Here is a 246,280-nt window from a genome sequence, read left to right as displayed (position 1 = left end):
GGCCCTTATGCAACCCGGACAGGGTCGCCTGCCCACGGGGTGGTGGGATAGTCGGTGCCCCACCCCTTGATGCGCTAGTCCCCATGTGGGGTCGCGCCTCATGAGGCCCGGAACCGTATCCCCTCCCCCTGACCTGGGAGGCCCCCGTCATGATGGGTTTGGCAGCGAGGTCTGCCAGTGCACGTGCCTCTCTGAGCTCGCGTTTCAGTAGTTCGATCTCCCTTTTTTGGAGATCGACTTCTCTCTCTGTGTCTTTCAGAGAGTCGAAGATGCCCTCAGCATCTCTTTGTGCTCTGTTGTATTCGCACCTCCAGTGGGCGCAATGGTTGCAGGCATCTTCTGATGCCCTCGAGTTATCGGACCATGCCCGTTTGGACGGTCTGGACGAGGAGCCGCTGTCGCTCCCTCGTCTCCCTCCTACAAGGGACTTCATTTCTTTCAGCTCCTCACGGAGCTGACCTGTCTGAGCAGCTACTGCTGACGCGATGGCTGATTCCCAGCCTGCATTTGGCTGGGGTGTTGTTGGACCTGGGCCGAATTGGCCGATCCAGGGGTTAATCTGGCCAGGGAAGTTCCCTGGGGAGTATGCCTGGGGCTGCAGCAGCAAATGCTGCCCCTGGAATGGCGCTTGTTGCGCCATCGGTGCAGTTTGCACCGTGTATGGTTGGAAGCCCCTCTGAGGAGGCTGAGGGTATGCTGTGCCTGTTAGCAACATGGATGGTTGTTGGTTCGCAGCACTCATTTGTGCTGCATGTGTTGTGTAGTCCATGGCACTTATCTGCGCCTGGTGTTGTTGTTGTTCCGGGGAGCCTTGCTCCCCAGGTTGTCGTATTTCGATATCCGGTGGCTTATTTGGATCAAACCGAGGGTTGCCTCCCCCAGAGAATGACATTTTGTCGTTATGTTTCTTGTGGTGGTGGGAGGGGTTTTCGTTCTTGCGTGCATGGGATTCGCTGCAGTTGTGTGTTCTTTTGCACATGAGCCTGTGGTTCACGTGGTCTAGGCGAGTTACTCACCTAGCCCATGTGATCTCTAGTACATGGTGTGGCTGTCTGGGCGAGTTACTCACCCAGAACTTTCCCACGCTCTTGGCTGTGGGCCATTGTCCTTCGGCTTTACTTCCTCCGCCTCCGTTTTTGGGGGCATAGTGATGCCGATAGTTCCCTGTCTTCTTTGATAGGGAGTTTTTCTGGTTCCCTTACATTTTGTAAGGTGAGGTACTCATCCAGGTGGACGAGGTCGTTGTGTCAGGGCTCGGTCCTCGATCAGGGACAGCCCGACCTCAGTCCTAGGTGTGTGCGGTGTTCCGGGTGGTTGGGCACTAGACCCTGTCCTCAGCTCCTCAAACTCACTGAAGGGACTAAGCGGGGATTGAGTTGTCATGTATTACAGAGGGTAACTACAACTTGCCTAAGCGGGGATTGAGTTGAGAAGAAGGGTAAGTTTCCCTATTCCCCGCTTGGCTACTATAAAAAGGAAGTGTACTGTACAGTTCATAACGTGACTCCGGGTAGAAGCCGAGCATGTTCCCACGACTCGGAAAAGGTGTCACATGGGTTAAGGCGAGTTGCTCGCCTTAACCCACGTGATTTTTCCTGCGGGCTCACATGCGGGCTGAAGTTGTGAGAGGTATGTAGGGATGGGGAGGTCTGGGGAGTGGGGGAAGTCTGGGAAGGTGGTTCTGGGGTGTGGTTGGGTGCCCTGACAGCGGGGTCAGGGGCCGATCCCTGACACGTTGCAATTTCCTAGGGGTTCCCATGTGGTGTCCCCTAGTTCCCATTTGACCTTAAACCAGAGTTCGTTGTGAACCCACACGTGGTTTAGGATTCCGCAAACTACTGCTTCGCGATCGGGGTCTTCCCCAAAATCGTAGAATATGTTTACTTCCCTATTTGGGAAGATTTCCTGGTCATTCAGCTCGTGAGGTACGAGCCGGGATACATGGAATCTTGGGTGGATTCCGTGTTGTTCAAGTTGTGGTGGCAACTTGAGGACGTAGTTTGACATCTCTGGAAATGTTTCCAGAATTTCATAAGGCCCTATGTATAAGGGCTTTAGTTTTCCTGCCCTTCCTTTGGGTAGGTTCAGCTTATCCATGGATAAGTATGCAAGCTCGCCTTTTCTCAAAGGTGGGTCCGGGCATCTTTTCTTATTCGCCTGGATTGTTTGGGCAGCGTGATTGTGTATTATCACGTCATGTGCTGCCATGAGGTTTTCCTTCGCTTTTTGGGCGAAGTCATTTACTCCCAGGTAGTCCGAGAGTGGTGCTGTTAGGCACATCTTTGGCATATGGCCGTAGATTAATTTGAATGGGGCAAATCCTGTCGATGTGTTCGAGCTCACATTGATCGCGAATTCCGCCATCAACAGTTTCGCTGCCCAGTCGCGTTGATCTGGTCTAACCATTGCGTTGTAACAGGGAAATCCATCCCAACATCACACAGGCTCACAGGAGGGACAGTAGTCTCCTGGCCTCACTGACTGTCACTAAAAGAGGTCCTTGAGTATGGTGCTGTAGGTGTCGCCACTGTATAGTTGTGGCTGTGCAGTCACGGGACTACCCCAACTACACTCGCCACTGTATGTACATGAAAAGAATGAAAGTGCACTGATTTGTAGTGCAAGGGTTTATCCCTGCAACAGTGTGCAGTATTTGTACTACTTTTTGTATCATTCTTTCCGCTTGGCCGTTGCCTTGTGGGTGGAATGCAGTTGTGAATTTCAACTGCACACCGAGTATTCGGTGTAGTTCGCGCCAAAATTTTGACGTGAATTTCGAGTCTCGATCTGATATGATCAAGTGTGGTAAACTGTGGAGTCTTACAACTTCATGAAGAAATACAAATGCTAGTTCTAGTGCGTTTGTTGTTGTCTTTATTGGAATTAGGTGGACGTTGGACGTCAACCTACAAATGATTACCCAGAGGTAATCATATCCCAAGCTTGTTGGGAATGGACCTGTGAAGTCCGTGGCTATTGACGACCATGGTGTCTCCGGGGTCGGGAGTGGGTGAAGCATTCCAGGATTTCTCCTGGTGCTTTTCTTTGTTGTTTGACAAGTTCCACAAGACCTACAGAACTTGTGGGTATCCTTCCTCATCGACTTCCACCAGAAGTGTCGATGGAGGGTTTCCACTGTTTTCTTGGATCCTAGGTGTCCAAGTGTTTCGTGGATGTTCTCGAGGATTATTCCTCAAATGGACTTCCTTTCGTAGTTCCCTTTTGGGACTACTATTTGGGTCGTTCCTCCTTCTCCAAGTCGGGTTATCAGCCCATCTTTTACGGAGAAGTTTTTGAAATTTCCTGGGTTCTCTAGGATTTCCCAGTGGATCTGGCTTTTCGAGTATCCAGATTTTATTGCCTTAATGAGGTCTTTCTCTTCGAATTGTTTTCGAAGGTTCTCTTCTGGAATTATGATTTCTTCCAGATTTTGGGCGCTCCCCCCTAGAGTTTCCTCTAGGTTATCGCTCCCCCCTAGAGCTTCCTCTAGGGTATTTCTCGTGCATATCGCTGCGAGTCTCTTTCTCTCTGAGTTTTTACTCAGGGTACTGCTTAGTAGCAGTTCTTCGTATTCCTCGATTCTGTCAGGGATAATGTCTTCTGCATTTTTGTCCAGGTGGATGTCTGCCGACACATAGTTGTCGAAATGCAGATCCTCGTCCGTTGACGAGTTGTAGTATTGTGAGAGTGCATCTGCCACTTTGTTCTTGTGGCCTTCCACGTATTTTATTTCGCAATTGAAGCTTGCGAAAAAGGCTTGCCATCTCAGGTGTCTCCCTGAGTTGTGGTTTTTCGCTTTGAAATTTTGTGGTCCGTGATTACTGTGAATTCACGGCCTCCCATGAGGTCGTCTTGCCATCTCATGAGTGCTTCGAGGACGCCCAGTGCCTCGAGCTCGTAGGTGAAGTACCTACGTTGTGTGTTGGTGAACTGTTTGGACATGAATGCGGCCGGGCGGCAAGCTTGCCACCTTTCGCCTTGTCCAATTAATGCACCCATGCCTGCTGGGCATGCATCTGTTATGACCCAGATGTGGAGTTTGGTCCTCTCTTCTTCTGAGAGGCTTTCTGGTGGGTTCCACTGGATGGGCTTCAGGATCGGAGCCCTGCATGCTAGACGTTTGATCTCGTCGAAGCATTTCTGGTGGAGTGGTGTCCACCTGAATGTCTGCTTGTTTGAGCAGATTGTTTGCAGTGGTCCTGTGTAACTGCTGACGTTTGGCATGAATATCGATAGATATTCTACCATTCCCAGGAATCTTAGGACTCCTGTGTGGTCTACTGGCTCTCGCCAGTTGCGGATTTTTTCCATTTTATCTGCTTGAGCATGGATGCCCTGTTCGTCCACATGGCTTCCTAGAACGTCTAGGATTGGGGCAAATGGCTGGAATTTTTTCCGGCTTATGTAGAATTTCGCCCCTTTCAGGCAAGTGAACAACCACAATAGTGCTGGTGAATATATCGTCGAACCAGACGTGTAGGCGTCTGCCTACTTCTCCTCGTAGTTCCCAGGTCAGTGCGCGCTGGAAGGTGCAGGGAGCGTTGCAGTCTCCTTGCTGCATCGTGTTTGAGTTGTATGTCCCATGGGGCATGGAGAATGTCATCCTATGGACATCGTCTGGGTCCATGCGTATTTGTTTGTACGCGTCCGACATATCGATCTTGGATCAGTATGTTGCTCTGGTGACTGATTCTTGGATCAGTCACATGTCTGGCATTGGTGTGATGTCGAGGATCGTGTTTGAGTTACGATTCCTTGCGTCTATTACCGTGCACAAAGATCCATCTGCTTTGCGGATGCACAGTAGCGGGCATGCTCGCTCGCTGTTCGCAGGATACCACCATCCTGCTTTTACATAGCGATCTATTTTGGTCGCTAGTGCTTCCTGCAGTGCTGCAGGACATCTCAGGGTGTTTTCCCGAAATTTCTTGTTCGGATCCTTCAACAGGATTTGATGGTTCACCTCCCTCAAGGGAGGCATTTCTAATGGTGCTGGCGCCATTACGGTTTCGAATTTTTCTCTCTCCACCACTCCCTGAGTGTTTCGAACTCGGGGTTGTTCATGGAGAGACCTTCCAGGTGTGGTACGTCTGGAAGTTCTAGTCCTTCCGGACTAGGATTGGACCAACCTTCAGGGTATTTTCTTTTGATTACCCTGAGGTGTGTTTCAATCCCGCCTCCCTGTCAGGGGGGCTTCTTTTTTGGTTGTTCTCAAGCTCTTGCTTGAGTTTTCCATCCGTGTGATCTTGTCACACGGTCTTCACTTATTCCAAGGGTGTCTATGTTGCCCTTGTTCACCGTTCTCACTTTGTGGGACCAGAAGTCTAAGCTTACCTGGTTTTTGTTTAACCAGGGGGTGCTGAAGATGGCATTGTATCTTTCGATGTTGATTACATCGAAGTAGTGTTTTTCTATGTGGCCATTGATCTCAACGTCCACGTTTGTTCCGAACAGGATCTGTGATCTTGTTCCTTTCGTCCCCATTTGAAGGACGACTGGGTTCTCCAATTGGAGAATTGGGATGTGGACCGCGCGGACAAAGTCCGGCGATAAAGCGTCCGTTTCGGCTCCACTATCAAATAGCGCATAGGCTTTTGTGCCTGCTATTTTTATGTGAGCCATTAGCGTTCTCTTCATTGAGAGCGGTCTGTTTGCGGGGTATTTTCCTGCATCTTTTGAGATGCGGAATTTCGCATCAAACAAGGGGGACTGGGTTTCGATGGGCTTTTGGTCCTTCTTCCCTTTGTCCTTGTTTTCCTTGGGTACTTTGGTGTATTTCCCCAAGGTGTCTTTTCTTGGTGCTTCCACCAAGGCTTTGGCGACTTTTTCGTCTGCCGTGTTTTCTAACTGGCATGCTACAGCCAGTTTGATTTTGTAGTTTATGTCGTCGTGATCGACGACTGACATTGGGCCCATCCTTATGGTCCCAACGTTGACTTCCTCACCCTCTGAGTCAGGTGAGTATTGAGGTCCTTTGTATGGGTCCTCTACTTCGAAGCTTGATGCTTCAGAGTTACCAGAGTTGTTCTCTGGTTTCTCATCTGATGAGCCTTTCAACTCTTCATCCGTTGAGGTCGCAATCTCCATGGCAGCTATGTGCCTTGGTTTTTCATCGCCCATTACATTGTGTCTTAGGCAATCTTTCATTTGCCCTATTTTGCTGCATTTGCCGCAAATTGGAACTGACTTTTGGTCAGTTTTCCTCGAGTTTTTCGAGGATGTATCCTCTTTCCATCTGGGTTTCAGCTCTTCAGCCTTTTTTCCTGATGGGAGGACTCTACCATGGCTCATGGTTGCCGTGGTAGTTGTTCGGGTATAGTAACCTGATTTGTAGGCTGAGGACATCTTCAGCCCATCGATTATCTCGTCTACACGAGATATTGCTTTTAACATCTCCTCGTTTGAGGAGAAGTCTGCTCTGATTCTATCATGAGCAATCATTTCCCTCTTCCATTCGAGGGGAATGTAGTTTAGGAACCTGGCGTTGAAGGATGCCTGGTCTGGCGGCATCACCATCTGGGACGCTGCTTTGGACAGTTCTAGGTAGAACTGTTTTAGGCCTTTTTCTGCTTCGTATTTGATGTTGCGGTACTTCTTTGTCGTGTTCAGCGTGGCAGAGGCTTTAATGAAAGTTCTCATCAATATGTTGAGAACTTCGAGGAACATGCCCTCATCTCCTCTGAGGAGAGTTTCGTCTCGGAGTCTAATTCCGAGGTCGAACGCGGACCCCCCTAATCCACAAATCAAGCAGTCCAGGTGGACTTCGTCGAATTGGGGACCTTTGCATCCTTGCAAGGTGAGGAATCCCAGTAGTTCTGTGAACCACTGCCAGAACAATTCCATGTCGTTCTCCCCTGACCATTTCTTGTCAGGGAATGCCGGCCCATTCTTTAGGGCTTCAGGCTTCACTCCTTCTGGGTAGGGAGTGAGTATTCTCACTTCGGCCATTCTTATGGCCTTTTCGTACCATTTCTCCAGGTACTCTTCTTGCTCCCCTGCCTTCGCAGGGTCACTATCCAATGGAGATCTCTCCTTTGGGGGGTTTTTGCTGGGGGAAATCTTCCTCGCAGCATTTCTTTGGTTTCAGGCGAATTTGCCTGAAGTTGTATTTGTATCCTCTCATTGTTTTGAGAGGGTGTGGTTGAGTTACCTCTCTGTTCGAGAGGTCCATCATAAGTGGATGTTTGGCCGAACCTTTGGTACATGCCAATTCTCCTCCTAATCTCTGAACAATGCCTTCTTTCGGCATCGTCTTCTCCTATTCTTGGGAGAAGGATCTCCTTAGCGTCTCTGTCGAGTTGCTGATGATATTCCAGTGTGCTTTCACTGGTGGTTCTTTTCGTGAATTTTTCACGAGTTCTATTTATGTCCTGGACCGTGGTCCAGGGGTGTTTATTTGTTTCCTCACTTTTTTGTGAGAAATTTATTTCCTTCAGCAAGTCTGTTTGTTCGCTGATTTTTTCAGTCAACGCGTCTATTGCGTTGGCCATTCTTTCTAGAGTTATCTCTAGACTGTCAGGGCATGGACGGTTATCCGGCCGGCCTGGACCCCTATCCAGATAGGTTGAGTACCCGTAAGTCGATATCTGCATGTGATTTGCCATAGTTAGAACGCAGGCTGTATTCAATGCGCTATTTCCGCTATCACGTCATCCCTCACCCGTTATCGCCCCCTTATCCACATGATCTATTCTCCTATTTCATGTCGCTTCTCTATCGGCTACCATGTGTTCCCAATGCAGCCACGCTCTTATGAGTTGCGGAACTCATGTATATAAGGCCTTATCGCCAGCTGGGTTGGCCCCCCAGCTTTTACAATGACTAGTTTCCCAGGGAGATTCTTACGTGCGAACTGACGTGTGGACTCTGACATAGACGAGCTGTACTATTATGGTTCATTTCCTCGATCTTTTTTTGGATCGAGTTTATCGCGTTTATTATGTGCGATTCCTGGTTTTCCAGGAGGAAGTTTGGTTGGGCGAGCAGAGACTCTCCCCAGTTGACATTTCCGCTTCTGGGGGTTCCAGAATGGGTTCTTGGAGTGAACACCCCACGCTCGCTTTGTTTAGGCGAGGCCATTGTGGAGGGTGCTTCCCTTTCATAGAGGGGTCTGTTTGCTGGTTTTTCCTTGCTTTTACATAAGGCTTCCTCAGCGAACTCCCTCATTTCAGTTCGCCTCCTCTTCATTATCTTGGAGACCTCCCCTGAGGTTGGCGACTGTAGGGAATGGATGTGTGGTGATGCGTGCTGTGCACGCTTTCTTTCTTTCATTGTTTATTACTCTTTATTTCTCGATGTAAACAATGTATATAAATTGCGGGGAAGGGTGAAACAGGTTTTCACTCTTCTCCTCCCCTGTCGAAATTACAGCTCTATACTGCCTAATTCCTGACAGCTTGAGGATAGCAGGAGTCAACACCAAGGTCGGAACCTCAACCGACCTTACAGCGACCTTGCCTTGTCTGGCATGGTGTGTGGGAGTGTAAACTGCGGAAGTTCTTTTGGAGCTTCCGCGCTCTGGGAGATCCTGCTCTCAGGGCGTATCTTCACGCCTTCTCGGGCTTTTAGCCTGAGAAGAAGTTGGTCTTCACTTTCCGTCCTCCATTCAGACGGAACCTGGAACAAGTCCAGTAGTTTTTTGGATAGCCAACGTGGGGCTCTTCCCTTTGTTTCCCTTTGTCTGCCTTTGGGGCTTGACTTGGGGATGTGAGGGGGGACTCCAGGGGATAGTGGGGCCCTGGAGTTTCCTGCGACTCTATCCGATCAGCTTTTTGGGCTGATCGTTCAGCGCTTACGTGTTTTTTGTGCAAGTTGATCACCTTGTGTGGAGGTGAGGGATCTTCCCCAGCTTGGGTTAGATCGGGATGTTGTGGAGTTCTGGGGGTATTTGGCCCCACACTTACTCCACGTAAGTTTCTAAAACCTTCAGGGACCAGCCCTGAGGTGGTTGCTAATGCCGGATCATGTTGATCCTCATCGTCGTCTAACGACGGCTTTTGGTTTGAATCTCCCATCATGGGAGATTGCGGTTTCTTAATAAACCGCTCATTTCTTTTTAGTGTCGCTGCAGATGCGACTTTGCCCTTGTGGGCATGTTTAGGTGCCATACGCGCTACCAAGTCAGAAGTTAAGATTATGTAGTTGTTGTGGGTTGTGTTGTAAAACACACCTCATACACTTACAAAGCCGTAAGTGATACAAGTATGTGTATTTTACGGTGGTGTGTAAGCAGTTACCCGGAGGTTCCCGCTTACCCATGTGACTATATGTATCTAATTTACATATGACTCAGGGTTCAGGGCTATTGCCCTGACAGCTGCCCAGTCACATTGATCTGGTCTGACCATCGCATGTAGTATCTGTACTACTTTTTGTATCATTCTTTCCGCTTGGCTGTCACCTTGTGGATGGAATGCAGTTGTGAATTTCAACTGCACACCGAGTATTCGGTGTAGTTCGTGCCAAAATTTTGACATGAATTTTGAGTCTTGATCTGATATGATTGAGTGTGGTAGACCATGAAGTCTTACAACTTTGTGTAGGAATACGAATGCTAGTTCTAATGTGTTCATTGTTGTTTTTATCGGAATCAGGTGGACATTGGGCATCAACCTGCAGATGATTACCCAGAGGTAATCATATCCCAAGCTTGTTGGGAATGGACCTGTGAAGTCCATGGCTATTGACGACCACGGTGTTTCCAGGGTTGGGAGTGGGTGAAGCAGTCCAGGATTTCTCCTGGTGCTTTTCTTTGTTGTCTGACAAGTTCCACAAGACCTGCAGAACTTGTGGGTGTCCTTCCTCATCGACTTCCACCAGAAGTATCGATGGAGGGTTTCCACTGTTTTCTTGGATCCTAGGTGTCCAAGTGTTTTGTGGATATTTTTGAGGATTATTCCTCAAATGGACTTCCTTTTGTAGTTCCCTTTTGGGACTACTGTCAAAAACCCAGATCATAGGGGGTAAATGCGTGAGTCCGAATGCAGGCAGGGCTCAACTAGAGGGGGATCTGAGAGCTCTGGTAGTGGACCGAAGCTTCTCCAGGAAGCCCGGTTCTGCTGGATGGTACAAGAGGCTCTAAGAAGGATGCGGCCTCAGCGACTCGGAGGGAGTGCTGTGCCTCCGTTACGTCTCAGTTAGTCCTTGTATTTCTTATGTCTGAGGTATCTTGTAGAATGGGTACGGGATTCACTCAGAGGGACTTTGGGTAGCATTTTAGTCGAGATTAGAACTGAGGAACTACAGGTTCTAATCTATGGGTATTTATAAAGGGGAATGGAAAGGACTTAGTCAAAGTCTGAATGACAATGGGACAACACCGAAAGGTGCCAAATGATACTGAGAGGTACCGAAAGGTCCTGAACGATATCTTAAACAGGGAACCGAGGCATCGGACCAAGGAGGGCAGAGTAAGAGGCCGGAAAATGAATGGGAACGAGAAATGGGTAAGGGGGGTTAGCCAACTGAATGGTAGGAAGAAGATAGTTGTGCTAAGAATGGAAGGTGACTAATAAGTGATGATGTGAGTGAGATCACCGAAGGATGCAGGCAACTCCGAAAGCGGAGTTGCGTATCTGAAGGATGTTGGGTGACTCAAATAAATGAAATGGGTGGAGAAATGGTTTAAGGGTATGTCATGGGATGGGAGTGGCCAAGGTTCGGTGTGCCGCAACCAGACCGGAGCTGAGACAGTCAGGAGGGAAGGTGACTTGGGGAGTGGGGAGGCATGGTGCAGGGGATGGTGAAGTTGTTAGGAAGGTGTGGTGTGGTGGGAGTGCATGGGGTCAGGATTCTGCTCCAAGTTGGGTTATCAGCCCATCTTTTATGGACAAGTTTCTGAAATTCCTGGGGTTCTCTAGGATTTCCCGGTGGATCTGGCTTTGCATGTATCCAGATTTTATTGCCTCAATGAGGTCTTTTCCTTTGAATTGTTTTTGAAGGTTCTCTTCTGGAATTATAATTTCTTCCAGGTTTTGGGCACTCCCCCCTAGAGCTTCCTCTAGGGTATTTCTCGCATGTATTGCTGCAAGTCTCTTTTCCTCTGAGTTTTTACTCAGAGTACTGCTTAGCAGCAGTTCTTCATATTCCTCAACTCTGTCGGGGATGATGTCTTCTGCATTTTTATCCAGATGGATATCTGCCAACACATAGTCATTGAAATGCAGATCCTTGTCTGTTGACAAGTCATAGTACTGTGAAAGTGCATCTGCCACTTTGTTCTTGTGGCCTTCCACGTATTTTATTTCACAATTAAAGCTTGTGAAGAAGGCTTGCCATCTCAGGTGTCTACCTGAGTTGTGGTTTTTCGCTTTGAAATATTCCAAAGCTTTGTGATCCATGATTACTGTGGATTCATGGCCTCCCATGAGATCATCTTGCCATCTCATGAGTACCTCAAGTTCGTAGGCAAAGTACCTACATTGTGTGTTGGTAAACTTCTTGGACATGAATGCAGCAGGGTGGCAGGTCTGCCACTTTTCACCTTGTCCAATTAGTGCACCCATGCCCATTGGGCATGCATCTGTTATGACCCAGACATGGAGTTTACTCCTCTCTTCTTCTGAGAGGTTTTCCGGTGGATTCCACTGGACGGGCTTCAGAATCAGAGCCCTGCATGCAAGATGTTTAATCTTGTCAAAGCATTTCTGGTGGAGTGGTGGCCACCTGGCTAGGGGGTTTCACGGTAGGCAAGATTGGTCTAAACAGGTGTCTAGACTGAAATCCTAAACTGATCCAAGATTGATCAAAACTGGTCAATCTTGGCAGTCTAGCCATTGGGGCTCACATGCCCCAAATGGTCTAAACTGACCCAAGACTCAACTCAAGACTGGCCTCTGGCTTCGGATATACCATTTTGTAAACTCTGCTAGCTACTGTACAGTTCCCTTTCCAATACAGTTATCCTCCCCCAGTTCCCATCCTACCACATCCTTCATCTTGTCCATCAGACCCAGTTGTGTCATAGGCATGCCACCAAGGGGCTGTAAGCACAAGAATGAGGAACCTCTACCTGAAGACCAAAAGGGTGTCATGAAATCGGTGCACCAGAATGCTGAAACATCTGTGGCTGTGGAAGTGAAGGATGAAAAGCTGAAGGTAATCAATAATTTGTATCAGTGCTGACCAGGACTGACATATACTGTCATATCCATCCCCGACCATCGACTTCCACTCCCTCCGATCCCTCTGGTCTACCTCCGCTCCTTCTTCACTAACCTCGGAGCCCCCGTATTCCGCAATCACCTCGGTACCCCTTGATGGTCACCACCCCCTCCTTTCAATTTATTACCTATGCCTCCCTAAGTATGGAGCCCCAAAGGCTTCCAGACAGCTCTGATGTCTGCTAGTGCACTCCCACCTCCACTGGGCAATACATTCGCTTGCCCTGCAAGCCCACCTTCGGGCCTATCCCTCCTTTCCGTTTCTGGGTTATCGCCTACCATTCCGTTAACCCCATAACCCAACTTGTCGGTAATATTCAATCGGCTAATGTCTAACCCCATTAGCTCCACTCTGCTTGGCTCCGCCATTTGCGGTCCTGCCCTCATTGTAACTATATATATACTCAACTTGTACATAGGTTACACCTCAGTAATAAAATTGACTAGAGTTTACCCCCCTTCAGTTCTGGTTGCCAGTTTAGTAAGTTAGGGCACGGATGTGTTACTTGGCACAGCGCTCCTGGTATAAGTTGCTGAGGCCAAAGCCCTCCACCATGGAGACACTCCTTTGTCTCGACCTGGTCTCTGACATATACCAGCAAAAGGTCCCTTGGGATGAGAACTGTTAGAACGGGCGGATCCAGACGACTCCGGAGTGGAATTGGAGACTTAGCGTGGAAGGACCTTGGCCTCAGCGACTCAAGTGGAGCGCTGTGCCATTGCTGTTTGTCCATTTGGTCCTTAATTTCACAGTAGGCGAGCAGGAAGTCTCTAGGGGGCATTTCAGGTCGATTTCGGACTGAGCCTCCTACGAGTATGTACAAGCACCGATATATATAATGAAGGGGGCGAAAGCACAAGGAAACAAAGGGGAACTGAATCGGAATGAAGGCATCCAAATGGGAACAAAGGGATGACAGAAGCGGAGCGGTACCGAAGGTCATAAGGCAGAACCTGTGATACGTCTGAAAGGAGGTAAGGAGGGCAAGGCCCAGAGGGGCAGGAGGATGAGGGGAAGTGGGGATGATGACTAACTGGCTAGAATGGGAAGAAGCAGCAGTCCAAATAGGGATGAGGGAAAAATGTGAGAGATACATTACAAGCGGTGAAAGTGCCGAAGATGATCTGCAAAGCTCGGAGGTTGCAGAGCTTATGGAGGTGGGGTTGAAAGTCCGAGGAATATTGGCAATGGTGTTTACGTAGTATGAGGTCACCAATGCAATGGACTAAGACCGAGGTGGAGTCAAAGTCCGAGGTAGGAACTATGATGGAGGCTCGGAGCAAAGGTACGAGCGGTAACTGAGTACGAAGTACAGGGCAGCGGCGGAAGGTTGTAACCTGGCAGGAGGTTGGCAGAAGAGGACCAGAGGGAAGAGAGGGGAAGGAGGAGAGGTGAGGTGTCAGGTCCAAAGGTGGGTATCAGAGCGGATGGGAGAAGAGTAGGAGGATGATGGAAGGGTGGAGGTGTTTGGGAGGAGGGAGTGGAGGAGTGGGAGGAGGAGTAGTAGGAGGGTGGTGAGAGGGGTGGTGTTGTACCAGGACCGAAAGTGAATATCGGAACAGACAGCAGTAGGGTAGGACTCCGCAGGTGGGGAAGGAGGAGGTCTGGAAGTCGGGTCGGGATCAGGTATGCACGGATATGACAAGAACCCTGAATGGACATGGTGGCTTATCTGTTACCTTGAAGATCATGATGATATTTGTCTGAAGCTTTTCAGCGACTCGCAGAAGAAAGCTGCAGCCCAGAACAGGAAGAAGGCAGGTACTAAGTTTTGCATGGGAGCTGGTACTAACCTGATAACTAGGTCACAAATGGGAAACCCAAGACTTATTACTATCCTATACTTGCCGACACAATTTTCAACATCAAGGACGACCCTGGCCAAAAATCATACCTTGCAAACAAGGCTTACTACAGCACATCAGTTATGGGACACATCACAATGTAAGTGTATGCAATATACAACTCTGCCACCCTTCCCTTACAGTGTCTGTCCAGTTTGGGGCAGCTCTATAGCCGTCTGAAAAAGGTTAGGTGCATCACTGGGACTGGAGTAAAGCATGATGAGGCCCATGCAAATAACCTGCATGGTGAGTTCTGACCCCGCACTCTCATACTTTGCTGACATGACCAAAAGAACAAATTCTAGATGAATTCCCTTGGTTTGATGTCAGATTCTTGGTGGGATGGCCAACCTAAATACTCCGATGAGTTAGTGTCAAACTCATCAGCACTGGGGGAGCAGTTGTCCACTGCATATGTAAAACTGTTGGATGAATCCAGCAACTCTCCCAACTCTCCTCTTCAGGTGATAATGAAGGCAGCCATGTGCCTCTAGATGGTGAAAGCGATCTTGCGGTACATATCTACATATATCCCACCTCTCCACTTGAGATAATTTCACATATTTGTAGAAAGAAGAAAAAATTACTTTTGTGCACACTCCAACAAACTTCATGTCACCATTTAGCTGTCCAGCCACAACTCTCCCTCCAAAGATAGACCCAGAACTTCTTGATCCAAAACTGATGCTAATTGAAATTCCATCACCTCCATTATCACTTATTAGCACACCCCAACACCTAGCCACCAATCCCACACTTCCATCTCGTACTCCAGCACCAAAGAAGGGCAAGCATGATATCCTTGGAGAGTTTCACATGGCAACTCAGCAGGAACAAGACCAAACAGCAGTTAGCCCAGTATGGACACCTCAAGTGGATGGCATGCATATCAGCTAAACAAAGTCGATGGGAAGCAAGACACAGTCAAAGGATGGCAGAAATTGAGCTGCAGAAGCTCCGACTACAACTACAACTTCAGGCAGCAAATCCATCACAACCCGGATCATCAAATAGTTTTGCCACAGTTCTGCTATGTGACCAACTTGATCCCATGAATGGGCTTCAGCTTGATTTATGTCTCTGTGGCAGAGGGCTTTGGCCTCAGCGACTTATGCCAGGAGCACTGTGCCAAGTAACACATCCGTGCCCTAACTTACTAAACTGGCAACCAGAACTGAAGGGGGGTAAACTCTAGTCGATTTTATTACTGAGGTGTAACCTATGTACAAGTTGAGTATATATAGTTACAATGAGGGTGGGCCCACAAATGGCGGAGCCAAGCAGAGTGGAGCTAATGGGGTTTAAACATTAGCCGATTGAATATTACCGACAAGTCAGGTTATGGGGTTAATGGAATGGTAGGCGATAACCCAGAAATGGAAAGGAGGGATAGGCCCAAAGGTGGGCTTGCAGGGCAAGCGAGTGTATTGCCCAGCGGAGGCGGGAGTGCGCTAGTGGATGTCGGAGCTGTCCGGAAGTCTTCGGGGCTCCGTACTTAGGGAGGCATAGGTAATAAATTGAAAGGAGGGGTGGTGACCATCGAGGGGTACCAAGGTGATTGCGGAATACGGGAGCTCCGAGGTTAGTGAAGGAGCAGAGGTAGACTGGAGGGATTGGAGGGAGTGGAAGTCAATGGCTGGGGATGGATATGACACTGCCTTCCCTGGTCCCATCTAGTAACTTACCATAATTTTATGCAACTCAGGATGCACATAATTATGAGTATAGCTCCGGAAACAGTGCTTCCTGGACATGACAGCACTCCCATTGACCATGGGACTCACCAGGAATTGCTGCTTCACCAATCCCCCAAGTAAAACTATCAACAGGTTCACAATCATCCCCTTCAGATGGCTGTCCAACAAGTCCTTCATGAACCCACTCCCTTCTTCTCCAGCCTCATACCACACAGCAAGGGCATGTATAATAATACAAGTACGTACCCAAGCAAGTGCCAGTGCATAGTCATGCATCGAGTTGATTTGCTGACAAAGACCCTGCATTGACTGGAATCGGCCTTTTATATAGCCGACTGCTTGTTCAGATCGGATGTGCACCTACAGAGATACCGTGTAAGTGACAGGCAAGCACACAAAGTGCTACATACCCTGGACAGGTAGTAGTTGAATTGCCAATTGGCAGGTTGATCAGAGTATGGCCATTTGAACAGCACAACACACCATGCACTTGAAGCATATGCCGAGTCCACCCAGAGCCATTCACCATTCCTGAAAAGTTGATTGGATTCTTTGAATGCTCATGACTCCTTAAATGCTGTAGAGTCATGGGTGCTTCCAGGAGGCCCCAAGACATAATCGATTATCTGGAGGTTTGGCAGTGTGACAAGCTGTTAAAAATTGAGAAATGAAATTTAATATAATTAACTGGGAATACATACTGTTAAGCTGAGCGAATAGTTGCATTTCCAATCGAAAAACTGCTCTCCATAGTGCCCTGGCTTTGCATATAAAGGTATCAATGTTCCATCCACCATGCAGAACCCAGGTCACCATGTGGAACACAAGACACTCTCTACCCAGTCTGACGCTGTAACAGGGATTTGCCGGTGTACCATAAACGAGCCAAATCCCGCAATTCCACCATGCTCAACAAACTCCCCACATCCTAGACACATAGCACGCACTCTCACGCACTTCTCATACACACTCCTTATTTTTCCTTATTTTTCTGATTCCATTTCCGGTGTCAAGAGCCCGATGTTTCCATTTCCTTATTGTCATGTGATGTTCTTTCCTTATTTTGTTTATTGGACTCTTCCATGACCCGCTGTACAGTTTGGTAGAGAGTTATCAGCACCAGACTCGACTGGACCAATATACCCATTCAGACCTGACTTGTAGTGAGATCCTTATCCCCCCCTCTTTCCTGTTGTGAGTCTAGTTGGATAGACCCATTACAACGCCACCCTCTTCTCCTCAGAAGTTGGCCATCTGATGGCTTGGTCATGAAGTGGAAGGAATGCTGCAAATAATACCCTGCATTGCCTTTACCACACAGCCCACAGATCAGCTGGCCCACTGTGCAACCTTTTCCACAGACACCACATTCCCATAGTGCCCAAAGCGATAGAGGGCAATGGCAAGTTGATGGGATATTGGTGTTTGTTCTAGGTTGGACTTGTTAAAGAAGATAGGGTTGTTTTCTATAAGGGTGAGAAGAGTGTTGAATGTCTGGGGTGCAACACGAACATTGAGCCGAAAGCAGGATGGATCATCAAACTTGTAGCAGCCAAGCACAAGTCCAATCTGGCTACATTTAGGCACCTCATGGGGAAAGAGGCAGCGGGTGCTGAGAAGCTCGGTGAGGAAGCTTCGAATGCAGTGGGTGGAATGGAAGTAAGAGCAGCAGAGTTGTGAAAGTGTTGAATCAACACCATCAGAGTCCTGAGATGATAGTTTAGATGTAGTTTGATGACTGGTGTCGGTGCTATTAGCTGAGCTGGAGGTACTGCTTGGACTTGAACTTGATGAGCTGGCGTCGCTCATATCAGTGTCAGAGTCTTCACTTTCAGAGGATGATGGATTCGCTGATTTTGATATTTCACATCATCGCTGTTGGTACTGGACACGAAGACAGGCAGCATGGTCCAAAGCCGCTGCGATGACAAGTTGGCATTCAGATAAGGATGGCATCACTACTAGTTACAAAGAAAAATCACCTGACTTATTGGACGGACATAAGGAATGGCCCTAGCGCTGGGATGGGAGCCAGTCTCGACTCCAGTTTAGAACCCTCCAACTGTGAATGCTTTTGGTCTAGTCTAAACTGTGCCTAAAGTCCGCTTCAAAACTCGGACCAATCTTATCCAATCTAGACTCAGTTTAGTCACCCAGTTTAGACCAATCTGGCCTACCATGAAACTCCCTAATGTCTGCTTGTTGGAGCAGATTGTTTGCAGTGGCCCTGTGTAGCCACTGATGTTTGGCATGAATATCAATAGATATTCTACCATTCCCAGGAATCATAGGACTCTGTCCGAAAAAATACAAATCTGTATCAATACATTATAACTCAATGCAACACAATACAACAGCCAAAACGGATCGGTGGCAATGCAAGTCTTGCATTGATTACTTGATGTTGCAACAGCCACCCAGCGTTGCAATGGGATCATTGAGTTTAAATGCATTGCAACGTGACCACAGGGCAATAACCCAAAAGAAATGTAGATATTCTACTCCTTCAGGGATTCGAACAGACAACCCTACATACTAGGGGGATATGAATACCTATTACACATACCCATTATATTGAAACAGCAATACAGTCTATAGTAACACAGTGCAATCCTACCACTCGGCCAGCGAGCCCAGGCATATGAGGTAGACCCTCAGGTTTTATATGAATGTCTATTCAATGATCAAGTACCCCAACGAAGTGCCTATAATTGTATTGTAGCGGAGTCATCCAAACTATTATTATATTGCTCCCGACTGTTAGAATTTGCGGATTCGGACGACTCCGGAATGGAATCGGAGACTTATCATGGAAGGACCTCGGCCTCAGCGACTCAGGCGGAGCGCTGTGCCATTGCTGGTTGTCCTGGGGGTCCCTAATTTCGGATCTAGCAGAGGGAAAGTCTCTTGGGGGGGAATTCCAGTCGATTTCGGACTGAGGTTACAAGTTACTAGGTACATTGTATATAAGGAGGGGTCCGGAATCAAAAGGAGCGAGGGTAGGACGAAAGGAGACAAAGGGAGATGGAAAGAGGAACAACACCGAGGGTCAAGGGTTTGACTCAATGGTGTTTCTCAAAGGAGGAATGAAGGGCCAAGGCCCAAGGAGGAAGGAAGGAGGTTGGGAGTGGGGAATGGCTAGCTGACTGAATAGGAAGGAAGCAGCAGCCCAAATAGGAATGAGGGAGAATAACGGAATTGAAATGGACAATGCAATAGTTGCAAGGTCCGGAGTAAGTCCGGAAAGTCCGAACTCGGAGGTTAAACTCCGGAATATTGGCAAAGGTAATTAAATGGAATGAGCTAACCAATACAATGGGTATAAGCAGAGGTGGGGTCAAAGTCCGAGGTCGGAGCTAAGACCGGAGGTTCCGGAGACGAGACATGAATGGGATACCGGAGCGGAGGTCCGGAGTCGGGAGCATAGGTTTTGCGTACTCGTCTGGAAGGTGTCGAGGTTGGGGTCGGACCCGGGATGTTCCGGAGTCGGACCGAAGGTGGTGTCCGAGCCGGAGGTGGGATAACCTCTTGGGAGTCGGCAAGGAGAAGGTGACGGAAGGGAAGTAGGGCTCCGGAAGTCGGAGTTCGGAGTTCCGGGAGCCCGGAGCGGAGGTCGGGATTGTATGGATATGACACCGACTCATTATCTGTGCACATTGCTGGCTGCTGTCCAGAGGGGTGTCAAGACTGTTTCCCATGGTCTAGCCACACTTTACATAGCTGGACAGCCCCATTGAATAGCTTCCAGAATATAATTGACCAATAAATTATGTGAAATTGGCTGTCCAACTCACTGTCCATGCGCAATGCTGGCCACTGTCCAGAGGGGTGTCAGGACTGTTTCCCACAGTGTCCACGCACTTTACACCAATGGATAGCCCATCTGAATAGCTTCCAAAATATATAATTTGGGACTAAATTGACAAGTAAATTATTGAGAAAAACGCAAAATACTTTTTCAGACGCGAGTCTTTGGGATAACTCAATGTCTGTGCTCATGCTGACCACTGTCTAAAGGGGTGTCAGGACTGTTTCCCACACGCTTTACATCAATGAATAGCCCATTTGAATAGCTATAATTTGGGACTAGTAAATTATTGAGAAAAGTACATTCTGGACTGCAAGTGAGCCGCTGAAGTGCCATATTTGGATCATCGCATTTACAGCAGACCTTCCCCTCAGAACTAACGGAATAATCGTTGGATAATCTAAATATACAATGAGTAGAAATAAAGAGCAAGTAACTGAAGCAATAAGTAATGCGCGAGAACTGAGGGAAAATGAAACTAATTCAAATGTTTGAATATAGTATGCGGCCATCACGGATAAGTCCGAAATAGCCAAAATAAGAAAGAGAAGCGTGACTTGTGGGAACAAGTCACATGGCCTAACCGAGTAATTCGGTCAGCCCAAACCTTCCAGCAATGTCTGGAAGGGGTCGCACTAGTGCCTAAAGGCACTGTATGCGCTGCCCTCCAACAAGGACTCTTGTCTGAGTCTGACTGAGCTCACACTACATAGTCTTTCTTTTCTAAATGCCGACATTATTAACTCAGCTGTAGTTGACACTATACAAATTACTATTATGATCTAATGGTTAAGGTCCATGTATATACAAAGGAATGAATCGAGGGAAATCTACCTAAGGTAACTCCTGTGCGGACTTGCATGCTTAGTAAAATCCTCACATGCGTCCCGGATATCTCCGGTGACTACAGATATTGCAAACCCGGACTAAAAATATTTATGTAGCACATCGGTTGTTTATTGGCATGCAAGTATAAGTGCCATTTATGCCATGTGAAGTCCCATTGTAACAGTGCGCCCAAGCATTGAGATGTGTTGCAATGCATTGCAACACGTTGCAACGAATATCACGTGACGTTGCGGATTTGTAACTTTTCCGACATCCTGTGTGGTCTACTGGCTCTCGCCAGTTGCGGATTTTTGTCAGAGACCGGATGCGGGATGAGGGAGATGTCCCCATGGCAGAGGGCTTCAGCCTCAGCGACTTAGACCAGGAGTGCTGTGCCTAGTTACACGTCCCCGTCCCCTAATTTACTTACTGGCAACAAGAACTCAAAGGGGGATAACTCTAGTCAATTTTATCACTAGGGTAACCTATCTACAAGTTATGTATATATAGTTACATAGAGGGTGGGCCCATAAATGGCAGGGCCAAGTGGAGCAGAGCTAATGGAGTTACATGTTAGCTGACTGAATATTACTGATGAGTCAGGTTATGGGGTTAGTGGAGTGGTGGGCTATAACCCAGAAACGGAAAGGAGGGATCAGCCCAAAGGTAGGCTTGCAGGGCAAGCAACTAAATTGCCCAGCAGAGGCAGGAGTGTGCTAGTGGACATCGGAGCTGTCTGGAGGCCTTCAGGGCTCCGTACTTAGGGAGGCATAGGTAATATATTGAATTGAGGGGGTGGTGACCATTGGGGGAGTCAGAGGTGGTTGCGGAATCTGGAGGCTCTGAGGTTAGTGATGAAGGACCGGAGGTGATCTGGAAGGACTGGAGGTAGTGGAGGGTGATGGCCATGGATGGATATGACAGTATCCCCTTCTTAGGCCTGAACCCTTGAAGGCCCAGAATTAGTAAGGTGAGGGGAGCTGTACTTACAGAAAAGAAAAGCTGAAACTGGAAATGAGGAGTGGAGAGAAAGGAGAGATGGGAGAGGGGTTGGAATTCCTAAGGGGCTTCAGGACCAGGCTTGTCTGGGTACCGAGAGTGGAATGCTTTGACAAGGTCAGAGGCATGATCAAGTTTGCTGGCAAGGAGCCATTGTGTCTCCTCATCGGTCCCTTCATAGCCTAACCACTTGACCAGGTAGTCAGTCCATCTTGGAGTCGAGGATCTCCTCAATCTCGAACTCCATTTTGCCTTCGATTTCTATTGGAGGTGGAGGTGGTTGGTGGCGGTTCAGAATGACGTTTGGGATGGAGGGTTCAATCTGCAAGACATGGAATACTGGGTGGATGGCTCACATGTTTTCCAGCAGGCAGAGAGTGAGGGAGTGGGTTCCAATGCAGGCGATGATCTTGAAAGGGCCGAGGTAGCCCTCTTGCAGCGCTGAAAGAGGGCTCGCGGCTCTCTATGCCGACTAAGCTTGTGGGGCCAAACTCCCTAAACTCCTACTTTCTTGACTGAACTTCGCTATGCTCGATCCTTAACTCCGGTGTGGGTTCTCCGGGATTCCGCAAGGTCCGGGCTCAACTAATCCACTACCCACTCGTTGTGGGCTAGACAGTTGCCCTTATTCCTACTGTTGGATTCCACACACTCACTCCAACTCTAGTGCGTCCTAGCACCTTAGAGAAAAATGGGGGAGGGGAGAACTTCTTTTCCAAAATCCAGTATGTACAGGATATAAGGAACAATTATTTTTAGAATAATTGATGAGAAATATTGGTACCATATGGCACCTGGATACCTTATTAGGCAAAATAATAAAAAAGGGTAACAGTAACAATAAAAGAATATCAATCAATATCTGAAATGATGGCAAAATATGAAAATAAAAGGAAATAAGCGATTTCTCAACGGATTTACGGAATTAAGATCCGAAATTGGAAATGTGACTGAATAGAACTACTATGCAGCCAATGAGCATTTTTACCAATTTATTAGACGCCGTGGGAACGAGTGAGGCTGGAATTCTGGGTTGCTGCTTGAGATTCCCACGCCCACACATACTCGTGACCTGCTGTGCCTAACTCCTCCAACACGGAACTCCGTCAAATCTCCACCAATTGGGACGTTCTTGATATCGTCGGAATCGTACGAATTAGTACTATTTTTAGATACCGAATCTGTATCGAGTTGTTGTGTGAATGGAAGTGGTTTTATAGTCGTGAAATCGGGTATCCGAGCCAGCTCTGCGTGTGGGCGATTATCCCGCCTACAGCGCCATGTGTCAGAAGTCCAGGCAGAAGTGTATATGCAGAGCAGGGATGCCTGTCAGGGCAATAGCCCTGAACCCCAAGCCATATGTAATTACAAGATACATATAGTCACGTGGGTAAGCGGTAACTTCCGTTAACTGCTTACACACACCGTAAAATACACATCTTTGTATCACTTATGGCTCTGTGTGCTGAGCTACCCACTGAGACCTCACACTTCTTCAAGTGTATGAGGTGTGTTTTACAACACAACCCACCAAATCTATCACATCTTAACAATTTGACTCGGTAGCGCTGATGGTGCCTAAACATGCCTGCAAGGGCAAGGTCACATCTGCAGTGACAATAAAGAAAAATGAGTGGTTTATAAAGAAACTGCAATCTCCCATCATGGGAGATTCAAATCAACAGCCGTCGTCAGACGACAATGAGGATCAACATGATCCGGAAAGAGCAACCACCTCAGGGCTGGTCCCTGAAGGTTTTAAAAACTTATGTGGAGTAAGTGCAGGGCCCAATACCCCTAGAACTTGTCAGGGCACAGCCCTTGACCCCACTCACCCTCAGACACCCTCACCCTTTCCCTAACCACCCTCTCCCCACATTTCCCCATTCCCCCTATCCTTCCCCCCACTGTTTCACACAATGATGCATGCATGCAAACCCGTGGGAACGTTCTGGGTGAGTGACTCACCCAGAAATGTACAGCTGCGACCATGGGAACATTCTGGGCAAGCAGCTTGCCCAGAACTTTCCCACGGGTCACACCCATTATGGAAAGTCGGCAGCAAGCGGGAACTGCATAGTTCCTAGGGTCCTTTTGTGTTGACCTCACAGGGGGCTGAGAAGCTTACCCTTCTTCTCAGCTCATTCCCTGTGAAGGCTGAGGCTAGTCCCCTCAGCGACTTCGAGGAGTTAGCAGCTGGGGAGAGCACCCCAGCTTCCACACCCGGCCTCACCCTCTGGCCACTCCCAGCTGGGGTCTGGATCCTGACAGAACTCCACATCACATCGATCTCACCCAAGCTGGGGAAGATCTCTCACTTCCTCAGGAAGTGATCGACTTGCACGATAAATGCATAAGCACTGAACAATCAGCCCGAAAAGCTGATTGGATAGAGTCGCAGGAAACTCCAGGGCCCACTATCCCCTGGAGTCCTCCCCCATGTCCCCAAGTCAAGCCCCAAAGGCAGACAAAGGGAAACAGAGGGAAGAACCTCTGCGTTGGCTATCCGAAAAACTACTGGACTTGTTCCAGGTTCCATCCGAATGGAGGACAGAAAACGAAGACCAACTCCTCCTCAGGCTAAAAGCCTGGGAAGGTGCAAAGAAATGCCCTGAGAGCAGGATGTCCCAGAGTGTGGAAGCTCCAAAAGAACTTCCGCTGTTTACACTACCCCATGCCATGCCAGACAAGGCAAGGTCTCCAACCTCGGAGGAGGTCTCCAAGATCATCAGCAAACTTGGTAGGGAGCTCTTGGAGCTCTCAGAGCTCTCAGAGCTCTGTGAGCAAATTGAGTCTTTTTGCTGTGCACCCTCTACACATTGGGTGGAGAAAATTAAATGTTTGAATGATTTTATTCTCCTAAGGATGCAGAAGTGCAAAGATAATATGTATATACATTTTTGGAAATGCATATTCCATGGCCAGCATCATTACTTGAAACACTCTATGAGCTCACTGAGCTCATAGAGCTCATAGAGCTTTTTGTTTTTAAATCATGGATGGTCCTCATATCTCCATGAAATCTGCTTAGTTATTTTGGCACCAGTAGTGCAAAGATAATATGGATATATATGTGTGTAAAATGGCCATTGTCATTGCTCTGAAAGCTCTATGAGCTCTATGAACTCTATGAACTCAGTGGGCTCATAGAGCTCATATACCTTTTGTGTTTACTAAAATCAGCACCTTATTTTTTATTGCTATTTACAAAATTTGAGGAAAACTCTGAAATTCAAAAATTTGCACTTTATCTTTCATCTCATTTCTTGCTCAAAACTCAACCAATTTTGATGATTCTATGTGAATTGGAAAGCACCAAAGTGTGGCAATGTAACCATGCATGTTATGTAGGGTATAAATCAGTTTTAACAAAGTGTTCCAAATGAAGTAAATTGAAAATAAAGCAAACAAAAAGCTGATGTATTCTTCAGATATCATCCAAGCCTTTGACACCAAATTTCCCATGGTCAAAAAGCCATGGTTATTTGGCTCACTGTCAGGGCCCAGCCCTTGTTCTGTGATGGGCCCAGGGGGATCCTCCTAGTCGCTGGGGTATCTAGTCCCAGTCCGAGATCCTCAAACTCACTGAGGGGGCTAAACCTTCTCAACCTCCTCTACAAATGGGAGCCAGGAACTATACAGTTTTCAGCTCTTTGTTGACTCCCCATAAATGGCACCCCCCATGGGAACGAGCTGCTCACCCAGAAAGTTCCCACAGTTGTGGCTGTGATGGTTTCTGGGTGAGTAACTTACCCAGAACTTTCCCATGGGTCTGCATGCATGTGGGATTGTGGAATAGTGAGGGGCTGTGCCCTGACACTCACCAAAACATGGTGGGAGACTTTTCTAACACTGAAACATACATTGCTACATTGCCCCACTTTGGCACTTTCCAATGCACATTGAATTATCAAAAAAGTGAATTAATTTTTTTTCCAATTATTCCTAATTTCCTGAAATATCTCTCCCTAACTTATCCCAAATTTCTGATTTTCCCCCTGATTTTTTGGACATTCTCCTTTTTTAGAAAGTCCCCCATTTTCTGAAATTTCCTTAATTTTCCCTGACTTTTTTTCAAGTTTTTAGAAACCCCCAGTTCCCCCTCATTTTCCTCCCATTTTCCCCTTCATCCCCCCCTCAATTTCCCCCCATCCCCCCTTCGATTTTCCCCTCATTCCCCCCCCCCAATTCCCACCTCAATTTCCCCCCATTTCTCCCCATTCCCCCCTCCAAATTTCCCCTCATTCCCCCCCATTTCCCCCTCCATTTCCTCCCCCATTTTCCCCTCATTCCCCCTCATTCCCCCTCCAAATTTCACCCCATTCCCCCCCTCATTCCCCCTCCAAATTTCACCCCATTCCCCCCTCCATTTTCCCCCACTTCCCCCCTCAACTTCCTCCCTCATTCCCCCCAATTCCCTCCTCATTTCCCCCTCCAAATGTCACCCCATTCCCCCCTCCATTTTCCCCTCATTTTCCCCCTCATTTCCCCCTCATCCCCCCTCCAAATTTCCCCATTTCCCCCTCATTTTCCCCCCATTTCCCCCTTTAATTTTTCCCTCATTCCCCCTCCCAATTCCCCCCCAATTCCCCCCATTCCCCCCCTCAATTTTCCCCTCATTTTCCCCCCCATTTCCCCCCCACTCATTTTCCCGCATTTTCCCTAAGTAATTTCAGATTAACTGCATTTATATCCCTAAATTTGGTCTATATATTGATTGGGCTACATACCCTTGGTGTCTGGTGCTGCATTGGTGCTGAAAGTGAAGCTGAGTTTGTTCAGTCCCTTGTATGGTAGGGAGTTGGCTATGGCTAGTCACATGATGCCATAGTCAATGCTTTTAAATTTTAATTTTGATATCGGGTAAATTAAACACTCAGGGAGCTCATATAGATAATAGTCCCCTGTGTGCAAATATAGCTCTATGAGCTCTCAGAGCTTTGACCACTTTTCAGAGCTTTGACTACTTTTTGGAGCTCTCAGAGAAGGGGACCTGCAATTTCAAAGTACTGAAGCTCTGAGAGCTCTGAGAGCTCTATGAGCTCTATGAGCTCTCAGGCCTCCGCATCCAGGTTTGCTGATGATCATGAAGAGGAGGCGAACCGAAATGAGGGAGTTCACTGAGGAAGCCTTACAGAAAAGTAAGGAAAAACCAGCGAACAGACCCCTCTATGAAAGGGAAGCACCCTCCGCAATGGCCTTGCCTAAACAAAGCGAGCATGGAGTGTTCACTCCAAGAACTCCTTCTGGAACCCCTGTCATATCCATACAATCTCAACCTCTGCTCCGGGCTCCCGGAACTCCGAATCTGACTTCCGGAGTCCTACTTCCCTTCCGTCACCTCCTCCTTGCCGACTCCCAAGAGGTTATCCCACCTCTGGCTCTGACACCACCTTCGGTCCAACTCCGGAACATTCCGGGTCCGACCCCAACCTTGACACCTTCCAGACAAATATGCAACACCTATGCTCCCGACTCCGGGCCTCTGCTCCAGAATCCCGTTTGCATCTCTGTCTCCAGAACCTCCGGTCTTAGCTCCGACCTCAGACTTTGACCCCACCTCTGCTTATACCCATTGTATTGGTTAGCTCATTCCATTTAATTACGTTTGCCAATATTCCGGAGTTTAACTTCCAAGTTCGGACTTTCCGGACTTATGTCGGACCTTGCAACTATTGCATTGCTCCATTCAATTCCGCTATACTCCCTCATTCCTATTTGGGCTGCTGCTTCCTTTCTATTCAGTCAGCTGGCCATTCCCCACTCCCATCCCCCTCCTTCCTCCTTGGGCCTTGGCCCTTCACTCCTCCTTTGGGAAACACCATTGAGTCAAACCCTTGACCCTTGGTGTTGTCCCTCCTTTCAGCTCCCTTTGTCTCCTTTCGGAGTACCCTTGCTCCTTTTGATTCTGGACCCCTCCTTATATACAATGTACATAGTAACTTGTAACCTCAGTCCGAAATCGACCTGAAATGCCCCCAAGAGACTTTCCCTTGCTAGATCCGAAATTAGGGACCCCCAGGACAACCAGCAATGGCACAGTGCTCCACTTGAGTCGCTGAGGCCGAGGTCCTTCCATGCTAAGTCTCCGATTCCACTCCGGAGTCGTCCGAATCTGCTTGTTCTAACAACCCCCAGAAGCGACAATGTCAACTGGGGAGAGTCACTACTCGCCCAGCCAAATTTCCTCCTGGAAAACCAGGAATCACTGTAGGAGAAATAACGGTCACACTATGGAAACCCATTATGGAAATATGCCAGATAAATCACAAAACCCCATATGACAAGTAGATATGAGAAAATAGAAGGACCTGAATTTTAATGAATTTTAACGAGATTTTATGAATTATTACGACTGCATACAATAAAATGGAAGAAAGAAAATTAGCAAAAATACTTCAAGCTTAGCATCAATGAGACGGAATTCTTGGGGGAATTTATAGCAAATATTAAAAAAAGAATTTGTCAGGGCACACACCTTGACTAGCCCGGACCCGGACCCGGATCCGGACCCGCTTCCACCCACCGCGCTTCCCGCATGTGCGCACGCTCCGCACGCCGCATGCTCCGGGCCCGGTTCCTACCCCTTCATGTGACTTCCGGGTATCCCCGGAAGTTTTGCTGATATTGTGGCCACTGTGGGAAGATGAGAAGTTAGCTTCCTTCTCATCTTCTTACCCACAGTAGATTGTGCCCTGGATAGGGCTGGCCAGACCTGAGGCTGTGGGCCATAGGGGAGGGTCATGGGGACCTGGGAGTCGTCCCCTGACAGAATTAGGACAATCAACCAAGATTTGACTATAAAAACAGCCAGAGAACCTCCACAGAAACTACTTTCCCATGTCCGCACATGTAGCTGAGGATGGAAGTACCACGGAACAAGGATTCCTCAGGAACTAATGCAAAATTCAAAGTCGTGTTTATAATAGGAAATGTAGATGTCCCCCAAACGGACCCAATGAAAGTAATTACAGGGAAAACTACCCATAAACGACGGAGATGACTAAAACTCCCGGAAAACGAGGACAATGTTTAAAAAGCAAGTGCAAAGAACAACCAGTAATGACCAAGATGTAAACAGAAACAGTGCCTGCATATGAATGACTACAGGAATGATGCACATGATTACCAAATGTGCGTGCGAACTTTTGCTAACTCGACGAATACCAGGAAATAGAACACAACTTTAGTACCATTGGAAAGGTGGGAATAAATGAAAATTTATGATACCAAGAACGTGAAAAACCACCCAGAAATGAATGAGATACAAGGACATGAAGTTAGAAACCTGAAAACGTGTGGGAAGACAGCTTCAAGAGGTCCAGAGCCCTAAATAAAATACATAAAAATATGATATCTTCGAGGACGACCTACTATAACAACGAACAATACATATGGAGGATTAGGATATGATAATACAAGGGGAATCAGGGAAGATGAATGAAATCCACAAAAACCACTAAACTATGATGGACCATGGCGGGAATTTTAGGGAACGATATTCTAATGAAGTGGAGAGCTATAATACATTCATTTGAGTAATTCTTGACTAGTAGCAACTTTTTCTTTCGGTTTTAAACCTGAATAATTCACTCATTTACCATTTCAAGTCTCATTTTAACTAAATGTCGCTGAATAAAAATGGAATAAATCAGCTGAAGGTCTCAGCGCAGCCATACGCATAGTAATGCGAAGTCTGAATTCAGAATCACTGAGTCATAGCAAATTTAATGGTAAATATGAGGAATTTGAAATAGGAAACTGTGACAAATGCAGCACAGTCAAGTTCTAATTAACCATTAAAATAGGAAGGACAATAAGGATTCTAGGCGCAGTCTGACCACAGTAGAGCCGCAGTTCAGTGCAGCAAAGGGCAGTAGAACTATAGTGTGAAATTTTCATTTTTTATTCAGTTTGAGAAAAATACACTGTAAATAAATCCTGTAAATACAAGGTAGAGCATGAAAAAGGAAGGCGACCCAAGGAGTATAAAAGGGAGACCCTTCCTGCGACTTTTCGCCCCCCCCCCCCCAGAGAAGTAAGAAAATAGAGTATTATTTTTCTCAAGCATTTCTGGTTGTCACTCCAGCGCGAAAAAGTGATATACAGTTAAGATTGCCACTGTAGTAAAAGGCAGCAATTAAGAAGAGAAATATTAAGTAGATATTTCAACAGGAGAGCTGGTTAACACTCCAGATTTCAAAGTGTAAACACAAAACAGTTATTTTGCTACTGTTAAAACAAGCAATAAAATAAGACAAAAATAAAACAAACTCAAGGGACACTCCAGACACAATCCAAATCCATTAACTGAGTAGAATCTTTGAAACTTCACCAAGTAGAAGATTTAATCCAAGTTAAAATTCCAAATTAAACAATGCTACACAGAATTACACCTAGACAAATTAAGAAATTTCAATAAAGGAACAGCTCTGCAGGGCTCGGTTTATCTGTAAGTCAATTCCCAGAAACTTTAGACTAACCCATAAAAATAGAATTAGCCAAAACACTCGGATTGGTACTATAATTACAACAAATATTACTAGTACACTTCCCCATCCTAACTAAAGAACCAGGGAACAGCTTGGTGGTGGTCTCGTTTGAACCTCCCAACTGACCTTCCTTTGTTCTCTCCTTCATCATGCATAATAAACGCGATAAACTCAATCCAAAAAAAGATCGAGGAAATGAGCCATAATAGCACAGCTTGTCTAGAGATAACTCTAGAAAGAATGGCCAATGCAATCGACGCATTGACTGACAAAATCAGTGAGCAGATGGACTTGCTGAAAGAAATAAACTTCTCACAAAATAGTGAGGAAACTGTCATATCCATACAATCCCGACCTCTGCTCCAGGCTCCTGGAACTCCGAAACTGACTCCGGAGCCCTACTTCCCTTCCGTCACCTTCTCCTTGCCGACTCCCAAGAGGTTATTCCACCTCTGGCTCTGACACCACCTTTGGTCCGACTCCGGAACATTCCGGGTCCGACCTCAACCCTGACACCTTCCAGATGAGCATGCAACACCTATGCTCCTGACTCCGGACCTCCGCTCTGGAACCCCATTTGCATCCCCATCTCCGGAACCTCCGGTCTTAGCTCTGACCTCGGACTTTGACCCCACCTCTGCTTATACCCATTGGGTTAGCTCATTCCATTTAATTACGTTTGCCAATATTCCGGAGTTTAACTTCTGAGTTCGGACTTTCCGGACTTATGTCGGACCTTGCAACTATTGCATTGCTCCATTCAATTCCGCTATACTCCCTCATTCCTATTTGGGCTGCTGCTTCCTTTCTATTCAGTCAGCTGGCCATTCCCCACTCCCATCCCCCCTCCTTCCTCCTTGGGCCTTGGCCCTTCACTCCTCCTTTGGGAAACACCATTGAGTCAAACCCTTGACCCTCGGTGTTGTTCCTCCTTTCAGCTCCCTTTGTCTCCTTTCAGAGTACCCTTGCTCCTTTTGATTCCGGACCCCTCCTTATATACAATGTACATAGTAACTTGTAACCTCAGTCCGAAATCGACTTGATTTCCCCCCAAGAGACTTTCCTTTGCTAGATCCGAAAGTAGGGACCCCTAGGACAACCAGCAATGGCACAGCACTCTGCCTGAGTCGCTGAGGCCAAGGTCCTTCCACGCTAAGTCTCCAATTCCACTCCAGAGTTGTCCAAATCCACCTGATCTAACAGAAACAAAAAAATATCCCTGGGCCATGGGCCAGGACAAAACCAGAACTTGTGAAAAATTCATGAAAAGAACAACCAGTGAAAGTACACTGGAGTATCATCAGCAACTTGACAGAGACACTAAGGAGATCCTTCTCCCAAGGATAGGAGAAGACTGTTAGACACTGGTCTGGGGTCGGCACCGAAGGTCGCCATTGCGGGCCGCTATAGGCCGCGATGGCCGTGATGCCACAAACAAGGCCCAGGGGTAGGGCATTTGGCCTCAGCAACTCTAAAGGGAGTGCTGTGCCCCCTAGCTGTCTCTTGGCCCTCATTTCGGACTCACTGGGGTTGCCTTGTTGGGGTCAGGACTTAGGGGTCGTGGTCACATCAATATTAGAGCTAAGGTACAATAAAGTATCATACAGGATATATATAGGAGGAAGAAATGAATGGAAGCGGACCCGGGCCGGAGGCCGAAGGGTCCGGAAGCAAACAAGAATAAGGAGCGGGGTTGGCTGCACAGCGGCCAGCAATGACCGAGGGTCAAAACAAACAATAACAGATAAATAAACGAAGGAGTGTAGGGCTGCGATAGCGGTGATGGTATCGTAGCGGCACTGGACTCGGAGTTGGACCGGAGTCGGGCACAGGGATGATAGTGGCCCTGTAGGGGCCAAGTGGGCAGGGTAGGGGAGTCGCGCTGGGCACGGTGCCGGTGTCAGGGACCCGTCCGGGGTCGAGGGGGCCCGGGTGTAGCGTCCAGGACTGAGAGCCTGGTGGGGGGCGGATCGGGCATGCGTACTGACAGGCCCGATGCGGGACAGTGGTCCCTGGCCACTTGGACTGAAGTGGAAAGTTGAGAAGAAGGGTACTTCTTCGGTTCCCACTTCAGGTTCGTTTATATACATGCGGCTTGGATCACATGACGGGTGCCACGTCACCCTCGCACACAGCCGTAACCACCCGGGTATCTCCGTGGGAGATCCTGAGGGCATCCAGTGCAGGCACACATGCTGGGCACAGCGGGAAGTCACCCGAGGTGCCCGGGCCGGGTACATGGTGGGCACGCTGCAGATGGGTCAATGGTACATTGATACAGAGAAAGTCGTCCATGTAGAATAAAGAGAGAATAAAGAAGAAGTAAGATAAGGAGAAACTGAGGAGGGAAGGATGAGGGGGAAAGAAGGGAAAGGGGGAGGAGGTAAGGAAGGGTGGACCAGCGGGATACTGGGTCAGGTTGGGCTGGGTGGAGCCGGGTCAGGCAGGTGTGCCCTGACAGCCGGAGGCGGACTCAGGGTGGGGAGGTTGGTGCAGCAGTGGGGGAGTCGGCCAAGTGTAGGGGAGCCTAGGGGCAAGTGGGGAAGTGAGCAGGGAGTCCTCAGGGAGGACAGGGCTGAGGTTGGGGCTCGCACTCATGCTTGCATAGCGGTAACAGGCTCGGGCGGCATCAGGACGGGCCGGGAACGGGCCGGAATGCACGGCCGTGACAAAGACGATGCCAAAAGAAGGCACCGTTCAGAAATCAGGAGGAGAATCGGCACATTGAAAGAGGGCTCACGGCTCTCTATGCCGACTAAGCTCGTGGGGCCAAACTCCCTAAAACTCCTACTTCTTGACTAGACTTCGCTTATCTCAATCCTTAAACTCCATGTGGGTTCTCCAGGATTTCCGCAAGGTATGGGCTCAGTGTCCACTACTCACTCGTTGTGAGCTAGATCACTGCCCTTATTCCTACTGTTGGAATCCACTCACTCACACCCACTCTAGCGCATCCTAGCACCTTAGAGAATTTGGGGGGAGGGGAGAACTTCTTTTCCAAAATCCGGTATGTACAGGATTATAAGAAATAATTATTTTTAGAAATAATAGATGGGGAATATTGGTACCATATGGCACCTGGATACCTTATTAGGCGAAATAATAAAAAAGGGTAACAGTAACAATAAAAGAATATCAATCAATATCTGAAATGATGGCAAAATATGAAAATAAAAGAAAATAAGCGATTTCTCAACGGATTTACGGAATTAAGATCCGAAATTGGAAATGTGACTTAATAGAACTATTATGCAGCCAATGAGCATTTTTACCAATTTATTAGACGCCGTGGGAACGAGTGAGGCTGGAATTCTGGGTTGCCGCTTGAGATTCCCACGCCCGCACATGCCCGTGACCTGCTCTGCCTAACTTCTCCAACACGGAACTCCGTCAAATCTCCACCGATTGGGACGTTCTTGATATCGTCAGAATCGTACGAATGAGGACTATTTTTAGATACCAAATTTGTACCGAGTCATCGTGTGAATGAAAGTCGTTTCCTAATTGTAGAATCAGGTATCTGAGCCGAGTCTGTGTGTGGGCGATTATCCCGCCTACAACGTACCAAAGGTTCGGCCAAACATCCACCTTTGACAAACCTCTCGAACAGAGAGGTAACACAACCACACTCTCTCAAAACAATGAGAGAATACAGATACAACTTCAGGCGAGATCACCCGAAACTAAAGAAACGCTGAAGGAGAGAACGAAGGAAGGTCAGTTGGGAGGTTCAAACGAGACCACCACCAAGCTGTTCCCTGGTTCTTTAGTTAGGATAGGGAAGTGTACTAGTATTATTTATTGTAAATATAGTACCAATCCGAGTGTTTTGGCTAATTCTATTTTTATGGGTTAGTTTTAAAGTTCCTGGGAATTGACTTACAGATAAACCGAGCCCTGCGGAGCTGTTTCTTTATTGAAATTTCTTAATTTGTCTAGGTGTAATTCTGTGTAGCATTGTTTAATTTGGAATTTAACTTGAATTTAATCTTCTACTTGGTGAAGTTTCAAAGATTCTATTCAGTTAATGGATTTGGATTGTGTCTGGAGTGTCCCTTGGGTTTTGTCAGGGCACACCCGCCTGACCCGGGCCCACCTGGGCCCACCCAGCCACACCACACCCGCTCCCCGCTGTCTATCCCCCTCCCCCCTCCTTCCTCCCTCTCCTCCCCTTTCCTTTCCCTCTTCTTTCCCCTTTCTTTATTTCATTCTTCTCATCTTCCTCTCCTTGTTTATTTCTTTCTATCTACACGGACCACCTTCCTTTGTATCGATGTACTATTGACCCGTCCGGCCCACACACCCCGGACGGCTTCCCGCTGTGCCCAGCACGTGCGCATGTAGCAGACGCTCTCGGGATCCCCCATGGGGACACCCGGATGCCTGCGGCTGCCTCCAAGGATGATGTGGCACCTGTCATGTGACTCAAGCCGCATGTACATAAATGTACCTGAAGTGGGAACCGAAGAAGTAACCTTCTTCTCACATTCTCCACTTCAGTCTGAGTGGCCAGGGACCACTGTCCCGGATCGGGCCCGCCAGTATGCATGCCCGCTCCACACCCCGCGACGGCCTCAGTGCCGGATATTACCCCCGGGCCCTCTCGACCCCGGACACATCCCTGACAGGTTTGTTTTATTTTTGTCTTACTTTATTGCTTGTTTTAACAGTAGCAAGATAACTGTTTCGTGTTTACACTTTGAAATCTGGAGTGTTAACCAGCTCTCCTGTTGAAATATTTACTTAATATTTCTCTCCTTAATTGCTGCCTTTTACTACAGTGGCAATCTTAACTGTATATCACTTTTTCGCGCTGGAGTGACAACCAGAAATGCTTGAGAAAAATAATACTCTATTTTCTTACTTCTCTAAGGGGGGCGAAAAGTCGCAGAAAGGGTCTCCCTTTTATACTCCTTGGGTCGCCTTCCTTTTTCACGCTCTACCTTCTATTTACAGGATTTATTTACAGTGTATTTTTCTCAAACTGAATAAAAAATGAAAATTTTCACGCTATAGTTCTACTGCGCTTTTGCTGCGCTGAACTGCAGTTCTACTGCAGTCAGACTGTGCCTAGAATCCTTATTGTCCTCCCTTGCCTAAGCTATTTTAATGGTTAATTAGAACTTGGCTGCACTGCATTTGTCGCAGTTACCTATTTCAAATTCCCTATAAATACCATTAAATTTGCTATGACTCGATGATTCTGAATTCAAACTTCGCATTACTATGTGTACGGCTGCGCTGAGACCTTCAGCTGATTTATTCCATTTTTATTTAGTGACATTCAGTTAAAATGAGACTGAAATGGTAAATGAGTGAATTATTCAGGTTTAAAACTGAAAGAAAAAGTTGCTAGTAGTCAAGAATTACTCAAACGAATGTATTATAGCTCTCCACTTCATTAGAATATCGTTCCCTAAAATTCCCGCCATGGTCCATCATAGTTTAGTGGTTTTCGTGAATTTTGTTCATATTCCCTGATTCCCCTTTGTATTATCACATCCTAATCCTCCATATGTATTGTTCGTTGTTATAGTAGGTCGTCCTCGAAGATATCATATTTTTATGTATTTTATTTAGGGCTCTGGACCTCTTGAAGCTGTCTTCCCACATGTTTTCAGGTTTCTAACTTCATGTCCTTGTATCTCATTCATTTCTGGATGGTTTTTCACGTTCTTGGTATCATAAATTTTCATTTATTCCCACCTTTCCAATGGTACTAAAGTTGCGTTCTATTTCCTGGTATTCGTCGAATTATCAAAAGTTCATGTGCACATTTGGTAATCATGTGCATCGTTCCTGTAGTCATTCGTATGCGGGCGCTGTTTCTGTTTACGTCTTGGTCGTTACTGGTTGTTCTTTGCACTTGCTTTTTAAACATTGTCCTCATTTTCCGGGAGTTTTAGTCATCTCCATCGTTTATGGGTAGTTTTCCCTGTAATTACTTTCATTGGGTCCGTTTGGGGGACATTTACATTTCCTATTATAAACATGACTTTGAATTTTGCATTAGTTCCTGAGGAATCCTTGTTCCGTGGTACTTCCATCCTCAGCTACATGTGCGGACGTGGGAAAGTAGTTTCTGTGGAGGTTCTCTGGCTGTTTTTATAGTCAAATCTTGGTTGATTGTCCTAATTCTGTCAGGGGATGACTCCCAGGTCCCCATGACCCTCCCCTATGGCCCACAGCCTCAGGTCTGGCCAGCCCTATCCAGGGCACAACCTACTGTGGGTCGTTACTGGTTAATCTTCGCGCTTGCCTTTTAGATGTTGTCCTCATTTTGCAGGAGTTCTAGTCATATCTCCATTGTTTATGGGTAGTTTCCCCTGTAATTTCTTTCATTGGGTCCGTTTGGGGGACATCTACATTTCCTATTATGGACACGACTTTGAATTTTGCATTAGTTCCTGAGGAATCCTTGTTCCGTGGTACTTCCATCCTTGGCTACGTGTGTGGACATGGGAAAGTAGTTTCTGTGGAGGTTCTCTGATTGTTTTTATAGTCAAATCTTGGTCAATTGTCCTAATTTTTGGTTTAATATTTGCTATAAATTCCCTCGAGAATTCCGTCTCGTTGATGGTAAGCTTGAGGTATTTTTGCTATTTTTCTTTCTTTCGATTTATTGCGTATAGTCATAATAATTTGTAAAAATTCATTAAAATTCGTTAAAATTCGTTAAAATTCGTTAAAATTCAGGTCCTTCTATTTTCTCATATCTACTTGTCGTATGAGGTTTTGTGATTTATCTGGCATATTTCCATAATGGGTTTCCATAGTGTGACCGTTATTTCTCCTACAGCGCTGTGCCAAGTAACACGTCCGTGCCCTAACTTACTAAACTGGCAACCAGAACTGAGGGGGGTAAACTCTAGTCGATTTTATTACTGAGGTGTAACCTATGTACAAGTTGAGTATATATATAGTTACAACAAGGGTGGGTCCGCAAATGGCAGAGCCGAGCTGAGCGGAGCTAACGGGGTTAGACATTAGCCGATTGAATAATACCGACGAGTTGGGTTACAGGGTTAATGGAGAGGTAGGCGATAACCCAGAAACGGAAAGGAGGGATAGGCCTGAAGGTGGGCTTTGCAGGGCGAGCGAGTGTATTGCCCAGCAGAGGTGGGGGTGCGCTAGCGGATGTCGGAGCTGTCCAGAAGCCTTCAGGCTCCATACATAGGGAGGTGTAGGTAATAAATTGAAAGAAGACGCTTCGATGAGGTCGGAGGCATGATCGAGCTCGCCGGCAAGGAGCCATTGTGTCTCCTCGTTGGTCCCTTCATAGCCTAGCCACTTGACCAGGTAGAGCAACTTGTTGCGTCTACGTCAGTCGATCTTGGAGTCGAGTATCTCCTTGATCTCGAACTCCATTTCGCCTTCAATTTCTATGGGAGGCGGAGGTGGCTGGTGGCAGTTCGGAATGATGTTTGGGACAGAGGGTTCAATCTGCAAGACATGGAATACTGGGTGAATGGCTCGCATGTTTTCTGGCAGGCGGAGAGTGAGTGAGTGGGTTCAAATGCAGGCAATGATCTCGAATGGGCCGAGGTTTTTCTCAGAGAGCTTTTTGGAAGGTCAGGTGGAGCGGAAATACTTGGCCTTTACATAGACCGAGGTTCCTACTTTGAAAGCTGGGGCAGGACTCTGACAGGAGTCTGCTGGGCCCTGATAACGGATCTGAGCGAGATGCATTTCCTCGCGAAAGAAGTGATGGAGGGAGTCGAGATCTACAGAGTACTCCTGGGTGCATACTGATGTTAGGTCTCACTCCAGGTGAACGGTGATGTTCGGATGGTAGCCTTTGTTGGTGAAGAACGGAGAGACGCCTGTGGTGGCATTCGGAGCATTGTTGTATGCGAACTCCGCAAGAGGCAGGAGTTCGGACCAATTGTCCTGCTGGTAGTTACTGTAGATGTGCAGGTACTGCTCGAGTGTCTGGTTCATCCGTTCGGTCTGACCATCTCCTTCCGGATGATAACCAGAGGTGAAGTGGAGGCGGATGTTGAGGGCCTTACCAAGTGAACGGAGACAAACTCCGGACCCCTGTCGGAGGTGACGTGGGAAGGAACTCCGTGCTTGGAGAACACATGGAGGAGGAAGAGCTTGGCCAGTTCCGGAGAGGTGATGGTGTCATGGGTAGGAATGAAAATGCACTGTTTGGACAGGTGGTCCACGACGACCAAGATGGAAGTGAATCCGGAAGAGGAGGGTAGCTGTTCGATGAAATCCATGGAGATGGAGTTCCAAGGATGTTCGGGGATGCGGAGTTGTTTGAGCAAGCCATAAGGCTTATGACAGGGAACTTTGGCATGGGCACAAGAAGTGCAGGAGGAGACGTAACTCTTGACGAAGTTATGGATGCCCAGCCAGGTATACTCATGACGTACTAGATCCAGAGTCCGGTTTTGACCGAAGTGTCCGGAAAGTTGGTGGTCGTGTTTGTCTCGCAAAACGCGGAGACAGAGATCGTTGGAATCCGGAACGTAAATGCAGTTGTCCAGCCTTAACAGGCCTTCGGCATCAACGGATCAGCGGGAATTGGGGAGGTTGGGGGAAGCAAGATGAGAAGAGATTGTGGTGTCGGAGGAGAGGGAGGCTAGAATGTCTCGATGGAGAGCCTCTGTGTCAACGAGTATGGCTGCTCGGATTACTGTGGCAGCTAGGAACGTAGCTCATAAGGACACAGTGAGCTGCTCCGAAGTGAAGACCAGTCAGAAGTTCTGCGGATTGACGCGAGTGTAGTCCATATCCCCTTCTTTGGGATAGACGTCCCAGCGTCTAGTCAACACATCTGGTTTTACTCCGAGTCTTCCGGGGCAGAATCGGACAGTCATGTGGAACTGGGAGAGGAACTCTGACCAGCGGGCTTGATGCCAGGTCAAGAGTTTGGTGGTGGAAAAATGCTCGAGGTTCTTGTGGTTGGTGACGACATCAATTGGGGTTCCTGAACCTTCTAGGTAATGATGCCACAATCGGAACGCATCATGAATGGCGAGCAGTTCCTTATCATGGGTGTCATAATTGAGCTCCGGCGCCGAGAGTGTTCTAGAGCGGAATGCAATGGGGTGGATCTCTCCGTCATCATAGCAGATGGACAGGATTCCAGAGATCACATAGTCGGAGGCATCGGTTTCTACAATGAGGGGGGCATCGGGTAGCCAATGTGTAAGGATAGGAGCAGAAGTGAAGGCTTCTTTCAAGGTGTTGAAAGCAGAGCGACAGTTGTCAGAGAATAGCCAGGGGGCTCCTTTATGCATAAGGCACGTCAAGGGGACCACAATGTCGGAGTATTGGTGGATGAAATGCCGATAGAAGTTAGCGAAGCCAAGGAAAGATTGGACATCCTTGACTTTACGGGGCTCAGGCCAATCTTGGACAGCTTTGACCTTCTCGATGGACATGGTGAGTCTGGAGGGAGAGAGGCAGTATCCGAGATATTCCGTAGTGTCTGTATGAAATTCCCATTTCTTTGGATTGGCGTATAGGCCATGTTTGCGGAGTCTCCTAAGGACTTCTCGGACATGCTCCTGATGTGAAGCCATGTCTTCCGAGTAGGTAAGGATGTTGTCTAGGTAGACTACCACAGAAACGTCCAAGAGGTCGGCAAAGATTGTGTTGACGAATCACTGGAAGGCCGCAGGTGCATTTGTGAGACCGAATGGCATGACAAGCCACTCATAGGAACCATAGCACGTGCGGAAGGAAGTCTTCCATTTGTTGCCTGCTGCAATGCAAACCAGGTGGTAAGCATGCCGGAGGTCGAGTCTGGTGTAGACCGTGGCATGGCTAGGTGCATCAAGGAGGTTGGAGATGCAGGGGAGTGGGTAGCGATCCTTTTTGGTGATCTTGTTCAGCCCTCGGAAGTCAACGCAGAGACGGAGGGATCCATCCTTCTTGCGGACGAAGAGGACCGGTGCCATGTGAGTGGAAGTAGCGGGACAAATGAACCCGGAGGCTAGGTGTTCATCTAAGAACGCCCGGAGGGCCTCGAGTTCCGAAGTAGAGAGAGAGTACATGGTGGTGAAGTGCCTTCCTCAAGGTCGATCTTCAGGTCATGCTCACGGTGCGGTGCCAGCATCGAGGCTTTGCTCTTACTGAACACATCCGCAAACTCATGATACTCCTTCGGAACGCCTGAGAGGTCAACAGAATCGGTGTGGGATGAGGCAGCCCTCAAGCGGCTTTCCTCGGAAGGGATGGTTAGGCTGAAGGATACCGATCCTTCAAGTCGACAAGCCTTCATGAATGTGGAATGGCTGATGAACTCAATAGATGGTAACGGAGGAGTGGGAGCCTGTGACTGAGGTGCTGGCGAAACATCAGATGGTGGGATGTTGGACAACAGCAGTGGTGCCAGAGACGATGGGGGAGAGCTCGGAGTAACTGTCTTGGTAGGTTCGGAAGTTTGGAACGTAATACTGCTTGAGACCCAGTCAATCAACGGATTGTAGTGGGTAAGCCAGTTGTGTCCTAGGACTAAGGAACATGATCCATCCAGCGATGTGACAAAAAAAGTCGTGGGGGTGATGTTTCTGGAAGCAAAGTGGAGGGGAATATCAATGGCATGGGTTATGATTGAGTTGGTGCTACCATCAAATAGGCATAGTTGTAGGGGTTTAATCTGATATGTCTTCAAGGCCAACTTCTTCACGAATGTGTCGTCAATGAAGCAGTCCAAAGACCCAGAGTCTATGAGTGCGGGTACGTTCTCATAGGAGCGGAAAAGTTTATTTTGTGTCCTATCATTGGACAGAGGAGAAGGGACAGGAGAAGAGAAAGAAGAGAAATAACAGGTAGAACATTAACTGAAGGGTCAACATTGAAGGAGAAAATAGACTGTCAGAGTTCTGGAATATTGTCAGAGACTGGAATTGCTGTCAGAGACTGGGATATTGTTAGAGTCTGGCAGACTGTCAGAAGGCGGATAGAAGACGGATTGGGTTCTGTCTGAGTTGAGGTCGGAGGTGATGCAGAGGTCTGTTGGAGCGCACGTGTGCGGATACGTGGGCAGAAATATGCGGCGTGTCCGGAAGCGCTGTTCAAGGTTAGCAGAGTGGGATCGCGGCCTCAGCGACTCAGGTGGAGCACTGTGCCCTGAGCTTGATGTTTGGGGGAGATCCCATATTTACAAACTGACACTTTCAGCAGACTTCAAACAAGACTTGCGGGCAGAGCGGACCTGTAGGAGGAGTGCAGACTCCGCGAGCACGGACTCAGAGGGGGGGAAGCCCCCTTTGCAGAAGGAGGGACTCAGACCAGACAGGGGGGGGTACTCTAGTTGATTTCAGACTGAGGTCCCCAAAAGTATTTACAAGGTATATAAATAGGCAAGAGGGAATATAGAAAGGCTGGTCAGTCCGGTGCAGTCCGGCGTGGAGATAAGCGGGGATTGTCAAACTAAATAAGGACAAGAGCCCGGGAACTGGAAACAAGGAACAGATCAATAACCTAGTGCCAATAAAGAGGGGATCAAATGCCGATATTGGCAGGGAAGCAAACAATAAGTGGCACTCAGCAAGGAATGAATGATAAGCTGCCAAGTGACAAATGGCCAGAGGAAAAGCGGAGGTCAGCGCGCAGCACCAATACAAGTCCGCAAATCAGGATGCGGGGTCGGTGCGATGCCGACAAAGGGATGCAGGAATCAGCATGGTGCTGATGAGTCCGCAACAGAGGGTGGTCTGTCAGTGCTGTCATAAAAGGACAGCATGATGGCCAGCAAGATACAGAGGGGAGTGTTGACCTGACCAGAGGTGTCAAGGACAACCAGAAATGGACAGAGGTTGCAGAAGGTGCGGAAGCAGTGCATGGTTGATAGAACAGACATTGGGTTGGGGCTGGTACAGATGGGTTCGGGTCGGCAGAATCGCCTGTCGGCATTGATTTGCCGCTGATGGAGCCCCAGGATTTGTCAGTCGTGACATAGACCATTTGAAAGAGAAAAAGAAATGGGAATATGGAGGGAGGATAAGTCATGGATGGAAGACGCGTTTAAGCGCACTTCTTTGAGCGCATGGAGGGAAGAATTGCAACCCCCGGTCCATGCGGAGTCCACGGGGGTGCGGACTAATTTTTTGCTTCTGCAGAAGCAGATCCTTGCTCCTCGGTCTGGGCCAAATGGGCCTTAGACACGCAAGAAGAAAACTTGGGACAGTCCTTGACCATGTGGCCAGACTGACTGCAGAACATACAAAGTTTTTCGTCGAGACAACACTTACACTCTTGTGGCATGAGCTTGCCGTTGTCTCCGAGTTTAGATGAAAGGTCCATTTTAGCGGAGCTGGCCTCGGACTTCTTATTGTCCTTCGGAGGCTTGCTGCCGGAAGCGGAGTTGAAAGAGGAGGAGGAAGGGATGGGGTCGGGATGAGAAGCGGTGGTGGACTTGTCGAAAACATTAGAGGAGGAGGGTTTTGTGTGACGTGTAACTTCAGATTTACGCTCCCAATAGTGCGCATCTAAAGTTTGCGACAAGGTGCGAAGTTCCGAGAGAGTAGAAGGTTTACCTACTCTGGCAATATCGTCCTTGATATGTTCCGGCAATCCGTTATAGAAAAAATGACGAAGCACGGCTTCTCCGTAACCATGAAGTTGAGAGGCGTGTCAGTTGAACTTGACGACGTATTTATTGATGTGGTGCCCATCCTTCATGTCCAGGGTCATTAGTTGAACTTCGGCGTCACCCACAGGATCGTGAGGACCGAAGTTGGTTTGGAGTTTGTTGACGAACTCTTGATAGTTATTCATCCATCGCAGACGAAGTGTAGAATTTTGATCGAATAATAGATCTGGCTTGAACCAATCAAGGGCCATTCCCTTGAGGTAGGACTGCGCAAAGATGACCTTAGCGCAGTCGCTAGCAAAAGCGAGGGGACGGTCCTGGAAATTGAGTTCGCATTGGACCAGAAATACTCAGAGTTCTCGGGGATCTTTCCTGTTGAACTGTTCGGGCTCACGGACCTTGGTCCGGAGAGCAGAGGATGGTGGTGGTGGTGGACATCTGGTGTGACGAGCCAAGCTGGCAATGGCTTGGGCTAATTGTGCAATGGCCACGTTGGAGGTGGGTTCGGCGTTGTCAGCAGTTGGGACAGTGGGGATGGGAGGATCAGCAGGAGGAGGGTCAACGAAGTCGGGGACCTCGGAACCGAGTCCAAAGAAATGAACGGGGTCTATGGGTTGTTCCGTGGTGTCTCTGAAGTCGGAATCTGCAACTAGTGATCGATTCCTAACGGGGTGCATGATCGGAGTCAATGGGAGAGGGGTTTCTAGATTAGAAAAGCTACGAAACTCAACTGGGTTTCTCACCAATCGACTAGGACCAGGCTGTGAGGGTTCTGGGGACGGTGAGGCAGAGTTGGGAACTAATGTGCGTAGTTGCGAACAAGTGCAAGGGGCTTTTGGTGCCATACAAGACGTGTACTAGTCAGGGAGTAATAAAATACTGTCAGAGACCAGGTTGAGATGAGGGAATGTCTCCATGGCGGAGGGCTTTGGCCTCAGCGACTTATGCCAGGAGCGCTGTGCCAAGTAACACATCCATGCCCTAACTTACTAAACTGGCAACCAGAACTGAGGGGGGTAAACTCTAGTCGATTTTATTACTGAGGTGTAACCTATGTACAAGTTGAGTATATATATGGTTACAACGAGGGTGGGTCCGCAAATGGCAGAGCCAAGTGGAGCAGAGCTAACGGGGTTAGACATTAGCTGATTGAATATTACTGATGAGTTGGGTTACGCGGTTAACGGAGAGGTAGGCGATAACCCAGAAACGGAAAGGAGGGATAGGCCCAAAGGTGGGCTTTGCAGGGCGAGTGAGTGTATTGCCCAGTGGAGGTGGGGGTGCGCTAGCGGACATTGGAGCTGTCCGGAAGCCTTCAGGGCTCCGTACTTAGGGAGGTGTAGGTAATAAATTGAAAGAAGGGGGTGGTGACCATCGAGGGGTACCGAGGGGATTGCAGAATATGGGAGCTCCGAGGTTAGTGAAGAAGGAGTGGAGGTAGACTGGAGGGATCGGAAGTTGATGGCCGGGGATGGATATGACACGATGGACATGGTGAGTCTGGAGGGAGAAAGGCAATATCTGAGATATTCCATAGTGTCCATATGAAATTCGCATTTCTTCGGATTGGCATATAGGCTGTCTTTGTGGTGTCTCCTAAGAACTTCTCGGACATGCTCCTGGTGTGAAGCCATGTCTTCTGAGTAGGTAAGGATGTTGTCTAGGTAGACTACCACAGAAACGTCCAAGAGGTCGGCAAAGATTGTATTGACAAATCGCTGAAAGGCCACAGGTGCATTTGTGAGACTGAATGGCATGACAAGCCACTCATAAGAGCCATAGCACATGCAGAAGGAAGTCTTCCACTCATCACCTGCTGCAATGTGAACCAGGTGGTAAGCATGCCGGAGGTCGAGTCTGGTATAGACAGTGGCATGGTTAGGAGCATCAAGGAGGTCTGAGATGTGGGGAAGCGGGTAGCAATCTTTCTTGGTGATCTTATTCAGCCCTTGGAATTCAATGCAAAGATGGAGGGATCCATCCTTTTTGCGGACAAAGAGGACCGGTGCTGTTAGATCAGGTGGATTTGGATGACTCCGGAGTGGAATCAGAGACTTAGCATGGAAGGACCTCAGCCTCAGTGACTCAGGTGGAGCGCTGTGCTGTTGCTGGTTGTCCTAGGGGTCCCTAATTTCGAATCTAGCAAAGGAAAGTCTCTTGGGGGGAAATCAAGTCGATTTCGGACTGAGGTTACAAGTTACTATGTACATTGTATATAAGGAGGGGTCTGGAATCAAAAGGAGCAAGGGTACTCCAAAAGCAGACAAAGGGAGCTGGAAGGAGGAACAACACCAAGGGTCAAGGGTTTGACTCAATGCCCAAAGGAGGAGTGAAGGACCAAGGCCCAAGGAGGAAGGAGGGGGGATGGGAGTGGGGAATGGCCAGCTGACTGAATAGAAAGGAAGCAGCAGCCCAAATAGGAATGAGGGAGTATAGTGGAATTGAATGGAGCAGTGCAATAGTTGCAAGGTCCGACATAAGTCTGGAAAGTCCGAACTCGGAAGTTAAACTCCGGAATATTGGCAAACGTAATTAAATGGAATGAGCTAACCAATACAATGGGTATAAGCGGAGGTGGGGTCAAAGTCTGAGGTCAGAGCTAAGACCGGAGGTTCTGGAGATGGAGACGCAAATGGGATTCCGGAGTCAGGAGCATAGGTGTTGCATGCTCATCTGGGAGGTGTCAAGGTTGAGGTCAGACCTGGAATGTTCCAGAGTCGGACCGAAGGTGGTGTCAGAACTGGAGGTGGGATAACCTCTTGGGAGTCGGCAAGGAGAAGGTGATGGAAGGGAAGTAGGGCTCCGGAGTCAGTTTCGGAGTTCCGGGAGCCCGGAGTGGAGGCCAGGATTGTATGGATATGACAGGTGCCATGTGAGCAGAGGTAGCAGGACAAATGAACCCAGAGGCTAGGTGCTCATCTAAGAATGCCTGGAGAACCTCGAGTTCCGAAGTGGAGAGGGAATACATAGTTCCCAAGGGTGGTGAAGTGCCTTCCTCAAGGTCGATCTTTAGGTCATGCTCATGGTGCGGTGCTAGCATTGAGGCTTTGCTCTTGCTGAACATGTCTGCGAACTTGTGGTACTCCTTCAGAATGGCCGAAAGGTCAATGGAATCGGTGTGGGAAGAGGCAGCCCTCAAGAGGCTGTCCTGGGAAGGGATGGTCAGGCTGAAGGATTCTGATCCTTCAAGTCGACATGCCTTCGCAAATGCGGAATGGCTGACGAACTCAATGGATGGTAACTGAGGGATGGGGGCTTGAGGCACAGGTGCTAATGGAACATCAGATGGTTGGATGTCAGACGATGGCGGTGGTGCTGGAGACAATGGGGGAGAGCTCGGAGTAACTGTCTTGGTTAGTTCAGGAGTTTGGAACGTAATACTGCTTGAGACCCAGTCAATCAACGGATTGTAGTGGGTAAGCCAGTTGTGTCCTAGGACTGGAGAACAAGATCCATCCAGCGATGTGACAAAGAAAGTCGTGGGGGTGATGTTTCCAGAAGCGAAGTGGAGGGGAATATCAATGGCACAGGTTATGATGGAGTTGGTGCTACCATTGAAAAGGCATAGTTGTAGAGGTTTTATCTGATATGTCTTCAGGGCCAGCTCCTTCATGAATTTGTTGTTGATGAAGCAGTCTGAAGACCCAGAGTCTACAAGTGTGGGAACGTTCTCATAGGTGCAGAAGAGTTTATTGTTCATCCTAATATCGGATGGGGAAGTAGGGACAGGAGAGGTGAAAGAGAAGAGAAGAGAAGTGGAGTGATCTACGGAAGTAGTCGGAGGTGGAGGGGGAGAAGAAAGTGAACTATCAACACTATCTACAACAGGTAGAACATTAACTGAAGGGTCAACATTAAAAGGAGGAAATAGACCATTAGAAAGAGAGAAAGAAATGGGAATGTGGAGGGAGGACAAGTCAGAAATGGAAGATGCATTTAGGCATACTGCTTTGAGTGCACGGAGGGAAGAATCGCAACCCCCGGTCCATGTGGAGTCCACAGGGGTGTGGACTAATTTTTTGCCTCTGCAGAAGCGGATCCTTGCTCTTTGGTCTGGGCCGTGCAGGCCTTAGACATGCAAGAAGAAGACTTAGGGCAGTCCTTGACCATGTGGCCAGACTGTCCACAGAACATGCAAAGTTTCTTGTTGAGATGATGCTTATGCTCTTGTGGCGTGAGCTTGCCATTGTCTCCGAGTTTTGATGAGAGGTCCGGTTTGGCAGAGCTCACCTCGGACTTCTTGTTGTCCTTTGGAGGCTTGCTACCGGAAGCAGGATTGAACAAGGAGGAGGAAGGGACGGTGTCGAAGCAGGAAGCAGTAGTGGTCTTGTCGAAGACATTGGAGGTGGAAGGTTTCGCATGACGAGTTACTTCGGATTTATGCTCCCAATAGCATGCATCGAAAGTCTGTGATAAGGTGCGAAGTTCCGAAAGGGTGGATGGTTTCCCTACCCTTGAAATGTCATCTTTGATGCGTTCTGGCAATCCATTGTAAAAGAAATGGCGGAGCGTGGCTTCTCCATAACCGTGAAGCTGTGATGCAGTCGATTGAACTCGACGATGTACTTGTTAATATGGTGACCGTCCTTCATGTCTAGGGTCATGAGTTGGACTTCAACGTCGCCCACAGGATCATGGGGACCAAAGTTGGTCTGGAGTTCATTGATGAACTCCTGGTAATTATTCATCCAGCAAGGATGAAGTAAGGAATTTTGGTCAAACAGTAGGTCCGGCTCAAACCAATCAAGAGCCATCCCCTTGAGGTAGGACTGTGCAAAGATAACCTTGGCACAGTCACTAGCAAAAGTAAGGGGGTGGTCCTGGAAATTTAGTTTGCACTGGACCAAGAATACTTGAAGTTCATGGGGGTCTTTACTGTCGAACTGTTCGGGCTCATGGACCTTGGTCCAGAGAGCAGAGGATGGTCAAGGAGGTGGTTGACTGGTGTGACGAGCCAAGCTGGTGATGGCCTGGGCTAGCTGTGATAGCTACATTGGGAATAGGCTCGGTGTCATTGGTGACTGGGACAGTAGGGATAGGAGGATCATCAGGAGGAGGGTTGACGAAATTGGGGACCTTGGAGCCGAGTCCAAAGAAGTGGACTGGATCTATGGGTTGTTCAGTGGTGTCTCCGAAGTCGGAATCTACAACAGGTGATCGATCCCTAGCAGGGCACATGATCGGAGTCAACAGGAGAGGGGTTTCTAAATTAGAGAAGCTTCAAAACTCAACTGGGTTTCTTTCCAGATGACTAGGACCAGGCTGCAAGGGTTCAGGAGATGGGGAGGCTGAGTTAGGAACTAATGTGCATAGTTGTGAACAAGTGCAGGGAACTTTGGGTGCCATACAAGACGTGTACTGTCAGGGAGTGATAAAATACTGTCAGAGACCGGATGCAGGACAAGGGAGACATCCCTGTGGCAGAGGGCTTTGGCCTCAGTGACTTAGACCAGGAGCACTGTGCCTAGTTACACATCCGTGCCCTAACTTACTAACTGGCAAAGAGAACTAAAAGAGGGAAACTCTAGTCGATTTTATCACTAGGGTGTAACCTATCTACAAGTTATGTATATTTATAGTTACATGGGGGGCAGGCCTGTGAATGATGGGACCAAGCAGAGTGGAGCTAACGGAGTTACATGTTAGCCAACTGAATATTACTGACGAGTCAGGTTTAGTGGAGTGATGGGCTATAACCCAGAAACGGAAAGGAGGGATCGGCCCAAAGGTAGGCTTGCAGGGCAAGCAACTAAATTGCCCAGTGGAGGTGGGAGTGCGCTAGCAGACGTCGGAGCTGTCCGGAGGCCTTCGGGGCTCTGTACTTAGGGAGGCATAGGTAATATATTGAATTGAGGGGGTGGTGACCATCAGGAGTCGGAGGTGGTTGCAGAATCCAGAGGCTCCAAGGTTAGTGATGAAGGAGCGGAGGTGATCTGGAAGGAACAGAGGTAGTGGAGGGTGATGGCCATGGATGGATATGACAATCTCCTCATTTGAGGAGAAGTCCACTCTGATTCTGTCATGAGCGATCATTTCCCTCTTCCATTCAAGGGGAATGTTGTTTAGAAACCTGGTGTTGAAGGATGCCTGGTCTGGCAGCGTCACCATCTGGGATGCTGCTTTAGACAGTTCTAAGTAGATGTCATATCCATCCACAGCCACCGACTTCAACTACCTCCACTCCTCCTTCACTAACCTTGGAGCTCCCATATTCTGCAATCACCTCCACTTCCCTCAATGGTCACCACCCCCTCTTTTCAATATATTACCTAAGTACAGAGCCCCAAAGGCTTCTGGACCGCTCTGATGTCCGCTAGCGCACTCCCACCTCTGCTGGGCAATTCACTTGCTTGCCCTGCAAGCCCACCTTCGGGCCTATCCCTCCTTTCTGTTTCTGGGTTATCGCCTGCCATTCTGCTAACCCCATAACCTGACTTGTCGGTAATATTCAATTGGCTAATGTTTAACTCCGTTAGCTCCGCTCCGCTCGGTCCCACCATTCACGGGCCTGCTCTCACTGTAACTATATATATACTTAACTTGTACATAGGTTACACCTCAGTGATAAAATCGACTAGAGTTGATCCCCCTTTAGTTCTCGTTGCCAGCAAGTAAATTAGGGCATGGACATGTAACTTGGCACAGTGCCCCTGGCTTGAGTCACTGAGGCTGAAGCCCTCTGCCACAGAGACAAATCCTTCATCTCGATCCGGTCTCTGACAGTAGAACTGTTTTAGGCCTTTTTCTGCTTCATATTTAACATTGCGGTATTTCTTTGTTGCATTCAACGTGGCAGAGGCTTTGATGAAAGTTCTCATCAGTATGTTGAGAACTTCAAGGAACATGCCCTCATCTCCTCTGAGGAGAGTTTCATCTTGGAGTCTTATTCCAAGGTCAAACACAGGTCCCCCTAATCTGCAAATCAAGCAGCATCAGGAAACCCCCGAGGCCGATTGAAGTGGTTGAGAGCAATTCAATCACTCAATCTGCCCAATCTGCCCAATCGACTACTCTCAATCATCTCAATCACCACAACCACACACGGATACATCCATGTGTGTGAGTCCATCATTTGCATCCAGGTGCTGTACAGTTTCAAATGAATGGGTTTGCAACTTAGAAGTTTTTTCTTTGCTCCAACTCATGCACTCCACTACTCCACTCCACTCTCTCTTCACATGCAACACCAAATCAACAACTCACAATACCCAGCTGTGGGAACTGCATGAACAAACATGATGATGTGTGTCTCTTTTTTCTTTTTTTTTTCCAGTTGCATTCACAACGCGATGTTTTTTACTCCACCCCAGATGTTTCTTACTTGAAAAAGAAAGAATGAGGGGGGTTTGCCACCCAAATATTGTTGTATGTCGAGTTGTAAGTATGGCAGTTCACTGTGTTTGTTGCTAAACTGACCACCTAATCACCCTCTTGTGCTTGTTTACATGAGCCACCACCATTCCGCAATTGCCTGACCCTTCCCCAATACCCTCTGATACATCCCCCTCCCATCCCATGATTTTTGTATGTTTTTTTCCATGTCATTTCCAACCTCCAACCAAACTTCTCATGTGTGACACTATCCCCAACTTCTTACCACATGTACTCAGCAACCACTCATCCGTTTCCGGCGATCTTAGGCTTGTTCGATAGAAGACAACTAGCTCTACCTTTATGCCGGGTTTGGTGCCAAAGGGTTCAGTGGTGGAGGTGCACGTCTGCTTTCTTTGATTACATTGTATTTTCACCCACTTTCCTCTTCTCTTTATTTTGTGTTTCATTTTGCATTACATTGTGTTTGGGTACTACTGTAATAACTTGTATCTGGGTTCTTTTCCCAAGTATGTATGCAACATAATGTTCAAATATAATAAACTTTATTGATAAACTTCAATGTGGGAGAGAATGTGATAGCGTGCCGATACAACCAACCATACAATCACTGAATCAGCTCAATCACCCCCGTAATTGGTGTGATTACAATCAGGGGACCCAGTTGAAGTGATTGTAAATCATGTGAGGTTGAAATGATCTCAACCACTTCAATCGGCCTCAGGGGTTTCCTGATGAGTCCAGATGGACTTCATCAAATTGGGGACCTTTGCATCCTCACGAGGCAAGGAATCCCAGTAGTTCTGTGAACCACTGCCAGAACGACTCCATGTCGTTCTCCCCTGACCATTTCTTGTCAGGGAAAGCTGGCCGCTATCCAATGGATATTTCTCCTTTGGAGGGGTTTTCACTGGAGGGAGTCTTTCTTGCAGCGTTTCTTTCATTTCAGGCGATTTCACCTGAAATTGTATTGGAACTCTCTCATTGTTTTGAGAGAGTGTGGTTGTGTTACCTCTCTGTTCGAGAGGCTCGTCGAAGGTGGAGGTTTGGCCCAACCTTTGGTACGTGCCGATTCTCCTCCTGATTTCTGAGTGGTGCCTCCTTTTGGCATTGTCTTCTCCTATCCTTGGGAGAAGAATCTCTTCTGCATCTCTGTCGAGTCGCTGATGATACTCCAGTGTACTTTCACTGATTGTTCTTTTCGTGAATTTTTCACGAGTTCTGGTTTTATCCTGGCCCGTGGCCCAGGGGTATTTTTTTGTTTCCTCACTATTTTGTGAGAAGTTTATTTCCTTCAGCAAGTCAGTTTGCTCACTGATTTTATCAGTCAATGTGTCGATTGCGTTGGCCATTCTTTCTAGAGTTATCTCTAGATGAGCTGTGCTATTATGGCTTGTTTCCTTGATCTTTTTTTGGATCAAGTTTATTGCATTTATTATGCATGATTCCTGGTTTTCCAGGAGGAAGTTTGGCTGGGCAAGTAGTGACTCTCCCCAGTTAACATTGCCGCTTCTGGGGGTTCCAGAAGGGGTTCTTGGAGTAAAGACTCCACACTCGCTTTGTTTAGGCGAGGCTGTTGCAGAGGGCGCTTCCCTTTCATGGAGGGGTCTGTTCGCTGGTTTTTCCTTACTTTTCTGTAAGGCTTCCTCAGCGAACTCCCTCATTTCAGTTCGCCTCCTCTTCATGATCTCAGAGACCTCCTCCGAGGTTGGCGACCTTGCCTTGTCTGGCATGGCGTGGGGTAGTGTAAACAGCGGAAGTTCTTTGTGAGCTTCCGCACTCTGAGAGATCCTGCTCTCAGGGCGTTTCTTTGTGCCTTCTTGGGCCTTTAGCCTAAGAAGAAGTTGTTCTTCGTTTTCCATCCTCCATTCAGATGGGAGCTGGAACAAGTCCAGTAGTTTTTTGGATAGCTGATGCAGAGGTTCTGCCCTCTGTTTCCCTTTGTCTGCCTTTGGGGCTTGACTTGGGGAAATGGGGGAGGACTCCAGGGGATAGTGGGGCCCTGGAGTTTCCTGCGACTGTATGGATATGACACACACAGCATATTCTGCCTGTGCCCCAGTTAATCCATTCCTTGTTTGAACTTTGTGAGTGAGAAGTAAACTGATAGAGAATTTTCTACACACTCATATATCACCAAGTTTTCTGGAAGTAATGGCACATTGTTTTGCCATCTGGAACTTACCATCTCTGAGGCATATTGATAATTGAAGTTGGAGTCAGAGGTGGCATCCTCAAGCCAAAGGTGCCTGCAGCATTTCTTTCCTGCTCTCTCACCTGCTGCTGACAAGCATTTTTGGCAGGCATCTTGGGTTTGGGCACTAACTTTCCCACATGATAATTCCATCCATCCCTGCAGTCCAACACTGTCTTAACAAGGCCCTTTCCTAATTTGGCAATTGACATGGCCAATTTCGTGAGTCCAACTCTTCTCAGAGCTCATTTAACAAGAAATTGGCCCGATAGCTTGAAAGGAGTGCAAAAACATTGCTTTCCAGCTAATTAAGGAGTTTAAAAGTGAAGATTTACAATCTGAAAGCGAAGTTTCTCAGAAGCAAAACTGGGTGTCGGAATTTAGCATCCCACACTGTAGTAAAATTGTAAGATCAATCAAGCCGAATATCCAATTTGAGCTTGCTTACCATGTCCAAGCAGCTGTGTGGAGAATGCAAGGATGAAGAGAACATCTCAAATGTGTGCCTTGGAATGATTGATAAGAACATCACGTAGATTGAGTGAGTTGGCCAATTGTGTGGTGAATGCTCCTGGATTAACAGCAACTAGGTGGCAGTAGAGTTTAATGCTTTTTTCAACAAAAAAGAGTGCCTCCATGTGCTGTCCGAGAATGGAAAGAGCAGCAGATAGATTGTGGAGTGACCTGGCCATACCTGGGATGTATGATCCGGGGTTAACGGCAACTAACTGGCACTGGAGTTTGATGCTTTCCTCAATGAATGGGAGCGCCTCTGAGTGCCGTCCGAGATTGAAAAGAGCAGTATGCAGATTGTTGAGTGACCTAGCTAAATCTGGGGTGTATGACCCTGGGTTAACAGCAACTACCTGGCGGTAGAGTTTGACACTTTCTTCAATGGATAGGAGTGCCTCCGAGTGCCATCCGAGATTCGAAAAAGCATCGAATAGATTGTTGAGTGACCCAGCCAAATTTGGGGTGTGTGATCCTGGATTAACAGCAACTAGCTGGCGGTAGAGTTTGACACTTTCTTCGATGAATGGGAGCGCCTCCGAGTGCCGTCCGAGATTGGAAACAGCATTATATAGATTAATGAGTGACCCAGCCAAATTTGGAACATATGATCCTGGATTAACAGCAACTAGCTGGTGGTAGAGTTTGACACTTTCTTCAATGAATGGGAGTGCCTCCACGTGCCGTCCGAGTTTGAAAAGGGCAACATATAAACAGTTGAGTGAGTCGGCCAAATGCAAGGTGTATGATCCTGGGTTAATGGCAACTAGCTGGTGGAAGAGTTTGACACTTTCTTCAATGAATGGGAGTGCCTCCAAGTGCCGTCCGAGTTTGCAAAGGGTAACATATAAACTCTCGAGTGACCCGGCCAAATGCGGGGTGTAGAAACTTGAGTCCACAGAAAAAAGGCAATGGCAGAGTGCCACACAATCATTTGCTGCCTCATATGCCTCCTGGAATCTTGAAAAAAATCCCAGGTTCCACGGAAGCCGGTCAAGCACTTTAGCCAGTGCACTAACAGCCCTGTGGTCAACAGCCAACTGGAAGACCATGAGGTAGTTTCTTTGACAAAATTGATAACCCATACCTTAGCCCACTCAGGGAGTAACGAGATACTGACATAGCTTTCCATTCTCACACAGACTTCCACCCACCGAGTTGCTTCCTGACTCAGAAACACAACAACGGACCCAGCAAGCTCTTGTGATGGTTCCTGGACTCCACTGAGGTGATGGACAATATGCCGACATGCATAACAAAAGTGCTCAGATAACTCCTTTGGAAGAATGCGCGGCATTTCATCTTTGTCAGGCAAGTTTTCAATCAGCCCTAAGCCCTTTACAGAACAGAGACCCTCGTTCAAAATCCCAGTACATCGCAGGGCAACCCTAGCATTCTCCACCCCCACCACTATCGGAGTGAAATGGGAGCTGATTGTTTGGGGATCGATCCGATCGACAATAAAATCGCGGAAAGATTGGTGTAAGATGCGAACCGGAATGTGGGAATCCTCCACTCCTGAGAGCAGAGGAGCAAGTTCGGCCAACACATATTGAACAGAAGAATCGAGGAAAGGTGACAAAATTGCGTCCCAGGCTGTGATGGATAGAGGCTGCTGAGCAACGAAGATCCCTCCCATTACAATCGGGTAGTCGTGTGCAAAATCTTCATCCTCCCAATCAAACTTCTTCAGAATCCTCGTGTACAGGTCATCCATCATCTTCTCAGTGGGCACCTTTGATCGTTTGGTACCGGTGTCGAGCAGTCTCTCCAGTGTTCTCATAGGATTCTTCCTAGGCTTCTTCATGTAGCGAAAGATGGTGCTGATCCAAATAAACAAGCCACCCGCTCGTTCCAAGATCTCCTGCACCACACTATCCTTGTCCTGGAGTTTATGCGCTAAATCGGGATGCCAATTCTTAAGCTCTTGTAGCTGGAAACGGATGTACGCAGCACAGTCATGTATATTTGTGTCATCCAGGAGATCAATGGTGAGGTGATCGATAGGAAAATGGCGTGAGAGGGAGCGATTAACAAGATCAACATGTCTCGAAGTAACGAAAAACTTGATGGAAGACGGTAACTTGGGAACTTCTTCACAGAGAATCTTAGCAAGGGGTTGATATGCTTCTTCGTCACATTCGTCTAGAGCATCGATGATGACCACCATAGGATGGCTGGGAGGCGGAGGTTTATGAAGAAGAGGTGAAGATACCAATTCCTGGTACTGCATCGCGAATGAAGCTGTTGAGAGGGTGGGGTCTTTTCGAAGGGCAGAGATAATGGAAGTACGGTAATCTGCGTCACGGCTCGCTAGAGCTTGAGCAATGCCGCTGAATAAACAGTCCGGCCGTGCCTGTTCGCCTGCTCTGAAGAAAAAGCACAGCAATAGGATAGCCTCCCTGTTACATCTATCTGCAATCGTGTGCACAATCGAAGTCTTGCCAGCACCAGCGAGAGAGGTCAGTAGCATCAGCCGGTTCTCGTTATCCCCAGTGTTACGACACCAGTCCATAACACGCTCCGTGAGATCAACCCTGGTGCCTTCTAGGCACGCCTCTGTTGAATCATGGTGGGCGGTTTGAGGGTATCGGAGACTATTGAGGATTGGGTCGCACTCCAGACGGTCTAAGCTGTCCTCGATCGTCGATAATTTGATACCAATTGTTAAATTCGTCCTAAGCTACACCGTCCGAAAATCAGAATGATTAAGGGACAGTGCTATGAGGAAAGTTACCTCAAACGATGCCAACGCTTCGCCAAAATATCTCTTTAGGCCCTCAATTCTTCCAGGGTCTCGGTAGTGGGACCATACATTCCTTACAGCTGACCGTTCCTCTACTTTTCGAAGTCTTCGTTCAATTTCGGACTGGATTTCCTGCAGTGCGCTGGTACTGGACGTAAGTATGATATCGGAAACGACCAAAAAACAACACAACGTACCTCCCAAGCTCTGTGACACCCTCCACCCATGAACTTGCCTCTTTCGCTGATACATCATAAGACTTTATGGCTGAAACTACCTTGGCCGTAGTGCTAACTACGTATCCACCAAAATCAGCCCATTCCTTCTTGTTCTCCTTGAACTTCTACGCGGCGCAAACCAGCGTGAGCTTTGACTCATGATCAAGCTGGAATCACCACCAACCTTAACCTCGTCGAGGATGGAGAGTGCACCGCCAGTCACCATCTTTAGAGGGCGACACCAATCAGCGGTAGCATTGACGATCCTGAGAATTGGAACCGCTATCTCGCCTCCAGTCACGAGGAGATTATCAATCTTTTGCCTGAGGGCCTCAGCCTTTTGCCGCAACGACATGGTTGATAGTGGACAAGTAGATGGAGGAGAGAGCTTTGGGCACGTGTGAGCCCCTAACGCTCAGAAGCTAGAGCCGCGGGGCGTGGTCTGATTATGGAAGGTTGCGGAAGGATATGATATATGCATTGACTATTTGGTCGACACCACACGGAGCACTGATCAGTGCTATCAGCGGCGGATTCTAGCGGTGGCATGACCCGGACTCGTTAGGTAACTGATACGGATGATGACATTACCGTGAGCCTAGTATTGCACGAGAGCCAGTATTACAGTGCTGCCTAGAAGCGGAAGCAAGATGAATGTGATTAGGACTGAGAACTAGATATGGACGAGCAAGGACTATGTCATACTGAGGCACCAGTCACGACGTTCGCATCGTACAGAGAACCGGCGATAAGCGCGCGGTGCCAGGGCCCGCGTTCGCAACATACGTCAGTGGAGGCTGGGATCTTTCCATCAGTGTCCTGGAGCGCAACCATGAGCTTTCATGCGAGCTCTACTAGTAGGATGCCGGTAAGTGGCCGGGCGCTGACTTTGCGCAGGTTGATAAAAAACGGGCCCTGGATAAGTATAGGGCTTACCTTTTTTTCAAGTCCGGCTAAAATCGTTCTCTGCAACCAATTTCCTTTCCCCTTTGATTAGGGGCCAACTACATAGCGCAGGACCCCGGCATACACCGACAGAGGTCCGATCCGAGATTCTCTAATTTGGCCCTCAAAATTTGAGCTCTGGTATCCCAATTGGGCCCTCTGGCGAGTCGGACCTTCCAAAAATAGCTGATTCGGCCCTCAAAACGCTCGGACATTCATTAAAAAGCTGTATGATGCGCTGCGAATAAAATCATGTATATACAGGGAACAAGTGTTCTACCAATGAAGTTTGTGCTCTACCGGAGTCACTAGCACCCTTTAAGACATCGTGCAACTTCTTGATCATGATCTCAATTCTGCTGCCATCGATTTTGAGCTTCACAACACACATGGCCTCCGAAAATGATCACCATATCAATTTGTAGTGAATGGAGCATTGACGGCATTGCATCGCATCTCCACTGGAACTCACCACACTGATTGAGCACTAGGAGCACATATCCCGGCTTCGTGATAGGTGGGTCATTCCTACCTGGGACAAAGTTAGAGAAGTGACCGGCATCTTGTGATGCCAACAAGAAAAAGGGCGAGAACAGGTGTACACTGAGATATGAAGGGGCGCCGATTGATGTAACACTTTCAGCATAGTGGTGTGGCAGGTTTTGACCATTATATCGATAAATTATGATCATTAAGCTAGTGCCAGTAGCGCGCAATGCCAGATGTGTTAGGAATATTGTTCCAAGGTGAAGGACAAAAACCAAGTCCACGCAGGGGCTGACGTTTCCCAGCAGTATTTTTTCCTCAATTTGATGCAAATCTTCCGAAGCAAACCAGCATTGACAAGCGGTAGCCACTCTGTGTGTTGGAAGTTAGTGGCAACGGCAGCCAGCCCCAATGTCTGAACATGTTTGTTACCCTCATCACTGACTTCGGGCCTGATTGGTTCCCCACTCCGTGGTTATTGGGTCAAGTGAATACCGACATGCAGAGTTGAGGAATGTACTAAAGAACCACAGGGAAGTGCTGCCCAGGGAACTGAGAGTGGGTAACCGAGAGGTAAGTACCTTTTTCTCTCCGGACATGAGAAGGCTTGTCCACGGGGAAGCCCATCTGATAGTTGTCCTTCTTTCTGAAAATGGGTATGGGTGGGAGAACCGAGATAAAAGTTGGAACCCCATAGAATTTTTCTTGCAGTCCTGGTGCCACTGGCGAACTTGGACACATCTTGCTGCAGAACGGAGGTTACCGTCTAGGCCCTCTTCCAGATCAAAGTTCGGCCTACCTTCCTTAAAAGGCCCTCCCCTGGATATATCATTTTGCGCCAAAAAGACATTTTCGGCCCTTCCCTGACTCAGACCTCAGGCACTTGTGCACGATTTTCGGCCCTTTCCTGGATCGGGGGGCCTCCGGAGTATGCCGGGGTCCTGATAGCGCATAACGTCCACAGCAATCACACTTGTGACAGGTGTGACACTTGTGCAAAGTGACGGTTCCGGTCAGACTCGTACCCAGTCGTCGTCGCTCCGTGGACGCGCACTGCGAACACGCGATTTCAAAAATTGACTAAGTTACGTTTGTATTGTAATACATAATAAGTGGTCACGTTGCGTATTGAAATACATCTGATCACATGTTGCGGAGATAAAGTCATGTCCGATCACCTACTCCGAAAACCAGCGCGCGACACTTCGCTCCGACGACTGGTGTAAAATGGCAGTGGCGATGTCCACGGCAACTTCCGGGACCGACGGAAAAGCTTCTCTGAGACCACCTCCGGTTCCTTCACCACCCCCCACACTATGAATGCACCTGCAGATCGTGTTCAGACACCCTCGGCTGAGCAAATAAGGGCTCTGAGTGAAACCAAATGGAACCGACCTGCATGCTGGTTCCAAGCTGAAATTGCTGAGTTCCTCCTTTGCAAGCCAAAGCAGAATTTAGTGTCAACCGCTGCAACAGGAACAGGGAAAACATACACTTTTTTCCTTCCTGCCCTTTTTGAAAAAGATACACCGGGAATCTCTTTCATAATCGCACCACTGAGGAAACTTGCAGATCAGCATGTGGAAAGTGCCAAGAGTTTAGGGCTTACAGCAATAGCATTGGAAGCAGGTACTATAAACAAGGAAACTGTAAAGGCATGTACCAATCAATAGATAACCATTAATGCATACATTCAACATTGCCAAGCAGGCAATCGGAGACATGAAGTATCAGTTTGTTGTGCTGGGGCCCGATTTGCTCCGAGGGAACCTCCTTTGAGCCCTCTGGATGAAGGATAACTTTGTCCGTAGCATTAACCGCATCATTGTTGATGAGGTGCACTGTGCAGTCCAGTGGCTGTCATTCCGCACATCCTATAAGAACTTGACATGGCTTTACTCATACCTCCGAAACAGATGCCAATGGTATCTCACTTCCGCAACATTGGATCCTCGGACATGCAGGCAAGTGCTGTCAGCGATTGGGTTGGACCCATACTATAGCACTTACGGTGGAAAGACAACAAAATGGTTGCATCGTTCTAATGACCGTCCAAATCTCCATTACTGCATCCACCAAATGCAATACAGCAAAGATTCCTGTAATGACTTAGGATTCCTCATCCCGCTAGGCCTACAAGAGTCTGATCCTCCTCCAATCCCATTTCTCGTGTACTGCGAGTCCCGGGCTGATGCTGAGCGCAGCGCCAACTTCCTGAGGTTGTGAGTGTGTGCACCCCTCAAAGATAGAATCGTCTGGGTGCATTCTGGGATGTCAGACGGTCATAAGTTGATGGTAGTCAAGTTATTTAAGGAAGGGAACCTCATTGGACTTACAAGCATGGAATCATTGGGACTGGTGACTATCCTTGCATCTAATGTCAGCATTGATTATCTGATTGAGATCAAACAGGGCCATGACCTAGCAAATGTGACCCGTTTGGTTCAGTTTGGGCCACCAGACAATTTAAACACATTAACTCAGCGCTTTGGGAGAGCTGCTCGGAGTCCGGATATTTCAGCAATCGTTGTTCTTCTTGCACCAAAAGACTATTTTGAAGAGACACGTCGCCAGCGAGAGGAGAGGGCACGAAAGACGGCAGACAACAAGAAACGGAAAGCTGATTCCACAGCTTCCAGTGAGCGGAGGCCAGCGAAGAAGTGTCAAACAAAGCTACCTTCAGAAAATCAAGTTCATGTCATAACTGCCCCCGAAAATCAAGAGTTTGATGATCACTTACTCGAACTCCATCGTCAAGACCCCAACTTGCCTCCCAGGATTGATGTATGGCCATCCAGCGACATTGATATTACTCTGGAACCTCCATTCGAAAAAGCACATGTCAATGACAACCAAGATCGCCCCAACCCAGAAGAGGAGTGGGGTGAGTGGGATGACTTGACGTTAACGGACCTTGAGGCTTTCCTAGATGATGTTGAGGGGGATGTGGATGACAGGTTAGCTGATTTTGGGGAGGATCACAGTTTGGAAGCCATCGAAAATGGACGAGCACGTAAGTGGCCCATGGGAAGAATCCCCACCGGAAGCTTACAATTTCACCACAGATGGCAGGACGCGACCAGAGACAGTGGGTGTGATGAACATGATGGACCAAGATGACAATCCCTGTGTCTGCAGAACCACAAAAAAGCTGTCAAAGGGGTCAAAGGGGAAGAAAAGGAACCCAGGGGATCGCGAGAATGTTGACCCTGGATTGGATGCCTTCATTAATGCCCATTGGCTTCCAAAAGATGACCCTTGCCATGGGTGCCGGAGGAAAGTGCTGGATGCTCACTTTGGTAATGACTGTATCCGTATGTGTTTGAAGTTATCTCGTTGACATGTACTGAGTCTTATGTCAGCAAAACCCCGTCAATGCTGTAAACGCTGTGACTTGTACAAACCCATGACTTGTTGTGATCTCCATATGCCAAGTCTCACCACACCAATGTTCACTCACTCACTTGGAGAGATGCCTGTCAAGTGGCTACCTCAGCATGCAAAACCCAACTACAAGAAAGACATCAACCGTTCTTCTCAGCTAGGCGATGCTCTTCGGGACTGGCGAAAAGAAGAGTTTTCTCGGCGTTATCCCAACCGACTGGACAGCATGTGGATTGGAGACTGGATAGTCCTTGGGGACTTGATCATTGAGGATATTGTCTACCATGCAAATTCTAACAGGCTCTCAACTCAGCAAGATTTCATACAGCTCATTGATTGGGAGGAGTGGAGCCGCTATGCTGCTGTGTTGTTGCCGATCATTCACCAAGTTTTCCCATTACCTGAGCACCTGTGTGCTCAGCCTGTTGCTTCAGTGGAAACTAATGCTGCAGTTCTCCCTCGCACGAAAAAGTGTAGCAACTGCAGCAAACATGGCCACAATGGTGAGCTTATTTTAATTGTTCCCATGTTTACCAATTGGTGTCTCTGGGATAGTGTGAACTTGCTCCGAGCGATGCCAGAGTTGTAACCAGACTGGTCATACGAGTAAGTGACATGCAAACTTATATACAAATATGACAGATTAGGTCCAAATTAGAGAAGCGCTGTCCAAACAAGGAAATGCCGCCACTCGATATGACATGTCAGTCCCTCGGCACAGGACCTCGTTAATTAGGCACCCAAGTCAGCCACCTCAATGTCGTAAGTGTCATCAGTTGATGATGATTGACTTATATTGGTTGATGTCCACATGGTGCCATGTTGGAACAGCTCCAGGCCCTTCCGAAAATGATCATCGATCACAGTAGGCACAGTGCGACCCCTTTCATACTTGTGAGGTCGAAGGTTACGAAGTTCATTCCTTATAGCAAGTAATCTAGATTCGATGTCAGGGCTTGCATGATGAAGGGTCTTGTCTGGTATGTGGTAATCATCCTTGACGTCTTCAATGCACGTTCTATAGGCCTGAATTATCGATAACTGACTGACAATATACTCTATTGTTTTCCCAGATCCTCCCCCCGAGTAAATAACCTAGTCGCATGTACTACGATTAGGTACTTTGAGAATCACCAGTGGGTTACATGCTGTACCTTCGTGTAGAGGTTCATCAACTCAACCAGCCAGTCGATTGCCCGAAATCCACCATTATTCCCTGACGGATTACAGAGCCAGCACCTCATGATGGCTTCTTGAAGTGGTAGTGGGTACCGTTGCAACTTGAAGATGAAATTTGAAAGGTATGTTGCGTACTTGTGTTTTCGGCAGGCCTGGAAGATCGGAACCCAGAATGAAAGGACGTCGATTATCACATCAACCATCCCATAGTTCATCGCATGCACAAGGACGCGGTAATACATCGCATCTCTGTTGAACAAAAGTTGGTTCATTCTCCTTTGATCTTGTTCCTCTTGTGGCCACTGATTCATTGCATCTTGTTTCGTTTCAAAATGCGCCCTCGTGATTTCCTCAGCTTTCCGGTTAATCTCTTCCAAAGTAGGTTTGGAAGAAATGAATTTCTGGAGGTCACTGCCCACACTCTCCTCCCATGCATCAAGAATAATACATCGGGTGATGTAGTTTATTCCGTCATTCATCATCCAAAAAGGAGGGACTGCTTTGTTCAATTTGGAAAGGTCATTTGGAAAGAGCAAACAGAGGCGCTTGTAGAATCCGTTTGGGTCGCTTCGTAAGTCATTCCCAGTTGCATGGATCCTGTTTATTGCATCAACGCATGCCATTCTAACGTGAAAGAGCCCTGGTATAGGCAGAAGATAATGCATGCGTTCCAACATGCTTTCTTCAATTCTCCGTGAGTGCAAAATGCCCTCAATCTTCTCCATTGTCCCAAGATCCCCATGGAGAAGAATTACATACTTCTCAAAAACTCTCGCATCCACGATACTGCTTTGTTCAAGAAGTGACATTATCGCCTCGACATTCCCATCGATAGTAGATGCCTTCGCATACACAGCCTCCACAGTCAAAAATGATGTTTGCTGTGGCAGCAGTCGGAATGTCGATGGTGGGTCAATAAGCTCTGATCGCAGTTCAGGGAAGTAATCTTCGATCAATGCTGATGTAATATGCCACTGAAAATGTTCCGCCAACTTGATTGTAGGTTCAGTTGCCTGCAGAACATCGGCAAGGCCAATCCTTGGTGGCATATTAATGACATTGGGATTGTTTGGGTGAGTGTTCCATATCCTTTCAGCATATTCTAAGTGCTCAGGAAGCACTTCCTTTGGTGGCGCAAAGAATAGGCCCATCGTGATGCTTTCAAATGTTTGGTCCTTGAGGTCTGTTGGTTGACCAACACCGAACTTGAAGTCGCAATTATCATATGCAATGTTGACAACATGAGTGAGTCCAAGGCCTTTGTTCAAGGTCTTTTGGTTTCTTATCAGTGACACTCAAAGCTTCTTGATCGATGGGGGGATACTGCAATGGGCAGCCCACTCACGGACCGATTTTGATGTATTCGATGCGGCCAAATAAAATGAATTTTTCACTTGCAATGCGTTGCAGTGACCATTGCAACTATTCACAATTATCGACATGATTACAACTCCTTTCTATACAAGAGTAAGTCATCTACCATACTTCTCGGGCATGTTATACCTTACAATTCTGAGGAGAGCGTAGTGTTTCTCTGAAGAACTTCCCTTCAACTGCCTTCCCACACTGACATGATCCCCACCATCGGCTTCATCTCTTCTATCACTCAGCTCCACACTTGGTGGCACTGGCTTTGCCCAACGCCTTGCTCGCACCTTGCTTTCCACTACAAGTAGCTGCTGGAACAGGCGCCAAAGTGCTGGTGCCTTGGACTTAAATATCGGCTCCAATGCACTGACCCTTCCTGCATCAAGCTGTGCCGGATGAAGATTGAAGGCGTTCATGTGGAGCCCACTCTCCTTCTCTATAAGTGTTTGTATTTCTTCCATGTAAATTGCTTGAGCGCTTGTAAGGATCCAATTTTTCACAATGACAGCACTGCCAGAGTTTTTGTTGGGGCTGAGAATATGGAGATGGATCTCTCGCAGTTTGTCACCAAAGCGCATCGAGGTCAAGATCATTGATAGAAATGATATAAGGGTGAATCCATTAGCTAGCATGCAGTTAAGTACATCTTCTGCACGATCTGCAGGTGCATTCATAGTGTGGGGGGTGGTGAAGGAACCGGAGGTGGTCTCAGAGAAGCTTTTCCGTTGGTCCCGGAAGTTGCCGTGGACATCGCCACTGCCATTTTACACCAGTCGTCAGAGCGAAGTGTCGCGCGCTGGTTTTCGGAGTAGGTGATCGGACATGACTTTATCTCCACAACATGTGATCAGATGTATTTCAATACGCAACATGACCACTTATTATGTATTACAATACAAACGTAACTTAGTCAATTTTTGAAATCACGTGTTCGCAGTGCACGTCCACGGAGTGACGATGACTGGGTACGAGTCTGGGTTCCGGTATGAAATGAGTTACCAAAAAGAATTCCCGCTACTCTGTAGTGGGTCTTGTGGGCTTAGCCTGAATTGCCGTGCAAAAAGGTCCTCTATTATTGCATATTCCATTGCTTCCCGAGGTCCTCTTCGGTCCTAACCATTCCCTTTCATGTTCTATTACCATTGCACGTGTGTTGAAACCTGAGTTGGCCCAATCTTCCTTGCCTTTTAAAACATTCCAGTTACCCCTCAACTTGCTTCTTTCCTCTCCTATGGCTGCTCCATCAGACAGTGCTGCTCCCCATGCTTTCTCACCTTTCGCTTTTTTGTCCCCCACTTCCGCTTCTTCTCCTCCCTCCATCGCAAATGAAGCATTCAAGCGCGGACTTTTTACACATCCTGTAACAATCAATGATCCCTGTTTCACGTTTCTGTGTCATATTGTCAATGGGGACTGCTACTTGAGTGCCTTCAGTGCATGCACCAACACCTGCGCGAAATTTGTTCATATCGATGATTATCTCCGATTTCTGTTTGACTTCCTCCTTTCCCCTTCTGCTTCCCATGAACTCCAGAAACTTGTATGTAATGCTTTGGGTGTTGCAGATTCTAATCGATATCGTGCTGGTCCAAATGACTATTCCCTCATATTGACTGAATTTTCCACCATTCAGTACCGATATCCAGACCGGTTCAGCATTTTCCATTGCTTTGAACGTTTATCTCGTCTTGAACTTCTTGCAATCTGCCGCTTTCATCAACTTGCATGTCATCTTCACAGTTCAAGTCTAACTCGTGAACAATTGCAATCCACCCTCATTGCTCATTTGCTTTCCGACTCCCCATGCAACTTTGGGTTCAAAGAACACTCTGTCTCTGACTTCCACATGCATTGCAGTGCAAACCCTGTGCCTGAAGACCAAATACTAATCAACCGTGCAAATCTAATTCGCTCCATCATCAAAGTCAATATCCGTGAGCGAGCTCTCCATCGTATTCTCTCTCATTTCAACTTGCCATTTGACTCTTCTGCGAATATGTCTACCTTGCACCACTTATTGCTTCAGCATGCTAATGAATGCTCCCCAACGCTGGTTCCATCTGCTGATGCCCGGTACAATGAATGGAGACAGCAATGTGCTTTATGATGGCCGGAAAAGCTGTCGACAGAGTCCAAAGCCCATTTACTCAATGGCTTTTATTCATTGCTTAGCTCCAAACACCTGGCTTCATCAGTTTGTGCTGTTTGTGGTGCAGCCAGGTTTCAAGATGCGATGATACCGGATCCCGTTGATTTGCAAACTTATGACACCTCCTTACTTGAAAGACATTACCCCCCCATGCACCTCATCCTTTTCCATCCATACCTTTTCTGCAACACATTATGTTGTCCCCCCTTGGAGTGGTTGAAACTGCCACCACTATATTGATTCGCATTTGCAAAGAATGTCATGCCTCATTAAAACGCCGGCACTTGCCTAACACTGCTATTGCCAACGATTTGTTTTTTGGCCCCATCCCTCCTGAGCTCTCTGACCTGACTTTGATTGAAGAAGCTCTGATAGCCAGATGCCATGCAAAAAGCTGGATTATTCATTTGCATGATGATTCTGTGCCTGCTTCACATACAACAGGTGCATCCTTTTCCTCTGCCAATCCTACTTCTCAACGAGCACTAAAGGGCCATATCATTGTGTTTCCTACCAACCCGGAAACACTGTCTCCTTTTCTGCCTCCAGCTTTGAATGAAGTCATCACTCCAATGTGCATCGTGTTTGTTGGTTCAACCATGCCAACTAAGGAGTGGTTATTGAATAATGCACAGCCTTTGATAGTTCGCCGAGAGAAAGTGTGGTCTGCATTAGAATGGCTGATTAGTCACAATCCACTGTATAGTGATGTCATTTTGCATCAAGATCATCTACACCAGATTCCACTTCATGACATAGCACCGGTTCCCATTGAGCAAGCTGTGGGCTCTGTGGCTGGTGATGCACCAGGGGCTCGTTATGACCTTCCAGTTAATGATGTCAGAATGCCACTTGAACCCTCTCCACCACTCAGCAGCCTTTTGCAAAGTGTGGTTGTTACTGATATAGACATGCGTGGGTCAAACTCAGCTGAAATGAGTGCAGCAGCAATTCGCCACCTCAAATGATGCAACGGGGAGATAGGGGGCCACATTCAAGTGGGTCATTTGCCTGATCCTGTCAATCATTATTCTGATCCCCACTTACTGCCACTTTTATATCCAACTTTGTTTCCATATGGCATTGGAGGGTTTCATTATAGCCGTTCCTCCCCACTTAGCTTGGAAATATTTGCAAAGCATCTGTTTGGTTTGTCCGATCGAAGGTTTCAGGAACATTATTCCTTTCTTTTCCTCATCTTCAACATCATCCAACGACAAACCACATCATTTCACAGCTGACTCAAAACCTCCAATGCTAATTTTGATCGAGTTGCAAATATTATCTCTGAAATATCATCTGCTACTTTTGATGCTACCCTTGCCTGTTTATCTCATGGAAATCACTTTCCCCCACAAAGTCCTGATGAACGAGCTGTGTGCCAACTGATGAAAGAAGTCTCTGTCATCACTTCCAAAGTGCCGGGGTCTCAAAGTGCACACACCCAGATGAGGAATGAAATCCGAGCGCTCATTTTTGACCGAGGGCCTCCTAGTTTTTTTGTAACCATCAATCCAGCAGACATTTACAATCCAATTGTAAAATTTTTGTCTGGTGCGGACATTGACATTGACAATATGTTACCAGAACAAGTTCCATCTTACTGGGAGCAGGCATGTACTGTGGCCTGAAACCCCTTTCTGGCTGCGCATTTTTTTAAACTAGTCATTGATGCATTTGTTTCTGCTATCCTGGGTCACACTGAGACTGATGCTATATGTTCTGATGGTATTTTGGGGCCTTGCAGTGCATATTATGGTACAGTAGAAACACAAGGACGAGGTACACTGCACTGTCATATGCTGGTGTGGATCCAAGGTGCTTTGAATCCACAGCAAATCAAAGACCGCATTCTGAAGGACCATGACTATCTATGGCGTGACAAGCTGCTCGACTTTTTAGACGACACCATCAGAAATGTAATTCCAGATCATCAGTCTGAGACTGATTGTTTCTCCAACCACTTCCATCCATGCAGTGTTCGCTGTCATCCACTCCAGCATCCCCTCATGGTTTGTGAACAGGACTTGCATAACTTAGTGACCAAATGCCAATCGCATACACATACAGCCACTTGCTATAAACATAGCAACACAGAGTGTCGTTTTGGCTTATCTCCTGCACGCACTTGTGCTTCCAGCTCTATGGACATGGACACTGGGGAACTTTCTTTGCGAGTTTCCAATGGGTTGATAAACAATTACTGTGAAACCATCATCAAAGCTGTCAGATGCAACATGGACATTAAATTCATTGGGTCAGGCACTTCTGCCAAGGCCATTTTGTATTACATAACAGACTACATTACCAAAACCCCACTAAAAACACATGTGGCATATGGTGCACTGCAAGCCGCTGTTGCCAAATTGCATCAAAATCATGAGGAACCACTGCACACAATGGATCGTGCCAAAAGTACATTGATTAAGTGTGCAAATGCTCTAATTGCCAAGCAAGAGCTGGCTGCACCTCAGGTGGCTTCTTACCTACTTGGTTATGATGATTTTTTTACCAGTCACCAATTCCGCTCTTTGTTTTGGACATGTTTTGTGTCTTATGTACAACAGAATGAAGTCACTTCCACAGGCAGTTCACCTGCTCCACCTGGTGCGTTGTATGTTCAAGACAACTCGAACACAGAAGATGCCTACATTTTGGAAATGAACCCATCTTCTGGGCATATTGAACGCCCACCAAATCAACTCACCAATTATCTTGCTCGTGATCGGTCCCAACTTTTTGAGCAGATGAATGTTTGGGATTTTGTTTCCTGGGTAGACAAAGTACGTATATGCTCTACTACCACAGTCAATGAACCCAATGTTGAAGATGAAGGTGATGGAAATGTTCACTTACATCGATTGCCTCGCTCCAGCCTCAATGAGAGTCATCCTCATCATTTGACACACTTTTTGAGGCATCGTCACTCTCGCCTGATTGCTGTTCCAATTGGCCCTAGCCTTCCCCATCGTGACAATAGTGCCAACCTGGAGTATTATTCATGTGTCATGCTCACACTTTTTAAACCATGGCGTTCTCCACTTGACCTTTTAGGTGACAACACCTCCTGGTCAGTCACTTTCAATGCATTTCTGCCCACAGTTTCTGTCCATACCCGACAACTGATTGACAATATTCAAATATTACATGAATGCAAAGACAGTCGTGATATGGAGTATGCAAGGCGTCGAGGGCGAGGCCATGACACTGATTTCATTACAAACAATCCCCATGCTGTCGCCAATGCAGAAGAAGGTGCTGACTTGAATTTTGAACTTGATCAAGCCATTCTTCATCAGCTTCTGGACATGGAAGAAGTAAGTACCACCAAACATTGTCGGGAAGATGTGGACATTCAGAATGCTGTTCACCATGCCATAGATGCTGGGCTATTCATTGACACTGTCACCGAGGATGTTCTATTGGATCCCCTCACGCTGAATGCTCTCCTTTCTCAACCATCCGCAGGCAACAACTTTGCTCAGCCAGTCACAGATCATGGTGCTTTAGAATTAAGGTGGTTGGATGATTATAAGACACGGAAACAAGTGGCAAAAGAGGCTCTGAAACAGTCAACGCTGACTAACTCTTCTTCCTCGCACCAACTCCTCAATTCAGAAAATTCAATGCAAGCAATGCTCATACTCAATGAATCTTACTCCAATGTTACTTGGAGTTCTGTACTGCCTCAGATCATCAGTCACCCACCGCTGAGCCCACCGATCGCCATCCAGGAGGTGCTGAATGCAGTCACAACACAATTTGCACTGAATGTAGAACAACAGCATGCTTTTCTTCTGGTGGCCAATCATGCCATACAGCCTTCTGATCTTTGGCAACCATTGTACATGTATATGGGTGGTGCAGGCAGTACTGGGAAATCACAAGTGATTAAGGCATTATCAGCATTCTTTGATTCAATCAACCAGTCACGTCGACTGCATTTATGTGCTTTCACTGGCGCTGCAGCACGAAACATCAATGGTTGCACATTGCACTCAGCCCTCAATTTGTCTCAGTTGCCACTGATGACAAGATCCAATGGCTCTCAAAGTTGCACTGATCTGATTCACTTCTGGTGTGGAGTGGACTATTTATTCATTGATGAAGTTTCTATGATTGGTTGCGAACTATTGGCAGACATTAGTGCTGCACTATCACTGGCAAGAGAATCAACTGATGCTTTCGGTGGAATCAGTGTGATTTTTGCAGGCGATTTTTGTCAACTGCCCCCTGTCGGCTACACCAGACTCTATACAGCTACTAAGATGTTGACAAATAAGCCATCCGACTCTATATCAGACCGCAGACAAAAGAAACTTAAGGGATCTCAGCTGTGGTTACTGGTTGACACAGTGGTGTTTCTGAAGCAGTCTATGCGTCAAGAAGGTGCCCACAACACCGCATTTCGAGATCTGCTGTCCAGATTGAGATTTGGTACATGTACACTGGCTGATAAATCTTTGCTGAATAGCCGCCTGCTCCAATCCATCCCACCAAATGACCTGCATTCGAACACATGGGAAACTGCTCCCATTGTAACAGCCTCCAATGCTGTGAAAGATGCATTAAATTGGTCAGCAGTGAAGACATTTGCTGCTCGTCATCAACTGCCTCTTTCAACATATGAAGCCACCCACTATCTCCACAATCAGAAAATAGAGGATGAAGCACTGATTGATCTACTCTTGAATCTCACATCTGACTCACAGACTGGTTACACCATTGGCCGTTTGCCTTTACTGCCTCAGATGCCAGTGATGGTTTGTGACAATTTCGATGTGTCAGGGGGTATTGTGAATGGCAGTGAAGGAATACTCAGATCAGTGCGTTACACCACAGATGATCATGGCACATGGTGTGCCACCAGCTGTGTGGTCAGAATTGAAGATTCCAGTGAACATTCTTTTACAGAGCTGCTCCCTCATGAATGTGTGATTTTGCTGAAAACGCTATCCTTCAAAGTTTCACACCCATTCAGTGGTCAATCGGTTACTGTGAAACGAAGCCAACTGCCGTTGCTCCCAGCATTTTGTATTACTGACTACAAATCTCAAGGTAGGACAATGCCCAAAGTGATCCTTGACATTGAAAGTGCGCGTTCCATTCAATCAGCTTATGTGATGATATCACGCGCTACAGCACTGGAAAACTTGCTGATTTTGCGCCCTTTCAACCCCAAACGTATTATGTCTCACATGAATGGAGACCTACGCAAGGAACACTCTCGCCTGCAAATTCTAGAATGCGAGACTATTTTGCAGACAACTTCACAAAACTTCCGTCATGCAGAGGCCATGGCCTTAAAAATGAAATTGCAAGTTCTCCAACAGCAGGTATGTGGCTACCCTACAATTGGGTTGCACTATTGTTGATCCAACTCATCTTTTTCAATAGGGCAGAGTGCCCTGCACCAGCCACATGATCCACCAAGGAGTAAGAGAAGGAGGTTAGAATAGCTTGATGCCTCCCTCCTCAATATCAGTGGTATGAGTTGGATTGCATTTGGCATCAATTGAAATAACTGGATCCCTCCGCCAGCTGATTAGTACTATGCAAAACTGAGTTGGTCGACTTTCCATCCAATTTGGCATCATCCGGTTCAGGCTTGAACTGAACAAGACCCACAGCCAATTGGCGTCCTAACACATGTGTTCTGACGGCACCGAATCTGCACACCAGGCACAAGAACCACCAGTGGATCAATCTCCAAACCTGTCCCCAACACTTGTTTTCCAATGGGTCCGGATCCGCACACCATGCACAAGACCCACCATCTCCAAACCTCCCCTTCCATTGTACCGAATGACTTCTGAGACCATCTGCTGTTATGTTGGAAATCCCCTGGGGTCTGAGGCACCAGGGTGTCAATTCACTCTTGATTTCAGATGGATCCAAAACGGAATTGACCATCTTTCTCTTCCTTGGCTGTGCTCCTAGATTTGTTACGACTCCAAACCTCCCCTTAGCATCTGATGTGCTGGGGTTTCAATTTGCAGAGATCATTCTCATCCTTTTCTATGCTGCTAGGTTTTCCGCCTCTTTTCACACGCGAGTTCTGGGCATGGATAAAAGCTGCTTCGATGGACAGCTCTCACTCTCGGTGCCCTCTTCGTGCAAACTCAAGATGGAATCCACCATTGTTTCTCGTCTCCTTGCACACACACAAGCTGAGAATTTTTTGGGATCGATTGATGCTTCCTCTTTGTCATACAAAAGTGCCGCATCCTCAAATGGGCAAAGCATTTGTGGGTCTTGGGTCTTACAAGAGAAACGCAATGTGTGGGGTGAATTTGCGCTTTTCGGCATAATCTCCATGACTGAGGTGGGTCCTTATGGAAATCAACGGTCCGCTCCCTTTAACACATGGCGTGAGCAAGGCGTGCGTACTGTGCTTGGGTTCCAACTTTCGCCTTAGTACTGATCTTAATTGTTTGGTCAGCGATCAAAGGTTAACGCAACCAGATACCAAATGCACCTCAGCATGCCTTCTTCGGCTCCACGAATGGTGAAAAAGTTATTCGCAGATCAAATCCGGGCTCTTAACCGGATTAAGAATGCCTCTGGCTTGGGGGTGCACTGCGAAGGTGGGTGATTTATTTACTAAATTCTTCGCAACGTCATCTGAACCCGTACAGAGGACATGATTGAGATTCATGAGAACGAGTTTGGATGGGCATATTTGGACGATCAGAATTGTCCTTTCCTTCGGATCCTTCACCCTATGTTTTTGGAAAGCAGAGCTTCTCCTCTCAAGGAGGGCAAAAAAGTAAACGTGTCTTTGGCGTTAGAATCCGGTTCGTACTCCTTCTTGCAGCCCTATAGTCTTGCCTTCATTGTTTTGCTCACGGATTGCCCGCAGATCCGGCCTCTCCAGCTAGTGTGACAACAAGCAACAACGATGCCACTCCCTCTGTATTCTCTCATCCCCAGTGGGATCCCGAGGGTCACTATCGTCGTGCGCTCCCATCTCCCAACATGCAAAGAGACTTTAAGTTCCATGTCGACCTCCACGCTTTTGATGACGACGGTATGGATGTCTCGTGCGACGGAATGGAATTGATTTTTAAGGAAGGAATGGCAGTCATCGGCACTGTGTCTCTGCATTTGTACGTCCTCCTGTTTGTCTACCACGCTACAGCTGTTCTGTTGGCTGATTGGCCTGTGTACTAGCACGCGAGCCTGAAATACGGTGAGGGGTGAAATTCACTCCTTTCAATTGCACTGGACTGTGATTCAGATAGTGGGTCGGGCTGGAGCACTGCAAGAGGAACCAATCGCCATCGCGTCCAGCAGCAAAAAACGCATTGCTGAAGAAGAGTTGCTGGGTCCGCCCAAGTGCGGTCCCTTCTTCACTCGTAATGGTGACAACAAAAAAAGAGAGGATTCCTCCTTGGACTGTGGGTCCAACAATGAAGAGGTCCTTCTGTTGCCTCCCGTCGAGGAACTGCTCACTATGGATCATCATGGGAAAGGAAAGGAAGTCGCATCTAAGGCTCTGTCTGGCTACACACAAGGTAAGCTGGACTCCAAACAGGATACTTCGCTCGATGTCAAAGAGCCGGTGGTCATTGAAGATGAAGTGATGTATGTTGCCCACAACTATTCTACACAATGGACGACTCACATTCGCCTTCCCCTTTTCGACCAGGCACCCATTTACATCTTCGACCACGAGCAAGGCTGATGAACAGGATTGGGTTGATTTGTAGTTGTGACGCATTGGCGATTCACCTCCGGGTCAGTTTTCGAGGGCTTTGAGCAGCCGAGTTGTGAGCACATAAGTTGGAATCTTCTGTCCGAACTACTGTATGTATTTACCTAGCGTACTTATGAATTGTCATTTGCTGCTGGGTTCAACTCATATGCACTCTTCTCGCGATATTGGCAATACCTGCCCATTAGACGGAATGGTAGCCTCAATACGTCGGCAAGTAGTGCCCCTGAGTCTGCCCGTCCTGGGTCAAGTTATAGGTTCTCTCGTTCATACCCAGTTCCTGGCAGATGACCCCCTTGTTCACAATGCTGCTATATCCTTCCATTGACGCTCAATGACCGTTAACCTGGGTTCCATTCTTACTTTAAATGCCGTTCAGAGAAGACTTGGTCCCCCCACCCGAAGATGATTCGCTTCTTTGAAGAACCTCAAGGTCGCGGGTGCACGCACTACCACGTGTTGATTAGCACCTCCCCAATGAGGTTACACACTTTCAAGTTCAGCCATCAGCTGTGTATCTGGTTGTGTGCCCCGCGCCCTGCGCCAAGGTGAGTGCTACATTGCATCTCGGAACTCTGGGAAACCTGAATATTGACAGTGATACCTTCGCATTCGATTGGGCCCACAGAATTGTCGAAGAGCGCCAAAGACGCAGCGCTTCTCATTTCCATGTCTTGAGTATGCCTTTCAGGTAGGCGCTGCTTTCCCTTTCATTTCACCCTAGTCTGACTATTTGTGCCAACTCACAGTGACCGAAACACTACCGTTGTTGTGGGGACAACTCCGTGTACCGCAAAAAGTCGGATTCTGCGGAATTTGGTCACTAACACGCAGTACATATCCGCTGACGCTCCCGATACTCATTCTATCACTATCCAACACTCCATACACTCACTCCATATTTTTCCTTATTTTCCCCATCATTCCCGACAGCCCCAAGCCAAATTCCCACGCCCAACCACGCCGCCAATTTCACCCCCTCTCCACATCTCAAGAACCACTGCACCAAATGGGATGAATAAGGGCTCGTTGGAAAGCTGGAGACGAGGAGGTTGCTGACGGGAGGATAGGCGGGTGCTGTGGCGAACTGTTGCGGAGTTAATCTTCACAATTCCCATTTCGGACCCGTTGTCACATTTTCCCCATTCACTCATATTTCTTTTATTGTTTCTTTGTTCCCAATTGGATATTCATCATTTACGGTTGCCTAACGGCCCGTTTACATTCCCCCAGTCCATTCATTTCATTTCCAACATATATAAACTAGATAACAGCTTGTACATAACAAGTTAGTATTGAATAGACCCGTGAAGGGACAAGCAGAAGTTGCATCCAAGGGGCAAAGACGCCATCCACGACCCTAACGCCCCCATTGAGCTAGTTGATAACGTCTAAGACCCCTCACATCATAATACTCAGCCTTGACGTCCAAGAGAGACGTAGGTGAGTGTTTGTTTGAGGTTTTTGCAGACTCAGTAGCGCCCACGGACCAAGACCCGGCCCAACGAACCACACCCGTGCACACTACCACCCTCCCCCTTCTCTCTGTCTCGAGTCTAGGCGATAGACCCGTTACACCGTGCATAAACAACTGGAGTCGACTGAGTGAAGTTGGGATTCCTCTGTATATGGATCAGTCGGACCTACATGGTCTTTGTATTCACTGTAATCTCCGGAACAAACTAAATACAGATCACTTGAAGTTTGGGATTCCTCTGTTGATGGCTCAGTTGGACCTCCGTGGTCTTTGTATTGACTGTAATCGCTGTAACGGACTAAATGGATTTCACTTGAAGTGCTTCTGCAGACCGTTTAGAACGGTGCGAGATTGGCAGGAGGTGATCAGAGTAGCGGGTTCTGCCGCGTCAGGCAGCGTCCACCAGTTATTTCTGCATTTGCATGCTGTCCTTTGCTTGTTGCATACTTTGCAGACATTACATACTTTGCACGCTTCACACACTGTGGCAACTTCCCATAGTTCCCACACTTTCCATTTTCAATAACAAACAAATTGCTTCCGATACAAGTCACGTTGTGGGTTCAATACAGAAAGTCACATGCTACAGAGTGTGGCTATTCCGCGAAATGAGATGAGTAACCACCTTTTCCGGAATTTTGTAAAATGTAGTATGGCTGTGCTTCATCACTATCCAGCCATTAAAGCTCTGATCTCCCCAACCCAGAAAAAAATTAGTTAACATTAACCTGGCCCAATCGGGCTTGTGTTTGACCCTGCGGAAATAGCCACACTCTGTAGCATGTGACTTTTTGTATTGAACCCACAGCGTGACTTGTATCGGAAGCAATTTGTTTGTTATCGAAAATGGAAAGTGTGGGAACTATGGGAAGTTGCCACAGTGTGTGAAGCATGCAAAGTATGTAATGTCTGCAAAGTATGCAACAAGCAAAGGACAGCATGCAAATGCAGAAATTCTTTTCAGTAACTCATTTCATATTCCGGGCTTGTGGAGCTGTTCCGCTAGTGCTGTTTGCGGTTGCGCCAACTTGAACAGTATTGTGGCCGTTTGACGTTTGACATCCGCGCACTGGTTAATTATCAGTTATTACAATTTGCACTTGGACGGCTTTCCAACCAGCTCGGGACTCCAAGCCTGATTCGCGTTCACTGGAGCTGTATCACACTCAGCTCATAAGGCAGCTCACTTGTATGTGTTTTGTTATAACTGTCCAGTCTTAAACATATTCTTTAGTAACTCACACACAGTTGTGCATGTAGAACCGTCATACAATGTATACGGGTTTTGTAGCTTGATCCAGCGAACGGCGCGATTGTGGTCATCAAGAAAGAACTCGGCACTGCATGCTCAATAGGTCTTCATTTGCATTGGTACGGCACTCAAATCCAAACGTTGTGCACATGTAGTCTGCAGAGTTAAGTGTACGCTTGCACGCAGCGTTCTAACTTACCAGAACAAGATCTGGTGTAAATTCGACAAAGGACGGTTATCGATACACAATTATTACATGGCTGGTCATGGTCGTAGAGAAAGGTGAAAAAAATATGGCACCTCACGGTCAGCTCCAGCACTGAACGCAAGACAGAACCAAGGAAAGATAATGAAATGAATGAATGGACCGGAGTTTAGGATCGTATGAAGCTCACGACTGCAGTGCTTGAAAAATGAAAACGAAGATCGTCTCTTGGTGCACGACCCGGTAACGAGTAAGAGTTAAGAACCCATGGCGGCCAGCGATCCAAGTTTATTTTGTGGGGGTTTTCGCAGGCGAGCGGGGTGAGCTAGCTTGACCCAGGCGGCTGATACTCGTGCATTTGTTTGCTTTGCTGTCGCTGATGCTTCACAAATGCCTCCGGTTCTTGTTCTTGACCGTAGATCCGACTCGTTTTCGCAGCGGAAAAATAGACGATACTACAAAATGCGCTTAAAGATGCCGGGATCATGTAGAGTATACTCCGAAAACATACTCTAACTGCTCCCCAAACCCCTCACACTCCGCTCGCTCACATCCTCATTGATCCAAACCCCGCCCTCCCACTCCGCCCTCCCGCGCCACTCGTACTCGCACTGCCCTGTCCCTCCGCTACAGCCTTGATCTTCTCCATAAGCTTCAGATACTGTCAAAAAGAACTGCCTTGGATTTACCACGGAATCGAACAGCACAAGGAGGCTCCTTCATCCGATTCTGAGCAGGATTCTCGGTCAATGGTTGATCTTATTCCGGTAAGGCCGCGCAAAAGATGATGGAGGCGACGGTTCCAAAACAGCGAATCCACTTTTTGCGCTCAGAGCGTTGATCAGTTACGTCCCGAACATCCTGAAGCGGAAAGGGTGTGAGGAAGGGAAGGGGGGATAGCACACGCAACGCCAAAGAGGGGCAAAAACGCGCTGGATGTGTAACCAAACTTCATCTCCGTTATCCCCGTCGTCTTAGCCCTCGGGCTCAACACATCGGTCGAATTAAGGACATAAATAGCTGGTAGTGGGGGTTGGATCATAGAGGTGGGTAGGCTATGCAGATTGGTCGCTGGAGTTGGTTGTGAGTTTGCCGAATCGAATCTGATACTCGCAAAGATTGACGTCACTCTAATGCCATTGGTATCACACACTTCGCTCCATTCGAAGACATGTGACGACGATTCGACACGCGTACTGCTTATCGAAGTGTTAAGTCAAAGCATGATGTGTCTCTTACGTATCGGAGTTGGACACCCCCAAGCCGTCACTGCACACCGTTATGCTTCCACTGATTCTCAACTTTCACACCCCTAACGCGATACATCGAACAGTGCCGACCTGTCGATTTCATCTTTCCATTGTGCCAACATGTATCATCGATCGATCGAAACCTCGGCGTCATATATAGAAACATATATCAATACATCAGCGATGAGCGATGCGAGGAAAACTGCGTTAGAGAAAGAAATGAATACCCTTAATATTGTTAGAATTGAAAGATGCGACTGTGATTTGTTATAGGTGTAGCGCAGCCAGTGAACTCTGTAGATCTTTTATCAATAGTCTGCAATCAAAAAATGGAGGTTGGATTTGTGGGTGTTCTCAAGCTGAATATCCAATTCAGGCTTGCCCGCCATGTGCAGGTGATGAGGCCAATGAAATGCCGAAGATTTCAATGAGGACCATTTGTGCCTCGGAATGGCGTCCGAGGATGGAAAAAGCACTACGTAGATTTTCGAGTGAGAGGGCCAATTTTTGGGCATACGCTCCTGGGTTAACAGCGACTAGCTGGCGGTAGAGCTTGACACATTCTTCGATGAATGGGAGCGCCTCCGAGTGTCGTCCGAGTTTGGAAAGTGCGGCAGCTAGATTCTGGAGTGACCTCGCCAAATGCGAGGTGTATGATACTGGGTTGACGGCAACTAGCTGGCGTTGGAGTTTGACGCTTTCTTCGATGAATGGGAGCCCCTCCGAGTGCTGTCCGAGGTTGGAAAGAGCATTACATAAATTGTTGAGTGACAAAGCCAAATACGGGGTGTATGATCCTGGGTTAACGGCAACTAGCTGGCGGTAGAGTTTGACGCTTTCTTCGTTGAACCGGAGCGCCTCCGAGTGCCGTCCGAGGTTGGAAAGAGCAATACGTAGATTGCTGAGTGATGCAGCCAAAATTGGGGTGTATGATCCTGGGTTAACGGCAACCAACTGGCGGTAGAGTTTGACACTTTCTTCAATGAATGGGAGCCCCTCCAAGTGTCGTCCAAGATCCGAAAGAGCGTTATATAGATTGTTGAGTGAGGTGGCCAACTCCGGGGTGTATGATCCTGGGTTAATGGCAACTAGTTGGCGCCGGAGTTTGACACTTTCTTCAATGAATGGGAGTGCCTCCGAGTACCGTCCGAGATCGGAAAGAGCATTGCGTAGATTGTTGAATGACCTGGCCAACTCCGGGGTGTATGATTCTGGGTCAACAGCAACTAGCTGGCGGTAGAGTTTGACGCTTTCTTCCAGGAATGGGAGCGCCTCCGAGTGCCGTCCGAGATTGGAAAGAGCAATATATAGATTGTTGAAGGACATGGCCAAATCCCCGGTGTATCCTGGGTTAACGGAAACTAGCTCGCGCTGGAGTTTGACGCTTTCTTCGATAAATGGGAGTGCCTCCGAGTGCCGTCCAAGTTCGGAAAGAGCATTACGTAGATAGTTGAGTGAGGTGGCCAAATCTGGGGTGTACGATCCTGGGTTAACAGCAACCAATTGGTGCCGGAGTTTGACACTTTCTTCGATGAATGGGAGTGCCTCTGAGTGCCGTCCGAGTTTGGAAAGGGCGACATATAAACTGTCGAGTGACTCAGCCAAATGCGGGGTGTATAAACTTGAGTTCACAGAAAAAAGGCAACGGCAGAGTACAACAGAATCATTTGCTGCTTCATATGCCTCCTGGAATCTTGAAAAAAATTCCAGGTTCCACGGAAGCTTGGTAAGCACTTTAGCCAGTGCACTGAGAGCCCTGTGGTCAACAACCAACTGGAAGATCATGAGGTAGTTTCGTTGACACAATTGATAACCCATACCTTAGCCCATTCAGGGAGTAACAAGATACTGACATAGCTTTCCGCTCTCACACAGACTTCCACCCACCGAGTTGCTTCCTGACTCAGAAACATAGTAACTGGCCCAGCAAGCTCCTCAGACCGTTCCTGGACTCCACTGAGGTGATGGATGATGTGGCGACATGCATAATGAAAGTGCTCCGATAACTCCTCTGGAGGAATGCGCGGCATTTCATCTTTGTGGAACAAGTTTTCAATCAACCCTAAGCCCTTTACAGAGCACAGATCCTTGTTCAAAATCTCAGTACATCGCAGGGCAACCCTGGCATTCTCCGCCCCCACTGATATGGGGGTGAAATGAAAGTTGATCATTTGGGGATCGATCCGATCGACAATAAAATCGCGAAAAGATTGGTGTAAGATGCGAACCGGAATGTGGGAATCCTCAACTCCTGAGAGCAGAGGAGCAAGTTCGGCTAAAGCATATTGAACAGAAGAATCGAGGAAAGGTGACAGAATTGTATCCCAGGCTGTGACGGAGAGAGGCTGCTGAGCAACGAAGATCGCTCCCATCACAATCGGATAATCATGCGCAAAATCTTCATCCTCCCAATCAAACTTCTTCAAAATCCTCGTATACAGGTCATCCATCATCTTCTCAGTGGGCACCTTTGATCGTTTGGTTCCGGTGTCAAGCAGGCTCTCCAGTGTTCTCATAGGATTCTTCCTAGGCTTCTTCATGTAGCGAAAGATGGTGCTGATCCAAATGAATAAGCCACCCGCTCGATCCAAGATCTCCTGCACCGTACTATCCTCGTCCTGGAGTTTATGCGCTAAATCGGGATGCCAATTCTTAAGCTCTTGTAGCTGGAAACGGATGTATGCAGCACAGTCATGCATATTTATGTCATCCAGGAGATCAATGGTGAGGTGATCGATAGGGAAATGACGTGAGAGGGAGCGATTAACAAGATCAACATGTCTTGAAGTAACGAAAAACTTTATGGAAGACGGTAACTTGGGTACTTCCTCGCAGAGAATCTTAGCGAGGGGGTGATATGCTTCTTCATCGCATTCGTCCAAAGCATCGATAATGACCACCATAGGGTGGCTGGGAGGCGGAGGCTTATGAAGGAGAGGCAAAGACACCAATTCCTGGAACTGCATCGCGAATGAAGCTGTTGAGAGGGTGGGGTCTTTTCGAAGGGCAGAGATAATGAAGGTACGGTAATCTGCATCACGGCTTGCTAGAGCTTGAGCAATGCCGCTGAATAAATGGTCCGGCCGTGACTGTTCGCCTGCTCTGAAGAAAAAGCATAGCAATAGGACACCCTCCCTGTTGCATCTATCGGCAACCGTGTGCACAATCGAAGTCTTGCCAGCGCCAGCGACAGAGGTCAGTAACATCAGCCGGTTCTCGTTATCCCCGGTGTTACAACACCAGTTCATGATACGCTCCGTGAGATCGACTCTGGTGCCTTCCAGGCACGCCTCTGTTGAATCATGGTGGGCGATTTGAGGGTATCGGAGACTACCGAGGATTGTGTCACTCTCCAGACGGTCCTCTATGGTCGATAATTTGATACCGATTGTTAAATTCGTCCTAAGCTACACCGACCGGAAATCAGAATGCTTATGGAACGATACCGTGAGGAAAGCTACCTGAAACGATGCCAACGCTTTGTCAAAATCTTTCCTTAGGCCCTCAATTCTTCCAGGGTCTCGATAGTGGGACCATGCATTTCTTACACCTGACCATTCCTCTAGTTTCCTAATTCTTCGTTCGATTTTTGACTGGATCTCCTGTAGCGCGCTGGTACTGGACGTAAGTATGATATCCGAAACCACCGAAAACCAATACGACGTACCTTCCAAGCTCCGCGACACCCTCTACCCATACCCCTGCCTCCCCCGCTGATATATCATAAGACTTTATGGCTGAAACTACGTTGGCTGTAGTGCTAGCTACGTATTCACCAAAACCAGCCCATTGTTCCTTGTCCTCTTTGAACTTCTACGTGGCGCAAACTAGCGTGAGCTTTCACTCATAATCAAGCTTGAATCATTACCAACTTTAACCTCGTCGAGAATGGAGAGTGCACCGCCAGTCGCCATCTTTAAAGGAGGACACCAATCAGCGGTAGCATTGACGACCCTGAGAATTGGAACCGCCATGTCAACTCCCGCCTCGAGATAAATATTGATCGTTTTCCTGAGAGTTTCAGCCTTTTCCCGCAACGACATGGTTGATAGCGGAACGAGTGGATGGAGGAGAGAGGGCTTTAGGCGCGGAACGCACGTGTGCGAAAGCCAGAGCCACGAGGCCCCCCCGTCTGGTTATGGAAGGTTGAGCAAGGATTTGATATATGCATTGACTATTTGGTCCACACCATACGAATCTCTGATACCGAATCATGACCCGGGTTCGTTAAGTAATTGGTATGGGCGATGACTCTACTGCACGAGAGCCAGTATCACACCGCCTAGAACTGGAAGCAGGATCAATATGATAACTAGATATAAACGAGCAAGGTGGGGGGTCATACTGAGGCACTGGTCACTGCGTTCGCTTCGCACAGAGGGCTGGCAGTAAGCGCCTGTGGGGCACGTACGTCGGTGAAAGCTGGGATCCTTCCATCAGGGTCCTGGAGCGCAATCAGCTTCATATGAGCTTTACTAGTAGATGCCGGTAAGTACTGGCAAGCGCCGGCTATGCGTTTGCCCAGGGGTTTCCCACGCTCGAATCATCATTTCATCACCTAATCGACACGTTACCAGCTGAACACAACGTTCGACCGACTGCTTCCCCGCCCATTGGGGGTCCCTCCGGCTCCCTCCAAACCTTCCACTGGAGCAGAGCTTACCATTTGAGGACTCGATCACACTGACCAGCCTCTATTGGAATAGACGATCGCACACACCCTGGACACAGCAAGAAACGCCTAAGTATTGACTACACCACCAGATCTGGACAGCCTTGCAGCCTCCCCTCGCTGTTGTCTCGCGGTCTCTCTCACCCAATGAGCTATGTTCGTAGCGCTCAATCCTCAGGCCCAAATGCCTGGCGTTCATGCCAATCTCGAATGCCGCCAGCAGCATCGATTAGGAGTAGCGCTTATGTCGATTTTGGACATGTTTTATTACTGGACCGATCGGTTTGCGACCGGTCTTCGTCATGAATTAGCCACGGCTTTGTTCACAGCACCTTGATGCTGGGATTGAATATTGTGACATCATAGTCTACACGCTCCTTCCATAAGCGCAATTTGCAATGTTCAGCACTCTCGCTCAGCGGGCGTTCCGAAGCCAGAATGATGAGGCATCTGTGGATTTAGACGATCCGATCCTCGCTCTAAAATGTGGAATGCGTTATGACCGAGTTTAGAGCTCCGAGAATTATCAAATGGGGTACGTTTCATTAGTTTGGGACAACTGCCCCTCACCCATGCAGCGCATCTTAGCCGTGGGGCTCATGCCTTGTCAGGAAACAAACTCAGGGGCCAGCGGGTCCGGTGAATACAATATGTGCCGCCTCGTGCGTTGCTATGCAACAACAACGGTCGCGAAACGCTCCAGTTTCTTGTTGTTTGCCATGCAACAACGTCTGTTTCTGCAACTATGTTGTGCAATCCCTTCTCGACCGCGCGCAAGTCATTGTCACCGCCCCCATGTCGTATAAAGCTTGGGATTGCGTGTGGAGTGCGCGCGCACCTCGTGCGAATTGTCCTCATGACCTTTAGACATCAAAAGTCGAGCGTCTTCAACTTCTTCCTAACGATCTTAGTCGTTCTATTACATTGCACTGGAACGCAGGCTAGATCTGGCCCGTTAGGTGGTAACGGCCCCGTGGATACAAACTGCACTGACTCGAAGTAAGCTGCTGATTCTTCATCTTTGAGAGTTGTGCATCGAGGAATGATAAACAACGCCGTTCCCTGCGACCGTGCAGTGGCCAGGCTGTAAAGTGTTCCAAAGGGCAGCTGATTTGGACTATCATTGGTGCCGTCTCCGGAGGTGCGAGGAATGAACAATGTTTACTATTCACGTTCATGTCTAATCGCGCCTGTCAATGCCTTTCCCTCCGTAGTAATATTTTCGGCTCTCGTCATTTGGGCCCTGGTAATGAGGCATCGAAGATCGAAGGCGAATGGTTCGGGGAAGGATCCGTCTTTACAGCAAGTTTAGAGATGGTACTGGCCGCTAGCGGCATTACGACTACATTACGAAAACATGACTGTATTTATTTCATGAACTACGTCACGAAAAGAAACATAAATCTTATCTTACCCGTAGAGTGCACTCCTAGCAGTATTAAGTTTCCTTATTTCAGGCCTCATGCCCTAAATCCACAATCTGGCGATTATCGACACCAGAGCACCATTCCTCAGCATCCTGTTGTCGAAGCCTTGAGTTTGTTGTTCGGCCGCAATGAGGTCCTGATGTTGCAGATATGCAACGGACATGTGATTAATGCGGCTGGCTAAAACGAGGTCTAGCTGTCAGTGTTTTGTGCGTACAACGTTTCGTAGTGTACATATTCCCTAGCTAGCCTTATACTGACGTGGGGTTCAGCGACTGGGGGGGGCGGGTCGGATTTATGGATGTTCAATCGAGGCCTGCGCAGGTCTAGGGGGCGTGTTCAGCGCAAGTGCTTGGAATTGCCCCCAGATGAATCTCGCCAATGGTCCCACCCTGCAAGAGGATGAGGATAACAAGTGATTTCGGCAACCCGCCCACCGGAATTAGCTGTGGTACAAGTGACTGTGAGCCACGCGAATGGAAAAATCTCGCTGAGAGGGAGACGCTTTGTACTGTAGTTGGTTGTTCCCTCGATACTTGCAAGATACTTGTTCCGAGGATCATGAACACTCCCACACGCGTGGTGTCGGGTGCAGGAGTGGCACTTAGATCGACGACGTCTAGACCAGACAATTGGAACTGTATGAACTATAGAGAGATATGCTTGTCCCTGTGCCCGAGCCGTTCGTCTTGCAAGAGCCCATGCGTAAATATGGAAAAGTCTGCAATGATTCCTTCGATTCACTGAAAAGGATGCAATCTCCATCCTCAACGCGGTGGTTTGTGCGAACCTATCGGGTTGTTGAAAGGACCGATAGATAGAAATTGCGTCACTCGAGGCCGTTGAAATGTACGGCAAGGCAACGGGCGGGATCAGAGCCACTTCGTTAATCAAACTCGCTTAGAAATTGATGGGACAAGTCCTGATCCAATGGTTCACTTACACGCTACATTACGAACTGCTGGAGAATAATGATGTGTGTTATTACTTAAATCACGATGATGGGATGGGATGGGGAAGTTGAAGCGAGGACACAAAAAGGCAGAACCGTGTGTTTGCTTCCGGACAACCATTCCGAGCCGTCCTTGCGCCCGCCCTCATGCCATCTGAGCCAGGACTGCCGTCAGAGGCGACAAATACCCCAACAACGGATTTATTTATCTCGAATTTCCATTCACGACAGCCGGGCTCTCCATTACAAGTCAAGTCAAGATCACAAAGCCCCGCTTCACCCACCGTCTCTCTCGAGTGCCCCCAAGGTCTTACATATCTGGATTGGGTTAAACAATGGTCTGATACGCATGTTGCTCGTTGGCTCGCCGATGCCAAAGTTCCTCAGTACGCGTCTCGCTTTAAAGATCACGATATTCGCGGGGACGTTATTCTTGATTTGGATCAAAGCGCGTTGAAGGAAACTGGCGTGCTTAGCGTTGGTGACCGAATAAAGATCATAGTCGCCATAAAGGCGCTGCGCCAGAGATGCATGAGGGTTCAATCACCGGCTCCTACTCTACTGCATCCACGAGTCATTGCCGACCTAAGTGCGAAAGATTCGAAAGATCCCGGCGTTAGCAAACAGAATGGCCGACGTTTAGATACGGGGAGACCCCCTCCTTTGCACATCTCAGACTCTCCACCACAGAATTTCCCTCAGGTGATTCAAACTTCCCATGGAATGCCAACACCTGTCGGCGCAACCTCCACTCGTTATACCACATCATCCTCCGGGTCATCCGCGACACCACCTCAAGCTCCTCAGCTTAGTGCACGCGGGAACCTTCCTCCTCAAATGCCAGCGCCACGTTTCCAACCCCCTCCACCCCCTCGACAATCCTCTCGCAATGGCCTTAATGGCACTGGCGCTCATCCTGGAAGGAGAACGCCTGAACCACACGCCCCACCCCCCTTCACTCGCGGAGAACTTCCTCCCGCTCCAACATCATCTAATGGGTCTTGGCAACCAGGAGAACCTGCACTTCCAGCCCGTCCCAATCCCGGAAACCTACCAGGAGGCGCATTTGCAAAGGTTCTAGATCCAAGAAACGCACCTATACCTCGTTCAAACTCTCCTGTACCACCGATACCTATTCGATCAAGTTCGACCCGAGCTTCACACCAGAAAGCGGGCTCCACGTCTTTCGTCAGACCTGTCGCCCCTCCGAACCAACCTGGTGTCACTCGTCCAGGGACGTCTGGCGATATACCAGTCTCCCACTCTCACCCATACGGTGTCGGAAATTCAATCACTCTGCCCTCTCTTCATGTGCCGACCTCGAATCTAGCGAACGGCTTCACATTGAGTCCTATTGTTGAGAGAAATAATCTTCAAGATCGTGATGATTCAAAGGATGCTGCGAATGGTCACAGTCGCGGTTTGCTGAGCAAGGCACCATCGAATGCTTCAGGCGCACCAATGTCTTTAGAGGAGCTAAAGCGTCGTTGTGTGAAGTTTATACTTGCGGACGACGGTCATTCAAGGGTAGTCAATGTAGGGGACTGTTCCAATGGTGTTGATGTAGTGGAAATGGTCCTGAGGAAGATGGGTAAATCCATGGGGGGCCAAGCGTACGTGGGCCAAACAGAGAATGGAGGTCTGGTCGTTGATGGTTGGGTCGTCTATTTGGAAGGACCAGGCAACACCGGGCCTCGTAAGCCGAAAAAGGCCACCCAATACGGACGAGAGGCTGACATTATATCAGGACAACCATTGAGTGAGGCTGAACTTCTGGCAGTTTGTCAAGCGGATCCTTCAAATCCGGCCAGAGAACACGGTCTGACTCTCCGAAGGTATAATCCACCAAGAAAAAATACGAACAAACTCGAGAACTTCTTTGGCGAGATCCCTCCCACCAATGTTACCCAAATTTCGCCTACCAGCCCTGGCAAACCGGTTGTCGCCGTTACTCCACGACCCGTCTTAGCAATCCCAGATAGTGATGAGCCGCACCACGTCCCTTCTCACGACCCGTTACTCCTGGTGAGACAGCCGGCAAGCCTATGGGCCAATCTGCTGCGAACAAGAAACTCGCGCGAGCTAGTACAGTCAGTGTCATGTCGGGTCTGGGTATACTTCCACCGGACATCACTACATCGCCGTCGAAACAATCCCCTTCCACTTCATTGCGACCCAGCCCGCAACAGAGCAAGCTTCGCCGCTTCTTTGGTGCTCGACCTCCATCGGAACTTATCACCTCTCATCTTGGAGAGTTCTTCCCTAATACAGAGAAGCGAGTATTGGATCGGACGGTGAGAAACAGCATACTTCGTGCAAGTTCATCAACGAAACGTGACAGCGTGCGGTCTTCTTGGACCTCGTCCATCTATCCTGGACAGCTTCCGCGACGCTCGACTTCTCCGGGTCGATCACTCCTTAGTGATTCGCCACGTCCTTCTATGTCTCGTCGGCGCCCTCCCGGTGCCTCGCGCCTTTCTGAGTCTGAAGAAAGCGTCGTCCCTAGAGTATCTGTTTCAACAGATGGCGGCCAATCCGAAGACGACAACACTTCGCGAACATCTGTATCTTTTGCAGATGAACCTTCCACACCACATGTCCTTCCTCCAGTTCAGTTCGGGACAGAGTCGCTGTCCGACTCGCTTCTCCCATCTCTCAATCAGAATAGCTTCCTTCGGGCAAGCACTGCGAAATCACGAAGAGCGAGCAAACGATTGAGTACGATGACCGTCGATGAGATCACGGCGGAAGTTCAAAATCGAGAACTTAGTGTTATCAATGACAACGAGGAAGGGGACACCACCGTCGGTGACCAAACGTTAGTGGATGAGGGGGAGAATAAATCTACGGCTGACTCCAAGGAGGAAGAGGAAGGCGAAGAGTATGAAGAGGAGGAAGAAGATATGAATACTGATGAACTCGGTGAACCTGATGACGAAGAGGACGAAGAGGAGGACGAGGTTGGCAAGGCTGTGACATCTACGGGAGGTTAGTTCCGTCATTCCTTGAACGATCATATTCGCTAACTCCGATGATCAGGGAAAGGCTCCATCAAGTGGATCAAGGGTGCACTCATTGGGTCTGGTTCTTTCGGCAGCGTCTATCTCGCCATGGATGCCCGTCAAGGTTTACTGATGGCTGTCAAACAAGTTGAACTTCCGACTGGTTCGTCTGCAAACGAAGAACGCAAGAAGAACATGTTGAGCGCTCTCGAACGCGAGATTGAACTTCTCAAAGACTTGCAACATCCTAACATCGTGCAATACCTTGGTAAGTGCCTCCGAGGGGGGGGGGAGGGGGGGTGATGTAACGAGCAGAATTTTCACCCCCTTCTGATCAGATTCTTCAATGGACGACAAATACTTGAACATCTTCCTGGAGTACGTGCCTGGAGGCTCTGTGGTGACTCTTCTCCGGAATTACGGTGCATTTGAAGAAGCGCTCGTCAAGAACTGGGTAAAACAAATCCTTACGGGATTGGGATACTTACATGGTCGTGACATCATCCATCGCGACATTAAAGGCGCAAACATTCTGGTCGATAACAAAGGCGGCATCAAAATATCTGATTTCGGTATCTCCAAGAAGGTCGAAGACAGTGAGTGACGCATTATACTTGTCTTCTCTCTGTGCAAACTTATACACCTTGTTTACACAGACCTTTTGTCATCCGCTCGTGTTCATCGCCCTTCACTGCAAGGTTCTGTCTTCTGGATGGCCCCTGAAGTCGTGAAGCAGACCTCGTATACGAGCAAAGCAGATATCTGGAGTGTGGGGTGTCTGGTCGTGGAGATGTTGACCGGAGATCACCCTTGGGCAAAGCTCAACCAAATGCAAGCAATATTTAAGGTAGGCGCTTCAATGTCTCGGTTTGATGTTTTATTTCCTGATGAAATCCTCTGTAGATCGGCGCTATGGCTAAGCCGGAAACTCCAGGCGATATATCGACCGAAGCTGAAGACTTCCTGAGGAAGACTTTTGAGCTCGATTACAATTTGCGTCCGCCGGCAGCTGAGCTGCTAAAACATCCCTGGCTCACGAGTGAATGATTCCCCATCGTTTCTATCCTTCCCTTGTAACATTTCTGCTGTATCTCATTCACGCTCATTGGCGATAAAAGTAATCCACATCGATTGATTCGATATTGCTCCCGCATGATTTAATCCACCTGTATAATCTGTTGTTGTGCTATCCCACCATTGTCTTCATGCGTCTCATTGCGCTTGCGTTTGCGTTTGCTGGCTTTCCCTCCAGCCCGGGAGCCAGGGCCCCAATTTGGAGTAGGGTTTTGCTGATACCGAACGAGTTTGACTGAAGATGAGTCGACAGCACCAGGATGCCTGGTAAAATCCGCGATCGAACTGGAACGTCAAGTTAGCAACCCGAGATGCGTTTGTCGTGATGATAGTTGACGCACGTTGGTTCCTTGCTCAAGAGGGCAAAGGCAGGACTGCCCTCTTTGATGTTGCTCATCTTGACTGGGTGCAGCTTGATCCAACTTCGAATGACATCATGGATTTCTTTCCGACTGGCATTTGTCTTGATAGAGCCAGGTAATGCGTGAGAACGAGATATCTTGTGCCCAGCGTTCAGTAGTGCGGAACTTGGGTGAGTAGCATCAACGAGACGTAGGAAGGTGCGGTGCAATGATACCAATCATACCCTGCATCTTGCATGGATGGACTGGAGCAATGGAAGTTTCCTGCCATCTTGGATGGCGTAAAGTAGAATGAGGATTCAAGTTCCTAACGATAACTCCGGATCAACTGTGTATCATGAGAGTCATTAGACAGTTGGGTACTTCGCTTGCCACCGTTAGCATTCCTTGCATGCGAGAACTCGTCCCAAAAGCATTGGGGTTTTCCTTCACGAGCCTGAGTACCTCTTCCACGAAGTCATTATCGTGCAGTGGCCCCGACCACATAGGACCCGCCACCTAGAGAGATGTTAAAAGAAACGTTGGTTGGTAAGATCGTTGCTGAAGACTTACGTGCATCTTAGAACCACATTCACCACACTCTGTTCCGACTGTCGGTCCAATGGTAGTTTTATACATTATATTAATCTGTCCTGAGCTTTCTGAGATCTTTTCGACGGCTTTCCCCAAGGGCTGCTCGTGAAAGGCCTGGCATGAGGTGCAAACAAAGTAGATGGCAGTTTTCCTGTTTCAACCAAAGGCGTGATTAACGCTTGCATATCTGTGCAAATTGGGCATGCCCACGAAGCAAGACGTTTCACATCCGAAGGTGAACTTCTGATTTTGAAGAACAGTCGCACGTAAAAGTCAATGGAAAGTGACAGTAGTGGGGTGATACTTCGTCCATATCGAGCCGCCGCATTGGCGACGGAATTGATGACAAGTCGTAAAGCCTGGTTTAGCCATCAGTATAATCCGAAATCAGAGATTTTAACTGCCTACCGCCTCATGAGTGTATTCCGACTTCACTGGAATCCCTCCATAGTTGGAGAAGCTAGTACTTGCGTCAATCGCTGCAGTGCAAATAATGCACTTTGACAAACCATTTTTCCGGATAGTTCTGCCCCGCTAGTACTGCTAAATCTGTGCACGTCACACATAGGAGGCCTTAGGGAAAGTCAGATCCTGCAGCTAAAGTCTTGCGCGCAGCATCACCTCCATCGGCTACGGCTTGCACAGCGGCATCCATGAAAGGAGCTGCAGTGCCATATGGATCAAGATCGATGACATCGACCCGCTGTCGTTCTTCCCGGTGATTATACATTAATGTACTGAGGACATCGTAAGTAGGGATAGATGTACCACATGCAAAAACATTCTCACCAGGCATCCCCTTCGTGCACCCTCACTTTTCCTGGCGTCATACTATGTTCCGTTTGATCCGGCTTCTCGGTGTCCTCACTCTGTGGGTGAAACCCATCTACGACTTGGTTAGAGGGTTGCTCCACGATCTTGGGACCCAGCCCGTTGATGTCCACATTGCGCCTCATTACTGCTGTCGCTTCCGGAGATAGGTCGTTTGCGATTACATAACTATACGCTAAGTATGCATCAGTTTTCCCTTACCTGGACAAGCGGGACTCATACGAGAAGCACTGACTTCACAAGAGGAATCTCATTTGCATATCGAATTGAACGAAGACCAGTGGCACTCAGAGGTTCAAGGATGGTTATCTTGTGGGTTTTATGCTGCTGAAACCACATCAATGTCTTCTCGTGGGGAGCACTCATATGTGTTCAGACACGCACCGAAACACTTGAAGGATTTGACAGAACCTGAGCACAATCCGGTCCAACTTCGGTTGCGAATGCTGGGGACACAATAAAGTGCATTAGAACTTCTGCTATTCCTATGACGGATAGACTATATTCCGTTATTCTTACCTGCCTTCCGCCTCTTGGCATCCCTCGCCCCCACTTTCGCCTCCTGCCGATCTCTACGAAGATCCCACAACCGCTCCTGCTCTCTGTTGTTCCTCTCACTCCATACCCTTATGCATGCCACGCTAAGATCACGGTTGAACTCCTGCACTGGGTTAAGGAATGCTCCATTTTCGGAAGGCAGTAAGATGAACGCAGAATTTTCTCGATGCAATGTATGATCCTCTGGCACCGTAATAGATGAAGTAGATATCTGCGTGGATGACATCCTGTAGCGCGGGGTAAGCGCCAAGAGGCGCTTAACTGAAAAGCGGTGTTGCAGAATCCTGATCTAGAAATGAACTAGGGTCAACGTGACTTACGCCCAATCGGGGCGCGCCGTTTGCGTCGCGATTCGTCTGCGCATTACATACCCACTCAAGCGCAACGATGTCGAATACAAATTTCCTAGATGTTCGTCACTTTCGTGAGTAAAATGCCGTCTTATCTTACCTTTATTTGTTAGCGTGCGATCGCGATCGTTCAGAAGGCCATCGAGGAAGATGGGAAAGGCAACTATTCCGAAGCCTACGTACAGTACCAGAACTGCCTTGAATACTTCTTGTTGGCACTCAAGTGTGGGTCTGTCATCACTTGTTTCCGCATCATTATATAATTAGCGCCCTCAGATGAGAAGAACGCCAATCTCAAGAAACTCATCCATCAGAAAGTGAAGGAGTATCTAGGTCGTGCCGAGAAGCTTAAAGATCACCTAGATAAGAGTGCGGAGAAGAAAGCCAAAGGGGCAGCGTTGGGCGCTAATGGCTCTGCAACCGCAAAGAAGGGCGACGATGACGATGATTCGGAGATTAAGAAGCTTAGAGCTGGGCTTTCTAGTATGTATTCCTGCTTCGGGTCTCTTGATTGTCCGTTGAATCCCTTAATCGTTTAGGCTCCATCATATCGGAAAGGCCGAACGTTAGATGGGATGATGTTGCCGGTTTGGAAGGGGCGAAGGAAGCACTCAAGGAGGCGGTTATTCTTCCGATTAAACATCCTCATCTCTTCACTGGAAAACGCACTCCGTGGCGCGGGATATTGTTATATGGACCTCCTGGGACAGGGAAAAGCTACCTCGCCAAGGCCGTAGCAACCGAAGCCAAGAGTACCTTCTTCAGTGTTAGTTCAGCCGATCTGGTGAGCAAATGGATGGGTGAATCTGAAAAGTAGGTAGTTTGGATATCATCCATTATCATTTTCTTAAACAAAATCTCCATCAGACTTGTCCGGCAATTATTTGTAATGGCTCGAGAGCAAAAACCGGCTATCATATTCATTGACGAAGTCGATTCTCTATGTGGAACGAGAGGGGAGGGGGAATCAGAGGCTTCGCGGCGCATTAAAACGGAGTTTCTTGTTCAAATGAATGGCGTAGGTAACGATGAAACCGGTGTGTTAGTGCTTGGAGCTACAAACATTCCTTGGCAACTTGACATTGCCATCAAACGTCGGTATGTCAGGTCAACACAGGATTATACGTCCCCTATATGATAGCCTAACAGGTTCGAGAAACGGATATATATCCCACTCCCAGGCCCGGAAGCACGAAGACGGATGTTTGAACTGCATGTTGGCACTACTCCATGTGAGGTGACACAGAAGCAGTTTAAAGAGCTGGCGGCCAAGACAGAAGGGTATGATGCCTGCCATCCCTATCATAGGTGTCCTGATTTTCGTTCACCATGCCAGGTACTCCGGATCCGACATAGCGATTGTTGTCCGCGACGCCTTGATGCAACCCATACGGAAAGTCCTGGCTGCGACTCATTTCAAGGAAGTAATGATCTCAGATCCAAGCACTGAAGAGCCTGTCAAGAAACTGACACCTTGCTCGCCGGGTGATCGTGCTGCCACCGAGAAGAGCTGGTCAGATGTCGGGCCGGATGAACTCTTGGAGCCTCCGCTACGCATGTCTGATTTTTTGCAGAGCATACAAGCTGTGAGGCCGAGTGTATCGGAGGATGATATTAAGCGGCATATCGAATGGACCAGTGATAGCGGGGCGGACGGTGCTTAATGCACGGTTTATTTCCCGCATGGATTTGTTGGCTCATAGGATAGTTTCATCATTCAATGGGAGTTGTATCAGACAGCCAGTCTTGGACTAGTATATGAAACTTTTTATTAACTTCTGGCTACAATGTGTCTGTTATCACAGTTTCGAGCAGACCTCTATGAACGATACAGTTACACGATAGGACCGCGATTTTTCACCACTGGGTAACATCCACCTCTGCCTCCCCAAATGTGGATGTTTTCGTGATACGAAAGTCATCCTCCTTCCTGGGCTGTGCGATATCCACCGCAGCGTTCATGATTTCCGGCAACCTCTCCTTCATCCATCCCAGAATCGCCTTGTTGATCGCTTCGAATTCAAGCAAGAAACCATCATGTCCATCCGGGCTAGGAATCGTAATGAGTTTTGCATTGGGAATACAAGTTGCAATAAGGGATTGCTCGGAGGGCGTGAAAAGACCGTCGGACGAGATCGAGATAACGAGTGTGTGATGGGGGAGTGTGGAGAGGACGGCTGTTAGAGAGGCATCAGGGTCCGCTGGCACCCCAGATGCGGACCCGGGGGGTAGCCGGTCCCGAGCGAGGTCATGAGTATCGAGTTTGCGAGAAATGTGTATGTAGCAGTTCGCGTCAAAACGGGAATTGAATTTTTCACCCTGATACCTTAGGTATGACTGAGCCCTGAAGAGGGAAGTGGGCCTCTCTGGCGGAGCTGATTCAGATGAATCCACGGCGCTGGGGGCGCCGTCAGCGGGAGCTCTTGAAGAAGGGGAAGAAGGGATTGCAGAGGTTTGAGGCTTGCGGCAGCCATCGTTATGTGCATTTCGCGCTTCCGCAGCGCGATTTCTCGGCGAATCAGGAGGGGTCATGACGCCGCTCGAATATTGGGTCGTTGGTGCTTGTATTTTTCTTCCAAATTTACTCTCGAACGAATCTCTCGACCGATAAGTTAATAATGCAGCCATACGGGCGGCCGCTAAGCCAGTCGTCGGCTGTTTTGACAGATCATTGATGTCATAGTATCCATCCGCATAGAGTGGATCGCTATAGATAGACTGGCGCTGTGCCTCGCCCCAACTAATGCACCAAGCGCTGTGTCTTGCGGATGTGGCGACGGGTACGATGTTTCGGATGTAGCCTGGCGGAGCGCAAACCGGCCATTCGAGAACTGCCATTCCTCCCATGGAGCCACCAATAGCCACCGCAACGGAGGAAACACCAAGCCTATCGAGTATGATTTTATGTAACCTATGTGGCGATAAGAGTCCTCGGATGAGGATTGGGCCCAAATAACATGCAGCGGAATGGATCAATTCACCGAACGTCATCCCGGATGGTGGTTGAAGGGAATTCAGGTCCATAATGGAGGCCGGTATCAGGGTCGATGGTAAGTGGCGACGCAGACCCATAAGGAGATCCCAGGACGTTCCCGCAGAAGATGAAGAACCTTGACGCATCGAAGACCTTACCAGGTCCCATTAAAGGTCCCCACCTGAAGAGACATCCATCGATTTAAATATGATATCGAATGAGCGGTAGCAACCACGCACCAATCTTCAACGTCCGCGCTGCCGGTGAATGCATGGCATATAAGCATGACGTTGTCTCCAGCGTCATTCAGTCTCCCCCAGGTTTTGTAGGCAACGGGTACATTCTTGAGTTCCACGCCATTCTCAAGGGTGAAAGAGGGAATAGTAACGATAGTCTGTCCATTCACCAACTCGGCCAGAGGACTCATGATGTTGTGGAAGACGATCCAAAGATTAACGCCGGACTCTTCCGGTCTTCTACAACGCCGCGAGCCTTCACGGCTTTTCGGCCCAGATACAAACCAATGGCGTAGTCTTGCGCAACCGATGGGTTTTTATTTGTGAGTACTTTCTGGGCAACCATGGGACTGTGAGAACTGAATCCTAAACCGGAAGGTGAGGGTCAACTGCTAGAACCATGCGGCCGGCGCCACCCACGTTTTGCCACTTCCTGTCGTCGCTCAGCAAGTTGTGAATAGTCACTTTGCTTTCAAGCTACTGGCCATTGGGAAAGGATTCATAGCTGCCATACTCTCTAGACTGTTGCACGAAGTGTGACACCTTTGGAAAAACTATCTTCATCCTTTACCCACGTCGATAGTACCCACTTGACTTCAGACATGGTGAATTTTTTCAGCGATATTCCGGAAAATATTTTCGAGTGGATTGGAAAGCAACACTGTTTTTGGGTTGCAACGGCTCCCTTGTATGCCAGCTGCAGCAACTGTCAACTATGATCACACCGGACTGACACCACTGATTCTATGCTTGGATCGGATATCGCAACCGATACAAAGGAGCCCAGCCGGACATGTTAATGTATCGCCGAAAGGCATAGCCGGGACGTTCAAAGTCCTCGACAAAAATACGGTCATGTACCAGGTGCATGAAATACGCCCCAAATCTTGTGGTGATCCTCAAAGTCCTCATTTGCTTAGGATTTGTCCGGTTCTGGGGTTGAGACAATAGCCCATATACGGGAGAATGGTCGAATTACCATCATGTTCCAAGTGAGGTCATATAATCTATCGCTTGTGTACGTTCACATTGCCTTGCTTTCAGGAATTCAGTGAGGCTCCACAGATCGTCCGACTATACGGGACAGGCACGCCTCTTCTACTCACGATTCTGGAGGCATTGATGTGATAGAGAGATACTTGAAGGTACCTGGCACGAAGTCGGCACTCCAGAATTCAAAAAGTTAATTCCTGACGAGGAAAGGATCCCAGGGAGCAGGGCGGCGATCTACGTCAAACTTCATTCAGTTTCTACTGTAAACTCTGTCGTTTTTCGTCTAATTTCACTTTACTAATAGCTCATTTGCCCAGTCCTGCGGTTACGGTGAGGAGGACCTGAGTTAATTCTTCTAAACTACACGTTGAAGTGCCCCTCCCTTCATGGAAGCCGTGCCGATCTATGAGTTCTCTCATCATCGTAACCAACTTATCTCTCTGTTGGCCAACAAGGAAAAGTTCGATGATGACACGGAACAAAAAAACCTGGATTGCAAGTCTCACAAGGGTATGTTCAACTACTGGGCGCAGAAAAATGCAGCTTCCATCGACGGCCTACTTGGGATGGACATCGGGCTTGAGATTGCGAAACATCAAAAGGTGGACATCTATGCCTACAAACCCTTTGTACACGAGGAAAAGCGGAGAGCGTTTGCGGTGGAATTAAAGGATCCAACTGCCCCATTGTGTAGGGTCCGCCGTGTGGATTCTAGCTATGTCATGATTGGCGTCGGCTTCGTGGCTGGCCTGCTTGTCATGGCCGCATTTAATCATTTTTCGATGCATTTTTTGTCCTCGTTCCCTCTCTGATGCCATATGTTGACCTACCTGTTCCTGTACGATATTTCATGCTCTCTTGCACAACTGTACCTTTCTTGAATGCTGCCGTACAAGTATGATAATGACTCTGGCTGGCGTGGGAAAGGCTGGGCAATCGTACCACATCTGAAAAAAAGTTCAAATTTGCTGTCGTTACCCCTGCAGCGTCAATTGCCCTCGGCCCCGGGGATCACAGGTAGCCCCCTTAAGAGAGTGACGTGTTTCCACAGCATTGACCGCACGTTCAGCAGAATCGCTCGCCTTCCCCTTCCAACATCCCTAAGATGACATCCTTCTTTCGCGCCTCACCAGCCATCCTGTCATATGCCTCTCAGCCCGTATCTCCATCTCTAGATGGATCAAATGCACCCTCCTTTTTCGCGAGCCTCAAGTCATCTGTGGATCCATTCTGGACAAGCAACACAGTATTAACGGTTGTTGGCACCACTATCCTTTTGCTTCTCGTTCTCGAGCAAACGAATTACCGAATAAAGAAGTCTTGGCTGCCAGGTGAAAAATGGACGATACCTATCATTGGCCAATTTGTCGACAGCATGTATCCTTCATTGGAAAACTATCAGAAGCAATGGGATATGGGTCCTCTAAGCGCATTGAGCGTCTTCAACATGTGCGTATTGCATGTTATTGTGGTGCAACTTCCTAGGTGTCCTGACCTCACGTTTGGTTTCTTCGTTCACTTATCCCGCTTGAAATCTACAGTTTTATTGTTATGGCATCCACGAACCAATATACGCGTAGAATTCTCAATAGTCCTTTGTATGCTGGACCTTGTCTTGTACACTCTGCAAAGAAGGTTCTGGAGCCCGACAATTGGGTTTTTCTTAATGGAAAGGCGCATGCAGACTATCGCAGAATGTTGAATGCCCTTTTCACAAGAAAGTCATTAGCGTAAGTGTCATTCTCTGTGGAAGGACTATTCGCCAACAATTATTTCGTGTCACACTTTTTTTCGGTTCCGTATCAGCATATATCTCAAGACCCAAGATGACATTGCTCGGAAAACCTTCAAGAAATGGCTGGAATCGGATCAATCTCTGACTCATTCGGATATTATGACGTCCGTACGCGACTTCAACATGGAGACTTCTCTCCGAGTCTTTTGTGGTCCACATATTCCTGAACATGCTGTGCGCCTCATCACCGGCCAGTACTGGAAGATCACCAAGGCCCTCGAGCTTGTCAACTTCCCACTCGCCCTGCCAGGGACGAAGATATGGGGAGCAGTTCAAGCTCGTAAGGAAGCAATGAAATGGCTGGAAGGCGCTGCAAAAGCGAGCAAGGAGGCCATGAGGCGGGGGGAAGAGGTCAAGTGCCTTATCGACGAGTGGACTCGAGAGATGATTCTTGCCTCGGAGTCGGAGGGTGAGGCCAAGTACAAGATGGACTTCTCGGACCATGAAATTGCGCAGGTTGTCCTCTCGTTCTTATTCGCATCACAAGACGCGATGTCAAGTGGAATCATATACATGTTCCAACATTTGGCAGATTACCCGGATATTCTCGCGAAGATACGCGAGGAGCAGATACGCGTACGTGGTGGCGATCTAGAGAGTCCTATGAACTTGGAATGGTTGGACGAAATGCCATATATCCGGGCTTGCGTTAAGGAGAGCCTTAGAGTCAAGCCTCCAGTGACTATGGTACTTCCCTTGGATTATGACGCTGTGGAAGGACTCTAACGGAAGTAATTGCCAAGGTTCCCTACGTTGCACATAAAGATTTCCCAATCTCGGAGTCGTACACCGTTCCGAAAGGCAGCATGGTCATCCCTTCTTTATATCCATCGTTGCTCGACGAGAACGTATACCCTGATCCTCACAAGTTCATTCCCGAGCGCTGGCTGGATGAGAACAGCTCGGCAAACCAGAACCCGGCCCACTACCTTGTTTTTGGTGCAGGACCACATAGATGTATTGGTCAAGAGTATACGACAATGAATATGGCGACGGCTTTGGGGACTGCTGCGATTATGATGGATTGGGATCACCTGAAGACTCCAAAAAGCGATAAGGTCCAAATCATTGCAACGTGAGGATGGTTGTTCGAAGTCTTTCAGAATGTTCGATGCTAATTGTCGGAACTTTGTCCCTTTTAGCATCTTCCCCCAGGATGGGTGTCTTCTCAAATTCACCCCTCGCAATTCTACTTGATCCCACAGTTTAGTATTAATCTTTTAAGGTCCCTATCATGATCCCCCGATAATTTTTTCATGCCTGGGCTCCTTTGCTACCTTTCATGTTCTTGCAAGATGGATGTGGAAAGCTATCCCCTTCGGACGGTTACATACGGCATCCTACCTTCTTGTCAAGTGCAAGGATTGGACGCTACGCATCACTAACGGTTTCTTCCTTTGGTTGACCTGGAAGTGTAACTAGTTAGCTTCTTATGTGCTTAAAATAGCCGTTTTGTCTTAAGGCTTTCCCCCTGCATCCGTGAAGTGTGCGCCGGGATCGAGAAGACGCAACCTGCTGTCGATCTAGTGTACCTTTGAGACAATAGATTCGGCCCACTCCGCTGCTCAGACTCAGACAGCCTCAAGAGTCAACCTCGTTGAACCGCGATGGAGCGCCAATGTCGAGTCACCTGACCAATCCTCCTGACCTCGATGACGTCGACGTGAAAGAAATTACGAAGTTCATGATATAAAAGGTTTCATGGAGGATGTTGAAGCGTCTAGCAAACTTTAACCTCACCCCCACTCCAACCGAATTTATCGAGGCATAAAAATCATCATGTCTTTTGTTACTCGATTTACCGCCCGTCAATCCAGCATCGTGGCGAGGAATGCTCTCGTTGCATCTCATTTTGCTCCGCTTTCGACAACTGCTGTAAGGAGCAAAACCGTGGCAGAGACCACAAAGGACACTCTTGATACCGTTAGTTCTCTTGGTACTTAGTGTTCACCGCGGGCCCATAATCATTTCTATTACAATCATCTCCAGGTTAACAAGAAAGTTGGTAAGGGTCTTGCGTCTGCAATTGAGGGGACTGAGACGGTGGTCAAGAAGACGAAGGAAGTCGTAGGTAAGGTGTCGAGCCGAACCACGCCTCGTTACTTCATCCACTTGTGCGCGGTCCAGCTCATAAATCCGAATCAACATTCAGGAGGTAAAACCGACCAGGCAAAGGCAAAGGCACAAGAGGCTGCCGGTCAAGCAAGTCAGAAGGTAAACCAAACGACCGCTGAAGCTCAGCAGAAGAAAGAAGAATTGCTCGGAAAGGGCAAGTCCCACTAAAACATTCTGTTCGTTCGTTCAGCGTTTCCGCATAACACATCTCTTGTCAGATTATTGACTTTTGTCGTTGATTGCCCTCGGGGTTACAGGAGGCCCGAGGAGTTGGCCGTATCATTTCACCTTCCTCTGTACTACTCTTCGACCGGAGAATCGATATGGCACACTGGCTATTCTTGCCCGACAAAACATACTTGAGCGTCGTTCCGTGTTGCAACATGCCCGACTACTTGGCGAGTGGCTGTTTGCTTGAGAGCTGCGTGAATAACTCGGCATGAGCATCCATCGATGTTGCTTTCTGTGACAGACAGTCTGAAGATCATTCGTGAGGCGGTTGAGAGCGAATATTTTCAGCAATGTAGCATCAAGGATGAAGCATGAGCATCAACTGATGTAAGATGCATGATAAGAGTCAAAAGCTCGTTCTGGACACATAGATTCACTGTCGAATTACTTACATATTCCTCAAAATGATGCAACACTTCGCGCAGCTGCTTTCGACTAATTTCAGTCCGGTGGAGGATCTCGTCTGTTGTCTTCTTTCCATCAAAGTAAGGCGAGACTCTGGGATGAATATTTGAATCTTGACAATGAAAAGCGATAGCGGACAATGATGACCCACTTTTTAAACCAACGCACAAGATACTCGTCTTTCCCAATACACATCGCGTCCAACCATCGTCTTTGCGCCCTCGTCGCTCGCTCCGGGTCCACTAAGAATGAAGGTGAAAGGTCTGTATCTTCCTCTTCTTCAAGTTCAGACGTCTCAACCTCCGTGCTATCTGTAATAATTCGCGTTTTAGGTGGTTGACCATATTTTTCGACCATTTCATCCTCTTCTGAAGGAAGCTCTTCGCCCAGGTCAGACCCTTCATCAAATTCGATCTCCTCCCCGTCATGTCCGTTTTCGCTAATCTGGTGAAACAAAGCAGCTGTGGAACTGGTATGGCGGGAGTAGGAGCCTTGTCTTGAACGACGAGAAGGTTCACGGCTCCCCCGAGAACGCGATTTGGAGTGGGTTGGGGTGATTACTCTGATGGTTTTTAACGGAGGTGGTGTGACGCGTCTCCCAGATGCTTGGAGGGAATCTCGAGAGGGGGTCGTTGGAATAACGGGATCGGCCCAGCCGACTTTTTCATCCAATCTTTCAATGCTCTTGTTTCCCTGGGAAAATATCGGAATCCGTGGAGAAGCAGATCGGTCCGGTCCGTTGCTGTAACCGTTTTTTGAATCGCTGGCACGTCGGATGGATCTGGATCGGCGTCGCTGATCGAGCATTTCCTTTCTCTTGACTCGTGCATCACGTTCTTCACGCTGAACCTTCAAGGCTATGACCTTGATCTCTGTCGTAACGACGATTCGGACTCGAACGTGAAGCATGACGACTACATCGTTAGCGAGCATCCAAATGAGGGCCCGGAGGAAAAGTTTTCGATTTGCAGTGTTATGAGGAACTGGGAGGAGAGCATTGAACGGTCTATGTGTTGCGGATATGGCACTCAGAAGAGAAGGTAACGGGCTCAAGGTGGGGAATAGTTGGGAGAAGAGCGCGCTCAAGTCCGAAAGCCTGCAGAAACATCAATTAGTGATAGGAATCACGCATCACTTTCCATTTCTTACGGTCGGGGAAGGACGGAGGCAGGAACATAAATGTTCGTAAGGGTCTTGCGAACAACATCGCAGACCCTGGCTTTTCGATTGTACACCAGAAGCCGTACAAGCGAATACATCTCCGTCTCAAGTTTGAGATCGCATATATCAGACATTTCATGGAGGCTAAGTTGGAGGGGTTAGAGATATGGGATTGACGAAAGCACAAAGATGTGACTCACGAGAGTGTTGGGCTCGCCACTTTCAAGAGCCGGCTTAGCGGGTCCTTTCCGTTATGGTCCCTGGGCCTGTCTCCGATCAACGCATCCATTCCGCTCTCTCCGGATGGATTATTTGCGTCATCAAGCAACAAGAAAGACTTCCAAGGCTTAAGTGGAGGTATCTTCCATCCGAAGCGTAATTCGTCCTCAAGTCTAGCCTCAGTGCCTTCCTCCTCCTCCTCCTCGCCACCATTGTTGATATTCCACCAGTCTTCTTCACTGGGGATACCCGCTGTGACGTAGATGTCATCTGGCTGTGGCTGGTCAACTTTGAGTAGATTGAGATGGCCAGGCGGGAGTTGAATATTAACAGGTATAGTGTTAATCATTACCTGTGCGAGCGAGGAGGAGACGACAGCTTCATACGCAGATTTGATGGCAAGAGCTATGGTGGACTGTTTCAACGCCTTTTGGAAAAAGAACTCAAACTGTTTGGTGGGACTTTGCCTAGATTCGGATGACTGAGGTAGCTGTGAATCACCACCAGCTAGGCCGGAAAGCACCAATACACTCACGAACACGTTTTCACGTAACCTGATGAGGTTATCTGTCTCTTGAGCCACATATCCATTTCTACCCTGTTCATACAACATCACAGCAGTGAGCCTGAATGATACTTGCTGATAGTAGGCATCCATATAGCGATCAAGGTCCGTAGATGCAACAGAGGATGGATCGGGTCGATCTAGCACGAGTACCAAGTGGAAAGACTTCAAGAGAAGGTTTTGTTTAGAAGCAGACGGTAGGGGTTTTCGGCTTCCGGGTGCCGTTCTAAAGGGTGATGGTGATGCACTTGGGGTGGGTGGGCCAGAAGGCAAATTCACCGACTTCGGCCTCAACCGCGTGCGTGCATCGCTCTCTTGCTCTTCATTGTCACCGTCCTCACTGTCATCTGCGAAATGGAACCGCGCCTTTTGAGATTGGCCGCCAGGTGGTCCACGGCGATCTTCAGTACGGCCGCGAGGACCATCCTGATCCATTCCTGATATGATCTCGGTTCCAGGACTCCGTTCGTAAATTTCCGGAAACGACCAGCCTCCATCTTCCTTAGCATGCACGGGGTGTCCTACGAAAGCAATATCATCGACGCTAAGCTCGAATTTTTGATGACATAGAGCAGGCTTCGGGGAAAGTAACTCGGCAAGGAATGACGCCTGATAACCAATGAGATCTTCATACATGTCAAGAGCAGTCCCCTGAGAACCGCTTGGTGTTTCCTCTTTAGCGGGAGCGTGGAAACTCTTGGTGCTTCCCTCGTGCCCAGAATCTAAGGACAAGCAGTCCAAATCCTCCGTTTTGTAGGGTTGCCAGAGATACATGGGGTCAAGTGATTCGGATGGTTTATCTATATACCCATGCTCCTCGACCACCTTCTTTAGCTTTTCTTCATCCAAGGCATGGGAAGCAATATAAGCAGCGTCAACTAAGTGATGAGGCTCAAGATAATCCGGAGGCCGTGGACGAGCGAGTCGAACGGGGACGTGAGGTTTAGGAGGCCACCTAAATACTAGATTAGCACCATTTGACGAATCGGCGACAAGTAAAATTGCAAGAAGGTCGGAGTGGATTTCAGTTGTCATGAAGGAAGTCTGTCCTGCCACTGAACTACGATGCGGGAGACTCACACGACGCCAGGAGCGCTAAACCTGAAAATAACGTGACAAACTGATGGCGCTTCGTCAGTCCACGCGATGGCTCGCAGAGAATGTAAGCTCGAAGCCGATCCCTGTCAAGTCGAGTATCGCTCTTTTACCACCCATTCCGTAAGCATTTCTCAGTCTCGTAATGTTTTCCACCTCATCCACAATCGATTTTAAGATTGTTCCGTCGAATACTGCGTGAGCACCGACACTTGCCACTTGAAATGCGCGCCTTGGGTGATCCGTATGTAAAAGATGGTAAGATAGACTAGGATGATGTTCTCCTACGATTGTTTGGAAGGCAGACTGTCTACTGTGTCCCCAAGAATTTCGGCGCCATCGAGATACAACAAATCCTGTTCATATTATGGGCTTCCTGTCTCAATGGAAAATGTATCTTGACGCATTAGCAGCTGATCCAGGCGGAACATTTAGGGGTAAGCCTCTGGATCCAGTTTTATTCGAAAAGGCATGCCATTTTATCACCTTTCATGGCAGTCAGTTTTTTACTTACTTTGACAGATGTCAGACGAGCAGCTCGGCCAACTGTATGAGCTCATGCATGCTAGCAAGGACGTGTGGAAGCCTGCCTCTGGAGACTCGCTGGAGTATGATGAGGAGCTCCAAAAGACAAAGTCATGACATTCACACTTTATGCCATCGTACCAACCAATATAATGCTTTGATCAGATACACGTACATTAACTTCGGTTATCGAAGTGTGCTCTAACCTAGCAGCTACAACAACAATTTTACAAAGCACAGCTTATACGGTGTGGGACTTGGCTAACGACTTTTGAACCGCTTCGTCGACGAGCCGTTCGAGTGTCCCCCCACCAAGTGCTGCAAGAACAGCCTTCTCGACATACTTTCCCACTATATCAACCTCGAGATTTACCCTCTCCCCGACCTTCTTTTCGGGAAGCTGGATTTTCGTTTGGGTATGTGCAATAAGCATAACGCCGAACAACCGGCCTGAATCAGAAACTGATGTAATAGTTAAGGAGGTTCCATCCAAGGCAACATAGCCCTTTTGAATGATGTACGGAAGTAGATCTGCACGATTGGACGAAGGTTCTGGAACTTGGAAGAGCAGCCTGAGTGAGTTGCCGTCTTCCTCTTTAGAAACTATAGTCACTGTGTCATCAACATGGCCCTGAATTGGTTTGTTGGGAATGGATGATGACAATTCATGAAGCAGGTATACTTGCCTGCACCATGTGTCCTCCGAATCGAACATGAGCAGCCATTGCACGTTCAAGATTTACTCGTGTGCCAACCTTGAGGTCCCCTAGAAACGTCGTCGTTGTGGGAATCATGTCGTTCCGAGGATTACATGGCTACGGACCAAGGTTCGTTCGACTTAAGGTCTCTGGTGCAACGCCGACTTTGAATTTATCCTGGTCAAATTCCGTCACCGTCAAACAAGCCCCATTGACGCTTATCGAGTCGCCAATGTGACAGTCCCCTAAGATGGGTGCTGAATCGGCTATGCTGATCGTCCATCCTCCTCCGCCACTCTCAGTGGTGTCGTGGGCTTCTATGGAGCTGACGACACCCATATGCTCAATCTGGCAAATTTTACGCAAAACAGCGTTTCCCGTCATGAGAAGATTTGATTATCAGAAAGACCATCAGCTGCACTGACCAGGCCTGTAAACATGTTGGGCAGTAGTCGCGCAAGTACCAAGGTAACAAAACAAGTCACGACGACGTCGGGACCAAATCTCAATTCAGTCTCACCGTTTTGCTTTCCATCCTTCCCCCACGTTGTCTTCAGGACTTCTTAAAAAATGAGCCAGGACGCAGCTGAACAGAATATACAGGTTCGCCCATATCGCATTGGATCCGCATGGCATGAAAGATTTCCCTAATAAAAACTTTGCTTTTTGTGGTCTGTTCAGCTCTGGAAGGTGCGAGTTAAAACCCGATATTGGCCTAACACGTCTAACGACTCTAAATCGGGTAGATTAAAAAGTTGATACGGAGTCTCGATGCTGCTAGAGGGTAAGTGAAGCCATGTTTGACACCACTTTCTTGTTCATGGTGCGATCGGACCCCTCCAAGCGCCGGGACGTCCATGATTAGCCTCATTATTCCCCCCAAGGTACGCTTCCCAATGCATGCGATTGTCTGTCGAGGATCTATTCGTGTTAACAGTACATTTCTTGCACCAGGATCAAATTTCTCGAGTGTCCGGAATGTTGACTCAGGAGTACGGCACCGCATCCAACATCAAGTCCCGAGTCAATCGCCTTTCTGTGCTCGCCGCGATCACAAGTACTCAGCAGCGCTTGAAACTTTACAATCGTGTTCCCCCAAATGGACTCGTCCTCTTTGTAGGAACCATTCTGACCGAAGAAGGCAAAGAAAAGAAGGTCTCGTTTGATTTCGAGCCTCACAAACCTATTAACACGTAGGTTCACATGAGCTTCAATGTCTTGGCCATTACTTATCCTTTCGGTCGCACAGCTCACTGTATCTGTGTGATAACAAGTTCCACACGGAAGCTCTCTCTGAACTCTTGGAGTCCGATCAGCGTTTCGGTTTTATCGTCATGGATGGAAACGGTTCCCTTTTCGGAACCCTCTCCGGAAACACGCGCGAGGTGGTCCACAAATTCACTGTCGATCTTCCGAAAAAACACGGACGTGGTGGACAATCTGCTCTGCGTTTCTCTCGTCTCCGAGACGAGAAGCGCCACAATTATGTGCGGAAAGTGGCCGAGCTTTCAGTGCAACACTTTGTTACGAATGATAAAGTTAACGTTGCTGGTTTGGTGTTGGCTGGAAGTGCTGATTTCAAAACCGAGCTGAGCTCCAGTGACTTACTCGACCAGCGTCTTGCTTCTAAGATTGTCAAGATTGTGGATGTTAGCTACGGAGGCGAAAACGGCTTCAATCAGGTGATTTTGACATCTTTCATGAAGGAAAAACTAATCCCTCACGACCTTTTCCCTCAAGGCCATCGAGCTAGCCGGAGATGCCCTCTCCAATGTCAAATTTGTACAAGAGAAGAAGCTCATTCAGAAATACTTCGACGAAATTAGTCAGGACACGGGAAAATACTGCTATGGTGTGGATGATACCCTCAAAGGTCTTGAGCTCGGTGCCGTGGAGACTCTGATCGTCTGGGAGAACCTAGACATTACGCGATATGTCCTTCGTAACGCCGCCGGAGGTACGAAAAAGTATGACTCGGGTTAGAGGCTAACAACAATGGTGTCGGGTAGAGGAAGTCATTGTTTACGCCAACAAAGAGCAAGAGAAAGATCGAGAAAAGTTCATCGACAAGTCCACTGGGACCGAGATGGAGCGAGGTGCTGAACCACAAAGTTTGTTAGAATGGTTCACAGAGAAATACAAGGAATTTGGTGCCGTCCTCGAAGTACGTCCAATTGTTCGGCGTCAGGCAACATCAATCCTGATAGCACCTTTTTCCTAGTTCGTTTCCAACAAGAGCCAAGAAGGTGCCCAGTTCGTCAAAGGTTTTGGTGGCATTGGTGGACTCCTCCGTTACAAAGTTGACTTTGCGAATCTTGCTGGAAACGAAGATGACGATGACGAATTCTACTCTGACTCTGACGATGGTATGTGACAGAAGCCACGACGGCTCATGCCGTCTCAAGCACAATCCGGGTGGAACGATGGGTGGATGGTCGTGGAAGGTAGACGGGGAAGGAGTGCGGTCGATCCAGATGAGGGCCTGCTAGAGTGGATCACAGTGAGTTCGAGACCAGAGCCAGTGCGAACGGGAGCAAACATCGTCGAAGTCAGAGACGGCGAGTTTGCACGCGTTGACCAATGGTCGGCGCGCCCGGGCCCGCCACTGGCGTGTCAAAGGATAGACTCGCTGGGCACAGAGCAGTTTCGCTGGTACGAAAGCGCAACGTTCCTTACGCTTTCCGCTGCCACGACTGCGAGCCCGGCTTGAGACTATCCTCTTTTCTACTTCCAATTGTTGTTCTTCCATTTCAGTCTGTCAAACTAAAGTGCATTTGGGATCATCCTGTGGCCGAGTAGTCATGAGTTGCATCGTCCCGCGGAAGCATGCGTTCTGTCGATAATGCATGTATTCTATCGCGCTACGGAATTTGTTGCATTTGGGTCTAAGTCTTGCAAATATGGGACCTCTGATCCCATCTACTCATTGCTCCGAATCACTCGAACCTTTGCTTCAGCGGAGCAATGAAGATCAGCACTAAACCTATATTGCATACTGAACAGGGTCGTTCTCGGTCACCCAAACCGTGAAAGCAAGCATGGGAAAGCCCACAGGACCCACAACTGCTGAAATCCCAATGAGAGACAGCGTAATTGGGCCTCTGCCCCTCTTTCTTACACGAGTGGTGGACGCCGCGCGCAATCAGGGCAAGATCCAGCTCTGCCGTTTTTTTTCTGGGTGGTTTCGTTGCAGCTGATATCGTGAGCAATGTAGCCTGCACATCGAAACTGCAGGGAGAGTACGGTTGCAGTATGCCAAATGGATTGGATTGGATTTGCTCAAGCGATTTCCAAGGAACATGTCATCAAAAGAAGGGAAAAACACGTAAGACGAACGGAAAAGGGAAGTGAGCCACGTAATTTCAACGTCAGAAATTTACGTAATTGTACCACGTACTAGCTGCGGGACTCTTCCCTATCCTAAACCCTTGGAGCGTCGCCAGTCCAACAAGGCCTTGCCAACAGCTGCTCCGGTCCCTTCCAACATCGGCCGATAGCACCCATCCACAAGTGATATTTTCGTCACACTTTTGCAACCTCCATAGCGAAGTTCGAACATTCTTATCATGGCGTGCAAGTCAACAATCTGACATTCCTACACCAGTATAACTATACGATGACTGTCACCACAATCTTGGGTCGCCGAATTGATCTCCCAACCTCCATATTCCTTCATAGTCTTGCCTTAACATTTTATGGGCTTTCCTTGGTCTTCTACCCCACTTCGAAACCCTCACGGGCTAACGATCGCTTTGCCATGATTGGTGTTGTATTGACATGTTTCGGTCTCGCTTATCTTGGGACGGCGTACGTGCCCCAGGAACAGAACGCCTTCCTTTATGTCAGTGTTCCCATCCGTCTGGGCGCAGCTTTACTTTGTGGACTCAAGGTTTTGTTTTTTGGGAATACAATAAGCGCTGCTGGGAAGCGTGAATGTTTTACGATTCTCATATATGATGGAATTGGGGGGTGGATTCTGGGATGGAATCTTGGCACATGGAGTGGTATAGCTCCCGCTTACCGGTGATTTCGTGGTGGATGGGCTTATAACAATGCGTTTCCTTCCAATTCCGTGTGCAATTTTCGCCCGGGTCAAGGCTGTATGTATATCTGGTTGTTTTTTTTGGCTGTGAACCTCTGCAGCTCTTCTCGGCGCCCACAGGCGCTACGGCAACGTCTATGACAAGGGCGTATTCCTATAACCCATCGGGCCCTTGTCTTGCTTCTCCGGTACGACATTCCGTGGGGGCTAGCTTATAACAACTCTCGCCTCTTGTCTTCCACAATCCTACACGACTAGTTCGACGAATCCCTGTGACACAAACTAGCCGATCGGAGCGAAATGTACATCCTTTAGCCATTGGCATGCTCGCGAGACACGCACATGTGCAACGGCTAGCCACTATTTGCCTCAAGAGGGTCCATTGATGTGCTGTCTTACTGAGTCCCGAGAGTCTTTCGCAACTTTATTCCCCGGCTACTTTAGATTCGCTAAAGCCTTCTATGAAAGCTCATATTCTCCTCATCAATGCTGTCTTCTTCCTGCCACTCGTTTCTGCTGACTTATGATCGACGACAAACAATGTTTCGCAATATGAGACTACCTTTCCTTTTCATCTTCGGAGAAGATGAGAACCTCTGGCAGTCGCAGTCTGAACAACACGAGAGCACGCGTCACCCTGAGGACAGCGAGAGTGCATGTTCAATAAGGAGCCAGGCCTGGACGTCCTGCCATAACTGGGAACGAAGTGCCAGTGATGAAGATAGGAAGCTTGCGTGGGACGAGAAAGCGAAGCAGTTCCTTGGAAAATTCCTGAGTGAAACGTAAACATGCACCTGCATTGCATTTTCTCTTCAGCCCCTGTTTAAGAGCTATAATATTGCTCTCAAGTCATGATCCCTTAATTAGCTGGCTAGTTTCAGCGTTGCATATAACACAAATATCGCTCGACCACGGCCCGCATCGGTTCAGAACCGTCAACGTATCTGCGCGCGTTCAGCTAATTCAGACGGCCTATTTTCATTGCTCTCATGTATTCCAGCGTCAACTCGAGCCAGGCTGGAGACCTACTTCCAATTGTCGTCCTGCCATTCCAGCCTGTCAAATTTGGGACCATCCTATGACCGAGGAGTCATGGTCTGAGCCCATTCCGCAGCGCAGGAGCACGCGTTCTGTTGATAATGTACTTCGATCGTGCCACGGATTCTGTCGGCTGCGGGCCCGTACAATGTTCGAACCCCAAATGAATTCCGCCTTGCAAGAGGTTCCTCACGATCGCACGCAATCTAATTAACATACTGCAACGGTGCAGCACACTCTCCTTGTGATTTTTGGTGTACAAGCCGAACGCAGTCCGCCACACTGCTCACGATATCAACTTCTTATCCTTAAACAGGCTGGCACCCGTGGAGGCGTGCAATTAACAAGCGATTTGCCTTTTTGTGTAATGTAGTCACTTTCCGCTCGCAGATATGACCAGTTTGCCCACATGTGCCGCAGGGTGCAGAGCACGTTCGAACTAGAGTGCAAATTTGCTTATATTGTTTGAAAAATATATATATATATACCATCGTGGCCAGGGGATCGACAGTTCGAGCATGTAATGTCAGGTCCGTTCTCTGCTGCTGGGGACGCATCTGGAGCGGTGGAGGGTGGCTCTGGAGGAGGGGGAAATATCTTGTGCACGATGTGAAGTAATTCCGAAGCATAGTGTTCACTATGTACCCAATCGACGAGCTGGACAAACGCCTCGCAAGAAGTTAACTTGTTCACATTCGCGAGATAGACGATGTCCTCTATTACGAAATCAGGGAGGGCGAGCCAGTCTCCTATCCACGTAGCATCAAGGTAGACACGAGAAAATTCTTCCTTCCTCCACTCATAAAGCGCGTTCTCGAGAGTGGCAGACCTAGCTTCGTCCTTCACGTACATGAGCTCGGGTCCAACTTGCTATTAGAATGGGCAGCGATTTAGGCTAGCGTGTTACGCTCAGTCAACCTTTGTTGAACTGAGGGAGACGAGAGAGAGAAATTGTTCTCTGCTTTTATAGACAGTCGCCTCAATGGCGCACTGACTTTGGTAGCAGGAATACCAAGAAAGGAAATATAGCGCCGCAAGCTCAACATCACATTGTGAGTTGGGCCACAGCGCACTATAACTCCCAAGAAATCCAAGATTTTCAACACATGCTGCGGATTCCACTTGCCTGGCAGCGGTTCGATTTCAGCGTCATACATCCTCAATGTGTACACTAGTTTGCGCAGATTACGCTTAAACAACGGACTCGTACCCAGTCGTTGATACGCAACTCAGATGTTTGTGATTGCTACAACGACTGGGAACAATTTTACCCTTAATCTGAATCCGCAAATCCGCCGGATTGCGGATCAATCTGCGGATTGCTAGGAGCCCTACGCCAAGGTTCCGGGAACAGGTGCTTCCGCCGGAACATGGCGTTACTACGTGCCTCTCAGCCCCGCCGCGTTTTCGGGTGTGCACATAAGAGGCAACGCTGATCAACACTGGAGGCAGCAGAATAACAAAACATCTTGTTATGTTTCATTATGGTACTGCGGCTGTTACGACTCCCAGGCACCGAAGGGAGCTTTGCTTGCCAGTCTATTCCAATAGAGGCTGGTCACCCGCATAGCGGATACCTTGCTCGTGTACCGATACAAATGGCAAATGATCCTCTATGCATCCGATGCCGTGCCAATGCAACCACCACATGTTTCCGCTCAGTACGCAGCATCCAGTCTTTGCTGACTTCCTTTACCCTATGTGATAGTGTCTCACAGACTGGGCTATGGATGAATGGCAATGGTCTTTTTCAATCAAATCTCGACTAGATAACAGAAAACGGACGTCCCAATATACTCCATCTTTTGGCACGTTTGTAATGCTGAGGCTAGGGCCAAGCTTATTTCGTGTGTGGGAACCCAAGGGCATGTCCTCGGCCTTGGCACCTAGACTGTACGCGAGTCCTGTATGTGGAGATGATAGACATTTGGGCTTTGCATGTAAGGAGTCGTGTCAAAGTCAGGCTCTTCATCACCTCGCGGTCTGTTGCTCTCCTCCTTCCTCTTCTCATTTAAACCTTGCTCCTTCAGCATGACTTCCACGATTGAAGTGAGGCGCATCCTGGCGCTTTACGACGCTACCGAGAAGCAACATTGCCATCTATATTCTCGGCATCATGCTGTACAAGTTTGGCCTCGAGCAGTTCAACAGTCCAACGGTTCAGTCGTGGCGATGGCTACCGATCGCTTCAAAGCTGACCACACCTTTGGCAAACTGGCCGTCTTGACCGGGCTGAACTATGCCATGCAATGTGTTGGCGCCATCCTCATTGCCCCCCTTGTTGGTGCTCTCTGCCGCGATCTTCATATTTTCCATCATGTCCGCTGTTATCGATGCTGCCACCGGTGGTAAGATCAAGGCCAACAACAACAACAAAGTCAAGTGCGGTAGTTGGAATCCCAACGGTCTCTTCCCTATCTATACCATCTCGGGTATTGCCTACGGCATGGTTGAACTCATTTGCCGGGTTATCCCCAGAGACATTGTGGGCACAAACCCGGAGAAGTTGAGGAGGATGGACGCTTTGGTACACATCATGTATGAAGTGTCTGATACAGGAGGTACCTTTGCCAGCACACAACTTATTGCCAAGCTGGGCAACAACTAGTGAGTTACGACTAGGACTGGCGAGGGTGAAATTGAACGCTGGCATGAGTATCATTTGAACTCCTTCATCATCGCACCTCCACTCTTTGCGCTGGCGACCATCGTCTGGTACCAAATTTCTGCCCTCTCGTTCGGGGCTAGGGGCTCTCAAGCAAGCGGCCTCGAGCGCAAGCAACGTAACCCCTTGATCGGTTACCCTCTCGCTGTCATCGAAGGTTTCCGACTCTTCATCCTTTCGATCATCAAGGGGGCCCAACTGATCCTCTTACATCGCAAATATGTATGGCTATTCTTCTCGTACAGTGTAGCGCTTCATTGCGACCGCTATCTTGAAAATGTCATCGCTCCCATTTACGCTCGTCGTGCCCCTATCTGACCGGCACAACGTTGAAGCCCGCAAGGCACGACCCGGTGATGATGAAGGGAGTGAAGAGAAGGTTGCACCCTAAGATATCAGTGATCATGCTAGCTTGGACAACACAGGTATTCTCGCGCCTACCCTTCTTACTACCGCGAGCGAAAAGGCTCAATTATAGCAATGGGTTCTTCTGACGCATTTGTATTACCCCTTTGTACATGTCCTTACGTTCTCCTGTCAATGGGTTGTTGTTGGGTTGCTTGCGGGCCGCCTCATCCTTGTTTGACCCACCTTATGCTTTGTAGCCGCGAAAGAGATGTGATTGGTGACAGAAATCGGAAATTGGAAGGACTGTAGTACTGCCGCCTTGCTGATGCGTGGCGTCCACGGCTCTGCATGTGCACATCTGTAAGTGACGACTCACCAGGGGAATATGGTTTGGGCTTCATTCGGACGGACGAGTGCACCCGGATCGATTGGACTTACTTTCTTATTCCTACTTTATTTGCGTGTATTTTTCTCGAGACCCCTGAAAGTTTGCAGCTGAATTATGTAATATCCAGAAATAAACAAACAATACGATGTCATAGAGGCTGGAGTCCTGCCTAATACATGTCACAGAACTACCACAGATGTGGCCATGCGCAACGTGGGCGCCGTTGGGATGTAAACGTGATACAGGCTAAATCAGCTGAACCGGAAGTAGGAATTGGGATGGCATGCGGGAAATTGAAATTGTACATCGTGCAGATGAACACGACCTGCCTACTCCTTGTTCACTATGGCATATATGATTTCCCTACTTTCTGGTAGCTGTCCCGATTTCGGTCTTTGGAATCCGAATATTGCGATGTCTTGGAATCTAGATGCCGTCCTCTGCCCGAGCAATAACAAGAAAAGTGGCATCGTCTTTGCAAAACGATGCTGGTCGGTTCCCTGGTTTAAAGAACGGCACCCTCGTCACTGCATTTTCATATCGAACGCGTACGGCTCCTCCACCCATATAATATTACGAAGTCATATATAGAGGCTGGAGTCCTGCCTACCTGTAACCCTTGGTGCAAGCCCGGAAATTGAAGGGGAGCCCACAGAAAACCTCTCAACTCCAGCCTGAGTGGACCATGGTTTTCGGTCATCCTTTGCAGACATCCTTCATGTGGCAGCGCTTCGTACCACTGGTTCCATACAGACTCTCTTTGAGGGCTATAGAGGGCGTCTCCGAAAGTGCGATAACAGAAATGTCTATTCGTTAACTGAGTTATGTTTAATCTAAAAAAACTGGGCAAGGCTTTCAGAGTGGTACCCTAACGTACCCAAAAACTATGTGTGGTCCCTCAGCATGTAGCTGGTGATTAGTGTAGGAAAAATAAGGTATGCATTAATTAATGAGGTTCACTAAATTAATCGATCGAGAGAGCGTTGATAAATTCGCTTCAAAGCAGCCAGCCGATCAGTCCCTTGTCACAATGTGACCCGCATCCGTCAAAATCTTCCTGCCAACTCTGACCAAAATCCCAAGCGCTTTCGTAATATGCGCCTCGGTAGTCGCTTCAGCTCCAATAGCCATTCTCATACAAACAACTCCGTTAAGCTCGGTACGAGTGAGGAAGAGGGCATTGGCGGAATCTGAGTTGGGAGGATGGGTAAGATATTGGTGAAGCGCCAGATTGAGCGAGTTAAGAGTTTCTATGCTTGGAGGTTCGCTCGTAGCAGGTGTCGGAGCGTTCGATTGCTGTTCCGACTCGTCTGAACGCGTGGAAGGGGATGGTACAACAAGTCTGAAGACAACCAAACCCAATGCCCTGGGCGTCACCAATTCGAATATCCGGGTCTCTGGGTTCCTCGACATTAAACTGTCTGCAAAGAACTCCGCAAGCCTGACCCCTTTGCGAATGTGCTTTCTGAAACCCTGAACGCCGTAGTTCCTAAGTACAAACCAGAGTTTGATAGATCGGAAACGACGCCCAAGAGAGAGCTGCCAATTGCGGTAATCGACAACAGTACCGTCATCATATTGTTTGGTACGAAGGAATGAAGGTGTTATGTCCAGGGCGGATATTAGGGCGTTGCGATCACGGACCCAGAAAGCGGAGCATTCCTGTAAACCATCAGGCAGTGATTGAGCCGGGTTGGTTTTAACATCACATGCGATCGTGATGGAAAGAGAATGTATCTAAGCACGTACAATGTTAACCAATCCCCATTTGTGGAAATTTGTGCAGAACGAATCGGCATAGGCGTTGATGGCGTCGAGCTTCCCAGCGCGACGGAATTCGGGACAGGCGAAGGAGACCCCAGCCCATGCTGCATCAATGTGTAACCAGACATTGTCGAGTTCGGAGACTAATTTGCTCAGGTCCATTTGTTTAGGTTCTCAAGCGTGAAACGGAGTCAGAACTTACTGATAGGACCTATCTCTTCAATGTGGTCGTTAGCTCCAGAGGACGTCGTTCCTATCGTTCCAACTAAAGCACGAATCGGCATTGTGTCCTTACAGCCAACGTCTACTAGAACTTACTGAAGATAAAAGGCCATTTGCCCTTTCTCTGATCCTCTTCATACGCCATTCTAAACATTTCCCCTCTAACGCCCCACGCACTGCGGGCATCCACGTTGATCAAACGATAGTTCAGGCCTAGGATCTTTGCTCCCTTCACGCCTAAACTGTGCGTTTGGGTGCTTAGGTAGACGAGAAGGTCTTCGGAGGGGACATCAGGGTGGGCAGAAAGGAATCGCTCGCGGGCAGCGATGATCGCTACAAGAACGCTCTCAGAGGCGGTGTTCTGAATTGTCCCCCCTCCTCGTCTAGTGGGCCTCCTACCTTCGGGACCTGGTGAAGAGGATGGAGAAGAGTGAGTAGATGATGGGAGTACAGCTGGAGGGGTGTTGAAGAATGCAGACGAGAGTCCGAGGAGGTTGGCGGCCCAGTCCATCACGACTTGTTCAAGCTCCGTGCATGCTGGGGAACTGACCCACTGATGGGTGGTAGATGAGGGGGGGTGTGAAGCGGTTACATTAGTGAGCTCGTTGAAAGTGTGCTACATCCGAACGTACGTTGAAGCAAGGGTTCGAGACAGAGCTTGAGTACAAGTCAGCGATGATTCCGGGAAACGTATTACCGCAAGGGAACTGGAAAACATAATATATAGCGGAATCCGATATGAATTCGAACGTCACTCACATAAGCAAAGAACTCGGGGTGTTTCCAATGGGTAAGCCCTGGAACGACAAGCTTCTGAAAATCGTCTGAAATTTCTTTGATATCCTCCCCAAATTCAGGAGCTTGATGAGGTAGAGCGTTGACGAGGTACCCTGGCTCAACCTGGGCTACTACGGGTCGTGATTCGAGGGATCCGTAATAGTCACAAATGTTGTCAATGGCTTCATATCCTGCTTTGCGGAAACTGCAGTGTCAGAGTGCAGGGGATGTCAAATGGAAAAAGATAGTTTAGAACGGTAACAGTCGATCGAGGAAGCGTCGCCTACCCCTCAACGTCCATCATGGAATGGGTGTTTGCGTCTTGTCCAGCTACAGAGCCAGGAGAGTCGCTTTTATACCTTTCAACCCCCCTATTCGCCATGGCCATGTAGCTCATCATCCGTAACCACGTAAAAATCAGAGATTCACCTTCCATGCTTTTCAGGAAACTTCATGTACATACATCCTGAATGTCCAAAATCATTTTTCGATTATGCTCAACATTCTATGGCGTTCAGGCAATCTCCGGCGGTTTTGACAGATCCAAACTGTCCGATCTAGTGGAACTTGGTGAAAACCGGCTGCGGGCCGAAGCATAGATGGTTTGGTTTAAAGACAGCACAATATGATGAGCGGCACATAGTAGCGACATGGTTACCTTATGTAGTCACTTCATCAACTCGTTACATAAAGTCCAAGAAGTTCATATCCCTCTCCGTTGCATGAGAGTCATGTGTGGACGGCGTAAAAAAAAGGGAAACCTCTATTCAATGCACCCCTGAAGTCGTCCACAGTCTTATCGCTTGATTCAAAACGGACAGGAAAAGCAGAGCAAATCATTCCGACAGGATGCAGGCGCCGGGGGATCAGGATACAGTTCCGAGACCAGCCAATTTCCGCAGCACGTAATCACGGAAGCCATCGAGAAGCCCGATCAAAGCGCATCCTCAGGCTGCACGTATGTCGTAAAGATATTTGAGAATGCCAGGAACACTACGATAGTACGACCTGATGGCATGAATGCGCTGCAATGCGGATCCGGGAGATGCGCTTGCACGACCGGGGCCTGCCGGCCCTTCCCGCTCCCGAGCATGCGGCAAGGCGAAGTGACGGGATGCACGACTGGTTATAATCTATTTCCTAACTCAAAATATACGAAATGACCAAGATGGGCCTTGGTGCCTGGCGATTTCTACCCCACCGCTGGGTGAAGGCTAATTCCTCCTAAGTCAAGACTCCATTTGACTTTGGCAACTCTAAGTATTCTCTCTGCCTTGTCACATCTGCTATGTCGTATTCACCGGAAAACACGGGCCGAGCAACCACGCGTACCCAGCCCAAGGTTACCAGTAAACAGAAACAAGAGCGCGCGTCCAAACGGGAGATCACTCTGATCTTGACTTGTATGGCGGGGAAAGAAATCCCAGACAAATACTTCCTTTAAATTGCGTCTCCACTCGTTACATTATCACTGAAAAAACAAACTACCCGACATGAAACTGCCGAGGTGCTCCACCGTGTCATTGGCTTTTGCGGTTAGTAGGAAACTTGGTGAAGAATTAACTGTCCGATCTTTGTCGTACCATCGTGAATAGCCTCCTGATAGCCGCGGCACGGTTGCCATACTCGAATTAGATTCTTCGCATAGAGCTTGAGACGGAATTTTCCGCCGACGATCTGGGAGATTTGTCCCTGAGATTGTCAACTTACCTATTAACACCTTACAGACAGATCGAAGGCGTTTCTGTCCAGGAGTATCCTGACCATCCTTACGACTCATCCATCCAAAGGCTAGCCCGAGTCACTCGTATAATATGAGTCGGTAGTGCACTGTTCCTGCTGAGGACAATTTCACACAGTGACGTCCGTGAATAATATTACGGGAAAGAAAGCGTTCCGTGTGAAACGGATCACTTATTCAGAGGATCAAGAGCTCAACCCTGGAGATACGAACCCCAGGATACAAAGGATAATGTAGTTTGGGACAAATCACTAACTATGCACGCCAACAGTTGCGGGACCAATGAAACAAAAGTCCGGCTTGGCAAGCGAAGAGCGGTCTCGCACGGACGGAAGGGGACACACCGGCGTTCAGAAGTCCGAAGTGGACACTATAGACACAAACACCACCCCCCGAGCTAAGAAAGGGGGACGCCAATAAGCGGACAGTACCAAGGAACGGAATCATCCACCGTGCGTAAACAATGGTGGTGTCGTCAGCCATTAAGGGCGGTCCCCGTAAATCGGACTCATACCAGGTGAATAAAACAAAGTCAAGCCGTTGAATAAGCTTAGCAAGTTTGCCGTTGGAAAAGGCTATGGTTAGGGGGAAAAGGTCAGACCGCCGAGTTAGCCTGAGGGAAAGGAGCAGGTCGCCGCGGAAAACCGCAACAAAGCGAACAGTGAAACTTCACGTTAATATTGACACTGAACGAGCCCCAAGTTTGAGTGATTGAGTGATTAGACGACTTCACCTCCCATAAGTTGGCCGATCAGAGAATTCCGAGCATAAAATTTTGCGTGGTGCCGAACAAGGTAGTCGACGCCGAGGTGCATGCACACACAGACACCACTTGATTCAAAACCCTCCAACAGTGCCAAACGTTGGAAGGAAGGCACACAAGTTGCCAGACCGTACCTTCTTGCTCTCCAGCGAAAATGAACTCTCCCAAGGCCAAACGATCATTCGACCCAAATTGGAAGAACGTTCGAGCTTACAGACGACACCGAGAAGGAGAAACCAATGAATAAAATGGATAAAGGTTGAGCCCAAGAATGAAGCTCCCGAGCTAAGAGTGCCATTTGGGAGCCAAGGTAATCAATAAAGCGGTGCTTGTTTACCCTGACGCATGGGTGCACACGGACACGGCAAGAGCAGACCCGTGCTCAGCCGAAACTCAATCATGCGGACCCCCCGGCTTACTGGAAATCCGTTGTAGTAAGCCAACTAACTGGTCATGAAGGCAGCGTCGATGCCCAATGTATGTCCAGTTGGCCAGTTGGCTAGTTGGGCAGCTGATGGCAACGAAAAGTTTTCCCCCTCGTGATCGTGTGGCAGTGCAGTCAACGTTGGAAATGCCACAGCAGCTTGAGGCCAATGTAGGCAGGACTCCAGCCTCTATGACTTCGTAATAATATATAAGGCCAATGCATGGAAGGGTGCGCGACCCTTGTTGCGTCAGTTTACTGGTTAAGAAGTTGCGCAGCTGGGCATCGGTGGGTTTCCTGTAACTCAAATGCATGTAGCCTCAGCCCTAGCCCTCACAGCACTCCAACCCAAGGAAATCCTGCCTAGCTGGGTTTCGCCATATTGGTATCCTCTTTGCCAGGGCAACCATTTGGTCCTGCTCTTAGCCTATTGCAAAGCAGGTGTTTACGAACTATCACACATCCTTAGCTCCGCCGCCTGAAATTTCCGCCTCTCGCATTCCAAGGGGACACCCCGGGAAAATTTTATGTTCACAGGGCCCGAAAAAGCCCATCCCAACCAAACGATTTAGGAGAGGCAGGCATACCTGCCCAAAGAGAACTACTAGCTTCTTCAAATACTTCTCGAGACGAAAGACTAAAATCACCTCCTTGTTCTCAGAGAACTGGCACCCTAGTGGTACGCATTTCACACGGCATCATCGAAAATCGTCAATTCTGGCATGGTGGGGTGCACCAGGGTGGAAAAAAGCCCTCTGAGCTATCCTCGCAGGGGGAAGAACTATGTTGAACAGTACCGTTTCTTTTTTAAGGGTAGCATTACTCTTCCGACGTGACGGTTAGCAACATTCAACAACTCACTCTTTTCTCAGTTGGCACTTGGATCTGGCTGGGTTGGAAACGGTGGTTTCCTAGGGATGGGGTCGGTCCGGCAGTGACGTCTTTTTTCAGACGTCCGAATGTGTCACTGCATTGCTAAATAGAACACTACTGCGCACGCAGCACGCGATTGTGCTCGACTTGATCATCATTAGAAGCCAAATAGTTCCTCCTAGCACCCCTAGTGCACCAAAAATGCCTCAACACAATGATTCGTTCCTCCCGGCACCACGTGCCAGGGCCATAATCGCACGGCAGGATGAGCTCCTAACGTCGTGCCTGCGACACATCCACGTAGGCAACACCTCCAATTGGGGAATCCACTATGTGTGTTTCATGCAGACCTCTCAGGCGGCCACTTATTTATTTATTTCGCTCCTGCTTTTCACAACCACCCCTTGTCTTCCCACTTTCATGTCATTGGACAGATCTCGAGTGGTGTATTTCCCTTGAATCCATTCAACTTGCGCCTCAACTGGACGCTTTTAGGCATCTAACTAGGTACATATACATATAAGCGTAAAGTCAACGAAAGAACGAAAGATGAATAATAGGTGCAGCAAAGGGAAATGGTATAACATAAAAAATAGAAACTCAGTGTGAGGCCGGCTTGTCGCCAGCTAAATCCGGATGCAGGAGTTGTTCATGTAGTGCCTTGCCGGCAGGGACCTATTTCAAAAAGAGATTAAATCAACCGAGTCAGCCAACAAGCAAGTGATTGGTCGCCATACCATTGGGAAAACATGTTCACTCGGCTCAACTTCGCACTCTAGCAAGATGGGCCTCGAACCATCGTATGAGAGAAATTCGGCCATGGCTTTCGGTAAATCTTCCTTCTTCGAACACCGTATGGCGTGCACGCCCATCGCCTTTGCAAGTAGCACAAAGTCGGGGTTTATCATCTGGGTGTGTGAGTAACGTGCGTCGTAGAACAAATCTGAGCAATGACGAAATCATTAAGCCAAGACATAGATTTTTTTTTCAGGAAAGCATGCGCACCTTGCCATTGCACGACCATTCCCTGGAACTCATTGTTCAGAACGAGAACCTTGACTCCAATGTTGTATTGCGAAGCGGTGGCCAGCTCCATCGCTGTCATACTGAATGAAGCATCCCCATCAACATCGATGACAGTCTTATTCGGAGCGGCGACCTTGGCTCCAATTGCAGACGGTAGCCCGAAGCCCATAGTACCCAAACCACCACTTGTCACCATCGAACGAGGGTACCGCCATCGGAAGTGTTGTGCGGCCCACATCTGATGCTGCCCAACACCAGTAGAAATGACGACGTCCTCCTTGTACGTCGTCGTTTGTCTGTCCATTTCCTCGATAACCTCTTGGGGTTTCAGACGTGCTCCAGGCTTCGATGGGGTATAGGTAAAGGGGTATTTGGCCTTCCATTCACGAATGTCATTAAACCACGCCGTACGCGGCGAAGGACGGATCAAAGGAACGAGGTGTGTGAGATTTGAAACAACATCTCCAAGGATAGGGATCTGGGCGTCAACAACTTTGTTGACATTTTTGGGCATGATTTCGAAGTGGATGATGCCACCTTTCCCAGCTAAAGCTGCGGCACGCGCTTTTGGCGCGAAGGCTAGAGCAACAAGGTGGAAATGGAGACTGTGAGCGGCACATTCCTGTGGCTCGGCCGAGCGGACTTACTGCTGATTTTCCCTGTCACACGATCATCGAAGCGTGCACCAAGGGCGATAATGACATCGGCATCCTGCATCGCCAAATTGGCATATGCACTGCCGTGCATACCTAGCATATGCAAACTTTTATCATCGAGTTCGTCGAAGGCTCCGATCCCTTGTAGAGTGGTAGTAACGGGAATATTTCCCTCCTGAGCAAGCTGCCGCAGAAGCTCAGGTCCCTGTGGTGACGAGAGAATACCATTCCCTGCATAAACGAGAGGGCGTTGTGCCTGGTTAATGAGATCGGCTGCTTGCTTGATTAACTCGTGATCGGTCGTGTGCGAGACGACGGGGTTTTCGGGGAGGCCGAGGTGAGCGCCAGGAGTAGTGGATTTGAAAGGAAGAGGCGTGCGTAGGATGCCAGCCGTGACATCCTTCGGCAAATCAACTAGGACAGGGCCAGGTCTGCCCGAAACGGCAATTTTAAAAGCTTCATTAATACGTCGTGGAAGTTCCGAAATGTCTTTAACCATCACGTTCCACTTTGTGCAACTTCTTGAGATACCGACCACATCTGCCTCCTGGAAAGCATCAGAGCCAATAGCCGACGTTGCTACTTGGCCGCAGAAAACGACGAGAGGAACACCATCACTCAAGGCGTCCTGCATTGGGGTGACAACATTTGTGGCACCTGGGCCAGAGGTCACCAGCACAACTCCCGGCTTCCCCGAAACGCGAGCATAACCTTCTGCCATATGCCCGGCACCTTGTTCGTGTCTTGGCAACACGAAATGGAAATGCTTCGAGTTGTAAATGGCATCGAAAACGGGGAGAATGGCCCCTCCAGGATATCCAAAGACTTGCTTGACACCATGCCGGCGCATCATTTCATGGAATATTTCGCCCCCCGACAGACCGACGAAGGAATGGTCAAGGGTTGGTTGTTGTGCAGGTGCCAAGGGCGACGGAGCATTTTGTGATGGTGGTGCTGGGTTAAAACTTGGTGCTGGTGTAGGACGGCTGAGGATATATGCTCATCAATGAGATAGCTAGGTAGCAAACTCGCTTAGCCAACGTACATATTAGGAACAGCAGCAGCTGATGGTTTTATCGTCCGAGAGATGAAACGTTTTGAACCAGTGAGTTCGGCACTTGTCCGATTCCTAGCGAGAGTGGCTGATCGAGCGAAACCAGGCCTCAGCATTGTTCAAAGTGCACCTAAGAGCTATGGGGTTGGCACTGCGATGAAGTTTTAAAGAAACAGGTCGAGTCAGAATGAGGAAACAAAATACGGGGTAATCACCATTCAGTTTCCGAAAAGTCCGAACCTCGGATTCTGCCGATTGTTATGCGTGAGCCACATCACGGGATCTACAAGTGGCGCTTGAATCTTTCCTTTTGGAGCTCGTCGCTGGGGATCTGTTGAACTTGGACCTAGTGAGTTGCTTTAGGGTGACACAAAGGGGACTCGCGTAGTCCTTAGTAGAAATACAAGTGGTTTGATCAGCATCACGATCTGGTTGTTCCCCAGTGGGTTGATGTGGTGCTGGTTCCTGTTCCCAGTGTTGTTACGACAGTGGGGAATAAGGTAATAGTATTAGGGTTTTCTCAGAATTAGTGAGCTTTCTCATTGTTTCAAAATGCGTGTGGACAATCCAATGCCCGTTATCACGAGACAAGGTTGCTCAGTTTAGCCAATTTGTTGATCATTTCCAGTTTCGTCCGTTTCGTGAGGAGACACGTATATTGCACGACACAATCAGGCGTGGGACGCGTTCAGTGCATCAGTCGGAATGTCCGAACCCCTTGCTGGTACGCTCGTCAAATATTCAGAGAGCAAACTCGCGCTATTCGAGTCTGGCGATCTGTCGTCAAAATCCGTCGTGATCTTTATCGGTAAAGCCCACAGATCAGTGCAGAATTAATTGAAAAAGTGAACCTCTGCGTCATTCAAAGGCGGTCTGACAGATGGGTTGGCAACTGTGGGATATGTTCCCGCTTTATCGAAGAGACTGGAGGCGAATGGCTGGTCTCTCGCTCAGATCACACTACAGAGCTCATATTACCAGTTCGGAATGCATACACTGGAAGACGATGCTGATGACATTGAAGATGCTGTGGAATATCTCAAGACAAAGAGGGGCAAGGAGAAAATCATACTCTTCGGGCATTCTACAGGGTAATCAATAGGTCGTTGGTAACAATCGGGACGCACTATTGACGACATTCATAGGTGCCAAGATGCCATGTGGTACCTTACGGTTCATCTAGGCTCACGAGTGAGCGTAGATGCAGCCATCCTCCAAGCACCCGTTTCGGATTACGATTTCGTCAACCATGCCGCTTCTCCGGAAATTCATAGATGGGCTGAAGAGGCTAGGCGCATCACTGATACCTCAGTGACGAAAGACGAATGGATGCCACGCGAGGCGTCATTGTCTCTCGCGAATGCGCTTGGATCTGGCGAGACGCCGTATACTGCTTACCGGTTCGCAAGTTTGTTTCACCCAAGGTAAGATATATGGCTGCAAAACCACTCAAGGGGACAACTACTTATTCCTTTCTTTCTTCTCAGAGGAGATGACGATTTCTTCTCGGAGGGAATTCCATCCGAAGAATTGGCCTTCAAACTCTCCCAAAAGCCCATGCTACTCTTACTCTGCAACTCAGATGAGTCATATCCACCAACGCTTGCATCTCGGGAAGCAAAAGAAAAGCTGTTAGAGCGATGGATTCGAGCAAGCGAGGGGACGATTGACAAGCTTAGTACTGTTATTGAAGGCGCGAACCATACGGTCGATGACCCAGAAGCAAGCGAGAGAATGCTGGACGTTGTGATTGAGTTCTTGAAAACCGTGGAATGATTAGAACAGCCTTGTCTTGAACTAACATACTGACGCCCCGATTCAAACTTTGGCATGCATGGTGCCTAAAGATTTCCTTTCCACTGAACCCCTCCCCCCATTGGTGTGAGCTCCAGACCATTACGTAAGTATTCCTGCGTGATTACGGAATTAGCCGGCCCGTTCTTCCACTCCAGAATCTTGCCTGTCGCGCACTGTCCAAATGGCAAATACAACCGTACGAGGGGCGACTCAAATCCACGGGGCCAATCCTCAGGTCAATCTAAATGAAAACTAAATGAACTTTGTCGCTGATAGTCTACTCGCAGTAGTTCCTGATAGAAAAAGTGATACGTTCTCGTATATATGAGTCGACCTATTGGAAGGAACATTGCTTCGCTTTGACAGGTGGGAATTGTAGGGGCCTACATAGTATAGCTGTCTGATAGGATCCCACCAGCTGAATCACTCATCGACAAGGCCATCGAGCTCAACTGCATTGGCGGCGTATATGGAAATCAAAGACCCACGCAGTTTATATGTCTGCTGTTAAAACTTCTTCAAATACAACCTGAGAAGGAAATTCTTGTCGAGTATCTTTTAGTGGATGAGTTCAAGTGGGTGCTTTGCAACTGTATCAGTTGTGCAATTGTAATGACTGATTTTATTTTGTGCTTGAAACAGATATCTGAGAGCGTTGGCAGTAATGTATATACGAATGACATTTCGCCCTGTTGACGTGCATGAACTCCTCGAACCCCTGCTAAAGGATTATCGAAAGTTGCGTCTGAGGAACATGAGTGAGTCCTGTCGTCGGAGCCCTCCCCCATGTTTTGACGCGATTGTTTCCACAACTTCAGGCGGTTACGTGCTTACTTATATGGATGAGTTTATTGATCAGCTACTCACGGAAGAACGAGTTTGCGATACCATATTACCGCGAATCCCCAAACGAAATGTCCTGGAAGAGACGGAAGGTTTAGCTCCGAGAACAAGTTCACTGATGGAAGCCATGGAAGGAAACGAAAGAAAGCTTGAGCAAAGACGTAGCAGGAGTCGAAGTGACAGTCGCAGCGGGAGCCGTAGCACTAGTCGTAGCCTAAGTAGGGGTAGGAGTAGGAGTCGAAGTAGAAGCGGGACACCTCCGTCGGACGCGGACGCGAATGGGGAAGACAGATATGTTTCAAGAAGCCCTTCAAGATCTGGCTCAAGTTATCGTTCCCGAAGTCGAAGCATCTCACCAGATCGGATGGATCTTGACGATGGTGATAGGCAAGAGTCGGATCTCTTTCCTGGAATTGGCGGAGCGATAAATGTCGATATCGACGCCATTCCCGGAGATGTTTAACTCCACGTCCTGTGATGTTGCATCTTTAGCAACTCTTCTGAGAATGATTATTATTCACCTCTTCCGGGCGCCAGTGAGTATTCACGACATCCACGCCTTGTCTCCATACACGACAGAAAAGCGGTCAGATTGGAGTGGAATATGGTACTGCAGGCGACATTGTTAATATATATATTGCAATGGGGTTACAGCCATTGAGGATGCAGATTATCAAGAGAAAGCGCGTACTGCATGTTCCTATTCGCTTCAAAAGCGCATTGTTTCAGCAGACATGTGGGACAACCAACAAGCTGACGTGAGCCGTAAGCATTCCTTCCCAGGGGATAGCTAGCTGCGACTCCCGCGGCCGAATAACAAAGCTTATGACCCAAAGGCAAGAATCTCGTCAGAAAAAGCCCCTCTACTTCCTCTAACACTTGAGGCTAGACGGAGCATTAACGGATGCCGCGAGGCAGGGGCTGAAATCTACTTGAGTAGAGGCTGCATGGGATCCTGCCTAGGGCTGAAACAAGCGGGTCGATTTTTTCCACTTGTGATCTTCAGGCTGCTCGTGAAATCATTAATGGTGTAAACCAGCGCGTTTATCGCGCAGTTCGCGAGAACGGATTCATGGGGGGGGGCGATATGTCGCCAATTGACGGCGACTGAATCCTTCCAGCATTAATCTGGACGACAACTGTTAGGGAATGGCCATTAAAAATAATTTCTCCGTATCATGTTGACAGACAAACATTTGCGCAGCGATCGATCCGGATCCGTGGTAGGGCCCGCCTCATCAATAGTGTGAGCTCCACATCAGGTCCCATTCATGGTCAGCAGCGAACAACGCATTTCGCATTAATAGGAGTTAGAAACAAGCGAGAAGATTGGTTTCATGCGTGAGACCACAAAATGGGAAATGATAAATGAATGCCGCCGTCATCGCCATCGAGAGTATTGCAGGGGGAGGAACACTCAGGAAGTCAGCAATAAGGGATCCTCAAGACGAACACGGTGAGCAAAGTTTTGAGCCCTCAGATGCAAGGGAGGAAATCCGACGAGTAAAGACGTTTGTTTTGGCAAAGTGAATCGCACCTATTCTCTCGCAACTCATTTACTTAACGCCCAGTCCTGATTTTTCGGATGTCCTGTGGAAGAAACAACCCGGCATGCCACGCGCCACGCGCCACACGCTACACCACAGCCCAGGATCGTGTGAGCAGCGCTGGTTGGTGTGACAAACAGGGGATTGCGTGATGTAATAAAATTCCAAGGATGTCGACCTAGCCACTATAGTTAGCTCACCGAAGGATGCTTGACTTGGGTCGCGTCTGGATGATAGAATGATATCCCGAATTCAGTAGCAGAGCTTGGGAGCGCACACGCGATATCCGGCCGGTAGGTCTCCCATGGATAGTCAAAGTGAGCGGCACTCAGGGACCCAGATGTTGGATAGAAAAAAATTGGACAGGAGCGACTCGGATGAAAACATTCGCAAGGTATCCATTTCCTCCATTATTTGGATTGGTAGCGTCGAGTTTCAGCCTCTTTAGCCAAGATTTCGTGTCGACACCCATGCATTCTAGCCTGTATCGCTTCACACTGGTATGTTCTAGGCAGTCAAGGCCCACGTTGGCATGTTGGAATGAGCATAATGAACATTTCGGACAACGCCAGAGAGGTAAACAGCCCCAAGAGTTACTTCAACGAGCGACCCACGAGCAGATGCTGCTAACCCTCAATCTGTTGGCAGGATTCAGACGTCGATACTAGTAGCATTACAGAGGGCATCCCATCTCTTGCCGAAAGCGCGCAATGTAGTCCTGATTAATTTATCATCACAGTCAGAGTGAGTAGTGATATAGCGCGACGGTATAGCGATAACATCGCAGTATGGACTTCAATATTTCCAGTTCCTACGATGGACGACAGATGCCGTACAGATGTCTGATAGGCTGTATTGAAAGTGTTTACGGGAACGACTCGAGGGGGGAAGTGTGGCTGAGAATTGTCGGATCATCGGGCTAATTCAACAAATTGACCGAACTGACGTTTCGGACCAAAGTGCTGAGACGCAGCCCTACATAGCCAGGGTATGAACTTTTATGCCGCATACACCAGTATTTATGGGCCGCTGCGATTAGCACGTGGGTGTTGCGTTGAGTCCAGTGAATCCGCAGGCAGGATCCCAGCCTCTACTAAAGTGTGAATCCGGGTCTAATGCTGATGATGTAGAGTGAGCAGCAACACTACATACATAGGCAATGGCTGCAAGAACCACCCCCACGGCGGAGGTCACGGAGGTCAGCAATCCCGTCTGCATGTCGTGGAAACACTAGCGTCTGCAGGCAAGGAAGCACTTGAAGCCATATGGAGCAATGGGTGCTACGAGGTAACAGACCATTGGTGGCGCAAGCGGTTCAAGTCCGTATTGGGTGGCGTGCAACTGAGCAAAGAAGAGGAACAGGTCACTACTGCCATCTCACTTTTCGGAACCATTTGGTCAATGGTCGATCTTGTAGCTTCACATGATTGCTGTGCTGCTGCATTGAATTTACTTCCAACGATCGGATGAGACGCCGATCGCAATCAATCCACCTCGTGTCAACCGCTGGCTTGCTGATATCCTATCAATTGGCGGTCACTAAATCCCTTGATGACATTTGCGAGGCGGACTGTTGGCGAATTTCCCCCGCCGCGCAGGCGTGTGTGGCAGTTCCGGGTTTCATCGATCATGTAAGTTCTGCACCCGATCTCAGGGATGTTCAGCAGTGAACAAGACATTTCGAAACAGGAATCAAAGGGATGAGAACTAAATATTAGTTTCGTGTGTGAGACTACGAGACAATGGGAGTGGATAAACAAATGTATGCCGCGAAAACGGCGCAGTAGGAAGTTTATGGGCATAGTTGATGGATAATACCCCTTCCACGGTATAAATATGAATATGCAGGAAGAGTGCAGCGCGCTATACCCCCTTGACGAACTTGGAACTGTGCTGAGTGGTGGCTCATTAGTCCACTGCCCTGCTCCGTGCCGATTGGGGCTCGAGGAGCTGGTTCGAGCCATCGCCGGCTGCACATGCGCTGGGTTCTTGCCTGCTTCTGGAGAGTTACCGTCTGGTTCGGAAGTCTGGCAGTGGGATGAATGGGTGATGAGACCATGAGTGCGGGGTTTGGTGACACTAGGCTTACCGAACTGATTCTCAGGTGCTTGGGACCCTGCTGCGAGAGTTTCTCCATTCTGGGCGCCCAAGTCAGTCGTTGCCACTCCAGTGGTAGGATCTTGGACGGGGGCATCCACATCCCCACTCTGTGGCAATATAGGACTGAGGGCTATGTCCTCGTCGGGACTGCCCCGTGACGTGATGCGGAGAACCAATAGTAGAAATGATAAATAATGTATCTGCACAGACAACATCAGATTTCCGCATGTATAAATGTTGAACATAAAGGAAAACTAACTGGTCCCGACAAAACCGACATCAAATCCATGACAAGTGGATTGGGCTAATGGTAAGGGATGAAAATCAGCTGGTCTGCGAGCTCTTGTCGGATGGTGTCTCTCACCCAAAAGAGGAGGAGAAATCCTCTTGGGAGTTGTATTGGGACAACGAGGAGGAAACCAAGAATCTTGAGAGTTTATTTAATACAGTGTGGCGTTTGACAAGTATGAGCCTTTACGTACACAACGCTGCCTCCATTTGAACAATGTTTGCTTCAACGCGTCATCACACGATGATCGTCGCAGCCCTCTGCTAAGGATTCGCCGTTGATCAACATGCCAGAGGAGGATGAAAGTGGTAGCGAAGTCCATGAGCAGGCAGACGGTGTCAGTGAACATGGCTGTCGCCATTATGAGATTTCGTCGGAGATTGTGTGAACTGACGGGATGGAACGGAAACTGTAGTATGAGATCGACACGATGTGCAAAGAGCAGCAAGAACTTACGGCCCCTGCTTCGCTAAAATTACTCCGTAAATAGACAGTGCTGTTGAAGATGTTAAATGAAGGAAACGTGTGAGACACAATAGCGCTCACCGCACTCAGCTGCACAGAGGAAAATTGTGAAGATCCAACAAAATAACACAGCTGGACGAGTCAAACGGCGGCAGCTAAAGCATGAACAGGTAGACCGTAAGGCTCTGACCATAGATGACGTTAGACACTTGGGTGGGTGATGGAATGGCGAAGACCTTGCCTAAAGCCCAGGAATACTGAAGGCAAGCACAATCAGAGCGGGAAGAGAGCCAATTGTCAGAATTATACTACTCACAGTGGAGAGCGCTGATCGTCGGAACAGAGAGTAAGATAACGCAACTTTGCAGCGTCACTTCGTTGAATAAACGCCCCGGAACATAGGTCGAGGCAATGACCAGAGCCTCAATATCCTGGTACAACAGCATGATGATATGTTGGATAATCAGAAGGGTCCCAGTGACTATGTGGGAACAAATGTATATCGGCTGGTGTGATCCTGGTCATGGAACTCACCAATTTGTGCCAGGTGTAATGGTACGAGTAGTACAACAAGAATCAGCAAACCCCGCAGAGCGGGACGATGCTTCCCTGAGAAGCTTATAGTCCACCACAGTGCCGCGGAGGCACCGGAGATGAAAGTAAGTAGGGTGAACCCCACAACGCAAAGTGTGATTCTAATGTCCACACGTCAACCACGTTGATCATCGTATTTGAACGCGTGTGACTCACTGGAGTGCGGTGGCCGCCATCAAGAGGGATGTTTTAGGGAAGGGGAATGCTCAGGAAGTCAACAGCAAGGAATCCTCAACACGAGCACGGTGAGCAAAGTTGTTGAGCCCTCGGATGCAAATGCTATTGTGCTACCATCTCGAAGCGACCCAGGTGAAGCATCCTTCGGCGAGCTAACTACAATGGCTGGGTCAACATCCTTCGAATCTCATCGTACAATTTCTTTTCTGCCGCACCAACTGGCGCTGTTCACACGATCCTGGGCTGGCGTGTGGCGTGTGGCATGCCGCTTGAATGGATTTATTTGTACAGATCACGAACCCCGGAATGGGTTGTTTCTTGCCACAGGACATCCAGAAAATCAGGACTGGGCGTTCCAAGTCCGTGAAGTAAATGAGCTGAGCAAGAACAAGCACGATTCACCTTGTCAAAACGTCTTCACTCGACTGATTTCCTCCTAACACCCAGTACTATATTTCAGATCAGCAGCAGAGCAGGAGCGCGCACGCGGTGTCTGGCTTGTAAGGTCTCCCATGTATAGTCAAGCCGAGTGGCAATTCATGAACCCAAAGATGTGATGTTGGATAGAAGAAATTAGACAGGAGCGACGAAAACATTTACAAGGTATGTATTTCCTCCACCGTTTGGTATTTGGATTGATACCGTCAAGTTCTCGACCTCTTTTTAGCCAAGATTTCGTTGCGTGTTAATGCCTAGCGAATTCCAGCGCGTATCGTCATGCACTGGTATGCTCGAAGGACTCAAAGGTTCGTGTTAATGTACATCAATCGCATAACGTCAGCTGAAGGGGTAAGTAGACGCAAATGCCTACTTCGAGGTGCGCGACCCTAACTCTCAAGTTTGTTGGCAGGATTCAGACGTCGACAGCGTAAGAGCGAAACCCATCCTCGGCCGAAGGCGCGCAATGTAGCTCTGGTTGATCTACCATTAACTACGGTGAGTAGGTGATGTTGCCCAACAGTACGGTGATGACATTGGGGTCTGGGCTTGATATTACAATGGGCGACAAGGGGTCGGTACAGGCGTCTAATATGCTGGACAGAAAGGGTGTACGGGAATGACTCGAGGCGTGTGGCCGAGAAGGGTGCTGGGCGCTGTCGAACAAATCAGGCTAATTCGACAAATCGGCTCGATGATCCCAACGTTTCGAGCCGGAGTAGGAAGACTCAGCCTATATAGCCAGGACATCAAGGCTTTCAGAATCCCATGGCACATACAGTATGAACCGCTGCGATTGGTCCGTTCGGAATGCACTGTTGCGTTTAAGTAGTCTAGGCCGGATTGCTAGCGTTGAGTCTAGGGCCACCACTTCAAACAAACAGATAAGTCATTAGCAACAAAATCTTGGATGTGAAGCGAGCTTTTCTCTCATTCTAACTGATGGTCCGCAGATAATCAGGAATGACAGAACAGTTACTACCCGCGCGCGTGGCATTCTGAATGCCAGTCCTCGGCGAACGCCGCTTTCAAATTTTGTGTTCAACCTGCACTGATCCATCGGCGTGTGGCCATCCTTTGTGCTTGTAGTCATCTCTAGGTTGCTCATGGCTCTCACCTTTTTTATTACGATGATCCACCTTATCAGGCCGTTAAGTCTTGGTTATAGTTCTTTGTTGTTGCGCATTATTTGGAACAACCGTAAGTAATACACTGGGCGATCTGTAAACTTCCTCGGAGAGAAGTTTTTCCAAGAAGCATTATTATCACATCCAAGAACCCAACACCGTGTTCCCTCTCCTAACAGATCAACTTCCTCCAAACTTGCGTCGACATTTCACCATATGAATGCTTCTTGTCAGAAGGCTCTCGATGCAGTTCCGCACTGGCGCATATCGCATGTTTGCACGTTGGATCGAACGATACATGTGTAGCACTACTGATGGACCACTTAACCTACTTACTCGTCTTGGGGCTCAAACATTAATCGCACTGGATTCTGCCTTCTGCATCTGGCGCCTTGGTCCTCGAATTATGTGTCCTTTTCCCCGTCTTGCGATGTCCAGTTGGAGGTCATACATGTCGCCATTAAAGAAGTTTACAATGGTCATGGTGGGTTGTTCCCCTCCACCGGTTAGTCGCCCATTTAGCGCAACATTATACACTGTTCAGTGAATATTTTTCGCTGACTCATGCACTCGCGGGCACCGCTGGGCATGTTGTTTTTAAGTGATTCAACTGCCCCCAAAATGAAACCCAAAGCCGCTCCGATGTACCAATGAAGAAGTTCGAAAGGGAAATACGTTGACACTGCAACTCATGCAAGTCAGCTCCAAAAGCGTGCATGGGCGCTTGCTGACCCTCACTATACTAGTTATTACTTGTCTGCGGGTTAGTTGAGAGTGCACTATACACTACTCATGATGGCGCTTCTCCCAGCAGAACCTTAAATTGTGCCAGATATAGCTGGTACTCATTCGGACGACGTGATGAGGCAGAATGGCCTGCTGTAAGTGGCACTGTAACTATATACATGTTTTCGGAGTTGATTCATGCACTATCGAGAGGACATTCAACCACTCGGGTTGAAGACCTAAGCGCTGAAGCGCCGAGGAGTGACCCAAGCGTAGACTTACATGAAGAAGCCTAACAGATTATTTTTCCATGAAGACTAGACATTCCCTGGAGAACGTTCGTCCTCGAGTCGTTTGCACAGTTCTGGAAAGGGAATTCTGTCTCGCTGAAATTTGGGTCTGCGCACATTTTGCGCCGAATCAGCACTTCCATCCAATTCCTCTCTTCGTGTTGCATAAAGTCAGCTAGCGTCTCCACCCCGTACACACGTCTCTTGTTCAGATCCCGTATCAGGTTCAAGGGCCTTCTGACGAGCAACGAAGCGCATTCTAATGATCCGTATACGTTCAGTAACGAAGATTCATGAGATTGTCCCTTTTGGGTCATCACACCGACATGCGCAATCTTCTGTAGGGGGATTGCAGCCCTGGTAGATTGATGATCAGTGATTAGGAGTACAGACTATCAGAATGTCATCAGACGCAGTGGCGTATATAGCCAGTTAGAGGCATTCCACATGCATACTGTTTCCACGAGCGAGCGCGACGAATGTGGGTTGAAATGTGCTCACCAATAGGCCAACGTGAACCGAAAATGCCATCTCATTTGCCAAGAGACGCTTCCCTTGGATTAGGGTCAATGTTGGTGAGTGGCGGCCGGCGACGGGGTGTGCTGACCCGTAGGCATGGCCAGCGTGAATGCAAGAACTGCAGAAAAGAATCGTCAGGCTTACGCGGAGACCAGTATTCTGTCCGCGCTTCAGGAAAGAGCACTCTTCTTCAGGAGGGTGAGGAAGGACTGGAGGCTGTACGGTACAATGGTGACACGAGGTAGCCAGACCCAATGCAAGCGCAATATTGCTGAAAATATGTGCATAGCCCAAAGAAGAGAAATGGGGTGTCTTACTAATGTCTCACTATTTGGAACCACTGATTTCTCTTTGTGCATCGAATTTATTTCTAACGATCGGATCAGCGTGTCCACCGCTGGACCAATTGGCAATGACCGAATCCCTTGAGTAAATCGGTCTCATTCTTGATGGGTCAGGTTCAGCAGCGAACAACACATTCCGCAATGAGAACCAAAGATTGATGAGAATGCGTTATAATTAGTTTCATGTGTGTAGTACATATGCACTGTATCTGACGGCAATTAATCCCCATTACACAGTATAAATATGCAGGAAGAGTACATTCTTGACGGACTCGGGACTGTACTACGTGACCAATTGCTCCGTGCCGATTGGGAGCTTGAGGAGCCAGTTGGAGCCACGGCGCGAGTTTTTGTCCTGTCCTGCTCGATCGGGTTGCTCGTCATTTCGGAACTCTGACGGTGGGAACCGATATCCTGGGACAGGATGAGGACTCCAGCGACTATGACGTGGGAAGTATAATTCTGGTCATGCATGGCATGCACTCACCGAGTTGCGCGAGAAGCAATGGTGCGAGTAATAGCCAAGATGAAGAAACTCCGCAGCGCGGGACGATCCTTGGGAAAGAAACTCATTGCTAGGGCCGATGAGGTAACGAAAACCGAAGCGGGCGAGGAGGGTACAATGCAAAGTGTGATTCCATGTATCCACACATCAAACCAATTGATCACAAGAGTGATATGCCAGCATGCATCTCACTAGAAGTCCTACAGAGCTTTCTGGTGGTCTCGCATGATTATCGCGCACCGGATTCACACCCTGCTAACGATCGGATGAGGCTACCGATCACTCGAAAAGTGATTCCATGATAATATCGTGTCCGCCATACGACAGGGGTTCTACGATTTTCTCCTGACTGAGGTGGCGAAAGTGAGGGCGAGGAGCATCAACCCTATGATAGAAATAGTGGTTCTGAGCGTGCACAACGTCAGACCAATTGATCGTTTCGTTTGGGTGGTGCCCTCACTGTACCGCCATTGTTGGCATCGGGGGGATATTTCGGGGAATCGCCTAGTAGGGTGCGGTGAGGCAACGATAGGGAATTTGTGGAGGAACACACCCAAAGCAAGGCAAATCAGCAACCTTCGGCAAGCTATCTCAAGTGGCTAGAACGAGATTCTTCAAGCATTGTTAAGCGATTTATTGGACTTCTTCATTTTCGCCACACCAGCCACATATGATCCTAGGCTGCGATGTGGCGCGTGGCATGCTGCGCAAACGAGATTGATTGCGTGAATCACCGATCCGCAGAGGTGGCCAGAGGTAAACGTCGCCAATGGGAGTCCGAAAGACCGCAACTGGATGTTTTAACCCCCGCCAGACGTTCGTAGGGTATGCACACCCTTTATTGTTTTATATCTGGATTGGCAGCGCCTAAGTTTAAGCCTCTTTTAGCCAAACTGCTGACGCTCAGGGCGGTTGCGATACGCTTTAGTATCCCGAAATCCGCATTCTGGATGAAGCGGGGCAGAGAGGTAAGCAAATACAAAGACCATAGCTTTAGCGGGCAATAGACAACGGCCAACACGACACCTTAGCGGTGCCCGGCTACCAATAGCATCACAAGTCTGGGGAGCGCACCGATCCCACCATAACATTTTGGTATGAAGATCGTGGAATAGTTCCGTGGTGTCGTAATGATGACGAAACTGCAAGTTCAATACTTCTGGATGATACAACGACGATAGACTGATATAGTTATCTATTAGGTCACAACAGAATGATTATGGGAATGGCACTGAGACAAACCCCTCCACTCCCAGCCAGAGCACAAAGAAAGCGCTGAACACCAAGGCTGCTAAAAACTCATGCCGAACACACGTTGAGCAGCTGTGATTGGTCCGTTCGGAAGGTGAGTTTTGCGTTCAACTTCGCGAAAATCGGATAGGCTCTAGAGCAGGACCCCCTATTCCAGAGACTCACGGAGACAGTGACCCAGAGACACCCAGAGCACCTGGGAGACCCTGAAAGGTTTTCGGGATAAGTTCAGTCAGAGAGAACCTGGCAACGACTTCCCACAAGCAGATATATCATGGACTACGGTTTGAAATAGGATGCGAGCCCTCTCTCGCAAGGTACCCTGGGACAGCGACAACCAGATGGGACCGGCGTGGCCACTTTGAGTGGTTCTGAATATAGGGCCTCGGCCAATGCCGCTTGCATTCAACTTCACGAAACTAGAGCTGCTCGCAACCTCTGCCTTTTCACCATGCACAACCCCACGGATCCAGCTTGTTAAGCTTTTGAGTCCCGATCACATCGTTCCCTGCATTCAGGTTCTCAACGCTGTGTTCTCTGCATCGAAATTTCAACCATGTGAATGCGCCTTGAGCTGGTGTTGCTCCGACAGATACGCATACTAGCATGGGATTTCAACCACATAGAACAATACACTTGCATGACCGTCGACGTACCAATCACACTGGCGACTCTCTTGTTACCGTATATTAATCATACTGCCACTGTCGATGTGTGAACCACCCTGGCCCTTTCCCTTCTCACAACACCCAAAGCTCTCGAAAGGAAGCAAAAAGCAAAAAGTAAAAATCCGTTGATACTAACAACGCGTGCAAAATAGCTCCAAAGGGTGAGAGCAGTAGGCGGTTGCCGACCTTCACCTTATTTCTTGTCGAGAGTGCATCGCGCACTGCTTAGGACGGCGCTCCCAGGCAGAACCCTGGAACTGCCCAGATTCTGGTGAGATGGCATGCGTTCGGATGACGTGGTTAGGCTGCGTTCGGGAAAAATTTGCCCTACATTGTGTGGTATCGGGAGAACATTCGATTCCTCGTGTTCAAGGACCAGAGCGGTGAAGCGCCGAGATGTGGCCCAAGCCCAAACAATGAAACTCACGCGGTGCCCAACCAATTGTTCTTTTGTAGATCAAAGCTTGACCTCCTGGGGAATGTTCATCCTGGAGTCATTTTCGCGATTCTGGAAGGGAGATCCTTCTGTCTCATTGAAATTTGGGGGACTGCATTATACGCCAAATTAGCGCTTCTGCAGTTGGCTGATATCTCCACGCTACACGCGTGTCATTCGCTGAGATCACGTATCAGGCTCAGAGGCCTCTTTTATGAGCGAAGATGATCTATATATACCGCGAGCGAGTGCGACGAATGTGGGTGAATGTGCTTACCAATGGGCCAACGGTAATCGCAAATGCTTTCGCATCCCCCCGATATATGCTTCCTCTGTATCCGGTGACGCAGAGCGAGCAGCGACACTAGTTAGCGCAAGTGGCGACCCGCAGGTATGACAGGTAGTATGTGTGCAAGAATCTTGTCCGTGTTTCGAGGAAAGGACACTCTTCGTTCGTATTGAGTGGTATGCCAGCATCTCCGCTGCATGGGCGTAGCTCAAAGAAGAAAAACGCGGTCTCAGCACTAGTACTAGTGCAGAACTTTCTGGTTGTCTCGCAGGATTCTCGCGCACCGGATCCATACCCTCCTAATGATCGGATGAGACTGGCGATCGCAATCAATCCACCTCGTATCTACCGCTAGCTTGCCAATAAGCCACCAATTGGTGGTTGGCCACTGAACCCTTTAAACGATTGGCCGACTGGTGAATTTTTAACTGTTGCGCGGACCGTGACTGTGGAGACGCGAGCGACTTTTACATGCATGTATATATGGCTCCACTGGCGGATCAACAAGGTTAGTCTGGACGCGGGGGTGCGCTACGCATGGCGGTTTCAGGTTCTAATGGGAAATGCTAGCGAACGAGGCTTTTCGCAACACGAATCAAGAAGGATGAGAACTAAATATTGGTTTCACGCGTGAGATCATGACAAAATGGGTTGATAACAAATAAAAGCGGCAGAGTGTAGGGAGCCATATTCCGTGTCTGATGAATAACGGCCCTTCTGCACCGTATAAATATGCAGGGAGAGTGCAGCGTGCCATACCCCCATTGACGGACTCCGGACCATGCCGAGTCACCCATTAGTCCATCACTCTGCTCCGTGCCGATTGGGTAATCGAGGAGCCGGTGGGAGCCATCACTGGTTGCACGCGACATCGGTTCGGTATGCCAAGTCCCGCAATTCCTGTACCCTCGCATTATCTCATCCCCCCATTCATCTCACCAACAGACTTCCGAACCGATAGAGAACACAATCTGTAGCAGGCGAGAGCACCAGTGCCAGGTGTTGAAGGGAACCCTATCACGATGATGTCATCGTTCTGGAAGACATTGAATTTAGCTTTGGCCCTCAAGTAGTACAGAAAAAGCCGTACATCGAGGCCATCGGGATCAGAACGACACTCTCGGACGGGGGAGCCCACTTCCCCACTCTGATCGGATATCGGGTTGAGTGCTATACCCCTGTCGATACCACTCCATGACATTGGAGTAATACGAAGGATTAATATAAATAATGTACCTGGACAGGCCACAATATTAGACTGGTCGCGTGTATTGATGCCGATTATTAGGAGGAAGAACTTACGGGGCCTGACAAAATGGACATCAAATCCATGACGAATGTGTTGGGCTGGTGATAAAGCATAAAAATACGCAATTCTAGAGGCTCTTGTCAGGTAACATCTCTCTCTCACCCAGAAGAGGAGCAGAAATCCTCTGGGAGATTGAATTGGAAAGATTAAGAGGAATGCAAGAATCTTGAGAGTTATTCAATACAGTGTGATGTTGACAAGTACGAGCCTTTACGTACACAGCGTCGCTTCCCTTTCGATAATACCTGCTTCATCTCATCACAAGGTGATTGTTGCCACCCTCTGGTAAGAATTCGACGACGTTCCGCTTGCCCTAACATGGAAAAGCAAGTTGAAAAACTTGGGGCAAGATTCATCGTATCGGTAAACATGGCTGTCGCCACTACCCAATTTCGTAGGAGTTCGCGTGAACTGACAGTGAGAACGGAAACTGTGAAGTGGAATCGCCACAATGAACAAGGCAAGAGAGGACTTACGGCCCCTGCTTCCCTAAAATTTCCCCATATCTGCTGCTTAGGGTACTGAGCGAAGGAAATATGCGAGACATAAAATACCGCTTACCGGGCTCAGCAACGCAGAGAAAAATGATCATTACCCAACAGAACAACACAATTGGTCGTGCTAATCTACAGCAGCGCGAGCATTTGCAAGTTACTCATAACGATCTGATAATCCAGAGCATTAGTCTCTACGATGGGTGATGGAATGACGAAAAGCTTACCTGAGGCCAAGGAATACTAAAGGAAAACACAGTTAGAGTGGACAGCAGTCAATTGTCGAAATCATGCTACCCACAGTGAAGTGCGCTAGCTGTCGGTATAGATAGGAAAACATGACATTTCCGCAGTATATCGATGGTCGCCAGCTGTTAAGCGAGTGAGACTCATAAGCTCGGATATCCCAAGAAAAATTGAACATAGGCCATAAATACATTCGTAGGGTACGCACTCCCTCTATTGTTTTGTGTCTGGATTGGCAGTGCCTAAGTTTCGGCCTCTTTAGCCAAACTGTTGCGTCAGTGCCTGCGCATTTTGACCCGTGGTGTTTCGCACACCAGTGCGCTCAGGGCGGTTGCGATACCCTTTGGTATCCCGGAATCCGCATTTTGGACGAAGTCGGGCAAAGAGGGAAACCGCAGCTTTAGCGCGCGTTCCGTGGACAACCGCCAACACAGCACCTTGGCAGTTCCCAGCTATCAATAAATCTGCAGAGGCTGCATGGGATCCTGCATAGGGCTGAAACAAGCGGGTCAACTCGTGATCTTCAGGCTGTTCGTGAAATCATTAATGGTGTGAGCCAGCGCGTTTATCGCGCAGTTCGCGAGAACGGATTCATGGGGGTCTCCACATTCGCCGGTGTCTCGCTTTCGAAACCGGGACAGGTTGATGCACAATTTTCTGGTCCACTTTGTGCCCACCGCTGGTTCGCCGATATGTCGCCAATGGACGGCGACTGAATCCTTCCAGCATTAATCCGGACGACAACTGTTACGGAATGGCCATTAAAATTTTCTCCGTATCATGTTGAGAGACAAACATTTGCGCAGCGATCGATCCGGATCCGTGGCAGGGCCCGCCTCATCAATAGTGTGAGCTCCACATCAGGTCCCATTCATGGTCAGCAGCGAACAACGCACTTCGCATTATGTAATAGGAGTTAGAAGCAAACGAAAAGAACTAAATATTGGTTTCATGCGTGAGACCACAAAATGGGAAATGATAAATGCCGCAAAAACGGCGCAAGGACGGCGCAGGGAAGCACCATATTCTGTGTCTAATAGTTGATGCCTTTCCAAGGTATGAATACACAGGAAGAGTGCAGCCGCGCTATAACGTCCTGATGGACTCGGAGCTGTGCTGAGTGTCCCATTGGTCCGCCATTGTAGTACTCAGTGCTGATTGAGAGCTCGAGGAGCCAGATGGGATGGAACCATCGCCAGCTGCACACGCGCTGGTGCTCTCGCGAGAGTTGCCCTGCCGGTTCAGAAGTTTGGTGGCGAGATGAATGGGGAGATCAGACGATGCGGAAGCGCAGTAATTGAAGACGTTGGAGTCGGTCGTAAGTCATCAAGAATAAAGCGTACATCGAAGACCTCAGAATCGCCTGGAAAGGAAGATCCGCGGACCAGGGCTACATGCCCATTGTGGCAGGATATCGGACTGAGGGCGTAGGAGATCGATCACGCAAGCTGACAGAGAAGAGATGGAACCCCAGCATGAGACCGCCGCAATGAGCACAGGAAGAGAACTTACGGCCCTTGGCCTGCGAGGGTGTCTCCATAAACAGACAATGCGGGGTTGAGCAAAGAAGATATGCGGGACACAGAATACCCGCTCACCGGATTCAGCTGCAGAGAGAATCACCCAACGGAACAATACAATTGGTTGTATTGTTCAGTGGCAAGGGCGGGCATGTGCAAGTTGATCTCAAGGCTCTGACCATCAAGGGCATCGGAACAGTGGGAAGCTTACTTCTAACCCAGGAATACTAGAGGCAAAGGCACTTAGAGTGGGAATGCAGTCAACTGTTGAAATTACTGCTCACAGTGAAATATGCTGATTATCGGGATAGATAAGGCAGCTTCGCAGCATCTTCGGTGTCACTTCGTTAGCCGAGTAGCCTGGGCCATGACCGGAACCACAATATTCTGGTACAACAGCATACTGAGATATTGATGCTTTGGAGAGAAACCCAATGAGAGGCTCGTCAATACAAGATAGGGTTGTCTGGTCGGTGTGGTCGGCGTGACGGGGTCCCCTGGATTGTGGTGTCTGGGTTTAAGTCATGTCTGGGTACACGTTGATCATCGTATCTGAACGCGTGTGACTCAGTGAGCCGCCCTCATCGCCATCCAGAGGAGTATTGGAGGGGGAGGGAACACTCAAGAAGTCAGCAACAAGGAATCCTCAAGGCGAACACGGTGAGCAAAGTTTTGAGCCCTCAGATGCAAGTGTTACGGGAGGACATCCGACGAGTAAAGACGTTTGTTTTGGCAAAGTGAATCGCACCTATTCTCCCGCAACTCATTTGCTTTGGACTTGGAACGTCCAGTCCTGATTTTTCGGATGTCCAGTGGAAGAAACAACCCATCCAAGCGGCATGCCACGCGCCACACGCTACACCGCAGCCCAGGATCGTGTGAGCAGCGCCGGTTGGTGTGACAAACAGGGGATTGCGTGATGTGATGAAATTCGAAGGATGTCGACCTAGCCACTGTAGTTAGCTCACCGAAGGATGCTTGACTTGGGTCGCGTCTGGATGATAGAATGATATCCCGAATTCAGTAGCAGAGCTTGGGAGCGCACACGCGATATCCGGCCGGTAGGTAGGCTCCCATGGATAGTCAAGGTGAGCGGCACCCAGGGACCCAGATGTTGGATAGAAAAAAATTGGACAGGAGCGACTCGGATGAAAACATTCGCAAGGTATCCATTTCCTCCATTATTTGGATTGGTAGCGTCGAGTTTCAGCCTCTTTAGCCAAGATTTCGTGTCGACACCCATGCATTCTAGCCTGTATCGCTTCACACTGGTATGTTCTAGGCAGTCAAGGCCCACGCTGGCATTTTGGAATGAGCATAATGAACATTTCGGACAACACCAGAGAGGTAAGCAGGCCCAAGAGTTACCTCCCACGAGCAGATGCTGCTAACTTTCAGTTTGTTGGCAGGATCAGACATCGATGCTAGTAGCATTACAGAGGGCATCCCATCTCTTGCCGAAAGCGCGCAATGTAGTCCTGATTAATTTATCATCAGAGTTAGAGTGAGTAGTGATATAGCCCGACGGTATGGCGGTAACATTGCAGTATATTCCCAGTTCCTGCGACGGACGACAGATGCTATACAGATGTCTGATAGGCTGTATTGAAAGTGTTTACGGGAATGACTAGAGGGTGGAGGTGTGGCTGAGAATTGTTGGATAATCGGGCTAATCCAACAAATTGACCGAACTAACGTTTCGGATCAAAGTGCGGAGACGCAGCCCTACATAGCCAGGGTATGAACTTTTATGCCACATACACCAGTACTTACGATTAGCACGTGGGTGTTGCGTTGAGTCTAGTGAATCCGCAAGCAGGATCCCAGCCTCTACTAAAGCGTGAATCCGGGCTAATGCTGGTGATGTAGAGTGAGCAGCAACACTACATACATAGGCAATGGCTGCAAGAACCATCCTCACGGCGGAGGTCACGGAGGTCAGCAATCCCGTCCGCATGTCGTGGAAACACTAGCTTCTTCAGGCAAGGAAGCACTTGAAGCCATATGGAACAATGGGTGCCACGAGGTAACAGATCATTGGTGGCGCGGGTGGTTCAAGTCCGTATCGGGTTGCGTGCAGCTGAGCAAAGAAGAGGAACAGGTCACTACTGCCATCTCACTTTTCGGAACCATTTGGTCAATAGCTTCACATGATTGCTGTGCCGCTGCATTGAATTTACTTCCAACGATCGGATGAGACGCCGATCGCAATCAATCCACCTCGTGTCAACCGCTGGCTTGCTGATATGCTATCAATTGGCAGTCACTGAATCCCTTGATGACATTTTGCGAGGCGGATCGTTGGTGAATTTTCCCCGCCGCGCAGGCGTGCGTGGCAGTTCCGGGTTTCATCGATCATGTAAGTTCTGCACCCGATCTCAGGGGTGTTCAGCAGTGAACAAGACATTTCGAAACAGGAATCAAAGGGATGAGGACTAAATTAGTTTCGTGTGTGAGACTACGAGACAATGGGAGTGGGTAAACAAATGTATGCCGCGAAAACGGCGCAGTGGGAAGTTTATGGGCATATTTGATGGATAATACCCCTTCCACGGTATAAATATGCAGGAAGAGTGCAGCGTGCTATACCCCCTTGACGAACTTGGAACTGTGCTGCATTGGTCCACTGCCCTGCTCCGTGCCGATTGGGGCTCGAGGAGCTGGTTCGAGCCATCACTGGCTGCACATGCGCTGGGTTCTTGCCTGCTTCTGAAGAGTTACTGGGCGGTTCGGAAGTCTGGCAGTGGGATGAATGGATGATGAGGCCATGAGTGCGGGGTTTGGTGACACTAGGCTTACCGAACCGATTCTCAGGTGCTTGGGACCCTATTACAAGGTTTTCTTCGTTCTGGATGTCCGAGTCAGTCGTCGGCCCTCCAGTGGCAATCAAGTAGAAACATACATTGGACCCATCTGGATTGACCACATCGGGAGAATCTTGAACGGGGGCATCCACATTCCCACTCTGTGGTAATATAGGTCCGAGAGCTATGTCCTCGTCGGGACTGCCCCGTGAAGTGTTGCGGAGAACCAATAGTAAAAATGATAGATAGTGTATCTGCAAGACAAAATCAGATTTCCGCATGTATAAATGTTGAAAACTAACTGGTCCCGACAAAACCGACATCAAATCCATGACAAGTGGATTGGGCTAATGGTAAGGGATGGAAATCAGCTGTCTGCGAGCTCTCGTCGGATGATGTCTCTCACCCAAAAGAGGAGGAGAAATCCTCTTGGGAGTTGTACTGGGGCAACGAGGAGGAAACCAAGAATCTTGAGAGTTTATTTAATACAAAGCGGCGTTAGACAAGTATGAGCCTTTACGTACACAACGCTGCCTCCATTTGAACAATGTTTGCTTGAATGCATCATCACACGATGATCGTCGCAGCCCTCTGCTAAGAATTCGCCGTTGATCTACATGCCAGAGGAGGAAGAAAGTGGTAGCGAAATCCATGAGCAGGCAGACGGTGTCAGTGAACATGGCCGTCGCCATTATGAGATTTCGTCGGAGATCGTGTGAACTGACGGGATGGAACGGAAACTGTAGTATGAGATCGACACGATGAGCAAAGAGAAGCGGGAACTTACGGCCCCTGCTTCGCTAAAATTACTCCGTAAATAGATAGTGCTGTTGAAGATGTTAAATGAAGGAAATGTGTGAGACACAATAGCGCTCACCGCACTCAGCTGCACAGAGGAAAATTGTGAAGACCCAACAAAATAACACAACTGGGTGAGTCAAACGGCGGCAGCTAAAGCATGAACAGGTAGACCGTAAGGCTCTGACCATAGATGGCGTTAGACACTTGGGTGGGTGATGGAATGGCGAAGACCTTGCCTAAAGCCCAGGAATACTGAAGGCAAGCACAATCAGAGCCGAAAGAGAGCCAATTGTCAGAATTATACTACCCACAGTGGAGAGCGCTGATCGTCGGAACAGAGAGTAAGATAACGCAACTCTGCAGCGTCACTTCGTTGAATAAACGCCCCGGAACATAGGTCGAGGCAATGACCAGAGCCTCAATATCCTGGTACAACAGCATACTGATATGTTGGATAATCAGAAGGGTCCCAGTAACTATGTGGGAACAAATGTATATCAGCTGGTGTGATCCTGGTCATGGAACTCACCAATTTGTGCCAGGTGTAATGGTACGAGTAGTACAACAAGAATCAGTAAGCCCCGCAGAGCGGGACGATGCTTCCCTGAGAAGCTTATAGTCCACCACAGTGCCGCGGAGGCACCAGAGACAAAAGTAAGTAGGGTGAACCCCAAAACGCAAAGTGCGATTCTAATGTCCACACGTCAACCACGTTGATCATCGTATTTGAACGCGTGTGACTCACTGGAGTGCGGTGGCCGCCATCGAAAGGGATGTTTTAGGGAAGGGGAACGCTCAGGAAGTCAACAGCAAAGAATCCTCAACACGAGCACGATGAGCAAAGTTGTTGAGCCCTCGGATGCAAATGCTATTGTGCTACCATCTCGAAGCGACCCAGGTGAAGCATCCTTCGGCGAGCTAACTACAATGGCTGAGTCAACATCCTTCAAATCTCATCGTACAATTTCTTTTCTGCCGCACCAACTGGCGCTGTTCACACGATCCTGGGCTGGCGTGTGGCGTGTGGCGTGTGGCATGCCGCTTGAATGGATTTATTTGTACAGATCACGAACCCCGGGTTGGGTCGTTTCTTGCCACAGGACATCCAGAAAATCACGACGGGGCGTTCCAAGTAAATGGGCTGAGCAGGAACAAGCACGATTCACCTTGTCAAAACATCTTCACTCGACTGATTTCCTCCTAACGCCCAGTACTATAATTCAGATCAGTAGCAGAGCAGGAGCGCGCACGCGATGTCTGGCTTGTAGGGTCTCCCATGTATAGTCAAGCCGAGTGGCAATTCATGAACCCAAAGATGTGATGTTGGATAGAAGAAATTAGACAGGAGCGACGAAAACATTTACAAGGTATGTATTTCCTCTATCGTTTGGTATTTGGATTGATACCGTCAAGTTCTCGACCTCTTTTTAGCCAAGATTTCGTTGCGTGTTAATGCCCAGCGGATTTCAGCGCGTATCGTCACGCACTGGTATGCTCGAAGAACTCAAGGTTCATGTTAATGTACATTTCGCATAACATCAGCTGAAGGGGTAAGTAGACGCAAATGCCTACGAGGCGCGCGATCCTAAAGTTTGTTGGCAGGATTCAGACGTCGACAGCATAAGAAGGAAACCTATCCTCGGCCGAAGGCGTGCAATGTCGCTCTGATTGATCTACCATTAATTACGGTGAGTAGGTGATGTGGCCCAATAGTACGGTGATAACATTGAGGCCCGGGCTTGATACTACAATGGGCGACAAGGGGTCGGTACAGGCGTCTAATATGCTGGATAGAAAGGGTGTACGGAAATGACTCGAGAGAAACGTGTGGCTGAGAAGGGCGCTAGGCGCTGTCGAACAAATCAGGCTAATTCGACAAATCGGCTCGATGACCTCAACGTTCCAACCGGAGTAGGAAGACTCAGCCTATATAGCCAGGACATCGAGGCTTCCAGAATCCCATGGTACATACAGTACGAACCGCTGCGATTGGTCCGTTCGGAATGCACTGTTGCGTTTAAGTAGTCTAGGCCGATTGCCACCGTTGAGTCCAGGCGGGCCACCACTTCAAACAAACAGATAAGTCATTAGCAACAAAATCTTGGACGTGAAGCGAGCTTTTCTCTCATTCTAACTGATGGAACCTTGAAGTCCGCAGATAATCAGGCATGACAGAACAGTTACTACCCGCGCGCGTGGCATTCTGAATGCCAGCCCTCGGCGAACGCCGCTTTCGAATTTTGTGTTCAACCTGCACTGATCCATCGGCGTGCGGCCATCCTTTGTGCTTGTAGTCATCTCTAGGTTGCTCATGACTCTCACCTTTTTTATTACGATGATCCACCTTATCAGGCCGTTAAGTCTTGGTTATAGTTCTTTGTTGTTGCGCATTATTTGGAACAACCGCAAGCAATACACTGGGCGATCTGTAAACTTCCTTGGAGAGAAGTTTCTCCAAGAGGCATTATTATCACATCCAAGAACCCAACACCGTGTTCCCTCTCTTAACAGATCAATTTCCTCCAAACTTGCGTTGACATTTCACCATATGAACACTTCTTGTCAGAAGGCTTTCGATAAAGTTCCACACTGACGCATATCGCATGCTTGCACGGAATATTCGTTGGATTGAACGATACACGTGTAACACTACTGATGGACCACTTAAAACCTACTTGTCTTGGTGATTCTCCCAGTCCGGGACTTCGTCTTGGGGCTCATACATCAACCGCACTGGATTCTGCCTTCGCCTTGGTACTCGAATCATGTGTCCTTTTCCCCGTCTTGCGATGTCCAGGTGGAGGTCATACATCGATGTCGCCTTTACAATGGTCATGATGGGTTGTTCCCCTCCACCGGTCAGTCGCCCACTTAGCGCAACATTATACACTGTTCAATAATAATTTTTCGCTAGCTCATGCACCCGCGGGCTCCGCTGGGCATGTTTTCTTTAAGTGATGCAACTGCCCCCGAATGAAACCAAAGCCGCCCCGATGTACCAATGACGAAGTTCGAAAGGGAAATACGTTGACACTGCAACTCATGCAAATAAGGTCCAAAAGCGTGAGTGAGAGAGCATGGGCGCTTGCTGACCCTTACTATACATGTCTGCGGGTTAGTTAAGAGTGCACTGTACACTACTCGGGACGGCGCTTCTCACGGATCCCCCAGCAGAACCTTAAATTGTGCCAGATATAGTTGGTACGCATTCGGACGACGTGATGAGGCAAAATAACCTACTGTAAATAGTACTGTGACTATATATACATGTTTTCGGAGTTGGTTCATGCGCTACGTTCCTCGACAGGACTATCGAGAGGATATTCAGCCCCTCGGGTTGAAAGACATAAGCGTTGAAGCGCCGAGGAGTGACCCAATTCAGACAGCGTAGACCTACATGGAGCCTAACTGATTGTTCTTCCATGAAGACTAGAGATTCCCTGGAGAACGTTCGTCCTCGAGTCGTTTGCACAGTTCTGGAAAGGGAATTCTGTCTCGCTGAAATTTGGGTCTGCGCACATTTTGCGCCGAACTAGCACTTCCATCCAATTGCTGCAAAGTCGACATAATGCCACCCCTCTCTTATTTGTGTTACATAAAGTCAGCTAGCGTCTCCACCCCGTACACATGCCTCTTGTTCAGATCCCGTATGTTCAAGGGCCTTCTGACGAGCAACGACGCGCATTCTAATGATCCGTATACGCTCAGTAACGAAGATTCATGAGATTGTCCCTTTCGGGTCATCACACCGACATGCGCAATCTTCTGTAGGGGGATAGCAGCCCTGGTAAGTTGACAATCAGTGATTAGGAGTACAGACTATCAGAATGCCATCAGACGCAGTTGCGCATATATCCAGTTAGAGGCATTCCACAACCGTGATGTTTCCACGAGCGAGCGCGACGAAAATGTGCTCAGCAATAGGCTAACGTGAACCGAAAATGCCTTCTCATTCACCAAGAGGCCCTTCCCTTACATTAGGGTCAATGTTGTTGATGCAGAGCAAGTGGCGGCCGGCGACGCTGGGGCCAGCGTGAATGCAAGAACTACAGGAAAAATCGTCAGGCTCACGCGGAGATCAGTATTCTGTCCGCGCTTCAGGTCTTCTTCAGGAGGGTAAGGAAGGACTGGAGGCTGTACGGAGCAATGGGTGACACGAGGTAGCCGGACCCAATGCAAGCGCAATATTGCTGAAAATATGAGCATAGAGAAATGGGGTGTCTCACTGATGTCTCACTATTTGGAACCACTGATTTCTCTTTTTGCATCGAATTTATTTAACGATCGGATCAGCGTGTCCACCGCTGGACCAATTGGCAATGACCGAATCCCTCAAGTAAATCGGTATTCTTGATGGGTCAGGTTCCGCACATTCCGCAATGAGAATCAAGATTGATGAGAATGCGTTAATACTAGCTTCATGTGTGTAGTATGCACTGTATCTGACGGCAATTACACAGTATAAATACGTAGGAAGAGTGCATTCTTGACGGACTCGGAACTGTACTGCGTACCAATTAGTCCACCACTCTGCTCCGTGCCGACTGGGAGCTTGAGGAGCTAGTTGGAGCCACAGCGCGAGTTTTTGTTCCTGTTCAGAACTCGAACTCTGACGGCGAGATGACGGGCTTGCCGGAACCGATGGACAGGATGAGGACTCCAGTGACTATGACGTGGGAATGAATGAATGTCAGCTGGTGTAATTCTGGTCATGGCATGCACTCACCGAGTTGCGCGAGACGCAATGATGCGAGTAATAGCCAAGATGAAGAAACTCCGCAGCGCGGGGTGATCCTTCGGAAAGAAACTCATTGCTAGGGCCGATGAGGTAACGAAAACCAAAGCGAGCGAGGAGGGTACAATGCAAAGTGTGATTCCATGTATCCACACATCAAACCAATTGATCACAAGAGCGATATGTCGGCATGCATCTCACTAAAAGTACAGACCTTTCTGGTGGTCCCACATGATTATCGCGCACCGGATTCACACCCTGCTAACGATCGGCTGAGGCTACCGATCACTAGAAAAGTGATTCCATGATAATATCGTGTCTGCCATACGACAGGGGTTTTACGATTTACTGAGGCGGCGAAAGTGAGGGCGAGGAGCATCAACCCTATGATAGAAATAGTGGTTCTGAGTGTGCACAACGTCAGAACAATTGATCGTTTCGTTTAGGTGGTGCCCTCACTGTACCGCTGTTGTCGGGAGGATATTTCGGGGAATCGCCTAGTAGGGTGCGGTGGGGCAACAATAAGGAATTTGGAGGAACACACCCAAAGCAAGGCAAATCAGCAACCTTCGCCAAGCAATCTAGAGTGGCTAGAACGAGATCCTTCGAGCGTTGTTAAGCAATTTATTGGACTTCTTCATTTTCGCCACACCAGTCAGTATTTTTCATATGATCTTCGGCTGCGATGTGGCGCGTGGCATGCTGCGCAACGGGATTGATTGCGTGAATCACGGTTCCGCAGTGGTAGCCAGGGGTACACGCCGCCACTGGGAGTCCGAAAGACCGCGACTGGATGTTATCGGCAGCAGAGCAGGAGTGCATACGAGATATCCTTGCCTATTTGCCTGTCGTCGCGTCTTTCAGCTGTCAAGCGAGCGAGACTCATAAGCTTAGATATCCCATGGGGTGGAAAAACTGAACCTGGGCCATAAAGACGTTCGTAGGGTATGCACTCCCTCAAGTCTTTTATATCTGGATTGGCAGCGCCCAAGTTTCAGCCTCTTCAGCCAAACTGCTGTGTCAGTGCCTGCGCATTTGGGTCCCTGTTGTTTCGCACACCAGTACGCTCACGGCGGTTGGCTTTGGCATCCCGAAATCCGGAAGTGGGGCAGAGAGGTAAGCAGATACAAAGACCACAGCTTTAGGGCACGGCCCACGAGCAGATAACCACCAACACCGGTGCCCAGCTATCAATAGCATCACAAGGATAATTCGTCTGGGGACCGCGCCGATTCCACCGTCACGTATGGTACGTGGATCGCGGTATGGTTCCGTGGTGTCGCAATGATAACGAAATTGGGAATTGCACACAGGTGGGAACGACCAAACCCCTCCACTCCCGGCCAGAGCATAAAGGGCGCAGAAAGCGCAGAACACCAAGGCTGCTAAAAACTCATGCCAAACACAGGCTGAGCAGCTGTGATTGGTTCAACTTTGCGAAAATCGAATGGGCTCTGGAGCAGGACCCCCTATTCCAGAGACTCATCCAGAGACACGCAGAGCACACAGAGCACCTGTGAGACCCTGAAAGGTTTTCGCGATAAATTCGGTCGGGGAGAACCTGGCAGTGGCAACAACTCCAGCAGATATATCACGTGTAGAATTCCTTGGGATATCAACGGGGCCGACTCAACGGAGTCCGTCGTGTTACCTTTCTTGGTAAACTCGCCACCATGCTTGTGCGCTATTCAAAGCGCCTCCCTTATAAACCGAGAAACTATGGTGCTGGTATTGCATTCAAGTAGTCAATGTTATGTTCGCTCCTCAACATGTCATTTTCTTCCAACCTTACATCGAAATCTCACCCATGTGAACGCGCCTTGTCAGAAGGCCCTTGGCGCAGTGTTGCTCCGACAGATACGCATACTGGCACGGAATATCAACCGTATTGAACGATACACTTGCATGACCGTCGATCCAACATTCGCACTGGCGATTCTCTTGGGACTCATCGTATATTAGTTGCTGCCCTCTGTTCTGTTTCGTTGTGTGAACCACCGGCCCTTTCCCTTCTCACAACATCCAAGCTCAAAAAAGTAAAAAGTCAATACTACAACGCATGCAAAAAGGGTGAGAGCAGTGGGCACTTGCCGACCTTTAATATGCTCCCCTTATTTCTTGTCGAGGCCGAGAGTGCACCGCGCACTGCTTAGGACGGCGCTCCCAAGCAGAACTCTGGAACTTCCCAAATTCTGGTAAGACGACATACGTTTGGACGATGTGAGGATGGTTAGGCTGCGAGCCTGGCAGGATTAACCGACGCTGTGTACATGTTTCGAGAAAAATGTGATCTACATCCCATTGTATCGGGAGAACATTCGGTTCCTTGTGTTCAAGGACCAAAGTGGTGAAGCGGCGCCGAGATATGACCCAAGCTCAAACAATGTACACGCACCCTAACCAATTGTTGTTTTGTAGATCAAAGCATGATTCTCCTGGAGAACGTTTATCCTGGAGTCGTTTTTGCGGTTCTGATCCTTCTGTCTCACTGAAAATTGAGGGGCTGTATCAGCTTCTGCGGTTGACCAGTGTCTCCACGCTATACACATGACTTTCGCTAAATCAGGTAGCAGGCTCAAGGGCTTCTTTCATGGGCGAAGACGATCCATATACAGACTGTTCAGAACAATATCAGACACTGTAGTGCATGTCGCGGAATTGGGCAAGTTCGTGGGTCTATTCCGAGAGCATACTGAGCAGGTGCGACAAATATGGGTGAATGTGCTTACCAATAGGCTAACACTAACCACAAATGTTCCCGAGAGATGCTTCCTCTGTACCCAGGTCAATCCTTGTGGCGTGGAGCGACCAACGACACTGGTCAGCGCCAGTGGCGAACTGTAGGTGAGAAATTATATGGCCGGTAATATGTGTACGTCAAGACCTATGCAAAAAAATGTTGGGCCCACGGCGGAGATCAGGAATCTTGTCCGTGTTTCGAGGAAAGGACACTCTTTGTTGACTGGGGAAGAGTGCCTGAGGTTAGTAGATGGAGCAATGGGCAAATCATGGATGGTGCATGCGCACTCATTGGGCTCAAGTGGTATGCCAGCATCTCGACTAGCTCAGAGAAGCAAAACGCAATCTCAGCACTATGTAGTACTAGTGCAGAACTTTCTGGTTGTCTCGCATGATTCTCGCGCACCGGATTCACCCTCCTAACGATCGGATGAAACTTGCCGATCACAATCAATCCACCTCGTGTCCACCGCTGGCTCGCCAATATGCTGTTGCACTGGCCGTAACTGTGAAAGCGCCACCGAGTTTTGCATGCATATAACAGCTTCACTGGCGGATCAACAAGGTTAGTCCGGATGCGCGGGTGCGCGGTGGTTTCAGGTTCTAATGAGAAATGCTCAGCAGTGAACGAGGCATTTCGCAATGCATTAATCAAAAGGACGAAAATTAAATATTGGTGTCATGCATGAGACTACGACAAAATGGGGGTTGATAACAAATAAATACCGCAAAAGCGGCGCAGTGGGAAGTTTGTAGGGGGTCATATTTCGTATCTGATGAACAATACCCCTTCTGCTGTATAAATATGCAGGAAGAGTGCAGCGTGCCGTGTCCCCTTGATGGACTCCGGACCATGTTGAGTGACCCATTAGTCCACCATTCTGCTCCGTGCCGATTGGGCACTCGCGGAGCCGGCGGGAGCCATCACACGCGCTGCTCTTGCCTGCTATGCTAGTTGTCCGTCGGTTCGGAAGTCTGTTGGTGAGATGAATGGTAAGATGAGATGATGTGGGAGTACAGGAATTGCCGGACTTGGCATACCGAACCGATGTCCAGGTGTCAAGGGGAACCCTATCACAATGATGTCGTCGGTCTGGAAGACATTGAAGTCAGCCTTGGCCCTCAAGTAGTAGTCATCGAGAGAAAGCCATACATTGAGGCCATCAGGATTGGAAGGACACTCTCGGACGGGGGAGCCCGCGTCCCCATCCTGACCAGATACTGAATCCAGTGCTATATCCCTGTCGATACCACTCCATGACATTGGAGTGATGCGGAGGATTGATATCAAGAGAGACAAATAATGTACCTGTGCAGGTTAGACTTGTCGCATTGGATTGATGCCGATTAAGAGGAAGAACTTACAGGGCCTGACAAAGTGGACAACAAATCCATGATGAATGGAGTGGGCTGGTGGTAAAGCATAAAGATAAGCTAATCTGGAGGCTCTTATCAGATAACATCTCCCTCTCACCCAGAAGAGGAGAAGAAACCCTCTTGGGAATTGGATTGGGAAGATTAAGAGGAACGAAAGAACCTTCAGAGTTATTCAATACAGCTAGTGTGATGTTGACAAGTACGAGCCTTTACGTACACAGCGTCGCTTCCCTTTCAATAATACCTGCTTCATCTCGTCACAAGATGATTGTTGCCACCCTCTGCTGAGAATTCGACGACGATCTGCTTGCCCTAAGAGGGAAAAACAGGTTGCGAAACTTAGGGCAAGACAGACTGTATCGGTAAACATGGCTGTCGCCACTACCCGATTTCGTAGGGGTTCGCGTGAACTGACAGTGGGAACAGAAACTGTGAAATGGGATAACGATGAACAAGACAAGAGGACTTACAGCCCCTGCTTCCCTAAAATTTCTCCATATACAGACAGTGCTGTTTAGGGTACTGAGCAAAGGGAATATGTGAAACATCAAATACCGCTTACCGGGCTCAGCAACGCAGAGAAAAATGATTACTACCCAACAGAACAACACAATTGGTCGTGTTAATCTACAGCAACGCGAGCATTTGCAATTTAGTCTCAACGATCTGATAATCGAGAGCATCAGTCTCTACGATGGGTGATGAAATAACAAAAAGCTTACCTGAAGCCAAGGAATACTAAAAGCAAACGCAGTCGCAGTTAGAGTGGACAGCAGTCAATTGTCAAAATCATGCTACCCACAGTGAAGTGCGCTAGTTGTCGGTATAGATAGGAAGACATGGCATTTTCGCAGTATATCGATGGTCGCTTCATGGATTGAATTCCCTGAAACATGGGTCAGGGAAATGGCTAGGAGCCCACTCTAGTACATCGATATACTGACGAGGACCGACGTGCTGTGTCATAATCATCAATCCGATAACTACGATAGAGGAAATGAATGGATATCGTGTGGTACGGTTCTGTTTTTGGTGCTTACCGACTTGCGCCAGGTGTAGTGGCACAAGTGCAGCTACAAGGATAATGAAAACATATAGGGCAGGAGTGTGTTTCGAGAAAAACACCATTCTCCATAAGAGAGCCACTGAAATGGCGAAGGTGAGGGCAAGGAGTATTATCCCTATGATAGAAATAGTGGTTCTGAGCGTGAACACGTCAGACTAGTGGATCATTTCATTTGAATGGTGCCCTCACGTTGCTAGCATCAGGAGGGAACCGCCTAGGGTGCAGTAAGGCAACAATGGGGAATTTGTAGGAGGAACACGGGAACACGATGTTGAGTTTCGGATGCAAATGCTGAGTGGTGAATGACACTACCCCAAAGCAACGCAAATCAGCATCCTTCGGCAAACCACCTACAGTGGCTAGAACGAGATTCTTCGAGCGTCGTTGAGCGATTTAGTGAACTTCTTCATTTTCGCCACACCAGTCAGTATTCTTCATATGATTCTAGGCTACGATGTGGCCTGTGGCATGCTGTTCGAACGGGATTGATTGGGTAAATCACGGATCCGCAGGGACAAAGGTCGCCACTGCGAGTCCGAAAGACCAGGACTGGATGTTTTAACCCCGCTAATTTCGTGAGCTGTGCGGGAACAAGTACCCGCCTTGCGAAAATGCCTTCACTCGACCCAAAATCGACAGTAGAGCAGGGGTGCACCCGCGATACCCTGGCCTATTTGCTCCTCATGCACTGTCGTCGCACCCTTCATCTTCCAAGCGAGTGAGACTCATAAGCTCAGATATTCCACATGGGACAGAAAAATTGAACATAGACCGTAAAGACGTTCGTAGGGTATGCATACTCTCTATCTGGATTGGCGGCGCTAAGTTTCAGCCTCTTTAGCCAAACCCCTGTGTCAATGCCTGCGAATTTTGACCCCTGTTGTTTCACACACCAGTACGCTCAGGGCGGTTGCGGTACGCTTTGGTGTCCCGAAATCCGCATTTTGGAGGAAGTCGGGCAAAGAGGTAAGCACATACGAAGCCCACAGCGTTAGCGCACGATCCACGAGTAAACCGCCAACACAGCATCTTGGCGGTGCCCAGTTATCAATAGCATCACAAGGATAATCTGTCTGGGGAAGCGCGCCGATTCCATCGTCACACTTATGGTACGGGGATGTGGAATAGTTCCGTGGTGTCGTAATGATAACAAAAACGCAAGTTCAATACTTCTGGATGATACAACGGCGATATAGTCATCTACTGGGTCACAACAGAATGATCATGGGAATTGCACTGCGAATAAGCAACGTAGCCAATTCACGGGACCGGCCAAACGGCGACAATCCCCTCTACTCCCGGTCGGAGCACAGAGAGCGCAGCAAAGCGCAGCAAAGCGCGGAACACCGAGGCTACAAACTCATGCCGAACACAGGCTGGGCAGCTGTGATTGGTCCGTTCGAAAGGTGAGTCTGGCGTTCAACTTTGCGAAAATCGGACGGGCTCTGGAGCAAGGTCCCCTATTCCAGAGACTCATGAAGACACCCAGAGACACTCAGAGCACTCAGAGCACCTGGGAGACAACGAAAGGTTTTCGCAGTCAGGAGAACCTGGCAACGACTTCCCACAAACAAGATATATCATGGACTGCGTTTTAAAATAGGAAGCGAGCCCTCCCTTGTCCTTCGGTTTCATGGCGCCCTGGAGACAATGATGGGACGAACAGATGCGCGGCGTGGCCATTTTGGGACCTTAATTTAAGCCGACTGGGCCTCGGCCAACGCCGCTTGCATTCAACTTCTGACTTCTACCGCCATTGACATGCATGCATGCTCATAATCACCCTGCTAGACTTTTTCAACATGCACAATGCCACGGATCCAGCTTGTTAAGTTCTTGAGTCCTGATCACATTGTTCCCTAATCATTATGACACCGTCGTGCCTAGTAATTAGAATTGCCCCATAAGCCTACTCGGATTCTTTTTTCAAGAGGTACCATTACTGCCCCAAAGTACTCAACGCTATGTTCTCTCCTCCTTAATATTTCATTTTCTTCCAGCTTTGCATCTAAATCTCACCTATGTGAACGCGCCTTGTTAGGAGGCCCTTGGCGTGGAGTTGCTCCGACAGATACGCATAGCATCAATCGCATCGAACGACGCATTCATCGATGCACCATTGGCACTGGCGATTCTCTCATATATTAATCATACTGCCTTCCGCATACAGTGCTCTATTTCGATTTGTGAAATTCCTTTTCACAACCTTTAGCCATGATCCGCTTTTCCAGTTAGACTTAGCACCCCATGAAATGACGAAACAAATGAGTTTGAAGCTGAAGTTGCTGTTCCAGCATGCCCAGCAAAACACCTGAAGACATCCTCGTGGCAGCAGCTCAACTCGGCTAGGAAAGGACAAGTGAAGCTTCCCTGGCTGTTAGGACTAACGGGATGATGGAGATAATAATATGAAGTGTTGGTACAAGGAGCACTATCCCGGTGACCTCGATGTCAACCAAGCATTCAGACTAAGCCTAAAGGTCGGATGATTGTCCGGCATCTGTCTGAGCGACTAGATTGCGCTATTGCGATATGTTCTAGCCTCTCTTGGTGCGGTATTGTGCAAGTGCCACACCAAAATATGACAAATGAGGACTAATGCAGGTAGGTGAGACAAATCATAAAACATGCTCTGAGGTACAACAGCTTACGAATGCTGATAGTGTGATAGGAGACTATATCTTGAATGTTTCCTCCACATGCAATCCACTCCATATCCCACGGGCGCTATCAGTCGTGGATTGCACGGGTCTCCCTTTCAAAGGTTTTATTTTGGCCCCAGACGAATCGAGCAACAACTGGATTTTATCCATGACGCCCCTCTGATCGAAACCCTTCAGACATATAACTTTTGTACGGTCATTCACTAAGACACAAAATAATTAAGAAGTTGGATATTCTTAAAACAAGTGAAGAGTAGATATACGCACAGTAAAACCCTCTGATTATCGGCTCTTTGTACATCCGCTTCTTGACCATGATCTCAACGTGCGGATTCTCGCGAGCCAGTAACTCAACATTCTCGCGCAACACCTCCCGAAGAGGTTTCGAAGTTGGCCACGACTCGCAAAACTCAAACACTAGTTTCCTTATCTGTGGAATGAAACTAATATGCCCATTTGACGGTCGGGAGCGAAGGCCAGCTCGAAACCTCGGTGACAACGACATGTGGCGTGACAACGGCACTAGATGTGTCACGGATCACAAGGCCTCACGTGAAGCTACGTGAGCGTTAGAGCAAACGCGGCAGACGTGGAATTGACGCGACGAAGGCAACTGAGGCTCATATTGATAGTTGTTCCTCGAGTCCATGGACTGGCAACAGCTGGATTTGGCGCCGCCGTACCCTACTTCCTCCTCCTTGACAGCTCAGCTAAAATCCAATATCCTGACGACTGAGCAGTTGAAACAACTCGTGCAACACTCGATCGGCAGGGCATGTCTATTTGCAGACCTCCCTTTGCTTAGTTTCCTGCTGGAGAGTGATGTCTCTAAAAATTTTGCGGATCTTAATTTTAGAGATGACAACGGAGTGGGCATATTAAGCCAAAGTGTCATCGCATTCGGTGAGCAAAATGACTGCAGTGTCGATCGGGAGGAGTGCATCCGGGCACTCATTGCCCATGGTGCCTCAGTAGACATGGGAGATGACCGTGAGTCTTGTTGCATGTCACGGAGAACGGCTGAACTCATTGTGTCACCAGTGGGATGGACCCCTTTACATTATGCCGCTCTGTGTGCTCCCCCATCGTTAATTCTTTATCTTCTCAAGAGCGGCGCTTCTCCTTTAGCCAAAACTAAGAAGTCACTGACACCTCTCGATTTAATCGCATCTTATGATCCCATTCCTGAACGGCAAGATGCAGCATTAATACTCAGAGAAGCCATGCGGGAACGTGGCTGGATTGGAAGCCCTCTGGATCTTCGCCGTCAGAAACGAGAAAGGAAACAACGTGCACGCCGGGATAAATTAAAGAAACGCGCAGGGCAGTGGAATCGTATCGGACATGTTCTCGGCATCAGTGATCATTGGTGGAGTGGACGCTCCAGTCCGGATTTAGACTCAGACGATGAAAATGACCCTATGTCGCTCTCTGATGATGAGGATGACCTCGAGGATGAACTCATGCCAGATGAGGAGCTCGTAAGTAGTGTGGTGATCGAACGTGCTCACCGGCTTGTACTCATTCTGGCGGTCAGACTCCGCCAAAAGACTGCACGTCTTTCCTTGCCTTTTCCCCAGACTCTGTACCTTCAATCCTGCAATCCGTAATTGTGGACGCGGATCCAGCTATTCACCCAATCACAACTCGCTCTGCACCTGCGAATGCTATCTACTTACTGTCCCGCTTCGCATGCCTTTATTGTGATGAATTATGGTTTGACACGTTAATAACCTCAGCCGTAGACCGAATAGAACAAGTTGTGTATGTGAGTGACTGAGTCCATCCTGGTGGCTTTATCTATATCTGACCTGGATACGTAGAATAGACCTGACCGTCACGAAGATATGGCTCACCTTACATTTTGGCTATATAACTCGACAATACTTCTTCATCTCCTCCGGTGCGATCGAGATCTTCATGACATGTGCGAGAGTCTAGACCTTTATTCGCTGTTGGAGGAGCTTGTGAATGCAATATATGGTGCGAATTCGTACCCTCATTCTTATTCATTGTTAATATATCCCCCAGTTTTCATCGTCCGTGGTACAGAACAGCGGCTGGATCCATTGATTGATGCCGCGCTTTTAGACTACTCACCACTAGCCTCAGAATTTGAGAACATCCAGTTTGAAAGTGAATGGTCATTCTTCAAGTCGCTCACTCCAAAACGCAGGACGGGTCATTCGTCTATATCAAGCGCCCATTCGTATTCCAGTTCCGTGGCTTCGCTAGACGGATCACCGATGAAGCGACCAGCATCTCCAGTTACATCGTCATCAGCAGGCGCAAAAGCCTTAAATTCCCTTCGTCAAACCATCGGTCGATCAAGCCATCCACCTTTGTCCACTACATTTCCGCCGTCATCACCCGCACCAACTTCGACGACTGTGGTACCAGTAACAACTCCTCTTTCTCTCACGAGTGTTCTCACATCTATCCATTCGCTGCTCACATTATACTCCATTAACCCCATCATAATCATTCAAGCCCATACCCAAATCATGTATTGGCTTGCTTGCGAAGTCTTTAATCGCATAATTAATCGAAAGAAGTATCTCTGTCGTAGCCGAGCCCTTCAAATAGGCCTAAACGTCAGCGTGCTGGAAGAATGGACTGGGAATGTTGGACTCCCAAGTGGCGTGTGCTCACATTTCCAGGGCGTTCGCGAGCTTTTGACATGGTTACAAGTGAGTTGTGACATGGGGTGGGGTGGGGCTAATTGAATCATGTCTTTGTAGTGTCATTCGTCGATAGACCAGTTTCCGGCTTTGATCGACACAATCCAGACAATGAAAGCCCTCAATCCATTTCAAATGCGACGGGCAGTACGCGATTATCGGTACGAAGTTGGCGAAGGACGCATGAGTGAGGAATGTTTGCAATACTTGGCGCAGTTGCAGAAGGACTGGGAGCGTCGGCGGGTACGAATGGGCGTGGAAGCTCTCAAAAAAGAAGTGGGGGATATCGTATAATCCACTCCTTCCAACCACTTAAAATTTTTCATTAGATTGCCGATCGCAGTAGGGATCGGGCGGACAGCGTAGCATCTGGGAGAAGTGGTCACACCACGGATCATCCAGTCAACCCTCTTCGACCTACGACTCCTGCTGACGACGGTGCTTCAGAAACGCTATCCCATGAGTCAAATCGTCAACGAAGCGAAACCCAGAAAGCTGTTGATGCATTATTTGATCGTAATCGCCTAAAGAACGAGTGGTCGGCTCCAACTCCACCCAATGTGCTCGGCGAGCTATTGGACAGCACCTATATGCTTCCCTTATCATTACCCTCCGACCCAGAACTTCTTTCTGCCTGGCCAGGTCCATCAATTGAACATATCATTGAGCAAGAAGAGAAAGAGAGGAAGGAGAGAAGACGCCAAAGCCGAGACTTAACCACAGCAGCGAACGGAGAAGGTCCACGTAGTGCTAGTCGTGCCAGCGTTGGACATCGGGGAGAGATGAAATGGCGTATGCGCTCCCGAACCGTCCGACAAGTCCTGCCTTCTCTTGTGCAATGGGTGGACGGAGGCGTTAGTGTCACAATGCATGAGGAGCTAGAGGAAAGTGAGGCGTTGTCGGATGGAAGGGCGATTTCCCCAGTTCTCGACGCGGATGGAACCGCTCAGGCTGGACTGGGGAGTCCGGCCCGAATAAAACCTTTGGGCGAGATTTCATTCACGTTGCCCAGAGTGGCGCTACGGAGGCATGGGTCGAGCCGAATCCCTCGAGAAAGTTCTGGTGCGGACACCATAGTCCCTTCCGATTACAATAGTCGTGACAGTCTTACGCCGGAGCGATCTCGGAGGCTTTCGCATGATCAGTATTAGTCTTATGTCTATACATACTACATGTAGAGTTTCAAACAAACGGTGTCGGCAGATTCCTCGCCTGTTCCCACGCCCTCCTGAACGCGATAAATCTAAACCTCTGGCGCCAACCTCATGCATGCATGCAGAAGCATGGGCACTGGTCATCAGCGGTTGCCTTTTTTCGGCCTTTGTTACCTCGAAGTTGCCGCTTGGTTTTATCCTGTGGTTCTCGAGTGTGCCAACTCTCACCCAAACACGGGTGGACGAAGCAATGGAATGCAATTCGACAAGCAAACCCTATACACACCCGTTGCTTACGTGGAGCAGTCACCAACGCACCGTCCTCTCCCTCTATTTTTGAGATCCAAAGGCAACCTGAGCCCACAAGCTCAAGCTCACCGAACATTGCCACACTGTCCCCCGAAAGCCTGGTCCCGCCGAATAACAACAGCCTGTTGCAACCGATTATTTCCGAGTTCGAAACAGAGCAGGAGTTGTATAACTATATCAAAACTGTCATCAAGTCGTGGCACGTTAGGGGCCGTATGCCCCACAGGATTATCTTGGGACTCGTTGACCTTCACCAGTTCCAAAGGGGTCTACAAAGCACGCGCTCGTTCAACATCCTTATTAACCTTAGTCTCCGCTCAAGAGCTTTCAGAACTGCTAGTTCATTGTTCCAAGAAATGCAAAGTCAAGGCATTGAGACGAATGTATACACCTTCGCATTGCAGATGCGTCACCTTGTCCTCCAGGGGAAGCACTCAGAAGCTATTTCCCTTGCTATACGCGAAGGACCCTCATTCAATACCAGAGGACCCAATGGGATTCCGGATAGATCGATAACCTCGCCACCGGTCTCGAGAATACCTGCGATAATATGGCGCGAACTTCTGTGGGCACCGTCATACATAACATCAAGGCGCGATGCTTCTCGGGAGTCGGGGGTTGACGTAGCACGAATGGAAGACAGCATTTTTCCTGCAAGTGCTGTATTATATCCAGCCCCCATACTCATGATCCCATCGGCTATGCTGAACACAGCACTGACACATACACCAATTCATATCATGGAACGGCTGGTCGTGATGCTACTTTCTCATCCACATCCGCAGCAAGCGAATCCAGGTGCTGACCAAACAGTGCCTTCGGCAATCTCGCAAACTCCTTCACAGGCACTTGCAGTGCAAATCACGGAACAATACATTCTGAGCACCCCGACCAACTTGTCCCCTGCGCACCGATCACGAATAATGCGGATTGTCAACCATCACCTCCGAACCAACCCAATGCGTAAAATCTCATCCCCTTTCCCTTCCCCGTCTTTGACCGTGTATCAAGAACACCGGCGCCGCCTCGATCGCTTCATGTCTCTCAATTCCGCGCTGCGCCCAAACGATGAGACTCTCCCGTTACTTTTATTCTCGCTTACCGACGGACCTCTGGAATCTACGACGAGAGCAATTGCTCTCCATCGCGATTTCGAGCGGAAGTGGGGTAATTCCGAAGACGATGTCGTCACAGTCAAAAGTCGGAGGATTGTGACAGGGATCGCTCTTCACCATGGAGTCCGATTTAGGGCTTTTATCCGAGACCAGATGAATAGTATGGAAACGGATTGGAAACGGATGCGAGCTTCTGATAGAGGCGATCTTAATTTGAAGAAAGGTGTATCATGGATGGGTGACGAGAAAAAAATCCGTCAGGAATGGTCTAGGTATTGTACTCTGAGGAGAAGGGCCATCCGAAAGGGTATCATGCGTGTGGAAGATTTACAATGAACATCAAGCAGTCGAGAAACGTTGGACGTTAATCGAATTACATGATTAGTAAATAATGTGTACCAGTAACAGCACGTCCATAGTCACTGGATACCTGGGCCCGTAAACAGTCAAGATTTTGAAACGACGACACCGGTACGTATGGACTGCAGAAAATCCTCCTTGTTAATCCGGGCTAGAGAAGCGATGATGCATAATCAGTTACCAATGTTTATGATAAAGTCAGTTATTGATGCCACAAACCCTCATTAGAGATTCCAGCTTCATCACGATCCTTCCCAGCCCTTTTTTTCTGTGTAAATTTGGAGTTATGGTTGTGCGGTTGTGGGGCGGGGATATTTATTCCATTCCCTGTGTCGTCTCGCTGGGCCTGCTGGATTATGTTAAACAGTTTAACCACTATGACAAGGGACACAGTCAGTGATCGTTTGGGATATCAGAGAATGAGCACCCAATGAAGCTCACCGCCACGGGTAGCAATCTTCCTCAGCGCTCTTTCGTTCTCTTGACCCCACTGCTCCATCAAATTCTTATCCGTTATTCTCCTGATATCTTGAGCTTCTTTCCTTTCCAGCTTCAGAGCCCTGGCCGTCTTGGTCTCCTCCTTTGACAACTTTTGTGCAACTGCATGTGACGAGCTTGGTTTTTGGAGAGATAAAATGGCGGTTGTGTCTGTTTGAAGCGCAGGTCCGGCATCGGTCCGCTTACGCTTTGGCACAGGAGTTTCAGTGCCAAGTAAGTCTGTTAGGGTTTGTCCGAAATGTGATGCTTGGAGTGCTCGCCGCTTGCGTTCTTGGAACAACCATGGTCAAAACGTGCATCGATACCAGGAGGGGCTACACGTACTCAAAGTTTGTTTAGATTTTAAGCGGCTAGCCTTTGTCTTGGTTATCTCATCTTCTGTGCCGTCACTCGAAAAGGATCCCTCTCCACCGCTGTCCCCCGAAGACTCTGATCCAGAATCCGTTTCATCGTCATCGGTCTCGTGAGACCCATCCCTGTTCCCACCATCTTCGCTCTTGGCAGAAGGGCCCGAAGGAATAGGCTGCTTCAGACAGGATTTTAGTTTCCCATCTTTCCGAGGACCTGTCTGCCTGCTCATCGTCGAAGTCATTTGGCCACAAAAGTTTAAATTCAACGCTGGAAGGCACCGTGCCGTGAGAATTCATGGCTCCGACAGATCGACCTAGCCAATCATCACTACTACCGCCTTCTTCACAGTTCCTAGCTGCGGCAGAATGGCTTTCTTCCTCTCCAAGAGCCAAAAGGTTCTCAAATAATCAGAAATTAGAGGCACGTGTACGATTTCACGTGCTAATCCGGCCTCTGCGCGCTGTGTTGCGTTCGTGTGGATTCATCACCGAACTAACATACATCCTCAGGTCTACTCTTTATACAAAATACGGACCGTCTCCTTGCGGCCGAAGCCGGGTACAAGGCCTGGCCTACTTGAATGGACGGGGAGCGCCAAATGGGACGCTTGGGACAAAGCTGGAAAGCACTATGAGGGAAAGCCCATCGAGGAAGTTGAGAAACGTTATATAAAGATCGCAGAGGAGCAAGGATTCACAATCATCCCAACGGCACAAGCTGATTCAACAATCCCTCCTTCGGAAGGAACGGATGATATCGACTTGGAGAATCTGTCTGATGACAGTGATCATGAGCCACGTATATCCTATTCTAAGAAGGGGAAAGCTTCCACTGAAGGCGAGGGATTGGGTGTTTTTGTGAGCACTTTCGACCAAACCGATGACGATGGAGATGGCCAGCCGGACTCCATCCATTCGTACGCTCTCGAGGGTAATATCGATAAGTTGAAGGCGCTTTTGGACAGCGAATACGTAGACATCAATGGAAAGGATGAAAATGTAAGCTTCTCACTGGCCAGGAACATTCTGGCTCATAACATTGATTCTCTTTCACTGCAATGTCATGCAGGGTTACTCTGCGCTGCATCTTGCTTGCGATCGAGGGCAACTTGAAGCAGTCAAGTTACTACTCGCAAACGGAGCAGATGCATATAACCCGGTATGGCTCACGTTCTCCCCGTCTTTCCCAGCCTCTGAAATCTCCTGGTGCTGCGAACGCTTGCTAGGATGCGGATGGGAACACACCTTTGGAGGTTGCCAAAATTGCTTCCCGTGAGGACATTGTCGACTTACTGGAGGAAGTATATAAAAGTAGGCCATTTAAGGCGATTGAGTAGCAGGTTGATGCCATCACGATGTCCTTTATACCCCCCTCCGTGTTGTTCCGTTTGCAATAAATTACAATAGAACGTTTCCCTTCCAAGCATCCGAGGACTGCGCTAAGCGAGATGAGTAATCCCTCAGGTGGTATGGTTCGTCGTTCTTGCTTCCTCATTTCCAGACCATGCCCCATCGACAGGCCACCCAATTATATCCCTCATCTCCTTCACACCCAATATCTCAAACCGTGCCGAAGTCGGCACTGTCTGTGCTTGCGCGGCCTGGCCCCGCTCGATACTATTGATGATAGCTGTAGCAACATGGTCTACGTGCATAGGCGACGTCTCCAGAGCTCTGGCCACGGAACTGAGGGGTTCAAAGGGCGAAGGTGTCTGAGCGAATGATTGTGTGGAAGTAGAGTTGGGTGAGAAGGTCGCAAGTGCTCGCAAGACATTAGCAGGTGAGGGTACGGGGATGCGAGAGTTGAGGAGGGCTGTATGAACCGAGACGGAACCTTGCAGGACGGTTGCAAGCGGAGTGGTCAGAGGGCGGATGTGAGGATGGTACAGCAGCCCTGAATAACAAATATAGGGATGTATTATTCAATTTTCAGCGGGAAGAGGCAAATGAACGTACCTGGACGGACTATGGTAGCTCGAAGGTCTAATTTATTGTTTGTCACCCGGCTGGCGAGTTCTTCGACACGGAGGGCTATATCTGCCTCCGCATCTCGTTTAGAGTCAATGTATCCCCGAGGAACGAGGGGGCGGAAAATATCTTCTGCAGAAACATATACGAAATGACGAGGGCCCAAACTAGAGGATGACAGTTCAGGCGAATGCGTGGAGAGCGCATCGATATAAGTGTCCAAAACCCGAATGGCTGGTAGAGGGTCTGAGATAATCTGGGACCAAGACAAGGTTGAACCCATCATACGCACCAGAATGGTGATTCAACCCTCGATACGATGTCCGATACCTTTCCTCTCCGGAAATGCTGAGGGGGTTATCGTCCCTTCCACCGAACAGTAGGGCTCCAACAGCCTTAAATGGATTCGTCGAGCCCTTCACTGCCGACTTGTAGCGTGCTCCTTCGAGGAGCGTCCCAAGCGTGTGGACAACCGCCGCTGAGGGACCAACAAGATCCTTGTATGTAGGTGGGTCGAAGGCTGAAGCAGCGTGCCATGAAACCTAGGCAGAATATGTCTCAGGGAGGGCAAGGCGTCAGAGAAATGGAAGGGATATCACCTTACTAGTCCATGGAGGGGAATGCCCTTTTGGAGTCGTCCAAGGTTTCCCAGTAGAGCTTTACAAAGGGCGACGTATGGAGGATGAAATCGCCAATATTTAAGCCTAGTGCTTGGCCACACCAGAGATAGGAAGCTGCACCTTATGCTCGTCACTTTCCACCCTCGCGCCACGGCCGTCTTGCATACGGCAGAACCTAATGTCATCGCACCGCATGAGAGACAGTTAAAGAGCACCATCAATGGACAACTTGCCCAGAAATCCATTACCGCCTACCACCAGTATTTGCATGAAAGGTAGACTCCTGGTCTTGTCCAAATTGCCGAAGTTTATCCGCAACTTGCACCTGACCTTGCTGATGACCTGCCTAACCTGGTTTCCTTGTAGCCTTGATATCACACGCTCTTACGCGCTCATGTGTTTACACGCTGCTGTACCAGGGTGGTCGTCTGCGACATCCGATTAACTCGGTCAACTGGTGTTTCTTCTATCGAACGCGTCTCACGCCCGAAACAAACCTCTCCTTCACGATGTGCATTCACGTTACGTGTAAAGACGCTACCTCTGTCATACCACACTCAATCGACACACTTCCACAATGATTGCGATGGAACACATTGAGCCGTTCAATGTACAGATACTCTTCGTGCATTTCTTCTCATTCCGCCTCACTCCACATGTCTCATCGTGCGATCTGACACAAAAGAGCCTCCTCTGGCCTCCTGACCTCTTGCCTAATGGCGCTCCATAGTACTTTGGAAAATGAACCTTCACAGCGACATCCTTATTGGTGCGCTCAGTTTTCGTTCTCGCATCTCCAACGGTAGCATGCTGCTCAACTTACGGGCCATGTTCGGATATTTCAGATGCAATGAGTCTTCTTCGTTCCCAAGACCAGTAACACCCCTCCACCTTCCATTGGCGACCTTCTCTTCCTTCTAGGTTCGCACTGTTAGTGGGGAGTTCATCGCATCTTCCACCTGGTTCGCATTTGCTACTGGCATGTACCAGCCTGCAGTATGTTCTGCCCAGAATTGCTCATTACGCACAGTCCAAATTGGCCCTTAACTCTCCCGTCACGATTCTGATTCCTTCCACGAATCGCTGGAAGAACTTTTACTATTCACCTATTGCAGCACCTGTACAGGTCATCGCTTGATTTCACGATGTTCGATACCAATTACATATTTAAAGGATGAACAGATTAAGCCGTGAATGGATTTGCGACATGTACTCACGGCACCATGGATGAGAGACTGAAGGTGATCCGAAATGGCAAAATTGCGGAATGACTCACTGTTAGCCAAGATGAGGATGAAGTCTTTCTGACCCCTCATTAGAGCGAACTTTGACGTCGTACTGACATCACGTCGGAAGCAAAAGCAATTCACGATATATCCTTACTCTTATGCCTCAATCAATTACCTTAGTCTGTCAACCCTGAGCAGACTTATTCTTCATCAGAGGTGGGAATGCGAGTACTACCATCTGTGGCCATAGGACTCGGAAAGCACCGCATCCCGTTTGATCTGCGAAGTTAAGCCGAGTACCGCTTAGTTAGTACCATGATAGGGGACTACATGGGAATCCTGAGTGCTACAGTTTATATTTTAATTTATTTGTTTTGGTTGTTTTTGGCTCTCTGTTACTTCCCTCCTTTTTCCCAAACTACAAGCGCGAATTTAATTTTGTCAATGACAGATATAGCAAGCGACAAAAAGACCCGGAAACCCCCTTCTCGATCTTATTGATTATATAAGCCACAGCAACGTATGAATCCGCATAGACCATCCGAGCCTTATCTAATATTTGCACAGTTACAGAGGCTGCACCTTGTGCCAGCGCAATGTCAAAAGTGAGTCGATCTCCGCCGCCAACCACCATAATTACGTTTACGATTCACATCGATCTGCGCCTCCGACGTCTAGTACACCCTTGAACCCGTATCCGAAGATACTTTCTTTAATAAGGACCTCCCCATGCGCAACCGTATGAAAGCCTACATCATTCATCTCCAAAATCGGATAATTGAAGCCTTTGAGTCTCTCGATCCCAACGCACCATTCAAACGAGATAAATGGAACCGAAAAGAAGGAGGGCTTGGGATCTCCGCGACCGTCTGCGCAGGGAAGGTCCTTGAGAAGGCTGGCGTAAACATCTCGGTCGTCTATGGAAAGCTTCCTCCACCCGCCATCAAACAGATGAGAGCCGATCATTCCGAGATCCCGTATGACCCTGAGAGCGGGAAAAGCTTACCCTTCTTCGCTGCTGGTATTTCACTTGTTATCCATCCACAACACCCACTCGCACCCACCGTTCACGCCAACTACCGCTACTTTGAAATCAGCGATGATGTTCCTCATAACGAGGTTGATGGAAGTCAAACGGAATCGAGTGACGAATCAATACCAGAAGGGGGTAAAATCTTGGCCTGGTGGTTTGGTGGCGGCTCTGACCTTACTCCGACCTACTTACTCGAAGAGGACGCGAAACATTTCCACAACACGCTCAAATCCGCATGCGATACACACGGAAGCTCGATTTACCCCACCTTCAAGAAATGGTGCGACGAGTATTTCTACATTCCTCACAGAAAAGAAAGCAGAGGCGTAGGCGGGATCTTCTTTGATGATCTCTCCACCGCGCATCATAAGCGACTCGACGGCGATGGTGCCAGTAGCGTCGAGAAATCCGACCGTCCGAAAACGGCAGACGACATCTTTGCTTTTGTCCGCTCATGTGGAGATGCATTCCTGCCATCTTACATTCCCATCCTCAAACTTCGCTCATCGCCCCCTTTCGACCCGTCGTCTCCGTTCATGACCCCACCTCCTGATCATTATCCACTCAACGAGCCACTTCCCATCCCTTATACCCTCCCTACCTCGCGCCTTCGACGATGGCAACTGCTCAGGCGTGGTCGCTACGTCGAATTCAACCTCATTTACGACCGGGGCACTAAATTTGGGCTCCAAACGCCAGGTGCAAGAATTGAGAGTATATTAATGAGTTTACCAGAGACGGCAAGGTGGGAGTATATGAACGAGCTGGAGTATGGCGAAGATGGGAAAGGCGTAGACGGTACTGAGGAAAGCAAGATCTTGGAAGTGTTGCGAGTCCCAAAGGAATGGGTTTGACGATATTAATGTGCTTAGACACAGCATAAGGCACAAGGATCGTGGGACAGTGGCGGAATATGAAGGGAAAAACGGCCACATATGGGCATTATGGATATCCATAACTGCGTCAACAAAATGAAGCTCATGTACTCTAATGTTCGGAGTAATATATAAAGTGTTAATTTTTTCGCATGCCCGGGTGTTTGACCTTTACGACCTTGACTATCCCCGGCCCCATGCATCATGCCCTATGGGTTGGGTTGGGCAACGATCGCATGGGTTGACACTAAAACATCCATTCCGTGACTACGGAACTTCAAACTTCTTCCATCTAGGATTCTCTTCAATCCAACACTACGCATGATTCGCGTTCTCCTGTACAAGCACAGTGTGTAGCCGTAACTGGAGCTGTATTCACACTCAGTTCAACTGACTGAGGATGAAAATGAAGAGCGCGCGAGGGTTGAGATGCCCATGCATTTGCGAGGCTGATTTAATACTAAATAGCTAGAGGGAGCCTGGAAACATGCTCCCATGCTACCTCCGCACTCCCTCTCCGCCTACCCGGACCACCCGCATTCCCACGCTCTGTCCATCTGCTACAGCCTTGCGCGCGATCTTGATAAATACATCCTTATTCAAACAGAGTATGATACGTGTCGAAAACTACTTTGAATTTACCACGGAATCGAACAGCACAGGGGGGCTCCTTCATCCGATTCTGAGCAGGATTCTGGGTAGACTACTATGTAGTTGGTCGTTGAGGTTGGTGTGGTACGCAGGTAATCTGAACAGGAACGGTCGATGGGAATGCGCCGAAGTTTGCCAAATCAAGTCGTGAAGCCCGGACGACTTTGGTGCTCCATTCGAACACATGTGGCGATTCGACACGTGTACTGCTTATCGAGATAACAGTGTGAAGTCAAAGCTTGATGTTTCTTTAACATAAGGGAGTTGAACATTCCCAAGCTGTTACTGCACACCGTTATGCTTTCACTGGATCTCGACTTTCACTCCCCTAACGCGATACACCGGACACCTGTCGATTTCGTCTTTCCATTGTGCCGACATGCCATCCAAACCTTGACGTCATCGGTTATGCAGAAACATAGATCAAGTACAGTGATGCAAGAAATAAAGAATTGGAAGATACGACTGTGATTGGTCAGGGGTGTAGCGGAGCCAGTGAACTCTGTAAATATTTTGTCGATAGTTTGCAATCAAGAATGAGGTTGGATTTGTGAGTATTCTCGAGCGTGGGCAGGCAGCAAAGTGGTGAATACGATGACAAGGAGAATGCGCTCAAATGTGGACCATTTGTGCCTCGGAATGACGTCCGAGATTGGAAAGGGCATTACGTAGATTTTCGAGTGAGTTGGCCAAATCCGGGGTGTATGCTCCTGGGTTAACAGCAACCAGCTGGCGGTAGAGCTTGACGCTTTCTTCAATGAATGGAAGCGCCTCCGAGTGCTGTCCAAGATTGGAAAGAGCCAAATATTGATTGTTGAGTGACATGGCCAAATCCGGCATGTATGATCCTGGATTAACGGCGACTAGCTGGCGGTAGAGTTTGACGCTTTCTTTGATGAATAGAAGCGCCTCCGAGTGCTGTCCGAGACCCGAAAGAACAGTGTATAGATTGTTGAGTGATGCGGCCAAATCAGGGGTGTATGATCCTGGGTGAACGGCAACTAGCTGGCGCTGGAGTTTGACACTTTCTTTGATGAACGGGAGCGCCTCCGAGTACCGTCCGAGGTCGGAAAATGAAATGGATAGATTGTTGAGTGACATAGCCAAATCCGGGGTGTATGATTCTGGGTTAATGGCAACTAGCTGGCGGCAGAGTTTGACGCTTTCTTCGATGAATGGGACCGCCTCTGAGTGCTGTCCGAGATCCGAAAGAGCGTTACATAGATTGTTGAGTGACATGGCCAAATTCAGGGTGTATGATCCTGGATTAATGGCAACTAGCTGGCGCCGGAGTTTGACACTTTCCTCGATGAATGGGAGTGCCTCCAAGTGCCGTCCGAGATTGGAAAGAGCCAAATATTGATTGTTGAGTGACATGGCCAAGCCCGGCATGTATGATTCTGGGTTAACGGCAACTAACTGGCACTGGAGTTTGACGCTTTCTTTGATGAATGGAAGAACCTCCGAGTGCCGCCCGAGATTGGAAAGTGCAATACATAAATTGTTGAGTGAGATGGCCAAATCCGGGGTGTATGATCCTGGGTTAACGGCAACTAGCTGGCGGTAGAGTTTGACGCTTTCTTCGATGAATGGGAGTGCCTCCAAGTGCTGTCCGAGACCCGAAAGAGCATTATGTAGATTGTTGAGTGACATGGCCAAATCCGGGGTGTATGATCCTGGGTGAACGGTAACTAGTTGGTGGTAGAGTTTGATGCTTTCTTCGACGAATGGGAGGGCTTCCGAGTGCCGTCCAAGCTTGGAAAGAGTCAAATATTGATGGTTGAGTGACATGGCCAAATCCGGCATATATGATCCTGGGCTAACGGCAACTAACTGGCGCCGGAGTTTGACGCTTTCTTCGATGAATGGAAGTGCCTCCGAGTGCCATCCGAGATTGGAAAGAGCATTGGATAGACTGTAGAGTGATGAGGCTAAATCTGGGGTGTATGATCCTGGGTTAACAGCAACTAGCTGGTGGTGGAGCTTGAGGCTTTCTTCGATGAATGGGAGTGCATTCGAGTGCCGTCCGAGATTGGAAAGAGTATTATATAGATTGTGAAGTGACACGGCCAAATCCAGGGTGTATGATCCTGGGTCAATGGCAACCAGCTGGCGGCGGAGTTTGACACTTTCTTCAATGAATGGGAGTGCCTCCGAGTGCCGTCTGAGTCTGCAAAGGGCACAATTTAGGCCGTTGAGTGATTCGGCCAAATGCAGGGTGTAGGAACTTGAGTCCACAGAAAAAAGGTAACGGCAGAGTAAAACAGAATCATTTGCTGCCTCATATGCCTCCTGGAATCTTGAAAAAAATTGCAGGTGCCACCCAAGCTGGGTAAGCACATTAACCAATGCACCGACAGCCCTGGGTTCAACAGCCGACTTCAAGACTATGAGGTAGTTTCTTTAACACAATCGATAATCCATACCTTAGCCCATTCGGGGAGTAATGAGATATTGACATAGCTTTTCATTCTCACACAGACTTCCACCCACCGAGTTGCCTCTTGACTCAGAAACATACCAACTGACCCAGCAAGCTCCTCTGATGGTTCCCGGACTCCACTGAGGTGGTAGATGATGTGGCAACATGCATAACGAAAGTGCTCAGATAACTCATTCGGAGAAATGCGCGGCATTTCAACTTCTTCGGACAAGTTTTCGATCTGTCCTAAGCCCTTTACAGAGCAGAGTCCCTCATTCAAAATCTTGGTACATCGCAGGGCAACCCTGGCATTTTCCACCCCCACTACTACGGGAGTGCAACGAGAGTTGATTGTTTGAGGATTGATCCGATCGACGATAAAATCGCGGAAAGATTGATGTAAGATGCGAACCGGAATGTGGGAACCCTCAGCTCCTGAGAGCAGAGGAGCAAGTTCGGCCAACGCATATCGAACAGAAGACTTGAGGAAAGGGAACAAAATTGCATCCCAGGCTGTAATGGACAGAGGGTGCTGAGCAATGAAGATTGCTCCCATCACGATTGGGTAATCGTGCGCAAAAATTTCATCCTCCCAAGCACACTTCTTCAAAATGCTGGTATACAGGTCTTCCATCATTTTCTCGGCAGGGACCTCTGGTCGTTTGGCACCAGTGTCGAGTAGACTTTTTAGTGTCCTCATAGGATCCTGGTTGGTCATCTTCATGTAGCGAAAGATGGTGCTGATCCAGATAAACAAACCATTTGCTCGTTCCGAGATCTCCTGTACCATTTTATCCTCGTCCTGAAGATTACACTGTAAATCCCGATGTAACCTCTTCAGCTTTTGCAGTTGGAAGCGTATGAATCTAGCACAGTCCTGCACATTCGCCCCATCCAAGAGATCGATAGTGAGACGATCAATAGGGTAATCGGGGGAGAGGTAGCGATTCACGAGATCATATTGTCTCGATGTGATGAAGAATTTGACGGAAGATGGTAGCCTGGGCACTTCGTCCCCAAGAATTTCGGCAAGGGATTCGAACACCTCTTTGTCACATTCGTCCAAAGCGTCGATGATGATCACCATAGGACGGTCGGAAGGCGGAGGCTTATGGAGCAGAGGCGAAGCCACTAATTCCTTGAACTGCATCGTGAATGGAGCTGTTGAGAGGGTGGGGTCTTTTCGAAGGGCAGAGATAATGAAGGTGCGGTAATCTGCGTCACGATTTGCTAGAGCTTGAGCAATGCCGCTGAATAAACAGTCCGGCCGTGGCTGTTCGCCAATTCTGAAGAAGAAGCACAGCAACAAGATAGCCTCCCTGTTACATCTATCTGCAACTGTGTGCACAATCGAAGTCTTGCCAGCGCCGGCCACAGAGGTCAGTAGCATCAGCCGGTTTTCATTATCCCCGGTATTACGACACCAGTTCATAATACGCTCCGTGAGATCGACCCTGGTGCCTTCTAGGCACGCCACTGTTGAATCATGGTGGGCAATTTGAGGGTATCGGAGACTACCGAGGATTGGGTCACTCTCTAGACGGTCTAAGCTGTCCTCTATGGTCGATAATTTGACACCAATTGTCAAATTCGTCCTAAGCTGCACCGGTCGACATTCAGAGTGATTATGGAACAATGCTGTGAGGAAAGCTACCTGAAACGATGCCAACGCTTTGTCAAAATTCCTCTTTAGGCCCTCAATTCTTCCAGGGTCTCGATAGTGGGACCATGCATTTCTTACAGCCGACCGTTCCTCTAGTTTTTTGAGTCTTTGTTTGATTTCGGACTCGATCTCCTGTAGCGCGCTGGTACTGGACATAAGTATGATATCGGAAACGACCAAAAACAATACAATGTACCTCCCAAGCTCCGCGACACCCTCCACCCATGACCCTGCCTCCCCCGCTGACATATCATAAGACTTTATGGCTGAAACTACCTTGGCTGTAGTGCTAGCTACGTATTCACCAAAATTAACCCATTGCTGCTTGTCCTCCTTGAACTTCTGCGTGGGGAAAACTAGCGTGAGCTTTCATTCATAATCAAGCTTGAATCATTACCAACTTTAACCTCATCGAAGATGGAGAGTGCACCGCCAGTCGCCAGCTTTAGAGGGGGACACCAATCAGCGGTAGCATTGACGACCCTGAGAATCGGAACCGTCATGTCAACTCCCGCCATGAGGAGATTATCGATCGTTTGTCTGAGAGTGTCAGCCTTTTGCCGCGACGACATGATTAATAGCGGACGAGTGGATGGAGGAGAGTGAGCTTTAACGCACAGACCTCTGATCCAAGTGCGGATTCTAGCGGCGGCATCACCCGAACTCGTTGGGTAATCGGTGAATCGGTGCCGCCTAGAACTGGATGCGCTCGTTCATATCTAGTTCTTCTTATTCCTAATAACATTCATTCTGCTTCGTACAAAGAGCCCGCGGTAAGCGCCGGTACGCGTAGGTGACGCACGTCAATGGAGCTGGGATCCGGTCTAGCCTTTCATCAGGGTCTTGGAGTGCAATCAGGGTTCATGTGAGCCTCGCTAGTAGGATGCCGGTAAGTGATTGGGTGCAAGCTTTTCGCTCGTTGGTGCCTAAGGACTCGGACAAGTACAGAGGGGCTTGATGCCCTATCGTTAAGTTACCGCTCTATATAACCCCATTATCAACCACATGGCACTTGACAATTGGTGGTGGATTGACGTGATCGAGTGTGTCATGACGTGGTGTCGCAAAATGGGAAACGTGAATTGCTGCTTACGGCCGTGGCCGGTGCCAGCAAAACATCCATCGCATGTTCGATTGCAGAAGAATGTGAAAGGGGAAGAATATTGCCATTGAGCATTTTTTTCCAGGGCGGGCGAGCGATCGCGGCCGGACCATTTGTTCAGCGGGATGGCTCGATCTCTAGCATCGCGCGAGCCTAGGCGGGTGGCCACCACCCGGTACCCGCTCTATCCTTCTATAAGGGGCTTGGACAGTTTGGCGATGCGTTTCAATATATTTGGTTGATAGGCTTTGTCGATGCGCTGATACATCGGTGGCACCAGTTTCGCACCAGCTTTTGCGTAACCTCTATCGGGAGAAGTCTCAACCAATGCTTTCACAACAGTCTATTCGATGGCCTTCGGCTACCGGATGCTCTCATGCTACTTCGGCAAACGTACCGCACAAGATAGGCGCCCAATGTCAGCCAAATCCTCGCCTCTCCCCAACGAAACTTCATAGGCGAAACTTCACAGGCCAATAGCTATCCGCTTCGCATCGCTCTTTTAAATGAATGATATAGGAAGTGTCGTCTGGGACCCTTGTTTTGACTTCGGAATCGTGCAATCATTTCTGCTGACCGACCAATTTCATCCCAGCATTTTATTCCCGCATTTATGATTGCGCCTGAACGAAACTGGCCCTGAAATCAAACTAATTACCGAAGGCTTCGATTCTTTGAGGTCCATTCGGACCATCAGCCCAATATTTTCGATTTACACCAGAGACGACGCTCTTCGGATGGAACGTCCGTATAGCCAATTCTCCTAGGTGGAGGGACAGTGCTGGCAACAGTGAATATGCGAGGAAGGATGCTCTAGACAGAGGCAAGTATCATTTCGCTTCCTGGGTCAACCCATGCCCCCCGACTGCCAGACTTGACTGTGCACATGGCGCCATGAAGGACGGATGTGAGAAGGAGGCCAACGAATTGGAATCACCCCAAAACAAGGAGGTTCCACATCATGAAGGAGAACACGCCCCCAACAGGAACGATTGATCACGTCGCTGTCCATTGATGCAATAATGATGTTGAGGAACGGCGTCCGCTTTGGACTGTGTGGTGATACTGTGTCCACAGGTTGGGATAGCAATAGCAGGTGGCCCTCTAGACTCAGCAACGACGCTGTCGAATACTCCACCAGACCTCTACGAGTATCACGCGCATAGTAGGTAGATAGGATAGTACCAAAGGGTTTCAGAATAATCAAGACATCAAATGGTCGGTGTTGGGTCATTCGTGTTGCCGTACGAATTTGGGAGTGCAAGCGCCATCAGCCAAAGTAGCGATTTTGGAAAGCAGGTTGGCTCAATAATCTCTGAAACGATAGCCTCCGGAAACAGAGCGAGTTTAAGAACGAGGAGAAAGGGTATGCAAAGCGTTGTCTGAGCTAGTGGGACTGAGGATTGCACTTTTATAAACAAGACCACGGCAGGATATCTGCCAAGTTGTCCTTGATTAGACGCCAAGCGACTCGCGCCATCGAGTAGTGATATAATATTTGAAGATTTTCGGTTGACGTGTGCGACCTGGTCATAGTGAGTTTAATGCGTGATGGCGACGATGATGGGAATGTGACAGGAAGGGTCGTAACTTGCATGGGCTCATGAGTCATCGGACCATAGGTGATAATAAGCAATTAGGGGCATAAGAATGACCGAGAGTGGAAGCAGAAACGGGATGAGTTGACGTCACCGTAGCCCCCCCCCCCCATCGGCAGGCCAATGTCCAAATTAAGTCGAACGTCTCGACAGTCAAGTGGCGGAACTCAGCTATTAGGCAAAAGAAAAGAATCCTTACCAAGTTCCGTTGCCTGTGCCTGGCAGTTAAGGAAGGACGGGTGTGGACAAGGTTCCATGCGAATACTATGGCTTTGCAATGAGCATTCGGCCTTTCATGGGAAGAAGATTGCAACGCGCGAAAGAGAAAAAAGTGGACAAGCTTCAATCCATGAGCCAGGTCATCTTAAACCCTGGATCGAAAGCGGGGGGTCAAGAACTGACATTCACCGGCCCGGGGCATCAGCGACATGCATACTATGAAACAAGTGATAACCAGTTACGCAGATATGTTGTATCAGTCACTTTGAGTCGAGCTAGAAGACCAACCAAAAAATCACCATCATTAGCCCTATATGAGACCGAACAAAAAAAAAAAATGTGGAATGAAAAACTTACTCAGCCTCGCCTGCGAAAACCTCCACAAAATAAACTTGGCTGTCTTTTTCAATCCCTTACGTATTGGAGTTGGACTCCATCACCCGTCACTGCACACGATTATGCTTTCACCGATTCTCGACTTTCACTCCCTAACGCAATACGCCGGACAGTGTCGACCTGTCGTCGATTTCGTCTTTCCACTGTGCCAACAGATTTCCAGACAGGCTCGACGTCATCGATTAGTATGCAGAAACAGAGATCAGTACATCAGCGATGAGCGATGCGAGGAAAAATATGTTAGAGAAAGGAATGAATACGATATTGTGGCAAGCGCGACCAGTGAACTCTGCAAGTATTTTATCAATAGTTTTCAATCCAAAAATTGAGGTTGGATTTGTTGGTGTTCTCGAGCCGAATATCCAATTCATGCTTGCCTGCCATGTGTAGCTAGCAAAGTGGCCGATGCGCAAATGACGAGGAGAGCATACTCAAATGTGAACCATTTGTGCCTCGGAATGGCGTCCGAGATTGGAGAGAGCACTCATTACGTAGATTCTCAGCTGATTTGGCCAATTTTGGGGTGTACGCTCCTGTGTTAACGGCAACTAGCTGGCGCCAGATTTGACACTTTCTTCGATGAGTGGGAGTGCCGTCTGAGATTGGAAAGGGCATTAGCATTACTGGGATGCCGTTAAGCAGCCGGGCGCCGGCTTTGCGCCAAAGAAATGGGTCTCGGACGAGTATAGAGGCTTGATACTTATCGTAAGGTTACCGCTCTCATTCATTATCGACCACGTAGCTAAAAAACAAACATGACAATTGGATCGGTTGGCACCAGGAGGCGTGTCATGACGTAATGTCAGCAACACGGAAACGTGAATCGCTACTTACGGCCGCGGCCGGTGCCGGCAAAACATGGTAATCGTGAAATTGCGAATAAGTAAACCCTCATTTCATGGGGCATCGATGGATCACTTCCACCCTATAGTTGTATCACCAGCTTCATTGGTGAGCCCGCGCACTCTGTTCCTTTCCTAGGGCTTCTTCCTGACGACAGGGAGGCAACACACTGCGGAATTAATATTTCTACCCGGCCCGAAAGCAGCGATATGCTCCACCTGTTGCTACCCGTGTGTACCCTGTTATTCCATCCGTCTTCTCTCTCCACCCCTCCAACAAGCCTCTGGGTGCAGATTCCTTTCTTTGTTCAACTCCAAACTCATTAGCCCCGATCACTCCATGCGAGCTATGTGGATGGCCCCCGTTTTTGAGGGTCTAGAATACCATATCCATTCTGTGGCCGTCAGCAACTGTGTCCGTTGGATTACAGGGTAGGAGACCCTGTCGCGAATGCTCCTGTGGAGCTGAGAAGTATTATTGGATCTGGCATCTTGCATTTGACCACTCATTCGTTGGACATCGCGGCGACTGGTCCGCGTGGCGTCCCTATATGTAACTGACGATCTTAGTTTGCTTCTTCTTGGAAAACTCTATTTCACCCCTGTTCCGCCACTCATAGTCCTAATGCAGAGGACGCGGCACGGGCCGTTGATTATCGCTGTCGTGACACGGAATGGGCGCTGTCGACCCACGACATCGGGGTGCCTCCTTGCATGTGCAACAACTCCTCGTTGCCTCCACATTGAGTCTTGGCACTTGGCATGTTTACTCCGCCGGGCGGAATGACCAGGGATCGCAGTGCTGTGATCAGGGTCAGGTCTTGTCCTGCTTCTCGATGGGGTTCCGCGGTGCCGAGTTGGGGAAGAGAGATTGAAGATTGCGAAGATTGATGGAGAATCGCGGTGGATGGCAGAGATACGTGAAATCGGGTCTGTATCCGTCCAGAGCCGGTTGATTGATACGCAGATCAGCTTCACACAAATATTGTTCACTGTAATAGTTATCTATGATCAACGTATATATATTGCGCACAGTTTATCTGTGCGTCGTTTTGTGCAAGCCTAGGGATCTGTTCATGGCATTACGAGCAACTCGTGTTAAGGTGATTTCCCCGTACAACCTGCATGGCTCAGATGATTGATATTGCATCTGCAAGTGCAAGGAGACCACTTTATAATGGGTTCAAGGCGTTGCGAAATTGATCAATAGATCGGTGTTGGGGCTTACGCGCGCGGATGTTACGGTAATGCAGACTGTGGAGCAGGGAAATTGGAGAATCGAAGGGGTATTCCAATTTTAAACTTTCGTTTCGTGAACAAATCAAAAATTTTATCCCTGCTATCGGAGCATGGGCCTCTCGTTATTTTTTGTTTTGGTGTGAGGAGAAGGAGATGGAAATGGATCCAGAAATTTGCGGAATGGAACTGTGTGAAACTGAAGCAAAGTCATCCTCAATATGGAATTTTTAGAGACGACAGTCAATGAATATAAACTAAAAAATTCACACGCCCCGGCAAAAAGAAATGCAATTTACTGTAAATTGATTATCGAAACAAAAATCGCAGAGATGAGATTTTTGAGTCGCTCGAAACGGATCGAAGGATCGAAAAATTAGACAAGAGGACCGAGTTAGGGTCATACATGCGTGGGTATTGCCCCAGTTGTCTCATTTACGGGAGGGGGGGGGTGGGTGTGGTGTTGAACTGAAGTGAAGTGAGTTGACACTGACTTGGGGAATAGCGTATAAAACTATGGATTGCAGAAAAGGGGAGTCACTCAGTTGCCTCTTGGTACTGCTTCTCCTGGCTACAAGGTGTACACTATCCTGTTTGCTTCAGCAACACCTACAGAGATTCAAATTCCGTACTCCACCAACGAGCGACCATAAGATGCTTGACACCCTCCTTCCAGATGTTGTTGTTCAGCCAGGAGCACCGAAGAGCTTCGTCGCTCATGCCGTGTTGTTCGATATGGATGGTACTCTTGTTGATTCCATTGCCGCTGTCGAGGCCGCTTGGGGAAAGGTTGCCCTAGACATTGGGTACGTTTCTATTTCTGACCTCGGACAGGCTCTGATATTTGCTTCTGCCCCCTCCTCCTGGCATCCTAGCCAGGACCCCGAGTACGTGATTGCCGCCACGCACGGAAAACGAGCTATCGACAATCTTGCCCAATTCAAACCACATATTCCACAGCACGCCCTACCCGCTGAAGTACAGGCATTCGAAGAAACCATCCTTGCTTTTGCAGATGAGTATCTTTTGAAACAGGAGGAACGTAAGAGGCGTGCCTCGTCGGTTTCTTTGCTGTCTTCGAGTGGATTCATGACTCCCGGGAGAGTAAGCATCAGCAGTGCCAGTGGAAGCGAAGCTGGTTCGAGGTATTCGAGTGCTGTCGATTCACGCAAATCGAGCTTCAACTTTGGTTTCGGGGGAGGAATGCAGGTCTGCTGGGGTGACTTGTATCGTGCCCCCACTGGGGGCGGCTTCGACATCATCATCCTCCTTGTCGAACGAACAGCCGTTATACTCGAGGATGATGACGAAATGCAGGGAGATAGGTTCGCGGAGGATTGGGATGCTGCCTGGGAGTTGGAAGAGGAAGTTGTGAATCGATCGGTTCGAATCTTACCTGGTGTCAGGAAGATGATCGATTCTCTCCTGAAGGAAGGTACGCCGTTGCGACAAGTGGCGCCAAGACATACGGTACGTCACTTCTATTTTTGTTTGTTGTGGATCAGTTTCAGATGTTCTGACTGAATCACTTCTCCAATACATTTTTGTTTTTTTTTCTCCATAGCCTACGGCGCCATGTCCCGCGTTAACATCATTCCTCCCCCAATTACCATCACAGCCGACGACCCTCGTCTCAAGAACGGTAAACCTCATCCAGACCCTTTCCTTCTCGCCGCCGCCGAACTCGGCTTCCCCGCATCGGAATGTGTTGTCTTTGAAGATTCGCCCTCGGGGATCAAAGCCGGCGTTGCATCTGGTGCGACGGTTGTTGCGTTGTGCACCTCTCATACGAGGGAGAAGATCTTGGGGTTGGGTGCTCATTATGTCTTGGACACGATGGAAAGTTTAAAGGTAACGGTTTTGGAAGATGGACGGATGAAGTTTGATGTTGTTGGGAATTGAATTGCGTCGGTGAGATTCAACTTTAACCCTGGAGCCACAACTGGCCACGCGAAGTTATATATTGAGTCAAATCTCATCCATTCTCCCCCTTCACCACGCTATGCACAGTCATATGTAACATGTCTGGGACATATTGATATGCTTGTGCACTGAGGCGCACCGTACGCTTGTAATATCACCTAGAATTTTTTCCTTAGAATATTCCATTCCGAAGTAGAAACTTCCAATTTCTTGTGGATAACTCCACGATCAGATTACGAGCGAATACAGGAAATCCGAAAGAGGGGAAAAGGTCTGATTGGCGAGTACCAAGATGTGTCAGTCAAGATTATCACCGTCGCCACCCGCAGGAAGCCGCCAACATCAACGATGTTTCAGTGTCAAGCAAATACGAAGCTATCTACTAAATCCCCGCACCTCCCAAAAGCGAAAATAGAGACGACAGACTTGGCGGAAAGAAAAGTAGAGAATGATGTTGGGATGAACCCTTGCGCAAAGCATGCAATAGTACGAATTAACAGGATATTGTTTCGCCTGGTGGTCAGGCACGAGTCACAGTTCTCGCATGCGGATGTGGTTGCTCTCACTGCTTATAACAAGGAATGCAGCATATTAGGAGATTGTGTGATAAAATAACAAAACAATTCGACCCATTATTGGAACTCTGAAGTCCAATCACGGAGTGTTGAGAACAATTTGTGTGCTGTGATGTAGGTCCATACCCAGCCGTCCGGGAACGATGTCCCCTAGTGCGATATTGTCTGCATCAGAAAGTTCAGGGTGATGGATAGAGCAGCTAGAAGGGCTTTTGCCCCGGGTCGATGTGTGTACGGCTGGCGCGCCTATGCTGCAATGGTATGGACTTCATCTTGAGTGAGCCACCTCGCTACGCAGAACATTACGTACGCCGCCGTTCTAAGGTTTAGACGATCACAGTTAACATAGAATCCAAAGATCGGGAAAAGGCTTCACGGGAAGCACCGTTGAATTGCGACCGCTTGTTGCAGTAGCTTACGCCATTTGCGAACTTTCTTTCGATTGGATAGGCGGTTTCCCTTCGAAGTTTGCTGTCATGACTTCAAGAATTGAAGACGAGGGGGGTGTAGAGAAACCAACTTTCATTTGCCCCACTTGTCAACAAGCATACAGCCGTGCTGAGTATTTGCGGCGACATGAACGCAAAGTAGGTCGTTTTTCAGATACGCCCAAGCAGAGGGGGGTTTTTTTGATGGGTTGTTTCGTTATGATAGCACACCGAAACGCGCCCTTTTGTTTGTGAAGATTGTCCAAAAACGTTCGGTCGAAGGTATAAAAACGATTCATTCGGACTTATTGCAATACTGAAGACATCATACCAGTGACGTTCTTCTGAGGCATCGCCGGAGATGCCATCCCGAGGAAGCTGCTTTACGGAAGCAGTGAAAGCCCCTGGGACCGCGGTAGGTCTCAAGAAATCCGCCCGACCAAGAAATCGTAATGCACATCGACCATATCCTCCTCGTGCAACAAGACCCGTGAGTCATGTAGTGTGTACCCGGGTCTTTACCTGATAAACACTAGTCGGATCAGAACTCTACACTACCTACCCCTGAGCCCAATGCGCCTCGAGCAGGAGAAGAAGCTGGTCCATCTAATGCTCTTGATAATCTGTCGTACGTTCGAGGATCATCGACAGATCAAGGACTACAGCCAGGAAGTGGGCTACTTGGCTCGTCATCAAGTCCTCCTGCCAACCTGATGATCTCATCCCTCCCGCTCATTGTTAGCTCAAACGAAGTGACGTCCTCTTCAAGCTCTGTGTGGCCCTTTCACACATCGAGTAATGACTTAGCTTACTCAACACCTCTGTCCCAATCTTCATCTGCTTATATGGACCCCATCCAATTCGCATTTCAGTCTGCGCCTATGCCCGATAATTCCATTCCTGACACCCGATTACCATCATCTGCTTTCCGTCCGCCGTCTCCCCCCAACAGCAATGGCACAAGTGAGATTTCTGACGCCCTCCATCACCGAGAACTTTATCGATCGCGAATAATGAAGAGGGACCTGGATCGTGGGTGTTCGACACGGTGCCGTCCGACGTAGATCCAACGCCCAAGAATGAGGATTCTGTGATTACTTGGGTAAGCACCTGGTTTCCGAGCTTATCCTCATCAGCATGGCGTCATTTACTTTGTGACGTCCATCCTCAGTATTCGTTTCCCCCTACCTCTACCGAGCTGCCCTCATCTCTTGGAACACTTCCAAATGCGGGGAAAATTACAGATCGGGAACGGGTCCGAGCTCTCAGACCTTTCATCGCTGCGAATGATGGGACAGTTGACTTTCGGGACCTAATTGAACCGGCTTTACGACGAGAAATCACGATGATTGATTCCGAGGCAGTGGTACGAGATCACCGTTCAGGGGAATATACCTATACTCAACCATTCGACCCAGCGAACCGCTTTTCGTGAGTGCCACGCCTTCATTTTCCTTCAAAGCAATATTACCAATGTTTATGATTCAGTATTTCCCCCCGCATAATCCAGGCATGTTATACCGTACCACATTGGCTTCTCCCTCCCTTGCCACGACTTTCAGAGTTCGCCCGGGGTACATTCCACAATATACTCAACCATCTTGACATCATACATGAACCAACCTTTCAACTCTTCGTATGTCCCTCCTTTCCTCCATTTGTTGCCCGATTTCTTCATTCAATGCCCACATTCTGCAGAAGCTACATGGCTGGCTAGCATATGCCATATGCACGGCCGCGGGACATCGCAAATATTACATTGGCTCAACCCAACTTGACACTGCCGAACCATGGGATGCAGTTCAGCCAATCGTACGGAAGGAGGTATATCGTTATACGCGCTTTATGCACCTGTTCGTTCGCTTACGAATGACTTAGAAAACTAGAAGGTTTTGAGGGCACTCTCGAGGGACCGGGCAAAACTGGAACAGGCTGATTGCATGGCGGCAATTCAAGCTCTTCTGATTTACGATGCGCATTCGTTCCTGTCAGAGAACTTTCTGGATCGCTTGATCAGCGAACACTTCCTGGATACAATATTGAAGGTACGCCGCTTACTGCACTTCCTTCGTAACACGGTGTTGATGGTCACAATGGGATTCGCACAGGTCTCACGTATGTTTGGATTGTTCGACCCAAAAAGGATTTTGCGAATTGGACACTTAAGTATAGTGGCAACATTGAGAGGGACTGGAACGCTGGATCCGATATGAGGAATATCGAAGGTATGGGTTGTATCTGAGCTGCGTAACATGCGTTGTTGACAATGTGTTGCAAGGACTGCATGGCTAGTGTACCTTCTGGATTTCATGGCTTCCCTAGAGGTGGCTGCTGCTCCTCTTGTGTCACCCAGGGATGTGGAACATCTTCCGGTTCCAGCCCCACAATCGGCGTGGGGAGCAAGGTCTGCACAAGACTGGCTTCGATTTCAATATCGCTCCGAAGGAGTCCCATTCCCACTCGATTTTATTATGGGGAAACTCTTCGATTTTGAGACGGAAGAAGTGGACGCAAAATCGGTTCCTCTGTCCCTCCTTGACGTTGTAGACCTTGGTCCGTTTGCCAGACTCATCGCGCTCATCACAGTTGCTAGAGGTTTGATTGAGTATGGTGAAGGTAAATCCAGAGGTGGATATGTCATTCAACGATGGGTGGTTCAAGGAGGGGACGCATGGTGGAGTGCTAATGTGTTTAATCCCGACACAGAGGAGACCCACGGGCGGATACTAACTATTTTTGCTTTGGCTCTTGAGAGAGTATGTTTCGTGTTTCATTCTCACCGCATCCTCTTGTTCATTTTTCCGCCTTAGTGGAAGATTGGTTGGGACCGGGACTCATTGTGCAACCAGGCGAATTGGGGCCCAGACATCGTGTCTGAGGCTCCAAAGAACGATCCAAAGATTTTCGCCCATGATGCCATGCCGTACTGGTGGATGGCTCATCTACTCCTGACACACCTCCGCTCAGTGCAGGTTCCTCCCAGCCGGGGCGGATATGATATCGTCTTCTCAGACTTTAGCGTGGATGGGGGCCCCAATCGACTAATTGGCGTCGATTTGGCAAGTATGTTACAGACTGCTAGGGGGCTTTCAGTTGGAGGACCTTCCCCGACTTTATCATGATGACTAGTGCCTTTCGTTGGATAGTTTATTGTTTCTCTTAACTATAGATGTCTCCCTTAATCATCCTGTTGTACGTCATTAGTTTACCCAAATCGGATTAATGTCTTGAATCCATCCCAAACTATTCATAGGATAGGTAAACCCAAAGAAGTCATATATATAGGATATTCGCATCTAGTGGTTCTATCGTCATTCATTCCTTCGGCACCGCCGCGCGAATGAGACTGTACGTTTCTTGTGTAAACAATGAGGGAATGCGGAGCAAGGTATATGTGATGATGGCAGTATTTTAAAGGAGACTTTCGAGCCTATCGATTGTGGATGTCTTCGGCCGTAGCGAGTTATAGTGCTGGGGGTGGGAGCGGCATTAGTTATGTGAATATGGAGGAGGACGGGTGACTCATACTTCGCCAAGTCCATACATTCTTCTATGATAGCTAATACGAACTGCTCGTCCGTATGGATCCTCGTCTACTCCTGGATGGGGGCTATGAACAACTACCGCCGGGGGCCCAGCCTGCACTACGACTATTTTGATTTCATACTTTCTTGCCAAGGCCAGAATTTCGGGTTCGCCTCCCCAGAGAGCGGTGCTCGCCACTGCATTACAATACTCTACGAATTTCTCGGGTGTCAGAAGTCCTGTGTCTGTTGCTGCATCTAAAGCGTCTTCGCCCTCTATTGATGGTATAAACGGGATGAAATCGTCGTCGTGTGCACGCATGTAAGAGGCAGCTGCTCTGCGAGTGATGGCAAACTGAGGCATAGATGATTTGGGCAGTATCTCCAATAATGATAATTGGTCTGCGATGGCCGAAAATAGACAGTGACCGTCTGGGTTCACCTAGAGACGAGGAGACGAGGAACCAATGAGGTAGAAACGTCAGGATCCTCAGCTGCTAACGAACCTCGTATATCTCAACACCAAACTCTTCGCATGATCTATTTATGCTTTCCGCCTCGGCTTTTACCTCCTGCAATATTCGTACATCCTCTTCACTCCGAATCTCGGCCTGGGCTCGAGCCCTCCGCGCCTGACGAATCCCCGGAACATTGACTGCTTGCTCCACCAGATGATGAAATCGAACTCACTTGTCGTACCCTGGCCTTCTGCTGCTTGCTTTTCACAAGTTTCCCGGTAGTTTTCGGTGCGGGAGTCCCACTTTTAGGGATGGTCGCGTTTTGTCCACCGTTCACTTCTTGTGACGCGCCAGTTGCTTCTTGTGGAGCTTGCGCGTCTTGGTCTTCGAGTTTTGCGATTAGTTCATCTACAAGTTCAGCGTTATCGAGCTCCACGGCCCCTGAGTCGCTGTTTGGGAGGGATTTGAGTATCCTTTTGGCCTTCTGTCGTTTTGAACCATTTGCCATGAGGAGCAATCGAGCTGTCAAATTGATTCAGATTCTGAATCCTCTGCCACAAAACACGTGATTGCCCCAACAGATTCTCCCACGCTTTTCAACTGGTGTGGACACATGGAACCGCGCTCTACTGCAGGTACACGTATTACTAGCGACGGATCGATGCGGAGGTGGACGGCATCGGCATCGGCTAGCTATTCTGTGGTTACGCACGCCCCTATCAATTCGATGTGGAGGTGGAGGATAACTGGTTATAGTATAAATACACCTAGAGTAGCAGCAGCAGTAGCCACCATAATCACTCATCCAAGATGCCACGTAAGAGTTGGGGCCATGCCCATCATGGATATCTCGCGACGAATAATGCTGACGGTCTCCGGCGCTCTCCTCTCATAGGCATTCCTCTCATTTTCGGAACGATGACGATTGGGGAGGAAGGGAAGAACGGGACGCGGACTTTCACTCTTGAAGAAGCGCAAACCATCATTGACGTGTTTCTTGGCGAAGGATACACCGAATTGGACACCGCCCGAGCCTATGGGAAAGGAACGACAGAGGAGGTGGGTGCCGCTGCATTCCCACGCCACACGATGGGCAGCCTTGTTTTTCCGTTTGGCGGGATTGACCAACCTTGGGGCCGTTTTGTAGTACCTATCCAAGTTAAATCTTGGAAATGCCACCATCGATACTAAAGTCTTCCCTTTCACACCGGGAGATCATAAGCCCGAGAAGCTTCGCGAGACCTTCAAAGCTTCTCTTGCCGCGCTTGGTCGCAGCAAGGTTCGAGTGCTGTATCTACATGCTCCTGATCACAGTGTCCCATTCGAGGAAACCGTTGGCGAGATCAACAAACTATACCAAGAAGGGTTATTGTGAGTAGCCAAGTAATGAACACCTGATTCTGGGCTCTAAAGGCGAGTCTCTGTTAGCGAAATTTTTGGTCTGTCAAATTTCGCAGCGTGGGAGGTAAGCCCTAATTTAGCATCTTGACGTAGGCGCAAATCTTAACACTATGCAAGGTCGCTGAAATAGTCGGGATCTGCAAAGCGAATGACTGGGTCCTCCCAGGAATCTATCAAGCGATATACAATGGAATCACTCGTTCCATTGAACCAGAACTTGTGCCTTGCCTTCGAAAGTACAACATTCGTCTCGTAATCTATAATCCGTTGGCAGGTATGGTTGATTCGTATCTTTATCAGTAACACATCTCTTTTTCGTTTTACTTATTCTGCTCATCGATGCCTAGGTGGTTTCTTCGCTGGAAAGCTTACGAGTGTGACGGACGAAGGAGAAAAAGGCGGTCGCTTTCATCCAGTCTCTGGCTTAGGACCTAGGTATCGTGCTCGTTACCTCAAGAATGCATATCTGAGCGCACTCGAAGGTCTGAAGCCTGTAGCGGTGAGTAATGATGTTCCAGTGCTCAACTCCCGTCTTAGTTTCCTCCCTCGATCACTTGCAAATGCTCACATTTATTGATTTCACTGCAGGAGAAACATGGGTTGCGACTAACCGAAATCGCGCTTAGATGGGTTCAGCACCACAGCATCCTGAAACCGGAGGACGGCGTTATTCTTGGGGCCAGCAGCGCTGCTCAACTCAGGCAGAACCTCGAAGATAGGTACATCTTGTCACTTGCTCTTATCTTCGTGAAACTCACCGAGCTTTGTATTTAGTGCCAAAGGCCCACTGGCCCAAGAAGTAGTGGAGGCAGTTGACAAAGCTTGGGCCGATGTTGGACTGGCGTGTGCCCCGTACTTCATTTGAGGAAATCGTTCGAATCGACAGGCGAAGCAGCCTATAGAACAGCAAGCGCCAATTGCGCAGGTGTGGAATGAAACGGAATACTCACTAAGCTATGACGGCAAAGGGTTGGAATGTAATCATCCATGATGAATGCTAGTTTGGAAGTAATCAAAATACAGCATTATTGCGCTGTGTTCTAGCCCTGAACTCCTGCGAAGGAATCCAACACAACAGAGTCAACACATTTTGCCAGTCCCCCCTTCCGTCGCCCGGCTCCACCTTTCCAGCAAGATAACAAATGGAGGAGATACCCTGAACGAGGTGTGATCAGATGCGACCCTGCATCACCCCACAAGGATCCCACTGGTTGCCCATCTCGCCCAGATTTTCGGAGCATAAATTGTTTAGGCACAATCGGTCACGAACCGCCCGCTCCTACCTGAGACATTTACTTCATTGTGCTGAGATTCAAGAACTCATTGAGACTTGTGCCTTGTATAATGGGCACTGATCTCTAACCGGTAGTCATTAACGCACTTTCGCAGGGACTGGAGACGCCGAATCAGGTGTATCCCCCAGCTTGGGGCCTTGGCAGAAAGTTTATTCGGTGCAACCGGAAACAAAGTGGCCCGCAAAACAGTGTACAACACAGATCCCGAAACAAGTTTGAACAAACGACTCACACACTAGAAATACACTTGAAACTTGAGGACGATATCACGATATAACAATAAGGGTGGGGATATGAGGAATTAGGAGCAAATGAAAATAGATCGTCGGCCAGTTTTAATGTTTTGAGGCGTGAAGATGGATTCGGAGGTCGTGCGTGCAGAGGTCGAACACTGGGACATAGTTGCTTTAAACACCAGCAAGAATGGAGAACGAAAAATATATTCTTACCTTGATCAGGATTCCTCTTTTCTCTCCCCTTCTTCCTCTGTCTCTCCTCCGCTAGCGTATCCCTTTCCACCCTTATAAATTTCACTCGAAGTTTGCATCTCGTCCCTCTTCTTCCTAACATAGGGCATCCTGCACGCATGACATCTCGCTCCTGCCTCCTCCCCAATCTCACCCGCAGTAACACCTCTGAAGCTATGCCTCATGGCTTGTTTAGAGTCCTCCACGATCAAATCCCAGCATCGTTTACAGAGGGTATGGCCACATGGTGCGCCCACGACCGCTGGGCGGTCAGGTGAGAAGCCTTCGAAACATATAGGACATTCGTCTATTCCTCCTTCCTCTGATGATGATGACGTAAGTGGCTGGCTCTCCAGTTCGTCGGACGCCGTGGCGGGGGGATGAGCAGCATTTATTGAAGCGCCAGTATAGAATTTCGGTTCCTCGTATGAAGGGACCGGTGATGGTGCTCTCCCTACCTCTAGCAGCGGAAGGGTGTACCGACCAGAGAAAAGAAACTCCACTGGAAAGTTGGATGATATGCGAGGTTGACGAGTGCGAGCGCTATGTGGAGGAATAGGGAACGGTAGACGGTAACTGCCGGGGTGATGTTGTTGATCCATGAAGAGAGGGGACGGGTCTTCGTAAGCAGATGATCGATGTGCTCCGGGAAAGAGCTGCGCAGTGATGTAATATGGGTGTGCTTCCCCGTTCGCTTCACCTGCGGTACCACCTGCAGTAGTTACGCCACTCATCCCACGCATCGTCCTCGACCCAGTAGTCTGATCCCCATCATACAAAGCAGAGCGAGACCAATATGTGTGCCCAGGTGGGGAGATTCCCAACGGGTAATTTCGATGCATCCGACCCCTTCTGCATATACTTACTGCTATGACGATCAGGACGGCCACAACGACGAAACAGAAGAAAACTATCCATCCTGTACTAGGCGGAGCAACTTGATGCGATCCCCGCCTGCGAGTGTGACAGCCGACATGGTAAGGGGTAACACCCAAAGAGGAGTTCGATGGAGATGGAAAGCATCAGGTCGAAAGAACCATTGTGATTGCAACTGGGTTTCACAAGACTTACGGCAGTAAACGCCCTTCTGGAGTTCCTCCACCTATAGCTGGGTCCCCACCGTAATTTGGGCGATCAACAAGGGTAACCATTCTTCGACAATACCAGGACCACTCGAGAAAGTACGAGGATCCACAAGGAAGCGGTCGGGCGTGAACTTTTTACGTTGGAGAGGAAAGAAAAAAGTTGAAGCGGCTTGCGGTATAAGAGTGAACAAGTGAGAAGGTAAGGGTCACGCGAAAACACGAAACGGTTCTCTTAGCGGGCATCTTGACACTCCCAAAAAGAGGTGTGTCTTGGGCTGTGCCGTTACTTTCGCTATGTCAAATGTCAGTGGGCGCTCGTGACTGATCGGCGGATACGCTTACATAATCGGTCTTGCAACGAGAGCGATACCCTTTCCCCGACTCTGGCCATGACTTTGCTTCTGGTCGCCTGAGCGAGCACTGATGGCTGCTTGAGCGATGAGATGGTTTGCAAGGGGTGACACCCGCTTTGAGTGGTGGGACTACCTTCCCCCTTTTGGACACTGTCTAGGCAAGATCCGAAGCCATGCATGGCAATTAAAGAATCGCCAGTTGCAGGCAATGATCCGAGGCTTTTATGTACTTGAGGGTTGGACGGAACACTGGATAGAGCTTGCACCTTTCAGGCTAAGCATGTATATTCTCCAGAATAAAACAAATAAATGAAACGGGGTCGTCTCGTAGATTGAACGGAATTTACCCTTTTGGTGTGTGCCCTTGTAAGATAGGACACACCACCCTCCTCGTGTATGTGTTCATCGTCAGTCTTTCTCAGGTAGGCGAAGTCTATTGGAATCTGCATAATTATAATAATAACTGTCATTACGATACCCGGCGGCATCGAGTCAATCGCTGTGCAACTCCTGTCACCACGGCCTCGTGTAAATTAGTGTGCGTCTGTCTAACGGTGCTCCAATACGGAAAGTCATTGTTCCTGGAATGTTATTTGCAGTCATCAGTGGAGTCCCGAAATCAATAATGCGAATATAATCGGAACTGGCCATGATATGTACAAGTGACGATATGTAGATGGAGCAAAACAAAAAAGTACACTATGTAGGTAGAGACAAGGCAGTTCGTGAAATACAGATATATACAAAGTTAAATCAAAAATATTGTGCAACCAACATGGACACACATAACTCGTTCTGATTCGTGACACAGGTGTATGAGAAGGGGGAAGCTGAGCAAGAGTTGGATGTGCAGCATGGAGTTTTTGGCAGAGGATGAGGTACAGAAGATGAGAGAAGGCGGAATGCGCAGGCTCCGAGCCTCAGAACGGCAATTGCATCAGAGAGAAAGTGACGCCATCATCTTGCCTCTCCACGGTCGTCCCCACCTTCACTCTTTCCATCTTTACCCATCTTTTGCGAGTCATGTCTCTTCCGAATGTAAGGCATTCTACACGCATGACATCTCGCTCCCACCTCGCTCCCACTCCCACTCCCACTCCCCATAATACTCCTACTGCTATACCTCCTGGAGGCAACAGTAGCTTGTTTAGAAGCATCCACGATGAGCCTCCAGCATCGTTTACATAGGATATGACCACACGGTGCACCTATAACCGCCGGGCGCTCAAGCGAGAAACCTTCGAAACATATGGGGCATTCGTTCGTTTCCTTTTCCTTCGAAGATGGTGAGGCTAGTGGCAAAATGTCGAATTCCTTACTGTCTGCTTGATCAGGCTCAGGTTCTTCCGTTTCCGGTGAATGGGTGACGGTTATTGAGGTACCAGAATAAAGTTTCGGTTCCTCGTACGAAGGAACAGGCGATGACGATCTTTCGAAACCTCGCATGCGGGTTGTATACAGATCCATGAAAAGAAAATCGATAGGGTAGTCAGGCGACACGCGAGGCTGACGGGTACGAGCGCCAAGTGGAAGGTGAGGAAATGGTAGATAGGAATCCTCTCTGCTAGAGCGACGGTGATGGCTAGCGTAGGGGGGAGGGAGTGGCTGTTCCTCGAGAGGATACGATCGTTCTCTTTCGGACCAAGATCGTGCCGCAGCACCATCGCCGTCCGGACTCCTCTGACCCACCCCGGGACGATCATTATTCATAGTAGAGCGAGACCAGTACGAGCTCCCAGGGGGGACAATTCCCGACGGATTATTTCGATGCATCTGAGCCCTTTTGCGTAAACTGACCGCTATGACAATGAGAACAGCGATTCCGACGAAAGAGAAGAATATGACACGCCCGGTGTTGTTTGAAGTCGCTCCCCCGTTGGAATCGCTCGTCGCTCGCCTGATATATTTGGGAGAGACAAAATGAAATAAACATGATGAGAGGTCTGGAAGAGCTGCAGCATGGATGGATACACAAAGCGGGACTTACGATAGCAGCAGCCCCTCCGTCCGTGCATGAATATTAATTCCATCGGTACCTGGCAGGTTCGCCGTCCCCAAATCCCCGTAAGGCCTAAGGCGGGTAGCGAGGGCAAACATTTTCTACCAACGCCGGTTACCCAATTGGAAGAGGGTGTGGGGAAGAGGTTATCCGTATGCGTGTGTGTCTGCGCAGAGAGTAGCGCGTTAATTTCCCAAGGTTCAAGTTTCTTGTATACAAGCAGGAAGTAGGTTCCCAGCTAGTGAAACTGATCAGTACTGGTGCGGCCCTCACGCAGAATATTTCGAAGAGGGTCTATTATTAAGAATCAGACCTGTGGTTCTGGAGCGGAACAGCTCCCGCACTACTTAGTCAATCCATGAGCTCAAGGTCACGAGCACTTGAGGAACAATTCAAAAGTAGGCACTTGTACATGCTTTCAAACGCTTGCGCAATGTCGAGTCCAGGGAGCCCCTCATCTCTTGCCTTTGCACCCTTGCAAATAAGCCAACCTTATTGCCATGGCTTACATAATGGATCTTCAACGCGACTGTGGCTGGGCTTGCGCCGCATGCAAGCGCGCGTTATTCGCCGCGCATTGAATACTGGCAATTCATTGCAAAATCCTTGTTCAAGAAACATCTCTAATGAGCCCACATAAATATATATGTACATTGCATTATCAGGGTGAAGTCATTGAGGGAAAGAAAGAATTGTCGGGGTTTTACACCGAACTGATGTTTCGATAGGAGGCTGGATCGCAAAATAATTTGTTTTTACGCAACAAACAGTTTCAGTCCCTGAGTACTGAAAATCGATTGCCCATCGTGGAGACTCTCCAGCTGTCCATAAGGAACGTTTTCACAAAGCAGCCACGAACTTCTGCCACCCCGTCATTGGACCTCTAGCATCCACCTCAACCTTGTACCGAGCTTCAGCCTCATCGATTTGACGCTTCCCAGATATCAAGTCGACTTCGGCGAGAGGAACGACTTGAGTTCTGTAGAAAAATTTGTAGCCCTAAGGGGAAAAAAAAGGGTTAGAGTTCGTTGGTTTATATAAGTGCTTGGGAATGGGACACGTACGAGCCACAAGATGAAGAAAATTGGTGCGCCAATGTAAGAACTGTTATGATCGAGTTACTCCCAGTGTCGCAACGCGGAGAACCTCCTACTGTGGACGTACGTTATGAAGTTGGCTGAAAACGATGGATAAAGGCATCAGAATTGGGAATCAACATTCTATGGGGGATAATCCACTCACTTTTATCCCAAGGAATGAACGTATCAAATCCTTTGAAGAAAGTAATGATCACAGTGCTAACGAGAGCAAAGTAATTTCCCCAAGGTTGGAAGGGTGCTTTGTAAGGTAGACGCTCCCTCGAGATCCCTTGAACTTTTAGTGCTCTCATGAACCGACTGCAGACATGCACGGACGATAAGATTAGAAAGTGGGGAGCGCATCTTCTCACTCACATGTGTGAGTACAGAATACACACTGGACCAATTGAAGAGGGGGGAAAGAATCGGGCATCAGTATCGATGGGAAACGACACAGGAATAAGGGACAACGTACTCCAAGTGAAAGCACCAAACAAAGTCACAAGATTAGTGAAATACCCAAAGACTACACACAGCCACCACATTTATCAGTTATCCGCTTTGAAGTGTGGGAGAGAACCCGGTCACAACTCACCCTGAGCTGCGGATTTCGTGACGTTCAAAAACGTCAAGCTGCAAAAGGTCGTGCACAGGATAAGGGAAGGCCATGGCACGCCCAATCCATTCACGCGTTTGAAGATAGAAGGTGCTTTCCCCTCTGCGGCGAGAGCGAAGAGGGTACGCGAGCTGAGAGAGAAAGGAAGGCTCGTTAATAAAGGCAATCTGCATAAAGAGGGGGATAGAGGGTACGTACCCAATGTACAAATCACTGTTCGCAGCGGACTATTAGAGCAGGAGGAAAACGTCCCCAATTTAGTGATTATTTACAGTCAAAGCGTGAGGCATGCTGCATACCAAAACAAAAATGAGGATGCATGCATTGATGATGTGTCCGAGTGCATGAATCCCAAGAAGGTCAGCAGCTGTAGGCAGGGACGACGGGGTCAGTCAGATTCAGTGCATGGCCCACCAGGAGCGAGTGGCATACCAACGATGAAAGGCGAAGCAGAAGCTCCAGTCTGAAAAAAAAAGCATCCGAACCCAATTCCAAAACCGACCATTCATAAATGTTCCTCTGCCGGTCCTTTATACATATCTCTCTCACTTACCGATTTCTTAGTAGCGATGAAAAGGGCTTGGCTTGTCCTAGGGACAATCAACCCAATAACAAACACACTCCCGATGCTGCACGATATCACGAAACCAAGAAAATACGCAAGAGCCAAAAAAAAAGAAAAGAAAAGAAAAGAAACCGACATCAGTAAAACCCGGGATCCAAATCCTTTGAAATAACCCATAAAAAAAATGATGAACCCACTAGAAAATCACGATACGCCAGAACGTCCTCCTGATTGCCTGTCAAGGGGCAAAGGGCCAATGCCAGCCGGTGAGCAATCTTTTTGCTAACAATATATATATATATAAATGACGCCTCACTTTTGGAATGTTCTCCCTTGGATTTTGAGCTTCCCCAACGGTGACACCGATGAGCTCGGTACCCATATATGCAAACAGAGCATTGATCATCTACGTCCGACGTGTCACCGTACGCGCCGTTACCGTACTAAGTCATTGGGTGTGCGTATACGTATGGCATAATCCACTTACGACCGACCTAGGAGAAACGAAGGAGGGAATCCATCAGATTTTGCCACATTTGCATAATAGTTAGGAGCGAAAGCAGGAAGAAAGGGGGGTGACAGGAAAAATGCCTACATACCAAAATCCAAGGAAGGTACCCAAACTACCGTCCTTCAGATACTGTCCCATCGGTCCATCCGGGCTATGCCAATGTCGGAATCCTAAATATTGAAATATGTTCACCCCCAACATGAGCATCCCCATATTACAAGCGCGTGCCCGAACAAAGGAGGCAGGCAAAAAAGGGTGAAACTCTCTCTCACCAATCCGATCATGTTTAGGATTCCCTCCCAAATCGACGATAATACCGAACAGTATCAACCCAGTAAGCGTTATCACTTTGATACTACAAGTTGGTGGTAAGGATTCATTTTTTCGCGCGGGCGCAACCACCACCACCACCACCACCCCATGGCGACCAAAAAAATAAATAAATCCGAACTCACCTCGATAGCCAGAATTCCAACTCCCCAAATACGCGCACGCCAAGCATATTCACCAAAAAGACTTTTTGAGAAGAGAAAAAAGAGGAGAGAGTGAGAAGATGTTTTGACCTCCACCGCCACCAAAAAAAAGGAAAAGAAACGGAGTGGACTTACCGAGAGAAATAAAGATGACCATCCAAACGGCAATGTGAACTCGAAGGTGAGTGTCCCAATACCGAATCACGACTCCCGCAGCATTAATATTATTTGGCCTGAAAAGAAAAGAAAAGAAAAAAGCAAAAGCAAAACGAGAGTGAGCGAACGTTGTACGAAGGAAGAAGGGCAGGGTAAGAGCATTTTAGCTTACGTGACGATAAGGTATTTGAACAGGTAATTATATCCCAACGCGAATCCGAGTCTACAATGAATGCAATATTTGAATAATTTCATCGTCTCCAAGTAGTAGAATGTCCGAGAGGTGGGACGTGACGTACGCAGGATCGACGAATCGGCTTGCCTACATAAATGGAACCATAAATAAAAAAAGAATGGGAACGGTCAGTTATATACACGCCAAAGGCGAGAAGGGGGGAATGAAGAGAATTTAGAGAGACGAGAATCGACTTACATAGCCTGCAAAACCTTTCTTGTTGGGTAGGTATGCCGACATCTTGTATGTAACATAATCATCAGAAGGAGGAGAGGATGGGGGAACTGAACTCGTACTTACCTCTCCCAAGCTAACCATCACCATATAGCTATTTAAAAAAAAAAAAAAAAAAACAAAACAATAATAAAAACAATACCGTTCAAAGTGTTTAGATAGATTCCGTTATTCGAAGGGTAGAACGAGCTTGTGTGCACTGACCAAATAAACCTACAGCAAGAAAAAAAAAAAGAAGAAAGGGGGAAGGAGGGTTAAGACGCAAATCGAACAGCCGAGGAAGCAGTAGAGAGAAAAAGTGTTGGAAATCACTCACCCAACGTATGAGTACCCAATTAATATACCTACGATCAGTATAAAAAAAAAAGGACAACGCGCGCACACATATGTGAGAAGGATGAACGAGCGCTTTAGGAACCCGATTGACGACGTCGACGCACCAAGGGGCCCTCCTCTTCTGAGAGCCGTTCCAGAACCAATGATCAATCCAGTTCCTGGATAATATTGTTTCGTCAATAACATTGTTGTTATTCATGACGAAATGGAACGGGTTGGAGAGGGATGAAGACGGGAGCTGAATGTGAAGAAAGTCATTGACAGTTACGCACCAATTGCACCCCCTAGTAGGGTTCAGCGTGGCGTAAGAAGTCCCATTCGTCAAGTTATCGTATCGTGCGGGTGTGTGTGTGTTGTTGACGTTTGCAGAGTTGTACGGGAATGTTACATCGGGGAGAATAGAATGCAATTATTAAAAATTAGACTTTCATCTTGAGAGATATTATTTTGTTCGTTACCGAGTCTAAATCATGAAGAGTTCAAAAAATGGACTCATAATTAAGTAGGATAATTAACTTACGCAATCATCGAGATTTGACGCGCTCTAACATAGTGGAAAAAAAAGGGGGGCAGTTAGGATTGGATCTAATTTGTTTATCATTGGCCGGGGAAAGAGAAGCAGTCATGGAGTCTACTACTAGACCAGAAGCACGGACAGCTCTGAACCCATCCCCAAGCTGCGAACGGCACTTGGAGGGATAGGGAAGGGGCGGGGCCGGAGGACGGGAGGACGATCACCACGAAACAGATGCCCAGACATCCACACAACCTTTCCCCGCTCAAACCAGCAAGGTAGAGAGACAGGCCCAGGAGGAAGAAGAGGGGGGGAGGGGAAGTGATAACTCACTTCAATCCACGGTGAAGTGTATGCAACTCGAGCTCTTCCTCAATCATCTCCACCTTTGCTTGCTCCTCCGAGTCTTTCATTCGAAGATGAGGAGAATGATCAAGCGAAGATTTTATTTCCAGATCTTCCGACATGATTGGTATTCGTCTGTGTTGGTGTCTGACGAAGGGAGCGGTTGCAAAGTGCTACTGAGCTAGTCTCTGGTATGTTTGGTGGTGGGTGGCACCAGGAGCTAGCTATAGTACGGAGACGTGGAGGCAGAACTTATAGAAGTACGGTACTCTCGGCTAAGGACAAGAGATAGAGGAATAGATCACCTCGCCTAAGGAGAAATTGGGGGGGGGAGGCCAATGTTGAAGGAAGGGGTCGCTCCTTTGCTCAGCCCCTTCTTTCTTCCGTTGATGTTTAAGTAGAATCCTAAGCCACTACTAAAGTAGAAAGAAGAAGCCGCCCCAAGTGTGATGTATTCCTCAGCCACAGCCATGAATACTAGGTTGATCCCATAAGCTCAGGGATGATCGCCCATTACAAAATAAGGATACACAAACGTCAAGAGTTGGCTCGGCCATCGTTGGCAGTTAGTACTAATTAGGTAGCCCATATGCACATGCATCTCCACTGGGTGGCGCGGTTACATGCATATGATAAATGCCTCCGTTCATATGCATCCCATCAAATTCACGCGCTCGGTTCGTTAATAGGCGCGCAAGCGGCGCCTATCAGTTGGATAATATTACGTAATTGCTCCATCACACCATCCACAATCACTTAAGCGCGCAACATCCCCAATCCCTCGATTGATGCTCCGCACATTGATCCTTGTTGTGTAAGACGGTTGATCATATCGTTCCGTTTGATGCTTTATCATGTCGTACCGACAGAGCGGATCGTGTCAGACGTCCCGCAAATTTCTCAGAACCGACGCTAACACAACGACAATTCATCATTGCACCAATAATGTATGCATGCGCCCCATAGTACTGCGCGGCGAGGACCGTGGCGAGACAGACAGAATCAATTTTCACCCGAAGCCTGAAGTAATATTCCAAGGCTGGGCATCCTTTCGCTACTGTTCACGCTCATGAGTTACAATTGATCAAGTTCTCTTCTACGAATTTTGGCATTTATTAATTGGGAAGATGGACGTGAGGCGCCAGGTGCGTCGAGGAATGATCACTCGTCTTTCAATTTATCCTTCAATAGGACTTATCCTCATTGTGGGGCGTTTCAAGCGATTACAGTACAACTGAGGCATTCCAGGGATGCATCGGGCCCCCTGCCTGTCTTTCCTCCCAAACTCTTCATAGGAACGGGTGGTTGACGCCTTGACGAAAGAAAAGGACATTCCCCCCCTGTCACCTAGTCCTCGTGGCAATCACCCAGAGGCGCCCTCTGCATCGGTCCACGCCTATATTTTTTTCTCTTCATTTTCCCACATACTCGAGCAACACACGATCGGATGGCTTCGATGTTATGTCGCGGATATCTACGCGAGCCACAGGGGACATTGACCAACTTGGGCCTCCCCTGTATGTCTGCCCACTCCACTGTCCTTACGGGGATCCGACTCACTGCTTCCATATATGTATGCTGGCTAAATCAATCCCCTGTAACCTTCGCAGCACTAGCCCGAAAGTATATACGCAACAGCCCATATATTCCTTTTTTGGGAACAGTCGGGTTCAACTCGCGCTCTGCAAGGTATATCCCACTCCCGGCCACTCATCTTTAGGAACTGCATGCGCACGCGAGGCAAAACGTGGCCTCACCGGTTTCACTGCCGTCCAATCATGTCGATCACGGGGCGAGCGCGTCGGGACGGCCACCCCAAGTTTTTTTTTGAATGATATGTTGAGACCCCTTTGAGAGCGTCATCAGCCAGTTCCAGGGTGTATGATGTCGGATGGATGACGTCTAACTCGCGCCAGAGTCCGACATATTCTTCGATCATGGGGAGCGCTTCGCAGATAGTTGAGAGGTGTCTGAGCGCTCGAGCTAGCTCCGGGGTGCATGGATGGCGACTAGCCCACGCCAGAGTTTAACATTTGCTTCGATCACAGAGAGCGCCTCGGAATGCCTCCTAAGACTCCCGAGTGAATATATGGAGCGCTTGGGGCCAAGTTCGGGGTGTACAATGTGGGTAGATGCCCATGTCAGAGTCAAAACACTTTCTTTAATCAGACGGAGCGTCTCGGAGTGCTGCCCAAGGTTCCGAAAGTGGTACTTTAAAGACTATGGAGCACTTGAGGGCTAATTTCTGGGTGTAGGACTCTGCACAAGGCCAACGACAGAGCGCAACAGAATTATTTGGCAAATCCAAGATTACCGCTCATATACATGTATTTGACCCAAATCTGAATGACTGCTTTGAAAGTCCGATCAACGGTCAACTGAAGGAACATGAGACTGAATAAGAGCGCCTCATGATCGCTGTCGACGATTCATACAAGGGAACGATCGATGAAATACCAATTGTGCCCTTCCGTTCTCACGCGGACTTCCAACCCAGTGCATTATTTGCTGACGGGGGGGGATGTGTGGATTGGCACATAAAGCGCTTCTAGCCGCTGGTTGAGGTGATACACGAGATGCCAACATTGCGTAATAGAACTTGCTTAGATAGCATCTCTCGAGGAATGGAATTGGCAACGTAGCTTCTTTCCGGGACAAATCGTCGATCGGTCCTAAATCCTTCATAAAGCAAAAAAGGTGCTTGTGCAGGATTTCGACGCAGCACAGGGCTGCTCTGGCATTCTCTCTCCTCGTATACACTGAGAAACGAGGTGCGGTGAGATTCTGTCCATCAGAACGCCATGAAAGAATTGATATGGAGTACGAATCGGCATGTCATAGTCCCCAACCCCCGAGATGAGGGGTGCAAGTTCAGCCAGATGTCCGATTCCAGGAATGGTGGCAGAACAACATCCCAAGCCGCAACAGACAGTGGTTGCTGTGCCATTGAGAAAGCTCCCGTCACAATCGGGTACTCATCGTTCCAATCACACTTCTCCAATATATAGGCTATCCGTCGCTTTCTCAGCGGAAGCCTTCGATCGATTCGCACTACCATCAAAGAATTCTGTCAGGAGAACAACCAGTCTCCCTCATCTAGCAGTGAGACACGGTACTGATCCAAATGAACAAGCCACCCGCTCGTTCTGATATGTCTCGAGCCAATTTATCGAGTTGATCATTTTAGTTGGGGATGCATATCCTTCAATCTGCATAGATGTAGATATTGCAGTACTGCACATTAGCACCACCCGAGAGACTAATGCTGACGCGATCAAGGAAGTGAGAGGTAGCGATCAACGAGGTCAGAGGTGACAAAGAATCTGAAGCATCAAAGAGGATGTGCTTTAAGAGTGTTATTCGAAGAGTGTTCGTGGTGCTGCCTGTACACGTTGTATCTGTGGCGAAAATAAAGTGCGCCAAACGGCGGGAAGAGTGGCGGGTTCAGGGATGTTGACCGGCACCGGCCGAGACGCGGCCGTAAACAGCGATTCACGTTTCTCGCTATCCTCCATGTTGCTGACACCACGTCATGACACGCCCGAGCAGTCCTGGTGCCTTCCAAGTTGAATCTTGGTGGGCGACAATGGGATCATCGAGAAATTTTCTACTTCACGTGTCAACTGATCCTGATTTTTTTTGCTATTGCATCAATTGTCAGGTTTGTTTTTAGCTGCGCGGTTGATAATGAGATTAGAGCGGTAATGTAACGACAAGTATCAAGCCTCTATGATTGTCCGAGACCCATTTCTTAGGCGTGCAAAGTCGGTGCCCGGCTACTTACCGGCATCCTAGTGATGCTCATGTGAAAGCTGATAGCACTCCAACTGATCCTGATGAAAGGTCAGACTGGATCACAACCCCCATGTCGTGCTTCGCGTATTACCGCCGGCTCTCTGTACGAAGCGAGCGCCGCAACCAGCACCCCCCATACTACATGGTCCTTGCTCGTTCATATCTAGTTCTCGCTCCTAATCACATTCATCCTGCTTCCAGTTCTAGGCGGCACTGTAATACTGGTTCTCGTCCAGTAGGATTTAGCGCTGTGCGTACTTATCATCCGTACATACCAATTGCCTAACTAGCCCGGGTCATGCCACCGCTAAAATTTGCCGCTGATAGTGGATCAGAGGTCCATATGGTGTTGACCAAATAGTTAATGATATATCATATTCTTACTTGACCTTCCATAATCAGACGGCTCTATCTTCTGAGCGTTTAGGGGCTCACACGTGTATTGCGCGCCCAAAGCTCTCTCTCCATCCACTTGCTCGCTATCAACCATGTCGCTACGGAAAAAGGCTGAAACTCTCAGGCAGACGGTCGATAATCTCGTGGCGGGGGTTGACATGGCGGTTCCAATTCTCAGGGTTGTGAATGCTACGGCTGATTGGTGCCCCCCTCTAAAGATGGCCACTGGCGGTGCACTCGCTATCCTTGACGAGGTTAAAGTCGGTATTGAGTCGAGCTTGATTGTGAATGAAAGCTCACGCCAGTTTGCTCCACGTAGAAGTTCAAGGAGAACAAGGAGCAATGGACCAATTTTGGTGAATACGTAGCTAGCACTATGGCCAAGGTAGTTTCAGCCATCAAGTCTTATGACACGTCAGCGAAAGAAGCAACGTCATGGATGGAGGGCGTCACCGAGCTTGGGAGGCATGTTGTACTGGTTGTTGGTTTCAGATATCATACTTACGTCCAGTACCAGCGCATTACACGAGATCCAGTCCGAAATCGAACAAAGACTTAGAAAACTAGAGGAACGGTCAGCTGTAAGAAATGCATGGTCCCACTTGAAAGATCCAGGAAGAATTGAGGGCCTAAAGAGAGGTTTTGACAAAGCATTGGTATCGTTTCAGGTAGCTTTCCTCACGGTGTTGCTCCATAATCATTCTGAATTTCGACCGGTGCAGTTTAGGACGAATTTAACAATTGGTGTCAAATTATCGACCATAGAGGACAGCTTAGACCGTCTGGAGAGTGACCCAATCCTTAGTAGTCTCTGATACCCTCAAATCGCCCACCATGATTCAACAGTGGCGTGCCTAGAAGGCACCAGGGTCGATCTCACGGAGCGTATTATGAACTGGTGTCGTAACACCGGGGATAATGAGAACCGGCTGATGCTCCTGACCTCTGTCGCTGGCGCTGGCAAGACTTCAATCGTGCACACAATTGCAGATAGATGTAACAGGGAGGCTATCTTATTGCTGTGCTTTTTCTTCAGAGTTGGCGAACAGCCACAGCCGGACTGTTTATTCAGCGGCATTGCTCAAGCTCTAGCAAGCCGTGATGCAGATTACCGCGCCTTCATTATCTCTGCCCTTCGAAAAGACCCCACCCTCTCAACAGCTCCGTTCACGATGCAGTTCGAGGAATTGGTGGCTTCACCTCTCCATATCCTTCGGCGTCCCAGCCATCCTATGGTGGTCATTATCGATGCTTTAGACGAATGTGACGAAGAAGCATATCAACCCCTTGCTAAGATTCTCTGCGAGGAAGTACCCAAGTTACCATCTTCCATAAAGTTTTTCGTTACTTCGAGACATGTTGATCTTGTTAATCGCTCCCTCTCACGCCATTTCCCTATCAATCACCTCACCATCGATCTCCTGGATGACACAAATATGCACGACTGTGCTGCGTACATCCGTTTCCAGCTACAAGAGCTTAAGAATTGGCATCCTAATTTAGCGCATAAACTCCAAAATGAGGATAGTGCGGTACAGAAGATCTTGGATCGAGCGGGTGGCTTGTTTATTTGGATCAGCACCATCTTTCGTTACATGAAGAATCCTAAGAAGAATCCTATGAGAACACTATCGGGCCTGCTCGACACCGGCACGAAACGATCAAAGGTGCCCACTGAGAAGATGATGGATGACCTATATACGAGGATTTTGAAGAAGTTTGATTGGGAGGATGAAGATTTCGCACACGACTACCCGATTGTGATGGGAGCGATTTTCGTTGCTCAGCAGCCTCTGTCTGTCACAGCCTGGGATGCAATATTGTCGCCTTTCCTCAATTCTTCTGTTCAATATGTGTTTGCCGAAATTGCTCCTCTGCTCTCAGGAGCTGAGGATCCCCACATTCCAGTTCGCATATTACACCAGTCTTTCCACGATTTTATCGTTGATCGGATGCATCCCCAAACAATCAGCTCTCATTCCGCTCCCATAGCGGTGGGGGTGGAGAATGCCAGGGTTGCCCTGCGATGTACCGAGATTTTGAACGAGGGTCTCTGCTCTGTAAAGGGCTTAGGACAGATTGGAAACTTGACCGAAAAGGATGAAATGCCGTGCATTCCTCCAAAGGAGTTATCTGAGCACTTTCGTTATGCATGTTACCACATCATCCATCACCTCAGTGAGGTCCACGAACCATCAGAGGAGCTTGCTGGGTCAGTTGGTATGTTTCTGGGTCAGGAAGCACCTCGGTGGGTGGAAGTTTGTGTGCGAATGGAACGCTACGTCAGTATCTTGTTGCTCCCTGGGTGGGCTAAGGTATGGGTTATAAATTTTGTCAAAGAAACTATCTCATGGTCTTCCAGTTGGCTGTTGACCACAGGGCTGTTTATGCACTGGCTAAGGTGCTTGCCAGGCTTCCACCAAACTTGGTATTTTTTTCAAGATTCCAGGAAGCATATGAGACAGCAAATGATTCTGTCCTACTCTACCGTTGCCTTGTTGTGGACTCAAGTTCCTACACCCTGGGTTTGGCCCATTCACTCAACAGTCTGTATGTCACCCTAGCCAAACTTGGACAGCACTCGGAGGCACTCGGATTCATCGAAGAAAGCATCAAACTCTACCGCCAGCTAGTTACCGTTAACCCAGGATCGTACACCCTGGATTTGGCCATCTCACTCAGCAATCTATCTAATGCTCTTTCGGATCTTGGACGGCACTCGGAGATGCTTGCATTTATCGAAGAAAGCGTCAAACTCTGTCGCCAGCTAGTTGCCGTTAACCCAGGATTATATGCCCCGACTCTGGCCAGCTTACTCCACAATCTGTCTAATGCTCTTTCGGATCTCGGACGGCACTCAGAGGGCCTTGCATTCATCGAAGAATGCATCAAACTCCGTCGCCAGCTAGTTGCCGTTAACCCAGGATCATATGCCCCGAATCTGGCTGGCTCACTACAAAATCTATGTGTTACTCTGTCGGACCTCGGACGGCACTCGGAGGCGCTCCCATTCATTGAAGAAAGTATCAAACTCTGCCGCCAGCTAGTTGCCGTTAACCCAAGATCATACACCGCGGATTTGGCCATGTCTCTCAACAGTCTACATAATGCTCATGCCAATCTCAGACAGCACTCAGAGGCACTCTCATTCATCGAAGAAAGCGTCAAACTCTACCGTCAACTAGTTGCCATTAACCCAGGATCATACACCCCGAATTTGGCCAGCTCACTCAAGAATCTACATATTACTCTTTCCAATCTCGGACGGCACGAGGAGGCGCTCCCATTCATCGAAGAACGTGCCAAAATCCGGCGCCAGCTAGTTGCCGTCAACCCGGGATTATACACCCTGGATTTGGCCAAGTCACTCCACAGTTTATATCATGCTCTTTCCAATTTTGGACGGCACTCAGAAGCACTCCCATTCATCGAAGAATGTGCCAAAATCTGGCGCCAGCTAGTTGTCGTTAACCCAGGATTATACACCCCGGATTTGGCCAGCTCACTCAACAATCTACATATTACTCTTTCAGATCTCGGACGGCACTCGGAAGCACTCCCATTCATCGAAGAATGTGTCAAAATCCGGCGCCAGCTAGTTGCCGTTAACCCAGGATTATACACCCCGGATTTGGCCAGGTCACTCAACAATCTACATATTACTCTTTCCAATCTCGGACGACACTTGGAGGGGCTGCCATTCATCGAAGAATGTGTCAAAATCCGGCGCCAGCTAGTTGCTGTTAACCCAGGAGCACACACTCCTCAATTGGCCAAATCAGTTGAGAATCTACGTAATGCTCTCTCCAACCTCGGACGTCATTCCGAGGCACAAATGGTCCACATCTGAACATGCTATCCTTATCATTGCATCGGCCACTTTACTACCCCCACATGGCAGGCAAGCTTGAATTGGATATTCGGCTCGAGAACACCAACCTCAATTTTTGATTGCAAACCATTGATAAAACATTTACAGAGTTCACTAAATCACAGTCGCCTCTTTCAATTCTAATATCGTATCCATTTCTTTCTCTAACACATTTTCTCTCGCATCCCTCATCATCATCACTGAGGTACTGATCTCTGTTTCTGCGTACTAACTGATGATGTCGAGGTCTCGATCGATCGATGATGCAATATGTTGGCACAATGGAAAGTCGAAATCGACGACAGGTCGACACTGTCCGGTGTATCGCGTTAGGGACGTGCAAGTCGAGAACCAGTGATAGCATAACGGTGTGCAGCGACAGCTTGGGAAAGTCCAACACTAAAAGAGACATCAAGTTTTGCCTTATGACCTCGATAAGCAGTACACGTGTCGAAACCTGTCTTCGAATGGAGCACCAAGTCCGAAGTATGTAATGGAGTTGTGGTGACGACAATTAACCGTGGCGGGCTTCACGAGTGTCGGACTCGATTTGGAAAACTTGGCGCACCAACCGTTTCTACTCAGATTACCCACCGCCAACTTCATCGACCAATCTGCAGAGAATCCTGCTCAGAATCGGATGGAGCCCCCTTGTACTGTTCGATTCCGTGGTAAATTCAAGGTGCCAGGTTCTTCTCGACGCATATCATACTCTTTGAATAATGGGACAAGGCTGTAGCGGTGGGGCGGGGCGGTGGGGCCCGGGGATGCCAGTGGTGCGGGAAGGCGGAGTGCGAGTGCGAGTGTAGGGCCAATGAGGATGGTTGAGAGCGAGCAGCGGGGTGTGAGGGGTTCGAGCAGCTAGAGTATGTATGCGGAGTATACCGGCAGGGACGGGAGGAACAAGGCAGGCCAAGTTTATTTTGCATGTGGAGGTTTTCGCAGGCGAACAGCGCGAGGTTGAGTATTTCTCAGTAAGTTTTCGTTCCACAGTTTTTTTTGTTTTGTTTTGTACAGGGCTAATGATGGTGACTCCGGTTGGTCTTCTAGAGCACTTGACTCAAATGATTGATACGAGCGTAACTCGTTTTCGTAGCGGTGGAGGTGATAATGTGCTCTGAAATGCCGGGATCATCCTGGACTCGACTTGGCTCCGTTCTTTCTTCCAGACCCTCTAGTACATAACAGTAACATCACCTCCCTCTGCACCTCCCGCTTCCGATCCAACGCCTGTGATGACCTGGCTCGTGGATTGAAGCTTGTCCACTTTTTTCTCGCGCGTTGCAATTTCCTTTCTATGAAGGGATGAATGCTCGCGTTGCAAGCCATCTTCGCATGGAACCCCCCTTGTCCGCACCCGTCCATCCTTAACTGCCAGGCACAGGCAACAAACTTGGCAAGCGTTTTTTTTTTCTTGCCTGATAGCCGAGTTCCGCCACTTGAATCTCGAGATGTTCGACCTAGTTTGGACATTAGCCTGCCGATGAGGGGCTATGGTGACGTCAAGTGAACCCGTCTATGCTTCCGCTCTCGGGTCCTTCTAATTGCTTGATCATCAACTATAATCTGACTCACGGGCCCATGCAAGTTGCCCCTCCCCGCGTCATTTCTTTCCACTATTCATCGTTCGCCGTCACGCATTATTAACTCTTACTCATGACCAGGTCGCATACTCACATGCGTCAACAGGAAATCTCCAAATTATCCCATCTCATTTTATTTTTCGTTTTCGTTTTCGTTTTTCAATTAACCTCGTTGTCGTTTCACTCCATTATATTCTCAGTTCTGTCCTGCGTCCGGGTGAGATGGAAGTGCTGGCGCTGGCGCAGGTCGATCTAATTTCTTTTTTTGATCCATTCTCGCTTGTAAGTGAGGGAGAGATCAGAGAAGATGGATTGCTTGGAAAGTGGATGCTGGTATCTGGAGTTGTGAGGCTGAGGGTGGAGGGACCAGAATCGGGTTGGCGTGGGACTCGGCCGATTAGATCGAACTGGAGTTCACGTTGGGGTTTGAGATTTGGTGTGGGGAAAGCACGAAAGTGCATGTGCTCCCAGGCTCGTACCCAGCCGTTCTGTTTATGCTTGTTTATCTTGTCAGAACGGCTGGTGGAAAACATTTTCCCACGACAGCCGTATACTGTTATTTGTGCATATTGAATCGAACAAACAAGAATATTATTGCGCAACTGATCTCACTGTCCGATATGATGAGTCCCCACTTCCTTTACCCCTTCAAGTGCCGAAGAGAGCGTGTGTAGAGGCTGTGCTTAACTCCTTCGAAGCAAATGGTCTGATATTGTATGAATTTCTCGACGCTTGCCTTAGCGATGATCTGCGTCACAACCCCACAAATCTCCATAAAATCAAGGGGTCTCTCCCTACGCTTGTTGGTCTCATTATTGAAAGGGAAAGTGTCTCTAAATGCTCTACTCGCTGGATCCTACCCTGTTTCTCGCTTCAGTGCTCCTTTACACTCGCCAACAACTCACGAATGAGCTCGATTGCCTAACAGACATAGCCTCTGGCTTCCATTTCTCAGCTTCATCAATGACACACAAGGAAGTTAAATTTCCGTCTATTCAGCGGACAGCGAAGAAATTCTCCCATAAAGCTCCTACTTTGTGGCATTTTATTGGCTGTCTCCTTTCGGCGACATTTACCCCTGGGGAAATTGTTGAACTGGATAAATGGGAGGACATTGACGATTTGGAAAACGAAAATAATGACGATGATGATTGCTGGTTAGATTCTAGTGGCCTCCCACCTTCGTCTCAAAGGAGCCGTTCCCGTAGTGAGAAGCGGCAGGTTGCACTCCTACTCATTGTAAGGATTACAGTCTTATCCTTCCGCCATTATACAGCAATGGCACCAAGTTTTGCCAGAGCTGTCAAGAGCAAATCCCTCCGATGGATCTGGGCAACGACTGCTCTCAATTGGAAACCACAAAGAGTCTTCCCAAAGACGTCAGCGACATTTCTCCTTATTGTATCTTCCGTTGGCTCAACATATGGGTGCGATGGAGTCGGTGGCCATGCCGTTCTCGAGTTTACATCGAAGTAGGTGTAAATAGTGATATACATTGAACCAACGTCGGTATAGTCACATGTAGCGCTTACATCATCCCGGATGCAATGTTTTCCACCAGTCGTTCCCCTGGAACGACTGGGTCCGAGTCTGATGTGCTCCGCCGAGGTACGTTCACAACTGATCGGATTGTAATGAGCTGCCTACATAGTCTCCCCATCAGACACCTCTCACTCGGCTTCCCTTCGCTCCCAATATAACGTCCCCATGCACTACTTCTATTAAATCAGCCTCGCGAATGCACGTACATTTTAACCCTCACTCTTCATTCTCATCATTTCCCGCCTTCTCCTTTTATCCCCGACCCGCGGCGGCTGCTTTCCTCCGGCGCCGGGAAACGATAGTTGAACTCATACTTTCGATATTCTTGGTGCTTTCGGACGTTCCTTTCCATTATATTCCATCCCATTTGTCTTTCTTGCTTGAACTTCTGTTTCCTTTCGTCTTTCTGGGAGCCTGAGGCCGTTTATGCATGCACGCAGCATGCAAAGTGGTGATTAGTTCAGAAGCTACTTTGCGAACTGAGTGTGAATACAGTTCCAGTACGGTGTGCTGTATAGGGGGACGCGAATCATGCGAATTCATTGTTCATACATGACGTCTAAATAAGGTTGGTCCTCACGATCAATGGACCGGCTCCGCGACTGTGCACCACCCGGATCATACTCAAGAAATTAATGTCGATTACTACTATGTCGATCTTCGTGAATCGATCAGCATGAATTAACACTCTAGAGTGAATGAGGAAGCGCGCTAATGTAGCACTTATGTCAGCGGTGGTAGAATGCGATAATATTAATGTTTGCCCCGTCACTTATGTAATATTACTCGGCACGAAACCGCCGTGATAATCGCTACTCGATGGCATCAGTCGCTTGGCGTTTGATCAAGGACAACCTTGGCGGATATCCTGCCGTGCTCTTGTTTGTAAAAGTGCAATCCTAGCTCACACAACGCTTTGCATACCCTTTCTCCTCGTTCTCCAACTCGCTCTGTTTCTGGAGGCTATTGTTTCGGATGTTATTGCGCCAACATGCTTTCCAGGATCGCTATATACTTTGGCTGATGGCCCTTGCACTCCCAAACTCGTACGGCAACACGAATGATCTAACACTAGCTCTCGTGGCCATTCGATGGCTTGGATTATTCGAAAACCTCTGGTACTGTCCTGTCTGCCTACTGTACGCGTGATACTCGAGGAGGTCCTAGGGAATGGTGGAGTATTTGACAGCTAGCGTCGTTGCCGAGTCTGGAGGGCCACCTGCTATTCCTATCCCAACGTGTGGACACAGTATTACCACACGGTCCAAAGCGGACGCCATTCCTCAGCATTGAGAAACATCATTGTTGCATCAATGGACGGCGACATGGTCAATCGTTCCTATTGGGAGCGTGTTCTCCTTTATGATGGGAAACCTCCTCGTTTCGGTATCATTCCAATTCGTTAGCCTCCTTCTCACATTCATCCTTAACACCATGTGCGCAGCCAAGGTCTGGCAGTCGGGCCATTTCACCTTTTATGGTTTGTGTGCGAGAAGTTCCGACGCTGTCGTCCCCGTGGTTCTGACCACTGCTTCTTAGGGTGTATAGGTAGCGAAATGACACCTGCCTCTGTCCAAAGCATCCTTCATCGCGTGTTCACTGTTGCCAGCACTGTCCCTCCATTCAGGATATGGACGTTCCGAAGAGCTACAATAAGATTAGAACAAGTAACGTAGCGATTCGTATCAAGCCACTATACTTGTCTGAGACCCATTTCTTATGCACCAACGAGCGGAAAGCCTGCACCCGGTCATCCTGCGTGCTCGTTCATATCTAGTTCTTATTCCAAGTCACATTCATCCTGCTTCCAGTTCTGGGCGGCATCTCGTGCAGTTTACTTACAGTAATGTCATCATTCGTACCACCTAACTAGTCCGGGTCATGCTACCGCTAGAATTCGCCGCTGATCCTGGATCGGAGGTCCGTATGGTGTCCACCAGAAAGTGATTGGGCATATCATATCCTTCCTCAACCTTCCATAATCAGACGGAGGGCTCGTGACTCTAGCTTCTGAACGTTTAGGGGTTCACACGTGCGTTGCGCGCCCAAAGCTCTCTCCATCTCAGTGTTGGCATTGACACGATCAGACCACCAATCAGACCATTTTTGGTCTGATTGTGCTTCCGACAAGGGTCCATTGTCTCAAGGTCCGAAATACGGAAGCAGCCGATTTCCAACCAGACGAGGGATAACCCGAGCCTCATGTGATCACCTTGCGGCTATTTCCGCGAAACTCGTTGCCGACACTGCCGACATTGAACTAGCGAGGCCCCGGCTTTAGCCGACAGACAACTGATGGGACAATTCGGACCATGGGAAAGACGTTGTCTACTGAATCAGACCTTCGGACTTCGGACCATGTGACCATTTGGGACCATGTCTGCCCAACACTGCTCCATCTACTTAGCTGTCGACCATGTCACTGCAGCAAAAGGCTGAAGCTCTCAGGCAAACGATCGATAGTCTCCTTGTGGCGGGAATTGACATAGCGGTTCCAATTCTCAGGGTCGTCAATGCTACCGCTGACTGGTGTCCCCCTCTCAAAATGGCCACTGGCGGTGCACTCTCCATCCTCGACGAGATTAACGTTGGTAATGATCCAAGCTTGATTATGAAAGAAAGCTCACGCTACTTTGCGCCACGTAGAAGTTCAAGGAGAACAAGGAGCAATGGACTAATTTTGGTGAATACATAGCTAGCACTACGGCCAAGGTAGTCTCAGCCATAAAGTCTTATGATGTGTCAGCGAAAGAGGCAACATCATGGGTGGAGGGCATCACAGAGCTTGGGAGGTACTTTGTGTTGGTTTTTGGTGGTTTCCGATATCATTCTTACGTCCAGTACCAGTGCACTACAGGAGATCCAGTCCGAAATCGAACGAAGACTTAGAAAATTGGAGGAACGCTCAGCTGTAAGAAATGCATGGACTTACTCGAAAGACCCAGGAAGAATTGAGGGCCTAAAGAGAGATTTTGACAAAGCGTTGGCATCGTTTCAGGTAGCTTTCCCCACAGCATTTGTTCCATAATCATTCTGATTTTCGGTCGATGCAGCTTAGGACGAATTTAACAATTGGTGTCAAATTATCGACCATAGAGGACAGCTTAGACCGCCTGGAGAATGACCCGATCCTTTGTGAGAGAACTAGCATAGGATTAGCGCTCAGTTCACGAAAGTAGAACTAGAATGATATTAGTGTACCTAGCGTAGGATTAGCGCTAAGTAGAATACACAACAGTCTTTAGTAAGAGTAGTCGCGCAAGAAAGGTAGACCTCACCTCAGTTCACAAAAGTAGAACTGAGGGAAACAAAAGAGGTCGCGTCCAGTGGCTTTTAAGCCTAAAGCGACGTCGATCTACAAGAAAGACAAGAAAGGAATAAAGGAAAATCTCTGGCGGCTGCAGGTCCGTGCGCCCAAAATATGGGATGTTGATATTCCTTCCTAACTTCTAACACCCCCACTCGACGTACCATCCGATCTCCGGAAAAACGTATCCTTCCCTTGTAATCCCAAAGCCTCAGCGAACTTGTCGAATTTATCACTTCCCAATGCTTTCGTAAAGATGTCGGCGAGTTGATTGTTTGTAGACACATATTCAAGTTCGATTAACTTGTTGTCGACACATTCTCAGATGAAATGATGTCGAATCCCGATGTGTTTTGTTCGCGTGTGAAAAGCAGGGTTGTTTGCGAGTGCAATAGCACCTTGATTGTCGATGAGCAAAGTAATCGGGGTAGGAATGGACACACCAAGGTCACTGAGGAAGCGTCGAATCCAGATGGCTTCCTTCGCAGCGTGTGTTGAAGCCATGTATTCGCCCTCTGTACTAGATAGGGCTACTGACGCTTGTTTCTTCGAACTCCAACTAACGGCAGCTCCAGCCATCTTAAAAACGAATCCAGATATCGAGCGACAATCACGAGGATCTCCTGCCCAATCTGAATCTGAGTATGCCATCGTGTCGTCGTCCTTTGAGTATCCGTTGTAAGTTAAACCGCAATCGCGAGTAAGCGATAAGTAACGTAAAAGTCGATTGATCGACGTTAGGTGTTCTTGTCCTGGGTTAGCCGAGTATTGGCTGAGAAGAGTGATCGCATAGCTGATGTCGGGTCTACTTCCCAACATGGCGTACATAACGGATCCAAGGCGAGATTGATATTGTCGTGTATCGGTTTGGGGAATTTCATAGCGAGGTAATTTGAGACCGAGTGCGACAGGTGTGTAAGTATGACGTGAGTTAAGAAAGCTGAAACGTTGCAGTACGTCTTCGACATAGCGTTTCTGGGAGATATGGATTAGGCGCCGAGCTCGATCTCGAGTGATTTCAAGCCCGAGAAACCAGTGAATTTCGTCGAGATCCTTCATCTTGAAGGTAGACATGAGAAGTTTCTTCTTTCTTCGAAGGAGAGAGAGGTCGTCAGACAGGATCATAAGGTCATCGACGTACAGCGCGATGATGCAGATATGTTGCCGTTTTGAGCAAATGAATACCGCATGATCTGAATCGCATCGGACAAATCCGATCTTCATCAACTCTTCCTTCGCCTTCATGTACCATGCTCGCGAAGCCTGCTTCAACCCATAAAGACTCTTTTGTAACTTCCAGACAATACCTGGTCTCCCGAAGTCTGCACTTCCTGGTGGAGGTTGCATATAGATCTCGTGCTCCAGTTCTCCATTCAAAAAAGCCGTGGTGACGTCCATCTGATGAACTTCAAGGTCGCGATGCTGTAGGCGGGATAATCGCCCACGTGCAGAGCCGGCTCGGATACCCGCTTCTACGATTAGAAAACCCCTTCCATTCATGCGACAACTCGATACGGATTCGGTATCTAAAAATAGTCCTAATTCTTACGATTCCGACGGTATCAAGAACGTCCTAATCGGTGGAGATTTGACGGAGTTCTATGTTGGGCAAGTTAGGCACGGGCATGTGCGGGCGTGGGAATCTCAAGCGGCAACCCAGAATTCCAGCCTCACTCGTTCCCACGGCGTCTAATAAATTGGTAAAAATGCTCATTGGCTGCGTAATAGTTCTATTCAGCTACATTTCCAATTTCGGATCTTAATTCCGTAAATCCGCTGAGAAATCGCTTATTTCCTTATATTTTCATATTTTGCCATCATTTCAGATATTGATTGATATTCTTTTATTGTTACTGTTACCCTTTTTTATTATTTCGCCTAATAAGGTATGCAGGTGCCATATGGTACCAATATTTCTCATCAATTATTCTAAAAATAATTGTTCCTTATATCCTGTACATACCGGATTTTGGAATAGAAGTTCTCCCCTCCCCCAAAATTCTCTAGGACGTGCTAGAGTTGGAGTGAGTGTGTGGAATCCAACAGTAGGAATAAGGGCAACTGTCTAGCCCACAACGAGTGGGTAGTAGATTAGTTGAGCCCGGACCTTGCGGAATCCTGGAGAACCCACCACGGAGTTTTAGGATCGAGCATAGCGAAGTCAAGAGAGAAAGTAGAGGTTTTGGAGAGTTAGGCCCCACGAGCTTAGTCGGCATAGAGAGCCGCGAGCCCTCTTGCAATGCGCAGCCAGGGCAAGGAGAATTCATATTGATGACCATTTCACGACAGGTGCGAATGTTTCGTTATAATCGATCTCATAGACTTGACTAAAACCTTTGGCAACGATTCGAGCCTTGTAGCGTTTGATCTCGCCATTGGATCCTCGTTTCAGTGCGAATATCCATCGGCATCCAACGATATTCGAAGCGTCAACATCTTTTCGATTAACTGGCACATACGTTTTGGTTTCCCTTAGTGCCTTGAGTTCATTCAAGCACGCTTCCAACCAGGAGTCTGAGTCGGGTCGGTTCATCGCCTCATTGTAGGTGCGCGGTTCATTCCCTGTGGCAGTCATCGCCCATGCTGCCCCCACTGACTCTGGTATCTTCTTTTTGTTGTAGGAACTGACGTTATATCGGTCGTCATCATCTGGAATGGGAGCGTGTCGTAGTCAAGTCGATCGTCGAGGGAGTTCGGTGAGTTCCTCGGGTGTCTCGTCATTACCTGATTCCTCTCTCACGTCTTCCCTTCCCTCGTCCTCGTCCTTCTCTTCTTCTTCCGTTGTCGCCACAACATGCCCCCTCGACTCCACAATCGGCACTTCAATCGTTACTCGCTCCGAGTCGGCGACCCCTTCAAAGAAATGCACATCCCTAGACTCGAGGACTTTGCGTGATGTGGGATCATATATCAAGAAGGCCTTTTTGCCTTGGGCAATGCCAATATGAATCCCGGTGAGTGAGCGATCATCAAGTTTACCTCGTTGATCTTTTGGGATGTGGAGTGTGGCTTTACAGCCAAAAGTTCGGATAGTGGAGACAGTAGGTTTGTTCCCTGTATAGCGTTCGTGAGGAGAGATGCCATTGGGAAGTGATGAATGGGGAGAGACATTTTTGATGAGAGCGGCATGTCGAAGGGCATAGGGCCAGGAGGTACGTCCGATCTGAGACTCAACTCCTTTCATCATCGCGATAGCCATGCTGACCAACGTTCTATTAACTCGTTCTGCTACCCCATTCTCTTGCGGAGTCTGAGGGTTAGTCTTTTCATGGAGAATTCCCATACCCTTCAAGAATGTGATGAAGTCATTCGAGAAATACTCGCCTCCTCCATCTGTCCGCAGGGTCTTCAACTTCTGCCCGGTTTGCCTTTCCGCTTCAGCAAGGTATTCCTTGAACCGTTCCAGAGCGTCACTCTTGTTCTTCATGGGATAGACGGTAAGGTAGCGACTATAGTCGTCTACGAAGGTAATAAAGTACTTATATCCTTCTCTCGTCTTAGTTCGGACTTCACAGACGTCGGAGAAGACGCGTCCAAGAACTTGGTCGGCTCTGGTATGTGTTTTGGATGGGATCGGGTTGCGATGGTGGGAAGACGCTTCGCAACCTTGGCAGAAAGTTGGTTCTTCGGGTGATCTTTTCCCTAGTACGTCCATCCCTTTTACCATTCCACTGCACATCATATTAAGGATAGATTCCTTTGATATGTGGCCTAAGCGCGTATGCCAGATGTCAAGTGACACGCTGGCTGTTACAGATCGTGCCAGATTGGCGTTTTCTGGTGTGTTGATAGTGGATATGAAGGCCTTTTCTGTACCAACAACTGTTACAGGTAGTCGGAATAGGCCGTTGTCAAGGGTGGCTATGGCGATTAGCTCATTAGACGAGTTGAGGATGTGGCAAGTCTTGTCAAGGAATCGTACTTGGGCACCGGAGGAAGAGAGTTGCGGGACAGAAAGGAGATTGTGGGCGATTTTTGGACAATGAAGGACGTTACGGATGGTGGTGAGTCGAGAAGAGTCTCCGATTCTGATCTCGACTTCGATCTGACCAATTCCAGGTGCAAGAATCGATTTTTTGTTTCCAAGGATTATCTCTCGAGGAGGATGAAGGGGGCGATAAGCGGTAAACCATTCTCAATTCCTGCATAAGTGCACCGTAGCGCCGGAATCAACTACCCACTCTGTGTGGCGTTCTTGACCGGAATATGTTTTTTCCGCAGAAGCTAACAGCATTTCAACTTTTGTGTCGGACGTGGCGACTTTAGCAGACTCTCTAGAGGGTCCTGCAGGTGGCGTTCGCTTAGCCTTCGCTCTTCTTGGTCCCTTTCCTTCTGATCCTCTGCCCTCTGCCCAGCATCGCTCAAACGTATGACCAAGTTTTCCACACTTGGGATTAGTACACTGAACGTTAGACTTGGGAGTGTTGGGTTTTTGACCGCTTGGTTTCGGTGAGTTATTCCGATCAGGTTTTGGCGTTTTAGCCACCATAGCGGCAATACCGGAAGAATGTTCTTTATGTTTTTCTTCACGGTAGATTTGGCGAAGAAGTGTGGCAGTATTCAGTTGGGAGGAGTCATCGACAGTTGCAACAGTCAGGGTCTTAAAGACCTCATATGAAGTGGGAAGGGCCTCGGAGATAGCGATTGCAAAGCCAGAATCAGAGACGGGTTGACCAAGTACAGCCAGTTGGCTACGTATTTGTTGCATGGCGTTGATCTGGGGTTGGAGTGGTTTAGAGTCGTCAAGTTGGAAGCGATGTAGCTTGGAGGTAAGGATGCCAGCGTCATGAGAACCGAGACCATTGTACTTATCAGACAAAGCTTGCCAGACTCCTCGAGCAGAAGTTTGCTCTTCAACGGACATCATAGGTTCGTCATCGATATAGAGTTTTAGTTGAGTCATGGCTAACTTATCCTTTTTTGTCCATTCAAGAAGCAATGGGTCATTGGCGTCGAGCCCCTTTGGCATAACAGCACCGTTAGAAGAGGGGTCGACAACTTCCCAAACATTTCCAGCCTCGAGGATGAGTTTCATCCTAGATGCCCAAACTCGGTAATTCTTTCCTTCGTTATCAAGGGGTTTTATGGAATAACGAGAACCATCAGTAGATATGGCAGTGGAAGACATGGAGAGGGGTGAGGTGGATGGGTACGGAGTTCACTGGGCTCATAACCTGTGAGAGAACTAGCGTAGGATTAGCGCTCAGTTCACGAAAGTAGAACTAGAATGATATTAGTGTACCTAGCGTAGGATTAGCGCTAAGTAGAATACACAACAGTCTTTAGTAAGAGTAGTCGCGCAAGAAAGGTAGACCTCACCTCAGTTCACGAAAGTAGAACTGAGGGAAACAAAAGAGGTCGCGTCCAGTGGCTTTTAAGCCTAAAGCGACGTCGATCTACAAGAAAGACAAGAAAGGAATAAAGGAAAATCTCTGGCGGCTGCAGGTCCGTGCGCCCAAAATATGGGACGTTGATATTCCTTCCTAACTTCTAACATCCTTAGCAGTCTCCGATACCCTCAAATCGCCCACCATGATTCAACAGAGGCATGCTTAGAAGGTACCAGGGTCGATCTCACGGAGCGTATCATGAACTGGTGTCGTAACACTGGGGATAACGAGAACCAGCTGATGCTACTGACCTCTGTGGCCGGCGCTGGCAAGACTTTGATTGTGCACACAATTGCAGATAGATGTAACAGGGAGGCTATCCTATTGCTATGCTTTTTCTTCAGAGTTGGTGAACAGTCACGGCCGGACTGTTTGTTCAGCGGCATTGCTCAGGCTCTAGCAAATAGTGATGCAGATTATCGCACCTTCATTATCTCTGCCCTTCGAAAAGACCCCACCCTCTCAACAGCTCCATTCACGATGCAGTTCAAGGAATTAGTGGCTTCACCTCTGCTCCATAAACCTCCACCTTCCGACCGTCCTATGGTGATCATCATTGATGCTTTGGATGAATGTGACAAAGAAGTGTTTGAATCTCTTGCCGAAATTCTTGGGGACGAAGTGCCCAGGCTACCATCTTCCGTTAAATTCTTCATCACATCGAGACAATATGATCTCGTGAATCGCTACCTCTCCCCCGATTACCCTATTGATCGTCTCACTATTGATCTCTTGGATGGGGCAAATGTGCAGGACTGTGCTAAATTCATATGCTTCCAGCTGAAAAAGCTAAAGAAGTTGCATCGGAATTTACAGCGCAATCTTCAGGATGAGGATAAAATGGTACAAGAAATCTCGGGACGAGCAAATGGTTTGTTTATCTGGATCAGCACCATCTTTCGCTACATGAAGATGGCCAACAAAGATCCCATGAGGACACTCGAAAGTCTGCTTGACACTGGTGCCAAACGACCAGAGGTCCTTGCCGAGAAGATGATGGAAGATTTGTATACAAGCGTTTTGAAGAAGTGTGCTTGGGATGATGAAGATTTTGCGCACGATTACCCAATTGTGATGGGAGCAATCTTCGTTGCTCGGCAGCCCCTGTCCGTCACAGCCTGGGACGCAATTTTGTTCCCTTTCCTCAATTCTTCTGTTCAATATGCGTTAGCTGAACTCGCACCTCTGCTCTCAGGAGTTGAGGATTCCCACATTCCGGTTCGCATCTTACACCAGTCTTTCCGTGATTTTATCCTCGATCGGATCCATCCCCAAATGATCAGCTCTCGTTGCACTCCCGTGGCTGTGGGGGTGGAGAATGCGAGGGTCGCCTTTCGATGTACCGAGATTTTGAATGAGGGTCTCTGCTCTGTAAGGGGCCTAGGACAGATTGAAAATTTGGACGAAAAAGACGAAATGCCCTGCATTCCTTCAAAGGAGTTATCTGAGCACTTTCGTTATGCATGTCACCACTTCGTCCATCACCTCAGTGGAGTCGAGGAACCATCAGAGGAGCTTGCTGTGTCAGTTGGTATGTTTCTGAGTCGGGGAGCAACTCGGTGGGTGGAAGTCTGTGTGAGAATGGAAAGCTATGTTAGTATCTTGTTGCTTCCTGAGTGGGCTAAGGTATGGGTCATCAATCTTGTTAAAGAAACTACCTCATGGTCTTCTAGTTGACTGTTGACCACAGTGCTGTTAGCACACTGGCTAAAGTGCTTAGCCGGCTTCCATGGAACCTGGAGTTTTTTTCAAGATTCCAGGAGGCATATGAGGCAGCAAATGATTCTGTGGTACTCTGCCGTTACCTTTTTTCTGTGGATTCAGGTTCCTATACCCTGGATTTGGCCGTGTCACTTAACAGTCTATATTATGCCCTTTACGAACTTGGACAGCACTTGGAGGCACTCTCGATCATCGAAGAATGCGTCAAACTCCGGCACCAGTTGGTTGCTGTTAAACCAGGATTATACACCCCGGGTTTGACTGGGTCACTCAACAATCTACGTAATGCTCTTTCCATACTCGGACGGCACTCGGAGGCACTCCCATTCATCGAAGAAAGCGTCCAACTCTACCGTCAACTAGTTGCCATTAACCCAGGATCATACACCCCGTATCTGGCCATGTCACTCAACAATCTACGTAATGCTCTTTCGGATCTCGGACGGCACTCAGAGGCACTCCCCTTCATCGAAGAAAGTGTCAAACTTTACCGCCAGCTAGTTGCTGTTCAGCCAGGACCGAACACCCCGGATTTGGCGATGTCACTCAACAATCTATATAATGCTCTTTCCAATCTCGGACGGCACTCGGAGGCACTCGGATTCATCGAAGAAAGTGTCAAACTCTACCGATAGGTGGTTACTGTTCACCCAGAATCATACACCCCGGATTTGGCCATATCACTCAACAATCAATATTTGGCTTTTTCCAATCTCGGACGGTACTCCGAGGCACTCCCATTCATTGAAGAAAGCGTGAAACTCTACCGCCAGCTAGTTGCTGTTCACTCAGGATCATACACCCCGGATTTGGCCATGTCACTCAACAATCAATATTGGGCTCTTTCCAATCTGGGACGGCACTCGGAGGCGCTCCCATCTATCGAAGAATGTGTCAAAATCCGGCGCCAACTAGTTGCTGTTAACCCAGGAGCATACACCCCTAAATTGACCAAATCAGTTGAGACTCTACGTGACGCTCTCTCCAATCTAGGACGCCATTCCGAGGCACAAAGGATCCACATTTGAGCATGCTGGACTCGTCATCGTATCGGCCACTTTACTACCTGCACATACCAGGCAAGCTTTAATTGGATATTTGGCTCGAGAACACCAACCTCAATTTTTTGATTGAAAACTATTGGTAAAACATTTACAGAGTTCACTAGCTGCGCTACACCCATAACAAATCGCAGCCGTATCTTTCGATTCTAATATCGTATTCATTCCTTTCTCGTATCGCTCATCGCTGATGTACTGATCTCTGTTTCTGCATACTAACCAACGACGTTGAGGTTTCGATCGATCGATGATGCATGTTGGCACAATAGGGGGACAAAACCGACGACAGGTCGACACTGTCCGATGTATCGCGTGAAAATCGAGTGGAAGCATAACAGTGTGCAGTGACCGCTTAGGGATGTCCAACTCCAATACGTAAGAGACACGTCAAGCTTTGACTTAACACTTTGACAAGCAATACACGGGTCGAATCGTCGCCACATGGAGCAAGTGTGGGACATCAATAGAGTTGTGGTGATGACTAGTAGAGGCTGGGATCCTGCTCAAGTGACGACAACCGTGGCGCACTTCACGAGTGTCGGACTCGATTCGGCAAACTCGGCGCATTCCCCACATCAACCGTTTCTATTCGAATAGCCCATATACCACCACCACCAACTTCATCGACCAACCTGCAGAGGATCGTGCTCAGAATTGGTTGGAGTCCCCTTGTACTGTTCGATTCCGTCGTAAATTCAAGGTGCCATTTTTTTTCGACCTATATCATACTCTTTGAACAAGGATGTCTATGGAGAAGATCGTGGACGAGGCTGTAGCGGAGGGACAGGGCGGTGGGAATGCTAGTGGTGCGGGAAGGCGGAGTGGGAGTGCAGGTGTAGGACCAATGAGGATGTGAGCGAGCGGCGGAATGTGAGGGGTTTGAGCAGCTAGAGGAGTATACGGGCAGGGACGGGAGGGATATGGCAGGCCAAGTTTAATGTGTAGAGGTTTTCGCAGGCGAGATTGAATGCTTCCCAGTAAGTTTTCGTTCCATATTTTTTTTTTGGTTCGGGCTAATGATGGTGATTTTGGTTGATCTTCTAGCTTGACTCAAGTGACTGATACGACACATATACTTATGTGCGTAACTCGATTTCGCAGCGGTGAAAGAGGCGATATGGCATAGTATTAATGTGCTTAGAGATGCCGGAATCATCATATGCCGACGTACTGGACTCGATTTGGCTCGGTTCTTCCTTCCAGACCCGGCACTAGTGACAATAACATCACAACCCACTTCACACCCACTTTCAATCCAAGGTCTAAGATGGCCTGGCTCATGGACTGAAGCTCGTCCACTTTTCCCCATGAAAGGTGGGACGCTCGTTGCAAGCCATATTCGCATGGAACCCCCCACCCTTGTCCGCGCCTAGGCAGGATACCAGCCTCTATAGATAGAGAGTACGCACCTGTCCAGGCACGGCAACAAACTTGGAAAGGGGTTTGTTTTTCTTGCCTGACAGCCGAGAACCGCCAGTTGAATGTCGAGATGTTCGGACTTGATTTGGACATTAGCCTGCTGTTGGGGGCTACATACTACAGTGACGTCAAACCCGTCTTTATGCCCGTAATTGCTTCATCAGCTCCTATAGTCTGACTCACGCACCCAAATTGCCCTCCCCATCATTGCTCTGCTCTATTCACCGTTCGCTGTCACGCACCCTTAATTTTCGCTCATGGCCGGGTCGCACACACACACATACGTGCCAACATTCAAATTATCCGATCTCACTCAGTTTTTGGGTTCGTTTTTCAAGCCCTCGTCGTCATTTCATTTCATTCTATCTTCCCTTGGTTTCTGTCAATCCTGCATGCGTTCGGGTGAGATGGTGGTGCCAGCGCTGGTCGTGTGGATGATGCGATGTCCATTCTCGCTGGAGAAAATAATTAGGGTTAGCCAATAAGAAGATGTATCGCTTAGGAAGTGGATCACGCTGGTATATGGAATTATGTGAGGTCATCCCCGATCCGTGGCTGCTCTCCTCCGATGGATAACGATAGTTGAATTCACACTTTTGATATTCTTAGCATTCTCGGACGTTCAGAAGCTAAGGTGAGCCACCCTTGCGAATTGAGTGTGTGAATACGATCCCAGTCCGGTCACACACTGTGTGCTATATAGGGGAGTGCGAACCATGCGTGGTGTTGTAAAATGACGTGAAATGATGGGAAAGTGTATGCTGCGGCAACAATCGACAACCAAGTAAACATCACAGTCGGCACCGAAACAGCTCTACGACTAAAATGAGACACCGTGAGGACGTTTTGCCGACCGATAGTGCTTGTACTGTATGTCGTTCATCAAACGGCGACATCCAGACATGATGTAGTCTCTGAGCCAGCTATAGTGCGGAGACGTGGAAGTAGAACTTATAGAAGTACGGTACTCTCGGCTAAGGACAAGAGATAGAGGAATAGATCACCTCGCCTATGGAGAAATTGGGGGGGAGGCCTGTTGGAGTTACAACGACGCGTGACTCACTAACCAAACTCACATGATCTTACTTTTCGTTTCCGTTGTATTGATACCGTGACTGCTTTGTATATAGGTAATTGTTTGGGTCTATTTTCTTTTTCCCTTCAGTTCTTCATTTATGGAGACTGAGGTCAGTATCATTAGTTTTAGTTACTAGTTACATTACTTACTTGTACTATAGCTTCCGCGTTAGCCCTCCTATTAAGGCCAATGTGTTACAGTTAAGCCGTAACCCCGGACAGACTTAACGGAGGTTTCATGTGTCCCACATATCTTACTGCGTTTTTGAGGGAATCTGTCAATTTCCAAGTGAATGGGGTATCAATATGTTTGTCAGAAATCAGCTCGAAAATGATCAAATTTCGGGGATTTTTTATTTTCAATACAGTTAGGATTGTATTGTAATATAGTACATTAGCGCTGCACTGCCATTCTGCGTTCCCCATTGGTGTTCATTGATGAAGACTGCAGCACTGATGAACCACATAGACATACTGCTTGGCTCTGGACCTCCACACATCAACTCATTACCAAACATACTACTCCAGAGGTGAAGCGCCACATTACCCTAATGTCCCAAACCCTCTCTACCAAATGGCTGCCCAACTCAGCAAGCATGCGGTTTACTGTCTCATACTCAAGGAATCCCCTTTGAGAAAGCTCTAAATCTCCTACAAGGTCACCTTGAGCTTGAGCCAGATCTGTGCCACCTCCATGAACTACAAAGAGACATACCACCGCAGCTTTGTCTTCCAGAGTACAGCCTGAAGCAGTGAGATTTCACGTTGAAGGAGGAGAACAGAAATCCTATAAAAGGCTGTTCTTTCTTCTGATACTTATATGTTAGTATTGGTACTTTAACTCAACCACTGTAGCGTTTTGGTTGCTTTGTGTATTGATATTTGTATGTGTTACTGATTATTTGTGTGTGTATGAAATTCTCAGGGTTCAATTCACTTGTCTACCTGATTGTTCCACATGAAAATTGCGCTATAGACCTACTATTTTCAGTCGTTTCACCTCTGTCTTGTCACTTTTAACTCGGAGCGACTCCAACCGACTTGACTCAACATCACTGTTTCTTAACTTCTTCTTAACTTTTTACTGAGGGTTGATCACTTTTACTCAGATGTGATCTGAACTGCACACTTATACTAATAAAACTTAATTTTTATTAGGACGCCTTATGACCTATGAGCCAGAGCACGTAGGGGAGAGGAGTAAAGAAGGAAGAGGGGTCAGACCAGAAATGCGGTCTTTTATACCTTTCCTAAGGGCTCTGTTTTCACATGTCACTTTACTATTTACATTGCTGAGTAATCTTATATTGAGCTTAGCAATCCTCTTATGTAAGCGATCAGCATCCCATTCTGCTTCTAGAACTTTCTGGAAGTTTTGGTGTGGGAATTAGCCAATTGCATTGCCTAACACCCATCATGACCTTGTTTACCCTTGTTTACTCACTTTATTCTAGGTCACATGTCATGGGGTTATTTGTTAGCTTAAGAGTGTAGCTTTCCGTCGGTATAAACAACAGTAAACTACGAGGATTATTTATGAAGATATGAATTTTTCAAAATTTAATTTTGAGGTTCTCCAGATTGCTTTGGCATTAGCTCATCCATTTTCCTACGATTAATTCTGAATAAATTATGCCTTGTTCCTGGACTCAAACTCTTTAGTTTCGCATTTCTAGCTCATCCGTTTTAACCACAAACTCAGGATGTTTGAGCCAGTCTTCTCTGAAAGTGTGTTTTAATCTTGTTAAATTCGTTTCTCCCTCAATTCTTCAGATTTTAACATGAAATCTTTTCGTACACAGACCTATACTTCAACTCTTTAAGACCGACAAAGATTCATATTTTTTCCTATTTTCCTCATATAAATATTTCCAATTCTTTCATCTTTTCCTCGTACCTGACCATTTTTCATTATATGAATGCCTTGATTTCCTTCCGATTTCTCTTTGTCATTCGTTTCGTACGTTCGTAAAACTATTTTCCCACGTTACCACGAATTTCTAATATTTTATTTGATACAGGAAACCTTGTTTTTGTTTTCATGTGAGTTTATTTGCTGTTTTTCTTCATTTTCTGAACCATCTTTTAATCCCTAGACTTGAAAGTTCGCGTAGATACTCAATCCATCGACTCTGTTCTTCATTATTTTTCCGATATTTTATTTCAATTCATTTTGTTGAGTTATGATTTTATTCCTATTTTTATTTCTGGTCCGTGGAGGTTGTATGATTTTTATCCATTTTTTTGTGATGGTTTCTGGTTGTTTTAGTGTTGTAACTTTTATATTCCTACAACGTATAAAAAGGTGGATATTTTTCAACATTCTGAAGAGTTTGTTCCTTACAAGCAAAAGCCGGCTTTTGAACCCAATGAAGAACTACGTGCCGCATTTAGGCAGTATATGGGTCAGCATTATCAAGCAGATCAGCTTGTTTTTGTTGTTGATGTTGGAAGAACGACCTTGAAACCCATATTTACATATATTTGTATTATATACCTTCCTAATAAAGAGTCCACCATATCCTCGTCCAGCTGCCCTCAATTTGGTTTTCTCTATAGGTTATGAGCCCAGGTGGCTCACCTGGACAAGCTTAGGTATCAAGGAAGTCCGCCCGACTCTCGCAGCAGTTGGTCAAAGTGCAGTTGACCACCTTCATAAGTCCTCAGCAGAGGCAGGGGCAATCCCCCATATCTTAAGTCCCATGTGGCATTTGTTAAGTCCTGTACACCAGGCATCCTTTTAAGTCCTTTAAGGCATTGTTTTTGGGCACTGAAGTCCAGCCTGGCACCCACCATTAAGGCCGGTGTGTGGCATTCTGTCAGAGACCGGATTCGAGACGAGGGAGTGTCTCCGTAGCGGAGGGCTTCGGCCTCAGCGACTTCTGCCAAGAGCGCTGTGCCTAGTGACACGTCCATGCCCTAACTTACTGACTGGCAATCAGAACCTAGGGGGGGTAACTCTAGTTGATTTTATTACTGGAGTGTAACCTATCTACAAGCGGGATATATATATGGTTACAGCGAAGACAGGTCCGCAATTGGCGGAGCCGAACGGAGCGGAGCTAACGGGGATAAACATTAGCCGACTGAATATTACCGACAAGTCGGGTCGTGGTGTAGGAGAAATAACGGCCACACTATGGAAACCCATTATGGAAATATGCCAGATAAATCACACAACCTCATATGACAAGTAGATATGAGAAAATAGAAGGACTTGAATTTTAACGAATTTTACGAATTTTTACGAATTATTATGACTACACACGATAAATCGAAAGAAAGAAAAATAGCAAAAATACTTCAAGCTTACCATCAACGAGACGGAATTCTCGGGGGAATTTATAGCAAATATTAAACCAAGAATTAGGACAATCGACCAAGATTTGACTATAAAAACAATCAGAGAACCTCCACGGAAACTACTTTCCCACATCCACACATGTAGCCAAGGATTCCTCAGGAACTAATGCAAAATTCAAAGTCGTGTTTATAATAGGAAATATAGATGTCCACCAAACGAACCCAATGAGAGTAATTACAGGGGAAACTACTCATAAACAACGGAGATATGACTAAAACTCCTGCAAAAACGAGGACAATGCCTAAAAGGGAAGCGCGAAGATTAACCAGTAACGACCGAGACAAGCCTGATAGCCCATTAGGAAGGAAGGGATCTAATCTTACTCCTCCCAAAATTTTCATAATAAAAGGATCATGCGTTAATGAGATATCCAATAACGGGATTAGTAACATCAAAAGTCCGAGCTTAGGGAAAAGACGATGTTTGCGTAGGATCCATAATTAAAACATACAACGAAATTTACAAGGAAATTATTTAAAATGGGGAACTATAGTTATGCAAATTTCCAGCCCAAACAGTCCAGCCGTTGTGAAGTTATACCCATGACGGGAATATAGAAATCCGCATCATGTGTAATGACATGTGAGGGTGGCGATGCGCAGGGAACCGGCCGTCGGAACCGAGATCCGCACTTCGGCAGATCGCGAAGACCAATTTCCGTCCAAATAAGGAAGAGCCCGGTCAAAACAAAGCACGGAAAGTGCAAAACAACCTTAAATCATGAGGGAAAAATCTGAAATAAATCACAGAAGCCCATATGAAAGAAATAAACACCCACGCATATCATAAATCCCAAACAATTAAACGGAAACAGTGCCTGCATACGAACGACTATGGGAATGACGCACGTGACTACCGAATGTGCGCGTGAACTTTTGCTAACTCAACAAATACCAGGAAATAGGACACAACCTTAGTACCATTGGAAAGGTGGGAATAAATGAAAATTTATGATACCAAGAACGTGAGAAAACATCCAGAAATGAATGAGATATAGGGACATGAAGTTAGAAACCTGAAAACGCACGGGAAAACAGCTTCAAGAGGTCCAGAGTCCTAAATAAAATACATAAAAATATGAAATCTTCAAGGACAACCTACTATAACAACGAACAATACATTTGGAGGATTAGGATGTGATGATACAAAGGGGAATCAGGGAATATGAACGAAATTCATGAAAACCACTAAACTACGACGGTGTCAGGGCACACCCACCTGACCCGGTTCCACCCGGGCCCACCTGGGCCCACCTCACCCGCTCACCTGCTCACTCGCTCCCCGCTACCCATCCTTCCTCCCTCTTCCCCTTCCTCCCTTTCCTCCCCCTTCCCTCTTTCCTCTTTCTCCTTTATTTCACTCTCCCTTTCTGTTTATTCTTTCTATTTACACGGACCACCTTCCCTTGTATCATTGTACTGTTGACCCGTCCGGCTCGGACGCCCCGGACGACTTCCCGCTACGCCCAGCATGCACACCTGCAGCGGACGCCCTCGGGATCCCCTGCGGGGATACCCGGATGGCTGCGGCCCTCTCCGTAGATGACGTGGCACCCGTCATGTGACCCAAGCCGCATGTACATAAATGTACCTGAAGTGGGAACTGAAGAAGTAACCTTCTTCTCACGTTTTCCACTTCAGGTAAGTAGTGTAGTTCTTCCTTTTAATAACAATTCACGTTTTCCACTTCAGTCTAAGTGGCCAGGGACTATAGTCCCAGATCGGGCCCATCAGTACGCGTGCCCGCTTCGTCCCCCCAGAGGGTCCCTCCGCCGGGCGCTACAGCCGGGCCCCCTCCACCCTGGACGCATCCCTGACAGACGGACCATGGCGGGAATTTTAGGGAACGATATTCTAATGAAGTGGAGAGCTATAACATATTCGTTTGAGTAATTCTTGACTACTAGCAACTTTTTCTTTCAGTTTTAAACCTGAATAATTCATTCATTTACCATTTCAGTCTCATTTTAACTAAATGTCACTAAATAAAAATGGAATAAATCAGCTGAAGGTCTCAGCACAGCCGTACGCATAGTAATGCGAAGTTTGAATTCAGAATCATCGAGTCATAGCAAATTTAATGGTATATATAGGGAATTTGAAATAGGTAACTGCGGCAAATGCAGCGCAGCCAAGTTCCAATTAACCATTAAAATAGCTTAGGCGAGGGAGGACAATAAGAATTCTAGGTGCAGTCTGACTGCAGTAGAACCGCAGTTCAGCGCAGCAAAAGTGCAGTAGAACTATAGCATGAAAATTTCATTTTTATTCAGCTTGAGAAAAATACACTGTAAATAAATCCTGTAAATAGAAGGTAGAGCGTGAAAAAAGAAGGCGACCCAAGGAGTATAAAAGGGAGACCCTTTCTGCGACTTTTCGCCCCCCTTAGAGAAGTAAGAAAATAGAGTATTATTTTTCTCAAGCATTTCTGGTTGTCACTCCAGTGCGAAAAAGTGATATACAGTTAAGATTGCCACTGTAGTAAAAGGCAGCAATTAAGGAGAGAAATATTAAGTAGATATTTCAACAGGAGAGCTGGTTAACACTCCAGATTTCAAAGTGTAAACACAAAACAGTTATTTTGCTACTGTTAAAACAAGCAATAAAATAAGACAAAAATAAAACAAACTCAAGGGACACTCCAGACACCATCCAAATTCATTAACTGAATAGAATCTTTGAAACTTCACCAAGTAGAAGATTAAATTCAAGTTTAAATCCAAATTAAACAACGCTACACAGAATTACACCTAGACAAATTAATAAATTTCAATAAAGAAACAGCTCCGCAGGGCTCGGTTTATCTGTAAGTCAATTCCCAGGAACTTTAAAACTAACCCATAAAAATAGAATTAGCCAAAACACTCGGATTGGTACTATATTTACAATAAATAACACTAGTACACTTCCCCATCCTAACTAAAGAACCAGGGAACAGCTTGGTGGTGGTCTCGTTTGAACCTCCCAACTGACCTTCCTTCGTTTTCTCCTTCAGCGGGGTTAGCGGTGTAGGCGGGATAATCGCCCACACGCAGCGCCGGCTCGGATACCCGTTTCCACGATTAGAAAATCCCTTCCATTCATGCGACAACTCGATATGGATTCGGTATCTAAAAATAGTCCTAATTCTTGCGATTCTGACGATATCAAGAACGTCCCAATCGGTGGAGAATTGACGGAGTTCAATGTTGGGCAAGTTAGGCACCACGGGCATGTGTGGGCGTGGGAATCTCAAGCGGCAACCCAGAATTCCAGCCTCACTCGTTCCCACGGCGTCTAATAAATTGGTAAAAATGCTCATTGGCTGCGTGAGAGTTATCTCCGGCTACATTTCCAATTTAGGCTCTTAATTCCGCAAATCCATTGAGATATCGCTTATTTTCTTTTATTTTCATATTTTGCCATCATTTCAGTTATTGATTGATATTCTTTTATTGTTACTGTTACCCTTTTTATTATTTCGCCTAATAAGGTACCCAGGTGCCATATGGCACCAATATTTCTCATCTATTATTTCTAAAAATAATTATTAGATATAATCCTGTACATACCGGATTTGTGAAAAGAAGTTCTCCCCTCCCCCATTTTCTCTAAGGTGCTAGGACACGCTAGAGAGGGTGTGAGTGTGTGGAATTCCAACAGTAGGAATAAGGGCAGTGATCTAGCCCACAACGAGTGAGTAGTGGACACTGAGCCTGGACCTTGCGGAAATCCCGGAGAACCCACACGGAGTTAAGGATCGAGAATGTAGCGAGTTTAGTGGAGAAAGTAGAGTTTAGGGAGAGTTGTCCCCCACGAGCTGTGTCGGCATAGAGAGCCACGAGCCCTCTTTCAGCGGAAAGGCAGGCGATAACCCAGAAACGGAAAGGAGGGATAAGCCTGAAGGTGGGCTCTGCAGGGCAGGCGATTGTATTGCCCAGCAGAGGCGGGGGTGTGCTAGCGGACGTCGGAGCTGTCCGGAAGTCTTCGGGGCTCCGTACTTAGGGAGGCGTAGGTAATAACTTGAAATGAGGGGGTGGTGACCATCGAGGGGTACCAAGAGGATTGCAGAATACGGGAGCTCCGAGGTTAGTGAAGGAGGAGCGGAGTTAGACTGGAGGGAACGGAGGGACCGGAAGTCGATGGCCAGGGATGGATATGACACATTCTTCAAGTTTGTGTTGGGCACGCAAGTCCAGTCCGGCGCCCATTTTTAAGGTCGGACTTGGCACCCCTTCATCACCCCCTTGCTCTAAGTCCTTAGACAGGCATGCAATATTCCTTATTTCCCCTTCCACTCCTTGCCACGAAATTTGCTTCTCACAGCCACTGGAAATTTCCCTTCAGAGGGTGAAATTTTCTTCAAACTGCTTGCTTCCCACTCTTAATTTTTCACTTCCCACATGCCCGCTTCTACCCCCTTTGACAAACTCAATGACAACAATTATGCAGCCTGGGCAATGTATATGAAGGCCTATCTGGTAAAGAAGGACCTTTGGAGCATTGTATCTGGTGATTCACCCCGACCAGTTGGAAGCATGCACCACAAAACCATCATTGCTTGGCAAAAGAAACATGACCTCACAGCCACAGAAATCTTACTAAATGTGTCGGTCAAGTACATCACACATTGTGATAGTTCTGACGTTTGTGGCACCTGGAAGAAACTCCAAACATTATTCCATGCTGAAGGCCACAGTTCCGTTGCTGGACTTCGCCATCAATTCAATTCAATGGGCTATGACCCTAAGCTCTCAATGCGGGATTGGATCACGAAGGTTGAAGACATGGCTCATTGTCTTGCCGATAGCAATTCCCCCATGATCCCCATTGACATTGTAAACACCCTCATCCTGTCAGGGGACGACTCCCAGGTCCCCATGACCCTCCCCTATGGTCCACAGCCTCTGGTCTGGCCAGCCCTATCCAGGGCACAATCCTACTGTGGGTAAGAAGATGTATAAGATAAAGAAGTAGTAGGTACACTTGCCTACTGTGGGTAAGAAGATGAGAAGGAAGCTAACTTCTCATCTTCCCACAGTGGCCACCATATCAGGAAAACTTCCGGGGATACCCGGAAGTCACATGAAGGAGTAGGAACCGGGTCCAGAGCATGTGGCGCGTGGAGCATGCGCGCATGCGGGAAGCGCGGTGGGTGGAAGCGGGTCCGGACGCGGGTCCGGGTCCGGGCTAGTCAGGGTGTGTGCCCTGACACATCCGTGATCTCCCTGAATCCTACACTCCCCTTATTGTCCTTGTCGACACCCTCCTCGATAGCCCAGTGTCATATCCATGCAATCCCGACCTCTGCTCTGGGCTCCCGGAACTCCGAACTCCGACTTCCAGAGCCCTACTTCCCTTCCATCACCTTCTCCTTGCCAACTCCCAAGAGGTTATCCCACCTCCGGCTCGGACACCACCTTTGGTCCAACTTCAGAACATTCCGGGTCCAATCCCAACCTCAACACCTTCCAGACGAGTACGCAAAACCTATGCTCCCAACTCCGGACCTCCGCTCCGGAATCCCATTCGCATCTCCATCTCCGGAACCTCCGGTCTTAGCTCCAACCTCGGACTTTGACCCCACCTCCGCTTATACCCATTGTATTGGTTAGCTCATTCCATTTAATTACGTTTGCCAATATTCCGGAGTTTAACTTCTGAGTTCGGACTTTCTGGACTTACCTCGGACCTTGCAACTATTGCATTGTCCTATTCAATTCCGCTATACTCCCTCATTCCTATTTGGGCTGCTGCTTCCTTTCTATTCAGTCAGCTAGCCATTCCCCACTCCCAACCTCCTTCCTTCCTCCTTGGGTCTTGGCCCTTCATTCCTCCTTTGAGAAACACCATTGAGTCAAACCCTTGACCCTCGGTGTTGTTCCTCTTTCCATCTCCCTTTGTCTCCTTTTGTCCTACCCTTGCTCCTTTTGATTCCGGACCCCTCCTTATATACAATGTACTTAGTAACTTATAACCTCAGTCCGAAATCAACATGAATTCCCCCCCAAGAGACTTTCCCTCTGCTAGATCCGAAATTAGGGACCCCTAGGACAACCAGCAATGGCACAGCACTCTGCCTGAGTTGCTGAGGCCGAGGTCCTTCCACGCTAAGTCTCCGACTCCACTCCAGAGTTGTCCGAATCTGCCTGGTTCTAACACCCAGATTATTCAGCAAATCTGGCAACTATTCAAGAAGTCATCAGACGATTGTTAAATGAAGAAGCCCGTCAGTGCGAAGCCGCTTCTATAGATGGGCCAGCTGTGGTGAACATTACCTGGACTCATAAAACACCGGGTACCTGTTACAACTGTGGTGCTTCGGACCACATGCAGAGTAACTGTGACATCAGCACTCGAGAAGCATGTTGCTGTCGAAAAAATAATACAACCAAGTCTGGATCAGTGGAGAAGGGACATGCGAAGCTAGCAGATGTGGATGGATCTTATCCTGAATCACATGCTCTTTATTAATTGCATTCTTTATGCTTCTTTCTCCTTAGTTTCTTCGTTCGAGAGGGTGTGTTGGAAGAATGACCTCGAAACCCATATTTACATAAATTTGTATTATATACCTTCCTAATAAAGAGTCCACCATATCCTCATCCAGCTGCCCTCAATTTGGTTTTCTCTATAGTTGAAACTGGTTGCGACTGCAACACTTCTTTGCACTTGCATGGCTGGGGCACCACCTGGTACTCGAGCATGTCATTGGGACTTCTTTGTCTGAGGCACTAAGTATGTAACATGCTCCAGATCTGTTTTTCAATCCTAATGTCCCTTTCTAAGGTACTCTATATCCCCGCTCTCAGTGTTGAAAGAATATTCAGGAGCGAGCATACACAACAGCCATGTCCAATGACTTCATCTGTTCTATCTGAGCCCCCAGCTGACTTAGCCATTTGGCTTAGATGATTGTTAGAATAATGATTTTCTGTCCTAAAAGTGCTCAAGCATGGCAGCTTAGAATGGCAGTGCAGCGCTAACGTACTATATTACAATACAATCCTAACTGTATTGAAAATAAAAAATCCCCGAAATTTGATCATTTTCGAGCTGATTTCTGACAAACATATTGATACCCCATTCACTTGGAAATTGACAGATTCCCTCAAAAACACAGTAGTTCCATTTCAACTCATGTAGCTTAAGACTTCCTGTATGTTTCTCTTGTCTCATATGTCTCACCTCACATGTTTCAGCACGTCCCCATGTATATAATATGGAATAAGCTACCGATGAATATTCCTGACACATGAAATGGGCTTTTTCACACTTAGGCATTGGCTGTTTCCACTTTGCACAATGTACACTTTGCATACTTAACATATTTAGACAAGGGTCACATGAGGAAAAATACATTCATTTATTCGGCGATTCCCACTAATCTTAGACTGTATTGTAGTGGAGTTATCCTGTTAAAAACCCGTCGGTTAAGGAAGAGGGGGTAAATGCGTGAGTCCGAATGCAGGCAGGGCTCAACTAGAGGGGGGTCCGAGGGCTCCGGTAGTGAACCGAAGCTTCTCAGGGAGCCCGATTCTGCTGGATGGTACAAGAGGCTCTAAGAAGGACACGGCCTCAGCGACTTGGAGGGAGCGCTGTGCCTCCGTTACGTCTCAGTTAGTCCTTGTATTTCTTATGTCTGAGGTGTCTTGTAGAACAGGGACAGGATTCACTCAGAGGGACTTTGGGTGGCATTTTTAGTTGAGATTAGAACTGAGGAACTACAGGTTCTAATCTACGTGTATTTATAAAGGAGGATGGGGAGGACTTTAGTCAAAGCCCGAAATGACAAAACGGGGAAAACACCGAAAGGTACCGAATGATACCGAGAGGTACCGAAAGGTTCCGGACAATATCTAAAACGGGGAACCGAGGTGTCGGGCCAAGGAGGGCGGAGTTGGAGGCCGGAAAATGAATGGGGAAGACAAATGGGTAAAGGGGGTTAGCCGACTGAATGGTAGTAAGAAGGTAGTCGTGCTAAGAATGGAAGATGACTAATAAGTGATAGCGTGAAGGAGATCACCGAAGGATGCGGTTAGCTCCGAAAGCGGAGTTGCGTATCCGAAGGATGTTGGGTGACTCCAATAAATGAAGTGGGTGAAGGAATGGTTTAAGGGCATGTCACGGGATGTCGGAGGTCCGTCAGGATATCGGAGCAAATCCGGGGTCTCCGAATGTTCCGACTCGGGACCGAGGTTCCGGGATGGGAGTAGCCAAGGTTCGGTGTGCCGCAACCAGACCGGAGCTGAGACAGTCAGGAGGGAAGGTGACTTGGAGAGTGGGGAGGCATGGTGTAGGGGATGGTGAAGTTGTTAGGAAGGTGTGATGTGGTGGGAGTGCGCGGGGTCGGGATTCCGGGATATGACATATCCAAATTAAATTGTTATATTGTCAATGCTCGTGCCTGTCCAACTCACTGTCTGTGCACAATGCTGGCCACTGTCCAGAGGGGTGTCAGGACTGTTTCCCACGGTGTCAACATACTTTACACCAATGGATAGCCTGTTTGGATAGCTTCCAAAATATACAATTTGGGACTAACTTGACCAGTAAATTATTGAGAAAAACGCAAAATACTTTTTCAGACACGAGTCTTTTGGGATAACTCTGTGCTCATGCTGACCACTGTCTAAAGGGGTGTCAGGACTGTTTCCCATGGCATCAACACACTTTACATCAATGAATAGCCCATTTGAATAGCTTAGAGTATGAGCACAGAGTTATCCCAAAAGACTCGTGTCCGAAAAAGTATTTTGCGTTTTTCTCAATAATTTACTGGTCAAGTTAAATTATATATTTTGGAAGCTATCCAAATGGGCTATCCATTGGTGTAAAGTATGTTGACACCGTGGGAAACAGTCCTGACACCCCTCTGGACAGTGGCCAGCATTGTGCACAGACAGTGAGCCACAAGCATTTGCAGACTCGTGTCCAAAAAAGTATTTTGCATTTTTCTCGATAATTTATGGATCAATTCAGTCTCAAATTATATATTCTGGAAGCTATTCAATGGGGCTATCCAACTATGTGAAGTGTGTCTAGACCGTGGGAAATAGTCTTAACACCCCTCTGGACAGTGGCATAGACAGTGAGCTGGACAGGCACGAGTATTGACAATATAACAATTTAATTTGGATAACTCCACTACAATACAGTGTAAGATTAGTGGGAATTGCCGAATAAACGAATGTATTTTTCCTTATGTGACCCATGGCTTATTCCATACATGAATACTAGGTTGATCCCATAAGCTCAGGGATGATCGCCCATTACAAAATAAGGATACACAAACGTCAAGAGTTGGCTCGGCCATCGTTGGCAGTTAGTACTAATTAGGTAGCCCATATGCACATGCATCTCCACTGGGTGGCGCGGTTACATGCATATGATAAATGCCTCCGTTCATATGCATCCCATCAAATTCACGCGCTCGGTTCGTTAATAGGCGCGCAAGCGGCGCCTATTAGTTGGATAATATTACGTAATTGCTCCATCACACCATCCACAATCACTTAAGCGCGCAACATCCCCAATCCCTCGATTGATGCTCCGCACATCGATCCTTGTTGTGTAAGACGACGCTTCGGTTGATCATATCGTTCCGTTTGATGCTTTATCATGTCGTACCGACAGAGCGGATCGTGTCAGACGTCCCGCAAATTTCTCAGAACCGACGCTAACACAACGACAATACATCATTGCACCAATAATGTATGCATGTGCCCCATAGTACTGCGCGGCGAGGACCGTGGCGAGACAGACAGAATCAATTTTTACCCGAAGCCTGAAGTAATATTCCAAGGCTGGGCATCCTTTCGCTAGTACTGTTCAACTAGTTGCGCTCATGAGTTACAATTGATCAAATTCTCTTCTACGAATTTTGGGATTTATTAATTGGGAAGATGGACGTGAGGTGTCAGGGGCGTCGAGGAATGATCACTCATCTTTTCAATCTATCCTTCAATAGGACTATCCTGATTGTGGGGCGTTTCAAGCGATTACAGTACAACTGATGAATTCCAGGGGTGCATCGGGCCCCCTGCCAGCCTCCCAAACTCTTCATAGGAACGGGTGGTTGACGCCTTGACGAAAGGACATTTCCCCCCCTGTCACCTAGTCCTCGTGGCAATCACCCAGAGGCGCCCTCTGCATCGATCCACGCCCATAGTTTTTTTTTCTTTACTTTCCCACACACGATCGGATGGTTATAGCAACCCTCGATGTGTATGTCGCAGATATCTACCATCACCACGCGAGCCACAAGGAACATTGACCAACTTGGGCCTCCTCTGTATGTCTACCCACTCCACTGTCCTTACGGGGTCCGACTCACTGCTTCCATATATGCTCTTCGCAAGCACTGACCCGAAAGTACACACAACAGCCCATATATTCCTTTTTTGGGAACAGTCGGGTTCAACTCACACTCTGCCAGGTATATATATCCCACTCCCGGCCACTCATCTTTAGGAACTGCATGCGCACGCGAGGCAAAACGTGGCCTCGCCGGTTTCACTGCCGTCCAATCATGTCGATCACGGGGCGAGCGCATCGGAACGGCCGCCCCGAGTTTTTTTTTGAATGACATGTTGAGACCCCTTGAGAGCGTCATCAGCCAGTTCCAGGGTGTATGATGTCGGATGGATGGCGTCTCGCGCCAGAGTCCAACACATTCTCCGATCATGGGGAGCGCTTCGCAGATGTTTGGAGATTCCTGAGCGCTCGAGCTAGCTCCGGGGTGCATGGATGGCGACTAGCTCACGCCAGAGTTTAACATTTGCTTCGATCACAGAGAGCGCCTCGGAATGCCTCCTAAGACTCCCGAGTGAATATATGGAGCGCTTGGGGCCAAGTTCGGGGTGTACAATGTGGGTAGATGCCCATGTCAGAGTCAAAACACTTTCTTTAATCAGACGGAGCGTCTCGGAGTGCTGCCCAAGGTTCCGAAAGTGGTACTTTGAAGATTATGGAGCACTTGAGGGCTAATTTCTTGTAGGACTCTGCACAAGGCCAACGACAGAGCGCAACAGAATTATTTGGCAAATCCAAGATTACCGCTCATATACATGTATTTGACCCAAATCTGAATGACTGCTTTGAAAGTCCGATCAACGGTCAACTGAAGGAACATGAGACTGAATAAGAGCGCCTCATGATCGCTGTCGACGATTCATACAAGGGAACGATCGATGAAATACCAATTGTGCCCTTCCGTTCTCACGCGGACTTCCAACCCAGTGCATTATTTGCTGACGGGGGGAATGTGTGAATTGGCACATAAAGCGCTTCTAGCCGCTGGTTGAGGTGATACACGAGATGCCAACATTGCGTAATAGAACTTGCTCAGATAGCATCTCTCGAGGAATGAAATTGGCAACGTAGCTTCTTTCCGGGACAAATCGTCGATCGGTCCTAAATCCTTCATAAAGCAAAAAAGGTGCTTGTGCAGGATTTCGACGCAGCGCAAGGGCTATTCTGGGATTTTCTCTCCTCGCATCCCACTGAGAAACGATGAGGCATGGGCGATTGTGAGATTCTGTCCATCAGAAGGATTGATGTAGAGTACGAATCGGCATGTCATAGTCCCCAACTCGACCCCCGAGATGAGGGGTGCAAGTTCAGCTAGATGTCCGATCCCAGGAATAGTGGTAGAACAACATCCCAAGCCGCAACAGACAGTGGGTGCTGTGCCATTGAGAAAGCTCCCGTCACAATCGGGTACTCATCGTTCCAATCACACTTCTCCAATATATAGGCTATCCGTCGCTTTCTCAGCGGAAGCCTTCGATCGATTCGCACTACCATCAAAGAATTCTGTCAGGAGAACAACCAGTCTCCCTCATCTAGCAGTGAGACACGGTACTGATCCAAATGAACAAGCCACCCGCTCGTTCTGATATGTCTCGAGCCAATTTATCGAGTTGATCATTTTAGTTGGGGATGCATATCCTTCAATCTGCATAGATGTAGATATTGCAGTACTGCACATTAGCACCACCCGAGAGACTAATGCTGACGCGATCAAGGAAGTGAGAGGTAGCGATCAACGAGGTCAGAGGTGACAAAGAATCTGAAGCATCAAAGAGGATGTGTTTTAAGAGTGTTATTCGAAGAGTGTTCGTGGTGCTGCCTGTACACGTTGTATCTGTGGCGAAAATAAAGTGCGCCAAACGGCGGGAAGAGTAGGGATGTTGACCGGCACCGGCCGAGACGCGGCCGTAAACAGCGATTCACGTTTCTCGCTATCCTCCATGTTGCTGACACCACGTCATGACACGCCCGAGCAGTCCTGGTGTCTTCCGAGTTGAATCTTGGTGGGCGACAATGGGATCATTGAGAAATTCTCTACTTCACGTGCCAACCGATCCTGATTTTTTTGCTATTGCATCAATTGTCAGGTTTGTTTTTAGCTATGTGGTTGATAGAGCGGTAATGTAACGACAAGTATCAAGCCTCTATGCTTGTCCGAGACCCATTTCTTAGGCGTGCAAAGTCGGTGCCCGGCCACTTACTGGCATCCTAGTGATGCCCATGTGAAAGCTGATTGCACTCCAAGACCCTGATGAAAGGCCAGACTGGATCGATCACAGCCTCCACTGACGTACTTCGCGTATTACCGCCGGCTCTCTGTACAAGCGGGCGCCACAACCAGTACCCCCCAAACTACATGGTCCTTGCTCGTTCATATCTAGTTCTCGCTCCTAATCACATTCATCCTGCTTCCAGTTCTGGGCGGCACTGTAATACTGGTTCTCGTACAGTAAACTTATATACCCTGGGATTTAGCGCTGTGCGTACTTATCATCCATACATACCAATTGCCTAACCAGTCCGGGTCATACCACCGCTAGCTGATACTGGATCAGAGGTCCATATGGTGTTGACCAAATAGTTAATGATATATCATATTCTTACTCGACTTTCCATAATCAGATGGCTCTGTCTTCTGAGCATTTAGGGGGTCACACGTGTATTGCGCGCCCAAAGCTCTCTCTCCATCCACTTGCTCGCTATCAACCATGTCGCTACGGGAAAAGGCTGAAACTCTCAGGCAGACGGTCGATAATCTCGTGGCGGGAGTTGACATGGCGGTTCCAATTCTCAGGGCTGTGAACGCTACCGCTGATTGGTGCCCCCCTCTAAAGATGGCTACTGGCGGTGCACTCGCTATCCTTGACGAGGTTAAAGTCGGTAATGAGTCGAGCTTGATTGTGAATGAAAGCTCATGCCAGTTTGCTCCACGTAGAAGTTTAAGGAGAACAAGGAGCAATGGGCTAGTTTTGGTGAATACGTAGCTAGCACTGCGGCCAAGGTAGTTTCAGCCATAAAGTCTTATGATACGTCAGCGAAAGAAGCAACGTCATGGACGGAGGGCGTCACCGAGCTTGGGAGGCATGTGGTATTGATTGTTGGTGGTTTCAGATATCATACTTACGTCCAGTACCAGCGCGCTACAGGAGATCCAGTCCAAAATCAAACGAAGAGTTAAAGAACTAGAGGAACGGTCAGCTGTAAGAAATGCATGGACCCACTTGAAAGACCCTGGGAAAATTGAGGGCCTAAAGAGAGATTTTGACAAAGCGTTGGTATCGTTTCAGGTAGCTTTCCTCACGGTGTTGTTCCATAATCATTCTGAATTTTGACCGGTGCAGCTTAAGACGAACATAATAACCGGAGTCAAATTATCGACCATAGAGGACAGCTTAGACCGTCTGGAGAGTGACCCAATCCTTAGTAGTCTCCGATACCCTCAAATCGCCCACCATGATTCAACAGTGGCGTGCCTAGAAGGCACCAGGGTGGATCTCACGGAGCGTATTATGAACTGGTGTCGTAACACCGGGGATAACGAGAACCGGCTGATGCTACTGACCTCTGTGGCCGGCGCTGGCAAGACTTCGATTGTGCACACAATTGCAGATAGATGTAACAAGGAGGCTATCTTATTGCTGTGCTTTTTCTTCAGGGTTGGCGAACAGCCACGGCCGGACTGTTTATTCAGCGGCATTGCTCAAGCTCTAGCAAGCCGTGATGCAGATTACCGCGCCTTCATTATCTCTGCCCTTCGAAAAGACCCCACCCTCTCAACAGCTCCGTTCACGATGCAGTTCGAGGAATTGGTGGCTTCACCTCTCCATATCCTTCGGCGTCCCAGGCATCCTATGGTGGTCGTTATCGATGCTTTAGACGAATGTGACGAAGAAGCATATCAACCCCTTGCTAAGATTCTCTGCGAGGAAGTACCCAAGTTACCATCTTCCATAAAGTTTTTCGTTACTTCAAGACATGTTGATCTTGTTAATCGCTCCCTCTCACGCCATTTCCCTATCAATCACCTCACCATCGACCTCCTGGATGACACAAATGTGCATGACTGTGCTGCGTACATCCGTTTCCAGCTACAGGAGCTTAAGAATTGGCATCCCAATTTAGCGCATAAACTCCAAAATGAGGATAGTGCGGTGCAGGAGATCTTGGATCGAGCGGGTGGCTTGTTTATTTGGATCAGCACCATCTTTCGTTACATGAAGAAGCCTAGGAAGGATCCTATGAGAACACTATCAAGCCTGCTTGACACCGGCACGGAACGATCAAAGGTGCCGACTGAGAAGATGATGGATGACCTGTATACGAGGATTCTGAAGAAGTTTGATTGGGAGGATGAAGATTTCGCGCACGACTACCCGATTGTGATGGGAGCGATTCTCGTTGCTCAGCAGCCTCTATCTGTCACAGCCTGGGATGCAATATTGTCACCTTTCAATTCTTCAGTTCAATATGCGTTGGCCGAACTTGCTCCTCTGCTCTCAGGAGTTGAGGATCCCCACATTCCGGTTCGCATCTTACACCAATCTTTCCGCGATTTTATCCTTGATCGGATGCATCCCCAAAAAATCAGCTCTCATTGCGCTCCCGTAGCGGTGGGGGTGGAGAATGCCAGGGTTGCCCTGCAATGTACCGAGATTTTGAATAAGGGTCTCTGCTCTGTAAAGGGCTTAGGACAGATTGAAAATTTGTTCGAAAAGGATGAAATGCCGTGCATTCCTCCAAAGGAGTTATCTGAGCAGTTTTGTTATGCATGTCGCCACATCGTGCATCACCTCAGTGAGGTCCAGGAACCATCAGAGGAGCTTGCTGGGTCAGTTGGTATATTTCTGAGTCAGGAAGCAACTCGGTGGGTGGAAGTTTGTGTGCGAATGGAACGCTACGTCAGTATCTTGTGGCTCCCTGGGTGGGCTAAGGTATGGGTTATGAATTTTGTTAAAGAAACTACCTCATGGTGTTCCAGTTGGCTGTTGACCACAGGGCTGTTTATGCACTGGCTGAGGTGCTTGCCAGGCTTCCACCAAATTTGGTATTTTTTTCAAGATTCCAGGAAGCATATGAGACAGCAAATGATTCTGTCCTACTCTACCGTTGCCTTGTTGTGGACTCAAGTTCCTACACCCTGGATTTGGCCCATTCACTCAACAATCTGTATGTAACCCTATCCAAACTTGGACAGCACTCGGAAGCACTCGGATTCATCGAAGAGAGCATCAAACTCTGCTGCCAGTTAGTTGCTGTTAACCCAGGATCACACAACCCAGATCTGGCCGCGTCACTTGTCAATCTACATTATGCTCTTTCCCATCTCGGACGGCATTCGGAGGGGCTCCCATTCATCGAAGAAAGTGTCAAACTCTACCGCCAGCTAGTTGCTGTTAACCCAGGATCATACACCTGGGATTTGGCCATATCACTCAGTAATCTGTCTAATGGCCTTTCAGATCTCAGACGGCACTCAGAGGGGCTCACATTCATTGAAGAAAGTGTCAAACTCTGTCGCCAGCTAGTTGCCATTAACCCAGGATCATATGCCCCGGATCTGGCCAGCTCACTCCACAATCTATGTATTACTCTGTCAGATCTCGGACGGCACTCGGAGGGGCTCCCATTCATCAAAGAAAGTGTCAAACTCTGCCGCCAGCTAGTTGCCGTTAACCCAAGATCATACACTGCGGATTTGGCCATGTCACTCAACAGTCTACATAATGCTCATTCCAATCTCAGACAGCACTCGGAGGCACTCCCATTCATCGAAGAAAGCGTCAAACTCTACCGTCAACTAGTTGCCATTAACCCAGGATCATACGCCCGGTATTTGGCCAGCTCACTCAACAATCTACATATTACTCTTTCCAATCTCGGACGGCACTCGGAGGCGCTCCCATTCATTGAAGAAAGCGTCAAATTCCAGCGCCAGCTAGTTGCCGTTAACCAAAGATCATACACCGCAGATTTGGCCATGTCACTCAACAGTCTACATGATGCTCATTCCAATCTCAGACAGCACTCGGAGGCACTCTCATTTATCGAAGAAAGCATCAAACTGTACCGCCGACTAGTTGCCGTTAACCCAGGATCATACGCCCCGTATTTGGCCAGCTCACTCGACGATCTACATACTACTCTTTCAGATCTCGGACGGCACTTGGAGGGGCTGCCATTCATCGAAGAATGTGTCAAAATCCGGCGCCAGCTAGTTGCCGTTAACCCAGGATTATACACCCCGCATTTGGCCAGCTCACTCAACAATCTACATATTGCTCTTTCAGATCTCGGACGGCACTCGGAAGCACTCCCATTCATCGAAGAAAGTGTCAAACTCTACCACCAGTTAGATGCCATTGACCCAGGATCATACACCCCGCATTTGGCCAGGTCACTCAGCAATTTACATATTATTCTTTCAGATCTCGGACGGCACTTGGAGGGGCTGCCATTCATCGAAGAATGTGTCAAACTCCGACGCCAGCTAGTTACCGTTAACCCAGGATTATACACCCCGCATTTGGCCAGCTCACTCAACAATCTATATAATTCTCTTTCCAAACTCGGACGGCATTCGGAGGGGCTCCCATTCATCGAAGAAAGCGTCAAAATCCGGCGCCAGCTAGTTGCTGTTAACCCAGGAAAATACACCCCTAAATTGGCCAAATCAGTTGAGAATCTACGTAATGCTCTCTCCAACCTCGGACGTCATTCTGAGGCACAAATGGTCCACATTTGAGCATGCTATCCTTATCATTGCATCGGCCACTTTACTACCTCCACATCGCAGGCAAGAATCATTGGATATTCGACTCGAGAATACCAACCTCAATTTTTTGATTACAAACCATTGATAAAATATTTACAGAGTTCACTAACAAATCACAATCGCATCTTTCAATTCCGCCATTTCTTTCTTTAACACATTTTCTCTCGCATCGCTCATCATCATCACTGAGGTACTGATCTCTGTTTCTGCGTACTAACCGATGACGTCAAGGTCTGGATCGATCGATGATGCAATATGTTGGCACAATGGAAAGTCGAAATCGACGACAGGTCGACACTGTCCGGTGTATCGCGTTAGGGACGTGCAAGTCGAGAACCAGTGAAAGCATAACGGTTTGCAGCGACAGCTTAGGGATGTCCAACTCTAAGAGAGACATATCAAGCTTTGCCTTAACATTTCGATAAGCAGTACACGTGTCGAAACCTGTCTTCGGATGGAGCACCAAGTCCGAAGTATGTAATGGAGTTGTGGTGACGACAATTAACCGTGGCGGGCTTCACGAGTGTCGGACTCGATTTGGAAAACTTGGCGCACCAACCGTTTCTATTCAGATTACCCACCGCCAACTTCATCGACCAATCTGCAGAGAATCCTGCTCAGAATCGGATGGAGCCCCCTTGTACTGTTCGATTCCGTGGTAAATTCAAGGTGCCAGGTTCTTCTCGACGCATATCATACTCTTTGAATAATGGGACAAGGCTGTAGCGGTGGGGCGGGGCGGTGGGGCCCGGGGATGCTAGTGGTGCGGGAAGGCGGAGTGCGAGTGCGAGTGTAGGGCCAATGAGGATGGTTGAGAGCGAGCAGCGAGGTGTGAGGGGTTCGAGCAGCTAGAGTATGTTTGCGGAGTATACCGGCAGGGACGGGAGGAACAAGGCAGGCCAAGTTTATTTTGCATGTGGAGGTTTTCGCAGGCGAACAGCGCGAGGTTGAGTATTTCTCAGTAAGTTTTCGTTCCACAGTTTTTTTTTGTTTTGTTTTGTACAGGGCTAATGATGGTGACCCCGGTTGGTCTTCTAGAGCACTTGACTCAAATGATTGATACGAGCGTAACTCGTTTTCGTAGCGGTGGAGGTGATAATGTGCTCTGAAATGCCGGGATCATCCTGGACTCGACTTGGCTCCGTTCTTTCTTCCAGACCCTCTAGTACATAACAGTAACATCACCTCCCTCTGCACCTCCCGCTTCCGATCCAACGCCTGTGATGACCTGGCTCGTGGATTGAAGCTTGTCCACTTTTTTCTCGCGCGTTGCAATTTCCCCCCTCTCGTGAAGGGCTGAATGCTCGCGTTGCAAGCCATCTTCGCATGGAACCCCCCTTGTCCGCACCCGTCCATCCTTAACTGCCAGGCACAGGCAACAAACTTGGCAGTCTCTCCTCGCGGCTCAGACTATTGTGGAGGACTTTCCTCCCGCCACTTGAATGTTCGACCTAATTTGGATATTGGCCTGCCGATGGGGGGCTACGGTGACGTCAAGTGAACCCGTCTATGCTTCCGCTCTCGGGTCCTTTCAATTGCTTCATAATCTGACTCACGAGCCCATGCAAGTTGCCCTCCCCGTCATTTCTTTCCACTATTCATAGTTCGCCGTCATGCATTATTATTAACTCTTACTCATGACCTGGTGGCATACACACATGCGTCAACAGGAAATCTCCAAATTATCCCATCCCATCTTATTTTTCGTTTTCGTTTTCCAATTAACCTCGTTGTCGTTTCACTCCATTCTCAGTTCTGTCCTGCGTTCGGGTGAGATGGAAGTGCTGGCGCTGGCGCAGGTTGATCTAATTTCTTTTTTTGATCCATTCTCGCTGGTTAGTCAATGCAAGCGAGGGAGAGATCGAAGAAGATGGATTGCTTGAATGGTATTTGGAGTTGTGAGGCTGAGGGTGGAGGGACCGGAATCGGGTTGGCGTAGGACTCAGCCGATTGGACCGAACTGGAGTTCACGTTGGGAATTGAGATTTGGTGTGGGGAAAAGCACGAAAATGCATATGCTCCATCGAGATACGTTTACAACTGATCGAATTGTAATGAGCTGCCTACATAGTCTCCCCATCAGACACCTCTCACTCGGCTTCCCTTCGCTCCCATATAACGTCCCCATGCACTACTTGTATTAAATCAGCCTCGTGAATGCACGTACATTTTAACCCTCACTCTTCATTCTCATCCTTTCCCGCCTTCTCCTTTTATCCCCGAACCGCGGGTGCATTCCTCCTATTCCATCCCATTTGTCTTTCTTGCTTGAACTTCTGTTTCCTTTCGTCTTTCTGGGAGCCTGAGGCCATTTATGCATGTACGCAGCATGCAAAGTGGTGATTAGTTCAGAAGCTACTTTGCGAATTGAGTGTGAATACAGTTCCAGTACGGTGTGCTGTATAGGGGGACGCGAATCATGCGAATCCATTGTACATACATGACAGGTTGGTCCTCACGAATGGACCGGCTCCGCGACTGTGCGCCACCCGGATCATAATATCAAGAAATTAATGTCGATTACTACTATGTCGATCTTCGTGAATCGATCAGCATGAATTAACACTCTAGAGTGAATGAGGAAGCGCGCTAATGTAGCACTTATGTCAGCGGTGGTAGAATGCGATAATATTAATGTTTGCCCCGTCACTTATGTAATATTACTCGGCACGAAACCGCCGTGATAATCGCTACTCGATGGCATCAGTCGCTTGGCGTTTAATCAAGGACAACCTTGGCAGATATCCTGCCGTGCTCTTGTTTGTAAAAGTGCAATCCTAGCTCAGACAACGCTTTGCATACCCTTTCTCCTCGTTCTCCAACTCGCTCTGTTTCTGGAGGCTATTGTTTCGGATGTTATTGCGCCAACATGCTTTCCAGGATCGCTATATACTTTGGCTGATGGCCCTTGCACTCCCAAACTCGTACGGCAACACGAATGATCTAACACTAGCTCTCGTGGCCATTCGATGGCTTGGATTATTCGAAAACCTCTGGTACTGTCCTGTCTACCTACTGTACGCGTGATACTCGAGGAGGTCCTAGGGAATGGTGGAGTATTTGACAGCTAGCGTCGTTGCCGAGTCTGGAGGGCCACCTACTATTCCTATCCCAACGTGTGGACACAGTATTACCACACGGTCCAAAGCGGACGCCATTCCTCAGTATTGAGAAACATCATTGTTGCATCAATGGACGGCGACATGGTCAATCGTTCCTATTGGGAGCGTATTCTCCTTCATGATGTGGAACCTCCTCGTTTTGGTATCATTCCAATTCGTTAGCCTCTTTCTCACATTCATCCTTCACGACACCATGTGCGCAGCCAAGTCTGGCAGTCGGGCCATTTCACCTTTTATTTAGTATATGGAGAAGTTCCGACGCTGTCGTCCCCGTGGCTAGTGATGACCTGACCACTGCTTCTTGGGGTGCATAGATTGACCCAGGAAGCGAAATGACGCTTGCCTCTGTCCAAAGCATTCATCGCGTGTTCACTGTTGCCAGCACTGTCCCTCCATTCGGGATATGGACGTTCTATCCGAAGAGCGTCCTCTCCGGTGTAAATCGAAAATATTGGCTGATGGTCCGAATGGATTTCAAAGAATCTCAGCCTTAGGCATGGAGAGTAATTAGTTTGATTGCAGGGCCAGTTTCGCTCAGGCGCAATCATAAATGTGGGGATAAAATGCTGGGACGAAATTAGTCGGTCAGCAAAAATGATTGCACGATTCCGAAGTCAAATACAAGGGCCCCAGACGACACCTCATATATTTTTCGTTTTAAAGGAGCGGTGCAAAGTGCGGGTACGTATGCCGAAGTAGCATGAGAGCATTGGGTAGGATAGCCGAAGACCATTGATACCATTGTGAAAGCATTGTTGCTTGACTTCCTCCTGACAGAGGTTAGTACACGAAAGCTGGGGCTACTGAGTATCGGAAACTTGTGCCACCGATGTATCGGCGCATAGACAAAGACTATCGACCGAATTGAAGCGCATCGCCAACTGTCGTACGGTACGGGAACTAAGCCCCTTATAGAAGTGCGTTGCGACACGTCATGACACACTCGATCACGTCAGTCCACCAATTCTCAGGTTTGTTCTTAGCTACGTGGTTGATATAGGGCGGTAACTTAACGATAAGTACCAAGCCTCTACGAAACTCATTTCTCAGGCACCAACGGGCGGAAAGTCTGCACCCAGCCGAAGCGAACGCCGTGACCAGTGCCTCGATATGACGTCCCTGC

At 48.3% G+C, this 246,280-nt stretch overlaps 61 protein-coding genes across 61 annotated transcripts; 30 read left to right on the top strand and 31 right to left on the bottom strand.

Moving 5' to 3' along the window:
- Positions 1-52,406: 52,406 nt before the first annotated feature.
- Positions 52,407-55,741, bottom strand: EI90DRAFT_3115003 (uncharacterized protein; the record flags this gene model as incomplete). The annotated part of the gene is made up of 5 exons (XM_039062736.1): positions 52,407-53,462; positions 53,510-55,105; positions 55,160-55,310; positions 55,366-55,511; positions 55,571-55,741. The coding sequence occupies 5 exons, from the start codon at positions 55,739-55,741 to the stop codon at positions 52,407-52,409; spliced, it is 3,120 nt and encodes a 1,039-aa protein (XP_038924151.1).
- A 2,422-nt stretch (positions 55,742-58,163) lies between these two features.
- Positions 58,164-59,171, top strand: EI90DRAFT_3165719 (uncharacterized protein). The gene is made up of 2 exons (XM_039066296.1): positions 58,164-58,476; positions 58,528-59,171. The coding sequence occupies exon 2, from the start codon at positions 58,606-58,608 to the stop codon at positions 59,041-59,043; it is 438 nt and encodes a 145-aa protein (XP_038924150.1). The 5' UTR covers positions 58,164-58,476; positions 58,528-58,605; the 3' UTR covers positions 59,044-59,171.
- On the top strand, positions 58,794-59,442 carry EI90DRAFT_3165715 (uncharacterized protein; the record flags this gene model as incomplete). Its single annotated transcript, XM_039066295.1, has 2 exons — positions 58,794-59,175; positions 59,230-59,442. Coding segments are annotated over exons 1-2 (300 nt in total), but the record flags the coding sequence as incomplete, so codon positions are not given.
- Positions 59,443-60,933: 1,491 nt separating this feature from the next.
- EI90DRAFT_2902059 (uncharacterized protein) lies at positions 60,934-62,189 on the bottom strand (the record flags this gene model as incomplete). The annotated part of the gene is made up of 2 exons (XM_039054083.1): positions 60,934-61,296; positions 61,356-62,189. The coding sequence occupies 2 exons, from the start codon at positions 62,187-62,189 to the stop codon at positions 60,934-60,936; spliced, it is 1,197 nt and encodes a 398-aa protein (XP_038924148.1).
- Positions 62,190-63,020: 831 nt separating this feature from the next.
- Positions 63,021-63,242, bottom strand: EI90DRAFT_2830279 (uncharacterized protein; the record flags this gene model as incomplete). Its single annotated transcript, XM_039053611.1, has 1 exon — positions 63,021-63,242. A coding segment is annotated over one exon (222 nt), but the record flags the coding sequence as incomplete, so codon positions are not given.
- Positions 63,243-63,762: 520 nt separating this feature from the next.
- Positions 63,763-64,414, bottom strand: EI90DRAFT_3011023 (uncharacterized protein; the record flags this gene model as incomplete). Its single annotated transcript, XM_039056431.1, has 2 exons — positions 63,763-64,106; positions 64,135-64,414. The coding sequence occupies 2 exons, from the start codon at positions 64,412-64,414 to the stop codon at positions 63,763-63,765; spliced, it is 624 nt and encodes a 207-aa protein (XP_038924146.1).
- Positions 64,415-65,364: 950 nt separating this feature from the next.
- EI90DRAFT_2830021 (uncharacterized protein) lies at positions 65,365-66,042 on the top strand (the record flags this gene model as incomplete). Its single annotated transcript, XM_039053609.1, has 2 exons — positions 65,365-65,836; positions 65,897-66,042. Coding segments are annotated over 2 exons (618 nt in total), but the record flags the coding sequence as incomplete, so codon positions are not given.
- Positions 66,043-69,630: 3,588 nt separating this feature from the next.
- EI90DRAFT_2827247 (uncharacterized protein) lies at positions 69,631-69,876 on the top strand (the record flags this gene model as incomplete). The annotated part of the gene is made up of 1 exon (XM_039053593.1): positions 69,631-69,876. A coding segment is annotated over one exon (246 nt), but the record flags the coding sequence as incomplete, so codon positions are not given.
- Positions 69,877-69,906: 30 nt separating this feature from the next.
- On the top strand, positions 69,907-70,098 carry EI90DRAFT_2831495 (uncharacterized protein; the record flags this gene model as incomplete). Its single annotated transcript, XM_039053621.1, has 1 exon — positions 69,907-70,098. A coding segment is annotated over one exon (192 nt), but the record flags the coding sequence as incomplete, so codon positions are not given.
- A 926-nt stretch (positions 70,099-71,024) lies between these two features.
- On the top strand, positions 71,025-72,584 carry EI90DRAFT_3011022 (uncharacterized protein; the record flags this gene model as incomplete). The annotated part of the gene is made up of 6 exons (XM_039056430.1): positions 71,025-71,222; positions 71,340-71,484; positions 71,536-71,694; positions 71,760-71,927; positions 71,969-72,006; positions 72,138-72,584. The coding sequence occupies 6 exons, from the start codon at positions 71,025-71,027 to the stop codon at positions 72,582-72,584; spliced, it is 1,155 nt and encodes a 384-aa protein (XP_038924142.1).
- Positions 72,585-77,170: 4,586 nt separating this feature from the next.
- Positions 77,171-80,841, bottom strand: EI90DRAFT_3114998 (uncharacterized protein; the record flags this gene model as incomplete). The annotated part of the gene is made up of 5 exons (XM_039062735.1): positions 77,171-78,571; positions 78,619-80,205; positions 80,260-80,410; positions 80,466-80,611; positions 80,671-80,841. 5 exons carry the CDS (start codon positions 80,839-80,841, stop codon positions 77,171-77,173), a joined length of 3,456 nt encoding a protein of 1,151 aa, XP_038924141.1.
- A 1,088-nt stretch (positions 80,842-81,929) lies between these two features.
- EI90DRAFT_61857 (uncharacterized protein) lies at positions 81,930-82,879 on the top strand. The gene is made up of 4 exons (XM_039067860.1): positions 81,930-82,005; positions 82,059-82,469; positions 82,547-82,611; positions 82,685-82,879. The coding sequence occupies exons 2-4, from the start codon at positions 82,216-82,218 to the stop codon at positions 82,780-82,782; spliced, it is 417 nt and encodes a 138-aa protein (XP_038924140.1). The 5' UTR covers positions 81,930-82,005; positions 82,059-82,215; the 3' UTR covers positions 82,783-82,879.
- Positions 82,880-83,924: 1,045 nt separating this feature from the next.
- EI90DRAFT_3278585 (uncharacterized protein) lies at positions 83,925-88,134 on the top strand. Its single transcript, XM_039066620.1, has 7 exons — positions 83,925-85,545; positions 85,597-85,847; positions 85,892-86,837; positions 86,889-87,119; positions 87,190-87,447; positions 87,508-87,698; positions 87,755-88,134. The coding sequence occupies exons 1-7, from the start codon at positions 83,997-83,999 to the stop codon at positions 87,896-87,898; spliced, it is 3,570 nt and encodes a 1,189-aa protein (XP_038924139.1). The 5' UTR covers positions 83,925-83,996; the 3' UTR covers positions 87,899-88,134.
- EI90DRAFT_2900064 (N2 N2-dimethylguanosine tRNA methyltransferase) lies at positions 88,075-90,475 on the bottom strand (the record flags this gene model as incomplete). The annotated part of the gene is made up of 14 exons (XM_039054036.1): positions 88,075-88,210; positions 88,267-88,452; positions 88,512-88,594; positions 88,651-88,785; positions 88,840-89,011; positions 89,071-89,219; positions 89,269-89,320; positions 89,370-89,433; positions 89,482-89,597; positions 89,650-89,680; positions 89,786-89,859; positions 89,927-90,015; position 90,082; positions 90,192-90,475. Coding segments are annotated over 14 exons (1,572 nt in total), but the record flags the coding sequence as incomplete, so codon positions are not given.
- A 95-nt stretch (positions 90,476-90,570) lies between these two features.
- EI90DRAFT_2901935 (putative VPS4-vacuolar sorting protein) lies at positions 90,571-92,263 on the top strand (the record flags this gene model as incomplete). Its single annotated transcript, XM_039054077.1, has 7 exons — positions 90,571-90,660; positions 90,713-90,824; positions 90,876-91,082; positions 91,139-91,412; positions 91,467-91,697; positions 91,749-91,880; positions 91,936-92,263. Coding segments are annotated over 7 exons (1,374 nt in total), but the record flags the coding sequence as incomplete, so codon positions are not given.
- An 81-nt stretch (positions 92,264-92,344) lies between these two features.
- Positions 92,345-94,186, bottom strand: EI90DRAFT_3284671 (homoserine O-acetyltransferase). The gene is made up of 3 exons (XM_039066935.1): positions 93,813-94,186; positions 93,581-93,754; positions 92,345-93,510 (listed from the first exon to the last, which is right to left on the bottom strand). Exons 1-3 carry the CDS (start codon positions 93,998-94,000, stop codon positions 92,457-92,459), a joined length of 1,416 nt encoding a protein of 471 aa, XP_038924136.1. The 5' UTR covers positions 94,001-94,186; the 3' UTR covers positions 92,345-92,456.
- A 225-nt stretch (positions 94,187-94,411) lies between these two features.
- Positions 94,412-95,724, top strand: EI90DRAFT_3165642 (uncharacterized protein; the record flags this gene model as incomplete). The annotated part of the gene is made up of 6 exons (XM_039066294.1): positions 94,412-94,497; positions 94,589-94,673; positions 94,730-94,806; positions 94,941-95,064; positions 95,120-95,132; positions 95,196-95,724. 6 exons carry the CDS (start codon positions 94,412-94,414, stop codon positions 95,612-95,614), a joined length of 804 nt encoding a protein of 267 aa, XP_038924135.1. The 3' UTR covers positions 95,615-95,724.
- Positions 95,725-95,730: 6 nt separating this feature from the next.
- Positions 95,731-97,838, top strand: EI90DRAFT_2987581 (putative ERG5-C-22 sterol desaturase). Its single transcript, XM_039056016.1, has 6 exons — positions 95,731-95,819; positions 95,872-96,251; positions 96,344-96,532; positions 96,609-97,284; positions 97,341-97,672; positions 97,740-97,838. Exons 2-6 carry the CDS (start codon positions 95,908-95,910, stop codon positions 97,792-97,794), a joined length of 1,596 nt encoding a protein of 531 aa, XP_038924134.1. The 5' UTR covers positions 95,731-95,819; positions 95,872-95,907; the 3' UTR covers positions 97,795-97,838.
- A 538-nt stretch (positions 97,839-98,376) lies between these two features.
- EI90DRAFT_3114992 (uncharacterized protein) lies at positions 98,377-98,880 on the top strand (the record flags this gene model as incomplete). The annotated part of the gene is made up of 3 exons (XM_039062734.1): positions 98,377-98,520; positions 98,587-98,664; positions 98,725-98,880. 3 exons carry the CDS (start codon positions 98,377-98,379, stop codon positions 98,878-98,880), a joined length of 378 nt encoding a protein of 125 aa, XP_038924133.1.
- Positions 98,881-99,241: 361 nt separating this feature from the next.
- Positions 99,242-102,328, bottom strand: EI90DRAFT_3114991 (nitrogen permease regulator of amino acid transport activity 3-domain-containing protein; the record flags this gene model as incomplete). Its single annotated transcript, XM_039062733.1, has 5 exons — positions 99,242-99,265; positions 99,336-99,441; positions 99,500-100,444; positions 100,498-100,653; positions 100,710-102,328. The coding sequence occupies 5 exons, from the start codon at positions 102,326-102,328 to the stop codon at positions 99,242-99,244; spliced, it is 2,850 nt and encodes a 949-aa protein (XP_038924132.1).
- EI90DRAFT_3028947 (uncharacterized protein) lies at positions 102,190-103,080 on the top strand. Its single transcript, XM_039058088.1, has 4 exons — positions 102,190-102,511; positions 102,567-102,646; positions 102,715-102,857; positions 102,911-103,080. Exons 1-4 carry the CDS (start codon positions 102,417-102,419, stop codon positions 103,028-103,030), a joined length of 438 nt encoding a protein of 145 aa, XP_038924131.1. The 5' UTR covers positions 102,190-102,416; the 3' UTR covers positions 103,031-103,080.
- Positions 103,045-104,107, bottom strand: EI90DRAFT_3028946 (Lumazine-binding protein). The gene is made up of 4 exons (XM_039058087.1): positions 104,037-104,107; positions 103,737-103,959; positions 103,600-103,679; positions 103,045-103,544 (listed from the first exon to the last, which is right to left on the bottom strand). The coding sequence occupies exons 1-4, from the start codon at positions 104,049-104,051 to the stop codon at positions 103,155-103,157; spliced, it is 708 nt and encodes a 235-aa protein (XP_038924130.1). The 5' UTR covers positions 104,052-104,107; the 3' UTR covers positions 103,045-103,154.
- Positions 104,108-104,181: 74 nt separating this feature from the next.
- EI90DRAFT_3165614 (peptide chain release factor eRF aRF subunit 1) lies at positions 104,182-106,434 on the top strand (the record flags this gene model as incomplete). The annotated part of the gene is made up of 9 exons (XM_039066293.1): positions 104,182-104,214; positions 104,293-104,301; positions 104,358-104,395; positions 104,456-104,495; positions 104,566-104,804; positions 104,861-105,293; positions 105,352-105,568; positions 105,621-105,775; positions 105,833-106,434. The coding sequence occupies 9 exons, from the start codon at positions 104,182-104,184 to the stop codon at positions 105,983-105,985; spliced, it is 1,317 nt and encodes a 438-aa protein (XP_038924129.1). The 3' UTR covers positions 105,986-106,434.
- A 533-nt stretch (positions 106,435-106,967) lies between these two features.
- Positions 106,968-107,968, top strand: EI90DRAFT_3149623 (uncharacterized protein). The gene is made up of 3 exons (XM_039065602.1): positions 106,968-107,160; positions 107,216-107,452; positions 107,527-107,968. The coding sequence occupies exons 2-3, from the start codon at positions 107,228-107,230 to the stop codon at positions 107,542-107,544; spliced, it is 243 nt and encodes an 80-aa protein (XP_038924128.1). The 5' UTR covers positions 106,968-107,160; positions 107,216-107,227; the 3' UTR covers positions 107,545-107,968.
- Positions 107,969-110,620: 2,652 nt separating this feature from the next.
- Positions 110,621-111,340, top strand: EI90DRAFT_3028936 (uncharacterized protein). Its single transcript, XM_039058086.1, has one exon. The coding sequence runs from the start codon at positions 110,931-110,933 to the stop codon at positions 111,297-111,299; it is 369 nt and encodes a 122-aa protein (XP_038924127.1). The 5' UTR covers positions 110,621-110,930; the 3' UTR covers positions 111,300-111,340.
- Positions 111,341-112,918: 1,578 nt separating this feature from the next.
- On the bottom strand, positions 112,919-115,555 carry EI90DRAFT_3028933 (pyridoxal phosphate-dependent transferase). The gene is made up of 8 exons (XM_039058085.1): positions 115,285-115,555; positions 115,143-115,226; positions 114,838-115,060; positions 114,711-114,785; positions 114,175-114,631; positions 114,059-114,121; positions 113,842-113,999; positions 112,919-113,754 (listed from the first exon to the last, which is right to left on the bottom strand). The coding sequence occupies exons 1-8, from the start codon at positions 115,314-115,316 to the stop codon at positions 113,107-113,109; spliced, it is 1,740 nt and encodes a 579-aa protein (XP_038924126.1). The 5' UTR covers positions 115,317-115,555; the 3' UTR covers positions 112,919-113,106.
- Positions 115,556-118,960: 3,405 nt separating this feature from the next.
- Positions 118,961-121,629, bottom strand: EI90DRAFT_3028928 (thiamine diphosphate-binding protein). Its single transcript, XM_039058084.1, is given in 6 exon segments — positions 118,961-118,994; positions 119,011-119,331; positions 119,394-119,599; positions 119,662-120,261; positions 120,330-121,324; positions 121,384-121,629. 5 exon segments carry the CDS (start codon positions 121,506-121,508, stop codon positions 119,257-119,259), a joined length of 2,001 nt encoding a protein of 666 aa, XP_038924125.1. The 5' UTR covers positions 121,509-121,629; the 3' UTR covers positions 118,961-118,994; positions 119,011-119,256.
- Positions 121,630-122,097: 468 nt separating this feature from the next.
- Positions 122,098-123,168, top strand: EI90DRAFT_3114985 (uncharacterized protein; the record flags this gene model as incomplete). The annotated part of the gene is made up of 4 exons (XM_039062732.1): positions 122,098-122,200; positions 122,261-122,483; positions 122,538-122,816; positions 122,880-123,168. The coding sequence occupies 4 exons, from the start codon at positions 122,098-122,100 to the stop codon at positions 123,166-123,168; spliced, it is 894 nt and encodes a 297-aa protein (XP_038924124.1).
- Positions 123,169-123,370: 202 nt separating this feature from the next.
- Positions 123,371-124,495, top strand: EI90DRAFT_2901045 (PRP38 family-domain-containing protein; the record flags this gene model as incomplete). Its single annotated transcript, XM_039054057.1, has 5 exons — positions 123,371-123,424; positions 123,480-123,555; positions 123,608-123,764; positions 123,832-123,947; positions 124,008-124,495. The coding sequence occupies 5 exons, from the start codon at positions 123,371-123,373 to the stop codon at positions 124,493-124,495; spliced, it is 891 nt and encodes a 296-aa protein (XP_038924123.1).
- A 1,541-nt stretch (positions 124,496-126,036) lies between these two features.
- On the bottom strand, positions 126,037-126,992 carry EI90DRAFT_3028922 (uncharacterized protein). Its single transcript, XM_039058083.1, has 2 exons — positions 126,732-126,992; positions 126,037-126,669 (listed from the first exon to the last, which is right to left on the bottom strand). The coding sequence occupies exons 1-2, from the start codon at positions 126,795-126,797 to the stop codon at positions 126,499-126,501; spliced, it is 237 nt and encodes a 78-aa protein (XP_038924122.1). The 5' UTR covers positions 126,798-126,992; the 3' UTR covers positions 126,037-126,498.
- On the bottom strand, positions 126,989-128,296 carry EI90DRAFT_60283 (uncharacterized protein). Its single transcript, XM_039067853.1, has 2 exons — positions 128,162-128,296; positions 126,989-128,106 (listed from the first exon to the last, which is right to left on the bottom strand). Exon 2 carries the CDS (start codon positions 127,922-127,924, stop codon positions 127,079-127,081), a length of 846 nt encoding a protein of 281 aa, XP_038924121.1. The 5' UTR covers positions 127,925-128,106; positions 128,162-128,296; the 3' UTR covers positions 126,989-127,078.
- On the bottom strand, positions 127,954-128,910 carry EI90DRAFT_3028911 (uncharacterized protein). The gene is made up of 6 exons (XM_039058082.1): positions 128,750-128,910; positions 128,675-128,690; positions 128,515-128,618; positions 128,162-128,464; positions 128,044-128,106; positions 127,954-127,983 (listed from the first exon to the last, which is right to left on the bottom strand). Exons 1-4 carry the CDS (start codon positions 128,877-128,879, stop codon positions 128,421-128,423), a joined length of 294 nt encoding a protein of 97 aa, XP_038924120.1. The 5' UTR covers positions 128,880-128,910; the 3' UTR covers positions 127,954-127,983; positions 128,044-128,106; positions 128,162-128,420.
- A 2,727-nt stretch (positions 128,911-131,637) lies between these two features.
- On the bottom strand, positions 131,638-132,395 carry EI90DRAFT_60290 (uncharacterized protein). Its single transcript, XM_039067854.1, has 2 exons — positions 132,287-132,395; positions 131,638-132,177 (listed from the first exon to the last, which is right to left on the bottom strand). The coding sequence occupies exons 1-2, from the start codon at positions 132,314-132,316 to the stop codon at positions 131,788-131,790; spliced, it is 420 nt and encodes a 139-aa protein (XP_038924119.1). The 5' UTR covers positions 132,317-132,395; the 3' UTR covers positions 131,638-131,787.
- A 453-nt stretch (positions 132,396-132,848) lies between these two features.
- EI90DRAFT_3028879 (uncharacterized protein) lies at positions 132,849-133,693 on the bottom strand. Its single transcript, XM_039058081.1, has 4 exons — positions 133,614-133,693; positions 133,136-133,558; positions 132,932-133,088; positions 132,849-132,870 (listed from the first exon to the last, which is right to left on the bottom strand). Exons 2-3 carry the CDS (start codon positions 133,219-133,221, stop codon positions 132,932-132,934), a joined length of 243 nt encoding a protein of 80 aa, XP_038924118.1. The 5' UTR covers positions 133,222-133,558; positions 133,614-133,693; the 3' UTR covers positions 132,849-132,870.
- A 2,877-nt stretch (positions 133,694-136,570) lies between these two features.
- EI90DRAFT_59660 (uncharacterized protein) lies at positions 136,571-137,676 on the bottom strand. The gene is made up of 5 exons (XM_039067847.1): positions 137,668-137,676; positions 137,325-137,615; positions 137,100-137,271; positions 136,888-137,033; positions 136,571-136,833 (listed from the first exon to the last, which is right to left on the bottom strand). The coding sequence occupies exons 2-5, from the start codon at positions 137,475-137,477 to the stop codon at positions 136,711-136,713; spliced, it is 594 nt and encodes a 197-aa protein (XP_038924117.1). The 5' UTR covers positions 137,478-137,615; positions 137,668-137,676; the 3' UTR covers positions 136,571-136,710.
- Positions 137,677-141,530: 3,854 nt separating this feature from the next.
- On the bottom strand, positions 141,531-142,953 carry EI90DRAFT_58871 (uncharacterized protein). The gene is made up of 4 exons (XM_039067836.1): positions 142,695-142,953; positions 142,577-142,639; positions 142,473-142,517; positions 141,531-142,424 (listed from the first exon to the last, which is right to left on the bottom strand). The coding sequence occupies exons 1-4, from the start codon at positions 142,860-142,862 to the stop codon at positions 141,885-141,887; spliced, it is 816 nt and encodes a 271-aa protein (XP_038924116.1). The 5' UTR covers positions 142,863-142,953; the 3' UTR covers positions 141,531-141,884.
- On the bottom strand, positions 142,488-143,443 carry EI90DRAFT_3028860 (uncharacterized protein). The gene is made up of 6 exons (XM_039058080.1): positions 143,283-143,443; positions 143,208-143,223; positions 143,048-143,151; positions 142,695-142,997; positions 142,577-142,639; positions 142,488-142,517 (listed from the first exon to the last, which is right to left on the bottom strand). The coding sequence occupies exons 1-4, from the start codon at positions 143,410-143,412 to the stop codon at positions 142,954-142,956; spliced, it is 294 nt and encodes a 97-aa protein (XP_038924115.1). The 5' UTR covers positions 143,413-143,443; the 3' UTR covers positions 142,488-142,517; positions 142,577-142,639; positions 142,695-142,953.
- Positions 143,444-143,716: 273 nt separating this feature from the next.
- On the top strand, positions 143,717-144,509 carry EI90DRAFT_59325 (uncharacterized protein). Its single transcript, XM_039067844.1, has 3 exons — positions 143,717-144,235; positions 144,287-144,338; positions 144,403-144,509. Exons 1-2 carry the CDS (start codon positions 143,806-143,808, stop codon positions 144,310-144,312), a joined length of 456 nt encoding a protein of 151 aa, XP_038924114.1. The 5' UTR covers positions 143,717-143,805; the 3' UTR covers positions 144,313-144,338; positions 144,403-144,509.
- Positions 144,510-150,324: 5,815 nt separating this feature from the next.
- On the bottom strand, positions 150,325-150,849 carry EI90DRAFT_3028816 (uncharacterized protein). The gene is made up of 4 exons (XM_039058079.1): positions 150,807-150,849; positions 150,628-150,749; positions 150,472-150,550; positions 150,325-150,406 (listed from the first exon to the last, which is right to left on the bottom strand). Exons 2-4 carry the CDS (start codon positions 150,735-150,737, stop codon positions 150,383-150,385), a joined length of 213 nt encoding a protein of 70 aa, XP_038924113.1. The 5' UTR covers positions 150,738-150,749; positions 150,807-150,849; the 3' UTR covers positions 150,325-150,382.
- Positions 150,850-151,102: 253 nt separating this feature from the next.
- Positions 151,103-153,182, bottom strand: EI90DRAFT_3028808 (uncharacterized protein). Its single transcript, XM_039058077.1, has 13 exons — positions 153,078-153,182; positions 152,863-153,023; positions 152,767-152,805; positions 152,625-152,708; positions 152,545-152,560; positions 152,385-152,488; positions 152,293-152,332; positions 152,040-152,232; positions 151,920-151,982; positions 151,811-151,855; positions 151,599-151,754; positions 151,478-151,538; positions 151,103-151,420 (listed from the first exon to the last, which is right to left on the bottom strand). Exons 1-13 carry the CDS (start codon positions 153,086-153,088, stop codon positions 151,392-151,394), a joined length of 1,002 nt encoding a protein of 333 aa, XP_038924111.1. The 5' UTR covers positions 153,089-153,182; the 3' UTR covers positions 151,103-151,391.
- Positions 151,110-151,665, bottom strand: EI90DRAFT_3028811 (uncharacterized protein; the record flags this gene model as incomplete). The annotated part of the gene is made up of 3 exons (XM_039058078.1): positions 151,599-151,665; positions 151,487-151,538; positions 151,110-151,420 (listed from the first exon to the last, which is right to left on the bottom strand). Exon 3 carries the CDS (start codon positions 151,298-151,300, stop codon positions 151,112-151,114), a length of 189 nt encoding a protein of 62 aa, XP_038924112.1. The 5' UTR covers positions 151,301-151,420; positions 151,487-151,538; positions 151,599-151,665.
- A 2,173-nt stretch (positions 153,183-155,355) lies between the features above and the next one.
- Positions 155,356-156,081, bottom strand: EI90DRAFT_57817 (thioredoxin-like protein). Its single transcript, XM_039067825.1, has 3 exons — positions 155,819-156,081; positions 155,540-155,754; positions 155,356-155,483 (listed from the first exon to the last, which is right to left on the bottom strand). The coding sequence occupies exons 1-2, from the start codon at positions 156,054-156,056 to the stop codon at positions 155,564-155,566; spliced, it is 429 nt and encodes a 142-aa protein (XP_038924110.1). The 5' UTR covers positions 156,057-156,081; the 3' UTR covers positions 155,356-155,483; positions 155,540-155,563.
- Positions 156,082-156,089: 8 nt separating this feature from the next.
- Positions 156,090-159,440, top strand: EI90DRAFT_2964149 (DIL domain-containing protein). The gene is made up of 8 exons (XM_039055478.1): positions 156,090-156,541; positions 156,593-157,032; positions 157,089-157,319; positions 157,375-157,534; positions 157,583-158,241; positions 158,293-158,508; positions 158,562-158,874; positions 158,914-159,440. Exons 1-8 carry the CDS (start codon positions 156,199-156,201, stop codon positions 159,381-159,383), a joined length of 2,832 nt encoding a protein of 943 aa, XP_038924109.1. The 5' UTR covers positions 156,090-156,198; the 3' UTR covers positions 159,384-159,440.
- Positions 159,441-161,256: 1,816 nt separating this feature from the next.
- EI90DRAFT_3114978 (uncharacterized protein) lies at positions 161,257-162,248 on the bottom strand (the record flags this gene model as incomplete). Its single annotated transcript, XM_039062731.1, has 4 exons — positions 161,257-161,321; positions 161,390-161,545; positions 161,612-161,938; positions 161,993-162,248. The coding sequence occupies 4 exons, from the start codon at positions 162,246-162,248 to the stop codon at positions 161,257-161,259; spliced, it is 804 nt and encodes a 267-aa protein (XP_038924108.1).
- EI90DRAFT_58504 (ankyrin repeat-containing domain protein) lies at positions 161,948-163,417 on the top strand. The gene is made up of 4 exons (XM_039067830.1): positions 161,948-162,439; positions 162,529-163,017; positions 163,088-163,177; positions 163,245-163,417. The coding sequence occupies exons 1-4, from the start codon at positions 162,314-162,316 to the stop codon at positions 163,353-163,355; spliced, it is 816 nt and encodes a 271-aa protein (XP_038924107.1). The 5' UTR covers positions 161,948-162,313; the 3' UTR covers positions 163,356-163,417.
- Positions 163,418-163,478: 61 nt separating this feature from the next.
- EI90DRAFT_2900713 (uncharacterized protein) lies at positions 163,479-164,791 on the bottom strand (the record flags this gene model as incomplete). Its single annotated transcript, XM_039054043.1, has 5 exons — positions 163,479-163,912; positions 163,975-164,220; positions 164,279-164,528; positions 164,586-164,643; positions 164,727-164,791. 5 exons carry the CDS (start codon positions 164,789-164,791, stop codon positions 163,479-163,481), a joined length of 1,053 nt encoding a protein of 350 aa, XP_038924106.1.
- A 165-nt stretch (positions 164,792-164,956) lies between these two features.
- Positions 164,957-167,894, top strand: EI90DRAFT_3278572 (Coproporphyrinogen III oxidase). The gene is made up of 2 exons (XM_039066619.1): positions 164,957-165,134; positions 166,539-167,894. Exons 1-2 carry the CDS (start codon positions 165,116-165,118, stop codon positions 167,720-167,722), a joined length of 1,203 nt encoding a protein of 400 aa, XP_038924105.1. The 5' UTR covers positions 164,957-165,115; the 3' UTR covers positions 167,723-167,894.
- An 881-nt stretch (positions 167,895-168,775) lies between these two features.
- Positions 168,776-172,497, bottom strand: EI90DRAFT_57740 (uncharacterized protein). Its single transcript, XM_039067824.1, has 3 exons — positions 172,471-172,497; positions 170,821-172,411; positions 168,776-170,773 (listed from the first exon to the last, which is right to left on the bottom strand). Exons 2-3 carry the CDS (start codon positions 172,246-172,248, stop codon positions 169,007-169,009), a joined length of 3,195 nt encoding a protein of 1,064 aa, XP_038924104.1. The 5' UTR covers positions 172,249-172,411; positions 172,471-172,497; the 3' UTR covers positions 168,776-169,006.
- A 5,734-nt stretch (positions 172,498-178,231) lies between these two features.
- On the top strand, positions 178,232-179,807 carry EI90DRAFT_3028771 (HAD-like domain-containing protein). The gene is made up of 5 exons (XM_039058076.1): positions 178,232-178,324; positions 178,377-178,678; positions 178,748-179,271; positions 179,304-179,342; positions 179,437-179,807. The coding sequence occupies exons 2-5, from the start codon at positions 178,527-178,529 to the stop codon at positions 179,772-179,774; spliced, it is 1,053 nt and encodes a 350-aa protein (XP_038924103.1). The 5' UTR covers positions 178,232-178,324; positions 178,377-178,526; the 3' UTR covers positions 179,775-179,807.
- Positions 179,808-181,196: 1,389 nt separating this feature from the next.
- On the top strand, positions 181,197-184,243 carry EI90DRAFT_3028766 (uncharacterized protein). Its single transcript, XM_039058075.1, has 10 exons — positions 181,197-181,288; positions 181,335-181,761; positions 181,818-181,900; positions 181,970-182,229; positions 182,287-182,434; positions 182,497-182,622; positions 182,685-182,868; positions 182,984-183,023; positions 183,077-183,554; positions 183,609-184,243. The coding sequence occupies exons 2-10, from the start codon at positions 181,512-181,514 to the stop codon at positions 183,918-183,920; spliced, it is 1,881 nt and encodes a 626-aa protein (XP_038924102.1). The 5' UTR covers positions 181,197-181,288; positions 181,335-181,511; the 3' UTR covers positions 183,921-184,243.
- EI90DRAFT_2901010 (uncharacterized protein) lies at positions 184,210-184,918 on the bottom strand (the record flags this gene model as incomplete). The annotated part of the gene is made up of 3 exons (XM_039054056.1): positions 184,210-184,269; positions 184,327-184,764; positions 184,829-184,918. Coding segments are annotated over 3 exons (588 nt in total), but the record flags the coding sequence as incomplete, so codon positions are not given.
- Positions 184,919-185,668: 750 nt separating this feature from the next.
- EI90DRAFT_3028761 (Aldo/keto reductase) lies at positions 185,669-187,225 on the top strand. The gene is made up of 7 exons (XM_039058074.1): positions 185,669-185,839; positions 185,928-186,151; positions 186,209-186,245; positions 186,299-186,455; positions 186,529-186,680; positions 186,770-186,900; positions 186,956-187,225. Exons 1-7 carry the CDS (start codon positions 185,699-185,701, stop codon positions 187,044-187,046), a joined length of 933 nt encoding a protein of 310 aa, XP_038924100.1. The 5' UTR covers positions 185,669-185,698; the 3' UTR covers positions 187,047-187,225.
- Positions 187,226-187,812: 587 nt separating this feature from the next.
- EI90DRAFT_57278 (uncharacterized protein) lies at positions 187,813-189,009 on the bottom strand. Its single transcript, XM_039067815.1, has 2 exons — positions 187,926-189,009; positions 187,813-187,867 (listed from the first exon to the last, which is right to left on the bottom strand). The coding sequence occupies exon 1, from the start codon at positions 188,783-188,785 to the stop codon at positions 187,931-187,933; it is 855 nt and encodes a 284-aa protein (XP_038924099.1). The 5' UTR covers positions 188,786-189,009; the 3' UTR covers positions 187,813-187,867; positions 187,926-187,930.
- Positions 189,010-189,967: 958 nt separating this feature from the next.
- Positions 189,968-191,870, bottom strand: EI90DRAFT_3149602 (uncharacterized protein). The gene is made up of 2 exons (XM_039065601.1): positions 191,369-191,870; positions 189,968-191,278 (listed from the first exon to the last, which is right to left on the bottom strand). The coding sequence occupies exons 1-2, from the start codon at positions 191,476-191,478 to the stop codon at positions 190,339-190,341; spliced, it is 1,050 nt and encodes a 349-aa protein (XP_038924098.1). The 5' UTR covers positions 191,479-191,870; the 3' UTR covers positions 189,968-190,338.
- A 120-nt stretch (positions 191,871-191,990) lies between these two features.
- Positions 191,991-196,980, bottom strand: EI90DRAFT_3028752 (dicarboxylic amino acid permease). Its single transcript, XM_039058073.1, has 28 exons — positions 196,433-196,980; positions 196,106-196,129; positions 195,858-195,874; positions 195,690-195,743; positions 195,566-195,593; positions 195,454-195,462; positions 195,316-195,343; positions 195,214-195,255; positions 195,080-195,102; positions 194,953-195,003; positions 194,760-194,857; positions 194,607-194,667; positions 194,424-194,506; positions 194,240-194,321; positions 194,128-194,134; positions 193,957-194,046; positions 193,838-193,875; positions 193,629-193,704; positions 193,508-193,538; positions 193,375-193,442; positions 193,274-193,302; positions 193,055-193,206; positions 192,935-192,985; positions 192,835-192,856; positions 192,623-192,777; positions 192,545-192,557; positions 192,445-192,484; positions 191,991-192,379 (listed from the first exon to the last, which is right to left on the bottom strand). The coding sequence occupies exons 1-28, from the start codon at positions 196,564-196,566 to the stop codon at positions 192,221-192,223; spliced, it is 1,665 nt and encodes a 554-aa protein (XP_038924097.1). The 5' UTR covers positions 196,567-196,980; the 3' UTR covers positions 191,991-192,220.
- A 4,088-nt stretch (positions 196,981-201,068) lies between these two features.
- Positions 201,069-204,502, top strand: EI90DRAFT_56856 (uncharacterized protein). Its single transcript, XM_039067810.1, has 4 exons — positions 201,069-201,100; positions 201,153-201,303; positions 201,358-202,950; positions 202,998-204,502. The coding sequence occupies exons 3-4, from the start codon at positions 201,526-201,528 to the stop codon at positions 204,483-204,485; spliced, it is 2,913 nt and encodes a 970-aa protein (XP_038924096.1). The 5' UTR covers positions 201,069-201,100; positions 201,153-201,303; positions 201,358-201,525; the 3' UTR covers positions 204,486-204,502.
- Positions 204,503-206,794: 2,292 nt separating this feature from the next.
- Positions 206,795-207,801, top strand: EI90DRAFT_56842 (uncharacterized protein). The gene is made up of 2 exons (XM_039067808.1): positions 206,795-207,697; positions 207,753-207,801. The coding sequence occupies exon 1, from the start codon at positions 206,927-206,929 to the stop codon at positions 207,563-207,565; it is 639 nt and encodes a 212-aa protein (XP_038924095.1). The 5' UTR covers positions 206,795-206,926; the 3' UTR covers positions 207,566-207,697; positions 207,753-207,801.
- A 2,246-nt stretch (positions 207,802-210,047) lies between these two features.
- Positions 210,048-210,810, top strand: EI90DRAFT_3114964 (uncharacterized protein; the record flags this gene model as incomplete). Its single annotated transcript, XM_039062730.1, has 4 exons — positions 210,048-210,218; positions 210,278-210,423; positions 210,479-210,629; positions 210,685-210,810. 4 exons carry the CDS (start codon positions 210,048-210,050, stop codon positions 210,808-210,810), a joined length of 594 nt encoding a protein of 197 aa, XP_038924094.1.
- Positions 210,811-216,526: 5,716 nt separating this feature from the next.
- Positions 216,527-219,078, top strand: EI90DRAFT_3149597 (uncharacterized protein; the record flags this gene model as incomplete). Its single annotated transcript, XM_039065600.1, has 3 exons — positions 216,527-217,954; positions 218,002-218,665; positions 218,705-219,078. The coding sequence occupies 3 exons, from the start codon at positions 216,527-216,529 to the stop codon at positions 219,076-219,078; spliced, it is 2,466 nt and encodes an 821-aa protein (XP_038924093.1).
- Positions 219,079-219,744: 666 nt separating this feature from the next.
- EI90DRAFT_56675 (uncharacterized protein) lies at positions 219,745-220,757 on the bottom strand. Its single transcript, XM_039067806.1, has 2 exons — positions 220,283-220,757; positions 219,745-220,199 (listed from the first exon to the last, which is right to left on the bottom strand). Exons 1-2 carry the CDS (start codon positions 220,621-220,623, stop codon positions 220,046-220,048), a joined length of 495 nt encoding a protein of 164 aa, XP_038924092.1. The 5' UTR covers positions 220,624-220,757; the 3' UTR covers positions 219,745-220,045.
- Positions 220,758-237,971: 17,214 nt separating this feature from the next.
- Positions 237,972-242,005, top strand: EI90DRAFT_3114958 (uncharacterized protein; the record flags this gene model as incomplete). The annotated part of the gene is made up of 5 exons (XM_039062729.1): positions 237,972-238,139; positions 238,199-238,351; positions 238,410-238,550; positions 238,605-240,194; positions 240,242-242,005. 5 exons carry the CDS (start codon positions 237,972-237,974, stop codon positions 242,003-242,005), a joined length of 3,816 nt encoding a protein of 1,271 aa, XP_038924091.1.
- Positions 242,006-246,280: the final 4,275 nt, after the last annotated feature.

Source organism: Cantharellus anzutake (genome assembly GCF_015039405.1).
Source record: "Cantharellus anzutake strain C23 chromosome Unknown EI90scaffold_1, whole genome shotgun sequence".
Taxonomy (NCBI): domain Eukaryota; kingdom Fungi; phylum Basidiomycota; class Agaricomycetes; order Cantharellales; family Hydnaceae; genus Cantharellus; species Cantharellus anzutake.
The sequence above is the reverse complement of the archived record's forward strand: the minus strand, read 5'-3'. Positions and strand labels throughout refer to the sequence as shown.

Excerpts from the sequence above, each read along its gene's own strand:
- EI90DRAFT_57817 (XM_039067825.1), bottom strand. The coding sequence starts at position 156,056 with ATGTCGTTGTCACCGAGGTTTCGAGCTGGCCTTCGCTCCCGACCGTCA. Across the intron at positions 155,755-155,818 it reads GATAATCAGAGGGTTTTACT|TGAATGACCGTACAAAAGTT; the intron begins GTGCGTATATCT and ends TTTGTGTCTTAG.
- EI90DRAFT_3278585 (XM_039066620.1), top strand. The coding sequence starts at position 83,997 with ATGCCATCTGAGCCAGGACTGCCGTCAGAGGCGACAAATACCCCAACA. Across the intron at positions 85,848-85,891 it reads ATAGTGATGAGCCGCACCAC|CCTATGGGCCAATCTGCTGC; the intron begins GTCCCTTCTCAC and ends ACAGCCGGCAAG. Across the intron at positions 86,838-86,888 it reads GGCTGTGACATCTACGGGAG|GGAAAGGCTCCATCAAGTGG; the intron begins GTTAGTTCCGTC and ends TCCGATGATCAG.
- EI90DRAFT_3028933 (XM_039058085.1), bottom strand. The coding sequence starts at position 115,316 with ATGTACATGAAGTTTCCTGAAAAGCATGGAAG. Across the intron at positions 115,227-115,284 it reads TTTCCTGAAAAGCATGGAAG|GGGGGTTGAAAGGTATAAAA; the intron begins GTGAATCTCTGA and ends CATGGCGAATAG. Across the intron at positions 114,000-114,058 it reads TGAAGAGATAGGTCCTATCA|TCTCCGAACTCGACAATGTC; the intron begins GTAAGTTCTGAC and ends TGAGCAAATTAG.
- EI90DRAFT_3028808 (XM_039058077.1), bottom strand. Across the intron at positions 152,806-152,862 it reads ACTACACCTGGCGCAAGTCG|TTATCGGATTGATGATTATG; the intron begins GTAAGCACCAAA and ends CCTCTATCGTAG. Across the intron at positions 151,983-152,039 it reads TGAAAGGGAAGCGACGCTGT|GTTCTTTCGTTCCTCTTAAT; the intron begins GTACGTAAAGGC and ends ATAACTCTGAAG.
- EI90DRAFT_3028936 (XM_039058086.1), top strand. The coding sequence starts at position 110,931 with ATGCCATGCAATGTGTTGGCGCCATCCTCATTGCCCCCCTTGTTGGTG.
- EI90DRAFT_3028816 (XM_039058079.1), bottom strand. The coding sequence starts at position 150,737 with ATGAGTGCGCATGCACCATCCATGATTTGCCCATTGCTCCATCTACTA. Across the intron at positions 150,551-150,627 it reads TCGAAACACGGACAAGATTC|CTACAGTTCGCCACTGGCGC; the intron begins CTGATCTCCGCC and ends ATAATTTCTCAC. Across the intron at positions 150,407-150,471 it reads CCTGGGTACAGAGGAAGCAT|CTGCTCAGTATGCTCTCGGA; the intron begins CTCTCGGGAACA and ends TATTTGTCGCAC.
- EI90DRAFT_3028946 (XM_039058087.1), bottom strand. Across the intron at positions 103,680-103,736 it reads CTTAAGTCGAACGAACCTTG|GGGACCTCAAGGTTGGCACA; the intron begins GTCCGTAGCCAT and ends CGACGTTTCTAG. Across the intron at positions 103,545-103,599 it reads TCGGAGGACACATGGTGCAG|GGCCATGTTGATGACACAGT; the intron begins GCAAGTATACCT and ends AAACCAATTCAG.
- EI90DRAFT_57278 (XM_039067815.1), bottom strand. The coding sequence starts at position 188,785 with ATGCATCGAAATTACCCGTTGGGAATCTCCCCACCTGGGCACACATAT.
- EI90DRAFT_61857 (XM_039067860.1), top strand. The coding sequence starts at position 82,216 with ATGTTGTGCAATCCCTTCTCGACCGCGCGCAAGTCATTGTCACCGCCC. Across the intron at positions 82,470-82,546 it reads ACAAACTGCACTGACTCGAA|TGGCCAGGCTGTAAAGTGTT; the intron begins GTAAGCTGCTGA and ends GCGACCGTGCAG. Across the intron at positions 82,612-82,684 it reads CATTGGTGCCGTCTCCGGAG|TAATATTTTCGGCTCTCGTC; the intron begins GTGCGAGGAATG and ends TTCCCTCCGTAG.
- EI90DRAFT_58871 (XM_039067836.1), bottom strand. The coding sequence starts at position 142,862 with ATGGCGACGGCCATGTTCACTGACACCGTCTGCCTGCTCATGGATTTC. Across the intron at positions 142,640-142,694 it reads TCAAATGGAGGCAGCGTTGT|ATTCTTGGTTTCCTCCTCGT; the intron begins GTACGTAAAGGC and ends TAAACTCTCAAG. Across the intron at positions 142,425-142,472 it reads TGTCGGTTTTGTCGGGACCA|ATACACTATCTATCATTTTT; the intron begins GTTAGTTTTCAA and ends TTTGTCTTGCAG.
- EI90DRAFT_3028911 (XM_039058082.1), bottom strand. The coding sequence starts at position 128,879 with ATGCTGTTGTACCAGGATATTGAGGCTCTGGTCATTGCCTCGACCTAT. Across the intron at positions 128,465-128,514 it reads CCTCTGTGCAGCTGAGTGCG|CACTGTCTATTTACGGAGTA; the intron begins GTGAGCGCTATT and ends CATCTTCAACAG.
- EI90DRAFT_3028922 (XM_039058083.1), bottom strand. The coding sequence starts at position 126,797 with ATGCAGACGGGATTGCTGACCTCCGTGACCTCCGCCGTGGGGGTGGTT. Across the intron at positions 126,670-126,731 it reads TTCTTGCAGCCATTGCCTAT|AGGCTGGGATCCTGCCTGCG; the intron begins GTATGTAGTGTT and ends ACACTTTAGTAG.
- EI90DRAFT_56842 (XM_039067808.1), top strand. The coding sequence starts at position 206,927 with ATGCTCTACTCGCTGGATCCTACCCTGTTTCTCGCTTCAGTGCTCCTT.
- EI90DRAFT_59325 (XM_039067844.1), top strand. The coding sequence starts at position 143,806 with ATGAGCAAAGTTGTTGAGCCCTCGGATGCAAATGCTATTGTGCTACCA. Across the intron at positions 144,236-144,286 it reads GCGCACGCGATGTCTGGCTT|ATGTGATGTTGGATAGAAGA; the intron begins GTAGGGTCTCCC and ends ATGAACCCAAAG.
- EI90DRAFT_3149602 (XM_039065601.1), bottom strand. The coding sequence starts at position 191,478 with ATGTTTGCCCTCGCTACCCGCCTTAGGCCTTACGGGGATTTGGGGACG. Across the intron at positions 191,279-191,368 it reads ACGGAGGGGCTGCTGCTATC|GCGAGCGACGAGCGATTCCA; the intron begins GTAAGTCCCGCT and ends CAAATATATCAG.
- EI90DRAFT_3149623 (XM_039065602.1), top strand. The coding sequence starts at position 107,228 with ATGACTGTCACCACAATCTTGGGTCGCCGAATTGATCTCCCAACCTCC.
- EI90DRAFT_57740 (XM_039067824.1), bottom strand. The coding sequence starts at position 172,248 with ATGAACTGGTGTCGTAATACCGGGGATAATGAAAACCGGCTGATGCTA. Across the intron at positions 170,774-170,820 it reads TACTCCCCGAATGGGCTAAG|TCGGCTGTTGAACCCAGGGC; the intron begins GTATGGATTATC and ends ATAGTCTTGAAG.
- EI90DRAFT_58504 (XM_039067830.1), top strand. The coding sequence starts at position 162,314 with ATGGCTCCGACAGATCGACCTAGCCAATCATCACTACTACCGCCTTCT. Across the intron at positions 163,018-163,087 it reads TCAATGGAAAGGATGAAAAT|GGTTACTCTGCGCTGCATCT; the intron begins GTAAGCTTCTCA and ends AATGTCATGCAG. Across the intron at positions 163,178-163,244 it reads GAGCAGATGCATATAACCCG|GATGCGGATGGGAACACACC; the intron begins GTATGGCTCACG and ends AACGCTTGCTAG.
- EI90DRAFT_3028947 (XM_039058088.1), top strand. The coding sequence starts at position 102,417 with ATGGCGCTTCGTCAGTCCACGCGATGGCTCGCAGAGAATGTAAGCTCG. Across the intron at positions 102,647-102,714 it reads TGATCCGTATGTAAAAGATG|AATTTCGGCGCCATCGAGAT; the intron begins GTAAGATAGACT and ends TGTGTCCCCAAG. Across the intron at positions 102,858-102,910 it reads ATCCAGTTTTATTCGAAAAG|ATGTCAGACGAGCAGCTCGG; the intron begins GCATGCCATTTT and ends TTACTTTGACAG.
- EI90DRAFT_3028860 (XM_039058080.1), bottom strand. The coding sequence starts at position 143,412 with ATGCTGTTGTACCAGGATATTGAGGCTCTGGTCATTGCCTCGACCTAT. Across the intron at positions 142,998-143,047 it reads CCTCTGTGCAGCTGAGTGCG|CACTATCTATTTACGGAGTA; the intron begins GTGAGCGCTATT and ends CATCTTCAACAG.
- EI90DRAFT_56675 (XM_039067806.1), bottom strand. The coding sequence starts at position 220,623 with ATGTCCAAATCAAGTCCGAACATCTCGACATTCAACTGGCGGTTCTCG. Across the intron at positions 220,200-220,282 it reads ACCGAGCCAAATCGAGTCCA|TTACGCACATAAGTATATGT; the intron begins GTACGTCGGCAT and ends TGCGAAATCGAG.
- EI90DRAFT_3284671 (XM_039066935.1), bottom strand. The coding sequence starts at position 94,000 with ATGAGTCCTCTGGCCGAGTTGGTGAATGGACAGACTATCGTTACTATT. Across the intron at positions 93,755-93,812 it reads AGCGCGGACGTTGAAGATTG|GTGGGGACCTTTAATGGGAC; the intron begins GTGCGTGGTTGC and ends ATGTCTCTTCAG. Across the intron at positions 93,511-93,580 it reads ACCATCCGGGATGACGTTCG|GTTACATAAAATCATACTCG; the intron begins GTGAATTGATCC and ends ATCGCCACATAG.
- EI90DRAFT_59660 (XM_039067847.1), bottom strand. The coding sequence starts at position 137,477 with ATGTTTACCGATACGATGAATCTTGCCCCAAGTTTTTCAACTTGCTTT. Across the intron at positions 137,034-137,099 it reads TGTCCATTTTGTCAGGCCCC|GTACATTATTTATATTAATC; the intron begins GTAAGTTCTTCC and ends TGGCCTGTCCAG. Across the intron at positions 136,834-136,887 it reads CTGATCCCGATGGCCTCGAT|AACGATGACATCATCGTGAT; the intron begins GTACGGCTTTTT and ends AATGTCTTCCAG.
- EI90DRAFT_3028761 (XM_039058074.1), top strand. The coding sequence starts at position 185,699 with ATGACGATTGGGGAGGAAGGGAAGAACGGGACGCGGACTTTCACTCTT. Across the intron at positions 186,246-186,298 it reads CAAATTTCGCAGCGTGGGAG|GTCGCTGAAATAGTCGGGAT; the intron begins GTAAGCCCTAAT and ends ACACTATGCAAG. Across the intron at positions 186,456-186,528 it reads AATCTATAATCCGTTGGCAG|GTGGTTTCTTCGCTGGAAAG; the intron begins GTATGGTTGATT and ends ATCGATGCCTAG.
- EI90DRAFT_3028766 (XM_039058075.1), top strand. The coding sequence starts at position 181,512 with ATGATCTCATCCCTCCCGCTCATTGTTAGCTCAAACGAAGTGACGTCC. Across the intron at positions 181,762-181,817 it reads CCCCAACAGCAATGGCACAA|AGGGACCTGGATCGTGGGTG; the intron begins GTGAGATTTCTG and ends CGAATAATGAAG. Across the intron at positions 181,901-181,969 it reads AGGATTCTGTGATTACTTGG|TATTCGTTTCCCCCTACCTC; the intron begins GTAAGCACCTGG and ends GTCCATCCTCAG.
- EI90DRAFT_3028879 (XM_039058081.1), bottom strand. The coding sequence starts at position 133,221 with ATGAGTTTCTTTCCCAAGGATCGTCCCGCGCTGCGGAGTTTCTTCATC. Across the intron at positions 133,089-133,135 it reads ATTGCTTCTCGCGCAACTCG|TCGCTGGAGTCCTCATCCTG; the intron begins GTGAGTGCATGC and ends CCCACGTCATAG.
- EI90DRAFT_3028771 (XM_039058076.1), top strand. The coding sequence starts at position 178,527 with ATGCTTGACACCCTCCTTCCAGATGTTGTTGTTCAGCCAGGAGCACCG. Across the intron at positions 179,272-179,303 it reads ATCGGTTCGAATCTTACCTG|GAAGGTACGCCGTTGCGACA; the intron begins GTGTCAGGAAGA and ends TCTCTCCTGAAG. Across the intron at positions 179,343-179,436 it reads AAGTGGCGCCAAGACATACG|CCTACGGCGCCATGTCCCGC; the intron begins GTACGTCACTTC and ends TTTTCTCCATAG.
- EI90DRAFT_3028928 (XM_039058084.1), bottom strand. The coding sequence starts at position 121,508 with ATGCTGAGGCCTGGTTTCGCTCGATCAGCCACTCTCGCTAGGAATCGG. Across the intron at positions 120,262-120,329 it reads TGTGACAGGGAAAATCAGCA|CCTTCGCGCCAAAAGCGCGT; the intron begins GTAAGTCCGCTC and ends TTGTTGCTCTAG. Across the intron at positions 119,600-119,661 it reads AATGGTCGTGCAATGGCAAG|ATTTGTTCTACGACGCACGT; the intron begins GTGCGCATGCTT and ends GTCATTGCTCAG.
- EI90DRAFT_3028752 (XM_039058073.1), bottom strand. The coding sequence starts at position 196,566 with ATGTCGGAAGATCTGGAAATAAAATCTTCGCTTGATCATTCTCCTCAT. Across the intron at positions 194,858-194,952 it reads TTCAAATACCTTATCGTCAC|GCCAAATAATATTAATGCTG; the intron begins GTAAGCTAAAAT and ends TTTTCTTTTCAG. Across the intron at positions 194,507-194,606 it reads TTGGAATTCTGGCTATCGAG|TATCAAAGTGATAACGCTTA; the intron begins GTGAGTTCGGAT and ends ACCAACTTGTAG.
- EI90DRAFT_60290 (XM_039067854.1), bottom strand. The coding sequence starts at position 132,316 with ATGGCATTTTCGGTTCACGTTGGCCTATTG. Across the intron at positions 132,178-132,286 it reads CGGTTCACGTTGGCCTATTG|TCTGTACTCCTAATCACTGA; the intron begins GTGAGCACATTT and ends ACATTCTGATAG.
- EI90DRAFT_2964149 (XM_039055478.1), top strand. The coding sequence starts at position 156,199 with ATGGACTGGCAACAGCTGGATTTGGCGCCGCCGTACCCTACTTCCTCC. Across the intron at positions 158,242-158,292 it reads AGCTTTTGACATGGTTACAA|TGTCATTCGTCGATAGACCA; the intron begins GTGAGTTGTGAC and ends ATGTCTTTGTAG. Across the intron at positions 158,509-158,561 it reads TGGAAGCTCTCAAAAAAGAA|ATTGCCGATCGCAGTAGGGA; the intron begins GTGGGGGATATC and ends ATTTTTCATTAG.
- EI90DRAFT_60283 (XM_039067853.1), bottom strand. The coding sequence starts at position 127,924 with ATGTTCAACATTTATACATGCGGAAATCTGATGTTGTCTGTGCAGATA.
- EI90DRAFT_2987581 (XM_039056016.1), top strand. The coding sequence starts at position 95,908 with ATGACATCCTTCTTTCGCGCCTCACCAGCCATCCTGTCATATGCCTCT. Across the intron at positions 97,285-97,340 it reads TCAAGCCTCCAGTGACTATG|GTTCCCTACGTTGCACATAA; the intron begins GTACTTCCCTTG and ends GTAATTGCCAAG. Across the intron at positions 97,673-97,739 it reads AAGGTCCAAATCATTGCAAC|CATCTTCCCCCAGGATGGGT; the intron begins GTGAGGATGGTT and ends TGTCCCTTTTAG.
- EI90DRAFT_3165719 (XM_039066296.1), top strand. The coding sequence starts at position 58,606 with ATGAAGGATAACTTTGTCCGTAGCATTAACCGCATCATTGTTGATGAG.
- EI90DRAFT_56856 (XM_039067810.1), top strand. The coding sequence starts at position 201,526 with ATGAACTGGTGTCGTAACACCGGGGATAATGAGAACCGGCTGATGCTC. Across the intron at positions 202,951-202,997 it reads TGCTCCCTGGGTGGGCTAAG|TTGGCTGTTGACCACAGGGC; the intron begins GTATGGGTTATA and ends ATGGTCTTCCAG.